The sequence below is a fragment of the Ziziphus jujuba genome, chromosome 11 (genome assembly GCF_031755915.1).
Source record: "Ziziphus jujuba cultivar Dongzao chromosome 11, ASM3175591v1".
NCBI classification, from domain to species: domain Eukaryota; kingdom Viridiplantae; phylum Streptophyta; class Magnoliopsida; order Rosales; family Rhamnaceae; genus Ziziphus; species Ziziphus jujuba.
Window position 1 is genome coordinate 17,815,544 of NC_083389.1, and position 259,314 is coordinate 18,074,857.

The 259,314-nt window shown below is 33.9% G+C and overlaps 11 protein-coding genes, 2 long non-coding RNA genes and 1 pseudogene across 36 annotated transcripts; 8 read left to right on the forward strand and 6 right to left on the reverse strand.

The window, feature by feature from the left end:
• Positions 1-19,948: 19,948 nt before the first annotated feature.
• LOC125419548 (probable LRR receptor-like serine/threonine-protein kinase At1g53440) lies at positions 19,949-27,786 on the reverse strand. Its single transcript, XM_060812920.1, is given in 17 exon segments — positions 19,949-20,123; positions 20,199-20,398; positions 20,581-20,951; positions 21,077-21,120; positions 21,283-21,321; positions 21,441-21,509; positions 22,003-22,080; positions 22,202-22,276; positions 22,382-22,453; positions 22,600-22,671; positions 23,105-23,176; positions 23,579-23,650; positions 24,322-24,393; positions 24,670-24,738; positions 24,935-25,006; positions 25,115-25,304; positions 27,666-27,786. Coding segments are annotated over 17 exon segments (1,863 nt in total).
• Positions 27,787-78,685: 50,899 nt separating this feature from the next.
• LOC112488842 (probable LRR receptor-like serine/threonine-protein kinase At1g53430) lies at positions 78,686-153,661 on the forward strand (annotated as a pseudogene).
• On the forward strand, positions 112,217-119,530 carry LOC107432869 (uncharacterized). Of its 15 annotated transcripts, XR_009634872.1 has the most exons (9): positions 112,217-112,373; positions 113,023-113,066; positions 113,647-113,842; positions 114,715-114,798; positions 115,007-116,621; positions 116,778-116,888; positions 117,472-117,546; positions 117,881-118,767; positions 119,050-119,530. It is a non-coding gene; the product is annotated as an uncharacterized LOC107432869 (long non-coding RNA). The 15 variants fall into 15 exon arrangements; XR_009634868.1 differs by having other exon boundaries at positions 115,007-117,546; positions 119,050-119,155; positions 119,251-119,530; XR_009634866.1 differs by having other exon boundaries at positions 115,007-117,546; positions 117,881-117,947; positions 118,686-118,767.
• Positions 153,662-153,960: 299 nt separating the features above from the next.
• Positions 153,961-157,566, forward strand: LOC132800030 (probable LRR receptor-like serine/threonine-protein kinase At1g07650). Its single transcript, XM_060812921.1, has 2 exons — positions 153,961-154,038; positions 157,228-157,566. Exons 1-2 carry the CDS (start codon positions 153,961-153,963, stop codon positions 157,564-157,566), a joined length of 417 nt encoding a protein of 138 aa, XP_060668904.1.
• LOC107432752 (mitochondrial import inner membrane translocase subunit TIM14-2) lies at positions 155,516-161,432 on the forward strand. 3 transcript variants are annotated; one of them, XM_060812707.1, is made up of 5 exons: positions 155,516-155,675; positions 156,621-156,833; positions 157,228-159,560; positions 160,269-160,441; positions 160,986-161,432. In XM_060812707.1, exons 3-5 carry the CDS (start codon positions 159,558-159,560, stop codon positions 161,140-161,142), a joined length of 333 nt encoding a protein of 110 aa, XP_060668690.1. In that variant the 5' UTR covers positions 155,516-155,675; positions 156,621-156,833; positions 157,228-159,557; the 3' UTR covers positions 161,143-161,432. The 3 variants fall into 3 exon arrangements, with proteins under 3 accessions (XP_060668690.1, XP_060668691.1, XP_060668692.1); XM_060812708.1 differs by having other exon boundaries at positions 156,621-156,783; XM_060812709.1 differs by having other exon boundaries at positions 156,621-156,768.
• Positions 161,162-168,600, reverse strand: LOC107403576 (uncharacterized). 4 transcript variants are annotated; one of them, XM_016043935.4, is made up of 8 exons: positions 168,371-168,600; positions 167,538-167,993; positions 166,148-166,339; positions 165,771-166,010; positions 165,189-165,406; positions 164,386-164,640; positions 163,481-163,705; positions 161,162-163,423 (listed from the first exon to the last, which is right to left on the reverse strand). In XM_016043935.4, the coding sequence occupies exons 2-8, from the start codon at positions 167,983-167,985 to the stop codon at positions 163,337-163,339; spliced, it is 1,665 nt and encodes a 554-aa protein (XP_015899421.3). In that variant the 5' UTR covers positions 167,986-167,993; positions 168,371-168,600; the 3' UTR covers positions 161,162-163,336. The 4 variants fall into 4 exon arrangements, with proteins under 4 accessions (XP_015899421.3, XP_060668689.1, XP_015899423.3 ...); XM_060812706.1 differs by having other exon boundaries at positions 167,538-168,060; XM_016043937.4 differs by having other exon boundaries at positions 161,162-163,401; positions 168,371-168,599.
• Positions 168,601-170,108: 1,508 nt separating this feature from the next.
• Positions 170,109-171,107, forward strand: LOC125419676 (low temperature-induced protein lt101.2-like). The gene is made up of 2 exons (XM_048466110.2): positions 170,109-170,419; positions 170,796-171,107. The coding sequence occupies exons 1-2, from the start codon at positions 170,339-170,341 to the stop codon at positions 170,877-170,879; spliced, it is 165 nt and encodes a 54-aa protein (XP_048322067.1). The 5' UTR covers positions 170,109-170,338; the 3' UTR covers positions 170,880-171,107.
• A 2,839-nt stretch (positions 171,108-173,946) lies between these two features.
• Positions 173,947-179,954, forward strand: LOC107403567 (putative GPI-anchored protein pfl2). Of its 2 annotated transcripts, none has more exons than XM_016010471.4 (8): positions 173,947-174,321; positions 175,117-175,314; positions 175,422-175,688; positions 176,746-176,786; positions 176,872-176,967; positions 177,426-177,585; positions 177,691-178,325; positions 178,593-179,954. In XM_016010471.4, the coding sequence occupies exons 1-8, from the start codon at positions 174,183-174,185 to the stop codon at positions 179,613-179,615; spliced, it is 2,559 nt and encodes an 852-aa protein (XP_015865957.3). In that variant the 5' UTR covers positions 173,947-174,182; the 3' UTR covers positions 179,616-179,954. The 2 variants fall into 2 exon arrangements, with proteins under 2 accessions (XP_015865957.3, XP_015865956.3); XM_016010470.4 differs by having other exon boundaries at positions 177,432-177,585.
• Positions 179,955-181,143: 1,189 nt separating this feature from the next.
• LOC107403575 (PWWP domain-containing protein 5) lies at positions 181,144-184,880 on the reverse strand. Its single transcript, XM_016010478.4, has 2 exons — positions 184,674-184,880; positions 181,144-184,407 (listed from the first exon to the last, which is right to left on the reverse strand). Exons 1-2 carry the CDS (start codon positions 184,696-184,698, stop codon positions 181,532-181,534), a joined length of 2,901 nt encoding a protein of 966 aa, XP_015865964.2. The 5' UTR covers positions 184,699-184,880; the 3' UTR covers positions 181,144-181,531.
• A 4,060-nt stretch (positions 184,881-188,940) lies between these two features.
• On the forward strand, positions 188,941-197,587 carry LOC107432749 (probable DNA helicase MCM8). 3 transcript variants are annotated; one of them, XM_048465282.2, is made up of 17 exons: positions 188,941-189,279; positions 189,456-189,596; positions 189,705-189,819; positions 189,970-190,192; positions 190,333-190,496; positions 192,213-192,476; positions 193,060-193,155; positions 193,341-193,493; positions 194,514-194,584; positions 194,669-194,787; positions 195,213-195,342; positions 195,595-195,646; positions 195,788-195,944; positions 196,070-196,244; positions 196,435-196,605; positions 196,695-196,808; positions 197,195-197,587. In XM_048465282.2, the coding sequence occupies exons 1-17, from the start codon at positions 189,076-189,078 to the stop codon at positions 197,267-197,269; spliced, it is 2,424 nt and encodes an 807-aa protein (XP_048321239.2). In that variant the 5' UTR covers positions 188,941-189,075; the 3' UTR covers positions 197,270-197,587. The 3 variants fall into 3 exon arrangements, with proteins under 3 accessions (XP_048321239.2, XP_048321241.2, XP_048321240.2); XM_048465284.2 differs by having other exon boundaries at positions 188,942-189,279; positions 189,439-189,596; XM_048465283.2 differs by having other exon boundaries at positions 188,943-189,279; positions 197,211-197,587.
• LOC107432754 (pentatricopeptide repeat-containing protein At3g09650, chloroplastic) lies at positions 197,566-200,051 on the reverse strand. Its single transcript, XM_016043934.4, has one exon. It carries the CDS (start codon positions 199,910-199,912, stop codon positions 197,642-197,644), a length of 2,271 nt encoding a protein of 756 aa, XP_015899420.3. The 5' UTR covers positions 199,913-200,051; the 3' UTR covers positions 197,566-197,641.
• A 14,950-nt stretch (positions 200,052-215,001) lies between these two features.
• Positions 215,002-216,726, reverse strand: LOC112488985 (zinc finger CCCH domain-containing protein 48). Its single transcript, XM_048465500.2, has one exon. The coding sequence runs from the start codon at positions 216,422-216,424 to the stop codon at positions 215,165-215,167; it is 1,260 nt and encodes a 419-aa protein (XP_048321457.2). The 5' UTR covers positions 216,425-216,726; the 3' UTR covers positions 215,002-215,164.
• A 1,665-nt stretch (positions 216,727-218,391) lies between these two features.
• Positions 218,392-227,929, reverse strand: LOC107432748 (E3 ubiquitin-protein ligase UPL4). 2 transcript variants are annotated; one of them, XM_048464755.2, is made up of 18 exons: positions 227,622-227,928; positions 226,350-227,012; positions 226,153-226,263; positions 225,869-225,985; positions 225,614-225,772; positions 225,337-225,498; positions 223,666-223,815; positions 223,463-223,584; positions 222,205-223,381; positions 221,985-222,077; positions 220,386-221,606; positions 220,064-220,294; positions 219,880-219,984; positions 219,578-219,658; positions 219,422-219,490; positions 219,202-219,330; positions 219,016-219,099; positions 218,392-218,876 (listed from the first exon to the last, which is right to left on the reverse strand). In XM_048464755.2, the coding sequence occupies exons 2-18, from the start codon at positions 226,980-226,982 to the stop codon at positions 218,811-218,813; spliced, it is 4,710 nt and encodes a 1,569-aa protein (XP_048320712.2). In that variant the 5' UTR covers positions 226,983-227,012; positions 227,622-227,928; the 3' UTR covers positions 218,392-218,810. The 2 variants fall into 2 exon arrangements, with proteins under 2 accessions (XP_048320712.2, XP_048320713.2); XM_048464756.2 differs by lacking the exon at positions 226,153-226,263 and having other exon boundaries at positions 227,622-227,929.
• A 7,122-nt stretch (positions 227,930-235,051) lies between these two features.
• On the forward strand, positions 235,052-241,479 carry LOC132799996 (uncharacterized). The gene is made up of 3 exons (XR_009634938.1): positions 235,052-235,284; positions 235,374-235,471; positions 239,367-241,479. It is a non-coding gene; the product is annotated as an uncharacterized LOC132799996 (long non-coding RNA).
• The last annotated feature ends 17,835 nt before the right edge of the window (positions 241,480-259,314 follow it).

Here is a 259,314-nt window from a genome sequence, read left to right on the forward strand (position 1 = left end):
GGTTCGCCGCCTCCATATGGTGCAGTATAATATCAAACGATATAACATACAAATACATGTACGAACACAAACCAAAAATACTTGAATAAAACACCTTTAATTTCAAATACCACTTTGAAAAGCATTTAATTTTTTGATAAACGATCGGAAAAATATTTGACGCCTTGAAATCGATCGACACACATCCTTAGGCAATCATCCTTCTTCTCCATGAACGAAACGGATACCATTCACGATGATAAGCTTGACCTTCAAAAAGAAAAGGCATCCTCGACCATCGACTAGGGCATAGGAATTTCCCGTTAGGCTAGATGATCCTAATTGACACCCTCGAAGATTAGAGTTATTCAAACTCGGGCAACGAATTTACTTCGAGACAAACAGAAAGAACGCTTTCACACGGGTAAAACGAGAGATTAAACACGGATAGGATGCACAACAATGCACAGTCCCTTAGGATTACTAGAACCTGGCTCTGATACCAACTGTCAGGACCCGTCCAGAATTCCTCCTCAGAAACCCTAGACAGCCCTGATCCCAGGGAAATACCACCGAACCTTCCAACGGAAAATCCGGCTGCACCTCCCCTAAGGGATTTACTTGCCACAAATTTACCTGCACTGAAAACACACTTCAAAAATATCCCCTTATTCCTCCCACAAACTACAAATTGGTTCCACAAATTTCAGCACTTCAAAACAAAAATACAGTAATCCAGTGCAAGATAAATACAACAAGAGTGAAAGAAATAGTACAACTGCAATAAAGAAGAACAGGGTACAGTACGAACTAAAACAGCGAGGAAGATCAAGTCCGCTCCGAGTGAACGCCGACAACCTGGTACCTAGAGGAACGGAATTTAAGAGTGTGAGATGCTAATCATCTCAGTGAGCGACCCTACTACTATACCATATAATATCACAGTAATAAGTATAAATAATAATTATTTGGAAATAATATTTTCTCTCAAAACCCTTACAATTCTCTCAGTTGGAAAGGTTCCCCTTTTAAAACAATTTCACAAAACCCTTTATCCATATTCCCCGAAAACCAAGACATCAATTAAATACCAGAAGCGGTAACAATTATATTTTTAATTCCAATTCAGTTTCCAAACATTTTATTTTTAAAACACAGTTCTGAAAATCATTTGATGCACCCACTATATACCAGTGGCGCCAACAGTACCCAGCGTCCCAAGGTACCACCAGGCAGGAGGTTATAGAGAGAAACCGGCATACGGTCGCGTGGCGTCCCACAGCGCCGCTGCTAACCTGGTGTCCCGGCCAAAGGGGGGTGGCCGCCCTCTCCGATGGCATCCACAGGACACCCTCATAATATCAACCGCGCGCTACTCACACCCACCTGCGCGCTAATCACATCACCTGCGCGCTAATCACACCCACCTGCGCGCTAATCACAACCGTGTGCACACTAACCATATCACATATACCATATCACATAATCAGAACACCAGTACGTGCACGGTGCATCTAAAAATTATAAAATTCATAAATTTAAATCATAAAACAAATTTCACATTTTTCATAAGCATAGCGGGCATAATCCATCCGCTTGAACCGGGAAATTCTCCACAATTTCCTTATAATCCATACCGTAAATTCCATGATTTTCAAATCCACCAACTCCCAAATCCATCAATTCAAATATCCACATTTTTTCCAAGCATAAATAATTTCTCGAAATATCATAATCAAATCTCATAATATTCCATGGGCATATTTTATAAAAATTGAAATCACCAATATAACCAAATATTTTTCTTGAAATATTTGAAAATCAAATCGTGCCCAATTTACCATTAAAACCACACCAATTTCAAAATCCTCAAAACCATAAAATAATTCCACATGGCATAAATTGTAGAATTCGCATTTTCTTAAATCCAATAAATTCATAAATAATTCTACAATAAATTCAATAAATATTTGGCACATAGAAATTAAATTCCAAATATTTAATTCACACATAATATATTCATCAATTAAATTTCCCAAAATTAATTTGAAGGTGGGTCACTCACCTGGAGCACGCAATTAACCCATGATCCACTACGGGATCAATTCTACGACTCACCGGTGCTCCTAGAACAAAATTCACAGACAGTCAAATAAATTAATATTTTATTCGGGTAAATAATACCCGGTACCCGGAGGGTCAAAATACAAACGATAACTAAAATTTACGAATTATATACCGAATCGAAGCTCGAGTGATGCTAATCACAGATCCGGTCTTAATTTCCGATGATCGTACCCGACGGGGTCGGAATTTTATCGGGAAGCTTTTCGGGTTTCGGCTCCGCAATTCTCCCAAACCGTCGCGAATTGGTGGAAACGGAAGTCGGATTTGGGTTCAGGAGGTCGAACACTGCGGACTGGAGCTGGCCGGAATTTTCGGGGTACTCGCCGGAACAGTAATTTCCGGCGGGCCGCCACGTCACCGGCAACCGTCGCCGGAACAGTAATTTCCGACGGTGGCCGTTTGCTGTGAAATTTTGCAGATTTGTAGATCGTGAGGAGAGCAATCCAACGGGACCGACGGTGAGCAAAACGGAGGTCGGACGGCGGAGAAATCACCGTTTGAAGATTTTCGACCCCTCGCCGGAAAACGCTCCGATCCCGGCGCGTCGGTGGTCCGATGGCCGTGATTTTTGGTGGGTAGGCCGGACTTGAGGAGAGGATGCTGGGTGTATGGCGCGTGTACTGTACATCGGCTGGAATAGTGCCGATTCGCGGTGGCCGGCGGTGGAGGGGAAAAATCGCCGCCAAACTTCGGACGTCCGATCCGGGCGCGTCCGGCGGCCGTTCGCCGTGAAATTTGGAGGTTTTGCCGGAAATGAGGTGGGCAAGCTTTCTGTCCGGCGCGTGTACAGTAACTCGGCCGGAACAGTGGCAAAATCCGGTGGCCGGCGGTGGCTCTCTCTCTCTCTCTTTCTCTCTCCTCTCTCTCTTTCTCTCTCTTCTCTCTCTTTCTCTCTCTTCCCCGAGAGTTTTTCAAAATTAAAACCCTGCGTGACACTGTTCATGCCACGTGGACTAATCAGAAACTGACACGTGGCGTTTCACTGTTCACCGACCCAAAAAAAAAAATTAAAATAATACGGTATCCGGTAAACTTCAAACGTCCATAACTTTTTAACCGGATGTCCGTTTTGAGCGTGCCGCTAGTCTGTGAACTCGTATCGACGAGCACTTCACAACCATGCATGAGTCAAAGCTCAATTCCCCATAAACAAAAAGTCAACTCCGGCACCCCTTGGACAGTTTGGACCGCAACTTGTTTCGTCCATAACTTTCAAACCGTAGCTCCGTTTTCGACGTGCTACTAGTCTACGAACTCAGGGCGTCATGCACTTCGCCACGGTACCCTAGTCAACTCGAAATTCCCACCGAGTCAAAAAGTCAACTTTTGACCCCTTTGGTCAACGGTCAACGGTCAACGGTCAATGTGCACGGATTCCGGTGCGATTCGGGACGGGGTGTTACAATATACCAGTGATGCCTGAAAGCACCTAGCGTCCCAAGCACTGTTTGACGGAGCGATTAACGAGAGAAACTTGTAAACAGTCACCTTGGCGTCCCAACGATGCCGCTACTTATAACTTACCATGACTCAAACAATTGTCCTTCGAGCGAGAGAAGGGTGACTGATGACAGAATGGCCATGCATATATGCATGCTAATCTGTAATGATAGTCATCCTGCGGCCAAGGGCGGAGACGGCTGTTGCTCATCCTGTATTATACTTGGCTACCCTCTATAAACAGACTCGCAAGGACAACCACAAATATAACTTGCGCGCTTAATAAACATCAATTCTGCTGCTAAGGAGGGGGACAACTGATGCTCATTGTGCAGATATACTTGGCAACCCTCATGTCTATGGCGCCCATAGAATAGTTATAATATAATAACAAATATCCTAGCCATAGAGGGGGGTGGCTTATGCTCACTGCGTAATATATGCCAACCCTCAGGTTCATTGTATCTTACAGGACGACTACACAAATTTGCACGTTTATCAACAATACAGTACAGTTCTATACTGTATGATACATATAAAAACTATAATTTTTTATGATGTTATAAAAATATTGAATTTTAATAAAATAAAATCAAATTGTACATTTTTACCAATTTCAATAAATGTCATACTATCTTGTAATTAGTCATCTCAAATACATCAAATTGAATATTTCAATTTCTAACACCATAATACCAAATCCATGCATAAATAAATAATTAAACACATCAAGATATTTTTTATAACAATAATTCAATATAATTAATTTCTCAAATCTTCAAATCAATTTAGATCAAAATATCATTAGGACCACACACAATTCCACATATAAATATATATAAAGGCACATATTATTATATGTCATAATCTTAGCAGTAAATTTAACAACAATTTACCAACAATTTAAAATTACAGTTTTCTAAGTTTTTGAAAATACCAATTCAAGGCCATACGTATTCAATTCAACATGAATTTTTAACATCTTTAATTTAAATAACAATCATTTAAACATTAAACATGTATATTTTTCATATTCCACATTTAAAATACTATATTATTCAAAAATAGCATCTTACTAAATACTCCACCAAAATTCACAACAAGGTACCTATAGAAAGCTAAGAAGACAATGAACACGTTTCTAACCTTCATTGGCCACAATCTCGCCGGTGGTGGTTGGAAATCGACCGGGAAGTTTCGATCGAAATCCTCCTCCATGTATCTCATGATCCGTTTAGAAATTGGACAAATGGAGGTCACTTTTGAGATCGCGGGGTCCAAAATATGGGGGAAGGACCAGCCACATGACCCGTAGCCATTGAAAAACTAGCCAACTAGAATAACACTGACAGCGGTGTTGGGTGCAGATTCCGGCTCGTCTGCCAGCCAAGTGCCTGGCAATTCGACAGCTGGCTTGCCAAGCCGTGGGCCACCATACCGTCCAGTGTATGTGGCTTTCCGGCCATCGGAGAGGGTGCAATCGAAGGAACCCGACTTGAGAGGGAGAGAGAGAAGAGAGAGAGAAAGAGAGGGAAGAGAGAGAAGTAATTTCGAAAGGGGGAAAAGGGAGGAGAGAGAGCCCGTGTGTGTGTGGGAAAAGAAAACGAAAAAGAAAAAGAGAGAAAATAATAAAATAAATATATATTTTTATTAATTCTTTTATTATTAAATTATGGTGACATGTGGCACCTTTTTATTGCGATATATGGCCCCTCTTCCATCATGACACATGGAATTTTTAATTAGTAACACATGGCACAAATTAGACTCTCTTGAATATTTTATTACTCGATCAAATCAGTCTCGGAAAAGATGGACACAACTTTACAGACCCGTAACTTTTCAATCATAGGTCCAATTTAAGTGCGCCGCCAGTATATGGACTCATATCGACGAGCACTTTTGTATAAAACATAAGTCAATGCTAAAATCCATGTAAATAAAGAGTCAACTATAGACTCGTTAATCAGTCTGGAATGCATTTTGTTTCGCTTATAACTTTCAAACCGTAGCTCTGTTTTTAACGTGCTACTAGTTTATGAATGCGGGTTGACGTGTACTCCACAATGGTACCATAATCAATGAAAAATTCCATATGCAGCAAAGGTCAAAATTTGACCCTGTCTGGTCAACGGAGGTCAAACCTGATTAATGTGAAAATTTCCGGTGTGATTCGGGACGAGGTGTTACACTTAAGGCACCACAGAGCTTGGACTTCACATCATCTCAACGAAGCATGTGTCAAAGCAGGGTATGACAATGTATAAGCGCACATATCATATCCATCAATTCCATAAACTTGGTACGATAATGGTATATATGAAAATTTATAATCATAATCCAAAATAGTATCCATATTTATTTTCTCGTAGGAATATATTAAAATACATATATTATTTCTCAAATGCATAAATCAACACGAATGAAATCCATGAATCTTTAGAATGATAACATATCTTAAAAAACCATGTCAAACCTTATATATTATAAAACATTCATCATATCTTATAAAACTGTATATATATATATATATTCTTGTTTCCAAAACATAAACATTATAATATCAAATCATGTTTATAAACCTAAAATATTTTCAAAAATAAATATCCACTTATTGGGATAGCTCAAACTTGATTTGTAATGATAAAAAATTGAGCATTTTCTATATCTCCATGAATCTTTGAAATTGAGTTACGGGTTCCCCCCCCCCCCCCCCCCATACATCACTAGGAACTTATAGTGACTAACAACTGCTATTAATAAAAGCGCCCCACAACCAACCAATTACTCCAAAACTGAGATACTTTAACCCATAATTGGATCTTCCTCAAAACTCAACCAAAATTCGCAAATTATATATACTAAAAGAAAGCCCAAGAGATGTAGAACACAGATTTACATTATATTGGTACAAAAAATGTAGATGGGTCATCGGAAAAATCTACAAAAGTTTTACTCCAAAAACTAGATTTTGAGATCTGGTAGGATAGATGTAACACCCCATCCCAAATTATACTGGAATTTTTGCATGTTGACTGGGTTTGACAGGGTCCAACTTTGACTTTTTGATTTGGATAAAATTCAAGGTTGACCGAGGCACCATTGCAAAGTACACATCGACATGAGTCCGTAGACTAGTAGCACGTCGAAAACAGATCTACGGTTTGAAAGTTATGAGCAAAATAAATTGATGTCCGAACTATCCGAAGTTGTCGAAGTTGACTTTTTATTCCTATAGAATTTAGCCTTGACTCATGTATGATAGTGAAGTACTAGTCGATACGAGTTCGTAAACTAGTGGCACGCCTAATTTGGACATGTAGTTTGAAAGTTACGGACCTGAAAAGTTTTTTCGAGACAGTAGTTACTATTCATTGATATGTGTGTATGTAAAAAGTGTTGCCATGTGTCAAGTTTTCAACGAATCTTGTGAGTGCACAGTGGCACCCATGGGTGGCATTTTAATTGGCCAACATGGTTGGTAGGGCATGGGATGGAGGAGAGCGAAAGAGGAGAGTGAGGTGAGAGAAACCACCACTGGCCACCACCATCCGACCACCAGAACAGTACACGCACCGGACCACCTTCAAGCCCACCTGAAAATCGGCCAACAGACCGTCGACGCATCCGGATTGGGGCGATTTTCGGTAGCGGTGCTGCTACTTCCACTGTAGATTCCTCCCAAATTAGACCTTTGTTTGCTCACCGCCTGTCCCATTGGATTACCCATCACTAGATCTACCTCCCCACCAATTTTCACGGCCAATGGCCGCTGGACACGCGTCGGCGGTGGCAGAATCCGGTGACCACCGCAGCTCGTCAGAAAATCTATCTCCGGTGAGTTTTCGATGACACTTCCTACCCGTCCCCACTAATTCTGACCCCCAGAACCCAAATCCGGTGTCTAATTTCCTCAATTCTTAACGGATTGTGAGATCCGAGGATTCAAAACTCGACACCTTTTGGACGAGATTCCGGCCACCTCAGGTCCGATCTCCGAAAAGTAAGACCAGATCCGTAATCCTCGTTTCACAAGCTTCGATTCGGTATATCACTAGTAAATTTTGGTTGTCGTTTGTGTTCGCTGCCCAGGTACCCATTTGGTAGTTACCCAATTAAAATATTAATATAATTAGTTTTGTGTATTGTGGATATTTTAGGTGCACGTGTGGGTAGTAGAGTTGATCCTGTAGAGGATATTGATTGATACACATGTTTGAGGTGAGTGACCCAACTTTAAAACTATTTTTGGGTGGTGAGTTATATTTATTTTGTGTTAATTTAATATTTAGAAAATATGTTTATGTGGTGGAATTTATTTATAATTGTGGTAAATTTGTATTCTTAATTTTGGTGATTTCCTTTATATATATATACCTATTGATGCTAAATTAAGGTTTGGTTTATTAAAGAAATTCTTGATTATTATTATTGTGATTTAATTGAATTTATTATGCATGAGCAAGTTGTTTCATTTAACTAAATGTACTTGGATTTTAATATTATTTATGGGCATGATTTGATTTTAAGATTTCAAAGAAAATATTGGTTTAAATTATGGTGCCTTCAAATTTTATATTTATGCTCTTGAAATATTATTTTATTGATTTTATGATTTGGGCAAAGTTATATATATATATATATATTATTGATGGATTTATGCTGGAGATATTAAAGAAAAATGTGGGATTGTGAATTTGAAAAATGGTATGATTCCCATGGTGAGTTTTGGAAAAATTGTTATTTTTATAATAATATGGTTATTTGTTTTAGACGCGCTCAAACAGTACAGGTGTTCTGTACTGTATATGTGGATGAGCGCACAAGTTATAATGTTTCCCGTAAGTTGCCATTGGACCGAGGACAGGCAAGTTTTATATGGTGCACATAAGCCGCCGCCCTTCATGGTCGGGATGATAGTTTAAGTAGCGGCGCTGTTGGGACGCCGAAGCGACCGTATGCAAGTTTCTCTCTTTAACCTCCAGCCAGACGGTGCTCGGGACGCTGGGTATTGTAGGGCATCACTGGTATATAGTGTGGTGCGTTAAGTATTTGTCAGATATAAATTTCAAATCCCAAAGTTTTAAAGTTGTATTTAAATTAAATGTATTTAATTTGTTTTATCACCTATTTCCAATTAGTATTTTTCTAAAATGTGTTTATTCATATTTCATGTCGATTATTTTAAATCAATGTTTTAAAATATATCTTGCCATATTTTTATTATATAGATCGACTGAATATTTCAAAATGAATTTTATAATATTTTTACCACTTATTTTACATGGTTTGTTTATAATTATTTAAATTCTGTTATTGACTCTGTTTATATTGAATTATTAAATCAAATTTTATGAATTATATATTGAATTTCACTTTTATGTTACATTTATCTAATGCAAGCATTTTAAATTTATTTTATTGTATTTAATTCATATTTGAATTATTTAATTAATTATTCCTTGATTTTTGGGGCATAAAAGATTGGGTTTTGCGAAAATGTTTTAAAAAGAAAAATTTTCCAACGGAGTGGATGGTGTGGGTTTTGAGAGAAAATATTATTTTCAATTAATTATTATTTATTTACTTATTTATTTAATTAATCAAGTGTACTATGACTATCGTTACTATTATAGTTGTATAGTAGATAGAGTCACTCACTAAGATGATTAGCATCTCATATATGTATATTTTTTTTAAATCTGTTCCCCTAGGTACAAGGATTGGTAGACGTTCGTCTGGAGCGAGCTTGACCTTCGTTGCTGTCGTATTTCTAGGAGTTCTCTTTCTTCTCATTTATTTCTATTGTAATATTTCTTTCCATCCTTTGTTGTATAACTTTCACACTTAATTGTACCCTATGATGCTCTGTATATTGTATTGGATATATTTTATTAAATACTGCATTAGTTCCCTGTTTAATTTATGAAAGTACTAATTATTATGGAATTAAATTGTAGTAAGTGGGAGGAATAAGGTGGTGTATATAGAAGTGTGTTTTTGGTACAGGGAATTTGTGGTAAGTCCAACCCTTAAGGGAGGTTCTACTGGATTTTTCATTGGAGGATCTGGTAGGATTTCCTTGGGATCAAGGTTTGTCTAGGGTTCCGGTGAGGAATCTTGGATGGGTCCTGACAATAGAGAAGTTTTCTTTTGACTTAAATGACATAAAAAACGAAATTAGGGGGTCAAAAATTAGTGGAAAAAACTCTCCATCATTGAAACTTACTAGATTATGGCAATTGGAAAATGGGTTCCACCATAACTTTTTGACCAGATCCCGACCAGCTCTGGCCACTATCTAGTCAATGGTTCCAAAGTATTCCTCGCTTTGTAAGCTTTTCATTGTTACCAATGTTGAAGCAAACAATGTTTTGTAGGTGAAAATATAAAGGTCTGAAATTAATAACTTATAGAGGGAAGGTGTGAGATAAAGAAAGAAAGACAAGGTGGAGAAAGTACAAAAAAAATGGCTAATTTTTGGGACAAAATCATTTAAATTTGAGGGGTTCCATAGAGGAATTTCCAAACTTGTCAAAAATCCTGAATGTTGTTAAGTCAGGTTGAAATTTCAAAAGATATCTTGAATTTTCATATTTATGAAAATACCATTAATTTTTTTGGCTATAACTTTCAAACCTTAACTTTGTTTTTGGCATTCTACATGTCTTCAGACTTATATCGACGAGCTCTATGTTATGGTATCATGTTAAAGACAAATTCTAAATCTAACAAAAAATCAACTTTTTAACCTCTCTAAGGGTCTTACTTAGTCAAATTGTTTAAAAACTCAAAATTCTAAATGTCTACTTAGGACATGTCATTACATTTTTAGTTTGACATAAATTATTACTTATATTTCAAAAGGAAAAGAAATCAAATCTTTAAAATTTTTGTAAAAGAAAATACTAAAAATAATATTTAGGGCCACCTCTCTTTTCATGCACAGTTTTAAAAGCTCTAAATTTCTAATATCATTCTTTTCCAGTCAAGTGACTGGAACTTTTGGTGGAGAAAAACTTGTATACAACTGTTGTTATGGGTATAATTGATGATCAAACACTTAATAATTATTTTGCGAGCCCATTAACTCTCACATTGTACTTAAACATGGCACAAGATTAAGGTTTTTAAGTTTGATGGATAACAATTACACGGATGATTTGGTGTAATAATTACATGTTTGCTTTTCTCTTAATGACGTCTACACTTAATAAACAAACAAGCAAACAAAAAAGTTAGTGTTTTTGGAGACAAGTTAAATAACAACGATCTCTAGTGTTTAGTATGCGTCTGTTAACCTCTATGTGATTGAAGATAGTAAGTAGTTGTAATTTATTTGTAATTATCTCAAGAATCATTGTTTGCAATTTATTTTGATTATCTAGATTTTGAAAGTTCCTATTGTTGGATTTATGCTCTTGAAACAAGCTAATCTATGATCAGAAGCCTTGATTAATAATGGACCGTGGGATCCCCAAACTAGCTCATTAAATGACAGAGCCCATTTAATTGATTATTAAGTTACAAGAAGGAGCCCATTAATTGGGCCTAAGGTGTTATGAAAGCCTAGGAGGATTAAGGTTAGCAGTCTATAAATATACTGCTTACTCACCTCCAGATAGAGGTTTTTACGTATTATTTTCTAGAGATTGAGAATCTCAGTAGAGAATTAAAGACACCTTGAGAGAAAAACAGAAACTGTGAGTTTCAGAGTGTTTTTCAGATTAATCTTCTTGTTTCTTCTATGATCAGATGTGCCCATACGCAGATTTGTCACTAGAGAATAGTTTGGAAGGTCCTGCACATAAACGTTAGTAAAATAAATGGATAATGACATTATTTATCACATGCTTTATTCAGTTTTGATCAAGCTTCCGCTGTATATATGATACCAGCAATTGGTATCAGAGTTGTGATTGAATTGGTGTGTGATAAATAGAATCCAATTTTTTTTTTTAGAGTTTTATTTTCATGTTTATATGATGTATATTAGATATATGGCACCTAGTATTCTATTATTTATGTTATTTATAATTTTTGTATTATGAATAAATGATTTGGTTTTGGCCTTAATCCATGGTAGATTTTTGCTTATATTTTTTTTTTGGAGATGTAACAAGGACGCTAATCATAAGATTAGGGTTTCCTCCTTGATTGATTTATTTATTTATTTTTCCTGCAATTTTTATTTGAATTTTTATATGTGAATTCGGATTTATTGGAAAAATATGTAACAGTACCGGGGAAAAACTGTATACACGTTGCTGTTCATCATTTTTCATGTGGATTGGAGCTTCTCCTTGACAAATCAACTCCATAAGAAGTTGAAGGACATGAAGGAGGATCAGTGGGAGGAGAAGGGTTGCCGGAAACATCTTCGCGCGCCCACACGCGCCACCCAAAGTGGCTAAGAGAGGTATTCACGCGCCTTAATTCATCAGGTGTATGGAGGCACGTGAATGGTCGGACTTTGATGAATTTTGGTGAGATGGTTTTTTCGGTGACTATCTACCTCTCTGTAAAATTTCATGATGATCTGAGGTTTGTGTGGCGGCTGGCGGTAGTTTTGGTTCTCGGGATCAATGGGGACATGTTAGGGTTTTGTGTTTTTTGGGCTAAAAACCCTAGAAACCAATTCTACCTTGGCCCACATCCCATAGACTTGCAAGATCAGAAGAAAAGAAGAAGAATGGGTCATATATCAAGTTGGGCTTCTTAGCCCTATTGGGCTTGTAATTTTCTTTTTTAGGAAATCATGGATTAGGGCCTATTAATTACTTTATGTTTATAATTTTTTAAATTATATGGATATAACATGTGATATGTGCTTAACATGCCATTTAGAATAGGTGGTGCCATATAATTGCATCATTTGATATATACATGTGCATAATAATATTTGTTTTATCTAGATAATATTATTATGAAAAATCCTAATTAATTAATGTAAAATATTGAATGGGTGAAGGTTAAAAATTAATTCAATTAATGTGAAACCTGCGGGCTCCATTAAGGATCCAATAATAAAATGGTTGCGTGATGCTCTAACGGATAAGCATGATCAGATTTTATTGGATTTGATCTAAAATAATTTCAAAATTTTAATAAGGTTGTACGGCCCAACGTCGACAATACTTAGATATTAAAGATAATTTTGAAATTAAAATTAGTGGTTATTACATTCAATTTTTATGACATTAATAATCCTCCCAACAAGGCTCTGTTAATGTTATTAAAAGCCTAAAGGATTATTGAAACAATGGTTGATTTCTAAAATTAATTTTGAATGATGTGTGTTTGTGTTATCCGAGAAGGCTCTGTCTAAGGAGGTAGGTTTTTAAGGAGTCTTTGACCCACCTCACCTTTCTTGGGAGCTGACTTGGTAGGACACTATACATATCGGGTTCAAAAAGTTTTAATTTTTTAAATCAATTTTAAGTGATATGTGTTGGTGTTATCTAAGAAGGCTCTGTCTAAGGAGGTAGGTTTTTAAGAAGTCTGAGACCCACCTCACCTTTCCTGGGAGCTAATTTAGTAGGACATTAAAACATGCCATGTTCAAAGTTTAATTTATTACAAATGTCTTGCCCAACGTAAGTATTTGTAATGGAAATTAAATTATTGTTACAATAAACATTAATAATAAGTAGTTTAAGGGATCTACATATTTGTATATTTGTTGTGTTGATTACGTGTTAATATGTGTGCATTTTAATTTTCAGAAAATGGCATCCTTTAATCCTCTTGCTACAATTTTGAATAAAAAACCATTGGATGGAAATAACTATGACCTATGGAAAACCAATATCTACATTATCCTTGATTTTGAGATAATTAAATTCATTACAACAACTCTGAAACCCTAGAGCCCGTTGAAAATGCTTTAGAGGAAACTAAGAAGCAATTTGTAGATTGGCAACGGGCGAATACAATAACTCGCTGTTATATTCTTACCAGCATTGTAGAGCATCTGCAGAATCAACTTGATAATCTGGAGTATGTATAAGACATAATTCAAACTCTAGATGGGATATTTGCTAAAAGTAGCAGTACTGTTAGACAAGCAGCTATAGGGACACTAATGAACACTCGCATGACCGGAGGAAGTGTGTGGGACCATTGTCTAAAGATGATGGCGCATATTAGTATTGCGAAAGTGATAGGGGCTAAGCTAAAACAAGAGATGAAAATAGACATGATTTTGGAATCTTTACCTGATAACTTTAGTCGGTTCAAAATGAACTATAATATGGACAAACTAAAGCTCACTCCTGTTGAATTGATGCATGAGCTTGAGAGTGCTGAAAGCAAGGAAGTGCTTATCATGATGAAGGTTCCTCAAAACCTAAAGGGAAATCTAAGGGTGGAAAGAAGAACAAGAAGCAGAAGGGAACAGGTCTAGCAACCAAACTAGCTGCAATGAAGAAGCCGAAAAGCAAGTGCTTCAAGTGCGGACAGAAAGGTCACTGGAAGAAGGATTGCCCTAAATCAGGTATGGGCAGTCTAAATGTTGTTGAGGCTTGTTTAGTGGAGAATTACAATGATAAATGGATCATTGATTCAGGAGCCACTAACTATGTTTGTTACTCTTTGCAGTGGTTCAAACAAAGCAGCCCACTCAATAAAGGATAAAGAAGTTTGAAGTTGGGAAACAGGGAATATGTCTCCGTAATGGCAGCAGGACTGGTGGAGTTATGTTTTGATAATAAAACTTTATGTTTATCAGACTGTTTATTTGTTTCGGATTTTAAGAGGAATTTGGTTTCTGTTAATTGTTTAGTTAAACATGGTTTAACAGTATAATTTAATTCCTCAATTTCAATAAAGAGTAATAATACTTTTATTTGTTCCGGATTATTGATGAATGGTTTATATTTTTTAACTCCTTTGTCTTATAGTATAAATGTCATTGAAAATACTGATGAATAGCAACTTTCCTTATCTAAGAAAAGGAAGGTTTCAAATGAAACTTATCTATGACATTTGCGATTGGATCATATTAATTCTAGCAGAATTCATGGTATGGTTAAAAGTGAAATTTTAAATTCCTTAATCTTTGAACCTATACCAGTATGTGAATCATGTTTAGAAGGTAAAATGACAAAAAGGCCTTTCAAGGCCAAAGGAAATCGTGCCATCATACAATTAGAATTCGTACATACTGATGTATGTGGACCAATGAGCATTTAAGCCAGAGGCGGGTATGAGTATTTCATCACATTTACTGATGACTACTTAAGATATGGTTATGTTTACTTAATGCGCCATAAGTCTGAAGCCTTTGATAAATTTCAAGAGTATAAGGCTGAGGCAGAAAAGCAATTGGGTGTCCATATTGAGCAACTTTGGTCTAACCGAGGCGGTGAATACTTGTCTGGAGAGTTCAAGTCTTACTTGGCTAAGAGGGAATAGTTTCTACACTATCATGTCCGGGAACGCCCCAAAAAAATGGAGTCTCTGAAAGGAAAAATAAAACCCTTTTAGATATGGTGAGGTCAATGCTTAGTTATTCATCATTATCTAAATCGTTCTGGGGATATGCCTTGGAAACAGTTGTATACATACTAAACTTGGTTCCATCTAAATCTGTTTCAAAGACACCCACAGAATTATGGAAATGGCACAAACCCAGATTAAACTATATTTGGATTTGGGGTGCCCCGGCATATGTCTTAGTACAGAAATCTCAAAAATTAGAATCTCGTACAGAATTATGTATGTCTATGGGCTACCCCAAGGGAACGAGAGGTGGAATATTTTATAATCCAAAGGAAAAGAAGGTGATGGTGAGTACTCATGCCACTTTCTTAGAAGAAGATTATATGAACAATTTTAAGACCTAAGAGTAAAGTGGCTTTCAAAAAGCTTGACTCAGTTGGCGATCCACCAGAAACTCCTAGTTTTCCACCCCTGTTTCCTGCTGATGTTCAAAGAAGGGAAAATGTACAAACTGTACCCGAAGGTGAACAAACATAGGAAACAACTCAGGGCCAAATTCAAGAAACTCAAGAATAAGAACATAATGAAGAGATTGGTAATCCACCTGAACCACAAAACTTGGATCCTCCTGTACATGTACAACAACAGTGCAGCAAACTCGTAGTGCGAGAATGATAAGTAAACCTGCAAGGTATGCCTTGTTAGGAGAGACTTATCAAGTCGTTCTGGATAATCCTGATGACGACCCTACCACATACAAAGAGGCATTGGAGGATGTTGATGTGAAATAGTGGAGAAAGACCATGGATCGTGAGATGGAATCTATGGATTCTAACTCAGTCTGGTCTCTTGTAGAAGCACTTAAAGGGGTAAAACCAATTAGGTGTAAGTGGATCTACAAGAGAAAGAGAGGACCAGATGGGAAGGTTGAAACCTTTAAAGCTAGATTGGTGGAAAAAGGTTATACCCAGAAAGAGGGCATAGATTATGATGAAACCTTTTTGCCAGTGGCCATGCTTAAATCTGTCCAGCTTCTCTTATCTATAGCAGCAACTCTCGATTATGAGATCTGGCAAATGGATGTCAAAACAGCTTTTCTAAATGGGGAACTGGAAGAGGACATCTATATGCAACAACCAGAAGGATTCATAACAAAAGGTCAAGAACACATGGTTTACAAGTTACATAGGTCAATTTATGAACTTAAGCAAGCATCCAGATCATGGAACATCAGGTTTGATCAAGTTATCAAATCATACGGTTTTGAAAAAAGCTTAGATGAACCATGTGTGTATAAAAAGATTCAAGGCATAGTGGTAATCTTTCTGGTTCTTTACGTAGATGACATTCTATTAATTGGAAACAATGTGAAAGTGTTGTCAGACGTAAAAGGGTTACATGAAAGAGCAGTTTGATATGAAGGACTTGGGTGAACCTAACTATATTCTAGGAATCAAACTTTTATGAGATTAGAAGAATAAGATGTTAGCTCTATCCCAAGCTTCATACATTGACAAATAGTGATCAGGTTTGGCATGGAAAATTCAAAAAGGGGCCTTCTACCCTTTAGACATGGAATTCATCTTTCTAAGGAGCAATCACCAAAAACTCTCGAAGAGAAAGAACTCATGAGTAAAAAACGTTATGCTTCGGTTGTTGGTAGTCTCATGTATGCCATGCTATATACCAGACCAGATATCTGCTATGCAGTGGGAGTAGTAAGCCGGTACCAATAAGATCTTAGAGTAGAACATTGGACTGTAGTGAAGCATATACTCAAGTATTTAAAGAGAATGAGATACTATATGTTGGTGTATTTCAGTGGGAGTCTTCAAACACTTGGTTATACGGACTCTGATTTTCAAAGGGATATTGATTCTAACAAATTAACATCAAGATATGTGTTTACCCTAAATGGAGGAACCATTTGTTGGAGGAGTGTTAAACAAACTTGTGTTGCTGACTCCACAACTGAAGCTGAATATGGGGCTGCATCTAAAGCTGCAAAGGAAGCGGTATAGCTCAAGAAATTCCTTTTGGATCTTCATGTGATACCAAGTGTAGATCGGCCCATTACCCTTTACTGTGATAACAGTGGGGCCGTAGCACAGTCCAAAGAACCTAGGTCTCACAAAAAGCAGAAACACATATTAAGAAAGTACCACTTGATCCATGATTTCATTGATAGAGGAGATACAATGGTTACTAAAATACCATCTGAGGAGAACCTAGCAGACCCCTTTACTAAGACTCTTCTTGAGTGAGTGTTTAAAAAGCATGTAAATTATATGGGTCTTAAAAGGATCTCAGGCTTACTTTAGAGTAAGTGGAAGTTGGTTATATTTATGCTTTAGGAGCAAGACTAATTGTAATATCATTTTCTGATTTAATAGTATGAATCTTTTAAATTTTTATGCACATTTTATTTTATGTATAAAGTCTAGATTAATTATGTAGTATATGATCATATGGATACGTTCATAGAAGACATGATCATAGGTTCTCATAATTAATGAATTGTCTCACAGTTGTTAAATAAAGCTGGGCATTTTATTTATACTGCAATATTTTATGAAATAATCTGTCTTGATTATTATAAAATATTGGAATGAATTATGATCATTCTGAGAGGATCGGAAGAGATTTAATTAAGGATAAATTTCAGTAAAAGGAATTAAATCTCAGGCAATATTGGATATGCTATTTTTTCTTAATCCTGAGTATATTATAAATAGGTAATTAAGTGATTATGATTCTTGGAGTTATCAATAAGTGAGGTCTATTTTGAACGGCCAATATCTTGATGATTTGTAAATTATGGTTATTTGATTACTAAGAATCTATGAAATATACAAAATGGGATTTGTATGAAACATCCTCTTGACATGTTTCGGTACTCGAATATTGAAAGTCACTGGCCAATGCATTAGATCCGTTAGAGAAACTGATAAATCAGGAGAATAAATAATTAATTGATTAATAGAAATTATTATTGATTACTTATTGATATTTTGCAAAGGAAAAAATACATTTAATATAAATGTTATTAATCTTGGAGTTCACATCTGGACTTTTAATGGAGTAGCACTAGATGAGATCAAAGTCCCAGGCTTGCTTAGAGCAAGTGGGAGATTGTTGGATTTATACTCTTGGAGTAAGCTAATCCATGATCAGGGGCCTTGATTAATAATAAGCTGTGGGATTCCCAAATTAGCTCATTAAATGATAGAGCCTATTTAATTGATTATTAAGTTACAAGAAGGAGCCCATTAATTGGGCTCAAGGTGTTATGAAACCCTAGGAGGATTAGGGTTAGCAGTCTATAAATATACTACTTACTAGCCTCCAGATAGAGGTTTTTACATATTATTTTCTAGAGATTGACAATCTCAGTAGAGAATTAAAAACACCTTAAGAGAAAAACAGAAACTGTGAGTTTCGGATTAATCTTTTTGTTTCTTTTATAATTAGATGTGCCTACACACAGATCTATCACTAGAGAATAGTTTGGAAGGTCCTGCACATAAACGTTAGTAAAATAAATGGATAATGACATTATTTATAACATGCTTTATTCAGTCTTAATCATGTTTATTATTTTGGTTATTATGAATGCCGATCAATATAATGTATCGATTCTCATTTATATACAAATGTGTAACTTTTGTAATATATGTAACCATCATTGAATATTGATTGGGTCATTTATTAGGAGTATTATTTCTTATAAGTTATGTCCATGAGCCTACACGTAGAGGCTTTAAGATGAATGGAAGACATGCATTATTAATTCTCTTTCTTTCTATATTTCTCTCTTCTATGTTGTGTTGAATTTATATTTTATGTTTATATGTGTGTATATATCTTAGTTAATTTTGTGACGCTTAATATAATCGTATCTTTTCTTTTATCTTCTCTTCTTTTATTTTTCTTCAATATTTTATTAATATTATAGACTCTATACTTTTTATTTTTTTGGGAAAAGAGTTAAACTATACTTTAGATAGGATACTAAAACGGGTCACACAATTGATTGGTGGTTCAAATCCCCAAAAAAATGTTGATAGGTACTAATTAAAATTTGATCAACTTTTTTATTTGCAATATAAAATTTGATTAATTGATTTAATGCTTTATTTTATTTTATTTTACTTTATTACGTGTTCTTTGCTTATTTTTTTTTAATAAAAATTTTGGTTCTGGAATAAAAAATTAACACAGATAATATTTCCTATAAATAATAAATTTAATTTCACAAACATGCCCAATGTAGTTGAAACGAAATTAGTACTACTGTTAAAAAAATAATAATTACAGCATCTCCAATGATTAATTTAGATTGTTGCATGAAATTGACATTATTTAAATTTAAGTGAAATAAATTTACAATTAATTTTAAAATTGTTATCCAATAATAGTATATGGAATATTATTTATGTCTGTTAATTAATTAGATATATTTTATTAATTTTGTTTTTAAATAAATTGACTTTTATAGAAAATTTTATTTTTATGGAAGCTTTACAAAATTTGATAAAGTCTTCAAAAGTAGAGGTTCACCTTGACAATGTCTTTTTTTTTTTTTTTTTTTTTTTTTTTTTTTTTTTCTCTTGTGGTTACTTCAACTTTTTTTTCCTTGTGCCATCAATTTTACAGTATGTTAAAATAGACCAATTAGAAAAAAACATTTTTGGTAGTTATCTAGTTTTGGATGTAGTAAAATATATAAATATATATATATATATATATGGAATAATAATAATAAAAGATATTGGAGATCTCTGAAGTAGAAATGTCACAAAAACTTTTGTTCAAAATAGGTTCGGAACTTTTAAATTTTATTCCATAAACTTGTAGTTGTTTCATAGATTGAATATTAAACATAACATCCTCCAAAAAGTTCCTTCAACTAGATATTTGAGTCACATATTGAAACAACATAAAAATTAACTACTTCATTTTATGATTTTAAGTTTCCTCTACGATAAATCCTCATCACGACCTTCATGTCTTTTCCACCCAATCAACCCGTCATCCAGAGGACCAACAAAAGCAATATGACAAGTGCTACACATGATGCAACAACAATGCCAATAATTGCTCCAACAGATAGCCCTTGGCCTTCGACTACGAAGCTTGAAACAAAAGATAAAATGATTTAGTGACAAAAGCAAGGTTTTGAAATCTAAGCAAGCAAATTGAAGGAATGCTTACTTTTTGTGATGGTAATGGCAGATATAAGAGGTCCATAAAAACCCGAACGAGGAAATGTTGCCATCCCTCTCCCTGCCCAATATAAGTGGATCTCCAGAGTGCTACCACTAACAGTAACATCAAATGTCTCGGTCACACCTTTTCCAACTCCTCCACTTCTCTCCACAATACTGTAATCTTTCAAAACTACTTTCCCCTGTGCATAAGTTGAATTAAAATTTCATTTGCTTTAGTAAAAATTTGATAAGAAATTTTAAGTTAATCACAACCGGTTTTAGAAAAAGATATTCATAAATTTTTATTTGTATGATCGTAGCCAAAACTAAAATTTCTATAGAAAATATATATCTATATATATTATAATTACTTTCTATTCACCTGAATTTCAACATCAAATATGCGTTTTCCCGGGCGGCTTAAAGGGTCGTCAGAAATCACAATTTCTGCAAAGTGGAGCTGCACTTTATACCTGCCCTTTTGTAAGCAAAGGCCATAGTACTTGAGTGATAAAGGGGCAATACGAGCTGTATTATATATTTCTGCATCAGTCTTAAGTGAAAAATTGTTGGTGGCTAAAAAGTTTGGACTTTTATTATCTTCATCACCCATGTAAACTCCTGTACTGCTATAAGCCCAATTTAGATTCACAGAAATGAAGCTTGATATACCCTCACGTCTTTTGTCCGATTCATACTCATTGCCATTATAAGTCAGACTATCACCTCCACAATTTATAAATAAAGACGTATCTGCAGGTTAAACGAAAAAATAGTTATACATTTATACAATATATGTATATGTGTGTGTGATTGTGTTTGTATCGGTTTATATGCAACTCTTTCATAGGAACTACTTATATGTGTTATGTTCTTACGATTTGGTATGTCGGGGCAAGGGAGGTCCTTTGTCAAGCACCACCTGCTTGTCAAAAATTATTGCTTAGTCTGTTATGCAGCTTCGCTATATAAAAAAAATAAATATAATAACAATAACAACTCCGACTAAAAATCTTGTAGCTTTCAGACAATGAGTAATTGAAATTTCTGCTATTCATGTTGTCATAACAAAGAAGGAACTTACGTCTGAGTCTCTAAAGACGAGTAACTCGAGATTAGATTTCTGTTAACAGCATATTAAGACGGTAAGTAGAGAATTTACGTTGAAATTTATATAATTTAGAAGACAGAAAGTAGAAGCACCAGCATAGGGGGAAAGAAGCATTAGGTAGACTGGCGTACAAGTTCATAGATGAGCAGTCAATCGACGAAAGTGGCGGCCTTTCTGTAAAATTGTTGTAAGATAGATCCCTGAAAAAGTGAAACAAAGAATTGTACATGAAACTTTTCAGAAATTTCTTAGTTCATAACCATTAATTTAATTAACATATATAGTTCAATGACATGATTGATCAATGGTAGATATAAAATTGATGATACATTTATGAGGTCGTAAGTTTAAGACATATGTCCCATTCCCTTTTAGATTATAAATTATTGTAATGATTAAAAAAATTAAACCAGAATCAATAATATTATAAAAAATTAAATGAAACCAAATTATTAACAAGTTTAACGTCAAAAGAGAAAAACAAATTGATTAATTGAATAACTGAGTCCAACCAGTTCCTCTCCCCATTAGTAATCCAAGACCAGTTGACTCTGGAGAGTGAGTTGCTGGTCAAAAATCTGCATCCATGTATATATTACGTAAATTTATAATGTTGTCAACAACAAATAAATAAATAAGTAAATAAAAAAAAAAATTAGAAGCTAATGAATGCTTTATGAAAATCAAACTTACACATGCTTCTGTTCTCCAGTTCCCAAAATTTTAAGTGTTTCTGGAATTTCACCAGTCAAATTATTAAAACTCAGATCCCTAAACAAAAGAAAATAAAAAAAAATTATAGTTTATTTCCTCCACATAACACAAAATTCAACTAACAAAGCAAAGTTCAAAGAACAATAAGCTATTAAGAATGGTCATAGCCTGCACTTACAGTGTATTTAGATCGGTCATATTCTGCCCAATGTAATCTGGGATTGAACCACTGAGTGAGCAATTCTTCAATATCCTGAGCCACAGAAGTTAAATCAGGAATTATGTTAGTTGGAAAAAAAAAAAAAAACCTCGGGAAATGAATCCCTTCAATTCTGACCAAAAAACTCTGAAAACTTACAATCTTCTTAATTTAGTCAAATTCTTCAAATCAGGAAAAGGCATATTTGATCCCGTCAAGTCAGATATCCTCCTGGTTGTAAAAAACAAACCAAAAGACAATTCAACAAGTCAGTTTATAGTATAGTTTTTATTTATGTATTTATTTATAAATCTCCGAATAGCAAAACTCAATATCTTCCAAATTATTACTAAAAGAGTAGTGAAAAATGCACTGACAATGCAGTTAAGTTTGATAACGAAGATAAGGTAGATGGAATAGGGCCCTCCATATATGTGCCTAGCAAATTCCTGCACCATTCAGAGGCAACAAACTTATTACACGCAAACTCTGCCTCCCAGCGAGGAAGAAGGCAAAAATATCAGAAAAATGGAATTAGAGCAGTGCAATTAATTTAGTCCCTGCTACTAATATATATATATATATATATATATAACACATCTGAATTCAAAAACTAGTTATACATATATACAACTATGAAATATTTGGTAACTTACAAATTAGTTAACTTCTTAAAATTTCCAAATGATTGTGGAATTGTTCCATTAAAATTGTTTACTGACAGAGCGCTGCATGAACAAGAAAGTGGTATGGGTGTTAGATTGATCAAATTTTAACTACTATAGCAATACGATTATTGTTTATTAATGAAAAAAAATATTAATTTACTTAATAATTAATAATTAGGATGGCAAATAGGTGATACAATGGGAGTAGTCTTACAGTGTTTCCAAATTTTCCAAATTCCCAAGCTCTTCTGGTAGGGAACCTTCAAGCTGATTTTGATCCAATAACCTGTAATAATAATCCATTTTCTATAAAACAAAATGAAAATCAAGCCCTTCACCCGAAAAAAAATGAAAATCAAGCCCATATAATTGTTATTATGTATATATATATATATATATTTGTTCAACAATGACATCAAATTTCAAGGTTGCATAAATATATATATATATATATTTATACTTACAGCTGTGTGAGATTATGAATGTCGCCAATTTCCTTAGGAATTGTGCCTGAGAGTCTATTTTCAGAAACTGAACTGCAACAGACACATATTATATATTTATATATATATATATGTTGCGAAACTTTCATTTATATACATATATATACTCATTGGCATATGCATGGCAAGCTAATAGTCTTATATTAGGATAGCAAAATAAGGATGAAAATTGGCACTAGTCTTACAGTCTTTCTAGATTTTTCAAATTTCCAAGCTCTTTTGGAAGAGGACCTTCTAGTTGATTTTGTGCCAATACCCTGTTCAAATAATCAATTTTAAATAAAACTGAATGAAAATCAAGCCCATATAATGGTTTTATACATATATATATATATATATATGTGTGTGTGTGTGTGTGTTTGTGTACACATTAGTTCAATAATGATTTCCAAGTTTAAAGGTTAAATATATAAAAGGACCTTACGATAAAGACATCCTATATAACAAGTTACGTTATCCATGCTGGTTGCCATAAAAGAACAGTAAAATATTAATCAAATTAAAAAAAAAAATCCAATTAATCTTTTATAACATCTTTTAGTGGGACTCATGCAAATCAAATAGGGTTGTTATTTCCCTTAGGATTTTTGTAAAAAAAAAAAAAAAAAAAAAAAAAATTTAAATATTGTGACATTACTTAAATGATGCAAGTTGCTAGATAGGCTATTCTTAGTAGAAGATCCTTACCGTGTCCATATTATATCACAACTGTATATATCTATATATATATATATATATATATATTTATACTTACAGCTCTCTCAGATTCTTAGAATAGTTCACAGAGAAAAGAGAACTGTTTCAGATTCTTTTTCCTTCAGTATTAGGTTAATTTTCGTTGATTTTAGCCTAGTTCATTGTTAACTAATTAATTATATTTTCTATGTTTATGATCCAAATGTCTCAAGGGTTGCATATTTATACTTACAGCACTCTGAGAGTAGAAATACCACCAATTTCCTTAGGAATTTTGCCGATGAGCCTGTTTCTGGAAAGCGATCTACAACATATATTTATATATCAAAAAGTTTCATTATAATTGTCATTCTACCATGAACATGTCTTAATGGGCTTATCATGTGGATTCAAACATATTTTTTCAAAGATGGCATGTATTTCAAATAGTCGTGTATCTTTGATTGCATACGCTTGAATCCATACAATAATTCATTATTCATTATTCATGTGGAATAATTGTATGAAATGCCTAAAAATTTTGATATGTTTACTAATACACAACACGTGTATATATATATACACACACATTATAACTCACAGGAATCGTAGAGGGGCACGAGATAAGTTTGGAGTGATCGACCCACTTATGTTGTTGCGAGCTAGATTTCTGTAATATATAAAAAATTTATTGTAGAAGTCATATAATGAAGTTCAAATCCCACATCCCCAATAAAAAATGAACAACAACAAAAAGTAAGGAGATTGAGCTTCTTATTTTTTATTTTGTACTTTTTTCTTATTCTTTGAATGTATATAATAAATTATACAGGTAGATGACATGTGACATACATTAAGCCACTTACAGTTCTTCCAAATAAGCTAGATTTCCAAATTCGGCAGGCAGATTTCCAGTTAAATTGAGACCTTTTAACATACTGACACACCAGATTTAACCCCAAAAAAAAATAAAAAATCAGTTAATTTAAAAATTAATAACCATTAGTGAACTTTTAAAATTAATGCTGCTCAAAATGAAAGCTTACATAGTCTTAATGCGGCAAAGGGTACCCTTTTCGAAAGAACAGTCGCACGTGACATTGCTGATGATAGAGCCTGTCCCATTTCCAACACCCTTGGTGAAGTTGAAACCTTCATTTCGACTACAAGAAGTGTCGCTTACGTTCCAAATAGTCTCCAATTTAAGTGCTTTTGAAATTGCTTCCAAAGTTTGCACTGCAAATATTATGTTCGTATATGTCTCTTTGTAATTAATACTGTAACAATTTCATTAATTAGACAAATAACAATAACACACAAAATATGCATTTTGGTGGTACGGTTAATTAGTTAGTCCTAGATAATTTCAAAATATTAAGAAAAAAAAAATGTACAATTCGCCTTTGGCATGCATTTAGAAAAATTAAGGATACAGAGATTGGACCACAAGAAGTTAATTGCATAAGCAAACAAACTCAACACACTCTCATCTGAATTGTATGAATTAAATATTTTTCTTTTCAAAATTTGAATTCCAAAACCCTGATTATTATTTTTTTTCTTTTCGATTTTTATATATTTTTAAATATCCCCTACTCTGTAGAGCAGCCACTACAGGTGATGGATTGCGTCTGGTGCGGCAAGGGGGTAGCTTGCCATTTCCCAAAGTAAAAATCGAGCAAATAAAAAAGAAAAAATTCTGGGGTTGTATGTTTTTTTCAATTTAAATCTAATTTTGATTATTTTAAGTTATAGTACATTTCATTTTTTTTTTCATTTTTTTATTCCATCTTCACAATCCATAAAAGACATTTTTATCCTAATTTAAAAGGTAAAATTTTTTAGATTTTAACTTAAATGGAAAACTTCTTAGATTTTTTTCTAAATTTATTTTCCAAAAACTGTTGGAGTTTGATGTGGTTTTGGGTTCACTTGGCCAAAAATGTTATATACAATGTGTTAGTCTTGTACACAACCTTTGATCCGGTTTTTGGTTTGATATTTGGGTGATTTTTGTGTTTATTTTTGGTATGGTGATATTTAAGATTGTTAGGGTTTTTGTTTTGAATAAAGAAAAATAGAAGATGTTAGAGTAGGCCATACAAAACTAGACAGCACACTAATTCATTTTTGCTCTTCATTCATTTGTTGCATATATAGAGACAAAACTTGTCTCATATATGTGAGGTGTGTGTGGGACCAAATGAAAGTCTTTAAAATTCAAAATTTACACATTTTCCACTCAAAATTATGATACATGACCATTTAACCACCAGCTTCACATGTGAGTGCATAATCATGACAAGAGTTGGTGAGATTTTGAATTTCAAAAAATTGTCTCCACGTAATCCTGTACTAGTACTTTGACCAGATGGAAGGGTAGGATATCTTCATCCAAATTGCTTGAATTTTGGCATGTGGCATGTTTAAATACCAAGGATGAAATCTTGAGAAGACCAAGTCCAAAAGAATTGGGTAAGGCCTCCAATTCATCTTAAACCCGTGGGCCATAACTGCTGGAAATCTCAGCAGTTTTGCCAATTTGCAACCTACATATCTTAGGCCTCCCAAGGCTTTTTTGAGTCATTCTTTTTTCTATATTTTTATTTACATGTCTACTATAACATATCCAAAAATTATAAATTTGTTCCAAAAGAACAGAGAACTTCAGCCCCAACAATGGACCTATGTTGCTAGAAATACTGTTTCCAGCACATAGCCATTTTATAAAATAAAATCAATACCCAACAAATAGACAATTCCTAAACTAAATACAATAAAACTTAGGTATTCAAAAGACATTAAAAGGAACATAAGACATAACATAAAACATAGACATAAATATTGCATTAGGTCATTTAACAAAATATTTTTTTTAAAGAAAGAAAGAGGGTGCAAAACCTTGGTGGATTTTGGTTTGCACAAGGTGGCAAGATTACCACATTTTCAACAAAAACAACATCAGTTCATAATCCCTAAATTATTCTATGACTTTTGCAGCAGCCAAATGACCAATTCCACAAACTCAAAAATTGGAGAATTTTCGTTTGTAAAAGCTACGGGTAAAATCATTAAAAAGATAGAAAAGCAAAGAAGTAAGAAGTGGGCGGCTGAGAGAGACCGTGGGAGGTGGGCATGACAAAGAAACAGAAAGTGGGCAATTAAGAGATGCCGTGGGAGGAGAAGCCTAAGATGTGTAGGTGGAGATTGAGAGGCCATGGGAGGAACTGAAACTGGATAGTAGAGTAAGATGTTGATCTTGCTTTATTTATTTATTTATTTATTTGGATTTTCTTTTTGTTCTGTGTATTTTGTTTGGAGAGTGAACCTCTGTATATATTCGTTTGGGGTGCCGGAAATGGAGAAGAATGGTATGGTTGGGTATGGGTAAATAAGTATTTTCATCATAAGAAAAAGAATTACAGATAAAAAAAAAAAAAAAAAAAAAAAAAAAAAACCAAACATAATATTAAAAACTAAGCACTTATATCTAACTCATCCAAAAAAAAGTCTATTAAGATCTAAGATAAAAAATCAAACACGCCCTAAAAGTTATAAAAATTTACTGCCAAATTTGATAGACTGAACAAAGTTTACCTTCATCCCGAGGCAGAAGTTGAGCATGAGTCACAAACGCACTGAAACAATTCAAAGCCACAATGCCATAGACCAAAATTTGAACAATCTTGCAGCTGTAGTTCGAAAATACAAAACCCATTTTCCTCTCTCACAAAAAGCAAACACTTCCTTTTTATGCGTTAAAAGAAACCGATCCTATATATACAGGAAAGACGACCACCAATGCATTTATATAAATATTTTTACCAAAAAATGGGGAACTTATATAAGTGTTTTCCTTTGTTAAATTTGAAAACAATAGAAAATATCAGGTTAATTAAGTTGACAAATTAATATTGTTCCAAAAACGAAGGAACGTTAATATCAATATCATTAATACAGAGACCTAAATTTAATGCTATTTCTTTCCTAATGGGGAGTTTAACTCAATTAATTAGTCCCATAAAATCTATGCATCATTTAACGAAAGATTAAAGAATAAAAAATTTTGGGATCTTAAACCCTAAATTAGAAATTATTTTACTGTCAAATCAATTTCCTTACGATTTATTTGTCAATCCTTATAAAAGTTATAACCCTCAATCCTTATAAAAATTATAACCCTTTCCCATGATTCAAGTGACAATTGGTATTATATTCGTCATGGAATACTGATGCATCTATGTTATATATTTTTGGTAGTAGGGAAATAATAATATGTTAATAAACAAAAAAGTAAGGAAATTGATTTGCTGCTAAAACAAAAAAAAGAAAAAGAAAAAAGAGTGGAGGTTGATTATGCGGATCCATTTGAACAAGTTTTTTCGATCAATATGTTAAGTTATTATTTGTTTCTTGTTTATTACGTTTAGGTTTTTAATTAATAATAGAGAAAAGAAGGCGCTTATTCCATTCGACAATTGATGTCTTACCTTACTTTCTCTTTTGTGGATTTGGATCCTTTACTAATTTAACATTTGTCTTTTTTATATCGAATGAAATATGTAACAATGACAAGTTATCGAGAAGTTTTTATTTTTTTTTATTTTTATTTTTTTATTAATAACACTTATGCTTTAAATATTGATTTAAGTGTTCAAAGCCGGATGCAGAAGTTGAGCATGAGTCCCAAACCCTGTGAAACAATTCAACGTCGCAATTCCGTAAGCCAAAATTTGAACAATCCTATACAAACCCATTTTCCTCTTACACAAAAAGCAACAGTTTTCTTTTCACATGTTAAAACAAACCGATCCTACATATATTTAGAAAGATGATCACCAAATACATACATATATATATATATATACATTCTTCTTTTTTAAATTAGAAAACAAAGGAAGTAAGATCCACATGTTGTTAATTAGGGTAACAAATATAGCTCCGTTGAAAAAAAAAAATAACAATATCAATATCACTAAATATATATCGATATCATTAATTAAATAGACCACGATTTATATTACTTCTTTTCCAAAATGAAAGATGAAGAAATTTTCCGGATTAATTAATTGGCATTCCACATTTTTTTCCATTTCTTGCGGCTTTCTTCCTCACTCGGATAACAATATTTTTGGAAAAGAAAATCAACATAATTTTAAGAAGAATTGGTTGCACATGAACTACGTCGGTTCTAGCAGATTTCAGTTAAATCATTAGCATAATGAGCATGTGCTTGGCATGTGACTTTAATAAAAGGGTATAAATGTCCTCAAACTACTTGAATATTTTTTGTCTCTCACATGAAGTGAAAAAAGAATCCATTCCTTTTTCTTCTATTTTGCCTTTCCTTAAAGTAATCTACTTCAAAAGACAAATGTAACATCTAGGAGGTCATCCCTCCTAAGATTACTCTTATTTGAATACAGTTAATTTTAGAGTTCAAAACATCTCAGTACGCTTAATTTTAGAGTTTTTTTTTCGAATTTTGAAGCTAACCGCTCTAAAAAATGTCTCTATTGGTATTATAAGAGTGACTATTATTATATTTGAATCAGCCGATCACCCATCATAGGATTGCTCTCATCTGAGTATGCCTTAACTTTAGAATTCTTTCGAATCATGAAGCCAACCGCTCTAAAAAACTATCGATTGGTATTATAAGATTGATTATTATTATATTTGAATTAACCGCTTCCATTGGCAAATCTGTCATTCTCTGCCGATATTATCCCTAATTTCGCCTTCGTACTCGGCACTCAGTGTAGGATTTTTTGTTCAAAGCTGCCTATGAGATCATCCATCCTAGCATTATTCTCGTCTAAGCATACTTAACTTCGAAGTTCTTTCAAACCCTAGAGTAAACTGCTCTGAAAAGGCCTTGGCATTATGAGAGTGACTATTGTTACATTTGAATTATCTCCTAATCTATACTCTGGCTATATGACATTAGATAGTCTGCCAGTGTTTTGCACCCAACTCACATTAGTTGTCAAGGCAAACGCACAGAGCTTTTCCTATTACACAAAATACTTAAAAGAAGCAGCTTTTTTACTACTTAGGGTGCAATTATATTTATAATCCAGATCGAGAAAAATAAAAAATAAAGATTTTTTGAAGATTATTTTAAAGGTTCAAGAACAATGTGAGTCAACGGAAAAAAAAAATTTAAATTAATACACTTAGTTTATTAAATACTAAAAAGCTACGGTTACATAAATGGAGAGAGAAATTAGAAATGAAAACCCAAAATAGATACATCACTCATAGCAATGGCAACTCTACAACTAACTCTAACATTGGCATGTTGGCTCTTCAGAGCCTTTGTATTAAGCAATTTGTTATTATGGCAGTAACCTAGAATTTCTTTTTAAATTTGATGAGCTTTTGTTTCTTTAGTCCCCAGCAAATCCAAGATGACTCCATAAGAAGTATGAATAAGCCTGTAAAATTTAATATTAATTTAGGAGGTTATGCCAATTTTTTATGAGTTAAAATTTAGTTCTTTTTGGAAAATAATTTGTTAGATATGAAACTAAAGCAATTAACTTGCATAAAAAATTTCCAAAAGAAATTAGCGTTGACATAAAAATGGGCGGTGCAAGCTTTGGAACCCAAATGGACTCTGCCATGTCCTTCAACAAGTTTCCTCAAGGCTCTAGAACCCAAATGGACGAGTTGTAGACATCAAACTCTTGGATCGTTAATGTAGATGTGTGAGCAATGGTGGAGATGATGACTAATGCTTTACACATGCTAATGGGAACAAGTTTACACGTTCAACTTCAATATTGTGAAAGTTCGGGGGGAAAAGGAAATGACAGTGACGAAGGAGTTCTTTCCACTGAGTGGAGGAGTGAAAATGAGTGGGGATTTGAAAGATTTGTTGGAAAATTTTGGTTACTTAGCCAAATTAATTTTTTGTAACAACCATGATAATGACTTGTTGAATATATTAAAAACCTTGATATTGTAATATCCATATTAATTGGCTTGTTTAATAAGCATTTAATCCAAGAGTTATGTTTTTGAATGAATTTGAGTTTGTAATGGCAATTAAATTACAAATTCAATGGTAGGCTTTAAACCGTTATTGGTTAAGCTTTTATGTATCATAACCCTTCCCTTCAATTAACATGGAGTGTGATAGAACATAAGGAAACAATAGAAGTAGCTTAGTACCTTTCTTCTCATATCCTTCTAAAATATTGTAAGAAATTATCTAGGAGCATTTTGTAATGCTTCGATTCGAGAAAATGCTCTGAATTTGACTTTTTGATCAAGTTTGACCATAGTTAATTGGGGTTGACCTAGTGGGTTCCATAGTTGACTTTTTACCATGAGTAAAATTATGCTTTGATTAAGGCACCATTGAAAAATAAGTGTCTTCCCAAGTTCGTAGACTAATAGCACTCTAAAATTAGAGTTGAGATTAGAAAGTTATGATCATAATAATGTACAGTTTGGACTGATCAAGCGATGTCGAAGTTAACTTTTATCCATGTAAAGTATGGTTTTGACTCCTGTGGCATCATATAGTGCTCATCAATACAAGTTTGTAGATTAGTGGCATGCTTAATTCAGACTACGATTGAAAATTTATAGAACTATAATGGGCGCCACATGTCACCAACCTTCAGGTCCATGTGGTGTCAAGACCCTCTCAGAACTATTGGGTCCTCAGGATGGCCGGACTAGGGGAAACCCCATCGGAAATGTTACAAAAAATCCGATAATATCTCCTCCGTAAATTGGACTCGCCAAAATATTTTTTGCATAGAAAACTCACTCTGAAAATGTACATCTACATTATTCTGCCTTACTTTACTATATGTTTCCATAATTTTGTAGGACTTTGATAACAACAGCATAAGAATACAAATATAAATAATAAATGATAAATCGTAAGTACCTTTTTATATGTCAGGACCTCTCCTAGAGTTTCCTAACTAAGCCTCAGGATGGCTCCAATTTTTTACAAGTTTTTTAGTAACAGCGGAAATACGTACTTCTACAACTCGTAGTTGCCCACACCTCCCACTTATTACAATCTCACATTTTTACAACATTTCATGTAGATATCAAACACATAAATGTAGATAAAAAAATAATAATACAACCGAGGTCCTAGATCCCTAAATCATTCAGTCTACCCTTTAACATCTAGAAAATATATAGATCCAAATTTTACCCCTAATAATCAAAACTATAAGTCAACTTTTAATAACATAAATTACATTTGTAATGCATATAAAGAAACAATATTTTAAATTAAACAGTTGAGGTTTTAATGGTAACTTTGATAATATCGCCATAATAAAAAACCAACATAAATATATATATATATATAGAGTATGTCTATAGTGCATACATTCATATGTTTTTATCATATAGACGTCTATAAAGACAACGGTCTTTGATGAAACCATCGTCAATACTATCACAAAAGAACGATAGTTTTTTTAAAATTATTATTTTTATGGACGTTCGCACAATAAAAATATGCAGACGTTTATATCATAGAATTTCTATATATATATATATTCTACATAAATATAAATATGTATATAGTCTCTGATAACTTCATCACTATCCAACACCAATGTAAAATACACATACTTTCTACACAAATATAAATACATGCATAAGCTCTTGACGGATTTGAATAACCTGCGCATAGGCTAATACACCTACTTGAAGGCTAACATTCATGTTCGAAGTCTGACACACCTGCCTGAAGGCTGGTACTCTAATTTGAAGGCTGCAATGCATGTCTGAAGGTTACTACACTTGTCTGAAGGTTACGATACCTGCCCGAAGGTTAAAGTACCTACCCGAAGACTAGTACTTCTAGTTAAAGGCTACAACGCATGCTCGAAGGATAATACATCTGTTCGAAAGCTGAAGTATCTACTCGAAGGCTAATACACCTGCCTAAAAGGCTATGATACTTGCCTAAAAATTGAAGTACCTCCTCTATAACAGCCCATACCAAAATATGAAGGAAAATTTGTGCGTGTTGACCAAGTTTGGCCAAAGTTCACTGGAGTTGACCAATGGGCCAACGGTTGACTTTTTTTAATCTAAGAACTTTGCATTGACTGAGGCATTGTGGTGAAGTATGCATCGACCAAAGCTTATAAACTAGTAGAATGCCGAAATTGGAGATAAGGTTAAAAAGTTATGGATGAAACAAGTTACATTTTAAACTGATCGAGCGAGTCAAGTTTAACTTTTTATTTTTTTAAGTTTTGATTTTGACTTGTATACTGTTGTAAAGTACTCATCGATATAAATTCATAGACTAAAGCAATGCTTAATTTGGACTTATGGATGAAAAGTTATGGACATGTAAAATTTTTTAATTATTTTACGCAGACTGACTCTATCAGGTATATATTGACACATTTGAAAAACATGTAAATCATGCCCCACCGACACATGGCATAGGTTGCAATCCTAAGCCTGTAAGTGCATAGTGGCACCACGATAGCTTTTTATTGGGCCGTATGGAGGGGGAGGATAGAAAAAGACGGGGGAGAGAGAGAGATAGCTCCCAGTCACCCTTGTTTTTCACCAACCTCCGGCCAGGGTGGATGATATGCGCTTGCCCATAATGAAGACCACCTTGAGACCGACTGACCATCCAAGTTCTATATCTAGATAGCCTGGCCATTTTCTCTGGTGGTCATTATTAAATTTGCTAGTCGATTTCTCTCTTTTCGACCACCACCTTGCCTTAGCACCACCACCACCGTGTTACCCACTCTAAATTCAAGCTTTCCTTAAAATTTCATGGCTGGTGGTTGTCCAATGCATTGATGCTAGAGGAATTTTTCAACGACAGTAGTGGCTCACTGGTTCCCCCAGTTTCAGCAAGTTTCAACCGAACCATCAATGCTTTCCACCAAAATTTGTCCCTCCTTAGTCCAAATTCGAGATCCAATTTGCCCAGTTTGAGCTATATTACAAGACAAGGGAGCATCAAGTTGCCCGAATCTTTCAAACAAGATCTCGGCCACAATCGACCAAATCTTCGATAGGTAAGACCCATTTCGTAATCCTTGCATTCTAAGCTTCATTTTGGTATATAAGTTGTCAATTTTAGTTAAATTTGTTGTTAGACCCCCTAGGTAAATTGTGTATAAAATAACTGATTAAAATATTATTTTAATGTTTATTGTATTTTGTTGATATTCTAGGCACCTATGTAAATTGAGGACGGACAGATAGAAGATTGGGAGTGATCCATTTTCCAAATTTATTTTCAGACAATTAAATTTATGTTAATTTTATTGTTTAAATTCAGTGAAAACTTTGTGATGCATGTTAATTAAAGAAAATTTATTATTATTATTTGTGTTATGTAAAATGATGTGGTTTTTATGAAAAAATGTAACTTGGGTTTGAAAAATAAATTATTTCCATATAAAAAAAAAATATATATATATATATATGTTTTCTATGGAAAAGAATATTTATGTAAAAGTCGTGGATTTTGTCAGCTTGATTTAAATCAAAATAAGGAAATTTGATGGATTTGAAAGTTTACTAAAAACCCAATGATGGTTTATAAAACTTTGGTGTTATATTACATTCGGTCAATTTTATTAGTTTTAAATGCATCATACAATATTGATGTTCTATATTGTATATTATTGTTTAGCACATAGGTATTGTTTGCCCATTTGTGGGAGGTAAAGGCGAGAAAGTTGATAAGTGTTTTGCACAGAGTTGCCATTCTTTTAGCCATAGGATGACAGGTTATTAGCATCAGTGCCTTAGAATAAAAAATGGTAGGCAAGAGGTATAATTCTTACAAGAATTTCCAACCCATTGAGATTCCCAATAGGTAACCAAGGTTGGCTTTGGGCCATATCCTGGTGCATTTGCTAGCAAATGGCCAGAATGGTTGCCAAGGTCGCTTGAAGGTGTGTTTGTCGAAGGGCAGGAACATGTAGCTTGCCATTGTCAGAAAATGAAGAATACCAGCTGACTCTATTGGTGCTTAAACGAGTTTGGGTCTGTTTAGTTCCGATCTCCCTTGGGGAATTTTTGCAACTATTCACTATTAAGCAGGCTCCCCAAAGTATACCTTAGGTCATCAATAGATAAAATCTGAGACTAGTTTGGATATTCATATATACTTATGTTTAAAAACTTTCTAGAACTATAACTTTTTAACCATAACTAATGCCACTAGTTTACAAACTTATATCAACGAGCTCTATTTTATGACACATTGGCTAAACCAAAATTCTTGACTATATAAAAAGTCAAACCTAGGATCTATTAATAATCCAATCGATCGTACCCAATTAAGATTCCAAAATTTCAGGCATTTATCAGGATGGGGTGTTACAGTCTATCCTCCATAAAGAAATTTCATCCTCAAAATTTGTACATGCATGCCATAATAATAGAGGTGGTCCAGGCCTCCTATTGGTCATAGTGAACACTCCACCTTTAACTTTTGACATCTTCTGTGACTTGTACTTTTTGCTGTAATTGTGGATTGCTACTCTGCTAGTGGATCCTCTAATAATTTTACCTGCCTGTGCAATAGTCTTACCTGCCTTTGCACCATTTCCTTTATAATCGTCAATTTACTGAAGCTGAGTACCAAATCTAAAGCCTCATGCTTCCAAACATTTATATAGAACCTAGGATCACTAACAGATAAAAACTTGGTACTAGTTTGGACACTGATATAAAATTGATGTTTTAAATTTCTCAGAACCATAACTTTTTATTCATAACTTCTAATTTGACGTGCCACCAGTCTATAAACTTGTATTGACGAGCTCTACACAATGGTATATCAGTCAAACCAAAATCTTAATGTAACAGCCCAGACCACCCGCATGCGATATTATCCTCTTTAGGCCAGAGCAATCCTTTTACAACTCAGCTCTCAAGGTTTTAAAAGGCCTCGCAAGGGAAAGGTATCCACACCACTTTATAAGGCATGTTTTGATCCCCTTTCCAACCGATGTGGGACTTCAAAACTATTATAGTTGGTATCAGAGCCAGTACATGGATCGGTGTGCCAGCGAGGACATTGGGCCCCAAGGGGGGAGGATTGTGAAGTCCCATATCGGTTGGAAAGGGGAACGAAACACGCCTTATAAGGTGGTGTGGATACCTTTCCCTTGTGAGGCTTTTTAAAACCTTGAGGGCTGAGTTGTAAGAAGATTCCCCAAGCCCAAAGAGAAAAATATCACATGTAGGTGGTCTGGGCTGTTACACTTAACCATAGAAAAAATCAACTTGAGACTTACATACAGTTCACTTGTTCAAACCTTGGCAAATTTGTACAACAGGGGTATTTTAGTACGGGTCGTTACATTAAATGATTATTTTCATATTATTATTTTACTTCACTTATTGAGCTTGTCTCATAGTCTTGTTTTTTTAAATTGTTCTCCCTAGCCTCAATTGATAGTTGGTGCATGTTATGTCTGGACACTATTTATCATCACTTTTGTACATTTTGTTGTTCTCGCATCTTTTTTTTCCTTACATTTCTGTTGTTGATTTACAGTTTCATTTTTGCATCCTTATGAGAATATTTTAAAATTGTTTTATTTATTTTCGAACTCATATATTTCCTTTAGTATGCTATGGTGGATTAACTTAATATGTATGTTATATTTCTTATTTTCATTTCTCTTAATTTGGAACCCTTGATGGGCACGATTATGAATTACATAAATTCTATTACAATCGTTACTATTGGGTTATATCCATTTACAAGGAAGTCCCACCAAATTTTTAGTATTGGATCAGTAGGGTTCTCCTAGGCAAGACTCATCTCAAGTGTCCAAAAAGGGCCCTAAGATTAGTTTTGTGACTACAAAACATGGAACCTAGTGCTTTGATATGAAGCTAACAAGACTATCTCGAGGTTCTTCTTGGACATCTAAAACGGTCCTACCTAAGGACAGACCCATTGTATTTTTTATTGAAAATACGACAAAACCTCTCCATAAATTGGACATAAGCATAATTGTACTTACTAATATTCAACAATAACTATAGCCTAAGAGTACACTTTACTAATTTCAACAATAACTATAACCTTAAGGGCTATACTAACTTCAAAAAGATATATATATATATATATACATGTTGTTAAATATCATAATAATGGGCTAAGTACTTAGAAATGTACATTAGATTAGCCTATCAAAGTAGTTCTAACAGTACGAATGTTTGATATTTGAGGAAAGAGAATATATATATATATATATGTATATACATATAAAAGTACAAGTTGATCGAAGTAGCAAAATAAATAGAAATAAAAATGTATGCAAAGGATGGGTGTGATGGTGATGCTTGGTTGTGTGGTGAGGACCCATCAGCAGTAGCGTAGGAGAAACAATTGAAAACAATGAAAACTTGAGGCAAGCTCGTACCGAATCACATAGAAAATTTTTACGTTGATCGGGTTTGATCATCGTTAATCAAGCGGAGTCAAATATTGACTTTTTTCTTGGGATAAAATTTTGCATTGAACGAGATACCATTGTGAAATGCACGTTGTCCTAAATTTGTAGACTATTAGCACGTCAAAAATGGAGTTACAGTTTGAAAGTTATGGTTAAAAAGAAGATGTGATTAGGACTGATTAATGGATCTAGAGTTGATTTTTTATTTACATAGATTTCGACATTGACCCATATGTTATATAAAAGTTCTCGTCGATATGAGTCCGTAGATTGGTAGCACACTTTGTGAGATCCCATATCGGTTGGAAAGGGGAACGAAGCATGACTTATAAGCATGTGATACCTTTCTCTTGTAGACGCGTTTTAAACCCGTGAGGGTTGGGTTGTAAGAGGATTCTCCAGGCCCAAATAGGACAATATCTACATGCGGGTGGTCTGGGCTATCACAGATGATATCAGAGCAGGACCCTGATCGGTGTGCCAGTGAGGACGCTGGCCTCAAGGGGGGAGGATTGTGAGATCTCACATCGGTTGGAAAAGATAACGAAGCATGGCTTATAAATGTGTGGATACCTTTCCCTTGTAGACGTGTTTTAAACCCATGAGGGCTAGATTGTAAGAGGATTCTCCAGGCTCAAAGCGAACAATATCTATATACGGGTGGTCTGGGCTGTCACACACTTAATTTGGACCTGCGGTTGAAAAGTTATAAGCTTGTAAAGTTGTGACTGTGTTTTCCAAGACTGATTTTTAATGGGTGATAAAGCAATTGGGGGAGTCCTTAATTTTTTCCATGTGTCACCATTTGGAAGATGCCACATGTTGTGAACGAAGATGGCCATATGCCGCGATGGGAAAGTGCCACCTATCAACTCAATTCCCTATCGTTTAGAAGATATGACTAATCGAACTTTGACCGAAACTTCCCGCCTATTTTTTGGCCATCATTGGTCGAGTTGAGCCCAACAGAGATTGGTAACACGTTCCTCATCTTTTTAGCTTTCCTTTAATATCTTGTTTGCAAATTATGGCGATGTATTTGAAAACTTGTCATTTTTGAATAATTGTTATATTAAATGTGGAAAAATGGAAAATTAAATTAAACTGTATATATGTATATATATATATATCTATGTGTGTGTGTGTGTGTGTGTGTGTGTGTGTGTGTGTGTTTATATAGATATATATATATATATATATATATATGTGTATGGGTATGTTTGCAATTCAATGCATCTTATTTATATATATATATGGGGATGTATATATGAATTGCGATGTGTGAATATAAACATATATATGTATATATTTGTATAAATATATATTGTTAGATCAATTTTATTTTTATGGGTTTGGAGAATTCATTGTGATTATTAACGGTTGAAATTATTATTAAATTTCACCGATATGTTTATTTTGCATAATAAATTATCTTTATGTGAAATTAGAGTGAGTGATCCTCCTTCAAAATTGTTTTGGATTGTTAAATTATGTATATTCATGTTAATTAAATATTTAGAAAATATGTTACTATGTTGGCCATTTAATGAAGATTTCTATTGAATTTATGATGCCAATTTGGGGTGAAATGAAACTCTCTGTTGCATAAAAATCATACATTGATTTTTAAGAAATGATAGTTTAAAGTTTTTATTAAATTATTGTTAAATTTATTGTCAGGTCCTGTTCAAAATTCCTAACCAGAATCTTAGACAAGCCCTGATCCTAGGAAAAATACTACCGAATATTTCAATGGAAAATTCGGCAGTATTCCTCCTAAGGGTTGGACTTACCACAAATTCCCTGCATAGAAAATACACTCCTAACAATATGTAGTTGTGGACTTACCATAAAATTCCTTGCAAAGTATTCTCCTAACATGAGATGGTAATCATCTCAATGAGTGATCCAGTCTATTGTACAATAATAATAATAATAATAATAATAAATATTTGAAAATAACATTTACTCTTTTAAAACATTTCGTAAGACCCCATAATTTGCATATCCCCAAAATTTAAGGAAATATTAAATAATAACATCCAAATAAAATACGATAAATTTAAATTTATCCTAAGAAATTTAACATGAAAGTAGAATTAATTAAAATGAGTAATTTGTTCAAATTTAATTAAATAAATCAACAAAATAATAGGAGGAATTAATTAATTAGATTAAGACATTATCTAGAAATGGATAATAAAATACACATATTTAAAAATTCTAAATTTGAAATGAATAATAGAAACATGATAAGTGCGTCTTAAAACATAAATATAAAGGAAATAAAATTCATATAACAAAATCAAATTTAAAACATCAATTGTTATAAATAGGATAAAACACAATTAAATCCATTTAATTTTAAATATGATTTTAAAACAGGTTTTGTTTAAAAAGTCATGTTGAAATATCTTGACCTACCATATTATATACCAATGATGCCCAAAGATGTCCAGCATCCCAAAACACCGCCTGACGGAGAGGTTAGAGATAGAAACTTGCATCTAGGCCACCCTGGTATTCTAGCAGTGCCGATGCTATAAACCCTAATCCTGGCTTTGGAAGGGGGCCGCTGTGGCCAATCTCAAACTTGCCTACCCTCCGTCCGATGCCAACCATGGAAGAGTATATACCTTTGCACTCATCACACTCCACCCACACACTAATCACATCCATAACTACATAACACCGGTACTGTATGGGTACATCTAAAACCAATAAAATCATATATATATATATATATATATATATATATTTATACCATTTCCAATTTTCATAAAATAAGGGATCAATTAATCCATCAAAATAAGACGTGTCTACCGGTTTAACAAAAAATTAGTTATTCGTTTATACTATATATGTATATGTGTGTGTGTGTGCGTGTGCATGTGTGTGTGTGTTTGAATCTATTTACATGCGACTCTTTCATAGGAACTTATATGCATGGCGAGATTTTTCGATCAATCTATTAAATTATTATTTATTTTTGTTTATTACGTTTTTGTTTTTAATTAGTAATAGAGTAAAGAAGGCCCTTATTCCATTCGAAAAATAATGTCTTACCTTACAATCTCTTTTGTGGATTTGGATCCTTTACTAATTTAACATTTATCTTTGTTATATCGAATGAGATTTGTAACACTGACAAGTTAACGAGAAGAATTATTTTATTTTTTGTAATAACACTTATACATTACATATTGATTTAAAAATTCAAAGGCGGATGTAAAAGTTGAGCATGAGTCCCAAACCCAGTGAAACAATTCAATGCTGCAATTCCATAAACCAAAATTTGAACAATCCTAGTAGCTGTAGTTTGAAAATACAAAACCCGTTTTCCTCTTACACTAAAGCAACAGTTTCTTTTTACGTGTTGAATCAATCCGATCCTACATATATATAGAAGAAGACGATCACCAAATATAACCCCGTTGAAATTTTTTTTTATATATATATATACATATATATATATATATATATATATAACGATATCAATATCATTAAATATATATCGATATCATTTATAAATAGACCACAATTCATATTATTTCTTTTCCAATATGAAAGATGAAGAAATTTTCCGGATTAATTAATTAGGATTCCACATTTTTTTTTCCATTTCTTGCAGCTTTCTTCCTAACTCGGATAACAATATTGTTGGAAAAGAAAATCAACATAATTCTAAGAAAAACCGGTTGCACCCGAACTATATCGATTCTAGCAGATTTCAGTTAAATCATTAACATAATCAGCATGTGCTTGGCATGTGACTTTAATACGTGGGTATAAATGTCTTTTTGCATCACCAACCTCTCTGCTTCTTCTTTATACGCAACACACATTTTTATTGCTCTATAAGTCTTCAAACTAGTTGAATGTTTTCTGTCTCTCACATGAAGGGGAAAAAAAAATCCATTCATTTTTCTTCTATTTTGCCTTTTCTCAAATTAGTCTTCCTCAAAACTCAAAAAAAATTTGCAAATATATACGAAAAGAATGCCCAAAAGATGTAGAACACGGATTTACATTCTTTTGGTACAAAAAATGTAGATGGGTTATTGGAAAAATCAAAGAAAGTTTTACTCCAGAACTAGATTTTGAGATCTAGTAGGATAAAGAAGTTTTTTTGACTGAAATGACATCAAAAATGAACTTAGTGGGTCAAAAATTAGTGGGAAAAACTCTCCATCATTAAAAATTACTAGATTATGGCAATTGGAAAGTGGGTGTCAGGACCCGTTCAAAATTTCTCACCGGAACCCTAAACAAGCCCTGATACCAGAAAAACCCTACCGGACATTCCAATGAAAAATCCGATAGCATTTCACCTAAGGGTTGGACTTATCACAAAATTCCCTGCACATAAAACACACTTCTAACAATATCTCCTTCTTCCACCCACCTTACTACAATTTATTCCCACAAAGTTTCAACACTTCAAAAATTGACAGGGAGCCAGTGCAATATTATATAGATGCATCCAACATAGTATACAGAACATCAAAGGTTTACAGATAAAGATGGAATTTAATACAACAAAGGAATAAAAGAAATATTACAAGGTAGGAAGGAAAGGAAAGAAAGAGCTCCTCGGAATTTGGCAGCAACTACAATGTCTAGCTCGTTCCGGACGATCAACATCAACTAACCTGGGTTTAAGGGAATGAATTTAAAACGTGAGATACTAATAATCTCTGTGAGTGACTCAATCTATTATACAATACTAATAATAGCATAATAATAAAATTAAACTTAATCAATTAATAGTAAATAAGTAAATAAATAAATACTCAGCATTTGAAATAATATTTGCTCTCAACACTCATACCATTTCACTCAATCGATAATGTTCCCCTTTTAAAACATCATCACAAAACCCAATATTTATATACCAAAAAAAAAAATCAAGAAATAATTAATTAAATAAATTACAAACAAAATACAAATATTTAAAGATCTAACTTTTAAAATTAATTTCAATAACAATTGTTACATTGTAACACATTGTCACAAATAGAATAAAACAAATCACAATAAAATTGATATAAAAAATAATCAAGGAAATATTAAATAATAAAATACAAATAAATAGTAGAATTCATACTAGAAGAAATTAGCACAAATCAAACTAACCAAACAACGTTAACTCCAATACACAATTTCGCAATTTATAAAATTTATTATTTAAATCAATAAAATAATAAATAATAAAGAAATTATTATAATTAGATTAAAATACCTCAATTTGCATTGGCAATAAAATACAATAAATTTTATGTTAAAAATATGACATTAGAATGATAATAAAAACATAGATAAATGCATTTTAATAATCAATTTAAAATAAGTAGAATAAATCAATTAATTAATAAAAATAATATTTAAATCAATTTTAATCATGTATTTGAAATAAATGGTAAAATAAATAAAATCCATTTTAAATCATTAAATCCATTTAATTAATAAAACCATGGTAAACTACATTTTTAAAACATCAATCGAAATAAACAATAAAAACACCATTAAGTACATTTTAATTTAAATATAATTTTTAAATATTTTGTTTAGAAATTCATGTTGAAAATATCCTGATGCACCATACTATATACCAATGATGCTTGACTGTGCCCAGCGTCCCAAAGCACTGCCTGACAGAGAGATTAAAGAGAGAACTTGCATCTAGTCACCATGGCATTTCACCGGGCCAATGCTATAAACCTCAATCTTGGCGATAGAGGGGGTGATTATGACCAATATCAAACTTGCTTACCCACGGTTTGAGGGCAACCATGGCAGAGTATAAATCTATGTGCTCATAACATTCTGCCCACGTGCTCAAGATCGACAAAAGAGTTAAGCCGACGTGCATGGAAAAGATGTTGAATTCAAAGTCCGAGATTAAGTTTTTGAGATTATCTCCGTAGGAGAGAGTCGTACGCTTTGGTTGACAGAGAGAGCTAAGTTCTCGTTACCTTAGTTTCTACGAGGTTATTGGAAGAATTGGTTTGGTGGTGGGCAAGTTAGTATTTTCGGGAAAGCAGACATGGGTATGCAACGTAATTCACGTATTGTTGCTACAAAATAACATCAAAGGCCTGTCATGTAAGGAGCGACTAAGACAGATTTTAAGTCATGAAGAATGCGTATTGGTCAATAAGACTATCTTCTCAGATCAAAAGTCTTGTGGTGAATTAATCTAATCGAGAAAGCGACGTGGAAGCTCGAGGCACAAATCCGCAATCAATATTCTTATGCGTTTCAGCGACGTAAGAAATTTCAAGGACGAAATTTTTATAAAGGGGGAAGATTGTAACACCCCGTCCCAAAGTACAATGGAAATTTTCCAACTTTGACCGAGGTTGACTGTTGACCTTTAGCTTTGACCGTAGGGGTCAAAAATTGACTTTTTGACTTCGATGGAATTCTAGGTTGACTGTGGTACCGTTATGAAGTACACATTGGCACGAGTTCGTAGACTAGTAGCACGTCGAAAACGGAGCTACGGTTTGAAAGTTATGGGCAAAACAATTCGAGATTCAAATTCTCCAAAAGGTGCCGGGAGTTGACTTTTTATGGTTGTATAATTTTGTTTTATGGTTGTAAAGTACTCATCGATACGAGTTCATAGACTAGCGGCACGCTTAAATTGGACATCTGGTTAAAAAGTTATGGTCGTGTGAAGTTTTTCGAATACCATAATATTTTATTATATCTGGCTTAAGTGCACAGTGACGCCACGTGTCGAAGTCTGAGAGGTCCACGTGGGTGAACAGTGTCACCCACGGTAGCTTTTATTTAGCAAAACGACAGGGGAGGAGAGAGAAAGAGAGAGAAGAGAGAGAAAATCCTCGGCTACCGGAGTTGCGAAATTTTCCTACCGATTCTTGCCACACGCGCCGGCCAGACGGGAGTGCCTCCCCATTCCCGGCCAAACACCAAAATTTCACGGCCAACAGACCGGCGACGCGCCCGGATCGGAGCGTTTTCCGGCGACGACCATTTTTCCCCTCCACCACCGGCCACCACCGATTTGCCCAGTTTCCGGCCACCCTAAGCTACACGCGCCTGACCGATCTCTCACCCGTGGGAATTCCACCCTACCTACCAAATTTCACGGCCACCGGACCTCCAATGCATCGAGATCGGAGTATTTTTTGGCGAGGGGTCGAAAATCTTCAAACCCAGATCTCTTCACCGTCCGGCCTCCGTTTGCGTCACCGCTGATCCCGTTGGAACCCTCTCCCCTTGATCTACAAAACCCCCAAAAATCTCAGCCATCGGCCACCAGACGCGTCGCCGCCGGCGATGGTTGCCGGTGACCACGGCGGCTCGCCGAAGAAATCACTATTCCGATGAGTACCCAGTTGCACATCCGGCGGCTCCCCACAAATTCCAACCCCCTGAATCCAAATCCGGTGTCCTTTTCCTCCAATTTGCGACGGTTTGGGAGAATCGAGGTTCTAAAGGACGAAAGCTTTCCGGCGAGATTCCGGCCACCTTGAGTCCGATCTCTGGGAAGTACGACCGGATTCGTAATCCTCGTCACTCAAGCTTCGATTCGGTATATTACTCGTCAATTTTGGTTAACGTTTGTGTTTAACCCCCCCGGGTACCGGGTATTATTTACCCTAATAAAATATTATTTTATTTAAGTTGTGTAATATTGTTGTTTTTGGAGCACGGATGCATCGTGGAATTGATCCCGTTGACGATCTTGGTTTAATTGCGTGCTTCAGGTGAGTGACCCATCTTTAAAAATATTTTGGGGTAATTAATTATATTTATTTGGTGATATTTGAATATTTGGAAAATATATGGATGTGGTTGGAATTTTATAAAATTGGGTATTTATATTATACTGTCACACTTTGGATGATTGGTTATATGCATACATATATATTTTGATGCCATGATTGAATATTGGAGAAATTCAAAGAATTTATGATTTAAATTCTGGATTGTTATTATTATTATTTTTACCTAGAATTTTCATGTACAATCAAGGGCTTACGAAGAGAAAATATATTTAAATATTTTTGTGAGCCTTATATATTATTTTGGAGGGAAAAAAAATTGATTTAAAGGATTTGAAGAAAAATGCTGGTATGATGGTACTGTATGTTTTAAAAAGGTAGTTATGCATTTATAATGCGAGGTGGTTGATTTCATGGTTTTGAGTAAACCATATTTCTTTCCTATATTGATGATTTATGGTGAGAAATGCAAGGAATGTAGGATTGGAGATTTTTATAACTCCCACGGTAAATCTCGGAAATTTTTGGTAAGACTAAAAATGGGCTATTGGTATTTATTTTATTTTAATTATTTTGGACGCACTTATGTAGTATCGGTGTTCTCTACTGTACATGAGATTGTGATTAGCGTGCAGGTTTTAGTCTCCCGTGAGTTACCTATGGACCTGAGGGCAGGCTGGTTTAGTATAATGCACATAACCGCCCTCCTCCTAGGCTGGGATGACAGTCTCCCGTGAGTTACCTACGGACTTGAGGGCAGGCCGGTTTAGTATAGTACACATAACCGCCCTTCTCCTAGGCCGGGATGACAGGTTTTACCAGCGGCGCTGTCGGGACGTCGAAGCGATCGTATGCCGGTTCTCTCTTTAACCCCTGACTGAGGGTGCTCGGGACACTGAGTACCGTAGGGCATCACTGGTATATAGTGTGGTGCGTCAGGCTATTTTCGATTTGAATTTTTAAGCTTATTATTTGGAAATACTATTCAATTAAAATGGTTAATTTATTTAAGTTTTACTGTTTATTTCAAACAAATAATTTCTATGGCATTTTTCTATATGGTTTATTAATTGTTATTCAAAATTTACTTTATTCCAGATTATTTTTCTGAGTGTATTGGATTCCAAAAATTGTTGCATTTTATTGGTAGTTATTGATTAAATATTTTCATATAAATTGTGGAGCTCCATATTATTATTTGCATGATTTTGTATTTCAAATGTCGATATTCCATTTAGTTATTATTTAATTAATTATTTATTGGCTACCTTGATTTTAGGAAAATATAATTGCTGGGTTTTGTGAAATATTTTAAAAGGGAAACTTTTCCAACTGAGTGAACCGTGAGGGTTTTGAGAGAAATTATTATTTTCAATTAATTATTATTTATTTACTCATTTATTGTTCATTATTCAAATGTGCTATATTTTTCGTTACTATTATAATTGTTCAGTAGATAGGGTCACTCACTGAGATGATTAGCATCTCACGTTTTTAAATTCCGTTCCCTTAGGTTCGGGCTAGTAGACGACATCAGAATCAAGCTCGACGTTTGTTGCTGTTGAGTTTCAAAGAGTTATGCTTCCTTGTATTCTATTGTATTATTGTTTCCTATTTTATGTTGTATAACTTTCACACTCATCTATAACTTATGATGCTCTGTATATTTATTGGACCTATTGTATCAATACTGCATGAATTTCCTGTTTGTTTTATCGGATTGCTGAAAGTTGTGGATTAAATTGTAGTAATGTGGGAGGAATAAGAGGATGTTTCTAGAAGTGTGTTTTCAGTGCAAGAAAATTGTGATAAGTCCAACCCTTAGGGGAGGTTTTGCCGGATTTTCCATTGGAAGGTTCGGTAGGGTTTCCCTGAGATCAGGGCTTGTCTAGGGTTCCGGTGAGGAATTTTGGATGGGTCCTAACAATCTGGCCGGCTGGTTTTCAGGTGGGCTTCAAGCTGGGGTGGCACGTGTGGTGGTAGGAAGGCTGGAGGGTGGTCAACTGATGGTGGCCGATCCTTCCCCCCCTTTTCTCTCTCTTTCTCTCTCCTCCCTGCTTCTCCACCAATGAAATTGGCTCTTGTGGGTGCCACTATGCACTCACAAGTTGGACAGCAATTGACATGTGGCATCACTGTTCACACACATAGATTAATGAATAGTAATAGCTGTCTCGGAAAAACTTTATAGGTCCGTAACTTTCAAACCACATGTCCAAATTAAGCGTGCCACTAGTCTACGAACTTGTATCGACGAGTACTCCATAACCATGAATGAGTCAAACTCAATTTAACAAGAATAAAAAGTCAACTCGGTACCCTCGGACAATTCGAATCTCAATTTGTTTTGCTCATAACTTTCAAACTGTAGCTTCGTTTTCGACGTGCTACTAGTCTATGGACTCAGGTTGATGCGTACTTCGCTACGGTGCCTTAGTCAACCTAGAATTCTTTCCAAATTAAAAAGTCAAAGTTTGACCCCTTCTCGGCCAAAGACTATCAAACTCGATCAACTTCGGTCAACTTGAGAAATTTTCGGTGTACTTCAAGATAGGGTGTTATAGTGGGTCCCACCACAACTTTGAGTAGATCTCGACCAGCTCTGGCCACTATAGGAATTGCTAATTTTTGGGACAAAATCACTTAAGTTCGAGGGTTCCATATAGGAATTTCTAAACTTGTCAAAAAAATCCCGAATATTATTGAGTCGGGTAGAAATTTCAAAAGAAGTCTTGAGTTTTCATATTTAAGAAAATATTGTTAATTGTTTTGGCTATAACTTTCAAATTGTAACTTTGTTTTGGGCATTTTACATGTCTCCAGACTTATATCAATGAGCTCTACATTATGGCATCAAAGTCAAAGGCAAATTGTAAATCTAACAAAAAGTCAACTTTTTAACCTCTCTAATGGTCTTACTTAGTGAAATTGTTTAAAAACTCAAATTCTAAATGTCTACTTAGGATATGTCATTACATTTTTAGTATTCAATAAATTATTACTTATATTTCAAAAGGAAAAAAAAATCAAATCTTTAAAATTTTTATGAAAGAAAATATTAGAAAACAATATTTAGGTCCATCTCTCTTTTCATACACAGTTCTAAAAGCTCTAAATTTCTATTATCATTCTTTTCTAGTCAAGTGACCAGACCCTTTGGTGGAGAAAAACTTGTATACAATTGTTGTTATGGGTATAATTGTTGATCAAACACTTCAAAATTATTTTGTAGAGCCCATAAACTCTCACGATGTACTTAAAACATGACACATGATTAAGGTTTTTAGGCTTGATGGATAACCATTACACGGATGATTTGGTGTAATAATTACATGTTAGCTTTTCTCTTAATGACGTCTACACTTAATAAACAAACAAGCAAACAAAAAAGTTAGTGTCTTTGAAGACAAGTTAGATAACAATGATCTCTAGTGTTTGGTGTATGTTTGTTAACCTCTGTGTGATTTAAAAAAGTTCTACTCCAATTGTCATACGTCATAGTATATTAATTGAAATATTATATTTGTTATGATATTATTAATTGTGAAAGTCTGCTATCTATTAGATAAGATAGTAACTAGTTGTAATTTTTTTGTAATTATCTCGAGAATCATTACTTGCAATTTATTTTGATTATCCAGATTTTGGAAGTGCCTCTCTACTCTATAAATCATGCTTATTATTATGGTTATTATGAATGCCCATCAATATAAACTCCCATATCGATTATGTAACCATCATTGAATAGTGATTGCATTATTTATCAAGACCATTATTTCTTATAACTTATGTCCATAAGTCTACACGTAGAGGCTTTAAGATGAATGGAAGACATGCATAAATAATTCTCTCTCTCTCTCTCTATATTTCTCTCTTCTATGTTGTGTTGAATTTATATTTAACTTTATATGTTTGTATATATCATAGTTAATTTTATGACACTCTTAATAATATAATCGTACCTTTTCTTTTATCTTCTTTTCTTTTGTTTTTCTTCAATATTTTAAAGGCAATATTAATATTGTAGACTATAACATATTAGGTTAAACTATATGATGTGATTCCGCCCGAGCCCGCTCAACCGATAACCCGCTGGGGTGCTGACTCGACACAGATGAAGACTAGGCCAATCATAAGAACTCAAATGAAGAGATTTAAGGACAACCTGGGAGTATTTATACAGGGGGTAATCAATCTCAACAGAGCTTGTCCATACTTGAAGATACAAAGCCTATTCTAAGCATCCAAGTGGTGGAAGCCGATACGGACCCGGGTGACGATTTTGGTACATTTTTGGAGTCCGGGAAGTATGAAATGGTTCCAATGCTTTATGGGTTCAATAAATATGCCTAAGAGGTCATGGAATCAAGTTAAATCAGCCTCAAATGCAATCAAAAAGGGCTTGTACGGACAGCATCAACAATTTAGCCGAATTTGCTGTATTGCTTGCTGGCTTTACTGTATTTTACTGTATTAGCCTTTTCTTATTTTTCCAAGCATGGGCAACGTGTGGGACTTCATATTCAGCTTATTTGGCATCCTAAAAAGAATATAGAAGCTGATTTTAAGCTCAAAGAGGTCAAAGATTGATCAAAGTCAACTTGATCAAAAGGCTAGCATTTTTAGTTTCCTAATTTGTTTTTACTTTTTCTATTAGGAAACTACCATTAATTTTTGGCTTTTATTTATTTATTTTCTGGACAAATAACTTTAGGAAGGTTTTTATTTTGTTCTTTCCATTGTAAATTAATTAATTCCTAATTTAATATAAAAGAATTAATTAATCAAACTTAGATTAAGAAAGGAAGTATAATTTCAGCCAATTAGGTTTCTTGGCCGGTTTTCTTTATGTTCTAGGGTTTTATTTTATGGCTTTGTAGCCTATTTAAAGGCTTATTTTTTAATATGAATACAACTTTGATTTGATTAAGAAAATACTTGTGAGATTCATTATCTCTTTGTTCTTTGAGAACACCTAAAACACCATTAGAGAATTGGTTGTTTTAGCTTGACTTATCAATAGGTTTTCCATCCCCTATTATGGCGTCTACATTATACCAAGGTTTCTAACCACAGGTTGGTTAGGGGTTGAGGTCAATTCCATTAGAACTTGAACTTAATTAAGATCCGGGCTAATATAATACGGGTTTAGGAGCAGGTCGTCCTAGGTTCGTATCACTATATATATATATATATATATTTTTTTGGGAAAAGAGTTAAACTATACTTTAGATAGGATACTAAAATAGGTCACACAATTGATTGATGGTTAATATCCCCCCCCCCCCCCCCCAAAAAAAAAAAAAAAAACCAAAAAGTTGATAGGTACTAATTAAATTTTGTTCAACTTTTTTATTTACAATATAAAGTTGGATTAAAGGATTTAATGCTTTATTTTATTATGTGTTCTTTGCCTTTTTTTTTAAAATAAATTTATATATATTTTATTAATTTTTTTAATAAATTGATTTTTATGGAAAAATTTATTTTTACGTAAACTTTACAAAGTTTAATGAAGTATTTAAAAGTAAAAGTTCACATTGACAATGTTTTTTTATTTTTTATTTTTTTTGTTACATCAATTTTACAGGATATTAAATTAGACCAATTAGAAAAAATATTATTGGCAGTTATCTAGTTTTTTTTATGCGGTAAATGTATATATTTATATAAAACACTAATCAAAGATATTGGAGATCTCTCAAGTAGAAATGTTACATAAATTTGGTTCAGAGTAGGTTCGCAACTTCTAAATTTTATTCTATGGACTTGTAGTTGTTTCAGAGATTGAATAATAAACATAACATTCCTCCAAAAAGTTCCTTCAACTAGATATTTGAGTCACATATTGAAACAATATCAAAATTAACTACTTCATTTTATGACTGTAAATTTCCTCTGTGATAAATCCTCATCAAGACCTTCATGTCTTTTCCACCCAAGCAACCCTAGTAATAGAGTAAAGAAGGCCCTTATTCCATTCGACAATTGATGTCTTACCTTTCTCTCTCTTTTGTGGATTTGGATCCTTTACTAATTTAACATTTGTCTTTTTTATGTCGAATGAGATATGTAACAACGACGAGTTAACGAGAAGAATATTTTTTTTTTCCTGTAACAATGACGATTTTTCCATTTTTTCATGCCTGATCCCTGCCTTATTCCCCAATTATAGAAAAGTAGGGCAGGGCAGGGATCTCCATTACCCTCTTTGTTTCTGCATTTAAATTTTATTTAATTTTTATTTACTATAAAAACCTCAAATAAAAAAATTTTGAAAATACAAATTGAGAAATCTTTTACAAACATGCAAATTGAGAAATCTACTGCTACATAATATTAACAACAACAAAAATTAATGAAAACCGATATCAACTCCACCTAAAGTTACTACTCATCATGAAACTAGATGGCAAGCAAACATAACAAAATTCACAGAATGTAATTAGCAAATCTAATAGTGCTTAAAATCTTCCCTGCAACCTTTGACAATTCGTGATATCTAGTCTTTGAAACACCAAAATAGCATAAAAAACAAGAAAAACTCAAGAGCTCCCCCCTTTACTTGCTCAAATCATCATCGAATATTATATCTCCTCTTGATACCCAAACACATTTCAGCTAAAATTGCTAAGATCAAATGTAACACCCCGTTCCAAAGTACACTAGAATTTTTCTTCATGTTTACCGATATTGATCGGGTTTGACCACCAGTGACCAAGAATGGGTAAATTTTGACTTTTTGTTCCGAATGAAATTTTTTGTTGTTCGAGGCACCATTGTGAAGTATGCATCATCTCAAGTTCGTAGACTAGTAGTATGTCGAAAATGGAGCTACCATTTGGAAGTAATGAGCAAGAAAAGTTGCAGTCCAAACTATCCGAGGGTGCCAAGTTAAACTTTTTGTTTTTGTAGAATTTTGTTTTGACTCTTGTATGGTTATAAAGTACTCATCGATATGAGTCCATAGACTAGTGGCATGCCTAATTTGGACATTTGGTTGAAAAGTTATAGGCCTGTAAATCTTTTCTAATACCGTATTATTTTATGTTATTTTGTGTGTGTGTAAAACGTGTACACAGTGTGTGCCATTTGTCAACTCTCTTGCGAATCCCATGAGTACACAGTGGCACCCACAGGTGGTTTTTTATTGGGCAAAACTCGAGTGTGGGTGAGGGGGAAAAAAGCGAAAGAGGTGAGAGAGACACCATCAGCCACCATCGTTTCACCCATCTCTGGCCGTTTTCCATTCACACATGCCTGACCACCACCACCACCCTTCCATTTCCAACCAGCCACCTAAAATCCATGGCCAACCGATCGTCGACGTGCCCAGATCAGTTGTTTTTCTGTCTACAACACCAATTCCATTTTCAGCTGATTTCTCCCAAACTAGCCACCCATTTTTTTGACATCGCTAGTCCCACTGAGACACCCATCCTTTGATCTACCTCCCCACCAAATTTCATGACCATTGGCCACCGGATGTGCCACCGGAGGCAAGTTTTTCCAATGGGTACGGCGACTCACTGTGAAATCTCTTTCCAGCGAGTTCCTGGTGATCCCACCTATCATTTCCCACTAATTTGACCTCCTTAAATCCAAATCTGAGATTGTTTTCCTTCAATTCATGATGGTTTATGAGATTCGAGGACATTAAATCCAAGAGCTTTCCGACAAGATTCCGACCACCATAGGTTCGATCTCTGGAGGTGAGACTCAATTCTTAGTCCTCGTGTTGTAAGCTTCATTTTGGTATATTATTTGTGAATTTTGGATACCGTTTGTGTTAGCTCCCCTAGGTACCTTTGTGTAAAACACCTGAATAAAATATTAATTTAATTGATCTTATGTAATGTTGATATTTTAGGAGCAAGTGTGAGTCGTGGGACTGATCCTATGCAGGATCTTGATTGATAAACATGCTCAAGGTGAGTGACTCACCTTCAAATTTATTTTTTGGACATTAAATTATGTATATTAAAAATATGTTGTATGTGTTATTTATGTTTAATATTTAAGAAAATTATTAATTAAATTTTGATGATAATTTATGTGGACTTATGCATCAAAATTTATATTATGGGTTTTCGAAGAAATTATATTTAAAGTTATTGTTGAAATTAATTTCAAATTAATTATGTTGATAAAAGTGTATTTATATGAATTTATGCTTACATGGATTTTTATGTGATTTCAATTGTACTGAATTTGAAGGATTTGAAGAAAATATTTATTTAAATTTATTACACATTGAAGCAATGGCCGGAAAATTATTTTATGGTATTGGACAATTTTGGATATATATATACCGTTGGATTTGAAATGATGGATTAATTAATGAATTGGAATTTGTGGGTGTTAGATATTTGATTTTTAAGACATACTATGCAATATTGGTGTTCTGTAGTTGTGGATGTGATTAGTGCACTAGCAGATTGTTATGAGTGTGCCGGTTTATACTCTCGCGTGGTTGCCATTAGATCGAAGGCAGACAAGTTTGAGTTTGGTCATAGCCACCCCCTTCCATAGTCAGGATTGAGGGTTATAGCATCGGCACTACTGGGACACCAGGACAGCCTGGATGCAGGTTTCCCTCTATAACTTTCTCGTCAGGCAGTGCTTTGGGACATTAGGCATCGTTGGGCATCACTAATATATAGTATAGTGCGTCAAGTTATTTTCTCGATCCGATTTTCAAAAATTAAATGTTTTTTAAGTTGTATTTTAAATTAAAAGTATTTAATTGTGATTTTATTATTTATTTAAATTTCTGTCCAAACATATATGTTATCATATTTTCGAGGTTTACATAAATTTGAGATTTATCAAAAATTTCTAAGGGGGTCCCAATAGATAGGTTAGGGGCGAGTGTTCGCGATGACTCAGTAAAAAGCCCTAACTACACCCGACGTGATTATAGGTACACTGAACATCTTTGGTAATAATGCGCTTGTGCTTATAGACCCAGGAGCAACACATTCATTCGTCTCAAAGGAGTTCACTACCAAAGTTGGTATAACCCCCACTCCTCTAGGATATCAATTAGAAATCGTTACTCCTACAGTAAAGTCCCTATGGCCTAGTCAGATGGATAAGGGTTGCCTCTTCTATATCAAAGATCAAGTGATAGAAGCGGACCTAATCTTGTTGGATATGTTTGAGCTAAATGTAATCTTAGGCATGGATTGGTTGGTAAGGAACCATGCCTTCATGGATTGCTACAATAAGGAAGTGACGTTTAGAAGACCAGGTCTGCCCGAGGTAGCGTTTTATGGAGAAGTTGAGACTCTACCACGATTAATTTCTGCCCTCACCGCCAAAAAGCTACTGAACAAGGGTTATCAAGGATATTTAGCCCATGTGGTGGATACCCGAGTGAATGGAGTCAGGTTGGAAGATGTGCCCATGGTGAGAGACTTTTGGGATGTGTTTCCCGATGAGTTGCCAGGGTTACCACAAGAGAGAAAAGTTGACTTCTCTATTGCATTGGTTTCGGGCACTGCGCCTATTTCATTACCACCGTATCGCATGGCTCCAGCGAAGTTAAGCTAATTAAAGGTTCAATTGCAAGATTTGGTGGATAAATGGTTCATTAGACTAAGCGTATCATCATAGAGAGCATTTATTTTATTCGTGAAGAAGAAGGATGGTAGTCTAAGGTTGTGCATTGACTACCGACAACTTAATAAGGTGACCATCCCTAAACGTTACCCACTACCGAAGATAGATGACCTTTTCGATCAACTTCAAGGCGCTAAGGTATTTTCTAAGATTGACGTAAGGTCTGGATATCACCAGTTGAGGATCAGAGAATCAAGTATTCCTAAGACTGCCTTTAGGACAATGTGCAGGCACTATAGTTCCTAGTGATGTCATTTGGGCTTACTAATGCCCCAGCGGCCTTCATGGACTTGATGAATTGGGTGTTTCATCCGTACTTAGACTATTTCATCATCGTGTTCATAGATGAAATTCAATTCTACTCAAGAAGCCAAGAGGAGCATGTGAAGCACTTGAGGAGAGTGCTCCAGACTCTAAGGCAGCATCGACTTTACATTAGGTTTGATAAGTGTGAGTTTTGGTTGAACCAAGTGGGTTTTCTTGGACACATTGTATTGGCAGATGGTATATATGTAGATCCTGAGAAAGTGAAGGCAGTGTTGAATTGGGAGTGCCCTACTGTTGTGAGGGAGGTGCGAAGTTTTCTTGGTTTAGCGGGATACTACCATCGTTTTATAGATGGGCTTTTAAAGATTGCAAGACCACTTCACAACTTAACACGAAAAGAAATTGAATTCAAATGGACATACAGGTGTGAACAGAGTTTTTAGGAATTGAAGCAAAGGTTGACATCCATACCTGTCTTAACTTTACCTAATGGTAATGAAGGTTTTGAGGTCTATTGTGATGCATCCCATCAAGGTTTGGGTTGCGTGTTAATGTAGAATCAAAGGGTGGTAGCATATGCCTCATGACAATTAAAGTAGCATGACATGACCTAGAGTTGGCAGCGGTAGTCTTTGCTCTAAAGATGTGGAGACAATATTTATACGGAGCCACGTGTTAGATTTACACCAATCATAAGAGCCTCAAGTACATTTTTACTCAGAAGGAACTAAATATGAGGCAAAAGAGATGAATGGAGTTATTGAAGGATTATGACTCTGTGATTGATTAGCACCCGAGCAAGGTGAATGTAGTCAAGCTATCTAACTTCCTCTCATGGTGGAGTTGAAGAAAATGGGGGTGCTAATGCATATGCATCCTTCCAAAGTCCTCTTAGCTAGTTTTCAGGTGCAATCGATGTTAGTGGACCGTATATTTGAGACTCAAATGGAAAATCCTAAGTTGAGAACAATCAAGAGTAAGGTACAAAAAGCTCTTGACCCAGAGTTTTCAATAAGGAGGGATGGAGCCCTCGTGTATAAAGGCAGACTTTGCATTCCTAATCTTCTTGAACTCAAACAAGAAATCCTAGAGGAGGCATATAGTTCAATGTATACGATGCACTCCAGAAGTACCAAGATGTATCAATGCTCATTAAGTATTATTGGTGGATTGGTATGAAAAGGGAAGTAGGAAATTTGGTATCAAAGTGCTTAATTTGTCAACAAGTGAAGGCAGAAAGACAGAAGCCTTCAGGGTTACTCCAACCATTACCTATTCCTGTAAGGAAATAGGAAGAACTCAATATGGATTTCGTGTTCAAGCTTCCTCCCATACGTAGAAGATACGATGGCATTTGGGTGATCATCGATTGACTTAACAAGTCAATTCACTTCATACTGGTGTGAGAACGGTTTTCATCATAGAAATTGGCTGAGTTGTACGTACAACGTATCATGAGTTTGCATGGAGTGCCGGTCTCCATTGTATCCAATCGAGATCCAGGTCTTACTTCACGACTATGGAAGAAGTTGGCAGATGTATTGGGAGCAAGGCTTAACTACAGTACCGCCTTTCATTCGCAGACTGATGGACAAGCGGAGCGTACCATTTAGACCTTGAAAGATATGCTAAGATCTTGCATTATGCAATTTCATGGAAAATGGGATGAACAATTACCGCTGATAGAATTTGTTTAAAATAATAGCCATCAAGCAAGCATCAAGATGTCCCCATACGAGGCCGTATATGGGAGGTAATGTCAGACACCACTATGTTGGAGTGAAGTGGAAGAGGAGAGACTCCTTGCGGTGAACAATGCGGTTGGGTCCGAGTATTTATGGATGACCATGGACAAGGTGAGGGTCATCTGAGAATGGTTGAAAGCTGTTCAGGATCGATAGAAGAGTTACACTAATACGAGTAGGAAGGATTTGGAATTTGAAGTTAGAGATTAGGTTTTCTTAAAGTTATCTCCATGGAATGGAGTAGTATGCTTTGGTCGACGAGGAAAGCTAAGTGCTGGTTATATTGGTCCCTATGAAATCATCAAGAGGATTGGTCTTGTGGTGTACAGGTTAGAACTACTGGAAGATTTAGCATGGGTACACAACGTATTTCATGTTTCGATGCTACGAAAGTACATTGCAAATCCATCAATGTGCTTGATCCTAGATTGTGAGAAGTGAGTATTGCACAACAAGACCATTCCCCTAGTCAAGGTCTTGTGGTAGAATCATCTAGTGAAGGAAGCAACGCGGGAACCTGAGGCACATATGCGTGACCAATACCCCTATTTGTTTTAGTGATGTAAAAAATTTCGGGATGAAATTTTTGTAAGGGGGGAAGGTTGTAACACCCCATTCCAAAGTACACTGGAATTTTTCTTCACGTTGACCAAGATTAATTGGGTTTGACCACAATTGATCGAGAAGGGGTAAATTTTGAATTTTTGTTCCGAATGGAATTTTTTGTTGATCGAGGCACCATTGCAAAGTACGTATCATCTCTAGTTCGTAGACTAGTAGCACATCAAAAACAGAGCTACCATTTGGAAGTTATGAGCAGGACAAGTTACGGTCCAAACTGTCTGAGGGTGCTGAGTTTGACTTTTTATTTTTGTAGAATTTTGTTTTCACTCCAACATGGTTATAAAATACTCATCGATATGAGTCCATAAACTAGTGACATGCCTAATTTGAACATTTGGTTGAAAAGTTATGAACTTGTAAAATTTTTCTAATACCGTATTATTTTATGTTATTTTGTGCGTGTGTAAAATGTGTACACAGTGTATGCCACGTGTCAACTCCCCAGGTGGTTTTTTATTTGACAAAACTCGAGTGTGGGGGAGGGGAAGAAAGAGAGAGGAAGGAGTGAGAGGTGAGAGAGACACCAACGGCCACCACTGTTTCACCCACCTCTGGCCATTTTCCATTCACACGTGCCTGACCACCACCACCACCCTTCCATTTCCAACCAGTGACCAAAAACCCATGACCAAACGACCGCCGATGCGTCCAGATAGATCGTTTTGCAATCGAAAGCACCGATTTCTTTTTCAGCTAATTTCTCCCAAACCAGCCACGCATTTTTTGACACCACCAGTCCCATTGAGACACCCATCCTCTTATCTACCCCCCCACCAAGTTTCACTATGATTGGTCACGGGACGTGCCACCAGTGGTGGGTTTTTCCGATGGGCACGGTGGCTCGTCGTGAAATCTCTTTCTGGTGAGTTCCTGATGATCCCACCTACCATTTCCCACTAATTTGACTTTTTTGAATCTAAATCCGAGGTCGGTTTCCTTCAATTTGTGATGGTTTATAAGATTCGAGGAGATTCAGTCCAAGAGCTTTCCACCGACATTAAGTCTAAATTGGATTAATAAATTTCCTTTTTTTTAATTAGGAATTAATTCATTTACAACCAAAATAATAAAATTCTAACTTTCCTAAAGTTATTTCCTAGCAATTAAACAAATAAAAATCAAATAAAAGATTAATTTCCTAAAACAAAAAGTAAAAATCAAATTAGAAAATTAATTGACTATCTTTCAAACTAAAATGTCTTTAACCAATCAATGACTAATTTAAGCTTTACATCAGCTCCCATATACCATGTAGGATGTCAAATAGGATTAATATTGGTTCCCACACGTTACCCTTGATTGGAATAAGTCAAACTTGCTTAATCATCAAATATAGTCAAAGTCAACGACAAAACTTGTCATTTTCGACCAAATTGTAGTGTTATGCGCACAAGCTAATTTTAGGTGCTTTAGCTTCTACCTTATCTTGATTTCATGACCTTTTAGTGATATTCATTGAATTTATAAAGTGTTGGATCCATTCCTTGCTGCCGGAAGTCCATAAATGTACGAGACAGCTGCCTAGGTCCGTACCGGACTCCACCACTTGGATGCTTAAAACAGTTTTCGAATCTTTGAGTATGGACAAGCCTTTTTGAGAGTTGATAACTCCCTGTATGAAGACAGCCAAGTTGTACTTAAATCTCTTGGCTTGAGCCCCAGTGATTGGCCCGATTGTCAGGACCCATCTAAGATCCTTCATCAGAACCCCATACAAGCCCTGATGGCAGAGAAAACACTACTAAACCTCCCAGTGGAAAATTCGATAGTATCTTTCTTAAGGGTTAGACTTACCACAATTCCTTGCACAAAAAACACATTTCTATATACACTACCTTAAAATTTATTTCCACAAGTTTACAGTACTTCAAATAAATAATAGGGAATCATTGCATAATTAAATAAATACATCCAATATAGTATACAGAGCCTTTATAAAATTCTAGGTATGATAGTTGTTACAACATGAAATAGGAAGAAATATTACAAGATAGGAAATGAAGAAATGAAGACTTCTTGGACTTTCAGTAACCAACAAGTCATCAAGCTCACCCTGGTTGATCACTGTTTACAATCTGGGCCTAGGGGAACGAAATTTAAAAAGTATGAGATGCTAACCATCTCAGTGGGTGATCTAATCTACTATACAATGATAATAAGAATATGATAGTAAAATAAGCATGATTAATTGATGATAATAAATAAATATCAAGTAGTTGGAAATAATATTTTCTCTCAAACCCTCACAGTTCACTCAATTGGAAATGTTCCCCTTTTAAAATATTTTCACAAAATCCAATATTTGTATACCCCAAAAATCAAGAAATAATCAATTGAATAAATTGATAATAAAATACAATAAATTACAGATCCAAAATCTATAACGAGAAATAGAAATAATTTTTAATAACAATTATGAAATTGTAAAAAAAAAATGTCATCAATAAAATAAAATCACAATGAAATTTATATTATAAATAATCAAGGAAATATTAAAATAAATTTTAAACCTCATTTTGAAATAAAGAATGAAATATAATAAGATTCATGTTAGAATCACAAATTTAAGTAAATAATACCAACATAGTAAAATGAAATTCTAAAGCACCAATATAAAATAATATTAAAATCATAATGAAATGCATTGTACACATCAATTTAAAATAATATTTTCAAATATTATAAATACAATTTAAAGCGTCAATTGAAATAATAATGAAACACAATTAAACACATTTTAAAAATAAATAAGGTCTTAAATCATTAATTTGAAATGAAAGATAATACAAATAAAATCCATTTTAATTCATTAAACCCATTAAAATAATAAAATCATGGTAAAATGTATCTTTAAAACATCAATCCGAATAAATGATAAAAATATAATTAAATACATTTTAATTTTAAATACTCTTTAAAACATTATTACTTTGGAAATCGTGTCGTTAAACCGCTTGATGCACCAAACTATATACCAGTGGCATCCCACAACGCCGCCGCTAACAATCATCGTGGCCATATAGGGGACGGCTGATGCTCACTGTGCATTATACCCCTGCCTATCCTTGGTCTGATGGCAACCACATAACAACTTTATAAATAAACTTGTGCACTAATCACATCCACCTGCGCACTAATCATATCCATATATGCAATACAAAACATCAATATTGTATAGTGCATCTAAAAATCATAAAATCAAAATATTTTCAAAATCTCGAAATCTCGTAAGTACCATTGGATTTAAATACTTTTTTTCAAATCCATATAATCCATATTTCTTTAAACCATCATTGTAAATCCATCATGTTAAAATCCATTCTCATAATCTCATTGATGCAAATATACCAAATTTCCAGTGGCATAAAATCAAACCCGAAATATTTAAATGTATAAATATATTTTTGAAACATAATAATTCAAAACAATATTTTTCTCAAATTCTCAAATCATTGTAAATCAAAGATATCATTTAAACCGCATAAATCCACAATGATCAAAATTCACATAAATACATTTCAATATTTTAACATGAATATTTCCTCAAAACCTTAAAATCAATTTATATCAAAATCACATTATTTTCACATTTGTTTAAATCCACATAGATACATTTATTATATACAATAAATTCAACAATAAAAACTTAACAATAATTGAAAATAAAAATTCCAAAACATAATTTCTTTAAAAACCTAAATTACAAATTTTGATGCAACACATGCTCTAAATCAACATAAATCATCATCATAAATTTAAATAACAATTTATGAAATATTAAACATGTATATCACATTTTTTAGAAATTCAATTAACAACATATATATATATTTTCACAACCCCAAAATATAATTTGGTAGCAATATATATATATATATATATATTCAAATTATCAAAATTTTGGCAAATATAAATTTATGTAACAATTTTGTTAAATATGCAATACTTAAAACATATTTTTCCAATAATCATTTAACACAAAATATATACGATAGTCAACCCAAAGTAATTTTGAAGGTGGGTCACTCACCTCAAGCATGCAATTCAATCAAGATCCTCTACGGGATCGATTCCACAATTCACACGTGCTCCTAAAATATAAATATTACACAAAATCAAATAAATTAATATTTTAATCATATATTTACACATGGTACTCAGGGGATCTAACAAAAACAGTATCCAAAATTCACAAACAATATACTGAATTGAAGCTTATGAAATGAGGATTAAAATTTGAGTGTCACCTTCTGGAGATCGAACTCGTGGTGGTCGGAATCTCATCGGAAAGGTTTTAAGTCTAATATGCTCAACTCTCACAAACTGTTGGGAGTTGGAGGAAAAGGACCACGGATTTGGATTCAAAGAGGGTGGGAGTTGTCATCGAAAACTCGCCGGAAATTGGTTTTCCAGCGAGCCGCCTTAATCACCGGAATCCGCCACCACAGCGGCGTGTCCAACGGCCACTGGCTATGAAAATTGGTGGAAAGGTATATCAGATAATTGGTGTCTCAACGGGACCGGTGGTGTCAAAAATGGATGGTCGGATGAAGAGAAATTGAACGGCGAAGCTAGCGACGACACTGCCAGAAATATGGTCGATCCTGGCATGTCTCCAGCCTGCCTGCCATGAAACTTGGCCAGTCGGCCAGTTTCACGATCAGTGTTCTAATAGTCTAGTGCGTGCATGCTGGCAGTGGCCAGAGCATGGCCAACCATCAGTGGTCGGTTTCTCTCTCTTCTCTCCTCTTTCTCCTTCTCTCTCCTCTCCCCCTCTTTCCTCCCTTCTCAACCAATGAAAACAACTCCCGTGCATGCCATTGTGCACTCATAGTTGGCTGGATTTTTGACATGTGGCACATTGTCATTGGACACTGTGCACACACAAATTAATGCATGTTAAATGATGTCTCAGAAAAAAAATTACAAGTCTATAACTTTCTAACCAAATTTCCAAATTAGGCGTGCCACTAGTCTATGAACCTATATCGACTAGTACCTTACAACCATGCATGAGTCAAAGCTTAATTTTAGAAGAATAAAAAGTCAACTCCAGCATCCTTGAACAGTTCGGACTCAACTTGTTTTGCTCATATCTTTCAAACCATAGCTCCATTTTTGACATGTTACTAGTTTACAGACTCGAGTCGATGCATACTTTGCAACAGTGCCTCAGTCAACCTAGAATTATGTCCGAATCAAAAAGTCAATGTTTGACCGCTCTCGATAAATGTCGATCAAACCTGATCAACTTTGGTCAACTTGAGAAAATTCTGATATACTTTGGGACAGGGTGTTACAAGGATCTTCAAATGTATCAGATCGCACCCTAGCGGATTGTCGATTGTGCAGGTACGGGCAGATTCTCACCATTCCCCTTGTCTTGAAAAGGATTTGCCCTCAAATCAAAATCATCACCTACAGCAAAAAGAGATAAATTAGCAACATTAAATGTAGCACTAACATTATATTCACCTCGTAAATGAAGTTTGTAAGCATTCTCATTAATCGGTTCCAAAACTAAAAAGGTCCATCCCCGCGCGGAATAAGCTTGGACTTTCTTTGCTCGGGAAACCTCTCTTTTCTTAATTACAACCAAACCCAATCTTCAGGTTCAAAAACAACCTTTATTTGACCTTGGTTAGCATTCCATGCATATTGCTCGATCCTTCTCTCAATATTTTCCTTATTGTTTTCATGAATCTACTTCACGTTCACTCAAACATAAAGGTGTTAAATCTAATGGAATCAAAGGATTAAAACCATAAACAATCTCAAATGAAGTATATTCAATAGCTGAATGTAAAGATATATTATAAGCAAACTTAACATGTGGCAAACATTCCTCCCATGTTCTTAAATTTCTACTAATTAAAGCCCTTAGCAATGCATACAAAGTCCTATTTAATACTTCAGTTTGTCCATCAGTTTGTGGATGACAAGTAGTTTAAAATAAAAGTTTAGTTCCTAACTTAGCCCACAAAGTTTTTCAAAAATAACTGAAGAACTTAGCATCCCTATCCGAAAAAAAAGTTCTAGGCATACCATGCAACCTCATAATTTCCTTAAAGAATAAGTTAGCAACATTAGATGCATCATCAATTTTATTACATGTGATAAAATGTGTCATCTTAGAAAATTTATCCACAACAACAAAAATTGAATCCTTACCTGTTCTAGACCTTGGTAAACCAAGAACAAAATCCATAAACAAATCCACCCAAGGAAAAGTTGAAATCGGCAAAGGATGATGCAAACTATGCGGCTTCAATTTACATTTGGCTTTTCGGCACCTCAAGCATCTTTTACATATTTTCTTCACATCTCTCCTCATGTTAGGCTAATAAAAATGTTCTTGCAGCAAGTATAAAGTTTTTAAAACATCAAAATGACCCATTAAACCACCACCATGTCCTTCCCTCACTAACAATTCCATAATACTACAATTAGGCACACAAAATTGGTTTTCCCTAAATAAATATCCTTCAAAGATGTAAAAATTATTAAAACCATGTTTAGTACAGTTCCTAAATACTTCACCAAAGTCATTATCATGCTCATAAAGTTCTTTCAATTGTTCAAATCCAAGAAATCTAGTATCTAAGGTAGAAAAAAATACATACCTTTGGGATAATACATCAATGACCATATTTTCCTTACCTTTTTTGTAGCGGATGACATAAGGAAAAGTTTCAATGAACTCAATCCACTTAGCATGCCTTCGGATGAGCTTCCCTTGACCTTTAATGTGCTTTAAAGATTCATGATCTGTATGAATCACAAACTCCTTTGGCATTAAGTAATGTTGTCATGTTTTCAAAGCTCTCACCAAAGCATACATATTTTTCTCATATGCCGGGTACTTCAGGGCCGCTCCATTTAGCTTCTCACTAAAATATGCTATGGGTCTTCCTTTTTATATTAAAATAGCTCCAATGCTTGCACTTGAAGCATCACATTCAATTTCAAAAATCTTGAAAAAATTTGGCAAAACTAATAAAAGTGCATTATTTAACTTTTCTTTCAACAAATTAAAAGATTTATCTTGTACTTCCCCCCATTTGAAGCCAGCATTCTTCTATACAAGTTTGGTCAAAGGTGTTGCAATGGTGCTAAAATCTTTGATAAATCTTCAGTAAAAAGTAGTCAAACCATGAAAGCTTCTCACTTGGGTAATGGAGGTAGGTTTCGCCCACTCTTGGATTGCTTTCACCTTGGATTGATCAACTTTAATTCTTGCAGCACTTACAACAAATCCTAGAAAAACCAATTCATCTTTACAAAAATCACATTTTTTCATGTTAGCAAACGATCTTTCCTTCCTAAGAATATTTAAAACTTACCTAAGATGTCCTACATGCTTATCTAGATGCCTACTATATACAAGAATATCATTAAAATAAACAACCATAAATTTTCCAATGAATGAACTCATAACATTGTTCACTAATCTCATAAAAGTACTAGGTACATTAGTAAAATTAAAAGGCATTATTAACTGCTCATACAATTCATACTTAGTTTTAAATGCAGTTTTCCATTCAACCCCCTCTTTCACTTTGATTTGATGATATCTACTCCTAAGATCAATTTTAGTAAACAAACATGCTCCATGTAATTCATCTAACATGTCATCTAACATAGGAATTGGATGCCTATATTTAATGGTAATATTATTTATGGCCCTACAACCTATATACATGCACCATGAACCATCTTTTTTAGGAACTAATAAAACAGAAATAGCACATGGACTCGTACTCTCATGAATGTAACCTTTGTTAAGCAACTCACTTACCTGCCTTTGTAGCTCATTTGTCTCCTTGGGATTACTCCTATATGCAGGTCTATTAGGAATTGTAGCTCCCAGCACAAAATCAATTTGATGTTTGATCCTTTGGATAGGGGGTAAACCATTAGGAATTTCCTTCAAAAAGACATTATCAAATTCTTGCAAAATAGAAGAAATAGAACTTGGCAATTTAAGTTCTTCGGGATTAGCTTAATAATTTAAAAGTACATCTTTTTAAATCATGACCAGCAATGGTTTCGTATTCAAAATTGGTTTATTAATATCCCCAAAACTAAGATAAAATTTTTTATTTTTCGTTTCTTTCCTCTCTTTTCCTTTCTCATTCACGGGTTCCACTACTTTCACCTCACTCTCGGCTTTTTCAGTTTTTCCCACACTCTCGGATTTTGCTTTCTCTTTTCTTTTATTGGCTTTCTCTCTTTCTTTCCCCTCAAGTTTGAGTTTAGGGCACTTAACTGGTTGGTCTTGGGCGGTCTTACCCCTTTAAATTTGAGTTAAAGCCATGGGTGTCACACTAGTTCTTTCTTTGAGCTTTTCGGCCTCCCTCCTTTGTTGTATTTGAAGTTGGTGTCTAAATACCTCATTGGGATTCAATGGTTCCAAGTTGACCTTTTTATCTTTAAGTCTAAAAACAATAGCATTCTCTCAACCATAATGTATAGTATCTTTATCAAATTGCCATGGTCTACCTAATAAAATATGTCCGGCATGCATAGGCACAACATCACACAAAACAACACCCATATATTTATCAATGCTGAATTTTACTTTGGCTTGTTTATTTACTTTCATTTCACCAATATCATTAAGCCATTGTAATCTATATGGTTGGAGATATTTAATTGTTACTAACCCTAATTTTTCAACCACAACATTACTAATTACATTTGCACAACTTCCACTATCAATTATCATACTACAAACCTTACCTTGGATTTCACAACGAGTGTGGAAGGTGTTCTCTCTTTGTAATTGGCCCTCATATTTGTAGCTTAATTCAACATTTGAAGCATTTAGGATCTCAGCTTCATCTTCAATTTCTTCCTCTTCTTTCTCAGTTTCACCCTCATTATCTTCACTTTCATATTCTAACTCACCATTACCTTTCAACACCATGATTCTCCTATTCGGGCATTGGCTAGCAATGTGTCTTCGTCTTTGGCACTTAAAACACACAATGCCATGAGTTCTAGAAAGTTTAGGATCAGTTTTACCTTCATTCTTTGGTACTTGGACAGATTCAGCCTTGGCTTCCCTTTTTGGCAATTGGTGCTTTCGTCACCTAGCTTCAGTTTTGGTTTGTTATCATATATGGGATTGCTTCTCCAAACATTTGGATTTATTCTCCTGCTGCTTGTCGCACCTCTAAAACGTGAGCTTGTACCTCTCCTCTTAAATTGATTCTCAAGTTTGATAGCCACATGCAACATCTCTTCCAATTCCATATATTGTTGTAATTTCAATTGATTGGCTATCTCTCGATTCAACCCACCTAGAAATTGTGCCATGGTTGCTTATCTACTTCATTCGTGCTCAATATCATCATGAGCATCTCCATATCATTGTAGCAATCTTCCACAGTCCTACTTCCTTGAGTGAATGATTGAAACCTTTAATGCAGCAACCTATGGTAATGACTTGGTACAAGCCTCTTTCTCATGGCTCCTTTTATTTGTTCCTAAGTAGTGATAGGTTCATCTCCAACTCTCCTTAGCGTACTTTTCTCATTTGTCCACCATTGGAGTGCATAATGTCCAAATTCCAAAGCTACCAATTTAACTTTCTTAGGCTCCGAATAGTTATAACAGTCGAAAATCATCTTCATTCGCTCCTCCCATTCTAGATAAGCCTCCGGATCACTTTTTCCCATAAAAGGTGGTATGTTGACTTTAATATTTCCAAGATCACCATCCTCATTCCTTGCTGGTCTCCCATGGGTTGTCCTTCCTTGGAGTGCAAAAATATCATCAACCTCCTCTTCAAAATCATCTCCAAAGTTACCTTCCTCGGATTCTTCTCTGGCTTGCCCTCGACCTCGACCTCTATGTGCATCAAACCTTGTATTCAGCCCACCTTAAGAATTTTCCACTCTGTCCAATCTTTAATCTAGGTGATCAAAGCGAGCTTTCATCCGTTGGAGTTGTTCCATGATCGCCATCATGTCGGTATGTTTGCCTCTAATTCCTGTTGCTGTTGAATCACATTTGAACCCCACAGATTCTTTTTCATTAATCCTTAATGATCCATCTCCTCTCCTCATCCTTAAATCTGCCATGTTAGTAAAACTAATGCAAAAATCCTCATCAAATTCATTCCTTCATGTGTTTCACTCAAACAAGGTCTCGACACTGGTATTTGCACACTAGTTTCAATTTTTATCCTCTTTTAAGCTCACACTCTCTTGCCTTTTTCCACTCAAAGTTCTATTAAAACACACACAAAATAGGAACTAGATCACAAGTAAGTTCTAATAAAACTTATCAACAAAACAGTAGTAAAAAGCAAGCAATACCAAATGAATTAATAAAACCTAGATCTCGACTTTTCTAGCGAAAACAACGTAAATCAACAACCAAATTTTCGGAATGAATAAAAAACTGACCATAATATTAATAAACCAATAATTCAAGATAAAATACAGAAAAGAGATTTAAATAACAAACAAGAATCAATTTGAACAAACTAGGCAATAGTTATTCATTGTTGTTATTGTAATATAAGTTTTTGTGTTAAATCCTTTACCAATTTTAACCCAAATAAATTTAACACTCAAAATTCAAATATCTAGCAGCAAAATTGAACTTCCAGCAACTCTAAATTTCACAATTCAAAATTTCCAGCTCAAACAAATTAAAACTCCAAAATTTCAACAAAGCAGCCTGTTTCTTTTTTTATTCGGCTTTTTTTTTATTCAATTACAGAACTTAAACACAACTCCAGTAGCAAGAATCAACAACAAAAATTGCAATACCAACACCAAAATTCCACCAAACCTGAGACCTCACTCCAATAATAACAAATTGCACAATTTTTAGATTTTTATGCAATATACTTTCAAAACTCTCTTTTTTTTCTTTTTTCTTTTTTTGAATATATGATTGCAACTAATTAAGATTAAAACAGCAAAGAATATTCAACAATAAACCAAATTAACAAGAACAATGATGAAAAACAACCAACAAACTAGGAAGCAAAAATACGGTAAAACAAGGAAACGTAATTTGACTAGGAAATTTTTTTTTTTTGGTTAATATACAGAACGTGTAGAATAGATACAACCTTAACCTAATGCTAAAATTGTAGATTAACATAAAAAAAAAATACATAAGATAGATCAAACCCGAACAAAATCTTGGCTTTGATACTAAATTATATGAACGTAGGTCGACTTGCTCCTAAACCTGTATTATAGTAGCCCGGATCAAAAAATTAAGTTCAAGTTCTTATGGAAATCTTAAATGCTAACCAACCTGTGATTAGAAATCTTGGTATAATGAAGATGCCACAATAGGTGATGGATGTCCTATTGATAAGCCCTTCAAATTCTTTCTCACAATTTAATTTTTTGAATAGTATCAAAGGTATTTTCTCATTAAAAAATAAGTCTTTAAATAGGCTAAAGTCACAAAGCAATAAACCCTAAAAAACTAAGACAAAACCAGCCAAGCATGATAGATTCCTAATGTGGCCGAATTTTGCATTCGTTCCTATTCTAAATTGGATTAATTGATTCCTTTATTTTTAATTAGGAATTAATTAATTTACTTTCCTAAAGTTGTTTTCTGAGCAATTGAACAAATAAAAACCAAATAAAAGACTCATTTCCTAGCTAAAACAAAAAGTCAAAATCAAATTAGGAAACCAATTGACTATCTTTCAAACTAAACTATCTTTGACCAATTAATGACTAATTTAAGCTCCAAATGAGCTCCTATATGCCATGTAGGATGCCAAATAGAATTAATATTGGTTTCCACATGTCAAAATTGCTTAGTCATCAAATATAGTCCAAGTCAGCGACAAAACTTGTCATTTTTGGCCAAATTTTAGTGTTATGTTCACAAGCTGGTTTAGGTGCTTTAGCTTCTATCTTGTCTTAATTCCATGACCTCTTAATGATATTCATTGAATTTATGAAATTTTGGATCCATTCCTTCCTGCCTGAACTCCATAAATGCACGAAAATAGCTACACGGGTCTATATCGGCCTCCACCACTTGGATGCTTAAAACAGGCTTTGAATCTTTGAGTATGGACAAGCCCTTTTAAGAATAGATAACATCCTGTATGAAGACAGCCAGGTTGTCCTTAAATCTCTTAGCTTGATCCCTAATGATTGGCTCAGTGTTCAATTGTATGGGATCTGCACCCCGGTAGGTTGTTATGGGAACTCATCGGAATTGTATTTTCCGACGAGCCGCTATGCTAACCGGAGGTGGTAGGTTTGATGGCCAATGGCCGTGAAATTTGGTGGGGAGGTATATCAGAGGATGGGTAAGCCAATGGGATGGCAGTGTCAAAAACAAGTGGCTCGTTTGGGAGAAATTGGGCCAAGAATGAAACGGGGCGGCCGACGAAAAAAGCCCCGATCTGGGCTCATTGCCGGCGATCTGGCCGTGGATTTTGGGTGGCGAGCCAGTTTTGAGGGGTGGGTCATGGTGGTGGGGTGCATGTGACTAGGTGGTGGCCGGAAATGGGACAACGGCATAAAGCCACTGCCTCCCTTTCTCTCCTCTTTCTCCTTCTCCCCCTATCTCTCCCTTCCTCACCCAATCAAAATGCCCGTGGGTACAATTGTGCACTCATGGGTTGGTCCAAAAATGTGACATGTGGCATAGTGTGTTGAAGTGTGGTAATTTTGCCACTTGATGGTGCATGTCACCGGCTAGCATGCACACCTTGGTATCAAATCCTTTCCTTTTATGAGTTTATATTTTTTTTTTTTGTATGTTTTAATTTATGCAAGGTATATTTTGATAATGTTTTGTGCCTAAGTTATGTATGCAAAATTATAGGCAAAATTATGCACAAAATAGTAGGAATGTTATGCTTGAAGTGCCTATGGTGCTGGATTCATAATTTCCAGCAACATAGTTCCACTATTTATCTTATATCTCAGGTTGCAAATGGCGTTTTGGGCTGAAAGTTTGAGGGATGCCTATAGACATATATAGAAGACTATGGTTTAAATTTCAGGTCAAAATGACATGGGAAAGTCCATTTTCTATTCCAAACAGATTGCTGTATCTGATGGGCCCAGTATGCAGAGTATGGGCCAGTTTTGGAGCTGTTTGGCCTATGATCCGGTTCCAGAACTTTCCTAGCTCTTGGAACAATATTTATTGATGACCAAGGATGCTTCAAACCAAGTTTCATAAGCAGATACAAAGGGGAACTAAGTAGGTGAAGCTAGTTTGGTTGTTTACCCAAACTAGTTAAACAATAGGAACTTAGTTCAAACCATGTGCCACTTTTTACCATATTTGGAATAGACATGTTGCAGCTGGTTTTTGACTTTTTTGTGTATGAAAAGTTAGGTGTTGACCATTTTACTTTTTAAATTTCAAATACTTTACTCATTTTGTAAGCTCACATGCTTGGCATGTGTGAACTAGTTGTAATTTCAAGCTTATATTGTAAAATGAATGAAATGGCTACACATCTAAGCCTCATTTTCAAAAGCCAACGTGTTCCTCTTCTTCTTATCTCTTCTTCAACACCTTAGAACACTTTAGGAACCCTAAAAACCAGAAAACACCATAACCAAAACCTAAAAACACAACTCACACACAACCATTCCCAAGAGCATCACCAAAAGCTTGCTTGTTGCTAACACTTCAAGCTAGCTTGCTCTTGGTCATAACCTTCTCACCCCAACAAAGTGGTATCAGAGAAAGGCATATTTTTTGTGAGATTTGTGAGGTTTTTGGGCTGGTTCGTTCCTTGAGAGTGAAGAGATACTTGAAAGTACAAATATATTTTCATATTCCTTCATACTCGAAAGCAACATCCACATGGCTTCTTCAAGTTTTTCAACTCCTTCTCCTCCTATCTTCAATGGGGAGAACTACAACATTTGGAGTATCAAGATGCAAGCCTACTTGAAGGCTTATGGTCTTTGGGAGGTCACCATAAATTCCCAAGAACCGGAGCCTTTGAGACAAGGGGCAACGGTCAACCAAATCAAGCACCATGAGGAGGAATTGGCTAAAGGTTTCAAGGCTCTCACCGCCATTCATTCTTGTATTAGTGATACCATTTTCACAAGGATAATGGCATGTGAGAGTGCCAAAGAAGCTTGGGACAAACTTCAAGATGAGTTCCAAGGGAGTGCAAGGACAAGGCAAATGCAAATCCTTAACCTAAGGAGGGAGTTTGAGACTATCAAGATGAAAGACAAAGAAACGGTTAAGGAGTTCACCACAAGGCTTCTTAATGTGGTGAATCAAATTAGGGTGCTAGGTGAAAGATTAATTGACCAAAGGATTGTGGAGAAGGTGTTGGTCTCCTTGCCCGAGAGGTTTGAAGCTAAGATATCTTCATTGGAGGAGTCAAGGAACCTAAATGAAATTTCCTTGACCGAGTTGGTGAATGCCTTGCAAGCTACGGAGCAAAGGAGGAGGATTAGACATGAAGAATCAATGGAGGCTGCATTTGTGTCTAAACAACATCAAAAGACACAAAATCAAAAGAAGAACAAGCTTAAGGTCATAAAGGAGAAAGGTGAAACTAGCAAACCCGAGAGGAAGTCCTATGAACCTTGTCACCATTGCAAGAAGAAAGGTCATCATCCAAGAAGGTGTTGGTGGAGGCCGGATGCATTTTGCCATAAATGCCAACAAAAGGGTCATGTGGAGAAAGTATGCAAGGCTAACAAGAAAGATAAGCAACAAGCAAATGTTGCTAAATATAATGCAAGTGATAGTGAATCGGAAGAGTTGTTTGTTGCTACTTGTTTTAGTAGCATCAAGAATGATGAAGGATGGATCATTGATAGTGGAGCAACACACCATATGTCTCACAAGCATGAGTGGTTCACAAACTTGGATAGGAGCAGCCACAACAAAGTCAAAATTGGAAATGGAGCCTTGATGGAAGTGAAAGGCAAAGGAGATGTGGTGATACACACCACCAAAGGTATCAAAACTATCCATGATGTTCTCTATGTACCTTCTTTATGTGAGAACTTACTTAGTGTAGGTCAAATGCTTGAGAACAAATATGCATTACACTTCTCAAACATGACATGCACTATAGTTGATCCACATGGAAATGAATTAATGTGTGTTGGAATGAAGAACAAGAATTTTAGGTTGAATATGGATGAAAATGGTGCATCGGTTGCATTGAACACCAAAGTTGAGAACACCTCTCAACTTTGGCATAAAAGACTAGGCCATGCTAGCTTTAAGTCATTGGTAGGCACACATGAACTTGTTAGAGACATGCCATTGGTGGAGAAGCAAGAACATGTGTGTGAAGTGTGTCAAAAAGGAAAGCATACTAGGCTAGCATTTCAATCTTGTTCTTGGAGATCAAAGGAGAAGTTAGGACTTATACATTCGGATATTTGTGGTCCTATGAGTGTTCCATCCTTAAATGGCAGCAAGTATTTCATAACTTTCATTGATGATTACTCAAGAATGTGTTGGGTGTATTTCCTTGAAAGAAAATCACAAGCTTTGGAGAAGTTTGTAGAATTATTGAAGTTAGTGCAAAATCAATCTGGTTGCACTATAAAGGTGTTAAGGACGGACAATGGTGGGGAATACATAAGTGAGGCTTTCAAACAACTTTGTAAGGATCATGGTATAATTCATCAATTCACTACACCATACACACCACAACAAAATGGTGTGTATGAAAGGAAGAACCGTACCATCATGGAGATGGCTAGATGTTTGTTGTTTGAAAGTAGCTTGCCAAAGAAGTTTTAGGCCGAAGGAGTTAATACATCCATCTACATCCAAAATAGGCTTTACTCCAAGTCTTTGAGGAGTAAAACCCCATTTGAGCTTTGGTTTGGATATAAGCCTTCTCTTGATCATCTAAGGGTATTTGGAAGCATTTGTTACATCCTAGTACCACAAGAGAAGAGAGGAAAGCTTGATGAAAGGTCACAAGTTGGTGTCTTGGTTGGCTATAGTGATGTGACCAAGGGATATAGAGTGTATAACTTGGAAACCAAGAAACTTGTGATAAGTAGAGATGTGAAAGTTGATGAGGAAGCTAAATGGGTTCGTAGTAAGGAGGAGTTGGCTAGTATGGATGAAGACAATCGACTTGAAGCTCATGATAATGATGAGGAACAAGGAAATGATGAAGGTGCTGCCCATGATGATGAATATGATGAGAATGAGCCAGAAATCTCCATAGGGGCTGATTTGGAGATTGGTGATGGTGTGAGAGGCACAAGACCTCTTAATGAGATTTATGAAAGGTGTAATGTGGCATTGAGTGATCCAATCAATGTCCATGAGGCTATGGCAAGAAAAGAGTGGAGACAAGCCATGCAAGATGAAATCGATGTGATAAACAAGAATGACACTTGGAGCTTGGTAACAAAACCGAAGGGAAAGAATGCTATTGGGGTGAAGTGGATCTTTAGGACCAAGTACAATCCGGATGGGTCCATAAATAAGCACAAGGCAAGGCTTGTTGTCAAAGGATATGCACAACAAGCCGGTGTAGATTATGGAGAGACTTTTGCACCGGTTGCAAGGATGGAAACCATAAGACTTCTTCTTGCAATTTCGGCAGAAAAGTCTTGGAAAGTATATCATCTTGATGTGAAGTCAGCCTTCTTGAATGGAATATTGAAGGAGGAGGTCTATGTTGTGCAACCCGAAGGTTTTGTGAAGAAAGGAAGTGAAGAGAAGGTATACAAGCTACACAAGGCCTTGTATGGCCTTAAACAAGCTCCTAGAGCATGGTATGCCAAGATAGATGGTTTTTTAACAAAGCATGGATTTAGGAGGAGTCCTAATGAGCCTACATTGTATATTAGGACTCATGGTTGCATGGTGTTGGAGTCTCTTTATGTTGATGACCTTCTAGTGACCGGTGGTAATGAGAAAGAAGTGAGCAATTTCAAAAGTGAGCTAGAATTGAACTTTGAGATGTCTAGCCTTGGAGAGATGAAATACTTTCTTGGAATTGAAGTTGTCCAATCATCCAAGGGCATCTTCATATCTCAAGAAAGCTATGTGAAGGAGTTGCTCAAGAAGTTTGACATGGAAGATTGTAATAGCGTTGCCACACCTATGAATGAAGGCACCAAGTTGGTGAAGGATGATGATTCTCCAAAGGTAAATCCTTCCATCTATAGAAGTTTAATTGGTAGCCTTTTATATGTATGCTCTACTAGACCGGATATCATGTTTAGTGTGGCTGTTTTGTCAAGATTTATGCATAGTCCATCACAAAATCATCTTAGTTGTGCAAAAAGAATCCTAAGGTATTTGAAAGGTACTAGTGATTTTGGTATATGGTACAAGGATGGCATGAATGAAGCTTTGCTTGGTTATAGTGATAGTGATTGGGCTGGTTCTTTGGATGATAGCAAGAGCACATCGGGCTACATTTACACTCTTGGAAATGGTCCTTTCTCATGGAATTCCAAGAAGCAACAAACCGTTGCACAAAGCACCGCGGAAGCCGAGTATATTGCTTGCTCAAGTTGTGCTAATCAAGGTGTTTGGCTTAGGAAATTATTGGAGGACTTAAGCTTGACGCAAGAGGAAGCCACGGTGATATTGTGTGACAATACTTCAGCAATAGCAATTGCACAAAATCCAATCCAACATGGGAGGACCAAGCATATACCGGTCAAGTATCATTCCTTAAGGGAATTTGAAGCAAGTGGTGAAGTGAAGTTGGAGTATGTGACTTTCGAGGAGAACTTGGCGGATATCTTCACCAAGCCATTGGAAAAGAAGAGATTTGAGATATTGAGAGGACTTCTCAATGTCTCATACAAAATTTCCAAGGAGGAGTGTTGAAGTGTGGCAATTTTGCCACTTGATGGTGCATGTCACCGGCTAGCATGCACACCTTGGTATCAAATCCTTTCCTTTTATGAGTTTATATTTTTTTTTTGTATGTTTTAATTTATGCAAGGTATATTTTGATAATGTTTTGTGCCTAAGTTATGTATGCAAAATTATAGGCAAAATTATGCACAAAAGAGTAGGAATGTTATGCTTGAAGTGCCTATGGTGCTGGATTCATAATTTCCAGCAACATAGTTCCACTATTTATCTTATATCTCAGGTCGTAAATGGAGTTTTGGGCTGAAATTTTTAGGGATGTCTACAGACATATATAGAAGACTATGGTTTAAATTTCAGGTCAAAATGACATGGGAAAGTCCATTTTCTATTCCAAACAGATTGCTGTATCTGATGGGCCCAGTATGCAGAGTATGGGCCAGTTTTGGAGCTGTTTGGCCCATGATCCGGTTCCAGAACTTTCCTAGCTCTTGGAACAATATTTATTGATGACCAAGGATGCTTCAAACCAAGTTTCATAAGCAGATACAAAGGGGAACTAAGTAGGTAAAGCTAGTTTGGTTGTTTACCCAAACTAGTTAAACAATAGGAACTTAGTTCAAACCATGTGCCACTTTTTACCATATTTGGAATAGACATGTTGCAGCTGGTTTTTGACTTTTTTGTGTATGAAAAGTTAGGTGTTGACCATTTTACTTTTTAAATTTCAAATACTTTACTCATTTTGTAAGCTCACATGCTTGGCATGTGTGAACTAGTTGTAATTTCAAGCTTATACTGTAAAATGAATGAAATGGCTACACATCTAAGCCTCATTTTCAAAAGCCAACGTGTTCCTCTTCTTCTTATCTCTTCTTCAACACCTTAGAACACTTTAGGAATCCTAAAAACCAGAAAACACCATAACCAAAACCTAAAAACACAACTCACACACAACCATTCCCAAGAGCATCACCAAAAGCTTGCTTGTTGCTAACACTTCAAGCTAGCTTGCTCTTGGTCATAACCTTCTCACCCCAACATAGTGTTATTGGGCACTATGCACACATATATAGATCAACATACATTAAACGCTGTCTCGGAAAAACTTTGTAGGTCCGTAACTTTCTAACCGAATGTCCAAATTAGGCGTGCCACTAGTTTATGAACTCGTACGGATGAGTACTTTACAAACATGCATGAGTCAAAGTAAAATTCTAGAAAAATAAAAAGTAAAGCTCGACACCCTCAGATAGTTCGGATCACATCTTGTTTTGCTCATAAATTCCAAATGACAGCTCCATTTTCGATGTGTTACTAGTCTACGAACTTGGGTTGATATGTACTTCACAACATTGCCTCAATCAACATAAAATTTCATCTGGATCAAATAGTTAAAATGGGACCCACTTGATCAACGGCAATCAAATCCGATCAACCTCAGTCAACATGAGAAAATTCTGGCATACTTTGGGATGGAGTGTTACAACCTTCCCCTCTTACAAAAATTTCATCCTCGAAATTTCGTACGTCACTGAAATAGATGAGATATTGGTCACCCATCTCTTCCTCGGGTTTCCACGTATGATAGGTCTTCTCACATCGAAAGGTGAAATACATTATATACCCGGGCTAACTTTTTCGTAGTGCTAACCTGTACGCCACAGGACCAATCCTTTCAATAATCTCATAGGGACCTATGTGATGAGGACTTAGCTTTCCTTGTTGGCCAAAAAGTACGATTCCCTTCCATGGTGATAACTCCAAGAAATACATGATCACCAACCTCGAACTTAAATCTTTTCTACACACATCCACATAGCTCTTTTACCAGTCTTGAGCTGCTTTTAACCTTGTACGTATAATATTGGCCTTGTCCACTGTCGCTTGCACCATGTCAGGACCTGAAAGTTTCCTTTCATCCTTCACATTCCAACATAATGGAGTTCGACATAGTTTCCCATACAATGCCTTGTAAGGTGACATCCGAATCCTTGAGTGATAACTACTATTGTAGGTAAGCTCCACCAAAGGTAGATACTCATTCCAATTTCCCTTTAGTTGCAATACACATGACCTCAATATGTCCTCTAATGTCTGAATAGTCCTCTCAGATTGTCCATCAGTATGGGGGTGAAAAGCAGTATTCAAATTCAACTTAATGTCTTGTTCCTTCATTAATTTCTACTAAAACCTCAAAATATGTCGTAGATCTCTATCAAATACAATCGATACTGGCACCTCATACAACTCACTATGATTCATAATAGGTCCCACTAACTTCTGAAGGGAAAACCTCTTTTGAATAAGTAGGAAACGTGCAGACTTGGTGAGTCGATCCACTATCACCAAAATACTATCATGTCTCAGAACCATGGGAGGAAACTTGATTAATAAAATCCATTATAACGCACTCCCATTTCCATTCTATGATGGATAAGGGTTATAGAAGTCCAAAAGGCTTTCTCTCAGCCTTCACTTGTTGGCAAATGAAATACTTGGATACATATTCTAGGATGGTTCTAACAATGGAGGGTTTTTTTTTCCATCCCTAATCTACGCATAACTTCTCAATTTTTATTTATTATTGTTAAAAATAATTTTTCATGTTTTTATAGTGATTTCAAAATGTTTATAAGTCTATTTTTTTATTAGTTTCCAAAAAGAGCCTTTTTTTATTTATTGTGCTCCAAAAAATATTAATTTTCAATTAATAATACTAGAATTACCAAAATATTCACAAAATTTATTTATCAAATGATGTGACAATATTTAATTAATTTTTTTTAATTTTTTTTATATATTTAAGGGATACATTTTTATATAAATATGCCAACAAATAATAATTTAACATGTATTATTTAATAAATAATTAGATAAATATTTTAATATCTAAGCAATATTGATTTTCAATTGCTATGTTTTTAGTAGAAAAGAAATAGCATTAATTTTTGGTCTATACATTAATGATATTGTTACCATTTTTTTTTTAACGGATATATTTGTTACCTTAATTAACAAGTTTGTGTTGCTTCTTTCGTTTCAAATTTTGAAAAGGAAAATACTTTTTCTTGATTATCTTCCTTCCCGACCATGAGCCAACCACTCCTGGATCTACTGTTCTTAACAAAGTCTCTCTTTTTTGTTTCAGTCTGATATATATATATATATATATATATATATATGCTTTAATTGTCGTCTTAATTTGTATATTATAGGAGCGGTTTGGTTGCAATAGAAACCAAAAAAAAAAAAAAAGAAAAGAAAAGAAAAAAAAAAAAAAAAAAAGGGAGCCTTTTGTGAATAGGAAAATGGGTTTTGTACTTTGGACCTAAAGGTACAGCTACATGATTGTTCCATTAGTTTTGGTTTATGGGATTGTGGATTTGACTTGTTTCACTGGATTTGGGACTCATGCTCAACTTCTGCCTCAGGCTGAAGGTAAACTTCGTCAGCTCTCTGAAATTTGGCAGTAAAATTTGTTTGTATGATCTTCTTTGCTTTGGGAAATTCTCTTTAATTAAGGTTGTGGCCCTTGATAAGGATGTTCTTGGGATATTCCATTATTTTGTTTAAAAATTAGGTTACGCCGCTCTTTGGCTTTCCCCAATTTTGAGATTTTCATGGTCAATGTGCTTTCTAGCCAAGAATGACCTTCTGTGAATAGGTTAAGCCCTTCTTTGGGAAGTTTGTTATAGCCTTCTAAGATGTCTCTGCTGGATAATCCAGCGGCCAAATCATGAGACAAGAAAATCCTTTCACTTCAAATATTAATAATAATAATTTTATTAATTTTGCAAACACATAAATTGCAAAGCTATCTTCCCCATTCAGAACTTATGATCTCACAGGTGTGATCCAAATTTGAGGTTTATTGTCTCCTGGTCCAAACGTCCAAAGTCTCCAAGCCCTGTATTCCTCATACTAAAGGCATGCTTTCCGGACGCTTAGAATTGTAGATTTTTACTTAGGATTAATCAACTGTATTATTGTCTTTTAAAAAATAAAAAATAAAAATAGAACTGTATTTACTTAAACTTGTATGTGCTATTATTAGTTGCAATATTATTGAAATTGTTATAGCATTATATAAATAATGACATGTATGAATGTAAGTGCAGTGCAAAATCTCAAAGCAATTTCAAAAGCATTTAACATGGAGACTATTTGGAGCGTGAGCGAAAGTTCTTGTTGTAAGAGTGAAGGTTTTAACTTCACCAAAAAAGATAGACTTAATAGAAACTCTATTCTCGACAATATCAAGTGCGATTGTTCTTTCAAAAACGGCACCATTTGTCATGTGAAAACCATGTAAATTTTCATTTAAAGTAGTATTAATTTTTTAAAGTTATCAAATGATTATTAACTTTAAAGTTATCTGATGTTTTTATTTCCATTTATTTTTTATGTGGTTTAATAGCAAGTTGAAAGGCCTCAATTTAACTGGAGAACTACCAGCCGAATTTGGAAATCTTGCTTTTTTGGAAGTGCTGTAAGGGGACTAAATATATGTCATGTCATATTAATCTAATTTTATATTATTATTACAAAGATTCACATAATAAGGAGACAAAAGGAAAAAAAAAGAAATTTTTTTTTCATTTTTTAATAGGGGAATGTGATATTGGAATTCAAATAATTGTGTAGCTTAACAATTATCATTTTTATCCTTTATAATATTTTTCATGTTGATAAACATCACCATATTTCTTATATCTTATGGCAGAGATCTCTCTAGTAACCGTATCCGTGGATCAATCCCTCCAAGCTTATCTAGTGCTCCTCTTCGCATTTTGTGAGTAAATATATATAATATTATATATAGAGAGGATATGGATTGAGCCGCCTATTATTTATTCTGCACCACCTAATTATATCTAGCATATAACTTGAACCATCACTTAATTATATCTTCATTTATACATATATATATATATATATATAGAGAGAGAGAGAGAGAGAGTCCATTTATGGTGCAGACATCCATATATTTTTATCATATGTACTTCAATATTGATAACAGTTTTTGAAAAAGTTATTATCAATATTATCATACAGAGATAAATATTGACGATAATTTCTTTAAAAGTCACCGTCAATGATTTTGCATGTTAAAATTTCCTTATATATATAATACATATGAAACTATTGGGAATGCATGCAATCATTTCATGCGAATATATAAATATATGTCTATATTTTTTTATCATTTACAACAATTTAACCTTTTTACGACCTCCTAAGTATGTAAAAGTGGTATACCATATAAATCAATCTCATTTGACATAATTATGTATATATTGCAGATCACTTTTCAATAACAGACTTACTGGCACAATTCCTAAGGAAATTGGTGGGATTTCTACTCTCAGGCAGTTGTAAGTATATAAATGCAACCTCGAGATACTTTGATCATAATTGAACAAAGATAACATAATTATTTAATATATGGTGTTAGGAAAAAAGAATCAAAGAAGAATAATAATTCACCTTCTATAAGCTTAAGCTTTTATGAAAAATGTTAATTGAAGTAATTACATTAAATTTTACAAGATATTGACTCAAAATAAGTTTGAGGGCTCTCTTCTCGAAGAGCTTGGGAATTTGAGAAATTTGAAAAGACTGTAAAAACTACTCCCATCTTAACACGAAAATATTAGTTAGCCATGCAAGCACGCATTCAATGCCTGTAAACATATATATACATGTTTCTAACATTATCTGAATATTTTTAACTTTATAAATTCATAATATAATATAAATGAATCAGGGCAAATTGGTTATTTGCATTTCATATTAAGTTATTTGCACTACATCCTTACTTTATAAAGTTAAGATATCCGAATAAAATTATTATTATTATATGTATATATATAAATATACAAAAATGCCACTACATCACCTCTTTGATGGGTAACATGCATTTGTCACCATCTAATCCACTCAATCACATATAATCCTGCATGATTGCACTGTGATCCCCAACAAGTGGTAAGCAACATAAATTATATTAGCAAAATCATATTTATATATGAAAATGCTATTGTAGGGGAAGTGACCCACTTGATAGTTATCATAGTCGTCAAATCATGTTATATCAAATCGCACAGATCATATACGCTAACGTGATTTAACGACTATGAACGAGTATTGTTGGCCACCATATAATGCTTGACTTCGCCCATAGTGACAGCCCAGTATATATGCGCATATATATATATATATGAAATTTTGTGTATATATTGGAGATCACTTATTCCTTTTTTTTACCAAATTATGAAACTATTAGATATGAAAATTTGGGATAAATATATATATATACATATTGCAGAACACTTTCAGGTAATAGATTTAATGGCACAACTTCTAAAACAAATTGGCGATATTTCTACTGTCAGGGTGTTGTAAGTATAAATATGCAACTTTGAGACTTGGATATCATAATTGAACAATATATATATATGTATATGTATACACACATATAACTATATATTAGGTGCGCTTGATTTTCATTTTATTTTATATATAAAATGGATTAATTTTACAGGATATTGGAACAAAATCAATTTGAAGGTTCTCTTCCAGAAGAGATTGGGAATTTGAGAAATTTGGAAACACTGTAAGACGACTCCAATTTTATTCCGTATTTTCCATCCTAATTATTAAGTTACTCTCTTCATTTTAAGCGGAAAAAAAAAAAAAGTTACTCTCTTCATTAATGAAAAATAATTATATTGTTTTTGATCAATCTAACACCTACAACTTTTTGTTTATGCAGTGCTCTGTCAGTAAATAATTTTAAAGGAACAATTCCACAAACATTTGGAAATTTAAAAAAGTTAACTAATTTGTAAGTTACCAAATATAGCATGGTTGTATGTAAGGATACCTAGTTTTTGAATTCAAATATGTATATATATATATATATAAGTAGCAGGGACTATATTAACTTCATTACTCTAATTCCATGTTTTCTGATATTTGTATCTTCTTCCTCTTTGGGATGTAGAGTTTGTACGTAATAAGATTGTGCCTCTGTTTGGTTGCAGCAACTTGCTAGGCACGTATATGGAGGGCCCTATTCCATCAAACTTATCTTCGTTATCAAACTTGACTGCACTGTCAGTACATTTTTAACTACTCTTTAGTTATTATTTGGTAGATACTGTGTTTTGCTTTTCGGAGATTAAAAGAAAAAACTGACATGTAGAATTGTATCTTGGTTTTTTTTAAAATAAACAGGAGGGTATCTGATTGACGGGACCGAATATGCCGTTTCCTGATTTGAAGAATTTGACTAAATTGAGAAGATTGTGAGTTTTCAAATTTTTTGGTCGGAATTGTAGGGTTGTTTTTATTTTCCAAGGTTTTTTCCAACTAACATAATTCTTGATTTAACTTCTCTGTCTCAGGATATTGAAGAATTGCTCACTTAGTGGTTCAATCCCAGATTATATTGGGCAGAATATGAGAGATCTAAATACACTGTCAGTGTGGGCTACGACCAATCTAAAAATAGCTTAATGTTATTTTAAGTACATTGTATGACCCTGCTACGATTTGGATAAATAAAAAATAAAAAATAAAAAAGAAAAAAGTGTGTTACTTAGAACTTCGCTTAGTTAATTAGGGATTTTATTTGTATTCCTAAAACTTGTGGAGATAAACTACAATTTTTATTTTTATTTATTTATTTATTTTTTTGGTTTGCTTATGTTTAGGGATCTAAGCTTCAATAATTTGACTGGTGAAATTCCAGAAACACTTAAAATTTTGGGAACTGGAAAACAAAAACATGTGTAAGTTTAATTTTCATAAATCATTGATTAGCTTCGTGTTTTTTCATTGAGAGCATAGACAATGTATGTACTACCTCTATATTTACATGGATACAGATTTTTGACCAACAACTCACTCTCCGGTGTCAATTGGTCTTGGATTACTAATGGGCAGAGGAACTGGTTTGTCTATATTATTCTATTAATCTTTTTTTTCTTTAAATGTTAAACATGTTATTAATTTTGTTTCAGTTTCATTTTTTTGTTGTTATTAATTTTGTTTCAGTTTCATTTTGTTGTTCCTAGAGTTAATCTCTTTCTTCTCAAGTCGTTAACTTATATTGATGATTAATGTGATCAATTATATCATTGAATTATATATGTTAATAAAAATGTTTATGAACCAACAAATTTTTGAAAAGGTACATGACAAATTATATGTTTTCAGGGATCTATCTTACAACAATTTTACAGAAAGGCCACCTTCGATTGATTGCTCATTTATGAACTTGTAAGTTAGTTTATGTATCTAAAGCTTTTCCTTAGGCTTGTGTTTCTACTTTATGTCTTCTAAATCATTCATGCATAAGTTTTCTACTAACTATCTTAATATTTTGAAAAAGGAATCTAGTTTCGAGTTACTCAACTTTCGACAAACAGTCGTAAGTCCCTTCTTTGTTATCACAACAGTAATTATTTCAATTTCCAATTACTCATCTTTTGTAAGCTACATGTTCCTCTCTCTGAGTTGTAAGTATTTTGTAGTAAAGTTTCATGTATTCATGAAAACTAAGCAATAATGTTTTTGACAAACAGATGGTGTTTGACAAAGGACCTTCCTTGCCCAGCAACGCCAACTCGTAAGTATAATACAGGTTATTTCCCATGAAAGGATTTAGCTACATGATGATGATTTCGCGCGCACGCGCACACACACACATGTATATATGTATATTATATGTATAAAAATTTCCTTGTCAAACCTACAGATAAGGCTTTATTTATAAATTGTGGAGGGGAGAGTCTGAATCATAATGGAAATGAGTATGAACAGGACAGAAGACCTGAGGGTATATCGAACTTCGTTTCTATGAATAAAAAATGGGGTTACAGCAGTGCAGGAGTTTACATGGGTGATGAAGATAATAAAACTCCAATTTTTTTAGCCAAAAACATTTTTTCTCTCAAGACTGATGCAGAAATATATGATACGGGCGTATTGCCCCTTTATCACTCAAGTATTACGGCCTTTGTTTGCAAAAGGGCAACTACAAAGTGCAACTCCACTTTGCAGAAATTATGTTTTCTAATAACCATACATTTGGCAGCGTCGGAGGGCGCATATTTGATGTCCAAATTCAGGTGATTAGACAAGAAATAATATATAAACTATAAATTTCCAATCCATATTCTATTCACCTTTCCGAAACTCTTTTCTTGATTGCTCTTTTATAATTCATTTTTCGTTTGCATTACGATTATATATCCTATATTCAATTCCCAATATTGGACATTTAAGGGATTCTTAAATGTTACCAACAAGATACAATAATTTAACTTGGTTTTGACGAGAAACATTAGAAAGATGATGATCGCCACTTTGCTAAAATTGTGACAAACAAGAGTTTAGTGTCACAAGTGTTGTGAATATTTTACCTATACAAATTATTGGTTTTGGTTATAATTAAACATTTATGAATGTCTTTATCTAAAACTTGTTGTGAAAATTTTTAAATTTTTACTAAAAAGAAAGAGTGAAATTCTAATTCAAATTATGCCCAGGGGAATGTGGTTTTGAAAGATTACAATATTGTGGAGAGAGCTGGAGGAGGTGGAAAAGGTGTGATCGAGACATTTTATGTTAACGTTGATGGCAGCACTCTTGATATCCACTTATACTGGGTAGGGAAAGGGACTACTATGATCCCTTATGTAGGTGTTTATGGACCTCTCATATCTGCTATTACCATCACAAAAAGTAAGTATTTCCTTAGTCTGCTAAGATTTCTAATCCCTTTGCTTTCATCGCTAAATCATTTTACGTTTTGTTGCAAACTTCATAGTTGAAGATCAGGGACTATCTGTTGGGGCAATTATTGGCATTATTGTTGCATCATGTGTGCTTGTCATAGTGATTTTGTCAGTCCTCTGGATGATGGGTTACTTGGGGGGCAAACGACATGAATATCGTTGTTACTTGTGGGGAAAACAGCATGAAGATCGTGGTAAGGATTTATCATTAAGGAATTTATTATTTTATATAAAGATAAGGAAACTTAAAATCATATAGCATGCAAGAGAACAATATCTTGTTGAAGAAATTTTTACAGAAATATTATGTTTCTTATTCAATCCATGGAGAATTACAAATCTATAGAATAAGATAGACCATTAAAAGAAAACTTATAAAGACTAACTCCTAGCTCTGTGCAATGCATGATAATCCTTAATATTATAATTTTACACCGCCTCCTCAGCTTGTCATTAGACGTTTTTTCATTCCTGGCTGACAGTTATTCACCCATAAAAGTAAAGATGTTACTATAATTAAAAAATTTTGTAACATTTTTACCCAATAACTCTTTCTTCTACCATCATTGAAGAAAGTAACGCTAAGCAAAACCCTTTTTAAGTGTTTCATTTTGAATTTTTTGGGTAAAAAAATTAATCTTTTAAATATCTTTATTACAACATCTCATTCTCTTACTCAATCGATATTTGTCGCTAATTTAACCATCTTTTAAATATCGTCATCTAACACTCTATTTTCTTGCTCCACTAATATAGTCCGCAATTTAACCACCTTCACTGTAAGATTCCACTTTTTTACTCCACCATCACACTTAAGATGGTATGGAGTTGTTTTTGTTCAAGCTTCTCAGGAGGGAGGTCATCTATCTAAGAATTGCTCCCATTGGAGCATGCTTAACCCAAAAGATCTTTCAAACTCCAAAGTCAACCATCTAAAAATGCGTTGATTGTTAAAAGAGTGTATACACATTTGAACCATCACTGTTCTACACCAAGATGATTTAGAGATTAAACACTTGATAGCCTTTGCTAGTAAGGTAGCCCACTATAGTCCCACACTCACCCAAACCTAACCTAGCAACCTCACACAGTTTCACCTATGATCATCACAATCTACCTTAGTGTATTGTTCACGAATCTTATCCTGTTTTAACGACCACACTTTAAATATTGTATTGTTCACTGATCTTATCTTGTTTTAACCTCCATAGTTAAATTGGTATGAGTTTTTTTTTTTTTTTTTCATACTTCATAAGAAGTTACCCATCCTAACATTGCTCCCACTAGAGCACATTCAACCCCAAAAGTTTTTTGAACCCAAGAGCCAACCACTTTAAGAATGCCTCGTTTGTTAAAAGAGTGTATACTTTACATTTGTACCATCATCGTCTGATACTCAAGCAATATGGGTTTAGCGATTATGTAACCTTTGCCAGTAAGGTAAACTATTAATGTCCCATATCCACCCACATTTACACCAAGAGCCTTATACAATTTTGCCCCTAGTCTTCACAATCCATTCATCCATAATTGTCACAATCCATTCATCCATAATTGTCACAATCCATTTCAGTGTATTGTTCATTACAATCCACCTAGTGTATTATTCACTATTCTTGCCATTTTTTGCCTCACATCTTGATGTAAGATAGGTGGGGGGAAGAAAAGAAAATTGAAAATTAAAAGGTAGGCTCTAATATTACACTAGAACAATTTTAAGAATTACTCCTAAAATCCCTAAGCATCACACCTAAGTTTGTTTTGCATCATACAAAACCAATGAAATAACTCATAAAAATACTTGTATTATTAATCAACTTCACTAAAAGAGTTACAAAAGCCTCCTATTTAAAATAAAACTACTTAACAATATTAGGAAACTAAAATAATACCTTAAAACATAAGGAAGCTAAAAGTAAGATACCCTAATTAAATAAGGAAACTAAATAATAAAACTTCCTTAAAACATAAGGAAAATAATTTTAAAAAAAAAAAACCTAATAAGCATAATATTAAAACCCTTGCAATCAAATAAATATAATAATATTAAAACCCTAAAAATTGTAAAACCCTAGTAATTATAATCCTATGTAATCTCCAATGTTCTCCATCATGCTCCCCCTTTTAGAGAACAAGACTCCGGCGAGTTAAAAGCTGAAATCATAAAGCAATAAGCGAAACTTCAAGATTGATAGCATCAGTGACATAAGCTCAAACTTGATGAAGAGGAGACATGACTAGCAAATTTAGGGACATTCAAAGTCAACAAAAGCTTTTCATTCAAATGATCTGAGTCCAACTTGATACATTTAGATTGTGTAGGTAATGGTCTAAGCAAGGTGACAGGTTGTATAGGTAATAGTTCAGGTAAGATGACAAGTTGTGTAGATAAGGGTTCTAGTAAGGTGACAGGTTGTGTAGGTAAGGGTTTGGATAAGGATTTAGATAAGGTGATAGGTTGTGTAGCTAAAAGTTCAAATAGGGATTTGGGTTGTGCAGGTAAGGTTTCAAATAAGGTGGCAGGTTGTGTAGTCAAGGGTTCAGGTAGGGATTCAGGTAAGGTGGTAGGTGGTGTGGATGAAAGTAAAGGTTCAAGTAAGGATTTAGGTTTAAAATCAGTAGGCTTTGTGAATACATGCTCAGATATCTGTTCAGATAATTCTTCAAATCTTTGTAAACTAAAGTGAGGAAAGGATGCTGGAATAGTTGTATTTGCTGGTTGCACTTCTTTATTTTGATCATAGTTGGATTGAGAAGCATTACCTTGTTTACTTTTAGTTGAAGCTCTACTAGACCTAGATACTTGTGCCTCGATATTGCCAACTCAAGCTTCAATATGGCTAAACCAAACATTAAAAGACTCTAGTTGTACTACCATATGTATTAAGAGTTCTTCATATAAGCCTCTATTCCTTCCAAATCGTGTAACCATGACTCTTTAAGCTAAAGAAACAATTTGATCACTGGATACTGTTCATGCTTAGTACTGTTTATTCTAGTACTGTTAGCACAGCAACTGTTCATGTGCAGCATTGTTCACAAAGAAGTTTGGATCTTTGTTCTGATACCAAACTGATATAGGATAGGTAGGGAAGGAAAAAAAAAACTAACAATTAAAAGTTAGGCTCTAGTATTACACTAGAACAATTTTAGGAATCACTCTAAAATCCTTATGTATCACATCTAAGTTTGTTTTGCATCACACAAAACCAAGGAAATAACTCTCATAAAAATACTTGTATTGTTAATCAACTTCACTAAAAGAGTTATAAGAACCCCTATTTATAATAAAACCACCTAACAATATTAGAAAACTAAAATAATACCTAACAACATAAGAAAAATTAATGTAAGATACCCTAATTGAGTAAGGAAACTAAATAATAAAACTTCCTTAAAACATAAGAAAATTAAAAAAAAAAAAACGGATAAGCATATTATTAAAACCCTAGAAACCAAATAAATATAATAATATTAAAACCTCTAAGAATCATAAAACCCTAGTAATTATAATCCTATGTAATCTCCAACGTTCTCCACCACATCTATAAAGGCTCAAATGTTTTGCAGTACATCCTACTTGCTGCCTAGTATCCTCACTGCCATACTTCCAGTTAAGTACATTCTTTGATATTATAGGGGTTTTACAATGCACCCTTTCGGGCCAGAGTCCTCCCAAGCACACCTTTAGTCAATTGTAAGCTTAACCATCTACAACGCCATGTTCTCTTACTTTATTGATATTATTCCCAATTTAACGACCACATGCCAGATGGTATAGAGTTTTGTTCAAACTTCCCAAGAGGTCACCCATCCTAGAATTACTCTTGCTAGAGCATATATGACGTTAGAGTTCTTTTGAATCTTAAAGCCAACTACTTTGAAAAGACTTTGGTTGTTAAATGTGTGTATACTTAACATATTTGAATTATCTTTAACACTTGGATGATGTGGAAATGGACACCAAGTAGCCTTTGTCAATAAGATAGCTTATTAGTACCCCTCACCTACCCAAACTTACCCTGGCAACCTCATGCAACTTTGCCCTTTCTTTTTGCAATTCACTCTATTGCATTGGGGCTTAGTGTTCTCAATAGCACACTCACAGCTGGATACAAGCTCTAATACTATCTGTAATACCCCTAATTATTTGGTCATCATAATCCATTAAGTGAATTATTCACCACATGTATTATTCATTGATCTTGCCCCGTCTTGCCTCGCATCCTTCAGAACTCACATGTCTTACAATATATCTCCCTTGGAGCCTAATGTCATTGCAAAATATACCTCCATTGGGAACCAATGTTCTCGCTAACACAATTTCAATAAGGTACAAGCTCTAATACTACCTATAACGCCCCCAATATTATCCTCAATTTATCTGGTCATCACAATCCATTCAGCATACTATTCACCACATGTATTATTCATTGATCTTGTATCGTATCCTTCAAGACTCACATGTCTTACAATATATCTCTCTAATTAGAGCTTAGCATTCTTGTTAGCACACTTCTAATCAGATATAGAATTTGATACCATCTGTAACAATCCACTAGTGCCCTATCACTATCTTACTCCACCAATGTTATCCCCAATTTATCTACCACACTCCATATAGTAAATGAGGTTTTTGTTCAGACTTTCCAAGAGATCACCCATCCTAGAACTGCCCTCGTTGCTATCTCGCTCCATTGATATTATCCTTTCCAGGAAGTCACCCATCATAGAATTACTTCCATAACTATCTTATTCCACCGATATTATCAAAAAAAAAAATATATATATATATATATATATTATAAGTCTGTAAAGTATATAATAGACTAGAATATACTAAGTACGTATATAATATAATTAATGTAAATCAAAAGTGTAAATATGTAAATAAAATAAGTAAATAAATGAGCTTATTCATCTTTCTACATGCAATATATGTATGATAATTCACTTTTTTATTATGTTCATTATTTATTTTTATTATTAATGGAGAGGAATTTGTATCATTTCAAATCCCTATTCTTATTGAAGAGAAGGAACGAGAAAAACTGAAATCTTCCTACTCGAACAAGAAGTCCTATAGTTTACAACTCTTCTTTATATAGTAATTCGACCTATTGCTCCGCATCCCCCCATCAGTTTACTATGAAAGGACCCGCATAACCTTGTAATTGCCATTACAACTATAGCTACTGTAACAGAAGTAGAAAGGATAAAAGAAAGATACCCGGGCATGAGAAAGGAAGACTGGGGAACAGACGCACAAATTTTTATAAACCAATTAGCCAACCATTCTTTCGGCTTTTTAGGCTATCTTTTAAATGTGCGACTAAATCTTTCAGTGGTACGGATGACCCCTTCGCATAATTAGAATGTATATAACCCTATTCTGGTCTGGTCTGGTATGGAATGAACTTATAATCATGGAATCGACTCGATCATCAGATTATAGATTATAAGTTCATAACCCTAATTTATCTATCGCATCCCATACAATATGGGATTTTAGACTTGTCAAGAGGTCATCCATCAAAAAATTACTCCCATCACTGTCTTGCTCCATCGAACTTCTTTTTTCTCAGAAGGTCACCTATCTTAAAATTGCTTCCATCACTATTTTGCTCCACCGATATTGTTCCCAATATATCTACTGTATTCCAAACAGTATACGATTCAGACTTCCCAAGAGGTCACTCATCCTAAAATTTCTCCCATTAGAACATGTTTAACTCTGCAGTTCTTCTTATTCCAATTGCTTTGCAAAGGCCTCAGTTGTTAAGAGAATGTATAGTTTATATTTGAACTATCAATGTTCCACATTCAAGTGATGTCATATTGGACACCAGGTAACCCTTTCCAATAAGGTAACCTGTCAGTACATTTCACCCATCCACATTTACCCTGGCAACATCACACAATTACCCTTAGTCTTTACAATCCATCTCAATGTATTGTTCACCGATCTTACATTTTAATATATCGCATCTTCCAATGCTCACAAGTCTTACTTTTATATCCAAGCATTTCTTTATTGCCTTTTAAGGATATTTATGGCTTTCTATTGGATTGACTTTATCAAAATTTTATTTGGGAGGATTCTCTCATTTGTTTTTACTAATTTTCTGACTTCTAACTTCTTATTTCTTAATTTTTCTTTTAATCTATATCTACTTCTCTAATTCAAGATGACATCTCATCATTGTCAATCTTTACTTTTTTGGGGTCCTCATTATTGTGAATCTAAAGTGGTTATTTAAACATTAATATTATACCAGTTTTTTTTCCAATTTTGCGGGATCTTTTTTGTTATGCTTTTATGGCCTTCAAGTATAAAACCTGTAGCATTAATATATTTCCTTCATTTCCTTCTTGATCAGCTCAGCCAACCTATTTCAATTATTTCTTGATATGTTCTTCTCCATAGAGTATACAAAATTGAATAAGAAATATCAAATACTATGGCATTTTTTGTCAGGATCCATCCATGGCCAATAACCGCCGGAAAACAGACCAACATGGAGGACGTCGATCGTCGGTGTTGGGGGCCAATTCCGGCTCGTCTATCGGCCAACCAGCCAGAGATTCAATGGCCGGGCTAGCCTCGCCGTGGGCCAGGCTAGCCTAGCCGTGGGCCATCATGTCATCCTGTCCGTGTGGCCGTCCGACAGCCGATAAGGCTGCAGTCGAGGTGGCACTGAAAGGAAGGAGAAGAGGAGGAAAAAGAGAGAGGAAGAGAGAGGAAGAAAGGAAGGGAGAGGGGTGGGTGTTTTTTTTCCCCCCACGTGCCCGAAAAGAAAAGAATAGAAAAAGGAAAACAAAATGAAATAAAATAATAATATAATACTATTTTAATAAGATGACATGTGGCACTTTCTGAACATAACATGTGGCACATATCAATTGGTGACACAAGGCGTAATTTAAAGGCTCATTTGAGTACTCTACTGCCTAGAAAGTCAAACCTGGGAAAAATGAATATAATTTTATAGATTCATAACTTTTCAATCGTAAATCCAAATTAAGCGTGCCGCCAGTCTGCGAACTCGATAAACGAACACGTGATCATGGTACCTTGGTCAATATGAAATTCCACCCATACTAAAAAGTTAACTGTGGAACCCACTTGATCAATCCCAGTCAATCTTTGTCAAACTTCATTAAAAATTCAAATCGGGGCATTTTCTCAAGTCAGGGTGTTACAACCTACCCCCTTCTAAAAAATTTGTCCTTGAAATTTAGAAAACATAACTAGATGCAAAGTCAACAAAGATGTGCACCCCATAATCGAACTATTTGATCATGTATTTTTCTAACCGACCATAACTATATGGTGATGACTAACAGCTTGGAGTATACTACCACAACTTATCCCGAAAACTCCCAGGGGTAATAGAACCTAGAGCTCTGATACCAATATATCAGGACCCATCCATCATTGGTAGTCGCCGAAAAATGGCCCAATAAGGAGGACGCTGGTCACTGGTGTTAGGGGCCGCTCCCGGTGCATCTATTGGCCAATCGGTCCGAGCTTCGACAACCGAGCTCGCCTAGCTGTGGGCCATCATGTCGTCCGATGCATGTGGCTGTCCAACGGTCGTGTCGACTGCAGTCGAGGTGGCACCGAGAGGGAGGAGAAAAGGAGGAAAAAGAGAGAGGAAGAGAGAGGAAGAAGAAGAAAGCGAGAGGGGTGGGTGTTTTTCCCCCCACATGCCCGAAAAGAAAAGAAAAGAAAAAGGAAAATAAAAAATAAAAGGAAAATAAAATAAAATAAAATAATAATATAATATTATTTTAATAAGATGACATGTGGCACTTTCTGAACATAACATGTGGCACATATCAATTGGTGAGACGTGGCGTAATTTAAAGGCTCATTTGAGTACTCTACTGCTCAGAAAGTCAATCTTGGGAAAAATGAATATAACTTTATAGACTCGTAAATTTTCAACTGTAGATCCAAATTAAGCGTGCCACCAATCTATGTATTCATATCTATGAACACTTTACCATGGTACCTCGGTCAATATGAAATTCCATCCATACTAAAAAATCAACCGTGGGATCCACTTGATCAATTCCAGTCAACCTTGGTTAAACTTCATTAAAAATTCAAACTAGGGCATTTTTTTGGGTCGGGGTGTTACATTTTTATTGTCATAATCAATAAATTTATCACAACGTAAAAACATATGCAAGTTAAGAATCTAAAACTGCTCTCCGATTCTTCAAATTATTTAGTGTATTGTTGATATTTATGTATAATATTTTTTGGTGAAACTTGTTCTTTGTCAATATGCTGGTGACAAAGAAAAAGAAAAGTTTATGGGTTCTTATGTTTTTTTTTTTTTTTATGTCGAACGAAAATTAAGAGAAAGTTTGGTTCATTTAAAAGCAAGGAAAATTTTGATTTTCATTTTATACATTAAAAACTTAAAAAACTAAAACTTTAAAAAAATAAAAATAAAAAAGATGTCATGAGAGATAAAGGTGCAGTGGTATGGGGAGAAGCAGCCTTGTATTATTTGTGTTTAGGGAAAAAAATTAACACGTGGCAAAAGAAGAAGAGAATAAAAATTTTTGGGTATTCCTATGAACTTGTATTGTTTCTTTACATTTAACAGATTTTTAAATTTTTTTGCATGTGTTAATTATAAAATCGTCTTGTTACTTGATCTTTTATCAACTATATATTTTATAAAATGAAGCATTAATTTGGTCATTTTGTTCTTGAAAATCGTTTCACATTAATTAGCTGCATTAAGTATTTGAATTTTATTAAACTCACTTGAATGACATGAAAAACTTGTTTGCATGAACTAACTTGAATGACATGAAAAACTTGTTTACATGATTTGCAGTTTAGGAATTTAGTATATAGATTACTAGCTAATATACTTAAATATTGCTTTTATTTATCTTAAAGGAGAAAGAAGGTTGTTGTATCATTTACAGTTCTCTTACCATTTCGTTGTCACTTAAAAAGTTTAAAATATAGTGTGTTCTCTGAACCATTGATTTATTTTAATTGAGGTATAGTATATTGAAAAGTTTTTCATTTTGTTAATGTGCAGGTATTGCATTTATAGAATTAGCAGAAAGGTAATTGAGATGCACTGAAATGATTGAGTTAATGAGATCCACCACAATTTCTTCAACGACAAATTCGTGGATTACAATCTCAATTGCAAGCAATGATGGATTTAATGAGGAAGCAAGGAATGTTTGTCCAAAGAAATGATATACAACTCTTGTGATGCTTACGTTTAGCCAGTAAACTTAAGAGTTCTTTTTTTTTATTTTATTTTTTTCCTTTTTCATTTTACATGCTTCAAGTTAAGTTGGTAAACATGTGTTTAAGTTTAGCTGGTAACTTGATGTTTAAGCTTTGATTATGTTTTTGTGACATGTTTTTATATGTTAGTTTTGGATTATCTTATGTCGATGACATTAATATTAGATAGATTGAATTATATTTCTATATTATATTATTCAAAATTAGATAGATAATTATATTATATTTCTTTATTACATTATTCGCTTTGTTGGATGAAATGAAAATATATGTTAAAATTTAACATGTGTGGAAATGGCTTTACTTTTGCCAAAAGAGAAATATATGAAATTAATATATATATATATATATATTTCTTATAAAGCAAGAAAATAAAAGGAAAAATGGTGTAAAATCAAATGTAGAGATGGAATGTGTGTCACTAAGCTTCACACCATCTGAAATTCTAATGTCAATATGTGTAATAAGATGTATATACTGAGAAAAATTTGTACAATGTTTGTCAGTATATACACTATTAGTAACATATAGAAGGCTTTTTGTTATAAATTGAAAATGGAGTTTGTCAATAAATATAAATGATATTGGCAGCCAAGCACTCTGAACTTTATCGAGGTTGATATATTACACCTTAAACTTTTTTTTTCTGGCATTTTGCACCCCGAACTTCCTTTTTGCTTGTACCATTGGTTCTCTGTTAAAAATGTATAATGGAATGATCAGGTGCTTTGCATGTGCTTCTCAAACGAGGGTAAATCATGTAATTTTACTACTTTTAGACTCTGTTTGGAACTCAGAAAATGTGGAGGAAAAAAATTAAGGGGAAAAAGAGAAAAAAAAAAAAGATGCAGGACATGTTGTTTGATGGAAAAAATAGATAGATCTGAAGTTATTTGGAAAAAATCGATAGAAAGAAGCTCCTCCGTTGCTAAAATGGAGTTTTGCTTTTTTAAAATATCAGTTAGATAGAAAGGAGACAAACAGAAAGAGTTACAAAGACAGAGAGAATACACAAAAAAAAGGACAGAGACAGAGATAGAAAGAGAGGAGATAGACAAAGAGATTTACAGAAAAAAAGAGCACACCTAAAAAAAAAAAAAGGACAGGGACAGAGAAAAAGAAGAGATGAGATAAAGACAGAGAGAGTTACAGAGAAAGAAAGAATACACCAAAAAAAAAAAAAAAGGACAGATACAAAGAAAAGGGAAAGACAAAGAGAGTTACAGTAAAAGAAAGAGTACACAAAAAAAAAAAAAAAGATGACAAAGATAGAGAAAGAGAAGAGAGAGAGAACTTCATTCTGAAAATCCCTTCTTCTTCTTCTTCTTCTTCTTCTTCTTCTTCTTCTTCTTTTTCTTCTTCATCGTTCCACATTCATGTCTATTCTCTTCCATTCCTCATCTTTTTCACTCCTCCGTGCTCTTTCAAACCCAAAATCCCTTCTCTTTTTCTTTTTTCCTCCCCTTCTTCTTCTTTTTCTTCTTCCAAACCACCACTCTCAATAACATCAATAAGTCCAAACTAGAATAGAACCCTAATTTCTAAATTAAGAACAGTGAAATTACATAATTTAACCTCGTTTAATGAGCACGTGCAAGGCACCTGATCATTCCGTTATGCATTTTTAACAGATGAACCAACAGTGCAAGCAAGAAGAAAGTTTGGGGTGCAAAATGCCAAAAAAAAGTTTAGGGTGTAATGTGTCAACCTCGATAAAGTTCGAGATACTTGGCTGCCAATATCCCTAAATATATTTTACTAGTGACAAAATTGTAAAACAAAATAACATAAACATATAAAAATGAGAACATAATAAACAGATAAAAAATACTATTATTTTTTTATTCAATGCACAGATCAAGATAATATATATACATATACATATGTATATATATTAATAAAAACAAAATTACAATTACAAATGTCAAGAACCTAGTTGATATTCGAAAACTCTCACAGGCAACAATCTAGATCCAAAGCCTGTGTACCACAGTGTCCTTAATACAAATTCATCCACACAGTTCTAGTATCTTTGTGGCATTTGTCTTCCAGGATATATCGGATCTTCTAAAATTTTGTTACAATGCACCCACAGAAATTTCTATTTCAAACTTTGATTGTACCTTCCCTATATCACATAGACAATTAAGAATAGATATTAATAACAACCACTGATGCAATGAAATACAAAATGTGTAACACCAAAACTAATAAAAATATCACAAATGTTAAAGCATAAAAACATATAAAACTTGAAATAAAAATTTGGGTAAAAAACGATAAACAAAATTGGAAGTATATGGAAACTTTTAATATAAAAAATCTCACTCCCAAGTTACCTCCTTAACTAGATGATTCCGCCAACAGATCTTCACTAAGGAAAAGATTTTGTTGCTAAGCTTTTTCTCCTCCCTATTCAGAATTTACACTGATTGCATCTCATAGTAAAAGTTATGATGCAACTCAATTTCTAGTGCCTCCAACACATGTCATGGGTTTGAATGCGAAACATGGAGATGTGGAATACATCACGGACTAAGAAAGCTTCGTTGACAAATCTAGCTTGTAAGCCATTAGACCTATCCTTTTGACTATCTTATATTGTCTAATGTAGTGAGGACTCAAATTATCTTGCTTTCCAAAGTGTACCATGCCCTTCAAAGGAGGGAGTGATGTGATTCCGCCCGAGCCCACACAACAGACAACCCGCTGGGGTACGAACTCGATACGGATGAAGACCGGGCCAATCACTAAGGCTCAAGCTAAGATTTTTAGGGAAAAATTTGCCGCTTTTATCCAGGAGGAATTCATTCTCAAGAGCACTTGTCCATACCTGAAGATCCAAGACCTGTTTTGAGCATACAAGTGGTGGAAGCCGATACAGACCCGAGTAGCAGTTTTGGTGCATTTATGGAGTCCGGGCAGCAAGGAATGGTTCTAATACTTCATGAACTCAACAAATATCATTAAAAGGACATGGAATCCAGCCAAAGCTAAATCAAAAGCATCTAAAAATGACTTGTACGGACAGCATCTCAATTTGGCCGAAAATGTGCTCTTTTTGCACTACCTTTGACTTTTCTTCTTGTTTGATTTATTCCAATCAAGGGGCAATGTGTGGGAATCATTATTAATTATATTTGGCATCCTACATGGCATATGGAAGCTGATTTGGAGCCCAAACAAGCTGGAGATTGGTCAAAGATACCTTAGTAGTCAAACTAGTCAACTAGTTTCCTAATTTGATTTTGACTTTTTGTTTTAAAAAATTAGTTTTTTTTTTATTTTTACTTATTTACTTGCTGGACAAATAAGTTTAGAAAATTTATTATTTTAGTATTTCAATTGTAAATTAATTAATTCCTAATTCAAAATAAAATAATTAATTAATCCAAATTAGTTTAAGAAACTAGGAAAAATTAGGCACTTTCCTTTTCTCTACTTTCTTTTCTCTACACTTTGAGTCCGGTTTTGAATTGATTTTTTTAGGGTTTTTGCTTTGTAATCTTAGCCTATTTAAAGGCTTATTTTCAATGAGAAATCAAGCTTGAATTTTATACAGAAAATTATTTGTGAGATTAAATTCTCTTTGTTCTTTTGAACACCTAAAACACCATTAGAGAGTGAGTATTTTAGTTTGATTTATCAATAGGACTTCCACCACCTATTATGGCGTCTTCCTTATATACCAAGGTTTCTAATCACAGGTTGGTTAGGGGTCAAGGTGACCATTAGAACTTGAACATAATTAGATCCGGGCTAATATAATACGGGTTTAGGAGCAGGTCGTCCGAGGTTCATATCATTTGGTATCAGAGCCAAATTTTGTTCAGGTTTCATCTATCTTTATTTGCTTTGTTTGTTTTTGTGTTATTCTGCAATTTTAGCATTAGGTTAAGGTTGCATCCATCCCATACATATTCTGCATCTTTGAAAAAAAAAAAAACAAATCATTCCTATTTGAATTAGGATTTCCTAGTTTTATCGTATTTTTGTTTCCTAATTTGTTGGTTGTTGTTTCATCATTGTTCTTGTTAATTTTGGTTTTTTTTATTTTTATTTGCTGTATTAGTCTTAAATATTTGCATTCATATATTCAAAAAAAAAAAAGGGTTTGCGGCAACATTAAAAAAAAAAAAAAAAAAAAAAAAAAAAAAAAAACTGCACTTTTGTATTTTGTTGGAGGCCACGGGTTTGGTGGATTTTTGGTGTGGAATTGCAATTTTTTTTTGTGTTGATCTTTGCTACTGCAGTTATTTTATGTTCTGTGAGTAAAAATTAAAAAAAAAAAAAAAAAAAAAAGAGAAGAAGAAAAAGCCAAATAAAAAAAAAATTTGGTTTGTTGGAGTTTGATTTGTTTGCTGGAAATTTGTTGGAGCTGCTGATTTGTGATTATTTATTCAATATTTGAGTTGCTGGAGAATTATTTTTTCTGCTGGATATTTGGAATTTTGGGTGCTTAAATTATTGGATTAAAATTAGATAAAGGAATTGATACAAAACTTGAATTACAAGAACAACAACCAACACTATTCTATATTTTTGTTCGATTTGATTTTTGTTCGTGTTTGAAATTATTTTTCCTAAATTTTATTCTTGAATCCTTAATCTCTTACCATCTGGTCTAGTTCTTAAAAATTCCAAAATTTTCTCATTGATTTGCCTTTGTTTGCCTAGAAAAACTAAAAACTAGGATTTGTTAATTCATTTGGTATTGCTTACTTTTTACTACTGTTTTGTTGATAAGTTTAATTAAAACATACTTGTGATTTAATTGCTGTTTTGTGGATTTTTTAATTAGAACTTTGAGATAATTCATTGAATAGAAAAAGACAAAAGTGTGTGAGCTTAAAAGAGGGTAAAAGTCAAAACTAGTATGAAAACACGAGTGCCGAGACCTTGTTTGAGTGAAACACGTGAGGGAGTGAATCGGTGAGGTCTTATTTCATTTTTGCATTATTTATACTAACATAGCAGAATTCAAGGGTAAGAAGAGGAGACCCACCTTTAAAAATTAACGAAGAAGAGTCCGTAGGATTCCATGGTGGTTCCCGAGCTTCGAGGAGTGGTGAGCAAACGGACATGAGGGCTGTCTTGAAGCAAATACAGCAGATGAATACTCAATTTGACCATTTAAATTAAAGGATGGACAGGTTAGAAACATCCCAAGGAGTGTCAAATTTAAGGTTAGATGCTCATGGAGGACGAGGTCGAGGTCGAGGAGGCCGAGGGTGACCAAGAGAAGGATTCGGGGGAAGTAACTTTGGAGATGACTTGGATGAGGGATTTGATGAAGTTTTTGAACCTCAAGAAAGGCCAATCCGTAGAAGACTAGTAAGGAATGAAGATGATGATCTTGGGAATATCAGGGTAAACATTCCACCTTTCATGGGAAAAAGTGATCCGGAAGCATATTTGGAATGGGAGGAGAGAATGGAGATGATTTTCGATTGTCATAACTATTCGGAAGCTAAGAAGGTGAAATTGGCAGCAATGGAATTTAGCCATTATGCACTCCAATGGTGGACCAATGAGCGAAACACCCGAAGGAGAGTTGGTGATGACTTGATCACTACATGACGATGAATGAAAGGAGCCATGAGAAAGCGATTCGTACCATCACACTATCATAGGTTGCTACATCAAAGGCTTTAATCTTTATCTCAAGGAAGTAGGTACATGGAGGATTATTACAAGGAGATGGAGATGCTTATGATGAGGTTAAACATGAATGAGGATAGAGAAGTAACCATAACAAGGTTTCTTGGTTGTTTGAATTCTGAAATAGCCAATCAACTAGAATTGCAACAATATGTGAAATTGGAGAAGATGTTGCACTTGACTATTAAATTAGAGCAACAATTTAAAAGGAGGGGTGTAGGCTCATGGTTTGGAGGAGTTTCTAACAGCAGAAGATCAAATCCAAGTGCTTGGAGAAGTAATCCCACCTTTGAAGCAAGACAAAAATCGAAACTAGGTGAAGAAAGCTCCATTCGGCCAAAAAAGGTGTCCAAAGCTAAATCTGTCCAAGCACCTAAACATAAGGTAAAATCTAATCCTAAACCTTGAAGATCTAGAGAAATTATTTGTTTTAAGTGCCAGGGACAAGGACACATCGCTAGCCAATGCCCGAATAGGAGGATCATGGTGTTGAAAGGCAATGGTGAGCTAGGATCGAAAAGTGAGGAAAGTCAAGATGAAGCCGAGCAAGAGGAGGAGGACTTAGAGGATAAGGCCAAAACTTTGAATGCATCCAATGCCGAATTAAACTTAGTTTCTAGAAGAGTACTTGTTGTATACAAGGATGAGGATCAAGTTCAAAGAGAAAACATCTTCCACACCCGATGTGAAATTCAAGGTAAGATTTGTAGTATGATTATTGATAGTGGAAGTTGTATAAATGTAATTAGTAATCTTGTAGTTGATAAATGAGGCTTAACCACTATTAAACATCCAGAACCTTATAGATTACAATGGCTTAATGATAGTGGTGAAATAAAAGTGAATAGACAAGCCAAGGTAGAATTTAACATAGATAAATATGTGGATATTGTTTTGTGTGATGTTATGCCTATGCATGCTGGACATATTCTATTAGGTAGACCATGGCAATTTGATAAAGATGCTACTCATTATGGTCGAGAGAGTTGTATTGTTTTTAGATTTAAAGATAAGAAGGTCAAGCTGGAGCCATTGACCCCGAAGGAGGTTTTTAGAGATTAACTACAAATGCAACAAAGGAGGGAAGCGGAAAGGCTCAAAGAAAAGGCTAGTATGGTACCAAAAGTTCCACCATCCATTCAAGAGGGGAAAGGTGAGCTTTCTATCCAAGGTAAGTCCTCTAAAATCCAAGTTGAGTGGAAAAATTTAAACAACTCCGAGAGCGAGAAAATTGGAGCAAAATCCGAGAGTGATGCAAAATTCAATGAATCTGTGAGTGAGAAAGGAAAAGAAAGAAAAGAGAGGAAAAATAGAAATTTTTATCTTAGCTTTGGTGATTTTAATAAAGTAATTATGAATAAGAAATCATTGTTGGTCATGAATATTAAAGATGTTTTTGCTGCATAGAACTTTATCTGCATTATTGAAAGCTTTACTTAGTGGAAATTTGAAAATTTGGGAGAGATTATTTGCTAATATTAAAAAGTGTGATGAACTTGTATTTCTAGTATTTGTTGTGATAGTGTTTGACCCAAGAGATTGGTTTTGGTTTCAACCAAGGAATGAAAGGTTTCCCCAACAAAGAAAGTCCAAGCTTATACCGCAAGGAGATGGATCTTTTCAAGTTTTGGAAAGGATCAATGAAAACACCTACATGCTTGATTTACCGGATGAGTATAATATGAGTGCTACATCCAAATATGCTGATTTGTTTCATTTTGCTGCAGGTGATGAACTATATCTGAGGACAAATCCTTTTCAAGAGGAGGGGAATGATGTGATTCCGCCCGAGCCCGCACAACAGACAACCCGCTGGGGTGCTGACTCGATACGGATAAAGACCGGATCAATCACTAGGGCTCAAGCTAAGATATTTAGGGAAAAATTTGCCTCTTTTGTCCAGGGGGTAATTCATTCTCAAGAGCACTTATCCATACCCGAAGATCCAAGACCTGTTTTGAGCATACAAGTGGTGGAAGCCGATACAGACCCAGGTAGCGGTTTTTGTGCATTTATGGAGTCCGAGCAACAAAGAATGGTTCTAACACTTCATAAACTCAAATAATATCATTAAAAGGACATGGAATCCAGCCAAGGTAGAATCAAAAGCATCTAAAAAGGACTAGTATGAACAACATCTTAATTTGGCCGAAAATGTGTTGTTTTGGCGTTGGCTTTGTCTTTCTTCTTGTTTGACTTATTCCAATCAAGGGGCAATGTGTGGGAATCATTATTAATCATATTTGGTATCCTACATGGCATATGGAAGCTAATTTGGAGCCCAAACAAACTGGAGATTGGTCAAAGATACCTTAGTAGTCAAACTAGTCAACTAGTTTCCTAATTTGATTTTGACTTTTTGTTTTAGGAAATTAGTCTTTTATTTTGATTTTTATTTATTTATTTGCTGGACAAATAAGTTTAGGAAAGTTATTATTTTAGTATTTCAATTGTAAATTAATTAATTCCTAATTCAAAATAAAGGAATTAATTAATCCAAATGAGTTTAAGAAACTAGGAAAAATTTGGCACTTTCCTTTTCTCTACACTTTGAATCTGGTTTTGAATTAATTTTTTTAGGGTTTTTGCTTTGTAATCTTAGCCTATTTAAAGGCTTATTTTCAATGAGAAATCAAGCTTGAATTTTATACAGAAAATTATTTGTAAGATTGAATTTTCTTTGTTTTTTTGAACACCTAAAACACCATTAGAGAGTGAGTGTTTTAGTTTGACTTATCAGTGGGACTTCCACCACCTATTATGGCATCTTCTTTATATACCAAGGTTTCTAATCACAGGTTGGTTAGGGGTTAAGGTGACCATTAGAACTTGAACATAATTAGATCCAGACTAATATAATATGGGTTTAGGAGCAGGTCGTCCTAGGTTCGTATCAGGGAGCTTCAGGAATACTCGATCACCAACCTCAAACTCAAGATCCTTTCTTTGCACATCTGCATAGCTCTTCTGCCTGTCCTATGTTGCTTTCAACTTGGCCCTATGATGTTAACTTTGTCCACCGTTCCTTGTAAAATCTTAAAACCAAGAAGTTTCCTTTCCCTTGTCTTATTCCAATATAATGGAGTTTGACATTATTTCCCATATAATGCACTTTAATTTATCTCAATGCTCCAATGAAAACTGTTGTTGTGAGTGGACTTTGCCAAAGGTAGTTGTTCATTCCAATCTCCTTTGAAACATAGTACACATGACCATAACTTGTCCTCTTTTGAACCATAGTAGACATTCCTTTGTTAATCTCCATTTAAATCTCGAAGTAAACAGTGGATCTTTGTCAAATACAATCGATGTTGGCATCCCGTGCAAACTCATTTTATGATTTATAAAGAGTTCTGCTAACTTATAAGAAGAAAACCTCTCACGAATAGGTAAAAATTATGCAAAATTGGTAAGTCAATCCACTATTACCTAAACACCATCTTGTCTCTAGAGGATGAAGTTTGAATACAAAATCTACAATAATGTGCTCCCACTTCCATTCTGAAATAGTAAAGGCTGTAAATGTCCAGAAGGATTTTGTCTCTCCACCTTCACTTACTGGCAATTAAAATTCTTGGATACATATTTTGTAACTTCTCTTTTCATCCCTGCCCATTAATAATACTCCTTCACAGTATGCTTCATCTTGGTACTATTAGGATGCATAGCATAGGCAAAACTATGGGCTTCTTCTAATATTTGCGTTTTCAACTCTTCATTGGTTGGAACACAAAGCCCAGTACCAATCACTAAGGTTTCATCACCCTACTAGCAAATTCTAGCTTCCTCCCTTATTCAACTTTCCTTCTCACTCTCATCAAGTGAAGGTTTTCAAACTGGGCCATGAGAACACAATCAACAAATATCAATCATAGCTCAAAACTAGCAAAAATTGGTTCTAAAGTATGCATCCATAAATCAACATCCAACTCTTTCAACTCAATCATCAAACGAAACTGTATTGTCTGCACATAAGCCAACGAACATATGTAGCCATCCTACTCACTACATTGGCTACCACATTTACCTTGCCCGAATGGTAGTCAATGGTGTAATCATAATCATTGAGTAACTTTATCCATCTCCTTTGCCTTAAGTTCAACTCCCTTTAAATAAATAGATACTTAAAGCTTTTATGGTCGGTAAAGATCCAGCAAGTAGCTCCATAAAAGTAATGTTTCCAAGTCTTTAATACAAAAATCACATAGCAAACTCCAAGTCATGAGTAGGATAATTTAGCTTGTGCTTTTTCAACTGCCTAGAAGCATAAGCAATAATCCTCTTATGCTATACCAATACATAAAACCCTGATAATAAGATTCACTGTTAACCTCAAACCCTTCATTGCCCTCTAGCAATATAGTAGATGCTCTTTGCACACTTGTCAATCCACTCAAACTTAACCCCTTTCCTAGTTAAATAATGAAGTGGTCCTGCTATCTATGAGAACCTTTCCACTAGCCTACAGTAATATCCAGCTAAACCTAGGAAACTCCGAACCTCTATCACTGTAGTAGACGCTCCCAATTCGACACTGTTTTTACTTTTTAAGGATCCATATAAATGTTGTCAATTGAAACTACATATCCAAGAAATCCCACTTGACTCAATCAAAACTCATATTTGCTGAACTTTATAGACAACCAATGCTGTCTCAAGGTCTACAACACCTGACTTAGATGCATCTCATGCTTTACCTTGCTCTTCAAGTAAACCAAAATATCATTTATGAAGGCGATAAACTGGCCTAAGTATGGATGGAAGACCCAATTCATCAAATCCATGAAGACCAAGAGGCAACGATGGATAGGTTTCTTGGAGGCTTAAACCAAGAGATTGCTAACCAAGTGGAATTACAACAATATGTGGAATTAGAAGAGACACTGCATGTGGCCATCGAAATTAAGAACTAACTCAAGAGGAGGGCTAATAGCTCATGGTTTGGAGGAGTTTCGAAAGGACATGTTCAAGTGTTGGAGAAGCAATAAATCAAAGCCTAAACCAAAGCTGGAGGAAGGAAGCTCCAGTCCTCCAAGGAAAGACAATCTGGTCGAATCCACACAAACACCAAAATTAAGTGGTAAGTTAGTTCCTAAACCATCCAAAACTCATGATATTGTGTGTTTCAAGTGTCAAGGCTGAGGACATGTTGCCAACCAATGTCCAAACTGAAAAATTATGATGCTGAAGGACAATGGAGACCTGGAGTCCAATAATGATGAAGCTGAAGTTGAAATCGAACATGATGAGGAAGAATCTGAAAAGGAAGAACAAGGTGAACTCGAGACCCAAAAAGCTCCAAGGGTCAAACTAAGCTTGGTGGCAAGAAAAGTATTGACTATATATAAGGATGAGGATCAAGTGTAAAGGGAAAACATCTTCCATACTAAATGTGACATTCAAGGTAATATTTGGAGTATGATTATTCATAGTGGAAGTTGTGCCGATGTTATTAGTAATGTTATGGTGGAGAAATTAGCTTTAACAACAATCAAGCATCTTGAACCATATAGACTTCAATGGCTTAATGATAGTGGAGAGATGAAGGTAAATAAACAAGTCAAGATAAAGTTTAGTATTAATAATTATGTGGATGTGGTTTTATGTGATGTTATACCTATGCACACTGGGCATATTTTGTTAGAAAGACCATGGCAATTTGATAAGGATTTCATACATTATGGTCAAGAAAATGTCATTGTATTCTGATTTAAAGGTAAGAAAATTAAGCTTGAGTCATTTACACTAAAAGAGGTATTTTGAGATCAATTGTAAATGCAACAAAGGAGGGAGGCCGAACGGCAAAAGAAGAAATCAAGCATGCCACCCACGACTTCAACTAGTATTCAAGAGAGCAAGGCCAAGCCGCACAGAAGAAGAAAAAAAGACAAAACCGAGAGTGATAAAGAGAAAAGGAAACCCAAGGGTGAGAAAGAGAAGAAAATGAAGAAAATGAAGAACTATTATCTTAGCCAATGTGAGATTAAAAAAACATTTTTAAGTAAGAAACCTATAATTATCATGCTGTATAAAAATGCTTATGTTATATAGAACTTTGTCTGCATTGTTAACAGCTTTAATTAGTGGAAATTTGAGAATTTGAAAAGAATGTTTACCGCATGTTGAATTTTTTTATAATATAACCACAAATTCTGCTACAAAATATTCACTATTTGAAATTGTTTATGGTTTTAATCCTTTAACTTCATTAGATTTAACACATTTGCCTTTAAATGAACATGTTAATCTAAATGGAAAAGAAAAAGCTAAATTTGTTAAGCAGATCCATGAGAAGACTAAAGCAAACATTGAAAGGAGGGGCGGAGCAATATGCTAAGGTTTCTAATCAAGCCCGAATTAAGGTTGTGTTTGAACCAGGAGATTAGGTTTTGTTGTACTTAAGAAAAAAAAAAAAGGTTTCCTAAACAACATAAGTCAAAGTTTATGTCTCGAGAAGATGGGCATTTTCAAGTTTTAGAGAAGGTTAATGAAAACGCCTACAAGCTTGATTTGCCATATGAGTATAATGTGAGTGCTACCTTTAATGTTGCTAATTTATCTCATTTTTCTGCAGGTGAGGACTTCAATTTAAGGACAAATCACTTTCAAGAGAAGGGGCATGATGAGAATCTACCGACACCGTACAAACTACAACTCGTTGGGGTGCTGATCCTGTGTAACTAAAGACGGGAGCAATTATAGGGCACGAGCTAAGAGGTTTAAGGATAATCTGGTTAGCTTCATACAAGGTGTGATTAAATCTCAAGAAGGCATGGTTATACTCAAAGATTCCAAGCCCTTGTTGAGCATCCAAGTTGTGAAGGTAGAAATAGACCCAGGAAGCTGTTTTTGTGCATCTATAGACTCCGAGTAGTAAGGGACAGGTTTTGTTAGCTTATGAACGTGATTAAGCTCAACAAGGGATCATGGAATCATCCCAAGGTAGAAGCAAAGCTGTCCAAGAACAACATTTGCGCACACTTCAATTTGGGCCGAAATGAGCATGATCGGCGTAGGGAAGGAGATATATTGTAATCCAAGCAAGCTTTGGTCATTCCAATCAAAGGCAATGTATGGGAACCAATTCTAATCCTATTTGGCATCCTACATGGCATAATAGACCTGATTTGCAGTCTAAATTAATTAGTAATTGGACAAAGAAAGCTTACTTAAAAAACTAGTCTACTTTGCAAAACTGAAATTTGACTTTGGTTTAGAAAATAATCTTTTATTTTGGTTTTTATTTAATTATTTGCTGGAAAAATTAATTTAGGAAGGTTGTACGAACCTAGGACGATTTGCTCCTAAACCAGTATTATATTAGTCCGGATCACAATTAAGTTCAAGTTTTAATGGATTGACCTCAACCCCTAACCAACCTGTGATTAGAAACATTGGTATAATGTAGACGCCACAATAGACGATGGATGTCCTGTTGATAAGTCAAAACTAAAACACACTCTCTAATGGTGTTTTAGGTGTCCAAAGAGAACAAAGAGAAATTCAATATCACAAAATAAATTCTTAATATTATTAATGGTGTGTACTTCCTCAAAAACAAACCCTTATATAGACTAAGAGAAAACAAAATAAAATCCTGAAAACCAAAGCGAAAACTGGCCATACCTTGTTGTTTCCTAATGTGGCCGAATTTTCTCTCTCCTTTTCTAATTTAATTTTGATTAATTAATTCCTTTATTTTGAATTAGGAATTAATTAATTTACAATGAAAATAATAAAATAATAACTTTCCTAAACTTATTTGTCCAGCAAATAAATAAATAGAAACCAAATAAAAGACTAATTTTCTAAAACAAAAAGTCAAAATCAAATTAGGAAACTAGTTGACTAGTTTGACTATTAAGGTATCTTTGATCAATTTCCAGCCTATTTAGGCTCCATATCAACTTCTATATGCCATTTAGGATGCCAAATATGATTAACAATGATTCTCACACAATGCCCCTTGATTGGAATAAGTCAAACAAGAAGAAAAGTCAAAGCAAGTGGCTAAACAACACATTTTTGTCCAAATTGAGATACTGTCCATACAAGTCCTTTTTAGATGCCTTTGATTCTGCCTTGGTTGGGTTCCATGTCCTCTTAATGATATTCATTAAATTCATGAAGTGTTGGATCCATTCCTTACTGCCCGGAGTCCAAATTTGCATGAAAATAGCTACTCGGATCCGTATCGGCTTCTACCGCTCGGATACTTAAAACATGCTTTGTATCTTCAGGTATGGATAAGCTCTTTTGAGAATTAACTACTCCCTGTATAAATGCTCCCAGGTTGTCCTTAAACCTTTTGGCTTAAGCTCTAGTGATCGGCCTGCTCTTCATCCGTATCGGGTCAACACCCCAGCGGGTTATCTATTGTGCGGGCTCCGGCAGACTCTCATCAGGTTGATATTTTATTATTTTGATTGTAAATTAATTGATTTCTATTTCAAAACTAAAAAATTAATTAATCCAAATTAGTTTAGGAAAAGACTTGGAAATTCAGCCACTTTCCTATTTTTTTGCTATGTTGGCCGAATTTTACCTATTGATTTTAAGGTTTATTTCTTTATGACTTTATGATATTTAAAAGCTTATTTTTCAATGAAAAGCAGCTTATATTATTGACTAAAAGAATTATTGTGAGAAGAATTCTCTTTAAACACCTAAAACACCCAAATAGTGATCGAATGTTTTAGTTTGACTTATCAATAAAACATCTATAATCTATTGTACCGTCTTCATTATATACCAAGGTTTCTAATCACAAGCTGATTAAGGATAGAAGGTGACCATTAGAATCTTAACTTAATTTCGATCCAGACTAGTATAATGCAGGTTTAGGAGTAAGTCGACCTAGGTTTGTATCACAAACTTTTATCCACTAACTTTTTCAACTAAGTCTTAAACTCTTTCAACTCAGCTAGGGCCATCCTATAGGCAGCAAAGAAATAGGAGCTGTACCAGGGACAAAATCAATGAAAAAGTCTATCTCCCACTTCAAAGGTAAACTGGAAGATCATCAAGAAATATGTTTGGAAAGTCCTTCACCACTACTACATCTTCCAACCTCACTTCACCGACTCAGGTGTCAATCACATGAGCTACCCCTTATAACTTTTATGAAGTAAACATTTGGCAAAAATGGCAAAAATCAAACCTAAGGTTGTCTACCTCTACTCTCCATAGAAGACCACTACTGGTAGACCTAGCTGTTTAAATATCATCTCCTTTTGGAAACAATCCACTTAAGCATAACTCGAAGTGAGCCAATTGATCCCAAGGATTACATCCACCCTTGGAGATCTAAAAAAAAAAATCAAATATGGTTCTATAACTCAGCCCACAATATAGAATAGGCTATCTCTAAGCATCTGACTAAGCCATAACTATAAGTGTGGAAATCTCCAAACAACACCCTAAAGGAACCGGAGTTATCTTACTTATGCAACATACTCACATGAAATAAAAGAGTATGTGACCATTGGATTAATGAGCACACATGCATCCCCACTAAACATAGATAATATACTTGTCACAACATCGAAGGTGGCTTATACCTCATGCTTGGTCATAGCATACTCCCTGTCTCTGGTAGGTGGTTGTCTCCTCTTACCTCCACCTCTGGCTATGGATGCAGACTGCTATCTAGTACTAGTAGAACCACCTAAAGTCTAGCCTATTTGTGTATCTTGTCCTCTATACCCACCAATCTGCTAAAACTTAGTTTGCTAAAATTGAGCACCTGATCCTGAAGCTTTAGCCTGCTTATGTCCTCGATAGAAACAATCCTTGTTGAAGTGTCCTAACTATCCATAATAAAAGTATGATACATTCCACTAACATGGTCAATCATGAAACTTGCCACAAAGGCTATATGTAGAATAGAAACTACCTCAACCTGTGAGGTCTCCTGTAATGGTTGCTACTGTTGCTGACTGACCAATGTCCTAAATCCTAAATGTGTCCTCCTCTCCAGAATCTACCACCCTTAAGGCTATGCCTACCCCCTCTGAATCCTCTACTGCCTGAAGATCCTTAACTAGAACTACCACTTTTTAGACGATCCTTGACTGGGGCTCTCTAAAGACATGTCATCAAATAATTGGTGCTTAAACTTGTACATCAAGGTCTGCCTCTCTACTTCTAAGGTAGTATCTCTCATAGACTGATATGAAGTATGGATCACTCAAGAGATACTCAATGCTATGGTCTTAATGAAGCCATCCAAAAATTTCCTCCTTGTGCTGACATCATTAGAAAACAAATTAGGGCAAAACTCGAATAGCTTCCAAAATCTCCAATCATACTTAGAAACTGTCATGCTACCTTAGTGAGCATATCAAACTCTAGCCACTTCGTCTCAACAAAGCCTGGAGGGCAGAACCCATTGTGAAATACAGTCTTGAACATTGTCCAAGTGTGACATCTCCTAGTCCTTTCATACATCCACCACTTTCTTGCATTTTCATTCAGCATAAAGCTAGCTATTCTGGCCATGTTCTTATCCGAACATTGTATATCCTCATTTAAGATTTTTTTCATATCAGGTAGCTAAGATTAAATATGGTTTATGGAGCCATCAAAACCTACTACTCCAAATCTACAAGCCTGATCAACAGAATGCCGAGTAAACCCACTCCTTTCGAGTTAATTAAGCCAGGCGTTCAACAAAATGTTCTTCATAGGTGAATGCATCTATGCTTTCAACTAAAGCCTGCTGGGACCTATGTCTACCTCTATGTGCCATCAAGAAATTGTACCTCCTAACTATTTTTATTTTTTTTAATGGAATTATTTTCTATCCTTTCGTTTTATCTGATGGTACTATTACCTTTTTGTTATTTTCTAAAAGGCACTTAGACATTTTGGCATGCTTGGCTTTAGATTTGAAGAAAATGTCCTATTTTAGGACAAAAGCATGGATAAGGCGGCCAATGCAACTGTGGTATTATAGGATATGAGCCTTTCTTCATTATTTATTTTAAGATTAGGTTTTCTAAAACATAATAATGATAATAAAAAATTAGAAAAAAAATTAAAAATGAAGAAATTAAAAAAAGAAAACTTAATGTTTAAAAAAGTGGAAAAAATATTTGGCAAAATACTTAGGCACATGTATCGTATGATTTACCTTTTTCAAAAGAAAAAAAATTGCTAATTGTGAACATTAAGCAATACATTTATAAGAAGAAACGAATTTGAGTACGATAACAGAATTAAATAAGAGTTAGTTCAATTATAGTTATATCTAAATTCTATAGTAGGAATTACTAAGTATTATACATATATCATATATATATATAAGATTAGTTTTTTATTAAATACTTAGAAACATAATATTTCTACAAATCTGTTATGAATAGATATTTATTAATTTTTCATTCAAAACTTGAAATGTATAAAGTTTTAATGAAGTTATTATGGTTAGATATTTACTAATTTATATTAGTTACATATTTCTTAGTGATACAGACTTTTATTTTTTTACATACTTAAAATAATAATAAAAATAGTAAAATGCCCATTTTATTTGGGCTTCCTTTAAGCACACTTAGACTTTAAGCACGCTTAGACTTGTAACCTTGTTTAACTTTGCCACCTTGCCACATTTTACCTTTTAAAGCCCTGCTTCAAACGTACATTCCTGTGTACACAATATTTAAAGTATTTTTAATGGCTTTGTATATTGATTTTGCTTATTTAAAAATCATTTCCAACATTAGATAAATAGATATATTTTTCAAAAAAATCCAATGATTTTATGTATTAGTTCTATCAAACTGATATAACAATAAAAGCAATAGAAACTGTAAAAGACATTGTCTACTTTTGAAAACTTTATTAAATTAATTGAATCAGTATTTTATTTATTTTAATTAAAAAAATAACTGATGTATGAGTTTTTAATTTTTTTTAATTAGATATAATTTTAAAATAAAAAATTTCATATTAATATTTTATAATATTTTAAATATAACTCGTTAAAAAAAATTATCTAAAATATTATTTATTAAATAAAAAAAATATTATAAATATTTTTCAAAATCAATATATTTCTAATAAAAAAAATAATTCAAGATACTATTATATAAAACTTAAGAATGGAATAATATTGAAGAACATAGAGTTAAAACGTAATTTATATCTCCCTGACTCAATTGGCAAGCCAATAAATTGGTAAAAAATGAAAAGCGTTTGTTGAGCACTGCGTCACTGGGCTCTCTTCCGATCAGCTTCATCACCTTCCAATTCGCCACCATGACTGAGGTATCTCCCCCTTCTCTCTTCTTTGCCTTCTTACCATTTTTAACAACTTTGAATTTGTAGGGCTTTTTCTGGTTTCTTGGCATTCTTTTTCCTTTTTTAATATATTTAATAATCTATATATATATTTTTTTAAATTTTCTTTTTAATTCGGGTTATTGAGTTGCAATTTGTTGATGATTGTTGAAGACCTAAATCAACGAACACAATAATCAAATCGAAACCTAAATCAATGAATAATATGTCGTTGATAACTTGATATGGTTCTTGAGGTATATAAAGATTCACATAGCAAAATTAAGGTTCTTTGTAGCATGAATAGCTTCTTCTATGATATGTAGTGTAATGTGGGTTAGTCATCCACATTAACAGTACTCACTTGTAGACGCGGGGGGGGGGGGGGGGGGGGGGGATGCGGGGGGGAAGGGAGAGAATCTTCCCATGTACAAAAATTATCCATCAAGGATCTTATTCTTCTTGAGAGTATAGTGAGCGCCTAGAGGTTATATGCTTTTATCGTTTTTATTCTTACATCCTCATAGAAGAAAGTAATTTTGTTACTCTTTCTTGTTCATTTCACTGCACTTCAAAGACGCTTCTGTCCTACGTTTGCTATTATAATACTGTCTTACGCTTTTGTCAACTTATTCAGATTAAAGCGGCGACAAAGTCAAACTCAAGTCAAGCCAATCAAAGGTATTTGATTCTAAACAGAAAGACCTTTAACTAAATCTCTATCTATTGCTGTTTCATCTTTATCATGTAAGCATGTCATGCTTTAATGTCTACAAAAATTATTTAAATGTATTGGTATCTAGTTATAATAATGTATAGAATTTTATTGTATTTACTGGAGTCTCAAGTCCATCAGGAATTTCATGCATTGAAGTGGTGAAAACATTTAAGTTATTATTTGAGCCAGCTTTATTGATTGAAGAAAGAAATGTCAAGGATAATATAAGGATGCTGTTGCCCATCTCCTATAATCCTATCTTAAGTTTGTTGATTTGGTGTGGATGATTGGTGCTAAATATTCTTCTGTTAACATTATGGTTGTAAAAGTACAATATTACCATACTAAGGGGCGAAAATTTTGAGTTTCCATAAATTAAGATGTCTAACATGTGATGAAATCTAGAGAAACTTTAGTGCATTTGTTGATTTTAAACAATCTGACATTTTACTGGTTTGACATGTTGCTCATTCGGACGCATATACAAAATAAACGCTGGTGATCTTGCTTGATTTATTTATTGTTACAGTTCTTTCTGTGCAGCGTTGACAATTTCCTTCACAAAGAAGCTTCCCATAATGAAGAGGATAGAGTTGCTTCAGAACACAACAGAGACTCAGATGATGGCCAAGAAAGTTGTAGGATTAAGTCAAGTTCCTCATAGATCAATTACCATTCATTCATGAACAGAACACCCACAACAAGATGGTCAAAACAAGATATAGAACTTCTCTATCAGGTAATCTAGCTGTAAAATTTCCTCCAATTTACCAACTCGCGTATTCCATTCGAATCCAAACTATTCCTAGTATGTGACTACCAGAGAAAGTAGATAGAGTATTAAGTTTAGTTTTTGCATGTACCTTGAGTATTACCAGTTTGTCTTAAAAGTTATATACTATATAGTAAGTTAAAACAGGCCAACTTGTATTCTCCATACAAATTTCATAATTACTGTGAGAATGTTTAGGAAGGATGATAATTTGATTGGAAGGACAAAAATTTGCATAGAACCTCGAAGTTTAACATTCTGCAAACTGCAACTATTGTAGCTCAAACGTTAACGAAGCTGAAGGCTATGTTGGACAGGAAAGCAGACTATTGCCGTGGATATGTTAAGTGGTACTGTTATTGAAAAATTTTAAAATTTCTGATTAATGAGGAGTAGATTTGCAAGGTTGGCATTCTACATGCCTCAGACAGATATTGACTGTTCCCTCTGCCGCTGGACTACAGTCATAGAAAGTTGGTAGATCCCAAGGCCTCTTGGATGATCTCATAATTTGGTTACTATCTTCCTTGGATCTGCTTTACATTAGTGTTAGTTATGGATCCAACTGACTAGTTGGTTGTTACATCCACCAGTAACCTTTTAATGGAACCAACCTTTTGACATTATTTTTTCATGCTGTGAGAAACTTTAGGAATACTACGTGATTTGACCAACATTTTTGGGATTCATATTGTATTAGTTTTTGTTGCATCATAACTTTGTAACATTATTCTTACCTTGTCTTGCCAAAATTATCAGAATTCCTTCTTGATTCTTGGTCCCTCTTCTTTAATATACTGAATGGTGATTTAATCCTTGTCTAATTTGAATTGAAACAGTGTCTATTGTACTTTAAAAATGGCAAAGCGTGAACTGAAGATGAATTTTATGTAAAGCTATGGGTTATGATTTCAAAGTTTGAGGTGAGAGGATTGGAATAAGGAGGGCAATGGTGTTTGTAATTTCATGAGTTTTTAAGCATCCTTGGTCAATGGCTTTGGAATTCAATTTAAAATTCTAAATTTTTGCCCTTTTTTTCCCCTTTTAAAATGAGGAAAATTTGTTGGTACAAATTTCATGGTTGAGTTAATTTGATTGCTGTTTATTCCCTCTGTTTTGCACTTGATATAGGATTCAACTAATGCCTGCCTTGAAGCATCATTTAGGCTGTTAAGAAGTTTGGTACAGATTTTTCCATGATACAACAACTTTTTCCTGGTGGATCACGACATCAAATCAAGTTGAAGTTTAAGAAAGAAGAGCATCAACATCCTTTACAGCTCTCAAAAGCTGTGACTAATCAGTCAAAAGTGATTTCCTTTATGGCTTGACGTCAGTTGGTGTGCTTCGAATATATGGTGTATGGTGTATGGCATCTATGTTGTGCTGGAATATATGGTGTATGGTGTATGGTGTTATGGTGTATGGCTTCTATGGTGTGCTGGGATGTATGGTGTATGGAATAATGATCTAACTTCTGCATGCAGATCATTCCCATTTTGAATCAGTTATTTAGCAACTGCAAAAAGATGCTGCTCATACAAAACAGGAGTACAATAGAGACGGGTCAATTGGTGTCACATGGAAAGAGGCTGGGGAGGCAGAGAAGCCAATTCATGATATCAATGACTTCTCTCTTTCCTATTCTCTTCTGCTATAATGCTAGTTTTCTGCTATGTGATGCTGTAACCACAATGAAACCTCAAATGCCCGTTCTGGAACTCCACAAAAGTTGCTCCTAGATCTAGAAGCAGAAGTGTATTATTCCTTGGCGGTTGGTCTAAACTAAAGCCTCACAAATCTGTATATGGGTGGATTTTTTATGGTTTTGGAAGTGTCTTGATTCAGAATCCTAATGTATATTTATGTGTTAGCAGGAAGGAGGTACAAAATCTGAGTTGGATGATGAGGTTGTTAAAGTTCAGAAAGCAGGTGTCGGTGAAGTTTGTTTTCCTGCAAAGTCTAATGAAAGTGATGATGACTCGGATAGATGGTTTGATTACAGTTATTAGTAAGCTAACATTCTTATTCCGGAAGCTAAATAAGGTCCTTAGTTGCGAAAATAATAATAATAAATACAAAAAGGTAAAATATTGCAATATTAGTGTGGTCATGAAAGCACAAACAGAAAACAATATCCAACCAAGCACATATACTATATACCATGGCTATGTTATATATCAACATCATCATCATTGTCGTCATTATCATCATCATGATCGAAACAAATGAGACAATTTTCTTTTTTTCTCATTTTGTAAATTTTCTAAATTTTGTGTGAAGATTGTATTGTATGTGGGTGATGAAGCGTGTAATACCCATCAGTTCATCACTGGATTCAAGGCGAGCTTCCTTCCTTTTTATATCCCTTTTTTCCACTATAACAACCTCCGAAGGATAAAGGGGTAATTAAAGGGAAAAAGAAACCACATTTACAGGATTTCATGTGGGTCTACTCCATAATCGACATAACTAGGCTTTCAATAAAGTTACATCTGCATGCATGGCCGATTGTCCTCCTTTTCCCTACACGAATATTTACATCTTTCAAAATGATATATTAATATTTCTCCAATATATATGTCATCCTCTCTTTGATAAAAAAAAAGGAGAGGATTTACCTGATTCACATCTCACTCCACTTACTCCAAGCCCCAATTAAAAGGAGCTTCAGCCAGAAACGTCAGTTCTGTCGACTCCAGCACCTCCATCAGCCTTGTCAACTCCAGCAGCTCTGGCAATATTGGTGAGGCAAATGATTTGGCTTTCCTTCTTGCTATCTTCATTTCCACTTTCAGTTTGATGTTGATTGAGATCAGAAAGTGAAATACGAGATCTCAGTTTTGTTTTGATGATTCACGAGCTTATAAGTTTGGATTGGTTTCACTGCTCTTCGTTTAAGGTCACCAACTACATGATTATAGGAATCTGAAGAGGTGACCCTAACTTTAGGGTTTTCACGCTTTCAAAATTAGCATTTCACAATCTCAGTGACTCATATATAATGATACAGGTCCTGTCTCTCTGGCTCCGCTGATTGTCTTAATTTTCTTGGTTGCAGCACCTCTTCTTTTCTTTTAAGTAATGTCCAATACTGTGTTTGGTTGCTGAGAAAATTTTGTAAAAAATTTTTAAAAATTGGAATCTTTTAACTAATTGTAGGTTGGAGCAGCATCTTTTATTTTCCTTCTTGAATTTTTATATCTTAAATCAAATAAATGTTCATTTTTGTTTTTATTATTATTAATTTTTTTTTGTGGGTACAACACTTGCTAATTATATATTGCTGAATAATTTCGGCTATGTAGATTTGTAATGATTTTTTGATTGAACAGAAGTTAGTGGAATTAGAGTTTAAAAGTTTGGATAGAATCCAACAGGCAAATAACAAACGATTTGAAATTGGTTAATAAGCAATAGAATCCCCATCTAATTTGTGTTTTAGGTGTTCTTTTATATTAAGGACTTTTGTTTCCCATGTCTTCGTACATCAGATATTTAGCAAGTATGTTTCCATCAAGACATAATGACTTATTCTGGTAATTGATTCTGGTGTGTCTTCCTTGTTGCTAATTCTGTTATATGTGAATGAACAGGAGCCAGTTTCTCATGTTGTGGCCTGTCCTTCCCCAAATGACATTTTTGAGGGGTTTAAATTTTTTGTAAATCTGGTATTTTGCACTTCAATTTGATTTCCTGTGTAAAAGTTTTTATTAAAAATCATTTATATATATTTCTATGCCATTTCTGTATCTTTAGCCTTGGCATATATAGGCTTTAGTCTCATATTTATTGGGCAGAAAAGTAAATCAGGTAATATGCTTCGTGATCTAGTTAAAAGTGATCGAACATGTTTCTGAATGGAGATCTCTGAGAAATCCATAATTCTGCCTTCCTTCCTGTGGTTGAAGATATATTAATTTGTTTTGTTTCTTGGTTAGAGAAAACTTGGGGATTGATACAGGATGAGGCTCTTCTATAATTGAAAATCATCTGCTTTTGTAGGCTCTAATAGCAAATCAAGACATTCCAATTTTGAACGTAGAAGCTGAAGCAGCGCAGCTTGAAAATGGTGCTTCTTTTTATCTCCTTGTTCTTCTTTTTTTTTTTTTTTCCTTCCCATGAAAAGGTTTGAAAGTTACCACTTTATAATACATAAGGAGGAATGTATTTTCAAGCTTTCTGGTGAGGGGGTAGCTTTCATATGTGTCTAAAAATCATAGGAAATCATTAGTGTTGGTTTTGTATATGAAGAGATGTGGACGTTTTCTTAGTTTTATAAGCAACTTCTTATAAGTGATCTGTATTTTGATATGTGTCAATAGGAAGAATAAGCAGATGCAATTAGAATCACCGAAAGTGTTACAACTTCAAGTTTTTGTCAAAAGTTTGCAAAAGTAAGCCTGTGAAATTAAACCAGTAAGAGCTGCAATTGGACATTGTTATTAATTAAGCACTTTCATTCATTCATTACGAGCTTTCTGGTTCTTGGGTATTCTAATTGCAATTTTGCGTAGTTTCTCCTTTGCTCGCTGGGAACAACATTTAGTTTGTATACATATTAGATGCTCCTATTTATTTCTCAATTGTGATTTAGACAGAGGAAAAACTCTAGATTCCGTTGCAGAATTTCACCAGCAGAATGGGGCAGTGTGGTATTTAACTGAAATTTGTGAAACAGGGAATCTAACTTTTTCTTATATTGGTTATGATGATGTAGTTTATGATGCTTATAAGATTACGTTGTATATAGAGTCTTGATAGCCCTCAGAAGATACAGTAATCTTGATTCTTCCGTCATATGTTATAGATGGTTGAAAGGATTAATTTGCATGGCATATCAGAAAAAGACCTCCATCAAAGTGGAGGTATTTGGTGAATTACGTTTATAGGTATTTTCTGCATTAAAGCCAAGCTTATTTCGTTGTCCTGTTGATTTCTTTTCAATTTTATATGTATCTGCTTTTAATTTATGTATTTTCCCCATGGTTTCATTTAGTATTAGAGCCTCATAATTGTGAGACCGTGTAGTCATTTGTTATCATTGTTGTCTTGATTAGTTGTTATATATTGGTAATAATCTATATCGATGTATGCAGTAGTGAGCAGGTCTTTAATAAAGTGGTCTATATTTTGTTATCTGCACGATGATTACTTCTCATGTTTTTGCCCAGGTCAAACAACTTTTGGCTGATGATCCTACGAACTCAGAATATGCTGACATGAAAAGGGAGCTCAACGAGACAATTTTTGTTTAAGACTTTTATCCATCGGATTATGGTTTTCTATCATTTGGGTTTTTTTGGCATTGTCCGCTCAGATTTTGATAATTGATAGCCTGCTATGTTCCTTTGTATTTTTCCTATATTTTGTAGGATGTCGGTGATGATATAAACGATTGATCGAAGGACCTGTTATCCACCGGAGGATGACAGTAAAAGAGGCATTGCTTTCCCACAAATGGACATAACCATTCTTGGAGACCGCAAAATGAATATACGAGAAAAATGAAAGACCATAGTATAGCTTAATATTATAAAATTAGACGTGCCTTTAACATACCTTTTTTATGTAGTTTCTACTGCCTAAGATATTTTGAACTGTCTCTTTGTAATAATGGATTATTATTTTGATTAATCAATTGTTTTTTTTCCCCCTATATATTGTGCTTTAAAATTATCCATTATGCATAATTATTGCCAATATATATATATGTGTGTGTGTGTGTGTGTGTTGTGTGTGTGTGTGTGTGTGTGTGTGTGTGTGTGTGTGTGTGTGTATCCATGCATTTGTTGTGAAAAATAAAAATTATATAAATGGAAAAAATATATATTTGTAGCATTTTTTAATTATTGAAACGAACAAAATTGAGGCATTTATAAATTGTCATAAAAATTGTATCATTTGTTTTAACTGTCGTAAAAATAATAATGAGGTTAATAATAAAAATGTTACAGCATTTATAAAAGTGCTATTAATTCTTTTGTGGCGTTTATAAATGTATCTGAAAAAATACAACATGAATTCTTGACTACTTTGCAAAAGTGCAGCTAAAAAATGCCACAAATCATTATGCAGCATTTTTTTCTTTAGCGTATTATGGCATTTTTCATAATGCATCAAAGAAATAGGTTTGGATTGGAGATTGTTGGCTGTGGATTGAATTTGGTTTCCATTGTTGAAAAAGAACAGGATTGTAGAGTTCAAGTTATCATGAAAGCTTAGTGGGGTAACATGGATTTCTTAGATGATTTTGATGCTTGTAGAAGAGAAAGTAATGGTTTGCAGTTTATGGATATTTGCTATCAGTACTGTTACAAGTATCAAAGATTTCACTAGAAAAATTTCAAATGATGTAATAAAAATGAGATTTCATTATTTCATTAGTTAACAAATATATATAACTTAGACATGGATGAATGAATCTTTTAAAAGATAAATGTAATAAAATAATGTCATATTATTTAGTGAATTTTTTTATTCCCCTAATATTATTGACCTACTATATATATATATATATATACACATGGATGGTTTGATAAAGAAATTCTTATTGTGAATTTGAATGTGGGTTGTTGTCTTTTTCAAAGCTTCTGAGGTTTAGAGTATATCTCTCAAGTTTTTAATAATATCGTCTAAATCTCCTTAAGTAATCTAAATCATCTTTATATCTCACTGAATTTAAATTAAATTTAAAATTCTTTTCATTCTTCTTTTAGCAATAATTAATTTGAAAACTTCAAAGTTTTTTTATATTTTCAATTAATTTTTATTTAAATGTCATAATTTTTACATTTTTTTCTAAAAAAATAATAATTTTAATTACATAAGCTTTTCAAGAAAATTATATATACGCTTTTCAAAAAACAATTACATATTTAATAAATATATCTGGTTGAATATATTTGAAAAATTATAATATATTTACTTGAATATATTTGATAAATTATGATACATTTAGTAAAATATATTTGATAAATTATAACTTAGTTTTAAAAAAATAATTATCTTATTAAAATCACCACATAATTTGCTTTTCAAACTGAAAATTTTTTATTTAGTTTAAATAAAATTAATTAAAATATAGATTCATAAAATTTTGAAGATTTTAGACTAATTATTAGAAAAAAAAATAAAAGGAATTTCAAAAGTAATTTGACTTAAATAAGGGTATGAAAGTAATTTTAACTCCTTCAAATATTTATTGCAAAATCAACCGTGCATGCGGACAAAGGTGGGATTAGATCTGGCAATTTGGGTCATGATACGGCGACACGACTCGAAAATGACACGGAATAAATGGGTTTGGGTTTATTATAAATGGGTTCGGATCATAATCGGGTCAACACATTTAACACGATTATTAATCGTGTCATTTTCGGGTTGACCTGTTTAACTCGAAATTGACCCGTTACGACCCATTTATTAAACGTGTCAGTTTCAACCCTACACGATTATACACCTATTATAACCCATTTAAATTTAATTTTAAATTAATATTTTATCACTAATATAATATTTAATAACTAAAAAATATTATAAATTAAAAATTTTATAAAAATAATTTTCTATTACTAATTTTTTAAAAACAAAAAATACATCTTTAATAAAACAAAAACATAAAAATAAAAATAAAATTTTCGGTTAATAGGTTAATTTTCTGGTTAACGGGTTAATAGGTCAATTTCAGGTTAACGGGTTAATAGGTCAACACGACCCATTAAAATAATCGTGTTAAACGGATCGTGTCGTGTTGACCTGTTTATAAACAGGTCGGGTTAGTGTTTGGGATACCTGACACGATTAATAAATGGGTCGCGTTCGGGTTAGATATTTTTGACACGATTATTAAACGGGTTGACACGAATACGACCCATGAACACGAATTGCCAAGTCTAGGTGGGACTAGGACAGCAGTTTCCACAATTTATCCGTCAAAAATGACAGAATGCGAACCCAAGCCCAAAAAAATAATTACAGCGACGACAAATTATTGAAACATTAATAGGAATAAAAATAACTGTTCACATGTATAAATCAAACTATATTGGGGTTTACTTTTTAAGATAAAAATAAAATAAAAACTGTGACACCCTGATTTTTATTTTCCAAGGTAATTTGATATTTTCTGTTTTACTTGACCCCGTCCCCATGGGCAATGCTACAGTGTCCTGAGGGAGGAGTTTAGAGGCCTTATAGTAGCACGGACTTCTTTTTCTTTCTAGGTCATGCGAAGGGGGCCAGTCCAAGATCGTACTGTTCCTCTACAAAGACAACATTATTAGTTCTTTTGGGAAATTTATTTTCTTTTAGACGCGTATTTATCTTCTAGAATTTTATAAAGTTTTCCATTGGTCAAAAAATTTATTTCTATCATTAAGATTTAGAAGGTATAGATGATAATTTTAATTTATAGTATTTATAATTTCACCATGCTTAAGATTTTTTATTTTTTATTTTTTTTTTGTATGCCACATGGGAGAGAAAGTACTTTGGTTGGATAGAATTCATTTTTAAAGGGGGCAGTTGATATTTTTAAGGCCTGGAGGAGCTGTTTGTCATAAGTGAATACATCACGGGCTATTATAATGTTCCCTTAATTTTTTTAATTTTTTTTTTTAAAATCATGCATTCGGTAACCATTTCCCTTTTTTGTTTTGTTAAAAAAAAAATAATAATAATAATAAAATCAGTTATAACTTTCACGCAAAAAATAAAAAATAAAAAATAAATTGAAACAATAAATTTTTTTTCAAATTTTTTTTATTGTTTGACTAGACCTGAGATTGTCCGAAATAAAATGAGATTTGAGATTGCCCAAACAGAACCAATAGCCAAAAATGTCTGACAGATGCTGGGATTTGCAACAGCCAAAACATTGTGGAACCTTTGTTTGCCTAAAAACCATTGGACTTCGGGTTTACCTAAATGCAGATCCCGAATCTGCGACCAACTAAATTTTAAATTCTAACTCTAGATATAATTCAATAGCTAATCAGTTAGGATAAATTTCTTTATCTATAAATGAGAGAAATTTGTAAGTAAAGTTTGTAAAACACTAATTTTTAGATTATCAAAATACTAACTGAAAATATTTATCAGTAATTACTATATGCTTAAGGTATTAAATTTATAGTAAAAATTAGTAACTAGCTGCTCGTTGCTAGCTAATTTTATTAAATTTTACAATTAAATTTTTTAACAAAATAATTAAAAAAAATTCACATTACTTGTTAACTATAATTAATTTGTAAATAGATGATAAGTTGTATACAAATATTCTATTTTTTTTGGTGAAAAAAACAACTTCAGTACAAATTATAACATTATAAAATCCAATAAAAATTTTAATTAAGTTTAGTTACAAATAATTTTACATCTTTTTATACATAACTACAGTTTCCATATAAGTTATTTTTTTCTATAGTTTTAATTGTTTTTTATCTTTGTTTAATATTTGAAAAAATAAAATAAAAAACCAAATAAGTAGGTTAATTGCAACATTTAACAAAATATATTGTGAATTTGCTTAAAGAAGAGAGAGAGGGGGGGGACGTTAAATTGAATCTTCTGTAAAAATCAAGGATATATTTTATAACTATCCCTAATAAAATTTGTTAACTATCTTAAGTATTTGATATAAACTTAAAAAAAAAAAAAAAGAAAGTTAAAGTTAAAATTAATAGTGTTAAATTGATATAAAAAAATAAAAAAATAAAAAAATAAAAACAAAATTTTGAAGTAATATATTAGTATTTCAGTGATATATAAAGCGTATAAAAAAAAATCAGATAAACACTACAAATCAATGAGAACAATATCATATAAATTTATTAAAAAAATACTAAAAATATAAAATTTAGTTAAAGCATATTCAAATATACTAGTCCAATTAGGTCCCAAAAAAAGAAAGATATATTATATATATTACTAATTTAGATAAAATAATAATAATAATAATAATTCAAATAATCCTACAATTGTTATTTAAAATTATGCACGTAAATATCTAACTTTGTGTTTCAGCCTTTTAAATTGTTCAAATGTTATATGGAAGTATTGGAATATTTTGTCTTAATGAAAGTGTCATGTTTTTCTTTAAAAAAACAGAAAAAAAAAATGAAAAAAAGAAGGCAGATGACTGGCAGATGACTTTGCTGTCTGGGTGGCAACAAGTAAAGGCTACATGTTGGAAAAAAAAGAAGGGAAGATTTTCGAATATTGGAAGTACTTCATATAGACCTAGCAATTTGGATCATAACACGGCGACACGACTTGAAAATGATACGGAATAAATGGTTTAGGTTTATTATAAATGGATTCGAGTCATAATCAGCTCAACCCGTTTAACACGATTATTAATCGTGTCATTTTCGGGTTGACCTGTTTAACTCAAAATTGACCCGTTATGACCCATTTATTAAACGTGTCAGTTTCAACCCGACACAATTATACATCTATTACAATCCATTTAAATTTAATTTTAAATTAATATTTTATCACTAATATAATATTTAATAACTAAAAAATATTATAAATTAAAAATTTTATAAAAATAATTTTTTATTACTAATTTTTTAAAAACAAAAAATACATCTTTAATAAAACAAAAACATAAAAATAAAAATAAAAAATAAAAAAAAATTTCGGGTTAATAGGTTAATTTTCGGGTTAACGGGTTAATAGGTTAGTTTTCAGGTTAATAGGTCAATTTCAGGTTAACAGGTTAATAGGTCAACGCGATCCGTTAAAATAATCGTGTTAAACGGGTCGTGTCGTATTGACCTGTTTATAAACAGGTCGGGTTAGTGTTTTGGATACCTAACACAATTAATAAATTGTTCGTGTTCGGGTTAGGTATTTTTGACACGATTATTAAACAAGTTGACACGAACACGACCGACGAACACGAATTGCCAGGTATAACTTCATATTCCTTATTTTGCATGTAAACAAAGTATTTGCCGAGCCTCAACTTTTACCAAAAATGGAAAAATAAATAGGACATATACTAGAATTCAATCCTATACACATAAAAGCAAGTTCATACATTGTTGACTCTCTCTCTGTCTCTGTCTTCTTCGTTCGTTCTCTCTATTTCTCTTTTCTTCTCTATCTTTCTCTCGGCCGCAAGTTCATATATTGTTAACTCTCTCTCTGGCTCTGTCTTCTTCATTCGTTCTCTCTATTCTCTTTTCTTCTTTATCTTTCTCTCGGCCGCAAGTTCATACATTGTTAACTCTCTCTCTCTCTCTCTGTCTTCTTCGTTCGTTCTCTCTATTCTCTTTTCTTCTTTATCTTTCTCTCGGCCGCTTGTGTGTGACAGAGGAAAATGAAGATTGTTTTCATTTTCATTTTTGGATTTCTCGCATTTGGAACACAGGCTCAGCTTGTTCCTCAAAATGAAGGTATATTTCTCATTTTTCTCATCCTATTTCCTTCCTCTGATTTTTTTTTTTTTTTTTTTTTTGGGTTCTGTTTTCTCAGTGTCTTCGGAAGAATGTGGCTTTCTCAGGGCCGGCATAGGCCACTAAGGCCCTGCCTAGGCTCCCATTTTCTTGGGGCCCCTCCCAAAAATAAAATTCATATATATAATACATACATATATTAAATAGAATATAATTATTAATTTATTTTAAAAGTATATGAATTTTGACTTAAGAAAATTTAAATTATTTAATTGATTATTTGTTTTTAGGTGAACTCTAATTGATTATTTATTGCAATAATCATCTTTAACTATTTTTATTTTTAAAGAATAACATCAATTAAGTTCAATTAAACATTTTATATTCTATAATTGATTATATTTTAATATTAAAAAAGAAAAAAATATGTTAAATATTCCTCTCATTTATGCACTTTTTCTTATTTGTTAATGCGTTTTTTTCTCATCTTACTCACTTATTTTCATTCTTTCTCATTTACTCATTTTTTATACTTGTTTAATCTTAATATCCAACTTATATCATTTACAATTTTGATACAAATGACTTTAAAATAAAAGGTAAGCTCGTAAATGATAATTTACTTTAATGAATTTGTATTGTTCATTCTCATATTAGTTTTAATTTTTATTTTTATTTTTTATGAATTAATAATTTTAATTATTTACTAATTGTTTTTACTATTTGTAAAAAATTAAACTTTATATTCCTCTGGTTTTTGCTTTTATTTTTTTTCTTTATATCTCAAAATAAAGTAATTAGATTTATTTTTAAAACTAAGACTTAAAAAAAAATTAAATTATTTTTCCTATGTATAAATTTATTATTTTTTGTTAACACAGCTTCAGTGAAAAGAAATTTTTCAATATTGAAATTAATAAAAGTTTATTTATGTTTAATTATATCTCAAAAAGATTAAATAATTAGCAATTCTATTAATTGAAAAATATTTCTTGAATATAAAATTTTAATTAGTAATTTTCCATTTAAAAAAGCCAAAAAATATAAATTTTATACCAAAAAAATCTATTTTATAAAAAATAATATTTAATTATGACCCTAAATATTTTTTTTTGGGGCCTAGGGCCTCAAAAATTGTTGAGATGGCCCTGGGTCTTCTGGTTTTCTGAAGAATGTGGTTTTCTGAAGTAAAGTTGGGAAATATTTTACCAAATAAAATAATAATAATAAAAAAAAAAAACACGTTGGGAAATTTATTTTAATTGATATATTAAACAAAGACATGCAGTTCGTCTAATTCTTTCATTAATTATGTGGGAATCTGGAGCTTGTAATGTTGTTATTTGACTGACCTTAGCGAGTTTCTTCAAGCCGAGGTTTTTTATTTAGCCTTTAAAGATTCTAAATTGCATACTTAGAAATTGTACATTTTTGTTGTATACTTGTTTAGAAGTTTGACTAATTAACTGCATATGTATTACCTAAATGTTGTTAGTATACCTGGCAATTCGTGTTCGTGGATCGTGTTCGTGTCAACCCGTTTAATAATCGTGTCAAAAATACCTAACCCGAACACGACCCATTTATTAATCGTGTCAAATACCTAAAACACTAACCCGACCTGTTTATAAACAAGTCAATACGACATGATCCGTTTAACACGATTATTTTAACGGGTCGTGTTGACCTATTAACCCGTTAACCTGAAATTGACTTGTTAACCCGAAAACTAATTAACCTATTAACCCGAAAATGTTTTTTTTATTTTTTTTATTTTTATGTTTTTGTTTTATTAAAGATGTATTTCTTGTTTTTAAAAAATTAGTAATAGAAAATTATTTTTATAAAATTTTTAATTTATAATATTTTTTAGTTATTAAATATTATATGAGTGATAAAATATTAATTTAAAATTAAATTTAAATGGGTTGTAATAGGTGTATAATCGTGTTGGGTTGAAACTGACACGTTTAATAAATGGGTCGTAACGGGTCAATTTCGAGTTAAACAGGTCAACCCGAAAATGACACGATTAATATTCGTGTTAAACGGATTGACCCGATTATGACCCGAACTCATTTATAATAAACCCAAACCCATTTATTCCATGTCGTTTTCGAGTCATGTCGCCGTGTCATGACCCAAATTTCCAGGTCTAGTTGTTAGTTGCCTAATTAATGAAATTGTTATAGTATTAATTACAAAATGACATATATGATGAACATAATATGTGCAGTGCAAAATCTGGAAGCAATTTCAAAAGCTCTCAAGATGGAGAATATTTGGAGCGTGAGCGAAAGTTCTTGTAGTCGAAGTGAAGGTTTTAACTTCACCAAATGCATAGGGACAGACTCTATCCTCAGTAATGTCACGCGCGACTGTTCTTTCAGAAATGGCACCGTTTGCCATATCAAAACCATGTAAGCTTTTGTCTTGAGCAGTATTAATATTGAAACTTTAACTAATGGTGATTAGTTTTAAAATTAGCTGATTGCATTTTTTTTTTTTTTTGGTGGTTAAATCTGGTTTGACAGTCAGTTGAAAGGCCTTAATTTAACTAGAAATCTACCAGCCGAATTTGGAAATCTTGCTTATTTGGAAGAATTGTAAGTGGCTTAATAAATGCATGTCATATCTCATCTACCTATTATAAAGATTCAAAGGGACAAAAAATATATATATATATATATATTAATAATAATGATAATTCTTGTTATTGTTTATTTTTTATTGGCATGTGGGATTTGAACTTTATTCTATGACTTCTATAACAAATTTCTTATATATTACAGAAATCTCGCTCGCAACTATATAAGTGGATCGATCCCTCCAAACTTATCTCATGCCCCTCTACGGTTTCTGTGAGTTATAATATGCATATATATATATATATACATATACATATACAGGTATAACTTTATGAAAACTATTAGGCATTTCATGCAATTATTCGACATGAATATAATTAATTAGTTAATGATGAATTAGGCTAAAATCAAAGAAAATTAACCTAATACTGAAGGAAGAAGAAGAATCTGAGACAGTTCTCTTTTCTCTGTGAAATATGCTAAACCCATATTTAAGAGAAAGACAAAGGACTAGTTACAGATTAACAGCTTAGCCTCAATTTTCACTTGACTGACAGCTCGCTGACCCAAAAAAAAAAGCTGACCTAGCTAAACTAACACATAGCTTAGCAAAACATACAGCTGGCATTACACAAGCACTAACTCTTACATTCCCCCTCAAACTTAGGTTTGGATATTTAGACTTCCAAAGAGAAAAAAAAAAAAATAATGAATCCCCTTATACCAAAAGACATATGACTTTAAACCAAATCAAACATGACTCTGAGCTTTGACCTCAAGTGTAAAAATATTGAAGTTCCCAATGGTTTGGTAAACATGTCTGCAATCCTCAATGGGTGCATATCTGATTTCCATAAATCTGTTCGAAACTTTGTCTGATGAAATTTATGTCAATCTCTATGTGTTTTGTAAATTTCATATCTCTATATGTTTTGCTCTTTGATGCAAAATTGGATTAAAGGCCAATGCAGCAGCAGTTCGATTATCTATCCAAATACTTGATGCTGGAAATATTATCTGCCAGTTTGTTGTTAAATTCCTCATCAAGCACAAGTCTGCACTAACAAGTACTAGAGCTCTCTATTCTACCTCAGTGCTTGACAAAACTAACAAACAGGCAATTTTACAGGGTATTGACATAGAATCAGCTTGAAGGCTCTCTTCCAAAAGAGATTGGAAATTTGAAAAATTTGGAAAGACTGTAAGACTATTTCCAATCTTCATCCTTATTTTGTCATCCTAATATAACACTATTAGGTGGCCATGCTTGTGCACATAAATATATATATATATATGAAATTTTTCTAAATATATCTATATATATAATATCAGTGTGTTGCAGTTCAGTTTCGAATAATAGACTCTCAGGCACTATTTCTAAGGAAAATGGTGAGATTCATACTCTCACGGTGCTGTAAGTATATTATATATATATATATATATATTATATGTAACCTTGAAACTTGGATATCGTTATTGAACAAATATATATAGCTGTTAAATTATACCTGGCAATTCGTGTTCGTGGGTCGTGTTCGTGTCAACCCGTTTAATAATCGTGTCAAAAATACCTAACCCGAACACGACCCATTTATTAATCGTGTCAGGTACCTAAAACACTAACCCGACCTGTTTATAAACAGGTCAACACGACGTGACCCGTTTAACACGATTATTTTAACGGGTCGTGTTGACCTATTAACCCGTTAACCTGAAATTGATCTATTAACCCGAAAACTAACCTATTAACCCTTTAACCCGAAAATTAACCTATTAACCCAAAAAAAAAAATTTTAATTTTTAAATTTTTATGTTTTTGTTTTATTAAAGATGTATTTTTTGTTTTTAAAAAATTAGTAATAGAAAATTAGTTTTATAAAATTTTTAATTTATAATATTTTTTGTTATTAAATATTATGTTAGTGATAAAATATTAACTTAAAATTAAATTTAAATGGGTTGTAATATGTGTATAATCCTGTTGGGTTGAAACTGACACGTTTAATAAATGGGTCGTAACGGGTCAATTTCGAGTTAAACAGGTCAACCCGAAAATGACACGATTAATATTCGTGTTAAACGGATTGACCCGATTATGACCCGAACCCATTTATAATAAACCCAAACCCATTTATTCCGTGTTGTTTTCGAGTCGTGTCGCCGTGTCATGACCCAAATTGCCAGGTCTAGTTGTTAGTTGCCTAATTAATGAAATTGTTATAGTATTAATTACGAAATGACATATATGATGAACATAATATGTGCAGTGCGAAATCTGGAAGCAATTTCAAAAGCTCTCAAGATGGAGAATATTTGGAGCGTGAGCGAAAGTTCTTGTAGTCGAAGTGAAGGTTTTAACTTCACCAAACGCATAGGGACAGACTCTATCCTCAGTAATGTCACGCGCGACTGTTCTTTCAGAAATGACACCGTTTGCCATATCAAAACCATGTAAGCTTTTGTCTTGAGCAGTATTAATTTTGAAACTTTAACTAATGGTGATTAGTTTTAAAATTAGCTTATTGCATTTTTTTTTTTTGTTTTTTTTTTTGGTGGTTAAATCTGGTTTGACAGTCAATTGAAAGGCCTTAATTTAACTGGAAATCTACCAGCCGAATTTGGAAATCTTGCTTATTTGGAAGAATTGTAAGTGGCTTAATAAATGCATGTCATATCTCATCTACCTATTATAAAGATTCAAAGGGACAAAAAAAAAAAAATATATATATATATATATATATTAATAATAATGATAATTCTTGTTATTGTTTATTTTTTATTGGCATGTGGGATTTGAAATTTATTCTATGACTTCTATAACAAATTTCTTATATATTACAGAAATCTCGCTCGCAACTATATAAGTGGATCGATCCCTCCAAACTTATCTCATGCCCCTCTACGGTTTCTGTGAGTTATAATATGCATATATATATATATATATACATATACATATACAGGTATAACTTTATGAAAACTATTAGGCATTTCATGCAATTATTCGACATGAATATAATTAATTAGTTAATGATGAATTAGGCTAAAATCAAAGAAAATTAACCTAATACTGAAGGAAGAAGAAGAATCTGAGAGAGTTCTCTTTTCTCTGTGAAATATGCTAAACCCATATTTAAGAGAAAGACAAAGGACTAGTTACAGATTAACAACTTAGCCTCAATTTTCACTTGACTGACAGCTCGCTGACCCAAAAAAAAAAGCTGACCTGGCTAAACTAACACATAGCTTAGCAAAACATACAGCTGGCATTACACAAGCACTAACTTTTACATTCCCCCTCAAACTTAGGTTTGGATATTTAGACTTCCAAAAAGAAAAAAAAATAATAATGAATCCCCTTATACCAAAAGACATATGACTTTAAACCAAATCAAACATGACTCTGAGCTTTGACCTCAAGTGTAAAAATATTGAAGTTCCCAATGGTTTGGTAAACATGTCTGCAATCCACAATGGGTGCATATCTGATTTCCATAAATCTGTTCGAAACTTTGTCTGATGAAATTTATGTCAATCTTTATGTGTTTTGTAAATTTCATATCTCTATATCTTTTGCTCCTTGATGCAAAATTGGATTAAAGGCCAATGTAGCAGCACTTCGATTATCTATCCAAATAATTGAAGCTGGAATGATTATCTGCCAGTTTGTTGTTAAATTCCTCATCAAGCACAAGTCTGCACTAACAAGTACTAGAGCTCTCTATTCTGCCTCAATGCTTGACAAAACTAACAAACAGGCAATTTTACAGGGTATTGACACAGAATCAGCTTGAAGGCTCTCTTCCAAAAGAGCTTGGAAATTTGAAAAATTTGTAAAGACTGTAAGACTATTTCCAATCTTCATCCTTATTTTGTCATCCTAATATAACACTATTAGGTGGCCATGCTTATGCACAAAAATATATATATATATATGAAATTTTTCTAAATATATCTATATATATAATATCTGTGTGTTGCAGTTCAGTTTCGAATAATAGACTCTCAGGCACTATTCCTAAGGAAATTGGTGAGATTCATACTCTCACGGTGCTGTAAGTATATTATATATATATATATTATATGTAACCTTGAAACTTGGATATCGTTATTGAACAAATATATATAGCTGTTAAATTATACCTGGCAATTCGTGTTCGTGGGTCGTGTTCGTGTCAACCCGTTTAATAATCGTGTCAAAAATACCTAACCCGAACACGACCCATTTATTAATCGTGTCAGGTACCTAAAACACTAACCCGACCTGTTTATAAACAGGTAAACACGACGTGACCCGTTTAACACGATGATTTTAACGGGTCGTGTTGACCTATTAACCCATTAACCTGAAATTGATCTATTAACCCGAAAACTAACATATTAACCCTTTAACACGAAAATTAACCTATCAACCAAAAAAAAAAAAATTTTTAATTTTTTTATTTTTATGTTTTTGTTTTATTAAAGATGTATTTTTTGTTTTTAAAAAATTAGTAATAGAAAATTATTTTTATAAAATTTTTAATTTATAATATTTTTTTGTTATTAAATATTATGTTAGTGATAAAATATTAACTTAAAATTAAATTTAAATTGGTTGTAATAGGTGCATAATCCTGTTGGGTTGAAACTGACACCTTTAATAAATGGGTCGTAACGGGTGAATTTCGAGTTAAACAGGTCAACCCGAAAATGACACGATTAATATTCGTGTTAAACGGATTGACCCGATTATGATCCGAATCCATTTATAATAAACCCAAACCCATTTATTCCATGTCATCGTGTCATGACCCAAATTGCCAGGTCTAGTTGTTAGTTGCCTAATTAATGAAATTGTTATAGTATTAATTACAAAATGACATATATGATGAACATAATATGTGCAGTGCGAAATATGGAAGCAATTTCAAAAGCTCTCAAGATGGAGAATATTTGGAACGTGAGCGAAAGTTCTTGTAGTTGAAGTGAAGGTTTTAACTTCACCAAACGCATAGGGACAGACTCTATCCTCAGTAATGTCACGCGCGACTGTTCTTTCAGAAATGACACCGTTTGCCATATCAAAACCATGTAAGCTTTTGTCTTGAGCAGTATTAATTTTGAAACTTTAACTAATGGTGATTAGTTTTAAAATTAGCTGATTGCATTTTTTTTTTTGTTTTTTTTTTTTGGTGGTTAAATCTGGTTTGACAGTCAGTTGAAAGGCCTTAATTTAACTGGAAATCTACCAGCCGAATTTGGAAATCTTGCTTATTTGGAAGAATTGTAAGTGGCTTAATAAATGCATGTCATATCTCATCTACCTATTATAAAGATTCAAAGGGACAAAAATATATATATATATATATATATATTAATAATAATGATAATTCTTGTTATTGTTTATTTTTTATTGGCATGTGGGATTTGAACTTTATTCTATGACTTCTATAACAAATTTCTTATATATTACAGAAATCTCGCTCGCAACTATATAAGTGGATCGATCCCTCCAAACTTATCTCATGCCCCTCTACGGTTTCTGTGAGTTATAATATGCATATATATATATACACATATACATATACAGGTATAACTTTATGAAAACTATTAGGCATTTCATGCAATTATTCGACATGAATATAATTAATTAGTTAATGATGAATTAGGCTAAAATCAAAGAAAATTAACCTAATACTGAAGGAAGAAGAAGAATCTGAGAAAGTTCTCTTTTCTCTGTGAAATACGCTAAACCCATATTTAAGAGAAAGACAAAGGACTAGTTACAGATTAACAACTTAGCCTCAATTTTCACTTGATTGACAGCTCGCTGACCCAAAAAAAAGCTGACCTGGCTAAACTAACACATAGCTTAGCAAAACATACAGTTGGTATTACACAAGCACTAACTCTTACATTCCCCCTCAAACTTAGGTTTGGATATTTAGACTTCCAAAGAGAAAAAAAAAAAATAATGAATCCCCTTATACCAAAAGACATATGACTTTAAACCAAATCAAACATGACTCTGAGCTTTGACCTCAAGTGTAAAAATATTGAAGTTCTCAATGGTTTGGTAAACATGTCTGCAATCCTCAATGGGTGCATATCTGATTTCCATAAATCTGTTCGAAACTTTGTTTGCTGAAATTTATGTCAATCTCTATGTGTTTTGTAAATTTCATATCTCTATATGTTTTGCTCTTTGATGCAAAATTGGATTAAAGGCCAATGCAGCAGCAGTTCGATTATCTATCCAATAATTGATGCTGGAAATATTATCTGCCAGTTTGTTGTTAATTTCCTCATCAAGCACAAGTCTGCACTAACAAGTACTAGAGCTCTCTATTCTACCTCAGTGCTTGACAAAACTAACAAACAGGCAATTTTACAGGGTATTGACACAGAATCAGCTTGAAGGCTCTCTTCCAAAAGAGCTTGGAAATTTGAAAAATTTGTAAAGACTGTAAGACTATTTCCAATCTTCATCCTTATTTTGTCATCCTAATATAACACTGTTAGGTGGCCATGATTATGCACATAAATATATATAAATATGAAATTTTTGCTAAATATATCTATATATATAATATCTGTGTGTTGCAGTTCAGTTTCGAATAATAGACTCTCACGGTGCTGTAAGTATATTATATATGTATATATATTATATGTAACCTTGAAACTTGGATATCGTTATTGAACAAATATATATAGCCATTAAATTATACCTGGCAATTCGTGTTCATGGGTCGTGTTCGTGTCAACCCGTTTAATAATCGTGTCAAAAATACCTAACCCGAACACGACCCATTTATTAATCGTGTCAGGTACCTAAAACACTAACCCGACCTGTTTATAAACAGGTCAACACGACATGACCCGTTTAACACGATTATTTTAACGGATCGTGTTGACCTATTAACCCATTAACCTGAAATTGATCTATTAACCCGAAAACTAACCTATTAACCCGTTAACCCGAAAATTAACCTATTAACATGAAAAAAAAAATTTATTTTTTTTATTTTTATGTTTTTGTTTTATTAAAGATATATTTTTTGTTTTTAAAAAATTAGTAATAGAAAATTATTTTTATAAAATTTTTAATTTATAATATTTTTTAGTTATTAAATATTATATTAGTGATAAAATATTAATTTAAAATTAAATTTAAATGGGTTGTAATAGGTGTATAATCCTGTTGGGTTGAAACTGACACGTTTAATAAGTGGGTCGTAACGGGTCAATTTCGAGTTAAACAGGTCAACCCGAAAATGACACGATTAATATTCGTGTTAAACGGATTAACCCGATTATGATCCGAACCCATTTATAATAAACCCAAACCCATTTATTCCGTGTTGTTTTCAAGTCGTGTCGTCGTGTCATGACCCAAATTGCCAGGTCTACGTTAAATGGGCTTGATTTTTATTCTGTTTTATAGAAAATGGATTAATTTTACAGGATATTGGACGGTAATCAGATTGAAGGTTCCCTTCTAGAAGAGCTTAGGAATTTGAAAATTTTGGAAACACTGTAAGACTATTCCCCTCTTATGCCATCCTCATTATTAATTATTAAGTAAATTATTTTTTTTTCATTAATGTACAATAAGCATATTGTTACAGTAGTTAGAATTTGCTCAATCTAACAGCTGTATAACTTTTTTGTTCATGCAGTGCTCTGTCTGTAAACAATTTTATTGTAACAATTACACAAACATTCGAAAATTTCAAGAAGTTGACTAATTTGTAAGTTACCAAAGATGGTTGTATATAAGGACAGTCCGTCTATGGTGCAGACGGTCCTTATGCGAACCACAGTATTGGTGACGGTTTTTCATAGTATTGGTGACGATTTTCTAAGAAACCGTCGTTAATACTATGAAAAACTGTCACTAATACTGCGGTCCTCATGCGGACCGTCCTCACCATAGAATTTCCGTATATAAGGATATTTAGTTTTTGAATTCAAATATGTGTATATATATATATATATGCATATTAGAAGCAGGGACTATATTAACTGCATTACTCTGATTCCATTTTTCTGATATTTATATCTTCTTCCTCTTTTGCTAGGGAAAGTTTGTATGTAATAAGATTGTTGCCTCTGTTGGTTGCAGGAATTTGCTAGGCACATATATGGAGGGCCCCATTCCATCTAATTAATCTTTGTTATCAAACCTAACTGCATTGTCAGTACATTTTTCACTACTCTTTAGTAATTATTAGGTATAGATATTGAGTTTTGCTTTTCGGAGATTGAAAGAAAAAACTGACTTGTACAACTATGTCTTGGTTTTTTTACAAACAAGAGGATATCTGACTTGACTGGACCAAGTATGCCTTTTCCTGATTTGAAGAATTTGACTAAATTGAGAAGATTGTGAGTTTTTAGAGTTTTTTTTGTCTGAGTTAAAGGGTTATTCATATTTCCCAAGGTTTTTCTGTTGAATAAATTAATATTTGTGGATTTGGCATAATCAATTACTCACTTACAGGGCCTATTTATGCCATTAATGGGACTGGCTTATTTTATTATTTTGTAGTAGGGCCCTTGATCACACACTCTCTATAAGACTCCAGTTGGCTCATTGGACTGGAGGACCAACTCTCTTTATAAGCCCATTAACTTATCCATATTTTTTCTAATATAATTATATTATCAAATTATTATTATTTTATGTGTGTCAAAATTAATGGATAAGTCTGACTTGCAGAGACTATAAAAGATCTAGGGCAAGCAAATAAACATATGTTATACAGTATTTTGATATTAGAATTTTCAGAGATCTGATAGTGGTTTGAGAATAGTGTGTCCATAGGCACTACTTTATATTGTTTTCTATTTTGCAGGATTAAAGATTTAATTTATCAATGGCTGCGTTTGGAGGTTAGTAATTTATGATTAATAGAATTTATTATGTATATTTAGATTTATAAAATTTCCAAACAACTGGTATCAGAGCAGATGGTTAATATGCATAATAAATTATTTTGAAATTTTTTGTTATATTGATATGCGGCCATTGAACTTTGATCGTGTATATTGATGACATGATATTTATTTTATAATTATTCTCTTATCCTCGTGATTCTATTATTACATTCATGTTTATTGAAATCCAATATGTGATATTCATTTATGTTTGCGGCTATTGATTGTCTGGAGATCCAAATTTTAATTTTGAATTTTATTGATTAATTTCTTTTCTCTTGCGTAATATCGGGTTTATATTGAGTTTGTACAAATTATGTGAATTTTTTGTTCTTAGTTCGAATTGTGACCTGGGTTCTTTGTGGAATTTCTTTTATGGATCGAATGAAATATTTTTGAGTTAATTTGGGTTAAAAAAAAAAATGGAGTTGGGCGGCCGAATTTCATTATGATTGGGTGTTAAAATTTATGGGTATTTAGGCCAAATTGATCGATGAATAATATTTTCCACACTGAAAGGAATCTATAGACACCGGAATTGAAGAAAATGGTGGGCGTTTTTGTGGTTTTCCAGCCGGGTTGGGGAAGCGGGTCGTGCGACCCGTTAACCAGGAAGTGTGACCCGGCTTAGTGAAGAAGACGCTGACGTCAGCGTCCCCTTGCTGACGTCAGCAACCTAAATTACACCAAAAAAAAAAAAAACCTTATTTATTTTTATTCTCTTTTATTTTTTTTATATTTTATTTTTTATTATTGATTTATTTGTTGTTTATTTATTAATTAATTTAATGATTCAATTGTTCAATTTATTTATTTATTGTTTATTTATTTGTTTAATTATCACATTCCAATTTTATTAAATTAAATTAAATATTTGTGATTGGAAAATTGGATTGTGTGAGCTTACTCAAAGAGGCTTTGTGCCTAGTTGGTATAGTAGTGTGGGATTTTAGGTACTCACCTGTCGTGAGAGTTATTTTGTCTGCATTATGTGTACCAATGTAATGTGTGTTGGCATAGTGGATGGGTTATCTTTTATTTACCTATATGATGAAATTGCCAATATGTTATTATTCTCTCATTTATTAACTAGGGTCTATACGGGTAACTAGGCTACCCTGTCGGTAGTTTTAGTTGTTTTGTATGACGCTTGGAATGGCAGTGGAAGTTAATTAAATGCCATGTATTGCAGGTTCTGAGTTGCTCTGTTGGTGATTCAGTTCAATGCATTTGATTGTTGTTATTTGGTTGACTGTCCCTGGCCCGCGTAAGGGTATCTTTAGTGCTATAAAGACCTTAAGCGATATTTATGTTCGTGTTTTTGTGTTGAGGGGCTGGAAAATAGTAATTGAATTGTCTTAAATTTTTGAATGTCTTGTTGTTTACTATTTTTATAACTAGTAGCACCCCAAACCTTCTGCCCATGACTGCCATGATAAAATTGGATGGGACAAATTATCAGAAATGGAAGAAAACCTTAGTTATGAATTTGACCTTCATGAAATTGGATTTGGCTTTGGAGATAGATCCACCAGAGATATCGACTGATTGAGAGTAATGCAGCAGCTAAGAAACTTTATGAAGATTGGAAGCACTCTAATAAGTGCTGTATGATGATGATGGAGAATTACATGGATGAGGCCATATATGCTAGTATTCCTAAAGTGGATACTGCAAAGGGACTTCTTGAGGAGATAGGAAAGAAGTTTATCAAGTTTGATATGAATGAGAAGTATCATTATTTGGACCTATTGAATAATACCAAGTATGATGGTATTAAAGGAGTAAGGGACCATATTATGCTACTTTCCTCCTATTATAATAAGCTAAAGGACCTTAAGATGGATATTGGAGAGGAGTTCTTGACCTATTCTATAATGATGAGTCTTCTATCACAGTTTGATAATATAAAGTTGAGTTTGAATACTAAGAAAGAAGGTTGTAGCTTGGAGGAATTGACTGCTATCCTTGTCAAGGAAGAGGATGATATTAAATTAAGTAAGTCTAGGTCTGTTGCTATGGTTTCACATCAGATAGATAAGTCCAAGAATTTTTTCCAAAAGAAAGGACAAGGATTCAAGCCAGGACAAGGTTTCAAGCCTGGGTAGGGTTTTAACCCCAATAAGAAGAAGTTTTCTGGTATGAAGCCTAAAGAGCTGAGGGATAGTGCTTTTCAAATTAGAGAAAGGAAAGAGTACTTCAATGGAAGGTGTGGATACTGCAATAAATTTGGGCACAAGAAGATATAATGTTGGACCTTAAAAGGAAAGCAAGAGAAGAAAGGTAATATTTTAATGATTGAGACCAATATTATCGATGTGCCTATGAATTCTTGGTGGTTAGATACTGGAGCAACAATTCATGTTACTAATTCATTACAGGGGATGATAAGCCAAAGGGGCCCAACCAATCTTGAGCAACATGTTTACATGGGAGATAGCTCAAGAGTAAAGGTGGACATTGTGGGAACAATTAAGTTGAAGCTTACCACTGGATATGCTTTGGAGTTGCAAGAAGTTTTTTATGTACCTTCAATAAGAAGAAACTTGTTATCTATTTCTGTTTTAGATAGTCAAGGTTATAGTTTTTTGTTTGGAAATAATAAAGTTGAATTATTTAAGGATGGTAAAATTGTTGGTTTTGGAACTTTATATGGCAATTTATATAAGCTTGATTTATTTAATAATGGTCTCAATTTCTTTGTTAATTCTATTGTTGCTCCTATTGTTGCTTCCAAACGCCTAAGAGTTAATGACAATTCCTCAATGTTATGGCATAAACGTTTGGGACATATTTCTAGGCACAGAATGGAAAGGTTGGTGAAGGATGGGATACTTCCTAATCTTGATTTCTCTGATCTATTGACTTGTGTTGAATGTGTGAAAGGGAAGTTAAATGCCAAAGTAAGAAAGGATAAGTTAGCTAGGTGTGGAGATGTTTTGGAGTTAATTCACACTGACATATGTGGACCTTTTACACCAACCACGTTGGGTGGTTATAGATATTTTATTACCTTCATTGATGATTACTCTCGTTATGGACATGTTGAGCTTATTCGTGAGAAGTCAGATTTTTTATTTGCCTTTAAAGAGTTTAAGGTAAAGATGGAGGTTCAAAAGAATAAGAAAATAAAAGCTGTAAGGTCTGATAGAGGTGGTAAGTTTTATGGTAGATATGATGAGACTGGACGGAACCCAAGGCCTTTTGCTATTTATTTGCGTGAGTGTGGCATTGATGCGCAATATACGATGCCTGGTACACCTTAGCAAAATGGCATAGCTGAGAAAAGGAATAGGACTTTGTTAGATGTGAAGCGGTCTATATTGGCAAATTCTAGGTTGCCAGATTATTTGTGGGGAGAGGCTTTAAGGACGTCGGCTTATATTTTGAATCAAGCTCCAAGTAAGTCGGTTCTTAAGACACCTTTTGAGTTATGGTCAGGAAGAAAGCCTAATTTGCACCATTTTCGAATATGGGGTTGCAAAGCTGAAGTAAGGATTTATAATCCCCAAATTAAGAAGTTGGATCCTAAAACCATTAGTGGATATTTTGTTGGCTATTGTATAAGATCTAGGGGTTCAAGATTCTTTTGTCCTTCTCACACCATCAGGATCATGGAATCAGACAGGGCCATTTATTTTTAAGATGATTTTGGATTTGATGATAATAATGGGACAATGGTGCCTCAATTTAGAGAAGAAAGTGTTTTCATTCCCAGTATAATTGTTCCTGATAGAGATATTGTTAATCCAGTAGTTGATGAACCAGTAGTTGGTCAGAATGAACTCATTGTTGAAGAGCAGGATATTCTAGCTATTGCAGATGCTGATGTACCTTTGAGGAGGTCACAAAGAACTAGGAGATCAGCTATTCCTGATGACTATGAGGTTTACTTGCAGGAGCATGAGTTTGACACAAGTGATGATTCAGATCCAGTCACTTATATGAGGAGGCCATAAGCAGTTCAAACTCAAATTTTTGGTTGGATGCAATGGAAGATGAAATGAAATCCATGGCATCAAATGGTGTTTGGGATTTGGTTGAGTTACCATTGGGTAGCAAGCCTATAGGGTGCAAATGGGTCTTTAAGACTAAAAAGGACTCCAATGGTCAAGTGGAGAGGTATAAGGCTAGACTTGTAGCTAAAGGGTTTACCCAGAAGGAAGGAATTGATTATACAGAGACTTTCTGTCCTGTATCCACAAAGGATTCTTTTAGAATCATTATGGCGATTGTGGCACATTATGACCTGGAGTTACATCAGATGGATGTCAAGACTGCTTTTCTGAATGGTGATTTATATGAGGATGTATATATGGTTCAACCAGTTGGTTTCCAGCAAACAGGGAATGCTAATTTGGTTTGTAAGCTTAAGAAGTCAATTTATGGTCTTAAGCAGGCTTCGAGGCAATGGTGTCTTAAGTTTGATGAGGTTGTCATCCAAAATGGCTTTAAGGAGAATGTTGTTGATAGATGCATATATATGAAGGTCAGTGGGAGCAGTTTTATATTTCGAGTGTTGTATGTTGATGACATACTTTTGGCTACTAATGACACTGACCTATTAGCTGAGACAAAGCAGATGTTGTCCATTTTGATATGAAAGATCTTGGTGAGGCTTCTTTTGTTTTGGGCATCAAGATTGTTCGAGATAGGACTAATTATGTGTTGCAATTGTCTCAGAGAGCTTATATTGATAGAATCCTTAAGAGATTTGATATGCATAATTGTTCTCCTGGAAGTGTACCGGTTACGAAAGGTGAAAAGTTTTATAAGGATCAGTATCCCAAGAATCATAGAGAAAGGATGGCAATGAAGAATGTTCGCTCTTCTTCAGCAGTGGGTAGTTTGCTACATGCTCAAGTTTGTACACGGCCTGATATAGCTTTTGCTGTGGGTGTGCTTGGTAGATTTATGAGCAATCCCGGTCCTATTCATTACCAAGCAGTTAAAAAGGTCTTTAGGTATCTTCAGGGTACTAAAGATCATATGTTGACATATCGTCGCACCAACTCTCTTGAAGTATTAGGTTATAGTGATGCAGACTATAAAGGCTGTGTGGATGATAAGAAATCTACCACTGGTTATATATTTATCATGGCAGGAGGTGCTGTTTCTTGGCGGAGTGCCAAGCAGTCAGTGACAGCATCCTCGACTATGGAGGCAGAATATGTGGCGTGTTATGAGGCTACCCGTCATGCAGTTTGGCTACGAAATTTTATCCATGATTTAGGAGTAGTTGATTCCATTGAGAGGCTTATTATAATGTATTGTGATACTGCAGCGGTATCTTTCTCCAATAATTTAAAAGGTACTCCTGGTGCGAAGTACATTGATGTGAAATATTTTGTGGTAAAGGAGAAAGTTGAAGAGGGCCTCATTACTATTGTTCACACGCCGACTTATAGCATGGTGGCAGATCCACTGACCAAGGCTTTACCGGTAGGCATATTTGAGGAGCATGTGTCCCGTATGGGATTGTTAGGCAGTTGAGACTGCTGTGGGTCAGTGGGAGTTTGTTATATTTTCTGTAGTAATATCCATGTTGAGTATTATTTATTTTTTTGAATATTTTAATACATTGATGTATGTGGATCATTATTTATTTATGAGATGATTTATTACACATATTATTGCTCCTTATATTTACAGGCTTATTGAGACTATTAGTCTATGTATATGTGTATGTTGATCCATAGGTGCCATGGTGAATCCCTACTACCTAATTTGGGTATATTGTTGTATCCTGTCGATACGCAATGTGCTTGAATGAAATGGTTTTGTGTGTTGGGGGATTGCACATGATTAGGTAAATCTCTACTACCTAAACTGAGTTTATGGCATGCAAAGTACTCAATTGAAATGGTATAATGTTTTGGAAGATTTACCGAGAGAATCTCTACTGCCTAGTCTAGTATATTGTTGTGCCCTGTCGGTATACTATATATTTGGATGAAATGGCATTATGGTTCGGGAGATTCTATAGTAAGTGAGTTTGGATTTTATATGAGGATGATTATGCAGTCCAAGTGGGAGAATGTTGAATAAATTAATATTTGTGGACTTGGCATAATCAATTACTCACTTACAGGGCCTATTTATGCCATTAATTGGAATGTCTTATTTTATTATTTTGTAGTAGGGCCCTTGATCACACACTCTCTATAAGACTCCAGTTGGCCCATTGGACTAGAGGACCAACTCTTTTTATAAGCCCATTGATTTATCCATATTTTTCCTAATATAATTATATTTTCAAATTATTATTATTTTATGTGTGTCAAAATTAATGGATAAGTCTGACTTGCAGAGACTATAAAAGGTCTAGGGCAAGCAAATAAACATATGCCATACGGTATTTTGATATTAGGGTTTTCAGAGATCTGAGAGTGGTTTGAGAGTAGTATGTCCACAGGCACTACTTTATATTGTTTTCTATTTTGCAGGATTAAAGATTTAATTTATTAATGGCTACATTTGGAGGTTAGTAATTTATGATTAATAGAATTTATTATATATATTTAGATTCATAAAATTTCTAACATTTTTTTCTAGCTAACATAATTCTTGATTTAACTTTTTCTACTCAGGATATTGAAAAATTGCTGACTTAGTAGTTCAATCCCAGATTATATTGGGCAGAACATGAGTGATCTAAATACACTGTAAGTGCAGGCTATGACCAGTCTTAATAGCTTAATGTTATTTTAATTGCATTGTATGACACTGCTACAATTTGCATAAAACAATGTTAATTACAACTTTGCTAAATTAATTGATGATTGATTTGTATTTCTGTAACTTGTGGAGATAAACTACAAAATATATGTATAATATTTTTTGGGCTTATGTTTTAGGGATCTAAGCTTCAATAATTTGACTGGTAAAATTCTGGAAACACTTAAAGATTTGGGAACTAGAAAACAGAAGCATGTGTAAGTTTTATTTTAATAAAGCATTCATGGGCTTCCAGGTTTCATTTTTTTTTTTTTTTTGGTTGTGGGGGGTGGGGGGGAGAACATTGGAAATTTATGTACTACCTAAACATATACACGGATGCAGATTTTTAAGCAGCAACTCACTCTCGAAAGTCAACTGGTCTTGGATTACTAATGGGGAGAGAAACTGGTTAGTCTTAATTATTCTATCAATCATTTTATTTTTTCTTTTAAACGTTAAGCTTGTTATTAGTTTGGTTTCAGTATAATTTTGTAGAATGTTCTTGGTCCTAGAGTTAATTTCTTTCTAAATCATCAACTTTGTTTATCAAAAAAAAAAAATATATATATATATATATATCATCAACTTTATGTTGACAATTAATGTGATCAATTATATCAATGAATTAAGTATATATCATGGCAAATTATATGTATTCAGGGATCTGTCTTACAACAATTTCACAGAACGGCCACCGTTGGTTGATTGCTCATCTATGAACTTGTAAGTTACATTATGTACTTCAAGCTTTTCCTACTACTTTCTGTCTTTTAAATCATTTCGTAATAATTTTTCTACTAACTGTCCTACTATTTTCAACAGGAATCTAGTTTCGAGTTACTCATCTTTTAAAAAAGAGTCGTGAGTACCTTCTTTGTTATAAGAACAGTAATTATTTGGATTTTCAATTACTCATCGTTAGTAAGTTATAAGTTCATCAATCTGAGTTGTAATTATTTTTAAGTAAAGTCTCGTGTATAAGTTTCATGTATGCATGAAAGACTAAGCAATAATTTTTGAAAAACAGATGGTGTTTGACAAAGGACCTCCCTTGTCCCAAAACGCCAAATCGTAAGTGCATAATACGTATTAGTTTCCATGAAAGAGTCAAGTTGCATGATGATGATTTACGTATATGTATATATATGGAGAGAGAGAGAGAGAAACAGAGGGTATATGTCTAACTAACTCCTTTTTAAACGTGCTGATAAGTCTTTATTATAAATTGTGGAGGGGACAATCTAAATCATAATGGCCAGAAGTATGAACAGGACAAAAGACCTGAGGGTGTATCAAACTTCATTTCTATGAATTTCAAATGGGGCTATAGCAGTACAGGGGTTTACATGGGTGATGAAGATAATAAAACTCCAGTTTTTTGGCCACCAACAATTTTTCGCTCAAAACTGATGCGGAAATATATGATACAGCTCGACTGGCCCCATTATCACTCAAGTACTATGGCCTTTGCTTGGAAGAGGAGAGATACAAAGTGCAGCTCCACTTTGCGGAAATCATGTATTCTGACGACCAGGCATATAACAGCCTGGGAAAATGCATATTTAATGTCAAAATTCAGGTGAGTAGAAAGTATTATGAATATTTTTTTTCTACAGAAATTTTTAGTTTTGATTACAATCATACAAATAAAAATTTATGAATATCTTAATCTAAAACCTGTTGTGATCAACTTTAAAATTTAATATCAGATTTTTACTAAAGCAAGCTAAATTTTAATTCAACTTATGCACAGGGGATTGTAGTTTTGAAAGATTACAGTATTGTGGAGAGAAGTGGAGGAGTTGGAAAAGGTGTGACCGAGACACACAAAAAGCAAGCATCCTTTCATTTGTTAAGATTTCTAATCCCTTGATTTCGTCGCTAAATCATTTTATCTTTTGCTGCAACCTTCACAGTTGAAAGCCAGGAGCTATCTGTTGGAGCAATTATTGGCATCGTTTCTGCATCATGTGTAGTACTTGTCATATTGGTTTTGTTAGTCCTCTGGAGGACGGGTTACCTGGAGGGAAAACAACATGAAAACCATGCTGAGGATTTATATTATTGAGGAAACTTAAGATCACATGCCAGGAGAAAAATATAGTTATTTTTTACGTTATTTCAATATGTGATTATAGGCCAAATATCAATTCTTTTCCCATTATTTTTCAGATCTAAGTGGGATGCCTCTACAAACAGGAAGATTCACATTAAGTCAAATGAGGGCTGCAACTGATAATTTTAACCCTGCAAACAAAATTGGCGAAGGAGTGTTTGGCCCAGTTGACAAGGTTGTGAAGTCCAGCCGCACCACCACTGCACCGACAGTGTGAAGACTGCACAGCCACCATCTTTGACAATGGCCATTGCTGCATTTAACACCGAAAATGGGTTGCTCAACAATTGTGGGCTACTGTCAGAAGCTGTTGAAGATTGTGGCCATGCAACCGACTTTGTAAGCCTATAAATAGGCTCCATCCCGTTGCATGCAAGCAAGCCAAGAGAGCAAGCTCAATATTATCCCAAGTGAGGAATATTGAGAGAAAACTCCGAGAGAGAGAGAGTGTTTAAGTTCCAGAGAGAGCTTGAGAGAAGAGTGAGCAATTCCAGAGAGAATTTGACAGTGTAGAGAGAGGTTCTACGTGAGAATCTCCACGAGAGAAGTTTTTATTTTTGTATTCTATTTCAAGAGAGTAATAGAATTCTTTTTATTTTTCTTATCATATTTCTTCTCTAAAGTGGTCAAAGAACCACAACAAGTGGTATCAGAGCTCCAGGTCGAGAGCTTGGGTTCAAAATTTGAAGAAACAGAGCTACTGTTCTTCAAGTTGGTGTTTCGAAAAGTTGTTCAAATAATTAGTTTGACAATACCAGGTGAAAGTACCCGACGAGAAGAGAACACACAAGTTCACCGGAGAGAAAGACAGCGTCTCACGCGCCCGCACGCGCCGTCTGAAATTTTCTGCAGCAGTTCACGTGCCTCACGCGCCGCACGCGCTGTCTGGAGGTTGAAGACGACCACGTCAGCGCACCCAGCCACGTCATCTGCCACGCGATCCGACACATCGTCAGCCACACAATCGCCACGTCATCTGCCACATCAGCAAACATGTCAACACAATCTGCCACGTCATCAGAAGTTTTTGAAATTATGGAACAACCCCTAAATTATTGGAAATTACAGATTGACCCCTGTAGTTTCTGTATTTGCATGTTGACCCAGAAATTTTATGAAATTATATTTTTGCCCCAAAATTTCTGGTAATTATATTTTGACCCTGGAAGAGTCAAGTCCACCATTTTCGGCCGTTTCGGATGCAACGGTTAACTCCGTTTTGCCAAATTCGGCTCCATTTTTGGTCAAGCCATAATGTCAATGGAAGAATCATCTTCGGGAGCTTTGGTTAAGCTCACTGCCATAAATTATACACTTTGGAGACCTCAGATGGAAGATCTCCTCAATTGTAAGGATCTGTTTGATCCTATAGAAGCTAAAGGAGAAAACCCCGATCCCAGCAAAGAAGCAGAATGGAAGAAATTAAACAAGAAAACGATCGGTCAGATCAGGCAATGGATCGACCACAGTGTCTTCCATCATGTAGCAAAGGAAACGGATGCATATGCCCTCTGGACAAAATTGGAGGACATGTACCAGGCCAAGACTGCTCGGAACAAAGCCCTGTTGCTTAAGCGATTGGTAAATTTAAAATTACAGAGTGGAACTTCTATAGCCGAGCATACCAGTGAGTTCCAGAGCTTGGTAAATCAACTATCTGCTGTGGATTATCAACTAGGGGATGAGGATCAGGCCCTCCTACTTCTAAGCTCTCTTCCAGACAGTTGGGAGACATTGGTAGTCTCTCTCAGCAATTCGGCCCCGAATGGCAAACTTACTATGTCTATGGTTAAGGATGCCCTATTTAATGAAGAGGCCAGGAGAAAGGACATTGGCATGGATCAGTCACATGCCCTCGTCACAGAGAGAGGAAGACAGCAAAGAGGTGGTCGAGATAGGGGGAGAGGCAGGAGCAAGAGCAGAGGCAGATCTACAGACGGCAGAAAATCATCATATAAGTGCTATCATTGTGGCCTAGAGGGTCACATGAAGAAAAACTGCAGAAAGTTGTTGAGAGAGCAGAGGCTCCAAGGTAATCAACCGAAGAAGGATGAAGAGACACTAGTCACTGTTACAGGAGAAGTGGCGCTCTGCTTCACCGAAGAAGAGACATGCTTTCATATATCAACCCAAGATGTTGAGTGGGTAGTCGATACTGCAGCATCCTACCATGTCACTCCACATAGAGATTTCTTCAAAACGTACAAAGCAGGAGACTTTGGTACGGTAAAGATGGGAAATTCCAGTTTCGCAAAGATTATGGGAACTGGTGATATTCAGGTAAAAACGAATGTTGGTTGTACAATCACTTTGAAGGATGTCCGTCATGTTCCAGATCTTCGGCTTAATCTACTTTCGGGAGCAGCCTTAGACAAGCAAGGCTATGACAGCTACTTCAGTAAAGGCACATGGAAAATGACGAAAGGTGCCATAGTTGTCGCCCGAGGACATATTTGTGGAATGCTGTACAAGACTCATGTGAAGATATGTGCAGATAGCCTCAATATTGCAGAAGGAGAGGCGTCTCAAAATCTGTGGCACCAGAGACTCGGTCACATGAGTGAAAAAGGATTGTCCACTTTGGCAAGGAAGAAGCTTATCACTGTCTGCAAGGATGCTGCACTAGATCCTTGTAGTCACTGCTTATTTGGTAAGCAACATAGAGTCTCCTTCAATTCCTCTGTATTGAGAAGATCAGAGTTGCTTAGTCTGGTGCACTCTGATGTTTGTGGTCCCATGGAGGTGGAATCATTAGGTGGCAACAAGTATTTCCTAACCTTCATTGATGATGCTTCTCGAAAGGTTTGGGTATATTTCTTGAAGACAAAGGACCAGGTATTGGATTACTTCAAACTGTTTCATACCATGGTAGAGCGTGAAACAGGAAAGAAGCTGAAATGTCTCCGCTCAGATAATGGAGGTGAGTATACTTCCAAGGAGTTCGATGCCTACTGCAGAAGACACGACATTCGACATGAGAGGACGGTCCCTCGCACCCCACAACATAATGGAATAGCCGAAAGAATGAACCAAACCATTATGGAAAAGGTCAGAAGTATGATCAGTATGGCTAAGCTGCCAAAGCCATTATGGGGAGAAGCTATTCGTGCCACCTGCTATTTAATCAACAGATCACCGTCAGTACCGTTGAATTTTGAAATTCCGGAGAAAGTGTGGTCGAGTAAGATTCCCTCCTACTCTCATTTAAGAGTGTTTGGTTGTTTAGCTTATGTACATGTATCCAAGGAGCTCAGACAGAAGCTCGATGCAAGATCTACTTCATGCATCTTTATAGGATATGGAGATGAAGAATTCGGATACAGGTTATGGGACCCGAAAACAAAGAAGGTTATTAGAAGCAGGGATGTAGTATTCCATGAAAACCAGACAATGGAAGACATTGAAAAGCCCAGAATGTCTCCTAATTGTAGTTCTAGTGCCGAGAAGTTTTGTCCTAATCCAGCACCAGCACAAATAGCCACAGAGGATAATGAGGTGCATGAAGATATACCAAAAGCAGACCAGGAGGAAGAAGGGGATATTGAGCAGGGGGAGACTCAATCCTCTCAAGCAGCTGCAGGGCCATCACAGCGGTCAGATGATGGTACACCTCCTGAAACCAGTGGTTTACAAGTTCGGAGATCTGAGCGAGGCCGAATTCCATCAAAGAGATTTCCAGAATCTGAGTATATTCTGCTTACTGAAGAGGGGGAGCCAGAGAGTTTCCAGGAAGTTGTTTCTCATCAAGAGAAGGAAAAGTGGCTGCAAGCAATGCAAGATGAGATGGAATCCTTGCAGAAAAATCATACTTATGAGTTGGTTGAACTTCCAACAGGAAAGAAGGCACTAAAGAATAAATGGGTGTTCAAGCTCAAGAAAGATGGCAGCGGAAAGGTGGTGAAACACAAAGCCCGATTGGTGGTCAAAGGATTTCTTCAGAAGAAAGGAATTAACTTTGATGAGATTTTTTCACCAGTGGTAAAAATGACTTCAATTCGAGTCATTTTTGGTTTAGTAGCAAGTCTAAACCTAGAGCTTGAACAGATGGATGTGAAGACAGCATTTCTTCACGGTGATTTACATGAAGAAATCTACATGGAGCAGCCAGAAGGATTTGAGGTTTCAGGGAAAGAAAACCTCGTATGCAAGCTGAAGAAGAGCTTGTATGGCCTCAAGCAAGCACCAAGACAATGGTATAAGAAGTTTGACTCGTTTATGGTGAGTCAAGGCTATAAAAAGACTGCAGCAGACCAGTGTGTTTATATTCAAAAATTTTCAGGTGGAAACTTCATTGCACTTTTGCTATATGTGGACGACATGTTGATCGTTGGACAAGATGCAATGAAGATTAGTCAGCTGAAGAAAGAATTGTCTAAGTCCTTTGATATGAAAGACTTAGGACCAGCTCAACAAATTTTGGGAATGCAAATAATCCGAGACAGGAAGAATAGAAGGTTATGGCTATCTCAAGAGAAGTATGTTGAACGGGTGATAAAGAGATTCAACATGGATAAAGCCAAACCGGTCAGCATTCCACTTGCAAATCATTTCAAGTTGAGTAAGAGATTGTGCCCCTCATCCAAAGAAGAGATAGAGGAGATGGCTTCAGTACCATATTCTTCAGCGGTAGGAAGTCTGATGTATGCAATGGTGTGTACCAGACCAGACATTGCTCACGCAGTAGGTGTTGTGAGTAGATTTCTTTCAAATCCTGGAAAGAAACACTGGGAAGCAGTCAAATGGATTCTCAGGTATCTTAAAGGTACATCGAAGCTGTGCTTGTGCTACGAGGGAGGTGATCCAATCTTAGAAGGCTATACAGATGCAGATATGGCTGGAGACCCTGATAATAGAAAGTCTACATCAGGTTATCTCTACACTTTTGCGGGGGGAGCTGTGTCATGGCAGTCAAGATTGCAGAAGTGTGTTGCTTTATCCACTACTGAAGCAGAGTACATTGCCGCAGCGGAAGCAGGTAAGGAAATGTTGTGGTTAAAGTGTTTTCTCATAGAATTGGGCATCAGGCAAGAAGACTACAAGATACATTGTGATAACCAAAGTGCCATGGATTTGAGCAAAAACTCAATGTATCATTCCCGTACAAAGCACATTGATATCCGCTATCATTGGATACGCGAAGTAATAGATCAACAGTTGCTGAAACTGATGAAGATCCACACAAAAGAGAATCCAGCAGATATGCTAACAAAAGTTGTTGCTCAAGAGAAGCTGAAGCTATGCAGAGACATAGCCGGAATGGATGGCAGATGACCATCAGTTTTAAATGCGGCTGGAGGGGGAGAATTGTGAAGTCCAGCCGCACCACCACTGCACCGACAGTGTGAAGACTGCACAGCCACCATCTTTAACAATGGCCATTGCTGCATTTAACACCGAAAATGGATTGCTCAACAATTGTGGGCTATTGTCAGAAGCTGTTGAAGATTGTGGCCATGCAACCGACTTTGTAAGCCTATAAATAGGCTCCATCCCGTTGCATGCAAGCAAGCCAAGAGAGCAAGCTCAATATTATCCCAAGTGAGGAATATTGAGAGAAAACTCCGAGAGAGAGAGAGTGTTTAAGTTCCAGAGAGAGCTTGAGAGAAGAGTGAGCAATTCCAGAGAGAATTTGACAGTGTAGAGAGAGGTTCCACGTGAAAATTTCCACGAGAGAAGTTTTTATTTTTATATTCTATTTCAAGAGAGTAATAGAATTCTTTTTATTTTTCTTATCATATTTCTTCTCTAAAGTGGTCAGAGAACCACAACAAAGGTAAGTGATAATTTTTCTGCCACGTTGTTACCACATTAGTCGTATCGATTAACATAAAAATAAAAAAACAAAATTATAGCTCAATATGTAAACTGTCTGGCACGTTAGCTTACATTAGATTGTTGAACTCACTTTGTAACAATTTAAGATTTTGGGATTTTGAGCTGCTAATCCCATTTTTGTTAACTTATGTTAGTTTAACAGTTTTAAGGTTTTGGAGTGAATGTTAAATTAACATAAAGCATTTGATCCCCAATTTTTTATCTGTTTGATTCTCAGGGTGTGCTCTCAGATGGCTCTTTAATTGCTGTCAAGCAGCTCTCAGCTAGATCAAGGTAAGGGAATCGAGAATTCATTAATGAGATCAGCATTATATCTACATTGGAGCACCCTAATCTTGTGAGGCTTTATGGTTGGTGTATTGAAGGAGATCAATTGCTGCTTGTCTATGAATACATGGAAAACAACAACCTTGCCCATGCACTTTTTGGTAAATTGCTTGTCTAAAATCTTCAGAACTGTAGTATAAGATGGGAAACTGACTTCTCTTTTTCGCTTTTAACTTACAGGTAATGATGAAAACCGGAGCGGGCTAGATTGGCCAACAAGAAAGAAGATATGCTTGGGTGTAGCAAAGGGGTTAGCATATCTTCATGAGGAATCAAGGTTCAAAATTGTTCATAGAGACATAAAGGCAGCCAATGTTCTCCTCGATAAGGATTTTAACGCCAAGATCTCCGACTTTGGTCTGGCGAAGCTAGATGAACAAGTGGGCAGCCATATTAGAACACGAATAGCTGGAACCATGTGAGCGCGCTCTCTTCCCTTCACTTCCCAGTATTTTATACTTCAGAAGTTGTGTGTTTGTTTGTGTGTATGAGTCAGGTTTATAGGAACAAAAATCTGAGGGAGGACTATAATTTGTATGTCAGAATCACAATTAAGAAAGGCATATAGTTAGGTGGCATTTGTAGAATTTTTCATTTAAGTATTCTGAGATCACTTAACAGGGAAATAGTGAACTGTTAAGGCCATATGATGTTTTATTGGTATATATAACTGCAGAAATCCCAATATGCCTACAAGTTGCTTGAGATGTGTCCATTACCTCATGGAACTACATATGTACATGTGGTGTGTAAAAGGCAATAAGAAACAGCTTCTCTGCTGTCCAAGAACTTTCTATCAGGGAATATGCCTCACCACGTGTTCTATGGTTTTAAATTTTTGTATAATGCCCCCCATCATATGGCGCTTTCCTGGACGGAATGACCTTAGATAAGAGAATTGTAATATTATATATATAGTTGCTAATATGGCAATGTCTATGGTGTTTTCAGAGGTTATATGGCTCCTGAGTACGCACTGAGAGGTTACTTGACAGACAATGCAGATGTATACAGCTTTGGAATTGTAGCTTTAGAGATTGTCATGGGGAAGAGCAAATTAAGTTTCAGGCCAAGTGATGAGTTCTTAGATCTTCTTGATTGGGTAAGTTGTATTTTGTATTTCCTCATCGTCAGCTTAATTTCCAGAGGGCACAAATTTATTGGGTAATACGGATGCATTGAGATTTTTGCTGTGTCAGTAGAGATGATTTCTTTCTCATATTACTTTGCTCTTCTACCACACTTGACACTAAAAACAAGAAAAATAGAATTCTTAATATCGCTGCAACAGGCTCAAAGCAGAAATTACACTAGTTCTTGAAATTCCTTAAGCATCTATATATATGGCAATTTTCTCTATAATTATATATGTATATTCATATGGCAATAGAACTTTTGATGCTCAAACCTATTAAAAGATGACTTTTCCCCACAAATTATCCAGTCTTAACAATCTTTGACTTGATCAAAATTTTCAAAGCAATGAAATTTGGATTCTGACTCAGAATATCCAAAATTACATATTTTATTTTATTTTTTCTCTTTCCCTTATTTCTAGGTACCTGATCTAAAAGAGAAAGGGAATTTGAAGGAAATAGTAGATCAAAGGTTAGGCTCGGACTATGATCAAGAAGAGGTGATGGTGGCAATCGATGTGGCTTTACGTTGTACCAATGTGTCCTCAGCAAATAGGCCTAGCATGTCTTCAGTGGTGAGCATGCTTGAAGGCAGGGTTGCTGCTCAGGAGTCGATCTCAGGTTCAACTGTTTCAAATGATGATGGTGAGTCATTGAGTAACCTTTTTGAGCAGATGAGCGAGATTTCGCTTCAAGTAATTGTATCAGAGAATGAGATAAATATTTCAACGCAATGACCAATTCTAAATTGTGGAATCAACTGTTTTTGGTATTCATTTGGTTTTTTTTTTTTTTTAATATATATATTTTTATGTATATGTGTGCTTATAGAAAATGGCAGGAAGCATAAGCATTATTTGAATTTTGGGACAAAATGCTATCCTAAAAGATAAAAGCAGATGAATATATGCATAAAACCCTCCTCATTTTGGGAGGAAGAGATTCTTTAATGTGGCCTCTCACTAGTTTTGGAATTTATTCTGTTAAATCTGCATACCATGCTCTTCATTTTGCTAAAAATAGTGTTTCAACAAATATGATTTTGAGCTCTTATGATGCTGCTAAAAACTATGGAAATCAATATGGAATTTTAAGGCGCAAGAAAGATGAAATTGTATGGTAACTTTGTAAAAATGAGTCAACGATAACCATATTATTCCCTGTGGTCTTCACAATAAAAGCATTGGGCATATGACTTTGGTTCATGGTTGAATGATACATTATATAATAATGATTTGCCTTTTCAAAACCAAAGAGGAAAAATAATAATAATAATAAAATATAAAATATAAAATAAAAAATAGACGAAGAAGAAGAAGAAGGAGGAGGAGGAAAAACCTTAGGCAATTGGTGTTATATCACCATTTCATGCACTTTAGTCCCTGAATGGATAATCACATCAACTCTGAAGAATGGTTGATGAAAAAAATAAAAAATAAAAAAAGGGTTATATATTGTGATGGTACTATAGGGAAAATATATATAGTAGTAAATAAAATGTTGGTAGATAAAAAAATAAAATAAAATAAAATAAAATGATAAATAAAAGATATGTTGAATAAATGCTGTGATTAGAATTTAATAATAATGAAAGAATGATAATATAATTAAAATAAATTTAAAAATTCGGCATTATTAATAAATGTGATTAAAATTTAATATAATGAAAGAATGATAATTTAATTAAAATAAATTTTAAAATTTGGCCTCGTTATCTTTTAGCATTTGTCATTGCAATAATAATGTTAAAATTAAAAGTTGTCATTGATATTTACTGTTAGAAAGCCTATACCAATGTTAAATTTTCAACAAACAAAATTTAATAACCAAAGTTTTTAGCAAAACAAAATTTAATAACCAAAGTTTTTAGCAAAAAACAATTTAATAACCAAAGTGCAAAATCAGTAAATATCATGTGGCATTTACACCAATTATTCAAAAACCTTATTTAACATGGTAGGAGAACATGAGGAAAAAAATGATTTTAATGGTTTTATAACTCAGTTGGAAAAAAATAAATAATAATTATATAATCTTTTTTCTTCGATTAGCATTATTTTTTTCAGGTAAACAATTTTTATTTCAAGTGGATTGTTATCTTTAAATCGAAAAGATGAGGAAAGAGTTGGCAAATTAGAAATGTTCGTCAAAGAATTAAAGTTTTGAATCTTCCCCAATTTTAATAATAAATTAAGGGAATATTTGTCCAAAAAAGGAAAAACTAGGCTGTAAATCGGTACAATAATTTATTATTATAATAAAATGAAAATTTCTATTTATTAAATAAAATTATTATTCTATTGGAGATGATAAAACTAAAAGTCCGTTTGGTATAATTTATAAAAATAAAAATTTAGTTTATAAAATTTTGTATAATAAATTTTTTTAAAAAATTTTTTTATTAAAAAACTAATAAGTTTTTAATTATAAATAAAAAATTATATTAAATTATTATTAATCTGTATTAAATAGTTATTAAATTTTTATATAATATTTATTGATTTTTTTATCAATTAATATTTATTGATTTTTGTGAAATATTTTTATTTTCCGATAAAAAAAATTTTAATCCGAGTTTTTAAGCAACCAAAAAAAAAAAAAGCCCTGCCAAAACAGAGGTATGACCTTTCTCTTATAATAAGGCGAAGTGGCGAAAGACTCGTAAAACTAAAGAAAACTGAAGCGAAAACTGAAGCACGCGCGCTTGAAGAAAGTTCCGGTTTCTTCGAGCTTCAGAGCATTGCTAAAATGGTGAGAAGTTCCTTTAGATAATCTCACTTTTCATGAAATTTTCTTTATATTTAGTTTTTAGTTTTATATTAAATTGGTTTAATTTGTAAAATAATTTGTGAGTTATTAGGGAACGAAAGCAGAAGATTTTAGAATTGCTCTTTCTATGAGATTTCTGATTATAGACGATTCTGGTATGCGGGATTTTTTTTTTTTTTTTATTTCTCTTCATTGTTTGGCTCTCTGTTTGGTTTGCGAGAAAGCTAAAGGAAAGGGACAAGTAGGGTTAGAATTTTTTTTTTTCCCCCTTTTTAAGGATTATTTATTTTCTTGGGAATTAAGGAAATATATTATCAGCTTTGCCAAAGCAAAATTCTTGGAAAATTTTCATCCCCCTTTATCTTCCTCTTTTCCATGGATACTCAACTGGGTGATTTGCATTTTGTTTTAATGGACTTGTGCTTCCTAATTTCTTAGAATTTTATTTATATGGTTATTTCTATTTCTATTTCTTAGAATTAAGAAATGCATATAGTTAGGTGGGATTTGTAGAATTTTTTAATTCGAGTATTCTGTGACAACTTAACAGGGAAATAGTGAACTGTTAAGGCCATATGATATTTTAATGATATATATATATATATATATATGACTGCAGATATCCCAATATGTCTACAAGTTTCTTGAGATGTGTCCATTACCTCATGGAACTACATAGGTATATGTGGTTACATAGGGATATGTGGTGTGTAAAAGGCAATAAGAAACAGCTTCTCTGTTTTCCAAGAACTTTTTATCAGGGAATATGCCGCACCACATGTTCTATGGTCTTTAAATTTTTGTATAACGCCCCCGTCATATGGTGCCTTCTTGGACAAAATGATCTTAGATAAGACAATTGTTAATGTGTACGTATATGATATATATGTATACTTGCTAATACGGTGATGTCTATGTTGTTTTCAGAGGTTATATGGCTCCTGAGTATGCAATGAGAGGTTACTAACAGACAAAGCAGATGTATACACTTTGGAATTGTAGCTTTAGAGATTGTCATGGGGAAGAGCAACTCAAGTTTCAGGCCAAGTGATGAGTTCTCAAATCTTCTTGATGGGTTAAGTTTTATTTTGTATTTCCTCTTCATCAGCTTAATTTCTAGGGAGGACACAAATTTATTGGGTAATACGAATGCATTGAGATTTTTGCTGTGTCAATAGAGATGATTTCTTTTTCATATTACTTTGCTCTTCTACCATACTTGACACTAAAAGCAAGAAAAATAGAATTCTTAGTATCACTGCAACAGGTTCAGAGCAGAAATTACAATAGTTCTTGAAATCCCTTAAGCATCTATATACATGGCAATTTTCTCAGTAATCATATATGTATAATCATATGGCATTAGAACTTTTGATGCTGAAACCTATTAAAAGATGACTTTTCCCCACAAATTATCAAGTCTTAACAATCTTTGACTTGATCAAAATCTTCAAAGCAATGAAATTTGGATTCTGATGCAGAATATCCAAAATTACATATTTGACTTTATTTTTTCTCTTTCCCGTGTTTCTAGGTACGTGATCTAAAAGAGAAAGAGAATTTGATGGAGCTAGTAGATCCAAGGTTAGGCTCAGACTATGGCCAAGAAGAAGAGGTGATGGTGGCAATCAATGTGGCTTTACGATGTACCAATTTGTCCGCAGCAAATAGGCCTAGCATGTCTTCGGTGGTGAGCATGCTTGAAGGCAGGGTTGCTGCTCAGGGATTGATCGCAGGTTCAGCTGTTTCAACTGATGATAGCGAAGCATTGAGGAACCTTTTACTGGAGATGGTTGAAGAAAATGTATCAGAAAGCGAGACTCTGCTTGAAGGAAATGTATTGGAGAGCGAGATAAGTATTTTAAGGCAATGACCAATTGTAAGTTGTGGAATCAACAGTTTTTGGTATTCATTTGATTACATTATTTGTTTTTGTTAATATATATTAACAAAAATAAAAAAACATAACCAAATTGATACCAAAAACTGTTGATCACACAATTTACAATTGGTCATTGCCTTAAAATACTTATCTAGCTTCTGATATATTTTCTTCAAGCGGAGTCTCGCTCTCTGATACATTTCCTTCAACCATCTGCTGAAAAAGGTTCCTCAATGCTTCGCTATCATCATTTGAATATATATATATATATATATGTTTATAGAGGCATAAGCATTATTTGAATTTTGAGACAAAATGCTATCCTAAAAGCTAAAAGCAGACAAAAATATACATAAAACCCTCCTCATTTTGGCATCTCACTCGTTTTGGAATTTATTCTGTTAAAACTGAATACCATGCTCTTCACTTTGCTAACAATGGTGTTTCAACAAATATGATTTTGAGCTCTTCTAATGATGCTGCTAAAACCATATTATTCCTTGTGATCTTTGCCTCTGATGTGGTCTTAACGATGAAAGCATTGGGCATATGTCTTTGGTTCTTGGTTGAACGATATATTATTTGGTTGATTGGATAATGCTAGAGATAGATGTGAAGATTGTAAAGCTTTTGTTGCAAATGCTTGTTGGTACATATGGAAAGGTTTGGATTGTTGGTACCTTTGGTTATTAAGTTAGCACAAGATGCTAGTTTTAAATTACTAATTTAGTGTCTCTTATTGTCAAATGTTCGGGGTTATTGGAAACCGTCACCTTTTGGGAAATATGGATCTTATGAGGTTGGTTATTGGACCGAAGCTTTGGGTATTTTGGTTAGAGATAATAAAGATGATGTGATAGTTGCTTGAGACCTAAAGGTTAAGACAAGTTCTCCGCGCTTGCCTGTGAAAATCGTGGTGCTTTACTCGGAGTTTTGACTGCCAAAGAGTTGGGCATTTCTCATCTTGAAACAGAATCAAAATTCTTGTTCAAGCTATTAATGGTGTCCAAGTTGTCCTTGGAAGATCCAGACTTTAGTTTATGATATCAAATCAACTACATCTTTTCATTGTATCTTGGGAAATCTTATGTTCCACGGTCTGCAAATCCTTCAAATCGAGAAACAAATTGGATTGCCTCTCCAACCCGCTTGGAGTTTGAATTTACCATACCAATTACTTTGCACTTATAATTTTGATGCACAAAAACAGGAGGGAAAAAAAAACAAATAGACAAAAAAACAAAAAACAAAAACAAAAACAAAAAAGGGAGAAAAACCTTGGGTAATTGGTGCTTATATCATCTAAACTTTACCATTTTATGCACTTCAGTCCCTGAATGGATAAGCACATCAACTCTGAAGAATGGTTGATGGAAAAAAAAAAAAATTATATATTATGATAGTACTATAGAAAATAAAATATAGAAGTAAATAAAATTTTCTAGATAAAAATGAGATTATTATCTTTTAGCATTCGTCATTGCAATAATAATGTTAAAATTAAAGGTTGTCATTGATATTTATCGTTAAAGAGCCTAAATCAATATTAAATTTTTAACACCCAAAATTTAATAAACAAAGTACAAAAATCGGTAAATATCATGTGGCATTTACACCAATTATTCAAAAACCTTATTTGACATAGTAGGAGGACATGAGGGGAACAAAATTGATTATAACGGTTTTATAATTTTGATAATAAATTAATGGAATATTGTTTTTTTTTTTTTTTTTAAGTTGTAAGTCGGTCCAGTAATTTATTATCATAACAAAATTAAATTTTCAAAAAAAAGAGTTGTAAGTCGGTCCAGTAATTTATTATCATAATAAAATTAAATTTTCTATTTATTAAATAAAACTATTATTCTATTGGAGGCGGTCAGAGACCTTTCTCTCTTATAAGGCTTAGTGGCGAAAAGAAAACCGAAGAACGCGCGCTTAAAGAAAGTTCCAGTTTCTTCGAGCTTCAGAGCATCTCTAAAATGGTGAGCAGTTTCTTTACATAATCTCACTTTTCATGAAAAAAAAATTTATATTTAGTTTTTAGTTTTTAGTTTTATATTTAAATGTTTTGATTTGTAAAATAATTTTTTGCGTTATTAGGACGATTCTGTTACGCCTTTTTTTTTTTTTCCTCTTCATTGCTTGGCCTTCTGTTTGGTTTGCGAGAAAGCTCAAGGAAGGGGACAAGTAGGGTTAGACCTTTTTTTTTTTTTTTTTTTTTTCCCCTTTTTAAGGATTATTTATTTTCTTGGGAATTAAGTAGATATATAATCGGCTTTGCCAAAAGTGAAATTCTTGGAAAATTTTCATCCCCCTTTATCTTCCTCTTTTCCATGGATACTCAAGTGCGTGATTTGCATTTTGTTTTAATGCACTCGTGCTTCCTGATTTCTTAGAATTTTATTTATGTGTTAATTTCTATTTTCTGCTTTGATTTTTTTTTTATTAAAAAAAAAAAGATGCTTTTCCCTTTTCACGTTCTGATTTTTGTTTTCTTCTCCACTCCTCTGCACTTGTATAGGATTCTCTATCTCCTATCAGCTCAATTTTTCTTAAAAGTGATTGTTGATGTTCACAGGGGGTCATGTTACTTGTCTTTTTACTTTATAGTGTTGGGACAAGCTACCTATATATATGTATATATATATATATATATGAATTAATGGGGTTATTGTAAAAATTTCGATTAGGCTTCGGCAATGATGACAGGAGTTGCTGTAGCTGCTGCTGCTTATGCTGGTAGATATGGTATTCTGGCTTGGCAGGCATTCACAGCAAGACCGGCTTCATTACGTAGATTCTATGAAGGTGGTTTTCAACCAATCATGAATCGAAGGGAAGCAGCTCTGATTCTTGGAGTCAGGTACTTTTTTGTTTAAAGTATGAGGAACAGAGCTTGTTATTTGTTCTTTCTACATTGGAACATAGAAGAGAAACCATTCATAATGATGCTGTAAAGCCATTAGTGATATGGACTTTCCGTTAGTATGTTGCCTTAGAACTGACATATACTATTTGGGACTAATGAACTAATTTATCCAAGAGCTATTTTTCCTTTTTTATTTTTATTTTTTTTTTCCTTGAATAAGTTTCTTAATGTAATTTTGTTAGTGAGTCAGTAACTTAGTCCAATTACTTGGTAAGGTTTGTTTTTTTTTACCACAGACCTCATTTTGTATCTCTTGAGCTTGAGCATTTTTTATCGAATACGCTGATAATGACAGATCCTCGCATCCAAAATATGCTTTTCCTCTTATCTCATATTATGGATTTTCTATTGCATTGATGTCTCTCCCTTTTACATGTTTGTTCTGATATCTAAAGTGTACTCTCATAACTCATATGTTAATTTTTTCTTTTTTTTTTAGTAAAAATAAATAAACTGAAATTATCCTTTACAATGATAGGGAAAGAACTCCAACAGAGAAGATCAAGGAAGCTCATAGAAGGGTGATGGTTGCGAACCATCCTGATGCAGGTGGTAGCCATTACCTTGCATCAAAAATCAATGAAGCTAAAGATATGTTGCTTGGGAGAAGCAAAGGTAGTGGGTCTGCTTTTTGATGGTACTTTTGTTGATGGATCAATGATGTCTTCATCTCTATTCAGATCATCATTTTTACGCGATAGTTTTTACAAGATCTCTAAAGTTTTGAAAGAAGAGTTTTGCGAGTCCTTCAAATAATTCTTTAGGTTCCTAACTATTTGGATAGTACGTTTTCTTTTTATGAATTAATTAAGCATTAGGATTACACAATTGGAATTTTGCTGTGTCGGATTTTCATTGTCTGTATTAATATTACAAAATCAATATTGACGGAATAAATGTTCCCCTGGCATTTCGTTTAATCTTCCATTTAGGCTTTCTTCTTTAGTGTTTTTCTTTTTCTTTTTCTTTTTTTCTCTCTTTTTTTTTTTTTTTTTTTTAAAGGAAATCTGTCAACGTTCCTGCATTCTTTCTTGAATAATTTAATTTACCTTCACCCCAACTCCACTTGGGTTTAAATTTCAATTACAGTGTATTTTATTAGAAAATTTTGTAAACATTGTTATTGTATTTGATTTTGACTTGCAAGTCGCATGTCTGTCCTGTAACTTGCAATTACCGGTTAAATCATAAGAGAATGAAAGAAAATAATACTCATATCAACTTTATATACCAAGTGATATGATATTGTTACTTAAGTGCAATGTTGCTTGTTCTTATCAAATTTTAGATACCAAGTGATGTGATATACTTGATTTTGTTTAGGATGTGAACCTTTTTATCTTTCAATTAAATTGTTGTTATGGACACTTGGTAGCTTAAATTTAACGAATTTGGTTGTTGCTTTATTACAAAATCGACCAAGGGGATTCTGGGTTTACTTTGCAAGCTAAACAGTTTAGTGAAGTGGTCCACCTTGTTCCTTTTGCTTCTGGTACAATAATAATTCTTGAAAGTTTTTCCTTAAGCCAAGGGGGTATAGCATTGCTTTCAGCATATTTCTATTAGAAATTACCAAAAATCATATTTCTGTTAGAGCTACTATTGATATCATATTGTGGATATTAATTACTATATTATGGTTATCAAATTTTAGATGCGATGGTTCACAAATTAATATAAATTAAATACATGAATAAGTGAACCTAATAAATTATGAGGCATTTCATTTTATTTTTATGTGGCACAGGCTTTGTTGAAACCTAAATTTTCTAGTTTAATATTAAAATCAACCATGGGGAACATGAACAAAATTCGTCTTCTTTTACTGCAATGGTCTAACAGGGGGTGTTATTTTTATGGAAAGACACCAACATTTGCAACCTTGAATTTGGGCTTTTCCTAGTATATAATTAAATTAGAATCTTCCTTTTTATAAGAATCAAACATAACAACCACTTATAAGTCATTGTGCAAGAGCAAAGAAATCTTCTAAACCGCTAACTAGTTTGAATTATTTTATACGAAAACTTAACAATATGTGGGGTTAAAATAGAAAATGTGGATTCTACAAATTGGATCCAAAATATTTCACCATGCGTTGCACCATATTAACAATGTAAGTTCTTTTTTATGTTTTCACCAAAAAAAAGAAAGAAAAAAAAAAATGTAGGTTCTTTTTTTGGTTCATTCACTGATACATTGGAATTGGGACATTTATTGAACCCTGTTTCTATCTGGTCAATAAGCAACCATACATGGCATGTGCAGTCAACCTCACAAAATTTTAGAAAAAGTATATAATAATGTTTCTCTAAAAAAACAAATATTAAATGAATAGAAATTCAAGCTCCATTTCCCTTGTGGAATGGCAGTGTAGCCCTTCACCCAAGAGGTAAAAATGACAGTGTAGAACATAATTAAGGTAAAATAATAAAATAAAATTCATAAATAAAATTTTTATTAGAATGTTATAAAAAAAAATATATTTCCATTTATTCAGTGGCTTCATGTTTCAAAAGGGCAAAAAATATTAATATATATATATAAATATATAACCGACTTTTCAACTGGTCTCCCAAAAAGAAACACAATCACATTTGCAGAATGTCACCTGATTGAACGTAGAGCTCCCTCGTCCAACTTGGATTGAGGTTGAAAGATTGAAAGAATGATGATTATTTAAACCCAAAAAATAATAATAATAATAATAATATTAGCACTGCAGATAAAAAAATATATATTTATTGAAACTGCTTCGTCCTTGATTTTCAAAACCTATTGCCAGAAAATGTTTTTATCATTTCAAAACTTCGTTGAAACAGATAACAGCTAAATCTCATCTTTCATTGCTCCACCAAAGCATTGGGAGCAGCCTGTGGTATTTACATCAGAATCTGAAAATTTGAAACAAAAAAACTATGACGTAGTAATTACGTGTCATTCTGTAGTAGCAGAAGCAGCAGTGGGTAATACCTGCTCTGCACTTTCTTCCAATGGAATTTGGTCCATTTCCAATTTATTGTCAAGTGGACCTTGTGGGGGTCCAAAGAGAGTAGAAAATATCCGTCTGTGACACTCATCACAAAAATAGAAATACGAGAAGTGGCCTTCATTTGGGAGCTTGTGCAAATTGACTCCTGTTATAACTCTGGCTATATGGTCAGCCATTGATGATGGAACAACTTTATCATCCATACCCTGTTCAGATTAATATAAACAAAATGCATAATCAATAAAAACTTCAGGCATAGTATGGCCTCTTCTAATGCATTATGAACGAAATCAATGTCATGATATACACTTGACTTGTAAAGAAAATTATAGAGTTGAGAATGCACTGAGAACCTTAACAAAAGGAGATGATGGGAAATTTTTTAGAATATTTTTCTGCAAATCACCACAACCACATCTTCGAAGCTTGTCCACTAACTAGATTCATCACCACAACCATCCAGTCCCAAAAGACATAGAGAAAAAAATGACTTTCTCTCAAATTACATTCAGATAGGTGGGGAAAGGTTCGGAAATGTTACTTGATCACCTCTTCGCTAAAGGAACCAGATTCCGTGTTTCCTGGTCCATCTTAGCAGACAAATCGATGGAAAAAGAGAAAAAGAACAAAGAGAGTTGACTCTCTAAAATACTTCCATCGAAATTTTCAAAAGTTTCAACATATATGCATCGTGAGGATGGAAAAAACAAATCTAGTTTTCAGATCTTCAATATTCCACTTTCAAACCAAACAAGATAAATATGATCTAAAAACAGGATTAAAACTGACCTTCAAACCAAATTTTACATTTAAGTATATGTTACTGTATTCATAGTTAGAACCAAAAAACAAAGTACGGCAACAAACCAGGAAGATATAGACAAACCTGCCATACGTGTATGGGGCCTAGAAATCCCGTCAGTTCGCATTCTGCCTTACTGTAAATGGACATAAGCCAAGGAACAATACCTCTTCTCTGACACTTTCTCTGAACCTGAAGATCTGACAAACTAAAACCCCAGTTTGATACTAGTAGTGTTGCTTCCTCTTTGAATGGTTTTGGATTTCCCTGCCGGATTGACTCCTCCACATCCCTAGTCAAGAATTCTTCAAATACTGGCTCTTCAATCAGAATTTCATCCTGCAAATGTAAAGGGAGATGCAATGTAATTCATCATTTTTTTTTTAGATAGCTAGCTCATGATCCTGCCATCCATAATAACAGAATAAAGTAAAAGTTGTAGAACTGCTGGCATCTTAAGGTTCATTCAAGTAAATACATAGCTTGTCAAAAGGATTTCTTTGAATTCATTTTTCCAATAAATCTCAATATCTTATGCCATGAGCAAGTAATCGAACTTCCACAAAACAGATGGGGGACATTATACAATCATAATTACATTTATTTTCAAAGAAATCAGACACAAAGCATGTATATATGCAGATACACAGGTTTTGAAGTGAACTAATTGCTATCATTTCTTGGCAGAATAGGAACTCTTAAAAAAGTCAACATCTGCTGAATGTCCAATGGTGAACCACAACAAAGGCACCCATCAATCTAGTGAAACATTTTATAATATTATTGTGTTAATCTTGACACTCATCCACACACTCTAATTCACAGCAAATATATGACAGTTGACAAAAATGTGATATTATGTAAAACTTTTCATACAATAAACTCACCTTCTTTCCCATTGAAAGAGATAACCACCTATCAATCCGGTCATGCTTTCCAGATAGAAAGCTTCGGCAATAGAAATAGGAGAGAAATCTTGGAAATCTACGAGATAAGAAATACATTAGTTTTCGTCTTGGTAACCAATTTTCCCATGTTCTTTTCATTTCTTCATTAGTCATGCCCGGTTCATACGGATTAATCATTGGGGCAAATAAAGCTGCACCTGTAAATTTAGCCAAGAATCAACAAAATATCAGTCTATGTTTATTTAATTTGTGCAATCATCAACTTGTTTTCATTACTAAAAAAACATAAATGCACAAGTACTATAGAGAATATAGCAGACATAGAATGCTTATGCAACTCTTGTTATGAAACAGGACTTAACAGCCTTTGCAGAAAATTTTTCACCAGAATTATGTGACAGGAGGCTGGGGTATCAAGATTTAAGAGCAAACTTTAAAATTGCTAGAAACATATAACAAGATATATTTTTGGGCCTCTAAAAGATGATTGTGCGTGGTATGTGAAGAATCAAAACAGTAACTAAAACAATATATAAGATTTATTAAAAATCAGTGACACACCTGTGACTCTGTCAGGAATGTATCTTAGTGCAGCCAAAGCATGCATGCTTCCACTTGAGTGACCAAGCACCCAGAACTTGTCACTAACACCTATAGCATTGGTGAGATGAAGCATATCGAAAGCTGATGAATTAAGATTTCTTGTAGGATGAGGATCACTCTCCCCAAAACCAGGAAGATCGTACGTGACCAAGCGAACACCAAACTCTTCAAGTAATGACATTTTAATTCCCGGTATACCTTTCGGTGGAAAAAACAAATAAATAAATAATAGCATGAGCAAATTAATATCCAGCATGCAATATTTTCACCAGGAGTATGGATTGCACCTTCAAGTTACCAATTACATTGTTTAACATTGTTGGATATTTATATACCTGCAAGCCGGGATGAAAGAAAAGAATGTGGAGCTATTAGAAAAAATCTAGCACTGTCAGCTGGGACACCTTGTTCATGGTAAGCCATCTGTCTTCCATCTGGAAGTAGTACACGAGTAGCAGTGGGAGGATGTATTTGCACCTTTTTCACCGTTCGGACCACGCTTTCTTGGTTGGTATTGACACTAATGGCTGCAAATGTTTAAGAATGTACATTAAATGATTATATAGCTTTATACCACAAAGGGATAATAATGAAATTAGCAGTCAATAGTGAAATCTAGAACTTTCTCTAGGACCAAAGAACATGAAGAAACCAGAGACCATGGGAGAAGTGGACTGAAGGCAATATATCCTGAGAGTAAACCTAGTTGGTCCTTCATTTATAGAAGATAGCACGGAAAATAAATAAGTGAATTACTCCATTGAGTCGGAAGCAGCACAAGCATACTAAAGATCAACATATCCCATGCGTAAACCCAGTTCGGCATTCATATCCAACCCATTTATCGTCTTTAACACAAAACAGGCAGCAAAGAGGAGGAACTGCACCAGCACACTTAACTGGAACACACAGTTTGTGTGTAGATTAAAACATATAAAGAAACTAAAAACATATAGTGAACCACCAACTGGGCATTAGAGTTTATGGAAACAAGCAATGAAAATTTACTAGTAAGAAAGCAATTTTTAAATACCAAATTTGTGATATATTGCACAAAAGTTACATATCATCCCTAGAGTATGCATATCCAAGTGGTAGTGTTTCCCCCGGTAAAAAGTTTTTCGAACAGATTATCATACCATATTTTTACATGCATTGAATACTTATTCAACAAAAACTACACACTAATAATTCTCCACCCATAATTAATAGCAATAATTAATTGAATAATAATAAATACTAGAATAACCCCTTAGAACATTCTAACTGAAACAACTACCTCAAAATGAGTACACAGGGTCAACACTCCAAGGATTTAGGAAGCAAAGATAAAAGACCCAAAATCAGTAAACCCCAACAAATCCATAAGAACTGTGTATGAAATAATTAAAGCAAAATTACACAAAAATGAACTAGCTATGGATTTTGAAAATCAGAGATTAAAAGCCCAAAATCAGTAAAACCCCTCATTAATCAATAAGAAGTGTCTATGAACTAATTGAAGCAAATATTACCCCAAAATGAACTAGCTATGGAATTTTGAAAATCAGAGTTTAAAAACCCAAAATCAGTAAACCCCCATTAATACATAAGAACTGTCTACGAACTAATTGAAGCAAAATTTCACAAAAATGAACTAGCCATGGAATTTCAAAAAATCACAGATTAAAAACCAAAAATCAGGAGGGAACCCAAATTAGTCCATAAGAACGCCAAAAAACATACCGGCGAGTGCAAGGACGAAAACAAAGAAAATGACCGACCAAGCATGAGCAGGATCTCGATCCTCGGGCAAGTACTCGTTCAAGCAACGAAGCTTCGCGGAAGCTCTAGCGCACGGATTCCGAAGCTTCCTCACAATGTACGATTCCTCCGTAAGAAGTGTCTGCTGCGCAATGTCCCTACACCCTCTCCCGAATTCAAGTACTATCTCTCCCCAAGCGATCACAAAACCCTTGACCTGATCCTTCAGGCTCTCCTCCTCCCCCACCGATTGCCCGGATCCGTCGTCGTTCCGTGCCGTCTCCCTCGATACGTACTCCGCCGCCGTTCTTGCCTCAAACGACGGCGTCGAAAGTCTGATTGGATCGTCGGCGTATCGTATCCCTGTGTCGTCTACTAGACTCGCCAGCTCGTCATGCCACGAGTCCAATCCTCTTACCTCCGACGACATTTTTCACACTGAATAGCGAAAGAGGAAAAAACTCTTCAAGGTGCTTAAACATAACAACCCATTTGCATATAGACACTGAAATAATTGTTTATATATATATATATATATATCTATATATATATATAAATATAGGTTAGAGAATAGAGACGCTATAATAATGTCTAAGCAGAATAGAACAGAGATGAAAAATGCAGCTTTAGAAGCGTGACAATGAAGCTAACTTTTTCTTTTAATTTCTTATATTTTAAAATAAAAAAAAATATTCCTTAAATCCACAACCATTCAAACTAATCCCAAACAAAAATTTACAAATTTTATAATTATAAATTAAAAAAAAATAATCAGTCATCACTTAAAAAAGGTGAAAAGCCAAAAAAGAACATACAACGCTATCTTTCACTTTCCAACACTGAAACCGTTGGTTTCTTCTTCTTTTTTTTTTTTTTAATTGTTTCTGAAACTCTGATCCAAACCGTCTCTGTGTGGCATAATACTTTTTTATTCCCTACGGATTTGACCTGTTAACCAATCTTCACCGCCATTACTGTCCGTTTTCTGAAGCATTTTTTTTTTTTTTTCTGCCTGCTTTCTTTTTATTTCTCTTTCATTGCTTTTCTTTGTTTTTGGACATATATTAATATTGCATTTTTGAGACTTGAAGATGAGTAGGGACTGTTTGATGAACTCACATTTTAGCCGTAAGGGGAACTATTAACGGTGTGGATTGAATCCACGTCGTCAACCGCTACGTCGTGCAAGTAACTGCTGGTAACCGGTTCGGCCGGTGCGTGTCGGGCGGTCTTGTAGTGCCCACCTGTTATAGCCAGTTTTCAGTGTACGTTGTCACTGGTGAAAGCATTTATAAAAAAATAGACTCGTAATGCGGTGTGCGCATGTGACTTGGGAATGTTCTCTTCGAGTCTTTTCACTCTCTCTCTCTTAATGGATTGGTAGGTAACCGTAAATATATTTAATAAAGATTTTCGATAACCTATGCTGAAGATGTACGTGTTCCTGTGATCTTGACCGTTAGATTTTTATTTTTATTTTCTTTTTTGGCTTAAAACCGTTAGATGTGATCTATAAGTTTACTGGAGGACGACTTCAAACAAAACTATCGCCAGCTACTCAATGAGTCATATGTTTTGTTTTTTTTTGCTTTTGGGGTAACGATGCATGAGTCATATTTTAGTCATGAGATGACCTACACTTTTTAAGTGTTGTGGTTAGATTGAGTGATGGCGAAGATTTGTCCATTTAATCAATTTCAATATATTTTTATGACAAAATATTAGGTTAAATTGCTTTTACGAACTACCCTTCTTTTTTTCTTTTTTTTTTCTTTTGTCTGATTACTCATTTTCAACAAACAAAAAAAAAAAAAAAAAAAAGAATAAATTTGATAGAATTACCCACATAAAACTCATGTAACTTTATTGCAATTTTTTTTCTCTTTTATTTTATTTTTGAATTTTGAGTGGTAACAAAATAGTGTGACACAAACCAAAATAGGATTTTAATCCACTAGAGCACCTTGAAAGGGCAAAACTAGCTATCATAAAGGCATCACCCACATCTACCTCATCCACGAGTCAATTAATTGGGACACCAAGGAAGATGAAGACCTGCTATGGCTTGGCCATCCCTGTAATGGTTAAACCAGCTCTACTATGGCCATACCAGCATTGCTATGCCTCAGTAAGCGTTGCTATGACCTGACAAAGCCTGCAATGGCTAGACCAACTAACCATGCTATGGCTTGATTAGGCTATGCTAAGTTTTGGCCAAACCCTACCTATCCAAAATATAATAATATATTATTTTTCTATATTACTTGATAAATTGGTAACAATAATATGTTTTTTTTTATTTGATATGGAATGGACAGATTCGAAATGAGAATCATTAATTATGTGAGAAAATAATATAACAAATCTCAATTGCCCTTGATTCCTCTTGCTACATATAACATGCCGAGTGGCCAACCCTATCTTAGCCTTATTTTAGGATCAATAACTTCTTACCGGTAAATAGTTGCAGAAAATGTCAAAAGACCAAAATCCTTGTAAATGCATTAATATTTTTCCGGTATAAAATGCAAATTAATGAGATTCAAGCCCCATTAGGCACTAGCCTCAAAGGAAAGAAAAAAAAAAAAAGGTCAAAGTTCCACGTAAGAACATACTTGTGTGGTTGACTGCATGACAAGTGTATAGTTGGCTACATATTATTTTCTCAGATCCAAGCAAACAAAAATGCAACTTTTTCTCATCTCTCTATCCAACTCCCTAACAATTAACATTTTCATTTGGTGAAGAAATTCCTCAACTAAGCAGCTAACAGGCAATTAAAGATGGGCTCAGAAACATTCCTAGAAGTCTTACTTGCCATACTTCTTCCTCCAGTCGGTGTTTTCCTCCGCTATGGCTGTGGGGTAAATATTTCAATATATATATACAGTTCGTTTATGATGCGTACGGTTCTCATATGAACCATAGTATTAATAATGATTTTTTATAGTATTGGTGACGATTTTATAAGAAATCATCGTTAATATTATGAAAAATCAATACTAATACTACGGTCCTCATGTGGACCGTCCTCATCATAAAATTTCCATATATATATGTGTATATATATATATTATAATTTTGTTATAATAAATTGATTCCCAATTACATGTAATTTTGTTGAGATAATCCATGGATTGCATGAAATCAAATGTAACATGACTATAATCCCAATGTTACTATCTAATTTAATTAAGTTTTGATTTTACATTGCATGGGGTTGGTTTTGTGAAATTGCAGATCGAGTTTTGGATCGATTTGTTGCTGACTCTGTTGGGCTATATTCCAGGAATTATATATGCGGTTTACGTGTTAGTTGGATGATCAATAAGTTTTCGTTTTTCGATTATTTATTTTCTTCTCTTTTTTGGGATCAAAAGTTGTTAGTTGCCTAGTTAGCTATAGAATGGTCAAATTTTTCTATTCATTTTTCTTTCTATATCAATTACGTAATTGAAGATTTATGTTCTCTTTGGTTAATTTTTCTAGCAATTGTTAGTTTTTTCCACGTATCAAAGAAAATGAATAAAAAGTATGACTTTTTTCTCTTAATTGTATGGAATAGAATAATATGTGAAAATAATGATAACTTCTTGTCAACGTTGTAAACAAGCCAAGTCATCTTAATTATACTTTCAATTACCTTGCTGGATTTGTATCTCCAAAAGGATCAGTTCAAGTTCAAAATTAGAAGCAGATATATTGGTCATTAATAATTAATTAAGCCTTTTTAATCACGATTTTGTCACTTTTCACAGTATTTCCGCTGTCTAACAAAATCTGGTGTTTCTTTTTATAGTTGTTTGATTGGCTTTCCATATTTAATCAGAATAAGAAAAGGGTAACTGCATTTACCTCCCTCAACCATTCTATCATTTGCTTTTTATTAGTAATGTCAACGCAAAAGCAGGTCGGTTTTTAAAATTTTATCCCCTTTTCTATTGGGAATTTTTCATCCCATTATCTTGGATTTTTCCTTTTTTTTAGATTCGGGATGGGAATAAGAATTTCTCAATCGTGGACGGAGCAACCCATTCCCTACACCATTGCCCATTTTTTCATAATTGATATAATTTTTTTTTGAAAAATTTATATAAAAAAATTTCTTCTATAAAGGCTCACTTATATACAATTAGCTAAGTAAAAAACTTAACATAACAAAAAAAATAAATATTAAATTTAATTACATAAATATAATTATTAATATATATATGGGTTTGGTTCGGACCAGGGTTGTTTTTCTCCAGTCTCGACCCAATCCTGTTTCGGATTTTATAATTTTGTCTGAAACTTGCCCCGTAACCCTGATTTTTCAGAAAAAAAAAAAAAAAAAAAACTCTTTATTATAGGCAGTGCAATGTAAGTTTCGAATTATACGAGACAAATTGTCATCCCTACTTTTCATCTGAATTATACATCTTTTTATATTGCCTACAAAACTATTATTTTCTAATCACTTTGGTTCATTTACCCAAAAAAAAAATTCACTTTTGTTCAACCATGCCATTTTTCTTAATAAATTCGACAAATATTGCTATGCATATTAAAATAGAATAAAACAGTTTTTATTCAAAATTACATAAATGGCATATGTTTAAATCCCAGCATATTCATCTGTTAAAATAATTGAAATGATTAAACTTGATTGATGGAAAAATAATTCTTGGTCGGCCAAATGTGAACCATTTTATAATATGGAATGTAAAGTGTAAAAAGTTGTATAGTTGAGGATGATAAAGTGTAGATATAAATCTCTAATAGAAAAGGGGAAAAAGTTAATATCATTTTACCCTTCAAAATATGCTACATTTTTTCACCTTACCCCAAAATTATTGTTTTTGTATATCATCTTAGGCCAATTATGCAATTTTCTCTAATGAATTTGGCCATATTAATTATACATACTATACAAAAACAAAATAAAACATAGGGGAAATATCATTGACCTCCTATGAGGTTTGCACATGTTTTAATCACTTATCTCCCCTTCCTTCTATCCACGTTAGTAAAATGTGATGGTCACAGGGTATAATAGATATTTCACTTCAAATTAGTTTAATATATATTTCATTTCGAATTAATATCAAGGATCTCCAATGAAGTTTCTATATAATTATACATAAACACTACCAAAATTATTTTTCACCACTTACCTTCCCTGTTATTGGTTCATGTTAGTTAAAAGTGATAATTAAAGTGTATAGACATTTTGCTCTGCTTAAATTCCCCCTTTTTTTTTTTTTTTTTTTTTTTTGGGGTAAGAAATAGGGCAAAAATTCATGGGGACATATGCATGGCTTTCATAGCATGGAGGAATGTAGTGTCAAAATTCGAGCGTTTTTACTTAATATTTATTTAAACCAATTATTAAAGATGTATAACTAAAATAAATTTAACATTAATTTAAAATTTAATATCTAAATAATATGAATGAGCAAGTTGTCTTGGATACAACCCTTCAATTCTTTATATCATAAATTCTGTTGAAATATAAGTTCATGAGTCTTTAACCACTTTTTGGTGGTGGAAGGGATCAATTTTAAGCTTCTATTATTTGCAGAAAATTTTCTACCGATTGAAGGTGCAATTTAACAACGGTCAAAAAACCTATAGCCTTAAATTTCTTTTTTTTTTTTTTTCTCATTGGAGTTTGTACATCAGACAAATCCATCATTTAAAACTATCTGTTTTACTTTTAAATACCGTTGAAAATTTTGCATAAGGAAGTTAAGGGATGAAAAACAATTCTAATTAAGGGTGAAACAAATGGAACTGGACCAACCAAACTGATTGATTCTGTTCGGTTTGGTTTTTTGTTTATAATCAATATGATTTGGTTTGGGATTATCCAAATTGAATCAAACCAAACTAAACATATATATATTATATAATCTTGTATTATTTTATTATAATTAATTATATTTTTATGTTTTTAGATTATTTAATTAAATATATTAGTAATATTAAATTCAAAACATTAAAAACTCACCGAAAAAAATGCTTAATTGATTTAAAATGTTACAAAAACAATAATTTGGAAGGGGAAAGGTGCAATGTGAAAGTTTTTTTTTATAGTTTGGAATTTAAAGCCAAAAATATATCAAATTCAACGTTTTGGGGATAACAATGACAGTGGAGAAAAATAAAATGGCTAACGCTCTTAATCAATCCAACGATGGATTCACCAGGGAAAAAAAAAAAAAATTTAATTCAATCCGTTGATGATCTTAGGGGGTCCCACAAGCCCACAGCCTAAAATGCGCATGTAATAAGTGCTAAAACTTGCCTTTCGGTCAGAGCATTGTACACCCAAGGCGCTCCCACTTAAAAATAAAAATAATAATAATAATAAAGGAAAAAAAATGAATATAATATTTTCTAATTTCAAACCGCCGCTTTGCCATATTTCAAAAAACAAAGAAGAAAAAAATAGAAAAAAAAAACTCGAACCCTTCCTCCCCAAACCCACATACATTAACGTTCAAATTTGCTAATCGTCCTCTTCATCTCTTTGATCTCCACAAAATTCTTCGAATCCTTTGAATTTCCAAAAAAAAATCTCAAATATCTCCAAGGCGCTCCCAAATTCTTCCCAGTGCGATCCAATTTGCTCGGTGGTCTCGGAAAATGGACGAGTCCATGTCGACGAATAAGAAGAACAACGATGATGTCCAGGTGAGACGGCTTAGTCTCATCGACGTCTCTTCTGAGGACGATTCTCTCTTAGGGTTGACTTCGGAACATCCTCAACACCAACAACCTTCAGGTTATTTTTAATGTGAAACTGATTGATCTTGTTTGGCTTTTTTGGAATCCGATTTATAGCTGAGAAAACCGCATTCGATTTACTGGAACTTTGAATTTCTGTTCGGATTTCTTCATTTTCGGTTTATGTTGTTGCTTGAAATTAATTTGGTAGCTACATTGATCTGGGATGGAAAATCTGAGGCTCATGTTGAGTAAAACTAGCCCCTATTGTCGTTCCTGTGACTGATTCTAACAAGATATTTGACAGAATGGTAATGGGTTTTTAGATTGGGGTTTGAATTTGTTCATGGATGTATCGAACCATTGAAAACAGAGAGCTAACTTGTTTCGGATAGTGCAGACAAGAATCTCTTTTTGTAGTTTCTCATTTTCTGTTTTATGTGATGGAAAGAGCCAATATTTCTTATGTAGCAGGAGCAAACTTTGCTTCTTCAGTTCTCTGTCTAGCTTGAAACTGATTTTCCAGATGTGTGTTTATATAGATACCCTAATTGTCCTTTTAGGGGATTATCTCGTGGATAGGGTGGTAGTGTTTTTTTATTTACCTTGGGTAGTTTTCTGCATGGATAGACAAATATTGCCCTTTATGAATTTTAGAGTTGTCTTGTGTGGTTAATTATTTTCGATGCTGATTTGAGCTCCACCCGTTTGAGTCATTATATATATATATATGTTTTTTTTCTTTTCTTGTTATGGTTCTCAATATGATTTTCCATTAGTCTCAATCTGTAGTCTATAGTATTATTCTTGTGACTGCTATAGCTGAATCTTTATTACTTATTGCGATTTTCAGCTATTCAGGAGCAGCCAATTGATGAGTCTTTCGAGGCTGTTGGTGCTAACAAATTAGAAGAATTCAATAGCACCATCAAACAAAAGGAGTTAGTACCTCAGCCTTCTGAAAGTTTAGAACCCGAAAGAACTAGAAAAGATGGCAAGTACAACTTGCGCAAAAGTTTAGCATGGGATAGTGCTTTTTTTACCAGTGCTGGTATGTTTCTATTTGCATGTGAAATTTGGAAGTTCATTTGCTCACCTTAATATGATGTCATTCAGCACTCAAGTTCATAGCAAGGAATATGTATTTTCTGAATTCAGGCGTTCTGGATCCTGAGGAGCTGTCAAGCATGATTGAAGGAAATCACAAGAGTGGAAAACAAATGTTACCTGGAATTCAAGAGGAAATTCACAGATCTACTGATTCAATTTCCACTTTAGGAAGTGAAACGTTGACACTAGAAAGTGTTGAGGCTAATTTGTTTGAAGACATAAGAGCTTCAATCCAGAAATCAAGTACAGCAACTACTATGGCAGATACAAAAACTAAAGCAGGCTCAAGAGTGACAGAAACCAAAATTAGCTGTGGTATGTACTCTTCTATCTTACATTTGACCAAAAGAGATGACTCATCATGTTCACCTTAACATTTGCTTGCAATGGACTTCTGAATGCTGGAAGAAGACATAAGAATAAAGCTAGAAAGTAACTTTTTATGGTTTTAAATGCAAACTAACTACATATATAAAAAGCAAAGCTGAAAGGAATTGTGAAAATAAATTAATTCTAGAGAATATCAGTTAAGAAGAGGACAGGGTGGGGGTGGAGACTGGTAATATTTCAATAAGGAAATAAGAATTTCAAATACCCATTTCACAATGTTACTTTCCTGCACCCCTGCAACTTTTCTGATGCTTTCTGCTACTCCCTTCAGCACCATTGTTCAATCCATCAATAACGACCCTCCTCCTATCATCAACCAATACATCTCTTCACCATTACTTGCATAGATTCTTGTGCAGTAATCTCTTTCCCATACCTTTTCTTTTCCTCCCTCCTGTACTATGTATGACTCTATTTTCAAATATGCAGTGCTGTAATTTTTAAATCATTCACCATCACTCAACTTGGCTGTGTCATACCATCACACTTTACATCGAGCAATTTTAAAGTGTGAGATGGTTTCTACATTATTGAATTCTTATCTTTCACGCTTAGTGAACTTAATTTTCTATACTAGTTTGATTGATTTTAACAAGACTGTTTTGACTTGGGGTGATAGGGGTTTAAAAGATAGATCTTATCCATGTCTACTTTTTGGTGGGAATTATGTTTGTATGGAATGAATTAAGTTCATCATCTGATACTAAATAAAAGATTTAAAATAAATTAACATCCATGCATGAAGTGTATGAATTTAGCTCTCACTTTGTTTCCTTTGGACATAAGTCTTGACTACCAAAGAATGGGCTTTTTCCATCGTGTGGTAATGAAAATCTATTTTCTAGATTCGAAATACTAAGTCAATTTATTTACTGGTTAGCATATAAGTCAATTTATTTACTGGTTAGCATATATTTAATGAATGTACTATCTACCTATTTTCTTTAAAGACTCTCAAACCAGGTGTGCTTTTTCCTTTCAGCTTCAGACAGGGTTGACAAGGCTTCTCAATCTCAAGATAAGGTAAGTTTAACAATGCCTGCAAGCTGCGAATTGTATTGGCTTTGTAAAACGTTGAATGCCTCCTATAATCTTGTTATAATTTCAGATGAAGCCCAAACTTGCTTCCAAAAAGCCAAGTACCAGCCTGCAAAATCCAGGGAAATTGACTAGAAAGGTTTCTGCTCGTCCACAATTCTCACAGGTTTGTAGGAAAAGAAAAGGCTTGAAAAAACTTAGTCCATTGTGCTAGACTATGCTAATGACTCATGCTTAATTATATAAATGGTAAAGAAATTTAAGTAAAAAAATGAAAGGGATAATTACAATAATTTTACAGTTTTTTCTTCTGAATTTGGCCCTAAACATATGGTTTTACGCACTGTCACTCATGAGTATGACATTTTGTCAAATAATTCATAACATTAGATTTTGACGAAATCAGCCCCTAGCATACTCAAGGACAATCTACATGGATAACATTTACTCGACTTGAAACTTTCTCTATTCATCAACAATTTTTTATTTTTTTTTAATCAATTTTCTTCTTGAGAATTTGTTCAAGTATATATGTCCATGTAAGTTGTCTACATGAATTAATCTCCAATTTCAGAGGTGGTTTCGTTAACACTTTTCCTCCTGTCTCTTTTTTTTTTTAACAAGTCTCAGTCTGTTGCTGCAAGTAGAGACTCAACTTCATCTCTCTTGAAGCGACCGAAGGTACAAGGCAATCCTAGTCCTGTTTCAATAACATCAGCCAAGAGGGTTTCTATGGGTGGTAGTCTTGTGAAAATGGAAAAGGATAATGTGAAAAACACAGCTGGTAACAAGAAAATTCCATTTAGTTTGATTATTTTTTATTTTAACACATTAGTTTTTCATCCTGTTCTGGATTTAAGTTCTAACTAAGCCTGTTGAAGCATTCCAGGAAAAGGGGCTCCAATAGCAAAAATACCTAGTTCACGAATTGTGCCTAGGCCTAAATTATCATCTAAACCTTCTTCTTTGAGAACTTCAACCGCAACCAAGATTCAAACAACTTCTTCACTTGAAAGTTCTGGGAGTGATTCATCTGCACAAATTGGTAACTGTTCTTTCAATACCATGAGAAAAAAGAATGATTCCGGGACTTGCAATGCAAATTCCTATGGTACAACCCTCCAAAAACCATCACGAGCTGCATCAAGAAATAAAACTGATCTATCAAATCACTTGATGACTTCAACGAAGCTTTCTTCCAGCACATCACCTGCGAGCTCTATCATTGACTGGTCCTCAGAGTCGGCATCATCAACTTCTACTTTGAAACAAAATTCATGTACTTCAAGAGCCAGCCTTGACAGAAGATCCTGCAAAAGGATCTCCATAGAATGTGATTCATCTCAAGATTTGGATTCAGAGAACCAAGAAGATAACCATTGCTCAGTTCGACATGAGACTCATGTTACCGGATTGCTTGGTCAACATGTTTTGAGAGCTTCGATGACAACCACTGCACTTCCTCCAGCTTCAAAACCTTCGGGCCTTCGATTGCCTTCACCAAAAATTGGCTTCTTTGATGGGGTGAGTTTTTACTTCCCTTTCTAGTTTCTATACTGGTGTTGATGGAAAGTGACTTTCCCAGATAGGTCTTTAGGACAAGTTGGTAGGATATGTTGTCTATAGAAACTTCCAATGCTGAAAACTATAAGAGGGAAAAAAACAAACCTTTGCATAGTCTTTGGTGAAAATCATGCTTGCAAAATTTACTCAATTTCTTTCCTCTTGTTTGTTTCTTGTTTTCTGTTTCTTTTTTCCTCATATAATCACATAGAATTTCATGTAATGCAGGGGAAATCTGGAGTACGCACTCCCAATGGAAGTATGCTATCGCATCCTGTTGTATCAGGTAACTTGCCTAAAAGTAGTGCAGCAAGTGTTAGTCCAAGTGCAGGCAAAAGCAATTCAAAACTAGGGAAGCTTCAATCTGCAAGACAAATTTCAAACATAAAACTGGATAGTCAGAAAACTCCCTTGAAGATGAAGCCTAAAGTTCCTGCTTTGCGGCCAGCATCAAAAGCTGCAACAAAGAAGGTCTTTAGTTCTCCAAGCAATGTTGACAGTTGTAATGCCGTATCTTCAAAAGTTAAAAACAGAACCCCTCTTAAATCTGGCACTGAAAGTAAAATAAATGGTGAGGAAGTTGGAACTGAAAGAGTTGATATTGCCATACACGAGAAAGATGCCAATTTTATTGAAAAGAATGGCAGCCTCGATATGTTGAGGGATAAATTGAGCCTAGACACTGAAGGTAATGTTGACAGGAAGGATATAAAAACCACTTCTGTTAGTGGAGGACACACTATCATTACCGATTTTATCCCAATTTCCAATCCTGAGGAAGTGGTCGTAGACGCAATGCATGCTAAACATGATTTCAAAAATGATTTTCAATCTCTTAACACCGCCAACAAAAAAGAGAGTGCTCATTTTGAAGATCAGGTTGATTGCTTGACCAAACAAGTCCAAGCTATGGGCATTACTGTTGGGACCCAAAAAATGTTCATTGATGATTCTCTCTCTTCTCCTCACTGCAACTTTGGCGGTGAAGATAATATTGGTGCTCCGCAGTCTTCTTGTCACAGTGCTCAGAAGGACGAATCTTTATATAGTTTGTCAAGGCCTACTCTCCCTCTTTCTTCAACAACCTTTGAGAATACAAGCAGCAAGAGGATACCATTTGCTATTAAGGATTCCTTGTACAATATAGGTGGAGGATTGACTGTGTCGGAGGTAGGAAAAAACAGCCACCTTGCTTTATCCGAAGAGCATATCGAAATAGAACAGCTAAATAGTATACAAAGTGAATCCTAGTCCAAGGTCAGACTTGTTTTAAATTGAAAAATTTGTCTTGGTCTATTGAAGACACCTAGGATAACATCATGTGCAACAAAATTGAAATTGCATGCTCAAAGGAAGCAAGAATTGTACTGTTAGTCTATTGGTTTAGGCACATTCCATGTTAAGATTATTTATAAGGTTTATTTGATGTATATTGAATATTTTCTAGACCGGTACTTTTGGGTAGTTTTTCTTTGTATGTGCAAGTTGCAGCTAGTGTGGACATGTGATTTGGTCAACACTGAATTTTGGTGAATGTTTGTTGCCCTGTTTATAGCCTTCTCGCAAATAATCAAAATAAAGGGTTCAATACGTTGTATGATATACTCCTGCAATCGAAATCAAGGGGTCGAAACTTAGTATAATATGCTCAATAGGTCCTGCCCATCCGATCTGATTTGACACTGCATACTTGTTATTTTAATGCAATAATGCTTTACGTCACCAAATTTACGTGTCCCACCACTTTCCGGAGGATTGTGGATAAAAAGTTCCCTAGAAAAACTATATCCATTAATATGTACAAATGTATATCATATAAATAGGGTTCTTTGTATTGAGATAATATAAAAATATTTTTGATAAATATTATTTTGTCAATTAAATGGATAGATTTAACAGTCTGTAAATCATGAGTATTATTACTATCCTTAACTTCTTATATGCCCTTGGATATATCTTGTCATAGAGGAGCATTCAATGTACCAAGATAGATCAATTAAAATATAGAATACGATTATTGTAGATCAATCAAAATTCCTCCAATTTTCTGCGCTTGGTGCCTTTTGATCTATTAGTGAATCTATCAAGAGAACATTCAGATCATCTACCCATGTAGAATTCCATTTCACGGTCGTCTATTTTCAAGTTTTCAACCTATGAGAGACGGAAACAAGCAAAATATACATACATATATATATATATATATATATATATATATATGATATGATATGAGTAATTACTTGCCGCTTGCAATTTAAGGTTCTTGCTGCATATGTTATAATTGACAATTAACATCTCTTATACTGTATTTATTATCCAAACATGAAATCTAGCAACAACGCTCAAGTCAGAAAAACATATATAAATTTTATATATATATATATATATATATATATTTATCCATAATTCATAGAAATGAAAAATACAAAACAAAACAAAAAAATATAAATTATATCTAAATGTGAAATGAACATCTCTTCATCAATAATTCTCCCTAAACCAGAGGGAAAAAAGAAACAGAAAACAAAAAGAGGACATGATATAATCTTTAAGCTGTCATCAGCTTTTCTTTTTCCTATGCAAAACATTTCTCATCGCAACAAGTGGCGGTTCCCAACTGAGATGGATTGGTTAATAATATATATATATATATATATATATATGTGTGTAAATATTTACTGCCACATCAGTCATGGAACCACCATAAATTGTGATGGACTGGCTCATCTCTGCATCTGCACTGTAAGGAAGAATATGAACAATGTAGTATTGCACAAAGTTTCACTGAGAATGCAGTTCTTTCAGATTATCAAATGATTAAAAAACATGGTATACATACCTTGGTTTGGCCTATCCTAGTAATTTCCAAAAAACTAACCATGTCTAATGTCCATCCTAACTCATATGATATGCATGGGAACTAAGGTTTCCTTTTTCCTTTTTTGGTAAACTGCATGGCAACTCAGTTGAGTTATAAACCAACTAGCAAAAGAAAAAAGTTTCGAGTTATAAACAGCCCAGCCTATATGTCCAACATTACACTATTCATCCCCCACTAGGAACCACAAAAAAAGGGGAAAAAAAAGAAAAAAAAAATGAACAGCAAGTTCAATTTTCAAGTTTGATGTACTACAATTCTGAATCATCTTCATTGGAGTTCTGTGGTATCATGTTCCATTGCTTTCAGAAGATGCTGGATCTTTCCCATCCTGCTTTGCCACATCTAGAGAATCCTTTCTTGGAGTAGATGCAAAATACTTGAGTCGGTAACTAACAAGTGAAGGTCCAAACATGCTGTATTTCCCTGCACTGCTGAAAGCTGTTTCAGCATCGGATCGTCTCCTGAAAACCACTTTGGCACGACTACTTTTCTTCTTGACTTCAGTTTCTGATTCATTCAAAGGCCCATAGCGGCTAAATATCTCATTCAGATTTGTTTCTGAAGGAACAGAATCAAAGTTTGTAAAGTTCAAAATCAGGGCCGTAGAAGACTGATCCTCGTTGCAACTCTCACTCAAGTTGTCCTCTGACTTTTCTGCTTCCAATTCAACATTTTCACCAGCACTTTGACTTTTAGAATCCAATTCAACAGCTGCTTGTGGTTCGGTGGAAGGGGAATTTTGATTCTCTTGTGATGATTGCTCTTCTGGAAGGCTTTGAATTATCCTGTCAGACCAGTAAGAGTCTTTCATACACTCCAACTGAGATTCACTGGTTCCTGAGCGAATTGATAACTTCGCACGCTTCATTGATTTCTTCCCAGGCTTACCACCAAAGAGTTGTTCCATTGATTGTTCATGTCCCCGAGAACTCGCCCTCAACAAGAAAATAGAATTCCTGAACTCCGAGAAGAATGTAATCACAGGCACTAACAACTTGTGTTGTTTCAGGGGATCCTGAGCAGCCATGCAGAGCTTTAACAGCATCTCATGAGGAGTATACTCTCTTTCTTCAAGCTTTTCGGTTTGTGATTTATCAGGTACAATTTTCTCTTTGCTTCTAGTCTGAATTGAAGAACGTTTGGACATTTCATCATACTCTCTTTCTTCAAGCTTTTCAGTTTGTGATTTATCAGATACAATTTTGTCTTTGCTTCTAGTCTGAATTGAAGAACGTTTGGACATTTCATCACCAGACTTGAGTATGGAACATGACCCATTTAGCTGGCTTGCCACCCTACGAATGCTCTCTCCTACACTAAAATTCTGCTTGGCCAGTGGATCGACCGTAGTTGACAAAATTTTCCCAGGTTTCACGTTTGAGTCATCTGACTGAGAATCAATTGCCTTGCGTTTCTTACTGGTAGATTGTGAAATAGACTTCTTAGCTTTGCCTTTTGAACCATTTTCTCCGATGGGAGTACGCATGCGTTTCTCAGCCATCAAATCTGACAAGCTTTTCTCCTTTTTACTTGGATACAAACTATCCTCAGACATAAGCTTACGCTTAAGAGAAGAGCCATGTTGACTTTTAAATTTTGCTCTCCCAGAGGGTACGGACCCATCATCTTTAGTAGCTGGAACTTCACCTTCAGTCACTTCATTGGAATGCGTCTTCTCCACCAGTTGTAAAATATCAGCATCATTCTCCAGCAACCCTCCAAGCATATCAAATTCAGGCAGTTCAAAATAACCCTTCCATCGATAAAAAGACAATAACTGGGCCTTAGCTATCACAAGTTCAAGTCTATTATCTCCACCATACGGCATACAAGCTAATTCCTTTATATACTTGACAAGTTTCACAGGTTCAAAAGACGCTATGCCTAAAGAACTATCTCCACCATGTCTTCTACTTGATTCTTTGCGGATCCCAGCGTTAATAATTACCTGAGTTTTGAGTTTGGCATGTACTTCTTCACATAGGCACGGGCAAGCCAGCCCAAACTCTACACGTCTAGAAACCTCATCTAAAGCGCAAGTAATTGCATGGTGGAAGTCTTCACTATTGCTCTGCTTTTCCATTACTGAAAAATGTTCCAGAAAGGGCTTTATCCGTGATGCTTCATTCCAAGCAAATGTACAATCCCCAAAATAAGCAATCAGGGAACTGTCTTTCCTAAAATACTTCTTTGCCTTTACTGATGCATCTGAAGCATCAAATATCTGTCCTGGCCACCAGGGATGGCTCCTAACTTTGCCCCATACCAGATCAGAAACAGGTAATTCCAATTTCGGGCCCACCGATCTTACATTCACATCTCCTTTCACGTCGTTGTCCTTATATGGATTCAAATCAATAACAATATTGAACAAATTAGAATCCTTTCCAGCACTATCAGATACCTGTGTTTTTGGAACATGTACGCCAGCTTTTTGATTTTCATCGATCCATGCCTCTGATTTAACTTCAGATACCTTATTTTGTAATCCTTCAGAAGGTACCAACTCAAGAGAATCAATCTTTCCCTCGGGTACTCTTTGAGGCAAAGATTCATCAACATCATCTTTCACTTCCACATTCAAGCCATCATCATGAGACTGAGGCTTCCCATTTCCATTCACAGAAGTCGAAGCCGCAAGACGCTCACAGCGGCTCGAGTCCTCCGAATTCGAGCTCAAATTTCTCTCAAACGAGCCACCTTCATCCTCATGATGGTCATGCTCATTATTTGGACACCTTTCCAACACAACAACAGAAGCTTTACCACCAGCTCCCAAAGCAACTTCATCTTTCTCATTTGGCACCAAACCATCACGTCTATGACTTTCTATATTTGGCTCTGCCTCTGCACATTCCCTTAAAGTCTCATCTTCCCCTCCTGAAGTTTTTTCACAACTCAACGAATCACCAACAAAATTCCCAGAACCATCCCGAGATTTTGAAACCGACTCTTCCCCTTTGGCTGCTGCAATCGGATCGCTAACAACAGCTTGGGGTGCCTCCAAACCATCCGTACACTCACCACTCACCATCTTCAACGAAAAACCTCCATTTTTCTCATCCACAACACCACTTTCTGCAGAACCCATATCCACTTCAGCACCATTAACGCTACCCACAAATCCATTTTCTTTGTCCTCCTCCTTGCCCATTCCACCATCTGGTGAGTCAGTCAAATGGTCAGTCTTGTTAACAATTGCTACGTCATTAACCTCGTTTTCCGGGTCACTCAAAACGGCGTCGGAGTTAAGGTCGATACGCTCGGATTTTGCAGACATTAAAGAGACCCCAGAAGATATAAAAATCAAATATAATCCACTTTATACTACTTCTAAACAAGCCCTAACAATGGTGAAACAGAAACCGTACCAAAAAAAAAAAAAAAAAAAAAAGAGATAAAAAGAAAGCAAGAAAACAAGCAAGTACCTCTTTTTTCAGAAAGATATGGCATATAAGTTTGATTAACAAAATCAAAATCAAATCCTGGAAGTGTGTGTGAAAAGGGTTTTCTACAGAGTCGGAGAAAAGGTGGGCAGGTTGGTGTATATGCAGAGAGAGAGAGAGAGAGAGAGAGAGAGAGAGACGAGGGCTCGTTTCGTACCAGAAATGGTTTCCTCGTTTCGAGTCGAGAACTTTTAACCAGTGCAAAAGTAATGAAAAAGACCCAGAATCCAATGGACACGTGGCGTAGATCACTCGGGCCGGGTTTCTAATTCCCGGGGAAAATGGAGCGGTGTGATCTTAAAAGAGTATCGGACTTTCCACTTGTCAGTTCATGTAAAGATTGCCTGCCTAAAATGTAAAACGAAATGGATTCTTTTTATTTTTATTTTTTTTTCTTTTTTTTTTTGTGGGGGGGGGGGGGGGGGGATATTTTTTGAGTGTCTTTTTGGATTGATAATTTAGTACTAGTCGATAGGACAAAAGATAACTAATTCCATTTTAGTACCTTTTTTTTTTTTTATTATTTTTCTAATCTATTTCTAGAAGTCTATGATTTGGAAAATTTTTGACTTTTTTTTTTTTTTAACTTAAATTTTCGATTTTCAAATTTAGAAAGTTGCAATTCAATTATGCAGGTTTCAATTTGTTATATCATGATCCTAATTGAATTTTTTCTTTTGGTAAATTATGGTTAATAGTTAAAAAAATTTATTATTCTTACTAGCAAAATGTAGATTATTTTTGCTCGTTGAGGTTTATAAACATTTTTCTGAATATAACCATTTTCTTTTAAACTCTAATTGCTTGGAAATCCTAGCTTCCCTCATCGATTTGCATGGATGTCTATGCTATTTGATAAACTTTCTTCAATTTTTCTTTCTTTTTCTTTTTTTTCTATTTAACAGGTTAAATTGGATTATTGCAACAATTGTTTGCTTTTTATTACCATTGATGATATGTCTCATGTTTTTTAACAAATGCTTCAAGGCAAGGGTGGAGGAATTTCATTTTTTAGGATAATTCCTATGAGCTTATGAATAGTATCATTTTGGAAGACGTTTATTTAACATAAATCTTTGCTAAATTGATCAATAATATTTGAGAATGTTTACATAAGTTCATTTTTGTTGATGTTATTTATGTTTTGAAACAACTGAATAAAGTGGTAGATTAGGTGACAAGATAGTAAAAAACAAATATTTATTTCCTGAAATATTAATCTATTTTTAATTTGCCTTTCTTAATACTCTGAGCAATGATTTTAACTAGTATATTATTTCATATCTATATATGCATTCTTGTTTTTGACCAGAAAACAAAAAAACTATGTTTAATAATTTGAGAGTATTAAAATGTAAATCTTTAAAATTACATTGCCGAAAACTTCAATGAATTAAAACTCTTCAACTTTATGTTTTAAACAAAATTTTATCTCTATAACACATTAACCTAAATTACAACAAATTGGACCATAATTGCATTTACTTTTTTTTTTTTTTCCTTTTTGGGGGACAAACTGCATATTGAAAATGTTAGAAAAGAAAAGGAGGAAAAAAATAATTAGACCAAAATACAATAATTGAAATTTAAAAATCTAAATTACAACATTTTGAAGTTAAAAATCCAAAATACAACTTTTCCACAGTAAAGAATATCAGAGGATGATTGATCGATAAACAATATACTAAGTTAATAAAATAATAAATAATTTATTATGATTATTATTATTATTATTTTTTATGGGCATAAAGGTGTGAAAGGTTTAGCGTTAAGCCAATTCCACTTCTTTATTGAATTGAAAATTGATAAGTTATTATGTCTTTTTTTTTTTTTTTTTTTTGAAAAAAAAGGGTATCATATGTTTTTACGAAATTTTATTAGATTGTACTTTTTCTTAGTAAATTGATTTTATGAAATTTATTTTTTTTTTCTGCTTAATTGTTTTTTCGTTAAAAATAAAAAGTTCTAAGGAGATTAAAAATAGAAAGCCGAATAAATGTAACCAGATAAAAGTGAAAATTTTGTAAAGAAAAATACTTTTTAATTTTATTTATTTATTTTTTGAAGAATATGGTCTTAATAACACGCATAAAGTAATCATATCTTCATTTAAAAAAAAAAAAAAAAAAAACACGCATAAAAGCTAATAACCATTTTTTTAATTTTTTTTTAACCCATGTCGTCTCTCCTATCCTATCTTAATATTCGTTATTAAATTGTTTTTTCTTAAAATTTATTTGATGTCCAAAAAAATATTTATTTTGTAGAGACTTTAGAATAAAGTTTGCTTCGACTTTTACTTGTAGGTAAGGTTTTGAAAGCCAATAGCAATATTGGGTTCATACGAGGTTCATTTTATCATACCATACAAGCTCTTTTCCCGATGGTTTCAAGTGAAAAAATGGAGCTAAATTAGCTAATTTCCATGAGATAAATCATGACACATGTTCAACAATTACAATGAATTAAGAAATGTTTAGCAGAACAAATAGATATTTAAAAAAAGACAAATCATTACCAATAATAATAATAATAATAATAGTAATAATAATAATTATTGAGGTTGATTAATGCATCTATTTATGCAATGAGGTAAAACATGCATGTAAAAAACGAAAGGAATATGGGTGCTTTTATGCGACAATTATGATGTTCAAAAAGAGTAATTTATGAGATAAGTTTAGAGTTACTCTATTAAAAATAAATGTGATATATGCAAATTTAAGCGCAAATATGTTATGCAAAAGTGTTGTCTAGGGAAGAAGTTAATGGTTGATAGATGCATATATAATTTAGGGAATAAGATTAACCACGTCAAACGATCTTAACATAACATTTCAATAATAAATGCAAAATTTCTAAAAAAAAAAAAAAATGTTAGGATTATTAGATTGATAATTAAAAAAAAAAAAAAAAGACATTGCCAAAAGAAACTAAAATATATAACACAAGGTGCAAAAAGTTCCATCTCGTGCATTCCCAGGGCCAAACCATATTTGAGAGTTGCGAGTACAAGGAGCAAGAGAGAGGTCCAATTGGCATTTTTCTTAGAACATCTCTATTATTAGTTTTATGGACTGATGCTCTTATAGTTCTATTTTATGGATTGTTAAATTTTATTAGTTATCTTAAAAAAATATAAACATTTATTTTTAAAAAATATATTTATTGTCTTTGTTTAAATACTTTATCAAGTCAATATGATAAAAAAATAAATAAATATTGTCAAAAGTGACAATCTAAATTATTAGATAATTTATCAAGAATATAATTTTTTTGTAATAGGAAAAAAATAGATATATACTATCAATTATTATTATTTTATTTTAAAAATATACATATCATCAATTAATTTAGATTTAAACAAATCATTGAAATTTTATTTTAGAATAAAATATTATAGATATATATATATAATATAAATTACAATTCACATAACCATAAAAATAATTTATAAAATAAGAATAAATATAAATTGAACCAAACCGATTAAATCAATTAAATATAATTGATTTTTAATTTGGTTTGATTTAGTTTTTGGCCTATAATAAGTTCAGTTTAGGTTTTGATGATTTTCAAATTTAACCAACCAACACTTATATACTTTTCTAAATATTTTTATTATATATGTTGAAATTTTAATATTTTTAATTTAAATTACACATAATATTAAATACAAATTTTTAATATACTTATAAAAAATTATAATAAAAGGTTTTAGGGCCAAAGATGGGCTGAAGCTTAAATCAATCGAATTGAACCAGATTGATTGATGATGGTTGATTCGATTTGATTTAGTTTTTCCAAATGGTTTATATGCCATTTTTTGGAAAATGCAAATATTTGAATTAAGAGGGGAGTTTGTGTCTTTTATCTTATTTTTTCAAAAAAAAAAAACTCTAATTTTGCTTCCAAAATTATGAGAAAAGTGGGAAATGTTTTTTTATTTTTGCGTAAACTTTGCCAGTCATTTTTCTCTCTCTTTATTTTTCCAAAATTATTTAAAATCAAACACAAGATATTAAAATTTATCATTTTTTTTTTCTTTTCCTCAATACTTTTCAAGTTTCAAATGGAGCATTAGAATAATAGAAACTGATATAATTATGAAGATCAATTAGATTTATCAAAACTTCAGAAAGATACATTATTATTTTTATTTCGGAAGAAATTTTTCAAAAAAAAAAAAAAGAAAAAAGAAAAAAAAAGTTTATGATTATTAAAAAATGCGAAAAAAGAAGAAGAAAAAAATAGCTACAACCCTTTGGCGCGCTCTATACATTCATATTTCAGCGAAAGGTCTCAGAGCCAAAAAGCCCCAATTGTTTTTTTTCTCCCTCCAAAAATATCAAACGCAGAGGCTATCTCTGGCTCCTGTATTCCGATGTACGGATATAACGGAAAGAGCATGGACATGGAGGAGGAGGAGGTGGAGTACGGCTCCTCCACATACATCGCCGACATGGGCGACGTGTGGTCAATGTACTTGTCCCAAATCGAGCTCGCCGATGAAGAACTCTGTCTCAAGTTCATACCTCTTCTTTTTGGCTTCTTTTCCACGCCTCCAGGCCAAGCTCTACTTTCTCAGGTCTCTCTCTCAAATGCTCGCTCCGTGAAATTCTGACTAGTTTTTCTTTTTTTTTTTAAATATAATTTTGATCATGTTATTTCTGTCAAAATTGTTGAGATTACATTTAATCTTTGCATTTCCCAGTCTATGATTATCCATTAACGTGGAAATTTTTAGCTTTTCTGAATGATCAGATTAAGGATGATGGTGGGGTATTCACGTTGTCGATTGACTTCGAACGGTTTCGAAAAATTTGTGAAATTGAGGAATTTTATGCATTTTTGGAAGATAAACCCAAGATAGCTCTCTTATGCATGAGTGCTGCAGTGCACAAGGTACATAAACGAAACAAATAGTGGTAGGAGGTGTATTGGAAATTTTTTATAAAAGTTCTTGAAATATTCCTTATGAATTCTGATACCTATTTGTGTAATTGGAAGCAGGTCTTGTTGACCGAAAAGGACGACAAGTTGGTAGATGGTACCAAAGTAAATATCCGTCTTCATAACCACCCTGAATCTTTGATTGTTTTGAAGAACCTAAAAGCAGCATATATTGGTACATTTTCGATGTTGCTTTTTGTTTGTTTGCTTGTTTGTTTTTTTTTTTAAATTTTATTTTACCCAGGTTGTATATTTGCACTAGTTCATGCTAATTTGTATATGCTGAAAGGAATCATTGTTGATGGTATAATTGGTGGCATGGCAGACAAGCTCGTATCTGTTCGTGGGACTGTAGTAAAAGTTAGCACCGTCAGGCCCCTAGTGGTGGAAATGGGTTTTGACTGTGCAAAGTGTAAGACAATGATTCCAAGAATCTTTCCTGATGGGAAATTTTCACCACCACCGGTCTGCAATTTTGCTGGATGCAAGAGCAAAAACTTTAATCCAATTCGATCAACTGCACGAACTATAGACTTTCAAAAGATAAGGTAGGTTCATTTGATTTCGAATTCGATTTCCTATTTATGGCTATGGCTTTCTTGAAAGAGCTTTTTTTATTTTATTTTAATATGTATATTTTATTATTATTATTATTACTATTATTATTATTTTTTGGGTACAATCCCAGGCTACAGGAACTATTAAAGTCAGATGATCATGAAGAAGGCCGGGTACCTCGAACAGTAGAATGTGAACTGACTGAAGACCTTGTTGATGCATGCATCCCTGGAGATGTGGTGACTGTTACTGGAATAATAAGAGTAATTAACAATTACATAGATATTGGAGGAGGTAAAGAGATTCCCCTGATACTGTATGTTGTAGGATCATCTTATCAAGATCTGTGCATTACAAATATGGAAGTTTGTGCTTTAAACTTTTTATGCCTCATGAGTAAAATAATCTGCATTTTTATGTGCTAGTAAGGCATTCGTAAGTTGGTAGTTCTGCTTACTGTGTCAAAGATATTGAACTAGAGCTATTCAAATAAATATACAGCTTGTTGATTTTCTATTGCTTGTACTGTAATTCCACCTCTTACATTGCTGGTTCTGTCTCTGTTGCATTAATAGCAATAGTTTCAATTACCCCTTTCCAATGTTTTCTTGAGAAGCACATGCATTATTGGTTTTCATACTTTTTTTTTTTTTGGTCATTTTACATGTCATGTTATAACTTTGGGTCTCATTTACAACTTTTATGGAAGAACGTAGAATGATTAATCAAAGGCTCATATAATGTTGTAAAGGAATGCAAGTTCTAGTTGAAATAGAATGTAAAAGATGGATTGTGGAAATATTTCCTCTATAAGTAGAAGCTTTCTTTTTGTTTTATGCTATCCCAAAAATTTTTGAAGTTACGATACCAACCAAGTATATGTTTGTTCAATACTTTGGCCTTTTGTTTTTTTCTCCCGTATTTTTTTAGACTGAACCAGTTCCATTTAGATTGGAATTGATTTTTCTACAAACTCACCACTTCACTATAGTTGTTAATTTTTGGCAGCCAGAGCATATAGGTTATGAATGCTTGTTTTACTAGCTAATCCTGTGAGCTATGGCTTCAAAGTTGACTATGATATCAAAATATGTGTCATGCATTTATTGTTTTTGGGGAAGATTACAATAACGACCCATCTGTTTTCTGTGTTTTGTATAACGGCCTTTATATTTCAAAAATAACAAAAAGCACTTCCTTACAATTCATTTTTATTTCAATGAAGCGCCTTTCTGTACACAATTTTTGGAAATTCACATGCAAATGGAATGTATGAAGATGTGAAAAAGTCAACTACAGTTTCATTGATTGAAATTCATATGACAATGAGAATTTATATGTTGAAATTTCAAAGCATGTATAAAAGGGGTGACATTGAAGCAAAATTGATTTGTAAGGGGTTTTTTCTTTAATAAACTTGAGAATACAAAGGCAGTTTTGGCAAAAATTACAAAATGGAGGGGCTTTTACTGTAAGTTTTTATTTATTTATTTAGGTGTCATTTGGTAATGTAGTTAGTTTTTAGTTTTTGTTTTTTTTATTTTTTTTTTCTACCTAGTTGTGTGTAATTTGCTTATCTCAAGTTTTTATTAGTAGTAGTTATATAGTTTCTTAGACATCTTAAACAATTATAAACTAAATAAAAAAAAAAAAAAACCAAAAACCAACACATTTTTAAATTGTGTTCAATTTGGTGTTTATGTTTTTCTCCCTTTACAGTAAAATTTGATGCCTAACAAACTCTAACCACCGCTAACACTTGAAATAAGCAAATTACATAAGAAGGTAGGAAAATAAAAAATAAAAAATAAAAAACAAAATCTAAAAACTAACCATGTTAACAAATGCAACCTTATTTATTTATTTATTTATTTGTGGTAGCATGTTGGATGTATATGAATAGACTTACTCTATGATAAATAATTATGTTTACACATTGTATATTGTTGCAATTTATTTAAATTATTGCCCATTTGCTAACGTCCTTGGAACAAAATCTTATGATTTCAGGGAAATCAAAAAGCAAAAGTCAAGGATTTTACTATTTGTATTTAGAGGCCATTTCAATTAAGAACTCCAAATCACAATCTACACAAGAGGATTTGCAAGATTCTAATTCCAATGCTAGACCTACAGAGCTTTTTGATTTATTCTCGTTTTCCTCAAGAGATTTAGAATTTGTTGTTAAGTTTTCAGAGGAGTACGGTTCAGATACCTTCAGGCAACTACTTCAGTCTGTTTGTCCATCCATCTATGGCCATGAGCTTGTTAAAGGTAACCTCAAAGATAAATGCTTGTTCATGTGTTTAAAATGTCTCCTAAATTTCCATGCTACTTTGAGGCTTGTCCTCCTTGTCCTAGTTCATCTTGGCAGTTTTGGAGGTATTGATAATAACCAGAAATCTAGTGATGTTCCGTATTGGCTATTGCTTATTTGTGGTTCTATTGGCATGTGAAACCCATCTGTCCACTTGGGAAAGTTCAACTGTGGTGTTAAAGCACTGTCTATCCCAAAAATTAAATTTTTAGAAAGTGGACTCAGTTATGTATATCAAGTTAACATAATATGCAATTCAAATAAGGAAAGTGTTTATTGTTTATTGATAAAAAATATAAAAAAAGTCCAAAACTTGGGTATGTTTAGGATGTGATGTCATAGTTTTCTTGCAAAAATGCCAGTTTCTCTCTATTTCCACTGACTCATTTTGTATCTTGATCAGATTCCAATTGGAAAAATGCTAACATATGGTTGACTTCTAAATACTTAATTTGTTAGGTTACACACTTGATTATTTCCAGATTGACCATGATCTATGGAATTTATAACAGACTGACTAATTTATTGTTTTTTCAACAGCGGGAATAACATTAGCACTATTTGGAGGTGTAAGAAAACATTCAAATGATAACAACAAGGTTCCAGTTAGAGGAGACATCCATGTCATGGTTGTTGGTATGCTCGAACTGTTTCCTGCTTATTAAATGGAACTAATTTGGGACAGTTGTTTTACTAATGTAGTAAGGATGGAATTGATCATACATCAAAATGGTTGTCAATTAGAAGTCCAGGTTAAGGTACAGTTTTATACAAAATATGGAGAAAAGAGGATGAACTTTTACTTCTTTGAATTCTGCAAGGTGATCCTGGTCTAGGAAAGAGCCAGCTACTGCAAGCAGCTGCAGCTGTTTCTCCAAGAGGCATTTATGTGTGTGGTAATGCTACAACCAAAGCTGGCCTCACTGTGGCTGTTGTGAAGGATCCTATGACAAGTGATTATGGTTTTGAGGCTGGTATTTTCTTTCTTGTGTTTGTGTCTCTCTATCTCTCTATCTTTTTCTTCTGTTATAACTAGTTTAATTGTAAGCACAGCTGGTTTATAAAAATAATGGATTTCAGCTCATATTTTCTCAGAGACAATTAATTAATTAGCAATTCAAAAAGTTAAGGAAGTCAGCTGCATAAATTTATTTAGATGAAATTGTCTTTGCAGCATTCAAACTTGTTTTTGATTTGTGCAGCAAATAAATACCCTTTTGGCAAGACATTTCGAAATGCTTTAAAAGAATAATTATTTGGTTTGTTTTAATTGCTGTAGTAGGTCATAAAATAAATAAGATTGAAACGTTGAGTTGTTAGCATGTTTTGTTGTCTGTGGCACTAATGGGCTTAGAGATGTTGGCGCAGAAGTTGCACATGTTGGATGTTGAAGTGCAATTGGATTATAGCAAACTCCTTGAAGGAAAGTAGATTATTGCAGGGGAAGTATAAGTAGTATCTTCTTCCTGCTCCCTCTCTCCCCATCACACACTCACACATGTCAACAAGAATTTGGTTGATTATTCATACTCCAATTGATTGATGAGAATGAGAGATATTGCAAGGTCCTGGTAGGTTCTAGGATCTCATGCAGTGAAGCAACCTCCTTTATCACGTTGCATTTCCTCTGGTGTTGCTGTAGCTGCACCCATTTTAACCAGTGTCAAATGTATCTAGGTTCTTTTCTGTCTAGATTGATCTTTTTATTTTTTTTTTCTCTTTTTTGATTTATGTTGTTCTGTCTAGTTCTAGTTTTTATTTTCCAGTTAGAGTTGTATAGTTATCACTTACTGCATTATTATTATGCTTTAATAAAGCATTAGTCTGTAAATAACTGTTCTGGTTTTGTACCAAGTTGAGGGAATTTCAGACACTTGACACCCCAAATAATGAATGATCACTAAATTGGGTGGCATGTTGCTATACAATGGTTTTTGTGATCTCAGCAAATAATTCTGGTTATCTCTGTTAATAACAGTCATATTTCTCAATAGGTGCCATGGTACTTGCAGACAGTGGACTGTGCTGCATTGATGAGTTTGATAAAATGTCTGCAGAGCATCAGGTTCATCGGAATTGGTTGTAAGGTTTTCATTTTCTGACCTCAAAGTATTAAGAGTGGTTTTGATTTGTATTGGAATCGCTACAGGCACTACTTGAAGCCATGGAGCAACAATGTGTCTCTATAGCTAAGGCTGGACTTATAGCAAGTTTGTCAGCCCGTACTTCTGTCCTAGCAGCAGCAAATCCTGTTGGTGGCCATTATAAGTAATCTTCGTTTTTTGTTTAATTTGTTGGTTAGTAGACAATTATTATGCTTATAATGGATCAAATTGTTTCCTTTGGTGGAGCATTATCAGATTGACCTATCTTACTGCTAATATTTCAGTTTCATATCTTAAGTGATATTCCTTTATTTTCGGTTTGATATAATTCTATCATTATGTGGATTTACTCTCTCTCTCTCTCTCTCTCTCTCTCTCTCTCTCTATCTCTCTCTCTTACTGTAGTCTTTTTCCATCAGTTTGAAGTTTAAGGGAAGATAGCTATGATGATATGACCAAATTATATTTCTTTATATTTTCTGTTTGAAAGCATTTTTTCATTTCATATAGTATAGTAGAAATGAATGTAATGTTTTCTGCAATTGTGCTTGCATTTGATATAATCTGATATCTAAGATCCAAATGCAGCCGTGCAAAAACAGTGAATGAGAATTTGAAAATTAGTGCTGCTCTCCTCTCTCGATTTGACTTGGTATTCATCCTACTTGACAAACCTGATGAACTTCTCGATAAACGAGTTTCAGAGCACATCATGTCAGTAAGTTATCATATCTTGTAACTTCATTGCGATACCTATTTTTTTGAATGGCTTATTTGCTCCATTTCATATCCCAAAGGTAGACGTAGGCCATTTTGACTATGTTTTCACCATAGGCATGAAAATTTTCATGAAGTCAAATGGTGACAACTTGGAAAATATTTTTTATTTGTAACAATATTATAGATTCTTTTAGGTGATTTTAATTGTCATAACTCAAGGATATGAATGACTTGGGTGTCTATTATGCAGCTCCATACTGGCTACGGAGAACCTTCACCAGCACCCAAAAAGCAGCGAAGCGGTTGTCCATTTTATGATTATTAACATTATTTCATGGATTGTTTGGATATTACTTCCTTTAGATTTTTGGCTTATCAAGAGATAACACTTACGAGTTCCAATAATCATCGCTTTAAGTCATCCGTTTGCTTCCTAAATGTAGCATCACAGAGTACTGGAGACATAGATACGGGTACAGAAAATGGTTCTTTAGTTTCAAGGATGAGATTAGATCCAAAAAAGGATAGTGATTTTGCTCCATTACCTGTTCAGCTACTCCGCAAATATATTGCTTATGCAAGAGCATTTGTTTTTCCAAGGTGATTTAATGGGACCTCTACCTTGCAACAATTATGCAAATATTAACTTGTAAAATTTTATATTAATCATTTTAGTTGGTTGTTTGACATTTAATTTTTTCCACTTCCATATTTGGGCGACTAAGGATGTCAAAGCCAGCAGCTGACATCCTACAGAAGTTCTACTTGCAACTGAGAGACCATGCTACATCTGCTGATTGCACGCCAATTACAGCAAGGCAGCTTGAGAGTCTGGTGAGGCTGGCAGAAGCTCGAGCTCGGCTAGATTTAAGGGAAGAAATAACAGCTCAAGATGCAATGGTCAGTTCACTTTCTTGTGCCCTTAAGAAAGAAAAAAGTAAAATGCTATGTTTATCCATCCAAGTGTTCCCCATCTTTTTTACTTAGTGGTTGTGGATCTTGGTTGCAATATATTTGAGTCCTTTAGACACTGACCGTTTCTCAGTTGATATGAAATTTGAAGTTTTATTTATGGTATCAATTTTTGCAGGATGTGGTTGAAATTATGAGAGAATCCCTGTATGATAAATATGTTGATGAGCATGGTTGTGTGGACTTTGGTCGTAGTGGAGGGATGAGTCAACAAAAAGAAGCGAAGCGGTTTTTAAGTGCCCTCAACAAACAATCAGAATTGCAGCAGAAAGATTGTTTTTCAATTTCTGTGAGCTTGCTAGCTTCTTTGCTCTATCAACTTATTTATGATCAATGCTCTCTTAGTCGTTCTCAAATAAATAAAATTTTGTATTTCAGGAAATATACAGTTTGGCAGATAGGATTTGCCTAAGAGTTCCCGACATTGATACATTTATTGATAATTTAAACAGTGTTGGTTATCTGCTCAAGAAAGGGCCAAAGACCTATCAGGTAATAGATTTTATGTAAATGTGCCTCTTTTAATCAAACATGACAGAACCTACTACTTATATGCGAAAGTAATGTAATGCTTTTAATGGTCTAGATTCCACGGAAGAATACCTAGATGTGGCTTTCTTATCCATGTCATTTTCATTTTCTTAAATTCGATTGGTGAATCTTTTTAACATAGTATTTCATGATTGCTAGGCAACATGTGCTGGCATTTCTAGCCAGCAGAGCGGACCAAGTTGATTGGTCATTTCAGACAATCAAAATTCTTATAACTAGAATGCATAATGGATATTTTTCAGACTAAAATATGGTGATTAAAATGGTCAAAACATGCCTTTTTCCATGTAGACATTTCTAATGTCTAACGACTCATGCCATTTAAGATGCTTTCTGATGTAGGTACCATCATCATCTTATTCACGAAGTCAATCAAGGTCAAAGGGCCCAAGTTAGTGTAGCAGATAAAGCAAAAACCCCATTTTCAATTTTTTTGGGGTTACAATGGCTCAAGTTCGTGTAGCAGACAAAGCAAAACCTATTTCAAATTTTTGACTTACAATACTTCTGATGTGTTCCGGCTGGCTGCCCTTCACATGAAGAGCAAGCTGCTGATGGGTTTATGCCATCTTCTGTATCACAATTTGCAACAACATATATGATGATATCCCACCCCATTTTATTCACCAAATGTTCACAGTATATATTTCATTTTGAATGCAAACTTCACAGCATTTTGTATAGTAAATACACAAAATTATAAATTTTGTTCTTTTTTTCCTGGGACTTTCATCCCCTGTAAAAGTAGTATACAAGTGGCAAGTGATGAGTGGTTAAACAGAATAAGAATCCTGATCATCTACATCTAGGGGTTCTAATCGCCATTCACTACCGTAGTAGGAATTAGGCAAACCCAACCAGAACTTGAAAGCCTCTGCAGCTCTCTTCCTCTCAATTCTCCTATCTTGTCTGGCCTGCGAGGCATGCTTACTGGTAAACATTCTGGAGTGCATTTCGACATAAATTCGTGTAAATTTGGTCTTATTAGGAGGTATACCATGCTCTTCCATGCAAGCCACAATTTCTAAAGCTTTCTTAAAGAAAGCAGCCCTAACGCAGATATCAGCTAGTGTATCTAACAACCCTTCATCCGGTTTCAATGGCGGTGGAGATGAAGAATCAGAATTTTCTCCCTTTCTCACTTCACACCTCTCCTTCACTTCATTCCAAAGCAGAAGTGCCTCTCCTGGTTTTCTAGCCAATGCAATTGCATCAGCCAGACTACCATAAGTGGCCACATTAGGGTAAAATCCATTCTCTTTCATTCTCAGAACTATTTTCTTAGCTTCTTCAACCAACCCCAGTCTACAATACCCTTCGACCAACATATTCCAAGCAACCAGATCAACCTTAACCCGAGGATCGTTGAGCATTTCATCGAACACCTTGTTAGCCAGCTTTGGTTGACCTGAGAACGCAAAAGCTTTCATCAAAGTGGTGTAGCTGATCTTGGTGGGAGCAATCCCTTTTGCTCTCATTTCATTGAAAAATGCAAAAGCCCCAGCACTATCATCAATCAATATACAACCATCAATCAATATATTGTACGAAACCACATCGGGCTCAATCCCCGCATCCTCAGCCATCTCTATCAGCAACTCCTTCGCCTTGTCAATCTTCAGTTGCTGGCAATAACCCTTGATAAGTATATTATAAGTAATCCGATTCGCAGGCACACCGATTCTTGTCATTTCAGCAAGCACTTGGCGGGCCCTGTCCATTGAACCTGAGTTCACAAATGCGGAAACAACAGTTGTGTATGTGACATGATCAGGGTGACTGGCATTGTCATCTTGGTGCCGCATTGCCTCCAGCATCCTGACTGTGTCGGTGACTCGGCCCACCTTCATATAACCCTTCATCAGAGTTGTGTAGATTCTCGAGTCCGGAGCATAAGCTTTCGGCAGCAACGGTGGCTCGGAATCGGTAGCTTTTGCCGAATTGGGGAGCAATGTCTCGAAAATTTCCTTCTCATTTTGATTCGGGCATTTTGGATTGCAATCCCTGAGAACCTTGCAAAGATCTCTTCTTCCTTCCCTCATTGCTTGAACCATTTTCTCAGCCGTTTCTAGATCATCGAAACCCACATAAGCCGCCACAAGCGAATGCAATGTCGTTTTACACAAGGCTATTTCCTTCTCGATAATCCTCTCCAATACGAAAACCAGCAAATCTTTCCTATCAGCTCTGGCACAAAGCTTGATCATCACATTGTAAGTAAGCACATCAGGGTCAGCTCCGAACTGAGACATTTCATCGAACAGTTGCAAGAACCTCTTGGTTTCACCCAGATTCGCACAGGCATTGAGAGCAGCGTTGTAAGCGGCCGTGTCGGGCCGAGAGTCGGAAACCAACTCGGGGTCCGGGAACTGCTGGACACGGCGAGTCACCGATTTGAAGAGCTTGAGCGCTTCAATGGGGCCGTCGTCGCCGGAAGCAGCGAGGCGGCTGACGACGGCGCTCCAAGACTTGACGTGGGGGAGATAGCCGGAGCGAAGCATGGACTTGATGATTGAGGTGGCGTAGAGCGTGTGGCCAGCCTTGGTGGCAGCGACAGCGAGGAGGCCGAGGGAATTGGCATCGAGTCTGTGGAGCTGGCGCTCCTTGCGGAGGCGCGTGATGATGGACTGGGCGCGTGTGAGACTCAAATGGGTGTTTTGGTAGGAGAGCTGACAGACCAAGCGGCTAAGGCAAGTGGGTGTTGGGAGGTGGGAGGATTGAGTGTATGCAAGCCAGGCTTCCTCTGTTTTTCTCTGACGTAGAAGTGTTAGGAGTCTCTGGTCTTGGGATGTGGTTTGCTGGGTGGTAGTGGTGGTGGTGGTGGTGAGAGAGAGATCAGTTGGGTTTGTGTGACTGGCTGTAACTAGAACAGAAAAGAAACGAATAGGTTTGGTGGTGGTGGTGGTGAGGATGGAGAAAATGGGGGTAGAGACCCAATGGAAAGGGAGAGCGTGGCGGGTCAGCGAGAATGGGTTTGAAGGAGAAGATGAAGAGGAAGATGAAGGTGGTGGTGATAGAGGCAGTGGAGGAGGTATTGCATTCATGGCTGATGGTCCATTTGGATTTTGACAGACTAAGAAGAAAGAAATGGTGGAGGAAGGAGGAAGAAGATAAAAATTGAGATTTTTGGATATTATTCGAATGCTAACACTGTGGAAATGGGACGTACTACGTCGACTATATTCTGTCCTCTTGTTTCTTTACTGTCTATTTTTTCTTTTTTAAGAAAAAAAAAGCACTTATATTTGGCTTTATATTGTTGGATAAGGCTCCTCTATTCTTTTTCTTCTATGTTTTAGTATTTTTGCTTTCGATGGACAATATTTATTCTATATTATTTAATATTACATGATTTTCACATAACTATTTGTTTGTTTTTTGGTAAATTCACGTAATTATTGTTAATGTATACAAAAGCCATCAATTACTTCCATTGAACATTTTTTTTTCTCTTAAACAGAAAAAAAAAAGATAGTTTAGTTATAGACATTTTTTTTTCCTTATTTAAGGGATAAGATAGTTTAGTTATAGACATTTTTTTTTCCTTATTTAAGGGATAACTTTTTTTATTCCCCCAAAAATACCTGTATTAGAATAAATATAATTTTTCTTGGTGGATATAAATTAAACAAAAAAAAATAAAAATTTATGATTTAAAATCAACAACTGATTATTTTATTTAATTATCTAGATTGAGAAATAAGTATTCCTTAGTTATAGATACTTTTCTACTTACAAAATATCGAGTTGAGCTTGGTTTCAAGGAGAGTACTTGCTGTTTACAAAGATGAAGAGCAGATACAAAGAGAAAACATCTTCCACACTCGCTGCGAAATACAAGGTAAAATTTGTAACTTGATTATAGATAGTGGGAGTTGTACCAATGTGATAAGTAATCTTGTAGTTGATAAATTAGGCTTGAAAACAGTTAAACATCCAGAACCCTATAGGTTACAATGGTTAAATGATAGTGGTGAAATGAGGGTAAATAAACAAGCCAAAATAAAATTTAGTATAGGTAGATATGAGGATGTAGTCGTGTGTGATATTGTTCCCATGATTGCTGGACATATACTATTAGGTAGACCATGGCAATTTGATAAAGATGCTACTCATTTTGGTCGAGAAAATAGTATTGTTTTTAGGTTTAAAGAGAAAAAGGTCAAGCTGGAACCATTATCTCCTAAAGAGGTTTACAAAGACAAATTACAAATGCAACAAAGGAGAGAAGCCGAAAAGCTCAAGGAAAAAGCAAGTATGGCACCAACGGCTTCACCATCCTTTCAAGAAGGTAAGAATGAGCTTGCTGATCAAGGTAAGGTTTCTAAGACTCAAAAAGAAGGGAAAGAAAGTGGCAAACCCGAGAGCTTGGAGAAGGAGGAGAAATCCGAAGGTTTGCGCCAATCCAAGGGGAAAAAAGAAAAAGAAAGAAAAGAAAGGTTAAGTAGCAACTTTTATTTGAGTTTAGGGGATATTAATAAGGTTATTGAGTGTAAGAAACCTTTGCTGGTCATGATTTATAAAGAAAATTATTTTAATGATCAAACTAACTTTGAAGAACTTGAATTGCCAAGTTCAATGATTTCTCTTTTGAAGGAATTTGGAGATGTCTTCCCAAATGAATATCCAAGTGGACTACCATCCATTCAAGAGGAAAAATGCGAGCTTGCTGTCCAAGGTAAGTCTTCTAAAACCCAGTTTGAGTGGAAAAATTATATTAAACCTGAAAGTGAAAAATTTAGTGCAAAAGCCGAGAGTGATGTAAAACCCATTGAATCCATGAGTGTGAAAGAAAAAGAAAGGAAAAATATAAATTTTTATCTTAGCTTTGGTGATGTTAATAATGTAATTATGAATAAGAAATCATTGCTGACCATGAATTTTAAAGATACTTATTTAAAGATGTCTTTATTGCATAGAATTTTATCTGCATTGTTGAGAGCTTTACTTAGTGGCAATTTGAAAATTTGGAAAATATTGTTTGCTAACTTTAAAAAGTGTCATTTTTACCATAATGAGCATGTATTTCTAGATTTTATTGTAATAGTGTTTGACACAGGAGAATTGGTTTGGTTGCACTTAAGAAAGGAAAGGTTTCCTAAATAAAGAAAGTCAAAGCTCATGCCGCCTATGGATGGACCTTTTCAAGTTTTGGAGCCGAATAACAAGAATGCCTACAAGCTTGATTTACCGGGTGAGTATAACATGAGTGCTGCATATAATGTTGCTGATTTAATGCCTTTTGCTGCAGGTGATGATCTTGATTTGAGGACGAATCCTTTTCAAGAGGAGGGGAATGATGTGATTCCGGCCGAGCCCGCTCCATCAATAACCGGCTGTGGTGCTGACTCGACACGGATGAAGACTAGACCAATCACAAGAGCTCAAATTAAGAGATTTAAGGACAACCTGGGAGTATTTATATAGGGGGTAATCAATCTCAACAGAGCTTGTCCATACTTGAAGATACAAAGCCTATTCTAAGCATCCAAGTGGTGGAAGCCGATACGGACCTGGGTGACAGTTTTGGTACATTTTTGGAGTCCGGGAAGCATGAAATGATTCCAATGCTTTATGGGTTCAATACATATGCCTAAGAGGTCATGGAATCAAGTTAAATCAGCCTTAAATGCAATCAAAAAGGGCTTGTACGGACAACTTCAACAATTTGGCCGAATTTGCTGTATTGCTTGCTGGCTTTACTGTATTTTACTGTATTAGCCTTTTCTCATACTTCCAAGCAAGGGCAACGTGAGGAACTTCACAATAAGCTTATTTGGCATTCCAAAAAGACTATTGAAGCTGATTTGGAATCCAATTGGATCAAAGAAGGGTCATTACCAACATAGCCAAAAACTACCATTTTTAGTTTCCTAATTTGTTTTTACTTTTTGTTTTAGGAAACTACCATTACTTTTTGTTTTTTATTTAATTATTTTATGGAAAAATAACTTTAGGAAGGTTTTTATTTTATTCTTTTCATTGTAAATTAATTAATTTCTAATTTAATATAAAGGAATTAATTAATCAAACTTAGATTAGGAAAGGAAGTATAGTTTCGGCCAACTAGGTTTCTTTATGTATGTGGCCGGTTTTTCCTAGGGTTTTTAGGGTTTTATTTCATGGCTTTGAAGCCTATTTAAAGGCTTACTTATCAATAAGAATTAACTTTGATTTGATTAAGAAAATACTTGTGAGATTAATTATCTCTTTGTTCTTTGAGAGCACCTAAAACACCATTAGAGAATTGGTTGTTTTAGCTTGACTTATCAATAGGTTTTACATCCCCTATTGTGGCGTCTACATTATACCAAGGTTTTTAACCACAGGTTGGTTAGGGGTTGAGGTCCATTCCATTAGAACTTGAACTTAATTGAGATCCGTGCTAATATAATACGGGTTTAGGAGCAGGTCGTCCTAGGTTTGTATCAATAATGGTCTCAATTTCTCTGTTAATTCTGTTGTTGCTCCTATTGTTGCTTCCAAACGCCCAAGAGTTAATGACAATTCCTCAATGTTATGGCGTAAACATTTGGGATATATTTCTAGGCACAGAATGGAAAAGTTAGTGAAGGATGGGATACTTCCTAATCTTGATTTCTCTGATCTGTTGACTTATGTTGAATGTGTGAAAGGGAAGTTAACTGCGAAGGTAAGAAAGGATAAGTTAGCTAGGTGTGGAGATGTTTTGGAGTTAATCCACACTGACATATGTGGACCTTTTACACCAACTGCTTTGGGTGGTTATAGATATTTTATTACTTTCATTAATGATTACTCTCGTTATGGACATGTTGAGCTTATTCTTGAGAAGTCAAATTCTTTAGTTGCCTTTAAAGAGTTTAAGGTAAAGATGGAGCTTCAAAAGAATAAGAAAATAAAAGCTATAAGGTCTGATAGAAGTGGTGAGTTTTATGGTAGATATGATGAGACTGGAAGGAACCCAGGGCCTTTTGCTATTTATTTGCGTGAGTGTGGCATTGATGCGCAATATACGATGCTTGGTCCACCTCAGCAAAATGGCATAGCTGAGAGACGGAATAGGAATTTGTTGGATATAGTGCGGTTTATGTTGGCAAATTCTAGTTTGCCAGATTATTTGTGGGGAGAGGCTTTAAGGACGACAGCTTATATTTTGAATCAAGTTCCAAGTAAGTCTGTTCCTAAGACACCTTTTGAGTTGTGGTCAGGAAGAAGGCCTAATTTATACCATTTTCGAATATGGGGTTGCAAAGCTGAAGTAAGGATTTATAATCCCTAAATTAAGAAGGTGGATCCTAAAACCATTAGTGGATATTTTGTTGGCTATTGTATAGGATCTAGGGGTTCAAGATTCTTTTGTCCTTCTCACACCACCAGGATCGTGGAATCAGACAGGGCCATTTATTTTGAAGATGATTTTGGATTTGATGATAATAATGGACCAAGGGTGCTTCAATTTAGAAAAGAAAGTGTTTTCATTCCCAGTATAGTTGTTCCTGATAGAGATATTGTTGATCCAATAGTTGATGAACCAGTAGTTGGTCAGAATGAACTCATTGTTGAAGAGCAGGATATTCCAGCTATTGCAGATGCTGATGTACCTTTGAGGAGGTCACAAAGGACTAGGAGATCAGCTATTCCTGATGATTATGAGGTTTACTTGCAGGAGCATGAGTTTGACATAAGTGATGATTCAGATCCAGTCACTTATGACGAGGCCATAAGCAGTTCAAACTCAAATTTTTGGTTGGATGCAATGGAAGATGAAATAAAATCCATGGCATCAAGTGGAGTTTGGAATTTGGTTGAGTTACCAGAGGGTAGCAAGCCTATTGGGTGCAAATGGGTCTTTAAGACTAAAAATGACTCCAATGGTCAAGTGGAGATGTATAAGGCTAGACTTGTAGCTAAAGGGTTTAGCCAGAAGGAAGGAATTGATTATACAGAGACTTTCTCTCCTGTATTCACAAAGGATTATTTTAGAATCATTATGGCGATAATGACACATTATGACTTGGAGTTGCACCAAATGGATGTCAGAACTGCTTTTCTGAATGGTGATTTGTATGAGGATGTGTGTATGGTTCAACCAGTTGGCTTCCAGCAAACAGGGAATGGTAATTTGGTTTGTAAGCTTAAGAAGTCAATTTATAATCTTAAGCAAGTTTCGAGACAATGGTATCTCAAGTTTGATGAGGTTGTCATCGGAAATGGCTTTAAGAAGAATTGGTTGATAGGTGCATATATATGAAGGTCAGTGGGAATAGTTTTATATTTCTGGTGTTGTATATTGATGATATACTTTTGGCTACTATTGACACTGACCTATTGTCTAAGACAAAGCAGATGTTGTGCAACCATTTTGATATGAAAGATCTTGGTGAAGCTTCTTTTGTTTTGGGCATTAAGATTGTGCGAGATAGGACTAATTATGTGTTGCAGTTGTCTCAGAGAGCCTATATTGATAGAATCCTTAAGAGGTTTGATATGCACAATAATTCTCCTGGAAGTGTGCCAGCCACAAAAGGTGAAAGGTTTTCTAAGGATCAATGTCCCAAGAATGATAGAGAAAGGATGGCGATGAAGAATGTTCGCTATTCTTCAGCAGTTGGTAGTTTGATGTATACTCAAGTTTGTACACGGCCTGATATAGCTTTTGTTGTGGGTGTGCTTGGTAGATTTATGGGCAATCCCGGTCCTATTCATTACCAAGCAGTTAAAAAAGTCTTTAGGTATCTTCAGGGTATTAAAGATCATATGTTGACATATCGTCGCACCAACTCTCTTGAAGTAGTTGGTTATAGTGATGCAGACTATAAAGGTTGTGTGTATGATAAGAAATCTACCACTGGTTATATATTTATCAAGGCAGGAGGTGCTGTATCTTGGCGGAGTGCCAAGCAGTCAGTGACAGCATCCTCAACTATGGAGGCAGAATATGTGGCGTGTTATGAGGCTACCCGTCATGCAGTTTGGCTACGGAATTTTATCCATGATTTAGGAGTAGTTGACTCCATTGAGAGGCCTATTATGATGTATTGTGACAATACTGCAGCGGTGTCTTTTTCCAATAATTTAAAAGGTACTCCTGGTGTGAAGTACATTGATGTGAAATATTTTGTGGTAAAGGAGAAAATTGAAGAGGGCATCATTACTGTTGTTCACACGCCGACTTATAGCATGGTGGTAGATCCATTGACCAAGGCTTTACCGGTAGGCATATTTGAGGAGCATGTGTCCCGTATGGGATTGTTAGGCAGTTGAGACTGCTGTGGGTCAGTGGGAGTTTATTATGTATTCTGCAGTAATATCCATGTTGAGCATTTTTTTTATTTCTTTGAGTATTTTTAATACATTGATGTATGTGGATCATTATTTATTCATGAGATGATTTATTACACATATTATTGCTCCTAATATTTATAGGCCTGTTTGAGACTTTTAGTCCATGTATATATGTGTATGTTGATCCACAGGTGGCATGGTGAGTCCCTACTACCTAGTTTGGGTATATTGTTGTATTCTGTCGATACTCGATGTGCTCGAATGAAATGATATTGTATGTGTTTGGGGATTGCACATGGTTAGGTAAATCTCTACTACCTAGACTGAGTTTATGGCATGCAGAATGCTTAGTTGATGTATGTGGATCATTATTTATTCATGAGATGATTTGTTACACATATTATTGCCCCTACTATTTACAGGCCTGTTTGAGACTTTTAGTCCATGTATATATGTGTATGTTGATCCACAGGTGCCATGATGAGTCCCTACTACCTAGTTTGGGTATATTGTTGTATCCTGTCGATACACGATGTGCTCGAATAAAATGGTATTGTATGTGTTTGGGGATTGCACATGGTTAGGTAAATCTCTACTACCTAGACTGAGTTTATGGCATGCAGAATGCTTAGTTGAAATGGTATCACGTTTTGGGAGATTTACTGAGAGAATCTCTATTACCTAGTCTGATGTATTGTTGTGTCCTGTCGGCATACTATATATTTAGATGAAATGGTATCATGGTTCAGGAGTTTCTATAGTAAGTGAGTTTGGATTATATATGTAATGATTATGCAATCCAAGTGGGAGAATGTTAAATAAATTAATTAAATGTGGACTTTGCATAATCAATTTCTCACTTACAGGGCCCATTTATGCCATTAATGGGACTGGCTTATTTATTTTATTATTTGTAGTAGGGCCCTTGGTCACACACTTTCTATAAGACTTCAGTTGGCCCATTGGACTGGAGGACCAACTCTCCTTATAAGCCCATTGACTTGCACAGACTATAAGAGGGTCTAGGGCAAGCAAACAACATATACTGTATTTTTATTATTGAGATTAGGGTTATCAGAGATCTGAGAGTGGTTTGAGAGTAGTGTGTCCATAGGCACTACTTTACATTGTTTTCTGTTTTGCAGATAGTAGATTGATAGTTTATCAATGGCTGTTTTCGGAGGTTAGTATTTTATACTTGATTGGAATTTATTATGCATATTAAGATCCTTAAAATTCTAACATGGATGTCAAACAGCCCAAGTTCCTACAGAACCAATGGAAATAAATAAATAATATGTAAAAGATTGCACAAACATGCAAAATAAACATGTTTTGCTTGTATAGGTTTATAAAAGGCTTTGGAGAAATGCAGATCCAAGACTCTTCCATCGTGAAGAGGCATAGCAACCAATTGCACCAAAAGGACATTCTTTTTTACTACACTAAACTGAATGCAATCCTATGCCTCTGGTGTAGATGACCATGGATAAGGAAAAAGACCGACAGCACATGTCATCCTCGGTCAGCAAACCTATGGTTGAGGTAGAAGATTTATAATCCTCCCTTAACGTGTCCAGACCAGACATCTCAAACTTATGACTGACCAAAGTGTAAAAATCTTAAGTCAGGCCAAGACTAGTACCAACTTTTTCATTATATTCCATCTGAAGAAGCACCCTATGGAGGGCATGCAAACCCATCATTTAGCAGCGGACTCCAGTATTTGGTTGCAAAAACCTAAAATTTTATGAGGCAAGCTAATAGAACTTGTTCGTCTGTCGCTTGTTCTCCCTGAATCACTATGAGATGATGGTACATGAGGTTGAAGGAGTTGATAGATATCAATGCCGACTCATAGTTACTCTAGAAGGATCTAAAATTGTCTTAATTTTTCTTAAAAGTGGAGATGAACAGCTAGTGTTTAGGAATTGATGAAAAGGCCAAAAATGTATAATTAAAATATTAATATATCAAGTCTAAAGCATTCAAGTCAACCGACTTTAATAAGTATAAATAGGTGATGCATGTCTTTTTTTTTTATGTCTTGTCCAATAATGATAAAATAAGGAGAGTAAAGGATTGTGTGTGAGTGAGTGTGTATCTTTTATAAAGCGTGAAGCGTGTAGAAGGTGGTTTGTGTCGTGTCCTAGTGTGAACCATTAAAAGTCAAGTGAGTGTGAGTGTGAGTTGCTATCTTTGTGTGTGTGTGAGAGTGCACTTATTTTTTATAAATTAATAAAAATCAATTTTTGTTTACTTTTTAGTCTTCTGTTTTCAACATTTTTGGTACATGAGCAAGGTGGTCCAAGTTTGATTTTGTGGGAGCTTCTTGTTTGTCATCACGTAGTCAAAGATTAAGTTTGCATAGTATTGCAGGAATTTTTGACAACCATAATGGGAGAACTTTAAGTTGGTGGAGGCATTAAAAAGCTTAACAGTCATAATTACGACATGTGGTTCAATGTGCATGAGGTCATATTTGAAGGGCTAAGATCTCTAGGAGATCATAGCTGGCATTTAAGTTCAGCAACCATAGGATGTTGAAGCTTTGAAGAAGTGGAATATTAAAATTGGTAAGATAATGTTTGCCCTTTAATCTACAATCGAAGAAGAGATGTTGGAGTACATATGGGATATAAAAATTCCAAAAGAGGCCTGAGACACATTTGCAAGACTCTTCTCAAGAAGGAACGACATGAGATTATAGTTTCTTGAGAGTGAATTACTGTCAACAACACGACATGACATGACAATCAAAAATATTTCATTAAGGCAAATACTCTCACTCACGAAATTACTGAATAAGATCCTAGTTCTCCTACTACAAAATCTAGAATGAGAAGAATAATTTTACATGGATGAGATCCGAATTTAAAGGATTTTATTCAGCCATTCAAGATTGGTCAATCAAACCTTCATTGATTGAATTAGAAAATTTGCTTATTGATCAAGAAAATATGATCAGGCAAATGACTGGGATCTCATTAAAGACCGATGAAGAGGCGCACTTTAGTGGCAGAAGAAAAGGCTAACCCAAATAACAAAAATATAATAAATTAAATCAACATGGAGAAGATTTTAGAGGAGAACAAAGGAATAATAGAAATAAACAACAGCTTTTAGAAAATAAAAAAAAAGATGGAAGATGCTTCTATTGTGGAAGAAAAAGACATTATATTAAAAACTATAGACTAAGGAAGAAATTACAGAAAGTAATATAGTTATCTCAGAGTTTCAAAATAGTATAAGTGAAGATGAATGGGATGTTCAAGCATCTTTGGCTACTGCTGAGCTTATGAATAGCTCAAGTTCAATGCAAGAAAGGGAAACGCACTTGCAGTTGTTATCCCTAGATGCATTGATTATAAAAATGATTGGATTATAGATTTAGGAAGTTCAAATCATATGACTGGAGATAAAGAGAAGTTGCAAAACATGATAGAGTATAAAGGAGGGCGTATGATTGTGACAGCAAATGACTCGAGATTGCAGATAGCTCGTATTGGTAAGGCAACAATCATGCCTCGTTTCAATTGCAATCAAGTTCAACTGTAAGATGTTTTCTATGTGTCAGGAATTAAGAAGAATTTGCTATCAGTTGCTCAACTAGCATCTTCAAAAAATTATATATTGTTTGGAGCTAAAGATGTTAAGGTGTATCGAGATCTTAAAATCTCTGGTACACCAACAATGAAGGGATTGGAATCTATCTATGTGAAGTCCATAGAGTCTGCCTACGTAACAATACTAGAAGGAACGAGACATTAGAAGGAACGAGACATCAAACCTTCGGCAAGCAAGATTAAGACATGTCAGCTATAAAAAGTTGAAAGTGATTATGCAAAAGTCAATGCTCAAAAGGTCTTTCCAAACTCAATGTCAGTGTAGACACAATCTATGCAGGGTGTAAATACGGTAAAGCACATCAATGACCACTTAAAGATTCAAAGTTCCAAGCAAAAGAACCTCTGCAACTCATTCACTTTGATGTTTTTGGATGTATCAAGCAATCATCAGTTGGAGACATGCATTACATGGTAACATTTACTGATGAGTTTTCAAGATATGTTTCGGTTTTTTTTATGAAAGAAAAATTTGAGACCTTCTCAAAATTTAAGCAATTTAAATTCTATTTGGAAAGTATCAAAGTTGAGAGATAAATTAATTCTCAAAATTTAATTTCTTGAGAATTAATCTCTCTTTATATGTTTTGGCGAATAATAAAAAAATTAAAATTTATAAATAATTAAATTTAATATTATATAATAAATTAAAAATAAATATGTGTTTTAAAAATAAATTAATACTATTTTTTTAAAAATTTTTAAAATGACATGTATATTAATGCCACTTCATAATTATTTTAGAAGGACCTAAAAATATCTTGATTTTTCTTGCAAGAGTTAAACCGCTAGTGTCTAGGAATTGATAAAATCAAAAAAATTTATAATTAAAATATTAATATATCAAATCTAGAAACATTCAAGTCAATCGACTTTAACAAGTGTAGATAAGTGATCCATGGTTCTCTTTTATATCTTATCCAATAATAATAAAATAAGGAGAGTAAATGATTGTGTGAATGAATGTGTGTCTTTTATTCCGTGAGAAGAGTGTAAATGGCGGTTTGTGTTGTGTCCTAATGTGAGCCACTAAAAAGTCAAATGAGTGTGAGTGTGAGTTGTTCTCTTTTTGTGTGTGTGACGGTGTACTAAATTAATAAAAATCAATTTTTGTTTCCTTTTTAGTCCTCTTTCTCCAACAGGAGCAGTGCACGAAACGCTGCCAATCGGAAGTACTTGCATCTTGCCTCAAAACTAAACAAAAAGGGGAATGAAGCCTTCAATTGATAACACCAAAAAGCCTCTGAAGAACTCTATACTTCTTTCTCTGCAGAACCTTGAACATTGCAAAAGCCAATAAAGACTTAAAAAGGCTGGGGACACCAACTTCAGAAGAAAAAGTGAAGAATTTATGAACCTGTCACATAGGGACAAAAAGGACATAGCGGAGATGAAAAAATGATAGGCAAGTTCAATGTAGTCTAATAAATCATATGAAATGAAACCATTATGTTTCCATTGCCAATCCTAAGTCCGATGAAAGAGAACTTCTGTCAGACAGGAAGACAGCAAGTTACAATATTACATACACTCAAATGCACAAGACCAAAAACCAAACGTATAAACTACAACCAATATATTAGGTGACCATTAGTTGATAGCGGGCTTCTTGAGCCAAGCTTGAATTGACTTGACACAAATGGCTATCTTCTATTAGCTCAAGTCACCTGGTCACTGATCAGTGAACAAAAGAAATACCTGCATCACAGGCAAACCTGTCAACATCCTATTGGGTTCCATATGATCTGGACTTCCACCTGGATTAGAACTTACGGGTGATGATGATTGAAGTGATAGACTTTCTAACTGGTCCATAGCACGACTGATTCAATATTTTTGCTTACCATAACTTTGGTCCACAGATATCCTTCAATAGCATCCATTGAAGAAAAAGGGTCGACAGTGAAAACATCTTCAGAGTAATCACAAAGGTATGTCTCGCCTTTACCTGTCATAAAACAAACTCTTATTCATGGATACATTGTTCAACGTCCATTTGGTACTACAGCAAACGAGTTCTTGAAAAAAAGACAGTTCCATTCTTCGGCAACACCACTTCACAAACCACTCAACAACCTGCATGCAATCACTTTCAGCAGCTCTCATCAAAGGGCCTAAAAAATCTATAGCATTACCCTCTTCCACAAGACGCTCCATGGTGCCAATCTTGCAGTAGTGAGAAGAAAAGCCTAATGCCAGATCAACATCAACATCCAAGCAGTTTCTTTGGGCAATCTGTCAACGCAGAAAATGGCAAAAAAACGATAAGTAAAAAAATTGCCAGGCAAATTTACTCCATCATAATTAGAAGCAACAATCTTCACATCCCTTGATTTCTTCTAGATGCCTAATACTTTTCATCTGAAGATACTCTATTATATTTTTCCAAAAAGCACATGTACATCATCAAAAGTTCTTCAGGAGAAAAAAATGTGGGCCAATTTCATAAGTGTAACATAATACATACTGTCAAACATGAATAAATGTGGATATGAGTAACCAAAAGGAAATGAAAGGGTAAAAAGGGAACTAGCACCAGTCTTGAATACATTTCATAACAATCTTAACAGTACAGCATATGTTTCCTGTAGCTATTATGATAATTTTTCTCTAAAGCACACAATAAACAGAGAAAAGTAAAGAGGAAAACAAGAAAGGGACTATTTGAGAGTTATAATATGTGATTTTACTTGGTACCACATTTCATCCATAGCACTTATAAACTTCACAAAGTTAGACGTTTCGTTAAAAATTATAAAAACAGAACTCTTTTAAATCTAAAGTAGTAGAACTTTGGGGCTCATTTGGTATCATGTTGTAAAGCAATTTTACTAAAACTGTTAAAATGAAAATGAAAAATTGCCTTTTGTATGTCTAGAATGGTATAATGTGCTTGAAATAATATTTCAAAACAATTGAATGAGAATGAAAATACTTAAAAAAATGTGTCTGATTAAGTCAAATATAATATAAACCTATATGAAATAGATAGTTTGCTACTGAAAGTGATAAACATTATCTTCAAAATTCATCTATATTTTTCAAATTGCATCCTTCTTTTTTCAAATTCTATATCTCAAATATAACTACCAAACACATTTTTGGAATTTTTTTTTTTTAATTTGTAAAATGGAAGAGTTTTACAAAACGGTAAAAACGCACCCTTAGGCATTCAAAGCACAAAGCACTTGCTGTTTTGAAGATACACCCATTAGATGCTTATCCTAGAAGCAGTCCAAGTGCTTTTATATCATCATGCTTCTATTCTTTCTTCTTGAACTCTTATCATGTATTTTTCATTATTGGAAATGCTTTTAGCACTACAAAAAGCACTCCCAAACAGGCTCCGAGTCAAAATTAAGAAGAGTTGCGTTCTACTCAACTTCCTATAGAATCCAGTAAATCCAGACAATAGTACTGATATTACATTTCCTATATTGAAAATCATAGTCATACCACACATATGCCTATCACGCTCTCTCTCTCTCTCTCTCTCTCAAACACACACACACACACACACACACACAATATTATAATTTCCCAATTTGGCATCTTGAGATTCTAATATCATAGAACCATCTTACCGGAAAGCAATTGGTTTAGAAGGGGAGATAACAAATAGAAAATTCTTAAAAAAATAAAACTCGTTTACATATTCTAAATCCAGTCACTATAAGTTGCCCCCACCACCCTTCTTCTTTTTTATTTTTTTATTTTTTTAAGGGAGCATCCATGCATGGTGTTAACCTTATAATAAGATACTAATGCAATAAATGTCACTTCCGTTCACATTTTAGTTTATGCTGTGACCTTAGTCACTATATTTTCACAATTATTTCCATAAATGAAGAACATCACAATTTTTATTTCCTATAACACAATAAGGGTAGGAGCAGCCATCATATAATCATCTCTAATAGATATTTCTAGAACAATTAACAGCTATTTACAGAAGTTTCCATTTCAATTTCAAAAGATGCAGCTGAACTTAAAAAAGTCTTCTAAAATGTGTCAGGTAATATTCTTCAGTTCCTCTCATTATGATTTGACTAATAGGTCCTTCTTAACTGAAAGAACAAGGACTGAGACACAATCTGATAGGGAAGAAAAAGACTAAACTCATCATCACACATAATATATGATGACAACCGTGGAAACAATTATATCATACATGTTTTGTTAGATCAACAAACGGCCAATCATCATTTTCAACCTTATTAGACTGATCAACAAACTCAGGTTAGAAACATACCGAGCACTACACCGTTAAAAACATATCTAAAAGTTATTACTTTACTGTGACAGGCATGTACTGCTGTGAATCCAAAGTCAAGGCTGAAAAATTAAAATGGATATTCTATTAGGTGATTCTAAATTTGTTTGTATCGTAACTGAGAGTGGAAAACGGTTGAATGGACATGTGGTACTTCATGGATGCCTTGCTTTGTTTCAGTTGCTTACCTAAAATATTCTATTAGGAACTAGGTTTATCAGGAATCTGACATTCCACAGTTTAGATTCTGATATTACAAATATAAAAGGAAATTAGTTAAACCAGCTCATAATAACACTAAGTTTTCCATTTATGGAAGGCTAATCTCTAGAAAATACAACTTCATCACTTCCATCCCCTTTTGCTTATGCAAAAACTTTAATTCCATTCCTTTGTTGACTGTCAATTCCAGTTTTGCAATTCACAGTAGTTCGGCTATTTGAATTTATAAAATGAGATGCTTGTTGTATCAGGCTGGATGTACAAAGCTCGTCCAGCATTTCAGGAGACTGACTCACACAATCCACAATTCTGATCGAGCATAAAGCTAAATTTTCAACAAGCTGACAAATTAAAACAGAAATATGTGTAGGAAGGTAACAATGGATCAAAAAATGTAGGAGTCCGAAAGCCCATAAGAAATCATCACAACTTAATACTTGCCTGATACTGAAGAAGATTGCACTATATAGGAACAGCCTCCATGAAAGGTGATGGGCATTCAGAAGGAAGTTTCTTACACACATTAACCACAATGGAAAGAGCAACTCCCTGATACAGATAAAGTAAATAATTTGAAGATCACTCTAAATAGATATAAGTGCTTAATTCTTAAGTTAATGTTTGGTTTTTTATCAGTGATTTTTTTTTTCTAAAAAGAAAAAAAATAATCTTCTTTACAACTAGACATCGATAAACATAATCTAAAAATTAATAAAAATCAGAAAAGAATATACGCACACTAGAATGAAAGCAATTATAGTTTTATATTTCCAAATGAATGTTGATTTATACAAGTCAGAATAAAAAAAATTTACAGTTCTTTTGAAGCTAAGATTGCTTCAATTTGTCATTTGAAACAAAAATAATCAAATCTCCGAAAAAAAATATACAGGACCAAAAATAAAAATCTAAACTTTAAGTCGCTTGTGAAGATCCTCAATCTTGGTGTCTCTATCCCACTTCCACACAGTTAGCATACCAGTCCAATCACCAGTGAAGAATAGCCCTTCATCATTAGCAGATGTCTGAATGGCTCGAATGTCTTGTTTGCCAAAAAGCCTTCCCCTTTCCAAGAAAGATGGCAGTTCATACAACCGGACAGAATTATCTTCACAAGAGCACAATAAGATAGGTTTGTCATTGGCATCGTGGATCCCGAAAAGTGAAAGCACACCACATTCTTCATCATGAGTATAAATTACTTCCACAGTCCCATCTTCTTTGGTTGTTGACCAAACCTTGATTGATTTGTCCATAGAACAAGATATCAAGCAACAATTCCAACAAATCACAGACATAACAGCAGCAGAATGCCCATTCAGTGTCCCAACGCACTGCAAACTACAAGTATCCCAGATTCTAATAGTGTGATCCATGGACCCAGAAAACAACCTTTTGGCACCAACAACAAGCGAAGTCACCGCACAAGTATGGCCCTCCAGAGACCCAGTTAATGGAAAACCAGGATTTTCAGGATCTGACAGCTTCCAGACGCTTATAACCCCATTCTGTGCTCCACCAAAAAGAGCATCTTGACCCACAGCAAGAGCATAAACCTGACCAACAGGTCCGCTGAGACTGAAATCCAAATGGGTTTCAAAATTCCAGGCCTTAACGCAATCCACAGTACCCACAAAAATCCACGAATCTTTACAGATCAAACATCCAATTTCAGTTCCAAGGTCGAACTTCTGGGTGCATTTACCAGAACGGTAATCCCAAACCCTTAAACTGCCATCTCTATCCCCCGTGAAGAGCTTATCCGAGCCTTGAGGAAGGGCTATGCCGGTGATACCATTCTTGTGACCGGCGAGTTTGGAGGAAATCGAGAAATCGTCTGCGCAAAACCAGGAATGCAAGTTGCGGCAGCAATCGCCATAGAAGCAATTGCCGGATTTCCAATACTCACAGGGCCTGACTGAAGAAGAAGTAGAAGAAGAAGTCGACGGTGACCGTTTGGTGGGTTTGTGCGGATGGGCTTCAGAAATCGCAAGGGGGCGTTTGTTAGGGATTGAAGCAGGCCGGGAAGGAGATTGAGAAAGTGGATGGAAGAAGCGACAAGGGTTTCTGACGCATCGTCCGGCCAGCCAGTAGGAACAAATTGTAGTCGCTCTTCTTCGCTGCTTTCGCTCAACTACACCCACTCTCGTCGCTGCCAAAACCGCCATTCTCAACAACAACGAAGATGGAATCAGAACGATGAGGAAAATCACAACGAAGATAATCGGATCGGAGAGAAAATCAAGAACGAAGAGAGAATCAGAGGAGGGAAAAACAGAGAGAGAGAGAGAGAGAGAGAGAGAGAGAGAGGTAGACTTGCTTGGTGACTAAGAATGAGAGGTTGGAAGCCCTTTTATAGGTATCAGAGGGAAAAACAGAGACAGAAGGAGTGAGGCAGAGTTGCTTGGTGAGTAAGAAGGGCTTTAGATTTGCCGTTGTTGGTAGGATTCAAGGGAAGCTTCGCGCTCCTGACCGTTGCGATTATGTAATTAATAATTATTCAATTTTTCGTTTGCTAATACCTTCAAGAAAAGAAAATTTTATTTTAAATTTCATAAGTATATTCTTTCCTCAATTTTTTAAAGAAAAAAAGTGTTTATTTTCCTTTTGTTTTGTTTTATTTAAAAAATTTACTATATAAAAATAAATTATAACAGTCATCACATCGTTAATTAATATATAATAAATTATAACACTCATCCTAACATCGTTTATAACATTGGTCTAGTCCATTACATTAATCTCATAGCCGATAAAACCACCATTCTAATTTATAAACAATAAAGAAGACAATCGGATACAAAATCAGAACGAATAAGAAATTAGCTTGCATTTGTCAAAATTTTAAAAATTCTGAGGAGAAAGAAAACAAACAGAGAGAAATACAGACACACTGAAACAGAGAGATCATAAATAGTACAGGAAACAAGTCTTGATCATCAAGTAAGGATGTGACCCTGAAGCCTCAAAAATTGGTAAACTCCGGTTCAAGAACCAATAAAGTTCAGGGGACGTTCGGTACACCATGTATTTGAGTTTAGAGCCCCCCTCCAAAAAAAAAAAAATTTAAAATTTGATAAACTCAGGGTTCAAAAACTCATAAAGTTGAAGGGACATTCGTGCTAATTGCCCATCTTTTAATAATTTTCAATCTTTCTGCTAAAAATTATTATACATTTAATAGATAAATTTTATATTAAATAATATAATATATATTACTTTGTTAAGGTGATATATAAATTAAGCTATTATTATCCTTATTAGTAACTTTTTCATTAGGTTTAGGCTAATTAAACTAGTATATATGCATTCTTTCAAACAAAATAAATAAATAAATAAAAACAAAAAATAAAAAAATACTAGTTTGCATGTATGTGCGGTGTTAAACTCTTGAAAATTATTAGATTTTCGTGGCTCATAACCACTGATTAAAATATTTTTAGGAGAATGAAAATTATAAAATTGTATTTAGTAAGTGTTAAATACAGTTATTTAAAAAAAACATTATATAAAAAAAAGTATTAAATACGGTTATTTTAAAAATAACATTAAATATAGTATATACCGTATATATATATATATATATATATATATATAATCTTTGTTATTGAAAATAATAAGCATTATCATTTGAAATAAATACCTTTTTTTATTTAAAATGATAAATATTATATACATCTTTCCCACCATTTGCCGTAAAACCAATAGTCACCACAGATGCATATACACTAATTTAACTAGCCCTAAATCCTAATACAAAATTAGAATAAAAATCTCAGAAACCAAAATTACGCCCAAGTACAAGAAAATTTCTAAAAAATACCAAAAGTATTAAAAATCAACATAAGGCTTATAGAGAGGAGTCAGAGAAATTAAAAAAAATCATTAAATTTAAATTTCAAAAGCCAATAACTAACCAAGGGCATTTTGAAAAAAATTTGGGTTAAATATTCGTACAAAAATGCCACTAAACAAAACGTGTATAGCAAGACTTGATCAGCACCATATCATTGTCTCAGCTAGCAGGTATTTTAGATGGATTAATCAACAGAATATATTAGATGCAAACTAAAATGCAGGACTTGAATAAGAAAATAAATTCTACTGGTAAAAGGGACAAAAAAGAAAATAGTAGTAAAAATAATAAACAGAGGGATTTTTATACGCCATTTGCTTATGACCTACAATATCATTGAAAGCACAAAACCAACCAATTTAATTACCCTGTTATAATGAATATCACTGTACAGAACTTTTCTACACGATGTTGAAAGTGACACTGATCTACCTTGCCCCCTTTTTTCTGTACAAATCCCACCATAAAAGTAAATCAACCATCTAAACTTGCCAGTTATTTACACAGTCCAACGAACTAGTCAGAGAAGAGGAAAAAGCCCACTCTTGTTCCACACCAATCAGCTCCCTTTACCAACAATTAGCATCAGCTCCACTTGCCACCCATTCTTTTCATCTATCTACATCACCTGCGCCTACTCTAATAATTACAAATTCACATTTTAACATGCGCACCTTTACAGCTTGGAATAGGCGATACTAAGAAAGATGGAAGGATCCTTGCCCCTCTGTTATCGCATATAACAGTTTCTCTTTCATCCTCTCCTGGAACAAGGAAAAATAACCGGTTAGTCATTTCGGTAACAAGTTTATACAATGTCTCTCTACAAAAAAAAAAAAAAAAAAAAAAAAAAAAAAAAATGCCGTGATGCGAAATAGAAGGTGGTAAGGCATGAAAGGTCACTTTTGATGAGTAAGGCGGCAATTTAAGATAATTTGCACACGTCATCACGCTTGGTAGGTCTGTGTCCACCCAGTTGCTAGAATGCTGTAGAAAAACAATCAGACAATGTTGAGATGAGCAAATCAAGACTAATAAGAAGTTTAGACAACACCATCCAGGATTTGAAATCCGATGTTCAATACTAACCTTCCGAACAATTGTTAACTTTGGATTGAGAGATGCCAAACCTCCAGGAGGTAGGCGAGGTGCCCCAGTCACAAACTGCAGAAATGCTCGTCTCTCTTTCTTGTCAAACTCTTGAATGATCTCAAGCAGCTAAAATAAGAAGTAAAGCCTTTTAAATTAATCATGTAAGTGAAACACAAGAAGAAGAAATATAAAAGAAAGTTGATAAGTAAATACTGACACTAATAACAGGAGGACTGCTAGCAGTGTATCCATGATCAAATTTGATATGATCAAGGAGATCGTTAAACTGCCAAAAATACAAAAAACAACTTAGTAAGGTTCATCAGCACCTCCCAGTTGAAGATCCAACCAATTAAGAGACAGATAAACATACCACCCAAGATTCATGTTCTCCGCATAGTAGATGCTCCAATTCTTCTTCAGTGAAGATCTGAAGATGTTTAATGGGGAAAACCTGAAAAATAAAAAGTGAGAGGAAATCACAATCTACTTACATGGATAAAAAAGTTGAAAAGGAGTATTTTACAACTACCGTATGCAAGAAATATCAACAAGAAAATATTGGCAGATTGATCATTTAAGAATCAAGGTTGCTTACAATATAGCCTAATCATTTAAGAATCAAGGGTTGCTTAAAATATAGCCTACTTCGATAGAAAGACTTATGGTACAAACCTGGTTAAATCCAGATTTAAAAGCTTCCACTTGTCTGGAAATTCCAGCATTTATAGTAGCATCCACAACAAGTGAAATATAATCCTCCAAGTTTCTCATATTTACCTAGGAAAAAATGGAGGCAGTTAGATAAAGATTTTGACTCAAAAGATTTACGTTTTCAAAAAACTGAAGCAGATTATACCGAGTCGCAATCAGCCTCAGAGGTAAGAATATAATCAGGATATCCAGGCAGGGTAAAATCAAGGCAAAGATCCTCAATTCTGGTATTCCGGAAGCTTGAGTCAAGTTTTAATGTGGAATTTTCAGCAGACATTGATTTCAAAACCTTTTCTTTATCTACGATAGCCTTAAACTCTAGCAGTGTCCTGCCGAGCTCAGGATCAAATGACTGGATGTCGAACAGCCCAATTTCCTACAGAACCAATGGAAATAAATAATAGGTAAAAGATTACACTTGCATGCAAAATAAACATCTTTGCTTGAGTGGAAGCACCACAAAGTACCTGGCCAAGAACAAGCTTATAGAAGGCTTTGGAGAAATGCAGATCCAAAACTCTTCCATCCTGAAGAGCCTTGGCAACCAATTGCCCCAAAAGGACAAATCTTTTTACTACTTCAGTAAACTGAATGCCATCCAATGCCTCTGATTTAGATGACCACGGGCGAGGAAAAAGACCAAGACCACATGTCACAGATTGAGCATCCTCAGTCAGCAAACCAATATTTGAGGTAGATCTATATCCCTCCCTCCACATGCCTAGACCAGACTTCTCGAACTCATGACTGACCAAAGTATAAAATTCTAAAGTTGGGCCAAGACCAGTACCAACTTCTTCATTATATTCCACCTCAAGAAGCACCCTATTGCTGGCATGCAAATCCATCATTTGGGCAGCCGAATCCAGTATTCGGTTGCGAAAAACTAAAAACTTCTTACGAGGCAAGCTAACAGAACTTACTCGTCTGTCACTTGTTCCCCCTGAATCACTATGGGATAATGGTGCATGAGGTTGAAGGAGCAGAGGACCAAATGCTGCCAATCTGAAGTACTTGCATCTTGCCTCAAAGCTAAACAAAAAGGGGCATGAAGCCATCAACTGATTACACCAAAAAGGCATAGCACCAGTGGATACGGCAAAAGTGTCCCTCATTTGCTGTTCTAGCTTTTCTGTCAACTTACTATTTACAAACTCATTCTGCGCAACTGAAGGAACTGCAATTTTTAAGTTATCCAAGTTATCAAACTTCCCTTCAGCAAAACCACATATTCTTTCTCGAGACATTATATGAAAAATAAACCTATTCACTCTTTCCAAGATCTTAAGCAGATATAATATGTCATATGTAGGACTTGAATTCTCCAAGTCAGAAACAAGTTTTGAATCAAACATGCCAGAGAAAAAATGTCCCCCAACTTTATCTGATATGTCAGAATTTTGGGCTGAACAAGAACAACCCTTGGGATTACCATGTCCATATATAGCTCTTCTATATGTTACTTTATACACTTGACTCCACAATTTCGTGCTGGTGACCATCTCATGATCTTTAATTTGCTGCTGCAGAATTGCCTGGTATAAAGTCAATGCCCGATCCAGCTGTTGCCCTTCGAGGAAAAATAATAACTTTGGCACAGAATTATCACTGCTACTTGATGCAGGAAGATCCGTCTCCATATCATTATCAGCCTCTGAAGAAAATTGCACTTCTCTCTCTGCAGAACCCTGAACATTGCAACAGCCAACAAAGGCTTAAAAGGTTGGGGATACCATTTTCAGAAGAAAAAGTGAAGAATTTATGAGACCATTACAAAGGGACAAAAAGAACATAAAGTTCAATAATTTTAGTCTAATAAATCATATGAAATGAGACTAGTATGTTTCCATTACCAATCCTAAGCCCAATGAAAAAGAGCTTCTGCCGGACAGAAAGACAGCAAATTACAACATTACATTCACTCAAATGCACAAGACCATAAATCAAACAGGTAAATTACAACCATTACATTAAATCACCTCTTGCTGATACAAGGATCCCTGAGCTAAACAGAATTGACTGACATAAAGATTATCAATTTGTAAAATTATAGTTGTTTTGCTTACAATATGAGTTTCATTCAAAGATGCTCCATGATTAGTCTCTCGCAAATCGACTCCTTGTTCAGGTGCAGACCCTGATAAATTAACCTCATCTTCCTGCAGAAAAAGCGTAAGCAAGGACAAAGAAATGCACCAAAAATTAATAAATCAAGAAATAAAAAACACAAATAGCTATCTTCTATAAGTACAAGTCACCTGATCAATGGTCAGTGAAGGGAAATACCTGCATCACAGGCAAACCTGTCTGCATCCTATTGGGCTCCATATGATCCGGACTTCCACCAGGATTAAAGCTTGTGGGTGATGATGATTGAAGTGATAGACATTCTGCCTGGTCCATAGCACGAGTGACTGATTCAATAATATTTTTGCCTACCATAACTTTGGGCCACAGATATCCTTCAATAGCATCCATTGAAGAAAAAGGGTCAACAGTCAAAACATCTTCAGAATAATCACAAAGGCATGTCTCCCCTTCACCTCTCATAAAACGAACTCTTATACATGGATATGTTGTGCAACGTCCATTTGGCACCACAGCAAATGAGTTCCTCAGCTTCGCCGCATGGCCCAAAATGACGGGAAAATTTTCTAAAGAAGATAATGCATTTTGTAGTTTCCGAATTAATGTTGATATGGGCAACTCCTGTGACAAAGGATCTGAAGCATACAAAAGTGTCCTTGTAAACACTTGTAATCTTTCTTCTACAGCATTAATATTATCATGAACACCACAGCATTCCCCCTTTTTCCTCAAAGACTGGCGATCGGACAGGTAATTGACTAAAGATTTAACAATTCCACTTTCAATAAATTCAAACGTGGAGATGGGTTCTCTTCCATTAAGCTTTTTTATAACTTGATGCAATATACCATAGAATTCTTCTTTATGCAGGTCAAAAGCATCCTTGCCTGTGGAGATGCTCATCAAATCACTTAATGCAGCAGAAAAAGTTCTAAGCTTTTGGAGAACATCAGTCAATGTTTTGTCACAATCAAACACTTCCGATGAGAAGTAATTGGTTTTTATGTTTTTTGCAAGATTGTAAACAGAATCATTCTCAAGCTTGCAACTTCCTCTTTCAGATACTGGTGCTGATCTACCATATGCAAATGCAAAACATAAACATCTAAGAACCTCCCTGGAAGAAGACTTTTGACTTGAATCAAATGATAACTGTACACCATTGAACACGGGGATTGTCAACTGTGAACATTTTTCTGGCGTTAACACTGGGCATTTTTCTGGTGTTAACAGCGCATCGATGGCAAAAAAGACACCTTCCTTTACAAAAGAGTCCAAGAAACTATAAGAAAGCTTTTGAAGGATCAACTCAACAATCTGTAGAGCTAAGAACAAGACATGAGGATCCTTTCGAGTAAAAACTCCAGCCAAAAAGCTGCCATAGAGATCCGAACACATTAGCATTAATGAAAATTTCTTAATAGTTGCTAGCTTAGAGAAAAGAAACCTGGTTCACCTTGAAATGTTGGCATTCTTAAGCAATTCAACAAGCTTGTCGGATGTGCTCAAATGAATAAACTTGTTGATAACAGACAGGCAGCCATAGCAAATACATAAGTTTGCACCAGAATTTACCACCTAGAAGAGGAGTGAGAAATATTACAAAGCTATGGGAGGAAGAAGGAACAGATGTTTAACTGCTACAAGTCAGAAACAAACCTGGATAATCAACGGAAGTATATCCATTCCAAACTTATGCAGAAGCTCTGGTCGACTAACTAAGAAGGATTCCCTATCCAACAACTGTTGATTATCTTGGTCTCCAGCTGTAGGGAGTAGCTCATTTAACAACTTCAAAACTTCATATACCTGAACGAGAAAAATATAGGATCACATGCTTTTCCCTTGCCTCTAACGAAGTAGATATCACAGACTGGTTTTTTTGTGACTTCTTTCATAAAAGCTTCAAACCCAAAAGGGAAAGCAAATTAATCATGAATAGCAGAGTTACAGTAATCTATGGAACTCGAAATCCAATCCATTATAGTGATTATAAATAACACTTTACGCAAATTATTTACAATAAATCATTTACTCACTCATATAGTGGTTACTCATTTATTCTCATAAAGCACAGACCTCTGACTTACAACTGGGTAATAAATCATTTTTGGACACATACTATCAGAATAAGATATACTTAGTTTCACTCACTTCTTAAACAATGAATATAAACAGAAATTGCTTGCTCTGTAATACTTTGAATTGATTTCCTATCACTAGAAGGTTGTTTATTATCAATATATATATATATACATATATATATATATATACACATATGCAGAAATTGCTATATGTTTTTTGGAACATATGATACCACACCATCATTTGACACCATCCATATCCTATATAAGGCAATTTATCATACAACAATGGGAAGAGGGGGAAGAAAGAGAAGGATTATATGACACCATCAAATATCTGTAATCAAGGCAATCATGGAATCAAACCATCAATAAATTCACATTGATGGAGTAAATTAGGCTGTGCCTGAGATTCTACCCAACTGGGTTAAGTCTTTCTTTTTCCTAATTCAAATTAAAACTATAATTATAACCATCATTCTGTCCATGTGAGAAATGGTAATAGAGGTTCCATATAAATTGGAGCAGCATGCAAACAAATACATCCACACCCTAGTCACAACCTCAAGTCAGGAGAAAGCATGCTTGCTTCTGATGTAATCTTCTCTCTTAGCAAACCTTGGACTATGTAAAGCCATAGGAACAAGAAGCTCTCAGCATAAAGTAACAAAATTCATAATTCACTTTTAGTTCATCGCATTGTATATATCAGGTTTCTCATTGCACGTATATTGACATAATGCATAGAAGTTCATCCTGTAACCACAAGGTCCAGGAAGATGCTAGCTGAGACACAACACAACATTTTACAACAAATCAAAACAAACGTGTAAATAATAATGTCATTGCTGTTGAGAAACTTTTTGTGGAGCACAGGAGCTAGTCTTCATTTGTTTTTTTGTTTAATTTTTCATTACAGCTATGACCTATAATAAGCACAAAAAGTTGGACTCCTAAATTAACGGCCATATGATATATGAAAGGGACTCTAAATGCAATTCCACACGTGTTTCTAAACCTCAGCAAATTAACATCTACACCAGATACAAATGCCTTATCATAGGCTCCCCCACAAAAAAAAAAAAAAAATAAAAAAATAATAATAATAATAATAAGTAAAATAAACATATTGTAATTTCTCTTTTCACACATATGGGGCTGCCAAAAAACATAAAAACTCTCGAGCATTATCAAAATAACTTAAATCCCATCAATACACCCATAACTGAGTTGCCAGAAGAAAAACCTGGTTACTATGCCCATCAAGCATATGAGGTGAAGAGATTCCATGTGAGAGGTCATAGGTGGATAATATATTCTTCAAGATACTGCTTACATTAAGCTCATATAGAGTCCTGAATGCTACAATTGAACCAGAAGAAAGTTTCACAAGCAGCCCTAGCAAGCCCTGCCAACCAAAACTATCAGACTATTCCAAGGGCAGAAATTTACTCACATAATTAAGCCCCCCCCCCAAAAAAATAAATAAATAAATAAATAAATTGGTTGTGAAGGTACTATACATTATAAATTTGTGAGGATACAGTAGTTCGGCTATTTGAATTTATAAGATGAGATATTTGTTGTATCAGGCCGTGTGTACAAAGCTCGTCCAGCATCTCAGGAGACTGACTCACACGATCTACAATTCTGATCAAGCAAACAGCTACATTTTCAACAAGCTGACAAATTAAAACAGAAATATGTGTAAGAGATAAAGGATCAAAAAAATATGTAAGTGTACAAAAGCTTATAAGAAATCATCACAACTTAAATACCTGCCTATCCTCATACTGAAGAAGATTGCACAATATAGGAACAGCCTCCATGAAAGGTGATGGGCATTCAGAAGGAAGTTTCTTACATATATTAACAACAGTAGAAATAGCAACTCTCTGATAAGATAAAATAAAAAATTTGAAGATCATTCTTCAGCCCTCTTAACGACTAGACAACTATAAACATAATCAAAAAATTAACAAAAAAGCAGAAAAGAATATAAATATATATGCATAGTAGAATACAAGGCAAAAGATCACAACGGTCTGAGCATATCAGATACCTGTATGCTGGTTGAAAAGAACTCGATAAAACTCAGAACGGCCATAATTGCCCCAGCCTGTAAGCATGCCAGAGCTTGCTCTCGGGATATTTTTTCTAATGCTTGCAGACACTACATGGGATGGTATGAAACAGTATGATAAAATGGCAAACACTGGATATCATACGAAAAAAAAAAACAATATGCAAGAAAGCTACCTGCTCAGCTAAATCCAGGTATTCAATAGCCATTAATCTTTGGCAGAGAGCAGGAACTGCATCATGCCGAACAAGGAAAGCCGATGATCGGGGATATACATCACATAAATAAGTTATAGCTCTAATAGCCAAAAGCATAATATCAGGGTTAGTCTCGTGCTTTGCAAGCTTAACAAGATGAGGTGCCAAGGAGTCAGAAGTCATGCTTGAAAGTGAATTCTCTGTACAAAACGACAATACTTCACATAGCTCTGTAAGCACTGCTAACTGCCCAGAAGGCTCTGTTTCTTCACGCAGACTTGTTATGATCCTCTTAAATTTGCCATGATCCCCAGACGATCTCCGCCTGTGATAGTCGCGTAGATCATTGTGTCTTTGTTCTCCATCATCGGAATCACAAGACCCATATGCCGAATCCTTCTCATGTTCTCCCTCAGACCTGCTAGAAGCTGAAGCAGATGATGAAGTATCCATGTCATGGTCATTGGTTTCAGGTGTCGAGTTGGTGGGATTCATTTGGGTTTGAACCGACGAGTTCGATGAACTCGCTCTAAATTCCATTGAACTACATGCCCGCTTATCGGCCGGCAAGTCTTCGACCGTTTCGGCACGCTTTTGTCCACGATTTCCCATTCTAAATTCAACTTCAGCAGAATCCAGTGCCTGAAAATGTTTAAAACTTTCTAATTAGACACCAAAAAAAAAAAATAAATAAATAAATAAAAAATTTGATGATCAGAATCTGAATTGAAAGGTTTCGAACAATAAACAACAAGCAAAAAAGTGAAATTTTGCCATTGGATGACACAGAAAATTGTCCTTTTTTTCTTTGACCCAGAAATTCCAAAACCCAAAATAATCCTGAAAAACTTGGACTGCAAAATGTGAAGCTTTTTGTGTGCTGATAATCACACAATTTATGTTCAGCTACAGAATCCAAAACAGGAAGCACCGGATCATGGAAAATCAATGCCAAATAAATATTAAACCAAAAGAAAAAAAAAATTCAGATATTAACCGACTCAGAAGATAAAAAGAAACCGAATTACTCGCAATGAATTTACAACCACAAAAAAAGAACCGACTGTTACATATACGAATGGTTGCTTATATTCCACCATAATCAAATACACACACACACACACAAATATATATTCAAAACCGATTTTTGTATCAACAATGAACAGTTGAAGCCAAAACAACAGAGAAAGAAATAGAATCAATTACAAGAAAATTTACGATCAAAACGAAGAAATTATGCTTTCCTGGTACCTAGTTTTTTTTATTTCCTGAAGAAGTTGTTAATCGGTCTTCGACCTCGAAGACCGAAGAATTTTAATGGACAATTCTAGGGTTTTCTTAGTGCAAAACGCCGTCACTCGGTTTATTCTTTTTTATCTGCGGAATTATATTTTGACAGCGACGACGACGAAGACGATGATGATGGTTATGATGAAGACGACGATGAACAGAGCCGTGAGAGTGGATATGTGTAGGAAAGCTTAAAGTCGGACTCGGAGATATATTATGCTAAAAAAACAATTAATTAATTAATTTTTGGTATTTTACACTTGCAAATATACCGAGCAAACGTTATCTGTGTATGTGAGGCTAATTAGGAGTAATACGGACTCTTATACTTTGTTGCCAAGACATTGAATCCTGATCGTTGATCATGATCTATTTCTTTTTCCTTCCAGTTTGATCATGATCTTTGACGTTGACAGCTTGATCTAGTTGGACCCTTTTGGTAGACGGTTGGATGTAGCGGTGAAGAATTCTGATATTGATTTTGATGATCACGAGTTCGTACCTCATCCGTAGACCGTCGAACCGCCTTTCACTCGTCAGGTGTTTATCCTTTTCAATTAGAGGCCCGGCCCAATTCCATGTGTCATTCGCAAAAAGCTAGTAATGGAAATTGGAGCCCAATATTGATACTGCAAATGAATTTTCTATAAATATAAACGGGTTAATGTTAATATCATTTTACACCAAATTATGTTATGCGTTTTTATGACGAAATGGGTTAATTTCAGTATAGGATATTTCTATTTATGTCATGAGAATATTAATTTGAGTCATATAAAAAATAGAAAAAATAAATAATTTATATTTAGATAATTTATTCTAAAAAAAAAAATTTATATTATGCTTTTCACTTGCCATCAAACTATAAAATCTATCAGCGTTGCCCCTCTTGTATTTGTACAACTCTAGTCCATTCATACAGCTTTTTTCTAATGAATTTGGCTAAATTATTCATACATTGAGCATAAGCCTAAAATATAATATAACAAAATTGTTTTGAAAACAAAGTTACATGGATTATTTATAGTTAATTTTATCAGGTTATTATATGTAAAATAAATAAATAAATAAATATAATTAATTGTTGATTGGGCTAAACTAAAGTGACACAAAAATGATAATTTAAGGACAATATGATAAACATTATAGTTTCATGGGTAAAGTGAAAAAATATCATAGTTTAAAAAGTACAATGATAAATTGATTTAACCACATCAAATTTTTTCACTACGCTACATTCCATGCACACACTTGAAAACGAGCTATATTATGGCTGGGGAGCGAGCCATGGCATCTCAAAGTTTTTAATTTTATTTAATATTGTATATTTGTTAACATTTTTTGTTCCTTAAAAAAAAAAAAAAAAAACTAGTTAGTATTTTTGAAAATAATATTTTAGCCCCGTTAACTAAAGTTGGTATGTTATATTTAGATAATTTAGGGTTTGTTTGATACCATTTTGCAAAATAATTTTTCATTACAAGTCGAAAAATGACAATGGTAAATTAAATTTCCTATTTCTTGAATTTAAAAACATGTTTGACAATTTTTTTTATAAGAATGAAAATGATAAAATCATACTTAATAAATATACGTAAACATATATATATAATAAATACTCTCCATATTTTTATATACCTATATAAAATAATTATTTTTAATTTAAAATGATAAATATTATCGATTTATTTTTTAAAATTTCCCAAATACATATGAAACAGTTTTGAGACGTTCTCTACATCAATCTATATTTTAGAAAATGTTGCAACTTTTTTCAATTTATATTACAAAACTAGCTGATGTATTTTTGGTTTTTTTTTTTTTTAATTTGTAAAATGAAAAATCATTTTGTAAAACCTTACCAAACTGACTCTTAGTTTTTTAAGAATTCAAGCATGTCTTTTGTTTTTAGGAGTAGATTTTCCTTTAAAAGTAAGTTTTTTTATTTGTTATTTTTTGATAAATCCTTTTAAAAGATAATAGCTAGTTCATCACTTCATTAAAGATAGACTTCAAAAGTTTATTTCATATTTATGTTAAAAATTGAATCTTGATAGATTATCATAATAAAAGCATATAAATAAATATGACCATATATAATCATCAATGTTTTAAATAATTTATCGTTTTGAGATTGTCTAAAACAAATGCTATTGGAAACTAGTTCAATCAAGACCGTAACTAAGAAACCCATAAACCATATTTTAACATGTGTCGAAAAAGATGCTTGCAGGACAGTGGCTTGTTTTTTTCGTCTGGTGTTTTAAAGGTAATGATCGAATTCTTCCGCGTGCAATATAAAAAAATTAAAATTAAAATTTAAAAAAATATTTGGGTTAAATTAAAATACTTGTATTTTAAACTATATGTTTTTCTTTCTCTCTCCCTCTTTTCTTTGTTTTTTTTTTAATTTTTAAAGAAATACATTCTTACATTCGAGAAATTACAACCTTCAGGTATTGTTTTTTAATATAAGGGGTTTACTAAAAAACTAATCAACCAATCAAATTCACCAATTCTATCCAATCCAACTTGTTCACATAGGTTATTTTGCAATAAATTGATTGCAACGGTTTTAAAAATTTAAAATCGATAATCAATTTGGTTTGGATCATTTTTAAAACACAAAAATTGATATAATAGATCCAAACCAATCCAATTAAAAATATAAATAATGAAAATATATATATTTTACAAAAAGTTAATAAACTATTTTTTCCTTTATTTTAATTAATATGTATATTAACTTGCATCATTTAGTTAAAAAAAATTAGTTGTAATTGATATATTATTTTAACTAATTTTATTTTATTCATCTTATTCTAAAAATAAATATTTTCAATTTTTAAGATGTTTAAAGAAATTTAAATAAAAATTTCGGTTATTTTGCATAAGTAAAAAAGGCCAAAATTCAAAATTCAACAACCTAAGTCTAAAATTCTAAAACCTAAAATTTATAAATCCATGTCCAAATCATATTGTGTATCAAAAAACATTTCCAATCTTGTATTCTTGAATTAATAAAGCCACCAAAAAAAAAATTTTGTTTACCTAGTGATATTGCAGACTAACATGTTAATATTTCATTGGATTGTATTGAGTCTTAGTCAGTAGCGGGCCCAAAAATTTTTAATGGGGGCGCCACCTATGGTAGATGGAAAAGTTTTTCCAAAGCACTATATTATTTAGTAACACCTATTGCTTTTTTTTTTTTTTTTTTTTTTTTGGGCTTATGGGATGGAAAAGTATAAATATACATAAAAAAAATTAAATATATTATTATTATTATTTGTTATGTTGTAGTCCACCTAATAAAGTATTGATTTTCAATGCTTTTGGATGCATAATAGATTAATTGCAAATCTAAAAAAGTAAAAATAAACACAATAGATGCTAATTAATAGCAGATAGGTTTATAGTTTTCTTACCATTGAAACATCTAATGTAATTTAAAACTGAAAAAATTAACAAAAAATGCATCTTATGTAATTGAAAGAAAAATTAACACAATAGATGCAAATTAATAAAAGATAGGTTTATAGCTTTCTTACCATTTAAACATCTAATGTAATTTAAAACTAAAAAAATTAACAAAAAATGCGTCTTATGTCATTGAAAGAAAAATTAAAAAATAAATTATATATATAAACACTTCTATATGAAAAGTATCTTACAGTATTAATTAATATGTATTACAGTGTTAAAATATTTAATTATGTCAAAAAAAATACTGATTACACATAAAGAGATGACAGAAAATATTGTATGTATGAATAAGTAAAAAAGTCAAAAAGGATTAAAAAAATGTAAGAAAAGATAAAATACTAAGACTTAAAAAAAAAAAAAAAAAAAAAAAAACCACATGAGCCTATGAGAGAGCCAAAATAAAAGGGCGGGGGCACATTAATGTAAGAAGGGAATGTAAATGTGAATGACTGAAAGAAGATAATATTTCTTTTACACCATTCCATGTTAAGAATAAATATAAGAACATATTTTAAATTTTGTAAGAATCATTTACACCTTTTAAAATAGTCTAAATTTACTCTTATATCCTTTTAAAGTTATTTTTTTTTAAAATTCCTTTTTTTTTTTCGGTAATTGATTGAATACTTTAAAGCTTTTTTACTTAATTTTTAATTAAACTGTAGCTCAAATGTGTATTTTTTTTATAAAAAAAACTATATGATAATTTTAATTACATAATTTTTTAAGCAATTTATATATTTTATGAATAAATTTATTTAAATATATTTAAAAATAATAATTTATTTAGTTAAATAAATTAAATAATTATAATACATTTTGTTAAATATATTTGATAAATTATCATATAATTTAAAAAGCTTATTTGATTAAAAGTATCACATAATTTTTTTAATTGAAAAACTGTCACATATTTAAATAAAATTAGTCAAAAATATAGATTAATAAGACTTTCAAATCTTCAAATAAATTTTTAACAAATTGTCAAAAAAATTAATTTTTGCAAAAAATGGCATTTAAAGGTGATTTAATTTTATTAAAGATATAAAGGTTATTTAACTTGTTAAGGGAGCACCGATACTTTATTTCAAAAGGTGTGAATAAAATATTCCTCTAAAAGAAATGTTAAAATGTTTAAAGTGAAAAAGAAAATATGAGGGGGACACGTGCCATGGGCCAATTTAGGCTAATCTTTATAAAGATTCATTTATTTATAATTAAATTATAATTAATTTTTCAACTAAATAATAGTAATTATTTTTATCACATCATTTGAAAAATAATTCGATAAACAACTTGATATTTGTATCACTATTGTTCATATCCAAAAGTCTCTAAATACAAGTTTTACAAATATCTATTAAGAGCACTCTTCCACATTTGAAATAATCCAACCACAACATAAAATAAAATAAACTGTTGAGAGGAGCGTGCAGCGTAGAAAATGGGTAGTGATTGTCGTTTCACTGCTTTTAGAAATTGCAAACAACCAGCTGATTTCCGCATTTTGCACTGTCGGATTCCCTACGTAAAGGTGAAGTAAACTAGTCGGATTGGTGCTCAGCCTCCAAAATTATGCATTTTCGACGTGGAATTTGGGCATGGCCAAAAACTCATTATTCTTTTCTACCTCATTTCCACTAACCATCTGTCTTTTTACCTCTTTTCCAAGGTCACTAGCTCACAGAAAATAAATAAATAATCGCATACAAAAAAGTTGACAGCTTTCCCGTATTAGAAAAGTCAGGTTCCTGATCACTCTCTTAAACTAACCACTCTTTGGTAATGTTTTATGTTTTTGTTTTCTATTTTTCTTTACGTTGAAGGAGTAAACGACATGCATCAATCATAAATGACTACTATAAGCACGAAACTAACCCCTTATAGTTGCTCTCAAACGTTAGAGCCTATAAGATTGTCATCCTTAATTAACCTTCCCTCCTTTATTTTATAATTAAATCGTCGATCGCTCAGTTAGATACTCATACCTAAAAAAAAAATGCCATCATATATTCGTAAAATCACAAAGTTTTGAAAGCACTTTTCTACTTGGCAAGTTGGCAACGCAATCAAAATGCCACCCCACGTACAACATCAAAAGCAGTCCTTGGGCACTAATTTATATTGACTTTAATATTTCGTTCTTCTTTGCTTGTTGTGTGGGTCGAAAACTCCTTTTTTTTTTTTTTTTTTTAAATGAATAATAAGTTGTCAATTTGTCGCCATTAATCAATCTTTGGTGTGATTTTCTACTCAACTACTTGGTGGCTTGGACTTTTGGACCCTTTTTTTTTCTTTTTGAAAAGGTTTTAGCGTGAGCTTTCATGTTGTGTTCCCTACTTTCATTGCCAAAACCTCACTGTTAAGGTACTTATTGCTAAGAGACCAACTTGCGTCTAATTGGGTGATGACCTTTTAGACCTCATGGCTAAATGGATGATTGTTGATTTAACCTCAAGAACGAATATGTTGATATCTAGGAAAATATCAATAATTCGATTAAATAAAAACATTGATGTGGATGGAAACTCCGGCAATAATACTAAACTATATAAGCATATTAAAAAATATATATATATATATATATATATAAACGTTAAATTGTTACTATAATAATTTGAAAGTTTTATGTCAAATTAATAATTCTCTAATAGCTCATATATATTTAAAAATATGTAATCTTTTTTGCCAGTAAAGATATTTAATTTTTATGTTAGCAAAAAATATTTATTTTATGCTAAATTAATAATTGTCCAATAGCTTATATATAAATATTTTACTTTTACCAAACAATACTTTAAAAAAAATTATTTTAAGATAATATTTAAAAATAAATAAATAAATAATTTTTCCTTTCACTAAATTTATTATTTTTCTTGCAAAAAATAAAATAAAATAAATTTAGTGAAACAAATATCAATTCCACGTTGTTGTTGTTGTCGGTTTTTTTATTTATTTATTTATTTATTTTTATCTTTCTTCTTCTATTTTATTAATTTTCATAAACCGTAACTGCCATCCACGCACCTTTCTTTTTTTATTTATCTTTTTACTCTTTATCCCAATATTATTATTATTATCATTATTGTTCTGATTATTATTATTATTGTTATTGGTATTGGTATTATTTCTACAACAGTAATAATTATTACTGTTGAGGCAAAAAGAAAAAAATAATTATTTTCATCTATATATATTTATATTATTCTTTAATAAAATTATTTACAAGTGTAATTGTTTAATACAACTAATTAATAACAAAAATAAATCAAATTAAATAAAAAATGCTTATTTATGTTAATTTTTGTTTTACTTTGAAGTAAAGCTACAATTTTTATCTTTCATTTTTTGTTTACTTAAACTTTTTTCTAGTTTTAATTACACTTATTTTTAATTCAAAATTTTAAAATATTAACAAAATCAATTTTTCAAGGATTTTAGAAAAGAAAATTGTTTAATATATATATATATATATATAGATATGTAATAAACTAATAAATTTTTTATCATTTATTTTTTTTTTTAGTTACACTTCTTTCTAGTTTTAATTGCACTTATTTTTGTTTGCTAACACTTTTTTCTTTTTACCTCAAGGAGTTTAGAAAAGAAATTACTTTTATATAAATTTTGTATAAAATTTATAATTTTTTATCTTTTATTTTTTGTTTAGTTACACTTTTTTCTAGTTTTAATTAAACTTATTTTTAATTTTTTTATATTTACTTTTGTTATTAATTATTGTATTAAATAATTATACTTGTTAGCAATTATATATAAAAGTAAAAGAAGAATAAAAATATTTATGCATATAAAAAAAAAAGGAAAAAGAAAACTTCAAATATAAAAAGAAATAAACAAGAAAAATATTACATTTATAAAAGTAGATTATATTGCAGAATCTTTAACGTTTACATAGGCGGACATCCTGAAATCCCAGGTGGATTGTCAGCAAAATAGACATTGTAATTAACTCAAACTTTAAGAGAGGTAAATGCAATATCTCCATGATATAAAAGCCATTGGTGGTATAAATAGTAGATATTCTTGGAAAACCCTAATTTCCTTTTGTTGTACAGTGCATCTAAACTTCTTCTTGTCAGCAAAATAGACATTGTAATTAACTCAAACTTTAAGAGAGGTAAATGCAATATCTCCATGATATAAAAGCCATTGGTGGTATAAATAGTAGATATTCTTGGAAAACCCTAATTTCCTTTTGTTGTACAGTGCATCTAAATTTCTTCGACAGTGTCGCTTCTCATTTCCTTGGTTGAAGGGCGATTATGATCTCTGATATCCGCCATAATGGCGCGCAGTTGGACATGGTAATTTTCCTTTCCCCAAGTATTTTTATTTCTTTTTTCTTTTCTTTTTTTTTTTTTTTTTTTTTTGGTTTTTATGAAAGACCTAAAGCTAGGAAATTAAAAGACCGACATTTTATCCTTCGTCAAGGCTTCATATGTGCCCTCCTTTGTCTTTTCTTTTTTAAAAACTTAATAATTACAAATATCCTAAATTTAAACTGAAATAGTGTTTGATCTATAAAATCATTGGAGGAATGGAATTTTCATTCTACTGAAAACCCATTCCTATATATTTGATTGGACAAAATGTGCAAAGAATGGGGATTCCAATGCCCTTTGATTCCACTTAAATGGTGGAATAGGGTAACTTTCCTACATGAGAAAAATCCTCCATTCCATACGCTATACAAAATAAGAATTTTACTCTTAAGCACATACCCTTTAAAAATTCAAATCCTTTTCTCTCCAAATTTTCACTCCATTTCTCTCTAAATTTTCACTCTCCATTTTAGCTTCTCTAAATTTTCTTTCTCCACTTTCTCTTTAAATTTTCTCTCTCTAAATTTCCAGTCACCATTTTCTCTCTAAATTTTCTCTTCACTTTCTCTCTTTATATTTTTGTATCCCTACTCTCTCTTTATATTTTCTCTCTCCACTTTCTCTCACTAAATTTTCTATCTCCACTTACTCTCTTTATATTTTCTCTTTTTACTTTTTCTCTCTTAATATTTTCTCTACACTATCTCTCTACATTTGATCACTGCAGTTACTCTTTCTAAATTTTTTCTCACTTCTTTCTCTCTCTTCAATTTATCTCTTTACTTTCTCTTTACATTTTATCTCTAAAATTTTTCGCTCTTAAAATTTTCTCTCTCTCTCTCTCTATATATATTTTTCTTTCGATTTTCTCCCTAAATTTTATATTTTCAATTTTCTCTCCACTTTCTCGCTCTAAATTTTATCTCTCCATAATATCTCTATAAATTTTTCTCTCTATTTTCTCTATCTCTAAATTTGTTATCTACTTTCTCTTTCTAAATTTTCGCTCTCAGTATTTGATCTTTCATTTTTCTCTTGTTATATTTTTTTCTCTTTAAATTTTCTCTCTTCACTTTTTATGAGTGACAACGAGCTAGGGCTGGGGTATAAGGTAAGCAAAAAAATTTTAAAATATTATTTTCATATAAAAATATATTATGTATTTATAAAATAATTAAATGTAAAAAGAAAATGATAAAATAAAATGTAGAGAGAAAGCTAGAAGAGTTTTTAGATAATATATATATATATATATATCTATAGAGAAAGAGAGAGAGAGAGAAAATGTTGAGAGAGAAAGTACATATAAAATGTAGAGAGAGAAAGCGGAGAAAGAAAATGTAGAGATAATAAGTGACTAGAGAAAATCTGGAAAAAGAAAATGGAGAGAAAAGGTAAAGAAAGTGAGGAGAAAAAACAGAGAGAGAATGGAGAGAAAAGTGGAAAGAGTTTTTTTTGTTAAAAATAAAAAATAAATAAAGGGTCTATGGTGTTTTTGTCTAAAAAATTTGTTTCTATCAATGGTTCATGTGTTGATTCTAATGTTCAACCAAGCATTAGAATCTCATCCACCATCATTTTCATTGCACCATCATTTTCATTGCACCCTCATTTTCTTTCCATTCTATTTTATAATTCATTTCATTCCATTCTATTAAATAAAGATTCTTGCAACCGAACTCCACCTTAGTCTGTACTCTGCTTGGTGGTTTTAATAATGGGTGTTATGAGTAATAGCTTATTTCTTTCTTCCTTGCTTCCTAACCAGGGGAAGATTCACTAGCTCTTAACTTTTTTTTTTTAAATAATTTTTTTCTTTTTCCAGAGTCGCTAATGATGATTTATTTAGATTTATATTATCAATTAGATGAGAATGTTTGTGGATATGCAGTCAATGTTTTTTGTATTTGTTGAGAGTGGAAGGAGATTGTAAGGGAGAAAATTAAAAATAAAGGAAATGTGTAGAGAGGCAATTCGTAAACAATAGAGAAGGAAGAAAAGATTACAAATGTAAGAATGTGAAAAGGAAAAATTAAGGTTTAAAGAGTTGAAGAACTATTGTTGGAGAAAAGAGAGAAGAAACTTGTCGTTAAGGTCTTCTTTTTTTTATTTTTTATTTTTTATTTTTATTTCTAATCATTTGATACATATATTTATATATATATATATATATATATATATATATGTATATATATGTATATATTTATAATATATATTAAAATATACAATTGAAATATCAGCACTTAATTTATTTCTATTTTTTTTTTTTTTTTTTTTTTTATGAAGAAGGTTATAGAATTGGAATAGTGGTTGAGATATGCAAGGCAACGTAGCTCCATGTTTTATACCATGCAACTATAACCGGCACACTTCTATGTCTGGCTACCAATTTAAAGTGAAGTACCATTTCCTACATAATTGTATTCATCAATTAAGTATGCTAAAGGAAGAAATTATGAACCTTAAAGAAATTCATGCTCTGTACTTAGAGCCTGACCTATTACAGGATGGGATTTGCATGTGGATGCTTTTCTAAATAGGGGCTGGCATGCAGGCATGATCATTACTGAAAAAGATGACGATTACATAGATCCTTATGAAATTGAACAAAATAATCCTACATTTGACAATAATTTCAAAACAACTATGGTTTTTGGTTCCATCCACTCCACAACATGAGGCAATGATGTTTAAGTATTTTGTCTCAAACATCATAACCCAGCTTGATCAGAGCTAACTAGCCACCCACCATTATTGGCGAAGTTTTTTTTTTTTTTTTTTTGGTGGAACATTTTGCATGACTATCCATTTGATTATCCTGTAAACTTACTACGAGACAATAAGTACAAATTTTTCAAACCTCTTGTTTTTATTCTTCATACTGCAAATCCAACCTATAATTAGAAGAATAGGAAATTAGATACCTTCCAAAACATCTTGATGATCCTTTTGAAAATACCTAGATGGAGGATCATGAGTTTCAGCCTCTAAATACTCTATCAAGTTTATTGATTATCTTAGACCAATTGAACATCTCTATCTTTCAAAACAAAGGATCTCCGCTTTCTTCTACCTCTGCGTTTCGACCAATGCTAATACATGCCTCGGGATGGTAGACCATATGGGTCTTATTGGCTAAGAAAAATGATAAATTGAGATTAACCCACCATCGCTTGGAACTTCAAGTGAGCTAAAAATCCTTCCCAATCAAATAAATTGGTGAGAAGGAAGAGTTCGGGAATTGAAGAAGAGACTTACATGGATGAAAAGGAGGGATACCGGGTTTCAAGGGAAGGGATTATTTAAGATCTTATCCATTATCCATGGACTTTACAAGACATAAGTTGCTATATTTATATACTTTTAGATTGTATGGCCTAAGGTATATCTACAAGACATAGGTTGCATCTTTTAGTGACATTCTTTCATATATTTTGTAGATATTGATATTAAGTATGTACCCACCTTTAAAGCAAAGGTAATTTTATCCACACTATAAAATATGCCAACACTACTACAATATCCATACACACCCATTTTAAAATTTGTTTTTGCTAACTACACTAATAATTTATACATATTTTATCTGAATAAGTTGATGAATATTGGCCTTATTCAATCAACGCTTTCTTGACTTTTACAAGAAATGCATACATATATAAAGTACACACTGGGATGGAATATTGATTAATTTCCTAAAACAGAGGAGCTAAGAAAAGAAGGTAAAATAATGTTGCAGAAAATACAATGAAAATTATCTATTTTGTTTCTAAGAATGTTGATTGCCACTATCATTTCTTTTCATAGTTGCTGGTTGACTCCATTAACCATTCATTAATAACTTTTGCTGTCATTGTTTTGCTGGTGTTTATCAAAGGGTGAGCTACATAATTGATTACTAGCCATTGCCTTTACTATCATTGCTTTGCTGGTGTTTAGCAAGGGGTGAGCTGCATAATTGGATTGATCAGCTGCATGATTAAGATTGAACTATTTTGTCCTGCCCCCTCAAGCTAGCGGGTGAAATGGAATGAATTCCAAGCTTGCCTCGAAAATTGTGGAACAAGTCACTGGTCAATGGTTTTGTCTGAATGTCTTCAATCTGAAGGTGAGAAGGAAGAAAACGTGTGACAAGCTGTCCTGTGGCAACCTGTTCCCTAACAAAGTGATAATCAATTTGGACATGCTTGGTACGGCCATGGAGAACTGGATTCACTGTCATATGCAAAGCACTGAGATTGTCACAAAAAAGCTGTGGAGGTTTAAGAAGAGGAACACCAATATCTCATAAGAGGAATGTGATCCACATGAGTTCTGCAGTTGTTGAGGCCATTGCTTGACATTTTGCTTTTGTACTTGATCGTGCAACAGTTGGTTGTTTATTTAAGGAACAAAAGATGCAGTTGGCTCCGATGTAAACATAATAGCCACTTGTACTTCGACGGGTGTCAGGGCATCTAGCCCAATCTACATCACAAAAACCAGTTAAATTAAAAAAACTTTGTTGAATGAATCTTATCCCAAAATTGATTGTTCCTTTGAGGTAATGAAGTATGCGTTTGACTTCACAAAGATGGGATTGGGTAGGATTTTGGAAATGCTTGCATACTCTACTAATGACATGGGCTATATCTGGACGAGTGAATGTGAGGTATTGTAAACTGCCAACCAGTTTTTGATATTCTATAGCATTGGTAGGCTGGTTATCATCATCTTGAGGTGTCACTTTTATGGCCAGTAGAGTTTTAATTTTAGCAGCTTCTAGCATCTTTGCTCGAAGTAGAAGATCTCTGCTATATTTTTCTTGACTTAGAAAGATGTCCCCTTGAAAATACCATGCCTCAACTCCTAGAAAATAATGTAGCTTTTCGAGGTCCTTTGTAGCAAATTTTGTACCCAATCTGCTTATTAAGCTATTGATCATAACAGGATCATTTCCTGTTAAAAGTAAGTCATCGACATAGATCAATAATAGGATAGTAATATTATTTTTTTTGGAAAACAAAGAGAGAGGAATAAGATTTAATAGATTTAAAACCAAGACAAAGAAAGAATTAAGACAAACAGTCAAACCATGCTCTAGGGGCTGGTTTGAGTCCATAAAGTGATCTTTTTACAAATAAACATGGTCAGGATAAGTTAAAGAGATAAAACCTGGAGGTTGCTTCATATAAATGGTTTCTTTCAGATGTCCATGCAAGAAAGCATTCTTAATATCAAGCTGTCGAATTGTCCAGTTTGATATAACAACAATGGAGATGACTAATCTGATAGTGGTATGCTTGACTACTGGACTGAAGGTTTCGTCAAAATCAATCCCTTCAACCTGTGTATATCCTTGTGCCACCAGTCATGCTTTCAATCACTCCATTGTACCATCCTCTTTATATTTGGTCCTGTACACCCATTTGGATCTAATGATATTTGTATTTTGAGGTCTTTGAACTAGTATCCAAGTATTATTGTTATGAAGAGCAGTAACTTCTTCTTGCATGGCATGAAATCAGAATGGATCTTGAAGAGCTTTTCGAAAAGTCTTTGGTTCATCAGATACAAGTGCCATTTGAGATGCAAGATTGAGATTGCTTTGAAGTTTTCTTCTTGTAATCATTGGATGACCATTGAGATTTGTGAATTTGTTTGATTGATATTGGTTGGAGAGACCTACAAATCAATTGTTAGATTATCTTGAATACCTCTAGGATCGTGAACTGAGATAATAGGAAGATATGATTGTTTTTCATATTGGCTTGGCTGTTCTGGTTGTGATTGACTGGTACGATTTTGTTCAATGTTGGATGTAGAAGGATCAACATCTCTTTGTTGATTTGAGTTGCTGGAGAATCAGTGATAGAATGAGGATTTGTTTTGTTCATTCTGTTCCTCATGCATGCTGCTGGTGCTGTCAAGTTCAACAACTCCTAGCTTATTCTGCTCTTCATGTTTATTGCTGCTGGTGCTGTCAGGTTCAACATTTCTTAGCTCAGTCTACTGTTCAACATTTCTTAGCTCAGTCTACTCTTTATGCTTGCTGCTGCTAATGCTATCGGGACTATTCACATGGTTACCGTTCATGCAGGTATTGTTCACGCAAGCACCAGTTTTCGATTCATTTTATGCTTTATTTTTATTGCTGGTGCTGTTGGTTTCAGTAACTTCTGCATTGTTTTGATGTGATTCTATAATGTTGTTGTTGTAAGTGGTGTTTAGAAAGGAATTTATGTTTAAAGGTATATAATTTTCATGTTTTGGAAAGCTCACAAATTCAAGAGGTTCCTGCGAAACAGTGTTAGTAATTTTGCAAAAAGGAAAACTTGATTCATCAAAAACTACATGTTTAGAAATATAAAACTTTTTTGTTTCTGGATAATAACACCTATAACCTTTATGATGAGGGCTATATCCTAAGAAAATACATGGATATGATTTCTTAGAAAATTTATGGTCACCATAATTTCTTAAGTATGGAAAGCATTTACATCCAAAGACATGTAAATGACCATAATCAGGGTGTCGTCTATATAAATGGAACAAAGGTGTATCCTTTTGTAAAGGTCTAAAAGGTAGATAGTCGATAAGATATACAGTCGTTTGGAAAGCTTCAACCCATAGTTTTAGTGGTACATTAGCATGAAAAATCATGGTAAGTCCCATTTCAACTATATGTCTGTGCTTTCTTTTTGCTAATCTATTCTGCTGAGGTGTACCTAGACAAGAGATGTGATGTACAATTCCTTGTTCCTGCAAGTGAGTTTTGAATTTAGTGGAAGTGAATTCCCCTCCTCCATCACTTTGAAAGATTTTTATATGGTGATCAAACTATTTTTCCACCATTCCTTGATATTTAATAAAACAGTTATAGAAATCTGATTTTTTTATGTAAATGATATAATCAAGTGAATCTAGAAAATTTATCAATAAAAATAACATAAAATCGAAAATGTTGTGTAGACATAATAGGGGCTGGTCCCCATAAATCACAATGTATCTTATATAAAGGCATTGTTGAGAAACTATTTGAAACGCCAAAGGGAAGTTTGCAATTCTTTCCCATTTGGCAATTGTCACAAACATGAAATTTATTTTTCCAAATAGAAGTACTAATATTATTTTTTGAATGTAAATCCTTCAAGATGTTGGAATTTGGATGCCCCATTCATTGATGCCAAGGTTCTGAAGAAGCTTTAGTTGCATTCAAAGCTTGATGGCTTCCTTCATCCAACATGTATAGCTTTCCCTTTTTATGGCCCGTAGCTAGTATTTTTTTATTGCAGTCTTTAATAACAAAGCCATAAGATGAGAATTCAAAAATGCATTTGTTATCTTGAGTCATTTGACTTACAGATAACAATTTTTTCTTTAACTGAGGAACAACCAAAATATTATTTAATTTAAGAGATCCATTTTTTGTTTTAATTTTTGTATTACCAATATGTGAAATTTTTAAACAATTTCCATCACCAATGAAAATTCCATCAATACCATTGTAAGCAATCAGATTAAAGACCTTACCTGCATCACTGGTCATATGTCAGGTTGCACCAGAGTCTGCATAGAAGTTTGGATCTGTATTATTAGCTATATTCAATGCAGCAAGTGCTTTTGGAACCTCTTTGTTGGTATAGGAATAATCAAACCTATGCCAACAATCTATTGAACTATGATTCGGGTTGTTACAAATCTAGCATATGAGTTTTCCTTCAGTTTTTGCCCTCTGTTGTTTTTCCTGGTCTGCAGTAGGTTCACATGGTTTGTGTTCAATTTGTTTTTGTCCAATAGCTTCATTGAACCTGTCAGTAGGAGTAAAACCCCTTCCTCTTAATTTGAAACGACCACCTCTGTCTCCTCATCCACGTCCACGTTGACTGAAGAAAGCTTAATTGTGATCGAGCTCATATTTTTGTTCATCACTTCCTATATTTCTCATGATTCTGAAGGGCTATGAAAAACCGATGAAAAGATGGATATGGAGGTTTTGAAAGCATGGCTATTTTGAATTTCTTATAGTCTGGATCAAGTCCTTGGGCAAAGGAAAATACCTTATCAATGTCAGAAACAGGAACATTTATAGCAACAAGATTATTATAAATTTGCTTGAATTTTCGTGCATATTCTTCCATGGATGATGATCCCTTTTTAAGAGATGCAAGCTTATCCTTTAGAAGATGTTCTTGCTCTTTTGTAAAGGGTAGCAGTTGTTCTTCAATAGATTTCCAGAGAGAATGAGCATTATCAATCCCTACATTCAAACTTAAAATTTCACTAGTCATGGTGCTTAGGAGCCATGTAGTGAGTAGTCCATCATTGTTAACCCATGAATTGTAATTTGGGTTTATCACAATGATCTCTTCTTCATTTCGAAGAAATTCGTCTGGTGGTCCAGCATTGGTAAGGTGATGGCTTATACCAAGGCTTCGAACCAATGGTAATATTTGAGACCGCCAAAGTAGGAAATTAGATACACTCAGCTTTACAGAAACTAAGGTGGTGCATTGGTGAAAGGATTGAATTATGAGAATGGGTTCTATTTGATTGCAGGTAGTCATGGCTTATCTTGTCTTTGAGAGGATTTCTTATTTTGGAGTTCCATGGAAATATAGTTTTGCACAGCAAAATGCTCTGATACCATGAAGAAGTTGATGAATATTGGTCTTATTCAATCAAGGCTTCCTTGACTTTTACAAGGAATGCATACATATATAAAGTATATGCTAGGATGGAATATTGATTAATTTCCTAAAACAGAGGAGCTAAGAAAAGAAGGTAAAATAATGTTGCAGAGAATACAATGAACATGATTTATTTTGTTTCTAAGAATGTTGATTGACACTATCATTTCGTTCCATAGTTGCTGGTTAACTCCATTAATTGGTCATTAATAACTTTTGCTGTCATTACTTTGCTGGTTTATCAAAGGGTGAGTGGCATAATTGATTACTAGCCATTGTGATGCGAATCCACCCGAGACTGTTCGACCGACAACCCACTAGGGTGCTGACCCAATACAAATGAAGGTGGGACCGATCACTAGGGCCCAAGCCAAGAAGTTCAAGGACAATCTTGTTGTCTTCATACAAGGAATAAGTCGTAGTCAAGAGGGGTTGGCCATATCTAAAGAACCAAGGCCTGTTTTACTCATACAAGCAATAGAAGCCAAAACAGGGCCGGGTGACGTTTTTGGTGATAATAAGGAGGCCGGGTTGTATGAATTGGAACCCATCCTTATGGGTTCAATTCATATGGAGGATGAGTCATAGAAACCAGCCAAAGCAGCTTCAAAGCCGACCAACAAGGTGGTTTGCGCACAAGGGGAAGAAAAGGCCGGATTTGCTGTATTCCTTGCTGGCTTTACTGTATTTTACTGTATTAGCCTTTTCTCATACTTCCAAGCAAGGGCAACGTGAGGAACTTCACAATAAGCTTATTTGGCATCCCACAAAGACTATTGAAACTGATTTGGAGTCCAATTGGATCAAAGAGGGGTCATTACCAACATAGCCGAAATTTACCATTTTTAGTTTCCTAATTTGTTCTTACCTTTTTGTTTTAGGAAACTACCATTATTTTTTTAGGTTTTTATTTATTTATTTTCTGGACAAATAACTTTAGGAAGGTTTTTTTTTTATTTTATTCTTTCCATTGTAAATTAATTAATTCCTAATTTAATATAAAGGAATTAATTAATCAAACTTAGATTAGGAAAGGAAGTATAGTTTCGGCCAACTAGGATTCTTTATGTGAGTGGCCGGTTTTACCTAGGGTTTTTAGGGTTTATTTTGTTTCTTTCAAAGCCTATTTAAAGGCTTAGTTATCAATAAGAATTAACTTTGATTTGATTGAGAAATTACTAGTGAGATTAATTATCTCTTTGTTCTTTGAGTACACCTAAAACACCATTAGAGAATTGGTTGTTTTAGCTTAACTTATCAATAGGTTTTCCATCCTCTATTGTGGCGTCTACATTATACCAAGGTTTCTAACCACAGGTTGGTTAGGTCCATTCCATTAGAACTTGAACTTAATTAAAGATCCGGACTAATATAATACGGGTTTAGGAGCAGGTCGTCCTAGGTTCGTATCATTTGATATCAGAGCTAAATTTTGTTCAGGTTTGATCTATCTTTATTTGTTTTATTTGTTTTTTGTGTTATTCTGCAATTTTAGCATTAGGTTAAGGTTGCATCCAGCCCATACACGTTCTGCATCTTAAAAAAAAAAAAAAATTCATTCCTAGTTGAATTAGGTTTCCTAGTTTTATCGTATTTTTGTTTCTTAATTTGTTGGTTGTCTTTTATCATTGTTCTTGATAATTTTGGTTTTTGTTGATTTTCCTTTGCTGTTTTAGTCTTAGAAATTGGCATTCATATATTCAAAAAAAAAAAAAAAAAAAAAGAGTTTGCAGCAACAGTTAAAAAAAAAAAAAATGCACATTTGTGTTTATTTGGAGGTCACGCGTTTGGTGTTTGTTTTGGAGTTGGGATTGCAATTTTGGTAATTATTCTTGCTACTGCAATTGTTTATGTTCTGTGAGTGAAAAAAAAAAAAAAAGGTAAAGCTGAATTTTAAAAAAAAAAAAAAAAATATTTCGGTTTGTTGGAGTTTGATTTGTTTGCTGGAAATTTGTTGGAGCTGCTGGTTTTTGATTATTTATTCAATATTTGAATTGCTGGGAAATTATTTCTGCTGCTGGATATTTGGATTTTGGGTGCTTAAACTATTTGGATTAAAATTAGTTAAAGGAATTGATACAAAACCTGAATTACAAGAACAACAACCGACACTTTTCTATAATTTTGTTCTCTTTGATTCTTGTTCGTAATTGAATTTCTTTTTCTAGAATTTTGTTCTTGAACTCATAATCTATTACCATCTGGTCCAGTTCTTCAAAATTCCAAAATTTTCTCATTAATTTGCTTTATTTTGTCTAGAAAAAACCGAAAATAGGTATTTTCATTCCATTCGGTATTTGTTTATTTTTGCTTACTGTTTTGTTGATAAGTTTAATTAAAACATACTAGTGATCTAATTGCTGTTTTGTGGGTGTTTTAATTAGAATTTTGAGATAATTCATTGAGTGGAAAAAGGCAAGAGTGTGTGAGCTTAAAAGAGGGTAAAAGCCGAAACTAGTGTGCAAGCACGAGTGTCGAGACCTTGTTTGAGTGAAACACGTGAGGGAGTGAATATTGTGAGGATTTATTTTATTTTTGCAGTATTTTACTAACATGGCAGATTCTAGAATAAGAAGAGGAGATCCACCCTTGAGGATCAATGAGGAAGAGTCCGTAGCATTCCATGGCGATGCCCGAGCTACCGGGAGTGGAGACCAAGTGGACATGAGGGCTGTTTTGGAGTCAATACAGCGGGTTAGTGCTCAAGTTGAGCATGTGAATCAAAGAGTGGGAAGACTAGAAGCCTTACAAGGAAGGCCGAATACAAGAAATAGGCAAGAATTCCATGGAGGACGAGGCCGAGGACGAGGAGGTCGCGAGAGACCGAGAGAGGAATTTGATGAGGAGCCATTCGACGGAGACTTTGAGGAAGGTATGGACGAAACTTTTGCTGTCCAAGATAGAGCTGGCCATGGGGGATATAGGAGGGAAGATACAGATGATGATTTGGGAAATATCAAGGTTAACATCCCACCTTTTATGGGTAAAAGTGATCCCGAAGCTTATCTGGAGTGGGAAGAAAAAATGGAAATGATTTTTTACTGCCATAACTATTCGGAAGGTAAGAAGGTGAAGTTGGCAGCAATGGAGTTTGGACATTATGCACTCCAATGGTGGACCAATGAGCAAAATACCAGAAGGAGAGTTGGTGATGATTTAATCTCGACATGGCGTCAAATGAAAGGAGCGATGAGGAAACGATTTGTGCCATCCCATTACCATAGGTTGCTGCACCAAAGGCTTCAATCTTTGTCTCAAGGAAGTAGGTCCGTGGAGGATTATTACAAAGAGATGGAGATGTTAATGATGATGCTGAATATGAATGAGGATAGGGAGGCAACAATGGCAAGATTTCTTGGAGGGTTAAACCGAGACATTGCCAACCAACTTGAATTACAACAATACTTGGAATTGGAGGAGATGTGCATGTAGCAATTAAGCTTGAGAACCAATTCAAGAGGAGGGGTGTTAGTACACGGTTTGGAGGAGTTTCTAGCAGTGGAAGGACAAGTTCAAGTGGCTGGAAAAACAATTCCACTTATGAAAACAAGTTGAAGCCGAAATTAGGAGAAGAAACTACCAACCGGCTAAGAGGGGAGGTCAAGACCGAATCTGTCCAAGCACTTAGAGGTGAGATAAAATCTGATCCTAAACCTCAAAAATCCAGAGAAATAATTTGTTTTAAGTGCCAAGGAAGAGGACACATAGCCAGCCAATGCCCAAATAGAAGAATCATGGTATTAAAGGGTGATGGTGAGCTGGAATCTGCGAGTGAAGAAAGTGGGGCTGAAGCCGAGCAAGAGGAGGATTGCAATGAAGATGAACCCGAGCCTGTAGATACATTTAATGCCGAGTTGAGCTTGGTTTCAAGGAGAGTACTTACTGTCTACAAAGATGAAGAGCAGATACAAAGAGAAAACATCTTCTACACTCGCTGCGAAATACAAGGTAAAATTTGTAGCATGATTATAGATAGTGGGAGTTGTACTAATGTGATAAGTAATCTTGTAGTTGATAAATTAGGCTTGAAAACAATTAAACATCCAGAACCCTATAGGTTACAATGGTTAAATGATAGTGGTGAGATGAGGGTAAATAAACAAGTCAAAGTAAAATTTAGTATAGGAAGATATGAGGATGTAGTTTTATGTGATATTGTACCCATGATTGCTGGACATATACTATTGGGTAGACCATGGCAATTTGATAAAGATGCTACTCATTTTGGTCGAGAAAATAGTATTATTTTCAGGTTTAAAGGGAAGAAGGTCAAGCTAGAACCATTATCTCCTAGAGAGGTTTACAAAGACCAATTACAAATGCAACAAAGGAGAGAAGCCGAAAAGCTCAAGGAAAAAGCAAGTATGGCACCAACGGCTTCACCATCCTTTCAAAAGGGTAAGAATGAGGTTGTTGATTAAGGTAAGGTTACTAAGGCTCATATTGAGTGGAAAGATCAAGGGAAAGCCGAAAGAGAGGGGAAAGGAAGTGGCAAACCCGCGAGCTTGGAGAAGGAAGAGAAATCCGAAGGTTTGCTCCAATCCAAGGGAAAAAAAGAAAAAGAAAGAAAGGAAAGGTTAAGTAGCAATTTTTATTTGAGTTTAGGGGATATTAATAAGGTTATTGAGTGTAAGAAACCTTTGCTGGTCATGTTTTACAAAGAAAATTATTTTAATGATCAAACTAACTTTGAAGAACTTGAATTGCCAAGTTCAATGATTTCTCTTTTGAAGGAATTTGGAGATGTCTTCCCAAATGAGATTCCAAGTGGACTACCACCTATTCGAGGGATAGAACATCAAATTGACTTTATTCCAAGGGCTGCCATACCAAATAGACCAGCTTATAGGAGCAATCCCGAAGAAACAAAGGAGCTGCAAAAACAGGTAAGTGATTTGCTTGATAAAGGATACATTCGTGAGAGTTTAAGTCCATGTGATGTTCCTGTTTTGTTGGTACCTAAAAAGGATGGTTCTTGGAGAATGTGTGTTGATTGTAGGGCTATAAATAACATTACCATCAAATATAGACATCCCATTCCTAGATTAGATGATATGCTTGATGAGTTGCATGGTGCTTGCATGTTTACAAAAATTGATCTTAGGAATGGTTATCACCAAATTAGGATGAAAGAAGGTGATGAATGGAAAACCGAATTCAAAACTAAATATGGGCTGTATGAATAGTTAGTTATGCCTTTTGGATTATCCAATGCACCTAGTACTTTCATGAGGCTTATGAATCATGTAATGCGTCCATTTATTGGTAAATTTGTGGTTGTTTATTTTGATGACATTCTAATATATAGCCGAAATTTGGATGACCATGTGGATCAACTTAGGCAAGTTTTGCAAGTTCTTAGAAAGGAAAGATTGTTTGCTAACATTAAAAAATGTGAATTTTGCAAAGAAGAGCTTGTGTTTCTAGGTTTTGTAGTAAGTGCTGTAGGAATCAAAGTTGATCAAGCTAACGTGAAAGCAATTCAAGAGTGGCCGGTTCCTACTTCTATCACCCAAGTGAGGAGCTTTCATGGCTTGGCAAGCTTTTACAGAAGATTTGTCAAGGATTTTAGTACCATAGCAGCACCATTGAATGAAGTTGTCAAGAAGAATGTTGGTTTCAAATGGGGGGAAGTACAAGAAAAATCTTTTAATTTGTTGAAAGAAAAATTGTGTAATGCACCTTTGTTAGTTTTGCCAAATTTTTCTAAGACTTTTGAAATTGAGTGTGATGCTTCGGGTGTAGGTATTGGAGCTGTCTTAATGCAAGAAGGAAGACTCATAGCCTACTTTAGTGAAAAATTAAATGGAGCTGCCCTAAACTACCCGACTTATGACAAGGAGATGTATGCTTTGGTGAGGGCTTTGGAGACATGGCAGCATTATCTCATGCCAAAGGAGTTTGTGATTCATACGGATCATGAGTCTTTGAAGCATATCAAGGGTCAAGGAAAGCTCAACCGAAGGCATGCTAAGTGGATTGAATTTATTGAAACATTTCCATATGTGATCCGCTACAAAAAAGGTAAGGAAAATGTGGTTGCCGATGCATTATCCCGAAGGTATGTACTCTTTTCTACCTTAGATGCTAGATTGCTTGGATTTGAATAATTGAAAGAACTTTATGAGCATGATAGTGACTTTGGAGAAATTTTTAGAACCTGTTTGAAACATGGATTTAATAAATTTTACATATTTGAGGGATATTTGTTTAAGGAAAACAAACTTTGTGTGCCTAATTGTAGTATTAGGGAATTATTGGTTTGGAAAGGACATGGGGTGGTTTAATGGGCCATTTTGGTGTTTTAAAAACTTTATCCTTGCTGCAAGAACATTTTTATTGGCCTAACATGAGGAAAGATGTTGAGAGAATTTGTGAAAGATGTTTGAAGTGCCGAAAAACAAAATCAACATTGAAACCGCATGGATTGTATAAGCCTTTGCCGATCCCTACCTATCCTTGGGTAGATTTGTCTATGGATTTTATTCTTGGGTTGCCTAGGTCAAGGACAGGTAAGGATTCAATATTTGTTGTAGAAGATAGGTTTTCTAAGATGGCACATTTTATTGCATGTAACAAAACTGATGATGCATCCAATATTGCTAATTTATTTTTCAAGGAAATTGTGAGATTGCATGGAATGCCAAGAACTATTGTTTCAGATAGGGATGCTAAGTTCTTAAGCTATTTTTGGAAAACATTGTGGGCTAAATTAGGTACTAAGCTTTTATTTTCAACTACTTGTCATCCACAAACTGATGGACAAACCAAAGTAGTAAATAGAACCTTGTCTGCATTGTTGAGAGCATTAATTAGTAGAAATTTAAGGACTTGGGAAGAATGTTTGCCACATATTGAATTTGCATATAATAGGTCTTTACATTCAGCAACTAAATTTACTCCATTTGAAATTGTTAATGGTTTTAATCCTTTGACTCCATTAGATTTAACACATTTGCCTTTAAGTGAGCGTGCTAATCTAGATGGAAAACAAAAAGCTGATTTTGTAAAGCAGATTCATGAGAAGACACGAGCAAACATTGAGAAGAGGACCGAGCAATATGCAAGGGTGGCTAATCAAGGCCGAAAATCAATGGTGTTTGAACCTGGAGATTGGGTGTGGTTGCATTTAAGGAAAGAAAGATTTCCTGAACAAAGGAAATCAAAACTCATGCCGAGGGGTGATGGACCTTTTCAAGTTTTGGAGAGGATAAACGACAATGCCTACAAACTTGATCTACCGGGTGAGTATAGTGTTAGTGCCACCTTTAATGTTGCTGATTTATCTCCTTTTGCTGCAGGTGATGACTTCGATTTGAGGACAAATCCTTTTCAAGAGGAGGGGAATGATGCGAATCCACCCGAGATTGTTTGACCGACAACCCGCTGGGGTGCTGACCCAATACAAATGAAGGTGGGACCGATCACTAGGGCCCAAGCCAAGAAGTTCAAGGACAATATTGCTGTCTTCATACAAGGAATAAGTCATAGTCAAGAGGGGTTGGCCATATCTAAAGAACCAAGGCCTGTTTTACTCATACAAGCAATAGAAGCCAAAACAGGGCTGGGTGATGTTTTTGGTGATAATAAGGAGGCCGGGTTGTATGAATTGGAACCCATCCTTATGGGTTCAATTCATATGGAGGATGAGTCATAGAAACCAGCCAAAGCAGCTTCAAAGCCGACCAACAAGGTGGTTTGCGCACAAGGGGAAGAAAAGGCCGGATTTGTTGTATTCCTTGCTGGCTTTACTGTATTTTACTGTATTAGCCTTTTCTCATACTTCCAAGCAAGGGCAACGTGAGGAACTTCACAATAAGCTTATTTGGCATCCCACAAAGACTATTGAAACTGATTTGGAGTCCAATTGGATCAAAGAGGGGTCATTACCAACATAGCCGAAATTTACCATTTTTAGTTTCCTAATTTGTTCTTACCTTTTTGTTTTAGGAAACTACCATTATTTTTTTAGGTTTTTATTTATTTATTTTCTGGACAAATAACTTTAGGAAGGTTTTTTTTTATTTTATTATTTCCATTGTAAATTAATTAATTCCTAATTTAATATAAAGGAATTAATTAATCAAACTTAGATTAGGAAAGGAAGTATAGTTTCGGCCAACTAGGATTCTTTATGTGAGTGGCCGGTTTTACCTAGGATTTTTAGGGTTTATTTTGTTTCTTTCAAAGCCTATTTAAAGGCTTAGTTATCAATAAGAATTAACTTTGATTTGATTGAGAAATTACTAGTGAGATTAATTATCTCTTTGTTCTTTGAGAACACCTAAAACACCATTAGAGAATTGGTTGTTTTAGCTTAACTTATCAATAGGTTTTCCATCCTCTATTGTGGCGTCTACATTATACCAAGGTTTCTAACCATAGGTTGGTTAGGGGTTGAGGTTCATTCCATTAGAACTTGAACTTAATTAAAGATCCGGACTAATATAATACGGGTTTAGGAGCAGGTCGTCCTAGGTTCGTATCACATTGCCTTTGCTGTCATTGCTTTGCTAGTGTTTAGCAAGGGGTGAGCTGCATAATTGAGATTGATCAGCTGCACTATTGAGATTGGGCTGAGATTAAGCTATTCTGTCATTATCTTTAGTGACTTAAAATTAAACCTACATACACTACAATCTATAATTTTCCTTAATACCTTTAGGTTTTGTTTGGATGTAAGAACAACAAAAGAAAAAAATTAGAGGAAAAATGAGGGGAAAATATGAAAGGAAAAAAATAGAATTTTTCTTATATTTGGTTCAACAATTTGTAAGATAAAAAAAAAAAAAATTCTACATGCAATCTTTCACGGACATGAGAGAGAGAGAGAGAGAGAGAGAGAGAGAGAGAGAGAGAGAGAGAGAGAGTTATAGAGGAGAGAGAAAGAGAGTTACAACAAAAAGAGGGTTACATGAAAGAAGAAAGAGAGAAAAGAGAAAGGAGAGATAGTAAGAGAGAGTTATAGAGAGGTGAGGGAGAAGAGAGAGAGAGGAGGAGACCACAATAGAAAGGAGAAAGAAAAGAGAGATAAAGGAGAGAACATTAGGTGAGAGACCCACGGGGAGAGATATAAAGAGAGAAGTGAGATAACTGTACTATCTAATGTATACATATTTAGTACTTAAAGCTATTTAAGACATCTTATTCGTGGATATTGTTGAAATACTAAAGACCCATTAAAATTGCAGTGCAGTTAGCATATTTTATAGAATGGATAGTACTGCTTTTAAAGTAAAGGTATTAACTCTTTTATCCGTGTGAATATATCAATATACTCTATTTATATAAAATAATTGAAACATATATATCTCCTAATTTTCTCAAATTTGTTGTTTATGCTTTCTTCATTATTAGACATGATAATCAAGTACAAGCATATTATCCTGTAGCATTTTCAAGGTATTAAAAAAACCACTCTCTTTTTTTCCCCAATTTTTCAATTTGTTACTACTTTATACTAGTGAGGTAAAAGCTGTTCCACTTATATTTTAAGGTGTTAGATGCCATGTGCAAAATAATTAGATCTATGCTTATAAATGTTCTTCAATTTTTGCTATTCAGATTCATTATTATGCTGTTATGTAAGTGGGTCAGCTTGGAAATGGCATTGCAACTTTGCAAGAAGGCTCACAAGCGTTTATTCAGTCAAGATTTTAACTCACTTTTATGGAATTGAAAAGTCATTTAGTATTCAATGTAGGCTTTTAAAAGTTTATAACAATCGTGAAGTATTCAATTTAAATTGTAAAAGACTTTTAAAATGTCATAAAAGTCATAAGGTATTCAATAAATATTTTTAAAAACTTTAAAAAAAGTGTATATATATATATATATATAAGTGAGGGAAATAATTAAGGATGGTCTAGAAGTTAGGTTAGGTGCACTTTTAATAGCTTATATTCACGGAATAACACAATTTGACTCGATATTTCTTGTAAAACAGGAAATAATCACATAAATGTGTACACATTTTTCAGGCCAACTGTAATATAATTTTTTGGTATATAAATACAACAATACCCAAAAAGAGTGTGACTGAGCAAATATTCAGCAAATATGGAAGCCTTTAAGACAAAATAAAAAATGATATCATTAAGTTGTTGCATTATTTAATGGAACATTGATTCTACAACCATAAAAATGAAAGCTTTCACATATTCCACCCCAAAATTTTGCAACTCAAAAAATAAAAATGCAAGAAAAATGGATATAAGAAAAAAACATGCTTCTAAGACATCTCTTTTTTGGGCACTTAGATGTGGTTGGTAACTTTGACTATGTGAACATCTAAATCCTATACTAAGAAAACAAAAATCCATAAAGTTTAGAAAAAAAGAAAAGAAATTCCATGAAAGGATTAGAGTTTGCTTTATATAATTATTCAAAAAAACAAAATAATATTAACTTTAATTATTGCCCTAAAAAAACTAATACTAATAATAATTTACCATGTAATTGTTGTTAACATGGATGAAACCAACTTCGATGGTGTTCTTAAGAGCACCATAAGCTTTCTTCCAAGTCTAAATCATGCCATTTGCAAGCAACTCATCTTCACTGTCTAGAAAATATGAAACCCTAAAAAGGAAGAGAAATGAAAAAGAGAAAAACAGAGAAGAGAGAGAAGAAAGAACTCTATTTAGTTTTCTGGAAATTTCGATACAACTATTTTCATTGACTACTTTGATATTAACACAAGAAACAAAGCTGTATATTTTGTTTTAATAACAGAAAGTGGTTACTGTTCATGCCATATTAGCAAAAGCATTTTGACGTGGCTACTTCTTCCAACATTCCCCCTTCAAACTCTTTTTTTCTTTTTTAATAAAAGAAAAGGTTTGACAAGAAAAACAAAAAAGAAATATTCCCCCTTTGATTATTCAACCTAAACGCCATTGACAACTTTGAGTCTAGACTTTAAGTATAAGAACTTTGCTGTGCCTAAAGCCTTTGTGAAGACATATGCTACCTGCTCTTTAGTTGGTACATATCTAATTTGAATAGACTTGTTCAGTACCTTGTCCCTAACAAAATGTATATCCAATTCAATGTGCTTTGTTCTCTGATGAAGAACAGGATTTGAAGCCAAGGCAGCAACACTCAAACTATCTGTCCAGATCAAAGGTGTTGGCAATGTAACTTGCAATTCTATAAGTAGATTTTGCAGCCAGCATAACTCTGAAGTTATATGAGATAAGGTTCTATATTCAGCTTCAGTACTTGAACAAGCAACCACAGCTTGCTTCTTAAAGCTCCAAAAGATCAAATTAGAACCAAGAAAAATTCCATAACCACTGATGGATCACCTATCATCACGATCAGTAGCCCAATCTGAATTAGTAAAACCATGTACAGCCAATTTCATAAAAGAATGTACTTGTAAACCATGATCTGCTGTATCCTTTAAATACCTTAACAATTTTTTACAAGCTTCCTAATGATAAGAAGTTGGTGCATGAACAAACTAACTAAGCTTATTAACAGTAAAACAGATATCAAGTCTTGTTATAGTAAGATACTGAAGACTTCCAATGGTACTTCTAAACAGTTCTGGATCAGATAAAGGATCTCCTTCAGCTAAAGAGAGAGACTTATTGACAATAATAGATGAAAGGTAGGATTTTGCACCAGCCATACTTGTTTTCTTAAGGAGATCACTAATATACTAGTTTGAGTGAGTAACATGCCTTTGAAGTTCCGCTTGACTTCAATGCCCAAGAGAAAATATAAATCACCTAAATCCTTCAAAGAAAACTGAGAATTAAGATCTGAAACAAGCTTTTGAGTGACGTATCCATTAGATCCACTAATAATAATATCATCAACATATACCAACACTAAAGTATAAGCTGATTTTGTATTTAGAACATACAAAGATTAATCTGAAATGGAGTTTTGAAATCCTTTGACTAACAAAACCTGTTTTAGTTTATCATACCAAGCTGTTTTAACCCATACAAAGCCTCATGAAGTTTGCACACATGAGTAGGAAACTCTTTACTTTCAAAACCTTGTGGTTGAGAAAGATAAACAACTTCATGCAAATCACCATTAACAAAAGCATTGTTGAAGTCTAGCTGTTTCACAATCCACCCTTGAGCAACAGCAAGACTAAGCACTGATGTTATTGTAGTAGGCTTGACAATAGGACTAAAAGTCTTATTAAAATCAAACCCAGGTTGCTGATGAAATCCTTTTGCTACCAGCCGAGCTTTATAACATTCTACAGAACCATTAGCATTTCTTTTAATATGAAATACCATTTATGACCAACAATATTCATCCTAGAACAATAAGGCACCAAGGACCAGGTGTTGTTTTTAATAAGAGCTTCATACTCTTTATCCATTGCATTTTTCCATCTAGGAGTTGACAAAGCTTCTTGAACAGACTTAGATTCTTTTTCTTCAACACCAATACAAAAGGAGGATTGATGAACATTAAAAGCTTTTGGTTTCAAGGCCCCTATCTTTAATCTCATTTTCATAGGATGAAGATAAACCAATTGTGATTTTTGAGAGGGTAAATCAACGAAGCTTGAAGTAGAGTTGTGAGAAGAGAGAGGTGGTAAAATAACGTCAAGTTGTACACCTGGTATAGTGGAAGAACTGGAAACAACAGGAGCTGTAAAGAGTCATTAACAGGAGCAGCCTAATCCAAAGAAGATGAAACATAATCAGTAGTAACCAAAGGAGCTGTAGATTTCAAAAAATTTGATGAAGTAGACGTACTAGAGCCAAGTCATTGAGAGACGAAGAAGAATTTTAAGAAGTATGATCACCAAAAGAAGACGACTTCAATAATATCACTGGAGTATGTGATGTTTCTGAAGCTGGAGTTACTAACTTGGACATATGTTGTAGAAAGCCAGTAGAGAATGGAAAATCCTGTTCATTGAAAATAACACTCCTAGCAATATAGATCTTACCGGTCTTGCTTAAGCAATTATAGCCCTTATGATCAGCACTATAGCCAAAGAAGACACATTTTTCACTATGAAACTGAAACTTATGCTGCTGAAAAGGCCGTAAAAATGAATAACAAGCATTACCAAAAACTTTAAGAAAACCATAATCTGGAAGTTTGTGAAACAACATTTGATAAGGAGTTTTAGAACTAAGAACAGCAATAGGCAACCGATTTATGATGTATACTGCTGTACTAAAAGCTTCCCACCAATATAATAATGACATATAAGCTTGAGCAAGTGAACATAAACCCATTTCAAGAATGTGTCTATGTTTCCTTTTAGCTCTACCATTTTGCTGATGCATATGAGGATAGGAATGTTGAAACTGAATACCATGACTTTGCAGATAAGGAAGAAAAGATCTACATTCACCACCCTAGTCAGATTACAAACACTTAATCTTAGCATTAAACATTCATTAAACCATCAAATGAAAATTCTTAAAAATAGAAATAGCTTCAAATTTCACAATCACTGGGTAAATCCATGTGTATCTCGAATAATCATCCAAAAAATGAATGTAATACCGAAAACCACCCTTAAATATAGTAGATGCAGGATCCCAAACATTAGTATGAATTAATTCAAGAGGCTTCGATGCTTTAGGTTAGATGAAGGAAAATGACAAAGATAGCTCTTACCATATTAACAAGCATCACAGAAAGAAAAAGTTATATTAAATTCCAATCTGGTTTGTACAATGATAAAACTTTGTGAATAATAGATACTGAAGCATGTCCTAAATGTTGATGTAAAACATTAACATCAACCGCCTTAGCAGCTTTACATGCTAAACTAATATCTAAAACAGTTGAAGAAACAAAAACTGTATGTTAATCTGAGGCAGAACAAGAAGCATTATCACCAGGAGTATACGGATGAAGTACACCATTCTACTAATCATCTAAATTAGAAGAAACCTTCTGATGATCTAAGGCAGTACATGAATCAGTAGCATAAAAAATACATGGACGAAATACACCTTCAGTAGCATCAGAAGTACATAAATGAAATACATTTTTCTGCTTATCATCTAAAGGAGAATAACAAAGTACAACAGACAGTACACACATTTCCATATTTGGTATTGAAGATATGTCAGCATTTTTAGAGAAAGAGAGTTGTCGAGCCAGGAAAAAAGAATTCTTGTTCGGTGAAGTTTTATACGGCACTTGAAGTTTATAGAGTCCATCGTCAAGTACTCATTTGAGAACTACCAGACTCATCTGTTTGTCCTTAATTAAGTAGATAGTAACATCAAATTCAACAATAACATTGTTGTCACAAACAAACTTTGATATGCTTAACAAATTCTTAGCAATAGAAGGAACAATTACGACATTCCTTAAGATCAAAGTATATTTAGGATAGGAAATGTAATAGATCAATGCATTGCCTATACTTGCAATATCAAGGCGTTAACCATTTCCAACAAGAAGCTTATTACTCCCATTATACTCTAGCTTCTACAAAAGGTTATCACCATCACTAACCACATAGTTAGTAGCACCACTGTCCAAGTACTAGTTAGGATCACCCATTAGAATAGGATTCATTACCATATTAACAGATGCTGAACCATTTAAAGAAGATCTATTAGCAACAGAAGTAGGAGTAGGAGAGGACATTGGACCACTGGGAGTATAACAGCCTGATGGACTTAACAGAGGTGAAGCAGCTGATGATGAATAACCTGTAGCAATGGGAAACATGCCTCTGCCACTTTGACAAGAATTATTAAAACTAGCACCAAATTGAGGACAGTAGAACCATACATTGCAAGTTGCAACATGCCAGAAAAAGGAGTTGAAACACCACCAAAAACAGACGAAGGATTGTAAAACTGAGAAAAATTAGCATGAGCACTAGTATGTTGAAAAGCAGAAGGGAAATTAGCCTGAACAATGTGAGGACCAGAAAAGCATTGAAATACAGAATGGCCTGAAGTGGAATCACGATAATAGCACACATTTGCTAAATGACCATAAATGCCAGAAATTTGGCACTATGGTTTCCAAGATCTACCACTGCGACCTCTACCTCTTCCTCGACCATAAAATCCTCTATTTTTACTATCATCATACCTTCCTCATTCACCAAATTTACCAAGACTAGACTTAACATTACCAGAAGTAGCAGAGTGACCAATATTAGACAAAGGAAAGGAAGTGTGAGAGCCTAAC

Coding starts and splice junctions, on each gene's coding strand:
- LOC112488985 (XM_048465500.2), bottom strand. CDS start 216,424: ATGGCGGTTTTGGCAGCGACGAGAGTGGGTGTAGTTGAGCGAAAGCAG.
- LOC107432748 (XM_048464755.2), bottom strand. CDS start 226,982: ATGGGAAATCGTGGACAAAAGCGTGCCGAAACGGTCGAAGACTTGCCG. Junction 226,264..226,349: donor ACCTGGATTTAGCTGAGCAG/GTAGCTTTCTTG, acceptor CATCCCATGTAG/TGTCTGCAAGCATTAGAAAA. Junction 222,078..222,204: donor CAGGTTTGCCTGTGATGCAG/GTATTTCCCTTC, acceptor CTTTTTCTGCAG/GAAGATGAGGTTAATTTATC.
- LOC107432749 (XM_048465282.2), top strand. CDS start 189,076: ATGTACGGATATAACGGAAAGAGCATGGACATGGAGGAGGAGGAGGTG. Junction 190,193..190,332: donor ATAGACTTTCAAAAGATAAG/GTAGGTTCATTT, acceptor GTACAATCCCAG/GCTACAGGAACTATTAAAGT. Junction 193,494..194,513: donor TGATTATGGTTTTGAGGCTG/GTATTTTCTTTC, acceptor ATTTCTCAATAG/GTGCCATGGTACTTGCAGAC.
- LOC107403576 (XM_016043935.4), bottom strand. CDS start 167,985: ATGTCGTCGGAGGTAAGAGGATTGGACTCGTGGCATGACGAGCTGGCG. Junction 166,340..167,537: donor TTTCGTCCTTGCACTCGCCG/GTATGTTTTTTG, acceptor AAACATTTGCAG/CCATTAGTGTCAATACCAAC. Junction 166,011..166,147: donor TCTTTCATCCCGGCTTGCAG/GTATATAAATAT, acceptor TTCCACCGAAAG/GTATACCGGGAATTAAAATG.
- LOC132800030 (XM_060812921.1), top strand. CDS start 153,961: ATGATTTTGAGCTCTTATGATGCTGCTAAAAACTATGGAAATCAATAT. Junction 154,039..157,227: donor GGCGCAAGAAAGATGAAATT/GTATGGTAACTT, acceptor CCGTGTTTCTAG/GTACGTGATCTAAAAGAGAA.
- LOC107432752 (XM_060812707.1), top strand. Junction 160,442..160,985: donor GCTCTGATTCTTGGAGTCAG/GTACTTTTTTGT, acceptor TTACAATGATAG/GGAAAGAACTCCAACAGAGA.
- LOC107403567 (XM_016010471.4), top strand. CDS start 174,183: ATGGACGAGTCCATGTCGACGAATAAGAAGAACAACGATGATGTCCAG. Junction 174,322..175,116: donor TCAACACCAACAACCTTCAG/GTTATTTTTAAT, acceptor TGCGATTTTCAG/CTATTCAGGAGCAGCCAATT. Junction 175,689..176,745: donor AGAAACCAAAATTAGCTGTG/GTATGTACTCTT, acceptor TTTTCCTTTCAG/CTTCAGACAGGGTTGACAAG.
- LOC107432754 (XM_016043934.4), bottom strand. CDS start 199,912: ATGAATGCAATACCTCCTCCACTGCCTCTATCACCACCACCTTCATCT.
- LOC107403575 (XM_016010478.4), bottom strand. CDS start 184,698: ATGCCATATCTTTCTGAAAAAAGAG. Junction 184,408..184,673: donor ATATCTTTCTGAAAAAAGAG/GTACTTGCTTGT, acceptor CTGACTCACCAG/ATGGTGGAATGGGCAAGGAG.
- LOC125419676 (XM_048466110.2), top strand. CDS start 170,339: ATGGGCTCAGAAACATTCCTAGAAGTCTTACTTGCCATACTTCTTCCT. Junction 170,420..170,795: donor TCCTCCGCTATGGCTGTGGG/GTAAATATTTCA, acceptor GTGAAATTGCAG/ATCGAGTTTTGGATCGATTT.